At 40.8% G+C, this 288,358-nt stretch overlaps 2 protein-coding genes across 5 annotated transcripts; both read right to left on the reverse strand.

Annotated features, from left to right (window-relative positions):
- Positions 1-6,103: 6,103 nt before the first annotated feature.
- On the reverse strand, positions 6,104-12,115 carry CCDC201 (coiled-coil domain containing 201). 3 transcript variants are annotated; one of them, XM_067550334.1, is made up of 3 exons: positions 12,054-12,115; positions 9,129-9,714; positions 6,104-6,766 (listed from the first exon to the last, which is right to left on the reverse strand). In XM_067550334.1, exons 2-3 carry the CDS (start codon positions 9,693-9,695, stop codon positions 6,680-6,682), a joined length of 654 nt encoding a protein of 217 aa, XP_067406435.1. In that variant the 5' UTR covers positions 9,696-9,714; positions 12,054-12,115; the 3' UTR covers positions 6,104-6,679. The 3 variants fall into 3 exon arrangements, with proteins under 3 accessions (XP_067406435.1, XP_067406436.1, XP_067406437.1); XM_067550335.1 differs by lacking the exon at positions 12,054-12,115 and adding an exon at positions 10,945-11,086; XM_067550336.1 differs by lacking the exon at positions 12,054-12,115 and adding an exon at positions 10,904-10,921.
- Positions 12,116-31,016: 18,901 nt separating this feature from the next.
- Positions 31,017-237,082, reverse strand: ADCY1 (adenylate cyclase 1). 2 transcript variants are annotated; one of them, XM_067550338.1, is made up of 21 exons: positions 236,400-237,082; positions 176,160-176,309; positions 157,582-157,700; positions 146,950-147,061; positions 127,127-127,254; positions 103,626-103,784; positions 102,092-102,233; positions 80,680-80,835; positions 77,540-77,734; positions 75,126-75,223; positions 72,370-72,454; positions 67,317-67,406; positions 64,132-64,388; positions 63,070-63,196; positions 52,685-52,801; positions 50,744-50,890; positions 50,221-50,319; positions 42,424-42,538; positions 40,422-40,546; positions 38,992-39,023; positions 31,017-31,577 (listed from the first exon to the last, which is right to left on the reverse strand). In XM_067550338.1, exons 1-21 carry the CDS (start codon positions 237,066-237,068, stop codon positions 31,559-31,561), a joined length of 3,141 nt encoding a protein of 1,046 aa, XP_067406439.1. In that variant the 5' UTR covers positions 237,069-237,082; the 3' UTR covers positions 31,017-31,558. The 2 variants fall into 2 exon arrangements, with proteins under 2 accessions (XP_067406439.1, XP_067406438.1); XM_067550337.1 differs by lacking the exon at positions 31,017-31,577 and having other exon boundaries at positions 38,685-39,023.
- Between the last annotated feature and the right edge of the window lie 51,276 nt (positions 237,083-288,358).

A 288,358-nucleotide genomic window follows, 5' to 3' on the forward strand; every position in this document is an offset into this window, starting at 1 on the left:
ATCAATGATATATTAGCTGGTAATTACACATCTAAGACCACTTTATCTGTGTTTTGTACTTTTTCCTGGCAAAAGATGCATCAGTTTGAATGTTTATATAAGACTGTCTCAACATTCATGTGAGGTGATCCTGAACTATTTTGTTTTCCTAGGGAATTTTGATAGCAATATTGCTCAACCCTTAGTTTATTTGTTCCCAACTTACTGTATCTGAACTCATGTGATCGCCAGCACCCTCATTCAAGGGAGTTGGGTCATCCTTTTTCAGGGGGACACACACTCACTTCTTTCTCAAGGTCATGTGCAGTTTCTTTTCTCCTTCTGCTGCTGCCATGTTTTTCTTGCTTCCCTTAGCTGTCCTGAGGCAGCAGCCAGTGGGCTAAGGGACATAAACAATTTAAAGAGCCAGGGCTGCAATAAGGTGACCAGGCATAAGCAAAGGCCTTGTAGACGAGAGCGCTAGACCAAATAGAGAGCCAGAATGGGGCAGGAGGCCAGGACGGGGGTATAGGGAAACTTGAAAAGATGGTGGCAGCTAAAGAAAGCATGAAGATATAGAAGAGACAGCTTCTGGGAGTAATCAAAGAGGTCATTTTTTGCTCAGCTACCGTCTTGGATTAAACAGTGGAAAAGGCCAGTTTGCTGTTTGCATAAATAGGCTCAACTGTATTGACTTCTCTTGATCTGCAGCTGCTTATGGGCTGAATTTGGCCTACTGTCTTGACTTTCTTTCAGGCCGTTAGCTTAGAGCTCTGTGACACTCAGTGGGTGGGATTTTGAGAAACAGCTAAGGCTCAAATCCTCAAAATTATTTAGGCACCTCGCTGCCTCTTTTAGGTGCCTAACTCCACCATTGAGGTGTCACTGGCATTTTCTAACCCACAGCTCAGCTGTTGCTGAGCCCCACGGGTGCCAAAGTCCCAAAAGCATCTAATTTTCACTGGTTGGCATTCACAAAGACACCTGAACACTGATGCTGCTCAACAGCTAATGAGCAGCTCTGAGCCCTCGCTCAGGCTGAAGCAGGATTCTCCGAGGAAACAGGGGAATGCTTTTCCTGCCAGCAGGACCCAATCCCCCCAGAGGCCCATTCAGCGTATGCCTAAGACCTGATAGCTGTCAGACCCCACAGTAGGAGGGCTGGATGCAGGCCACCAATAGGTGGGGAGGTGAGGGAGCACAGGCCTTGCACAAAAGACAAACAAGGACACAGGGAAACATAAGGTGAGCGTGAGAGAGGTATCGCGCGTGAGCAGGAGACAGAGACATGGTTTTGGCTACTGTGTCGCAGGCTGTCTAAGCAGCTGACCTGGCTTAGATGCCTAGCTCCAGGAGAAGGTTTGCAGTTGAGGATCCTGAGTGGACGAAGGCACCTATCTCTGGCCCCATCAGCCACGCACCTCAGGTCTAAGCTCCTCTCCTCAATCCTCTCCTCAGCCTTTCCTACTGACTACTTTAGGTCACTCCCTGGTCAGTGCTGCTGGTTTCTGTGAGTCCTTTTTTAGGCCCCAAACTCTTCCCATGTATTGTATGGGGGGAGGCCTGGGCCACTCCCTTCAGGGCAGTTGATTCCATTGTGCTGCAGGGTGTCTAAAAGTGAGCAGCTGAATGACTGAGCCAATGTCCCCTTTGTTGATCTGCTCCCTAGTCACTTTTGAAAATTTGACACTGTCGCTTCAGTTCTAATTAGCTTCTTTTCTTTTTATATGGGAGGCTGCAAGAGCTGGTCAAAATTTTGAGCTGTCATAATAAATAATAATGAAAACATGGGAAATAATGTCGATGAGCTTTTTTTCCCCAATTTTTCCCTCCCTTTTTCAACCGGCTCTACAAAATACAGCTACACCTGAGTTGGGAAAGCGTCTCCAATCAGAGTGAGGAACGGATAAACCGAATACAAGGGAGTTTAGACTGAGGCTTTGTCTTCACTAGGAAAAATGGTGGAATTTTAGCATGTGTTAGCTCACATGGTAAAATCCTAGCATGGACAAGGCAGGTGCAGTTTTTGAGGCAAACACTCATAAGTCACCCCAAACATGGCAGAGCCTAAGGGATCTGTAGGGCAGTCAGTGCCATCCAAATGGAAGCCCTATACACTCACAGTGGTCTGTCTGCTCGTGTCTCAGCTCTGGTGCTGACACAGCTTGACTGCAACTATGCTGCCAGGGTCCCCTTCTGGCCATGATTTGCAAGATGCAACATATGCATTTGAAGTTAATGCAGCCTGGGCCTGTATGAATACGGCTGGAAGTAGTGATGTGCAATCCTCTAATACCACCCCCCCAGTCTCTCCCTTTCTCCCCTGGACCACCCTGACTCAACCCCTTTCCTTCTACTGGACCCTGAGGGGTTCTCAAATTGGGGATCACGACCCCTCAGGAGGTTGTGAGGTTATTATGGGGGGTTGTGATCTGTCAGCCCCCTCGCATGCAGGTAAGGGTGACATGGCATGGGGGATCATCACATTTTTGGGGGAGGTCATCACAGCCTGAAATATTTTCCAAGGGAAATCTCAGAAAAAAGTTTGAGAACCCCCGGGGATCTATGGAAGGAAGCAAAGAAGGGATACCATGGAGGCACATGAGCCCCATTTATGCATGGAAGGACTCATCTATATGTGGATCTCAGGGAGCATGAGCTGGCTGTATGGTCCTATCTAATTGTACAGACTGGACCACACTTCAGTAACACTATAATTAATGGTACCACACTATAATTTGCTATAGAGTATTTTTTGTTTTGTTTTTATTGGTTATGAAATTGTACTGAGAGTTCAGAGGAAATAATCAATTACCATGTACGCTCCCCTCTCCCCCAATAACCATTAATGTATTAGGTTAAAAATATATTCTTGAAATATCCTCATGGTAAAGAAATAATTTGCCCTATTTAGTCTAGCTGCTCTTTCTAATGATTTACCTAACTGTCCCTTTAAAATGATCTCTATATAAGAGTGCTGTAGATTTGCTTCTCCACAGGAGTATTAGCAGTTCTTGCCCCCCTGATGTGAGTGGTAATTTTGCCATTACCTTCAATGCAAGCAATATAAGTACCTATACTTAAACTGAAGGCAATAAATGGCATTTGTTTTCAAGGAACCCACTTGTATATATTCTTTGTGATATTTTGTGCTTCTCCATCCAACATCATTCTTCGTCCCCATCAGCAGGCACATTGTGTAACAAATGTACTGAAAAAGAATGTGTGGGTCAAGGTCACCATTCAACATCTAAAGGAAAAATATCGTACCGAGGGGGAGCCCTTCAAGGGAAGGCTGTTCTGAACGTCGAAAAAACACGTCCTTTGTCACGTTGGAAAGGCAGCATGATAGCAGGCTGCAAGAACCTGGGGACACTCTTGTTTTCACTCGAATCCTATGAAAGGCACTTTTCATACTCCTGTGCAAAGAGATTAAGCCCAAGGTCTAATGTTCAAAGGTGCTGATGGGAAATAGCCCCTTCCCTACTCTTATTGACTTTAGGCCCTTTGGAAAACCCCAGACCAAAGTTTCAAATGTGGTTGTCTAAAGTAAGTTGCTGGCCTCCCTTTCTCAGGCACCCAATTCTCCCCATGCAATGAATAAGGAGCCTGGGCACCTAACCTGGGCTGCAAATTCTACTGTGCAGCAGGGTGCCTAGGAGATAGGTGCTGCAAGATCTAATTCCCCTTTGTGGGTCTAGCCCCTGGAGCCCAGTAGTTCCATCATTGTATTACAAACCCCCACTGCCCCTGGGAATAGAACCAGCCATCCCTTCTCATTATTAAAGAATAATTAGGAAGCTCTTGCTATTAGTTCCTGGCGTGAAACTCTCCTGGGTTGGCATTAGATCAGCTTCAGTGGAATGTCCTTACCTTTGGCATACATGCTCCTTGACAGCATGAATGAGCTTGGGCGTGGTGGCCTTCAGGTCACGATCCAAGGCATATTCATTTGGTTTAGTATTTAGTTAACTTTCTGGTGATTGTTCGTCCATGTTACTTTCACTGTTGATCTGGCCTCTCCAGATTTCCGCTTGCAAAAAGGGAATCCCTAGCAGATGTAGAATCAGGGTTACTTCTGGGAGAAATTAGTGGTAGCAGCAAAGTCCTCATGACCTGGCAATGCCCTTGGAGTCACAGGCAACTGGGCAGTTGCAGTAATTTGGGCCAGACACAGAATTAGGAGCAGGCAGCTAGAAGGATGGTATAAATTCTCCTATTCAAGGGCTCAGGACAAATTGGTCAGACCACTGCAAATTCAATTCCAGCCTCCTTGTACACATGTATTATGATACAGTCTTTAATTACATGGCCCAGTGTTATTTTTTTCCATAGGTCCCCTCTTGTCTCTTCCCCACCCCACTCTTTGTCTCAGTCACATATTCCTCATTGACACAGGCCCACTCATCAGGCTTCTCATCTCAGTCTCCTTGTCCATCACGTCTTCGTCTCTTCCCTCCAGATTCCCAGTCCCACTATCCTTGCCCAGCCATTACCAGCCCCCTCCAAACCGCTTTTCTTCTCCCTAGCATCCTTGCCCAGGCAGTCCCAATCCTCCACTTCCAACTCCTTATCCAATCTGTCTCTCCTTCACCCTAGCCTCTAATCACTCCCCCATCACATACTCCCCCACCCTCCTAGGCATCCATTCCCAATCTTCCTCCTGGGGCACCTTGTCCAGACTCCGTGTCCACACAAACCCTCCCAGCTCCTTGTCCAAGTCTCTTCATCCAGCTAATCCCAGTTCTCCCACTTTAGGACCCTGGCTCCTCATCAGCTCTATCTTGCTCCCCCACATTGTTCTCCATCCCAGTCTCCTTCCCAGAGAGGTCCCATCTCTCTACCCACTCCTCCTCTGCTCTCAGTTTCACCCCCACCTATTGGCTTCCTTCCCAGCTCCCAGCCTGTACACCATAACAGGATACTTGTCCTAGTCTATGCCCCACACGCACACAAGTGCAGCTCGTCCACGCTGCCTGGGACCAGCGGGGACCAGTTCACTGGGAGCACAGGAGAGACAGGTTTTCTGCTCTCATTTCCACTTCTGTGACCGAGACGTGGCCCAGCCTGCAATCACCCAGAGCTGCAGTCACAGGGGCAGCTCCGCTTCACCCCAGGTTGGATCATACCCAGTGCAGGCAGAAGTTAGCTGCTAAAATTTAAGAAGTTTCTACTGAGCACATGCAAACTGCTATTTTGCAAAGGCTTATAACTGGTCTGAATTTGGGTGAATTTTCTCAGGAACAGCAAGCAGCACATTCTTCCCTCACACTCTCTCTCCCCCCCCCACCCCTCCCCCAATCAAACCCCTACTCTAAAATGAGGGCATTAGAGCTTTTCAAAGAAAAGGTCATCATACTTTAACAGAGGGAAAACCCCATGGTTTGCCCTAGCCTTGTTTTTGAAAATAGATGAACCATTTTGGCTGAAATTTCCAAAGATATTTTGCCTGATGCAGACAGTGCACTTGTAAAATTTCAACACAAACAGTTAAAAGTTGGCAAAGTTATAAGCAACTGAAAACAGGGTCTTATAAGGGACAGTCAGGCAACCTTAATAATAAGTAGTGCTACCAACTTCACCGATTTTAATGCCATTATAAACTGTTGGATTGAACCAGAGGTGTATTAAGTGGTTTATAATGGGGTTATATTCTCTACATTACTTAGTGGCCCATTATTAACATAGTTGTCTGCAATGAATTAAACATGACATTTCAGTGATATCTTTCCAAACAGGTTGATTGTTTCCTGGGTACAGTAGTTCCTAGAACAGCGATAAGGGTCTGGTGCAAGTAGCAACGTAGGAAGTAGGGTCCGCCCTACATGGTGCATTAGCAGAATATCAAGGGATAGAGCCAGTTCAGTTAGAATCCATCATTCAAAACAAACTGTAATTAATTAGTAAGCTCCAGAGGCTGTCCTCCCTCCTTTGTGCCTCTTGCTATTTCCTCATATCCCCAGCCAACAGCAAGAACATTCCTGATTGCATCAGCTTTGATTACTCTACAGATGAAGAAATTCTTCTCTGGCTAGCCAGATAATATTGCAAGCAGCCTGGTGGAGTAGGTACTCATGTTATTTAAACTATATCCATAGTCCTAGAAGATTTAGGCTGTCTACACTACAAATTACTTCAATATAATTTACGTCATTCAGGGGCGTGAATAATCCACACCCCAGAGTGACAAATTACACCAATCTAATCATCCGTGTGGACAACATTTTGTTGGTGGGAGAATTTCTCCTGCCAACATAGACATTGCCTCTTGTGAAGGCAGGAGTTATTAAGCTGACAGGGGAGCTCTCCCCATCACCTTAGAGTGTCTTCATCAGAAGCGCTACAGCGATGCTGCTGTAGTGAAGACATGGCCTTAGATATTACATGAAGAAACGTGGGTCCTCACAAGATGAAGTATTACCCTTATAGGGGGCAGTTTTCCACCTCTTGGGTCTGCTCTTAAACTGGTGCAAATTGGCATCGGCTCTATTGAGGATCTGGTCCCTTGGCACCAGGCCTCTATGTTCTGGAGCTACCTTATTAAAAATATTTGCTACAGGTTTGATCTAATGCCATTGTTTCCTCCCCGCCCTGTTTGCCACACAATTACAGCAGACCCAATAGCCAGATCTATAGTTTAATGGAGCCAGTGTTTCCAGTTGTACAGAGTGCAGCAGTACTCATTCAGGAATGCATTAAATCAAACTTCTTCAATTGTCAGCTCATGTCTAGTTGCTTCTTCAATATTTTTAAGTTGACGTAATTCCCATTTTCGCTGTTTTGCCTCCTATTTTAAAGAGAAAAGTGTGTCGCTTAGGAAACTGTTCTGTAGTGATGCATCATTTGTATAACCACCACAACAGGACTTTTTCAGCAATTAAAGAAAACAAACCAACAACACCACAGACATCTGCTCTATTAGTAAAGGCCTGAGTCTTCTCCCACGCTACTTCCACAGCAGTTTTACTACCCTGATGGCAATAGTTTACTATGGATTCACGCTGGCGTAACAAGAATTTGATGCAGAGAGTGACCAAAGCCCATGGAAGTTAACAATGCCTCCGCTTTGTAGAAGCCAGTAGACTAAATTGTAGGAGTTGGAGCCAGCACTTAGTGTAAAGCCTGGAGAAAGAAATGTGTCTGACCTAAGCTCTGTCTACACACATTTCCCCAAATTCAAACTAGGCCTAAGGCTTAACTAAGTCGGATATTTAAATAAATAAATGAATTACATTTCCAGTTACTGGCTCCTTGTCTACAGTAGTGCGGACACCAGTTTTAATTGCTGGGAAAAGGTCTCTTGTGAAGACAAAGTCTAGGGGCATTCTAAAAAGGAGCTGGATTTGACATGTTTTCATAAGAAGCAAATCCCAGAGATGGGGGCCTGACTTTACGCAAAGCCCTGCAGGGGCTTCATTCATACTCTCCAGCATCCTACTAAGAGTTATATCTCTTGTTGTTCCGTTATTATGTTGTCTTGTTTATATGTTGATCTGGAAGCATGATAAATGTAATTCTTTGCAAACTCAATTAATGCAGCCTCCAACCAAGAATCTGTTCCTTCTGTCTGTATATTTACTGGTTTAGCTCCAAAACGTAATCATTTTAAGCAAGTCCCCAGAAGAGGTTTATTGAAGACAAATAGTGATTGCAAAAAATTTTTGCCTCTATTAATTAATTCACCAAATGTGAGCAACCCTGGCATTAGAACTGTATGGAAGTTTTCCAATAGAAATTACTGATTTTATTGAAATAGAAACACACAGATTTTGATTAAACCTGAGATAATCCAGGCTAGTTTCCAACAGAAACCTGCCTGGTTTCCTGACAACTCATTCACCTGTATGCTTCCCCAGTAACTTGGCAGCCTCCCTGTCAAGTTGCTTGGGAGCTGTGGTTTCCAGGAAGCAGTTTGTTTTGGTGTTTCCTCAACAAAATATTATAGAATTTCACTTCTGCAAGAAATCAAAGTTTGGGAAATTTATTTTGTCCTAAATGAGGATGAAAAGCAAAAGCCTTGAAACCCGAATTTCACTGTGAAAGATGTCCAATGAGCAATAGCATTAAAACACTATTAAAAGGATACACATAAATGCAATACAAGTACAACCCTCATAAAGATTAGAGATGGTAAAAAAATGGGATGAATATTGTTTGAAAGTTTTGTACCACCCACCCATTGATATTCAAATTTAAAAGTGTCAGGATTTGGAAGTTTCTGGACCAGCTCTATAACTGAGCAAAACAAATGGACGTACAAACAAATAAATAAATAAAACAAGCAAATAAATCAAATAAAACCCATCATCATCATAAATGAAACCCTCTCAAAAAACTTGCAAAAATCAACCCTTTTCCCCCCACCCATTGAATTTCAAATATTCTCAACCAGCTTTACTAAAGATGTTTGTGTGGAAAACCCAATTATAAGGTAAGGGTATTATGTATATACACCACTGCCCTCTTCTTGATGAAATCTGAACTGCTTAAATTTGTGTCATGGGCCATTTAGTGGTAACAACCAATGGAGATTCTCCTTTAAATCAAGACGCAGTGCTTGTTACAGGAGAATATGGGTTCTATTATTTAACTATTTTTTCTCTGTGGATTATCTGCACAAAGACTGAGAGAGTCTCAGATGTATTCATTATTTGAAATTAATCACTGATTTCTGCAAGCGATTAATTCTTGGGATGCAGATTGTTCTATTAAGATGGAATATACATTTTGCAGTTCAAGCTGATTAGTTAGCCATCACAGAACAATTAACTAAGTTATATATTTCACAAGTCAACCTTGATGCCTCATTTAAATATGGCTTTTAAGAAAACACCACAAGTCATCCAACCAGGGAACTGAATCATTACCAAATTACTTATGTAACTAACCAACAGGATCTCATAAATTGAGCGTTATACATTCAAATATATTATCTGAAATTTGCTGTTGGTAGATACCTGAGCATACAGGCTACACACTTATTTTGTGACTATTCATGCTAGTAGAGTTCATGAAAAAGCTGTGTAATTTAAATTCTTTATCAGCAGAATTAAGAACTTCCTGAACTGTCATTGGAAAGATCTGGATTTACCCTCCAGATGTTGCTAGAAAGTCAAGCATGTCAGAAAATGTATGAAAAGTGCATTTACCAGAAGTTTTTTTTCAAATTTCCTTTTTCTTCTTTTTCTTACTAGAGGATCTTTTATCCCAGGAATTTCAGTAACCAGCCATGCAAATGGACTTTTAGAAGCTACTTTGGCTGTTGTCTTAGATGGCTCAGCAGTGACATCAGCTGCTGCACTTACTATAGGGGGAAGCACTGTCTTAGAACTTGGCTCTTCACTGGATGCCTCTGAAGCCAACACTGTTGAAAGTCGTCTTCTAGGAACTGCAGCCCAAAAGCTGTGGCTCTTCTCTTCACTTGATTCCTCTGGGTCCAATACTGTGGAGAGCTTTCTTGGAAAAGTGACTTGAGAAATGAGCTTGTCAAGTGTTAGTTGTTCTTGGGATGATACTTGCTTTTGGAATGATGATTTTGGCATTGGAGACCCATAGAATCTTTTACTGGTGTCTTGTTCTCTGATAGACTGATTCATCAGATCCACCAGAGATAACATACTTTGGAAGAACGTTGAATCTACTGGAGTGCTATGTTTCATCGCTGCCTTTTTCAACGATCTTTTGACATTTAAGAAAGAATCTTCTTCCTCTGACATCTTCTAATAGGTTGTGTGTCTTTAATGAGAAAAAAAAGTTAGGCTTTGAAAGACTAGGCAATCGATTACCATGTGTACCGTGATGGCACAATAGGAATGAGACAATCATCATTAGGGCAATTTCATTGTAGAATTCTATTCATCATGTTTATTCTCTGCCACAAGCTGTGTGTTTCTTTCTTTGTTTTTAAAGGGGGGGGTGAGGGCAGTTTAAGTTACCCTAGTGTTTAAAAAAAAATACTCCTAAGTACTTTTATCTTTTGTCAGACTTTACATGGCGTTACTCCTTTTGGAGAAGTAAAAATTTCATTTTAAAACAACAGGAAGGAGCATTAGAAGATTGCTTACTGCAAAACCAGTATATGCAGTTTTCTTCCTTTAAAAAAAAATAGGAGAAGGAAGAACTCTCAGGTGTGGAGCTGTACACTAGGACTTTCATTTATTTAAAGATCTTTCAGGATACCTGAAACATTCATTCAAATAATGGAAGCTAGGATAATCCGGTTCCTCTTAGTTCAATATAGAGAGATAATAATCCTCTTGGGTTGCAGAATTTAAATGGTAGGTGATAATTGCTGTATTCCAAGCAGATTAGTGTAGTGTAACCCAATTGTAGAAGTGAAACTTCACTATAAAAAGGACAGAAAACTCAACAAATTAACACTCTGAGGATATTCCACTCTAGTCTGAGAAAGAGCTTGAAGTAACAGGCAACACTTCCCCTGATTTCAGTGAAATAGGCTCAGACCACATGCAGCATTTAGCTGTGCTCAAATTGACTGTAAAGAGAGCCCATTGTATTTGAAAATAATTCCTTCTTTTACTTACCTGCCAGGACCTAACTTCAGGATCCTGCAAGATCTAAAGAGAACACATACACCTAAAGAAGAATCAAGAAAGCAGCTCTGGTCTGCTTTACCTGTTTGGGTCAGATCCTGCAGTAACAATTTGCCAAGGCACAGCCGCATAGGCACCCAGCACAGTACAATGTATGCACCCTTAATAATGCCACCAATGCTAGCAGAGGAACAAAGAACCTTTGACATTTTAAGAGAAAAATCATGAGATCTTTAAAATGCATTTATTTTCACTTTGAAGGTCATACCAGTACTGGGTTAGTGTTCTTATCAATCTTATACTTTATAAAGCAGTTCATTCATAAAATTTGTAATGTAAAAATTTTAAATGGCTGTTTAAACTAAACTTACAAGTGTCTGTACTCCAAACAAAACAGAGCAAAATAACTTACAACAAAACAACCAGTCCTTCTTGCTAAAGAAGCTGCTTCTCTGCTGCTTGCCACCCTGTGTAGTCCTTTGCACCTGTGCTAATTACTATCATGAGGGTTTAGCAGACTTTTACACCCATCTTGCACAGGGGTGAGACACGGGGTGAGACAATCTGAAGAATCAGGAACATTAACACTTTTAAAACCACTAAAACATCCTTTTAAAGATATTTCTCATCAGGACTGCTTTCATTCTGCTGTATCTTCCTTTTAAAAAAATTAGTTTGTGCTGTATTGTAATAGAACTAATATCTTAGAGAAGCTGCTTTTTCTTTCCCTCTGAAAGGTGTCTGCGGCCACAGATTTTTTTCATTAACTAAATCATGACTTTAAAAGAAAATAATCTTTGTTTCTATAGAAACCCAATTGAGGTAATTACAATGCTAGTAGTATTAAGAGGGATTCTTTTTAATTAATAAAGCTTAGGGTTACTTAGCAGCTAACTTAAAAGCCTTCTCTAATAAGCACTTTAATTAAAGAAATAAAGTAAGCACAACCATTGGTTAAAGCATAACTATTAAACTGAACATTAGTTCTGTTCTAAAGTTAGACCTCTGTCTTAGACTTCATTTCCAATAGATGTGTCTGATGAGGCTAGCCATAAAGGATAAATCCTTTGCTGTTTTTAGAGATTTCCTCCCTTCCCCATTTCCAGGTCGATCATTTGAACAGATAAACAGGACATAAAAGAAAAAAGAAACAAACAAACAAACCCAGACAAAAACAACACGTACTGGAACATTGGGGTCTCTAGTGTGAGGACCAGTCCACAGCTTTTAATTGTTTTGGCAATAATGAAACCAGCTAGCTGACTTAATCTAAAGAGATTTAGACCAGAAATAAGGTGTAACTTTTTAACAGTGAGAGTAATTAACCACTGGAACAATTTACAAAGGGTCATAGCAGATTTTCTATCACTGGCCATTTTAAAATGAAGACTGGATGTTTTTCTACAAGATCTGCAATAGGAATTATTTTGGGGAAGGTCTATGGCCCATGTCATACAGGAGGCCTGACTAAAGGATTACAGTGGTCCCTTCTGGCATTGGAATCTATGGAAAATGTCTTACCAGTCCTGCTAGACCAATGCAACACAAATACAGCTCTTTAGTACTATTCTCCTGGTTCCAAGTCAGCTGTTTTGGTTTTCTGCTACAACTGGTCTCTTATAGCCCAAATAGCTTCCCAGAATCCTTTGCTGTAGTGGGGGATGGTAATTCATCCTCCAAGTTTCCCCAGTCACATACTAGATCACTTCTAATCTGCTCTAAATTTCAAAGTGAAGAAAAAATAAAAGCAAAAAGAGCCTCATCGCAAGGAAAGCCTCTCTTCCTTGTTGCACTTCGACTCCCAAAAGTGCTCCTGGCATCACACAGCTGTTCAGAGTACTCTGAGAATCTGGCCCCAAGATTTTTCCTGTACAAGGGCAAAACATTTTTCATTTTTCTTGAATATTTTCTTCTCCTCCCAAAAGAGCAAGAACACAAGCAGACGGTTGCTATGACATGAAACTCTCTTCCAAAAATTAAAATAATGGGGAGTAGTCATCTGCAGTAAATCGTAATTTTAGTTGTGGTCAGGATTTTACCACGTTTGCAGCAAAAGGACATATTCAGTTGTGGAAATGGCAAATCTTTGTTTTGAAACAAATGCACCCAACATATCAGTTACTGGATGAGAAATGTACTGAACTGATATTATATATTTTACCTGTAGCACTCAGTTTAGCTTTCAAAGTATGTTAGAAATTATATACACACAGCAGCACCACTGAAGTACAGCCACCTCTGAGGTGCAACCTCTTAAACAAGTTATGCACACTACATTGCAAAGCAAACTATGTGGTGGTTTCCACTTACAAGGACACTGAGCCAACTCCCTCCTCAAAGTGTGCTATGTGATCTGTAATATCCATGCAACACAGACAAGACAAGACCTCATTTTAGTGTCTTATCCAAGTGACCCCACATTGTCAAGGGCATGGAATTTATTTAATCTATCACATAAAGATGAACGGCTGAGTTGACCTTGCTGGGATTTGAACTTGCAGTTCTAGAGAGCTTAGGTACAGCAAACCTAATCTTAGACCACTAAATCGCCCCTTGTTAGCTGTATTAATAATTGCACTATGAATAGAGAACTATGAGTTTAGGAATAACAGTCTGTCAGTATATGGGGCAAGCTGCTTGGTTTAAGTTATGTGCCCCATAGGAATTGAAAGAGACCTTGAGAAATGGAGGCACACAATCACATGGCTTGCACAAGTAAACATCCTGAAAATAAACAGTTTGTTCAGGATAAGCTATTTATTGCATATACTCCCAGTGGAGGTTCCTTACAAGAACATTTAGAGAACTAAACAAAAGCTATTTTGAGATATTTGTGGCTGGGCAAAAATCCCAGAGTAAAGCCCTCAGTTCTTTATAAACATAGGAGAAGGCAGACCAGCCCTTACCTCATTTTGAATATTAATAGTTAGCTTTTCAAACGAGGGGTATTGTGGCTTGGTGGAAGAACCAGCTAGATCGTGACTGTACCTTACAGAGCTGGAAAGCCAATTCTTTGTATAATGCAGAGCAGAGAGTGATGTCTTGACATAGCATTTCCCTGTTTTTACTATCCTGCCGTGTCACCCTGGAACCCAACATCGTTGCCTGTTTCAGCCAGGCTGTGATGCAAATATCACTGTGTAATGCCAGGCTGTTGAGGCAGCATTAGTTTGTGGTTCGTAGTAATTTGGCATCACCTTATTCCATGAGTGCTTTTACACAGAGCAGCAAGATGGGAGGAGGAGAACACAGAATGGGCTAGCAAGTTGAGAACACACTCAGGGTCCATGCCCCACTTGTACTACTTGCACTGAAACCTGGGCTATGCTAGTTTCACTATTAATGTTACTTCCAGCTGCTAGCTGGATTCAAGGTAGCTCAGATAGGCCAGCTTATGTACTGCTTTTGCTGTGTAGACATAGCCTATGCATCCCTTTAATGGGTTCTTATTGCATATTGGAGCAAATTGAAACTTTTCATCCTTGCCTTCCAGGCCCTGTGTAACTCAGTTCTGTACCTGCGTCTTTTTCCTTATTGCCCCCTATGCGTAGAACTCCATTTCACAAAACCATTACCCTTCTCTTCATTCCAATTCCCCCTTCAGGAGCCGTCTGTTCTTTAGTGCTCACAAGAAGGGAGCTAATAATGTAACGGTAATGGCTTTGCTGATTTGCAAGTGAGTATTGCTGTTAATCTCAGCTGCTGGTTGATCTGAAGATTCGTGTCTTTTGAGGTAGATTGAGGGGGGGGGGGGTTGTGCTCAGCGTAGGGCTACTGTGATCTTTGTCATGAGGAAGGGGCTAAAGAGGAATGGGTGGATTTTGGCAGCTGTAAGGTACAGAGAAAAGGGCGTCCATGTCTCCCTCAGCAGTCTTCCTCTTCCCCGGCTGCTCTCTTTGCTTTCAGCTAATAACATGAGTCAGAAAGACATGTTACAATACAAGACAGAGTGAGAGAAAATGGTATTTGCCCCTCTGAATCTGTTTTGTTGTTTGACAGCCCCTTTTCTCTATGCTGTCTCTGGTAGGCTTAGGGCTAGTCTACACTAAAAGCAGCTGCATCCTGTATCATGTCTGGTGAAGATGCTCTGTGCCGCCGATCAGTATAATTACTCCACCTCCATGAGAGGTGGAAGCTCTGTCAGTGTGGACAGTGCTTAGGTCACTGTAACTTACATCACTCAGGAGGGATGACTTTTTCACACCCCCTGAGTGACGTGCATTATATCAACTTAAGCTGTAGTGTAGACCTGCCCTCAGACACTTTTGCTAAACCTCCTGTCACGAGTTGTGATCCAAGAACCCTTGAGTGCCAACTGGCAAGGGGGGTTACAAAAATATCCTGAATCTGGTACATACATACTGGGTCACCAAAGAACGCTATGTGAGGTCTTAAATGAAAGCCAGGGTCCCCCTGGTCATTGTTATTTGTTGTGAAATGTATGTACAGATACTAGGTAAGGAGTTCTGGATGTATACAGAGAACGTGTTCTCAGACTGTGTAGCAAAGCAGGGATGGAGAAACAGGTTTCCTGTCATACAAAAGACATTTATTCACCTGTCTGTCTGTTGAAATGTAAATGAAGTATTGTCTCAATTCACAATGGGTCATCCATCATCCATCTAAGTTGAATGCAGATAAAGGACTGTTAGCAGTTCAGAAAGGAACTAACAGCTGTAGAAATGCAGTGGGGGAAGAGAACCTTATCTTGTGGTTTGCCAGACTATAACTGGGGACCAAAGATGATGTTCCCATCATCCTGCACCTAGGTGTAAACAGGCAGCGTGTTTACATTCATGCACAAGGCATCACATTCAGCCTTGGGTGAAGCTGCTGCAAGAGACTTTGAATGAAATAAACGTCTTTAGCCAGGAAGTTTAGTTAAGTGTAGTCTTTAGAAAGCATGTTATGATTTTGTTTTATGTGTAATTGTTTGTTTCCATGAGTCTTTCTTCCTTAAAAGCTATTTCTTGAATCAGTCATTAAAAAAAAAGCCTTTGTTTTCACTATAAATATATCTAACTGCTGTCATATCAAGCAAGGTGCTGATCCTGAGTTGAATCATACGAGCTGATGTGTACACTGTTTCCTTGGGAATAACAGACCTGGTATGACTGTGAATGATAAGGGCCTGGAGGTTGGAATGGTGACGAATCACCATATAGTATTACAATGGACAAGTTTGAGTGCTAGAACATTCTGAGAGCAGGGCTTCTTAGCACTAGACAGTGGAAAAATCACTGAAAAGGCCAAATTCGCAATTGGCACCGACATGAGCCATGGATGTTTGTCCAGGCCCTGGGTAAGCAGCTGTGCTGCTGTGGAAGACCAATGGTTATGGTCAGCCAATGGTCAGTTCGCCTAGTGTGTACACGCAGAGGTGTGTAATGGTAAATCTGGGACTAACTAACCTGGGTCAACTGACCCTCTAGAACAACGTGACATCGAGTGCCCAAGTGAATAGTTAGTGAAAAAGTGTCATCAGCCAATCCCTGCAGCCCCCTCCCAATTATGAATTAATTATGTTAGATGATACGCTAACAAAATAGATTTTGCATATCTTGGGGCCATAATGTTTTGTTCAGAGTTACGAACATTTCAGAGTTATGAACAACCTCCATTCCTGAGGTGTTTGTAACTCTGAGGTTCTACTGTATATATATACACACACACACACACACACACATATGTCCAAAGCGGCTGGTCATACTGTTGGACAGAAGAGGCACTTCGGAACCAGAGGGCCTTAGGGTAACCTAGACCCTGCTACGAGGGACTCAGAAAATAGATCAAGTACCTGAAGGAATCAAAAGACGAATGCTACAGGCTTCACCTAGACATGATAGCTATACCGGTTTTGTTTACCAATCAGCATAGGGTTTATGCTTGGGAAATTGAGGCTTGCTAAGGAGAGGCATTGTATAGTCTTTCCTGTTTGTCTGTGATACCTGCTTTCAAATAAATAGCTCTGCATTGAAGAAATTGAATCCTGGTCTTCACTGGTACGATTATTGGGTGCCCAGCTGTGGGTACATAAATTGAGCCTGGCCCAACGCTGGACCCTACGACGGAATGCTTTAAAGAGGCTTTGGGACTGTGCACACCTATAGTTAACCTGCAAGGCAAAGTAAGGGCTGGCATAGCCCAGAAGAGAGAGCTTGGGTGGCTAACAGAGTAGAGGTGCAAGGGAGGTGACACATAGTTAAACACAAGGAAGTCTCTCTCAGGCTGGAGGCAGGGGCAGAGAGATGAATCACAGTCCTGGGTATCCTAAGAACCATCACACAACACGTATCTTATTTATTGCTCTTCTTCTTGAGGGCTGGATCCAAAGCCCATTGAAGTTTTCCCAATGATTTAACTTGACTTTTAGTCTTTAACTCATTCTTTTTATTCCTCCTGGGTATTCTGGTCTCATATTTGCTATTTATTTCATCTTCTCCTTTTCCTTTCCCTCACGCTACCCTCTTCATTTCTCCCCTTTTTTTCCTCTTCCCTTTTCGTTATTGCTCTTTTATCACTGTGCTGCACTCCTTGATGATCAGTCCTCTCTTTTTGCCTGCACACCTTTGACTCCTAATTCCCGGCCACCATTTGGTTTCCACTTCTGTACTGTGACAGTGATAAAGAACCACACAGCTGCTTTCTTCTAACACTGAACCATGAACTTTACCAGACTAAGGAAACACTATTAACCCTAAAACTGTTTCTGTCTCACTCAGCACTACTGTTGTGCTTAGAACTTTCCTCAGCTAACTTATGAACTGGTTTGTGGTTGTTTGAATGATTCTAGTACACGTATTCTCACATTTTCTCTCACTCCCCCCTTTTCTGTCTAAACAATATTTCACAAAAAATTAGGATTTAATATCAAATTATAGCTCTAGAGCATAGTTTCTCAACCTGTAATATGCGTACCCCTGGGGATACGCGAGACACAGGCAGGGGGTATGCAGCAAAAAACCCAGTTAAGGGAGGTGGGCGGCAGCCACCGACTTCTAGGGAAGCCAGGAGGCAGTCGCCCGCTCCCTGCCCGGTCCCAGCTCCCAGCAGGGTGATAAATGGCAGCCACCCCAGTCCTGGGAAGCCGGGCAGCAGTCACTGGCTTCTTGGGACACAGGGCGGCAGCTGCCCGCATCCCATCTGGTCCCAGATCCCAGGCCTGGCAGCAACCTCCTCACAGCTGGGTGGCTGCCACCCGTACCCTGGCTCCAAGCTGAGAGAGCCTCCCGCACCTTGGCTTGAAGATGGGCAGCAGCTGTCTGCTGCCTGCCCACATCCCTGGGTCCCAGCCTATGTGGAAGCCTCCTCCGCCCCAGCTCGGATTGGGTGGCAAACGCCCACCTCCCGGACTGGCAGCCAGGTGGCAGCTCCCCACCCCGGCTCAAAGCCCAGTGCCCAGAAAGCCAGGCGGAGAGTCCAGCGGCTTGCCCAGTCCTGAAGCTGGTCTCTACCCACAGATTTACTTGTCAATTTCACTGCTCTAGCTGAGTAGTGAAATTGACAACTATGACAGCCCCAGATTTTACCAGTATAAAAATCTTAAGAGGGGCCCACATGGTGTGATTTGCTCCAGGCCCGCACCCCCCCTAGGGATGGCCATGGGGAGTGCTGCTGTCCACTCTGGTGGGCCGCTAGTGCCTGCTCATACCTCACAAGTTTCCACCTGTGTGAGGAGAACAGCAGGTGACCCTGCCATCAGGCCTTAGTGATTGGCTGACGTTGACCTTTGCTCCTATGTGGAGGAAGGGAAGGATGGGCGAAACAGCAGGGGGTTTTGTGATCACAACCACACAGTGTTGCAGAACTCAGAACTCTCCTGCTTTACGAGAAATACAGTCGTCCAGTGGTAAAGGGGAAAAAGATTGTATTTCTCCGAGTGGAAAATTGAGTGTTGGGATACTTATTAAAATTTTCAGTCGTTAAGGGATACTTGCTACTTAAAAGGTTGAGAAACACTGCTCTAGAGCATAGTTTCTCAACCTGTGGTACGCGTACCCATAGGGGTACATGAGACACAGGCAGGGAGTACCTGGCGAAAAACAGAGTGAAGGGGAGGCAGGTGGCAGCTGCCAACTTCTAGGGAAGCCGGGCGGCAGCAGCCTGCCTCCCACTCGGTCCCAGCTCCCAGGTGGGAACCCAGTGGCACCTCCTGTGTCTCATGAGCTGGGCTCACAGCTGGGTGGCAGCCACCCATGCCCGGGCTCCGAGCCGAGCGACAACCTTCAGGGCCCCGGCTTGAAGATGGGCAGCAGCCGCCTGCCCACATCCCTTGGTCCCAGCCGGAGCGGAAGCCTCCTCTTCCCCAGCTTGGATTGGGTGGCAAATGCCCATCTCCTGGGCTGGCAGCCAGGGGTCAGCCACCTGCAACCTGCCCAGCTGTCAGCCCCCCTCCGTGGCTTAAAGCCCAGTGCCCAGAAAACTTGTCAATTTCACTGCTCTTTGACAGCTCCAGATTTTACCAGTTACCCTCTTTTCCTGTCTCTCTCTCTCTCTCTCGCCCTCCTTCCGGTCTCTCTCTCACCCCCTTCCTCCTCTCAAATCTATGGCAAAAAAATTGGCATGGCGCTTTATAGTCCCCAGCATTGGCATGCCACTCAAAGTCTCCTAGCTTTGGCCAACATCACCTCTAGCCCAGGTACATACTTGAGTTGTGCACCTCTGGTGTAAAGGTGGTAACCCTACCCACACTAGATCTGACAGCTGTCATATCACGGCCTTCTATACTCATCCCCTCTTCCAACATATGGCTCCCATTAGTCTGTAAATATAAAAGCCCATGGAAAATTGAGTGTTGGGGTACTTATTACAATTTTCAGAAGTTAGGGGGTTCTTGCTTCTTAAAAGGTGGAGAAACACTGCTCTAGAGGAGCCACTGTTTGCCCTCACATGGCAAGATGTGCTCATCTTCAGCTCCTGAGGCGGGTTTTGTTCAATTGATTCACTCAGATTAGCAAATCCCAAAAGTGTTTCATCCTGTTCTGTATTGTAGGATTCCTCTCCACCACATTATCTTCCTGCATTAAGGCTGCAGCGTGAGTACCATAGCCACTAGGGTCACATGGCAATTCAGCTCAGTTCAGAACCAGCTGAAGACACCAGCTGTTTTGTCTGTGCTACATACCTTAATCTTCTTTACTGAGCCATAGCAAGTAATAAAACTCTAATTAAGCGATTTTGCGCAGTCACCATATATTTAACCTCTCTCTAGGCTATCCTTGTGGCTTTAAAGGATTTTTTACTACCTTACCAAATTTCATTCGCCTATTCTAAATTAGTCCCAACAAAACAGTAACCCCACATAGGAAATGATTTAACTCTCTCCACTGTGTTCCCTTGTGGGAACCATTAATTCTTAATACTATTACTTCTAAAAGCAACACAAGTATTTTGTTTTGTTTAGTTTTAGAGCCCATCCATTCCAATTCATGTGTTAACTTCTGAGATTTCTGGGAGCTTGTGATAACTAGCTTGCTTTACTTGGAAAGTGCTGAATTGGGATTCTTTATCAACCTACCAAGGAACAGCACATGTCATTATTGTGCTAACTTTCCCACACTCTGTGCCTATGTCTTGACTTGTGTGACCACCTCTTCAGTATCTACTTCTAGTCAGTGCTTGACTGCTCCACTGCAGCTGCTGAAAATGTTGCCAATGTGGGCCTTTGGCTGGGCACTCATTAGAGATAGACCCAAAACAAATCCTGGGTCTAAGATTCCCCTAATGAGTGCTGGAGTACAACTCCAGCCTGTGAAGTCAGATGTTTACCTTGCCTCTAAATTTGGTCCTGATGCAGCTATAAGAAAAATACCTATTTCTTATATAATGGTTTTTATCAGTAGATCTCAAAGTGTCTCACAAACTTTAACGTATTTATCCTCACAACACCCCTGTGGGGTAGGGAAGTTTTGCCCCAGTTTATATACACAGAGAGGCTCAGGCTCAGATTTTCAAAGCTACTTAAGTGTTGCTGCACTCAGCCTTGCACTGCCTAACCGATTGAGAAACCTAAATGTTTTCCAAAGGGATTTAGGCACTCAGGAGTCTGAATTCCATTGCCAGTCAATGAGCTTTTGACTCCTAAAACACTTTGGAAAATGAGGTTTAGGTTTCTAAATCTGTTAGGCATTGTAATACTGAGGCAGCAATGCCTAAAGAGCTTAAACATTCTTAAGTTGAAGTGATTTACACAAGGTCACACAGGAAGCTTTTGGTAGAGCAGGGAATTGAAGCCATAGCTTCTAAGCTCTAGGGGACTGGCTGAACCCCTGGACCATCCTTCATCTACTAGTGAGCACAAGGTCAGGTTTTTTGGCCTATGTTATTCAGGAGGGCAGACCCCTGAATAATCAGATTGGTTCTTTCTCTGCTGCTCATGCTACCATTCTGCTGGCCTCTGGTGAGAAGTTTCAAGATCCCCTGGGGAGAAAAATCAGCCAGGCAGTGAAAAAGAATCTGGCTAGCCTGTCTCCCTCCTGCCCCATTCCCCCCTGCTGCCATCACTGTCTGTTTGCTGTAATGTCACTGGACAGTCTTCATTTTGGAGAGATGAAAATGAGAAAGGGAGGAGGGTGAGCTTAAAGGAGAACATAGCAGGAACACACACAATGCAATGACAGATAGAAGGCGAATGGATGGGCAGGGCAATAAGCAGGAAAACAAAGGGAAAAATGAATTAGATGAAAGGGGACAAGAAGATGGAGGAAATAAACTAAAGGAAGAAAGAAGTAAACCTACATTTTAAAATTACAGAGTAACATTTTCCAAAAACACCTAAGTGATTTAGGATCCTAAGTCCCATTTTTCAAAAGTGATATAGATTGACAAGGCCAGATTTTAAAGGTACTTGGGTGCCTAAAGACGCAGCTTGGTGGCTAGTAGGATTTTTCATAAGTGCATAGGTGCTTGTCTGTATCTTCAGATGCCCAAATAAAAATCTAACTCTAAATGTTTTTTTGTTTTTGTTTTTGTTTTAAATGGGACTGACTTAGAGTCACTGATTCCAAGGCCAGAAGAGACCGTTGTGATCATATAATATGACTTCCAGTTTTATACAGGCCATAGAGCTTCCCTTAGACTCCTAAGTCACCTAGACACAGATTTTTAAAGGTATTTAGGCATTGCTGTGTTCAGTGTCACAATGTCTAACAGATTTAAGAACCTAAGACTTATTTTTTAAAAGGAATTTAGGCACTTAGGAGCCAACAGTCAATGGGATTTAGGCTCCTAAGTGTCTAAATCCCTTTTGAAAGGGAGACAGACTCCTAAATCAGCTAGGCATTAAAGAGCTGGGCTATCCTTGCTCACACCAAGGCTGACTTGCAATCCAACATAGATCTCTTCTCAGGCACCTATCACAGCCTAGGACTCTCCCGCAACATTGGGAAGACTAAGGTGCTCCATGAGCTTGCCCCAGCACAAGTTGCTCCCCTTCTCCCACAAATTGTCATCAGTGGTGAACTCCTGGAAAACAGTGAGCATTTGCCTGCTCTTGGTAGCCACTTCTCCCAGACAGCCAGCCTTGATGTGACAAATGAACAGAGGATCCATTGTGCCAGCGTAGCCTTTGGAAAGTTTCTCCGTCTTTATTGACAGAGATCAGAGGATGGAAATTCAGATCCTGGGCTACAATGCAGTATCCATCCCCACTCTTTTTTATGGGTGTGAGACATGGGTGACATACTAAAGCCATCTTAAGCATCTGGAGTAGTAGGAGTAACCGCGCTGCCTTAGGAAGATGCTCCATATCAGATGGGAAGATTGTCACACCAATGCCAGCATTCTCTCTGCAGCTAACATCATCAGTGTCAAGGAGAAGATTATTAAACATCAGCTTCGTTGGGCTGGTCATTGTGTGTGGATGGCTGATATCTTCCGAAACAAGTGCTCTTTTCTTAACAGTCATGGTAAGAGGACCTGCGGGGGGACAAAGGAAACACTACAAGGACACTTTGAAAATACATCTTAAGAAAGGAGGCATTGACCCCACTAACTGGGAAGAGCTGTCTGGCAATAGACTGCAATGGTGTCACATCATACATCAGCCCATTTTGAAGAGAATAGCTCTGATCAAGAAACTGAGAAGCGGTCAAAGAAGAAGGACAGTGTATAGCATCCGGCCAGCAGTTGTGCTCTCTCAACGCAACCACCTACCACATATGTGGAAAAAAACCTGTGGAGCACAAATTGGATGCCTCAGCCATCTTAAGTCTCATCAGTGACAGACATCATCCTTGTATCGAGGGATAGCCAATGACGAAAGATCTGGGGGCCTTAGGCTTTTTTGACATTTTTACTCAGTCAGCCAAAAGTTGCATGGCATTGTTTCCATTAACTAGACACACACTTCCTTTTTTATAACAGAAAGCTGGTGGTCCTGCTTCTGATGGAATATCTCCTTTTGGGGATAACATTGAACCTTTCCTGCCAGAGGTGAAGTGTTATGTTTAGTAGATGCTCAGAAAGCTTGGGGGGAAAAAACCCTTATTTAGGTGCCAAAATATGGCTTCAGTATTAAATTTCAAAAGCCTAAATTAGAGTTTGAAAATCATTGGGAGTTGGCTGTCTATCTGCCCTTTGTACCCGTGAATATCTCCTCTTTAAGCACCTTTAACTTTAGGCATCCAAGTTTTAATATTTTGGCCTATGTCCCCACATCCCTCAATGACCAAGTAGTACAGGTTAGCACCCTACTAACAGAACCTTCTCTAGATTCACATGCTGTAAGTACTAGTGTAAACAAGCATTGAAGAGCATATATTCCTTTCTGGGCAATATATCTCACCTATGTGGGTCAGGTGTCAAAATTCATATGCAAGATCAGAAATGAGTATATTACTACCCCCTACCTATCAATGACCCAATTTTCCCCTCAAAAATATAACTGCAGTGGGAACCGCACGTCTGCAAGAGAAGAGTTGGGCCTTAAGTATTTAAATATGTTTTTTAATACCTTCAAAATTTTTCAGTGGATCATGGGATATAATGGCTCTTTTTATCTATTGAAAGGGGTTTGTAATACATAGGTCATTGTTTTTAAAATGTTCCAGGCAATGCTAATCAAGGAAAAGTATCTATTTTGTCCAAAGAACTGACTAAATAGTGTTTAACAGTGGGTTGGTTTTTTTTTGTCTAATTACCTTGATGATAATGAACTAGGAGTAGGTGGGTGAGGTTGTGTGGCCTGCATTGTGCAGGAGGATCAGACTAGATGATCATAATAGTCCCTTCTGACCTTAAAGTCTATGAGTCTATGAGGTACGGTTGGATAGTTGTAGATGTCATTAACCTTCAGAAAAACAATACATCAGCTGCTTTTATAGTGACCTCACTGATTCCTTTGCATAAAATTCATCTCACTCTTACATTGGGCACATCCATTTCTGTCATAGCTGAACGCCACATAGTGTTCTGTCTTCACGTTGTTTATATGTTACTTGGCCTCCTATACAGTTTCTACGTGATTCTACAGCGTCGAAGTCAATCCAAGTTAATTCAACAGGAATCTTTCCTCTGTAACTTGCTGTGTACTTCTGATGTGACTGCTCCCTTCTAATTCTGTTGGTAGTGTTGCTGAGGAGCACAAGATAGGATTGCCAAAGTTCAATGAACATACATAGTAATTACAGAGTTTGAGAGGAAAACAGTCAGCGATGCTTCCAAGACCTTTGGCAACAAAACGAGTGCAGTTTGACCAATGCCAGATAAGTGTCTGAACTCCAGATCTCTCAATGATCAGTAAGTGATCACTGACTTAGCAGCAGCTGAAGAGCTGGATATGTTGTAGTTTAACACTTACTAAGACACATCAATTGCTATAATGCCACTGACTGTTTCTAATGGTGCATCTATTGGCATCTTCACACCATGCCTAGCTAAGTACAAATGTAAAGTAGACACCTACACTATTCAGTCAATATTCATTTCTAAATATATAGCGAAATATAATAGCATTGGGCCAAATTCTGGCTTCGGGCATGAAAACAGCATAAACCTGTGTCAAGCAGTGGGCTCAGACTGTGACCTTGTTAACGGAAGCATGTATTCTGACTATCCTTGGCCTCATACGTAGGAAACCTATGCACATTACTACTGCTGCCAGCAACAGGAATAATCTGCACAGGACTGGATGCGCAGGATCAGGTCAGAACTCATATGCACCAAATAGCATGAGCCAAAGCCTCAAATATGCCCTCCACAATTGCATGGGCCTGATAGGGAGCCAGCACCACAGTGACAGGTTTTGACACATGGCTCCCTTTCTGGCTATGGCATTTTAAGTATGTGCATCATGGGCAGTCCCAGCCAGAATGGCCTAGGGTCAGTACAGATATAACTGTTCCATTCCATTATGCGACAGCATAACACGTTCCACCACCAACAATGGGAACCCGAGTAACCTACTGATTCAAGAAATGGCTGCAGAGCTCTGGATGAAACTGGCGTGCTTTGACATAGGTATAACCCAATGACAGCCAACCAATAATGCCCAGCCAATGCACAGAGCGTTTTTCTCTCTCTTTTTTCAAAGGCATAAACTATTTCATAACAACAAGACGACATTCCAGAGACTGCATTTCTATAGTGTTATTCCACTGCTTGCGTGGTTTGGCCTTCTTGTCCTAGACTAGCACCTGAGGCTATGAATCAATTGCAGAGCAGCATACTGCCTGTAGTACCTCATTACTTAATTGCTTAAGCAATACAAAATCTCAGAGCATGTGATTATGTTACTGCCCTAGTTCAGCGGTGTAGGGAGGCACAAGAGGAAACAAACTGTTTTCCAACTTGCAAGGTACTTGAGCAAGGTCATTGACAAGCACAGGGCTAAAGGGTTTCATTGAGACTGTTTAAAAAAAAACACTTTAAAAGGTCGAAATTCTAATATTTAAAAAAGTGGTATTAAGTACTTATGTGAAAAAAGAATTCCAGCCACAAAAAAACCACATTATCAGCTAGTGTAACTCAGCATATTGCCATTGTCGTAAGTGGGGCACCACTGATTTACACCAGCTGATGATCTGCTCCATAAGAAACAATGAATGAAAATAAATGCTTATTTAAGGCCTAATACTAAACCTCTCATTTATACCAGGGTAAATCAGGAGTAACTGCATTATATGCAGTGAGAGTGTGATAACAGTGCAGCATAGACTGCATTCTTTAATCTGCAAGCTACAACGTTTGGAAGCTATAGTCCAGTGTTCTGAGTAAAGAACCCTTCAGGTGAGTCCTCTCTGTTTTCCAGTGCACGGGACTCCACACTTCCAATTGCTCCAAGGTACCTAAGAGAGCTCCTTTTCTGCAGTCCTAACCTCCTATTAAAGCACTCCTTTTCAAAAGTGAGTCGACTGACCATGACATTCACATCTTTCAGATCAAAATGGAAAACCTGCTGCTTTGCGAGATCTTTCTCGCCATCATAACAATAGGAAAAGAGAAGGGAATGGTGTACATCTCTTGATGCCCCTGCCTTGGGCTGAGTCCCATCTGCCTGCATTGAACACATGTGGGAATTGTTTGTATATATCAGAGGGCAGAATCTAGGCCTTATTTTGACTGAATGCAGCATGAATTTCCTCAAAGCAGTGTAAATCCTTTACATTCATTTTCTCAATAGCTTCAAACTTTCCCTTTAGGGGGTGATCAGAACTCCATCAACGTCAATGGAACGGCCACAGCTGCCTTCAATGGGCTTTGGAACAGGCCATTAATGAATAAAGCTTTTTGATAGTACCCATCACTTTTTCACATATCCTAGCATCAAGGCCTTGTCTACCCTCAGTTTAAGCATTGATTTAACTAAGTGACTGCCACCACCTCGTGTAGACACGCTTATTTCAGATTAAAAGAGTGCCTGTCTTTTGGGCCCCAAGTCTCTAAGGAACTGATTTAATGTCAGCTGGAATTTAAGAATGGCCACACAGAGTTTTTATGCTAGTGTAACTACATCTGTTTTTAAACCAGTTCTGGTTAACGCAGTACAGCTTTGTGTGTAGACCAGCCTTCTGTCTTCATGCAGCATTCACTCAGCACAAACCTCCCATGGGATCTGCCATACACAGCAGCTGTTCTACCCCTTCTAAACATTGTGAGTATCCCTAAATACAGGTTACTTGCATGGAAGGGCTGCTGTTAGCTTGAGGGAAGAGTGACAGCATATAATCTAGCTGCCTTTCTTTTTCTCTCTGGACACACTTTGCCAGTATTTGAATTTGTTTGCTCCCCTCTGCATAGCTCAATAAATGGGATCATATGGCCTGAGTTAGCTCCCATTGTAGTCAATGCAAAGACTCCCATTGACTAAAATGGGAGTTGAATTGGGCCCATAGGACTTTTTAGCTCAAGGCAATTCTAAATGTACAATTGCAATCCTAGATATGAGTTCTTAGAATGAAAATTTAAAAGCAGCTTGGTGACCCCTCTGAATCACAGCTTAGTGTGGTTAATGTGTATAATTTAGTAAAAGAAATAGCAGCTGTTTACTCAAGCAGATTTTTCCTTTATTTTTTAATTAGATTTCAGAAATTATAATAGTGCAAACACTCAGTATAAAAGTTGCAATAAGAAATTTACATTCACATTTAACATTTCAGCCCATTCACTTTTTAACATAAAAATAGGACAAATATTCAATTGCTCTTCTCAATTTAACAATCCTGAAAAAGAGTGGAAGATACTCTACAGTATTATATTTACATAAAAATAGACCCGTATTTATGCAAATCTAACATTAGATGTTACCCAGTGTTAAGTTAGTGTATTAATATTATATGTGTGTGTCTGTGTGTATGTGCGTGTGTGTGTATATAATATTTCTTTGAAGCATCAGGGGGCTACGATAGTTGGAAAACAATGACATCTTTGCCCACCAGTTCATATCCTCAAAACTATGAATATCAATGTTGTTTTACCTATAGAGATGTTCTATTACAACACAACAAGCCTCATTCTAGTCCCACTGAAGTCAATGGCAAAAAACCCCTTTAACATCAACAGAAGGCGAGCAGACCCTTAATTAAAACCTGATCCAAATTCCATTGAAGTTGATGCTTCCATTGCTGCGTTGGGTTTTGGATCAGGCCAATAGGATCTTCTCTTGCCTCTTATACCAATGCAACTGAGGAAAATGTCCAATTGGTTTCCCATAACTAAGAATGGAATTACATTCTATATGGTGGTAATGAACATAAATACTTTCATTAAAATATTCAAGTTACTTTGGAAACCACATAGAATTTGCTGCAATCATCTGTGGTACAGGTAAAATAACAGATAAGATTACTGTAACATGGTCTTTTTACTGAATGGCTGGATTCAATTTAGCTCACAATAAAGTATAATAAATGAAGTTTTAATCCAAAATTGAACAGGTCAGAATTAATCATTGCTCTAATTTTTGAAAAAAATAACACTCAGAATAAATGATCATTTTTTAAATTGCTTTACATATGTTATGTATTTTCAGCAGAAAAAAAAAATCAAGTAGCATACACTATATAGTTTGGGCCACATTACTGCTTGCCTAATTCTCTTTAATAACATACACACAGTGTGTGAGCCACATCAAAGCATGTATCATCATATATATCTTAATACACAAAGCAGAATTATGTTGCCCTCTGAAAAGTGTGTGTATACCCTGGTTCTTTTTTTTCTTGGTATCACTCTATTTATTGATAGGAGTTTAAATGTTTTGGGGACACATTTAAACATTTTATGAAGCTACAATGGACAGTATGGCCAGCTGTCATCTGATGACAGACAAGTTTTGATTGTGGAACATACACTCCATTTTTGCTATCTACTTGCTTGGTGCTGGGCAGTTGTGGTAGAAAGCAGAGACCCAGGAGGCAGAAAGCAGGGGTAATGCATTTCTACCCTTTTCTATTAAAACATCAGGTAAACCATTTATAATTTCTTGTTTGCTATCTTGTTAGGTGAAATCAACCCCATGGAGCAGGCTAGTACAAAGATTAATCAACCCTTGAAAGTGTAGTAAGCCAAGCCACGCTCCAGAACTTCAGCGAGCTGTAGCAGTGTCCACGTGGCAAGCTGGTGCTTTGTAGATTCACATCCTCGCTTGCCAGGCAATAACTTGCCATGTAGACATGCCCTTAGTCCTGCTTGAGAAGCCATGTAGGTGGTGGACAGTCCTTGGGTGAAATCCTGGCCCCATTGAAGTCAATGGGACTTTTGCCATTGACTTCAATGGGACCAAACTTTCACCCCTTTGACTGGCTCCCTGCACAGAGCAAATCTCACTCTTTAAACACGTACTTAGGATACTTTAAAGGGCCTAGGGAACATTTAGAGGATTTCTCAGAGGGGAAACATGAGTTTAAACAAGGCATATTAAACTGTGTGGGCCAGATCCTGCAGAATTTGGCTGTGTTTTGTGCGAAATGCCCAATTTTCCCAACAGCTCAGTTAGCAGGAGATGGGGACAAACCATAACACCAAACTACACTTAACTCAGATTTCATTTTTACTTTACAATTCACCTTTAAAATCAGAGGGTGAAATCCTGTCCCCATTGAGGTCAATCCCATAGACTTCAACAGAGCCAAGATTTAATACAGGAGCTTAAATCAAGCTGTTGCGATTAATCAAAAACAATATGGAATGGATTATTTTTTAATAAAAGGAAAATTGAAAATTAAATCACATGCAGCCTGACATATATTAAAATATCTTTAGAGTAATTGAAATGCGGCAAAGGTGCGTACCAATCAGTGCTTAATTTGTGCCAGGGCTGAGCCTCAATACCTCTAAGCCTGGCAGTTCATAGCCCCGGCACCACTGGGCTTGCTGCATCCATTATAAATGTAAAAAAATTGCTTGAGCCCCGGAACCTCTTTCTTTTACAAATTAAGCACTACTAGCGATACATGTTAGCAACAATGCCATATGAGAGAGTCAGGCAACTACTGCGCTTCTGAAAAGGAGAATCTTTCTATAAATGAGAACAGACACAGAGACAAAGCTTACTCATGTAAATATCCTCATTAACCTTACAGGGACTATTTGTATGAGTAGTGTGTATGCAATAAATATTCAACCTGTTCATTTGTATGGCCAATAGTGTGTAATGCAATAAGTAGACATGTTCATACTTAAGAAAACAATTCTTTCAAGATGATGGAGTAAAAATATGTACATCATTGTGCTGGGCTTACACTCCCCATGCTAAGGCTAAGGGAGTGAAGGAGCAGCATTGGGCCAAGAAGGGCCAAGACCCTGCCCTTCAGTAGCTGCACCGCATGCTTCAAATGGAGGCTCTGACAGTCAAGCAGGGGGAAGAGTGAAGGAGCGACAGGGACACAGGGATCCCCAGGGAAAGGATCTAGCCCAGTGGTTCTCAACCTATTTACCATTGTGGGAGGCATATGCAGCTCTCTATGTGTGTGGCCCCAAGGACGTAACATGGGCCACAGCTGTGTGCTGATTGGGCTGCAAGTGGCGCACGGGCCGCGGGTTGAGAACCACTGATCTGGACCGTGAGTAGGACCTGACGACGAGAGCAGGGGCCTGACCCCCTTCACCCTGACCAGGGAACAATGGGGTGCTGAAAGCGAGGTGGGAAACTCCAGCTGATTATCGAGATCATGTGACCAACCCCCTTCTGAGAGGGAAGCAGAGTGCTGGGACCATGCCCCAAACTGAAGAGGGGAGGTATGAAGTGGCTCAGCAGAGACTGGTCTGGTGTATCAGCTAAGAGGGGGCTGAGACTCTCTCACCTCTTTCCCCAGGGGCCCTAGCTGGGACTTGGTGGATTGGGAAGGCCTGGGCCTTGGTCCCCCTAGCCTTCCCTTCTTCTCTGGCTGATTGCAAAAACCCCAGGAGCACTTGGCTGCTGGGCCCGCAGACTGTCTGGCAAGGCCATGCCAAGGCTCTGGAAGACTGTTGAGCCACAATCTGCCCACTAGACCTGCTGGCCCCCAAATGGAGCCTGCTACAAGCATTAAAAAAATCACTTGTAATATAAAATATATCCTACAAACTCACAGTATTACAAGGATTTCAAGTTTTCATGAGAGAATGAATAGGAGATGGGAAAGTTATTCCAAAACTAATCTTCCCTGCAACAAATGGGATTAAATTGCTCTGAAGCATAAACTACAATCAGTTAAGGGGATGTGATTTGTCATACATGTGAACCTGACATCAGAATCTGGCTCAGGGTCCGATAGTACGCCATTGTAGCCAATGGGACATTTGCCCTTGACTTCAGTGGGAGTACGATTGGGGCCTTATACAAGAGGTCCCAGAAAAACCAAAACAAAAAGCCAAGTTTGCTTATTTATTTTTTTTTATCACAATTATATTCACTACGTTTATATTTTGAACTCTGGTTCATTTTGCAACAACATGAGTCAAAAAAATAATGCCATAGAATGAGATGTTTATTATATACACACATATATATTTATATGAAAATGATGTATTTGTATATATAGTGTATTTCTCAGATACAATAACTGTAGTATTTATTACTACATAAAAAAACATTCTGGGTAACATCGATGGGCCAAATTTACTTTCTCAGCAAATGAATTGTGCCTGCTTACCTCACTTACGAATTTGACAACTGCTCTTTCTCCCTTGATGCCAGTACCTGTTGAATGCCAGACTTGTTACACTGTTAGAAACTAATATTTCCATTCATTTTTATTGTACAGTAAATGATGTTTAATTTATTGCTTCTAATGACCAAAAGGTACTTTTTTAAAAGATAGCATAGATGTTGATAGCACATTTCATATACCATAACATGGACTTAGCAACACTGAGGTTGGCATGATTATTAAGTTATAGTTTGTCTTTGTTTTGCTGTTTGTATTTTGCTTTTGCTTTGCGGAACACCCATGCAATTAGTGAATTAAATGCTGTCAAAAGTGATATGTCAAAAATATTTAGGAAAAACTTACTGTTTTGTTTTGTTTTACTGAAGTCAGGCATGTGTGGCATGCAGTAGATTGCAAGGAAAAACAAAAGGATGTCCATTTCCAAAGTATTTATAATCTTCATGCGCATGTAAAACCTCTGTTACAAAAATCATTAACATTTGTTAAAAGTGTGCCTTTTTGTGTTTTTTTTATACAAGTGTACATGCAATAACCTGTCATAGCTAAAACTATTTACAAAATTTCATACAATACCTCTTAAGTGAATAATACATGAAAGGCCAATGTTTACCACTGTACAAGATTAAAAAGAAATAAGGCATTATAATACAGTTTTATCACAAATTAAAAAATGTTGGTTGTCACTGCAATACAAAACTGTAACTTGAAAGAACATTATGGCTAAATAGTCCTCCTGACTGGACAGAACATGTACAGAATTTGGACTTGCTGATGGTAGAGTAAATGTTTAACTTGTGCTACAAGCAGATAATTAAATGAATGAAAATTATTCATATTGACATATTCAATTCCTCAGTTTTGAAATGGCACATGACAAATACTGTTTTCTAACACAGATGTTTCCCAAGTACTTTCTTTGCCTAGTTACTATACAGGCAAAAATGGGAAAGACATTGAAGACTGTAATCTACTCTGTTACACTGTTGTAAATAGAGAGCAACCTCAGTGGAGTTACTGGAGGTTTACACTAATGTAACCAAAAGTAGAATCTGGCACACACTGGGCCCAAGTACTACATTCCTTATACACACTACACATTCACTGATTTCCATAGGACTTTCAGGTGCATAAGGAATGCAGATTCAAGCCTAATGAGCTGAAAATTCAGGGTCTCCCAAAATCTCACCTAAAGAAAGCAGAGCTAACTATTACAAGAGTGTGCTTGTGTTTCAGGTGATGGCAATGGGATGTCAATACTCATAGGTGAGAACATCTACAGAGAAAAAATGCACTTTACCTGTTGGGTAACTTTGCTTTCTAATCAATGTGTGTGTAAAATGTTTGGAAATATCTAGCCAGTAATTCAGATGAATGCCAGTTCGTAATCAAGATAGAATAAAACAAACTAATTTAAACCTAAAAGTAATATAGGAACATTTTGAAATTAGTTCCCGAGAGAGAAGAAAGTTTGAAGACCTCTGATGTTTATCTGCTTATATAAAGAATGAAAGACTTTAATTATTACTATTATCTTAAGAGAAAACGTGCAAACTGATGTGAAATATTGTGCTTGCAATTGACAGATATTAACAACTTTTTGCCAAAACTGGCACCAGTTTGTCGTAGGGCTCCTCCCAGTTAAGTGTTCAAACCGACAGCTACACAAGAATAAATGTAAACTTAGGACTATATTCTGCCCATGATGTGCCCACGAAACTTCCCTTAGTTAAAATAGGAAGTTCATATGTGTATCAAAGGGCAGAACTGACCTCTTAGTGGAGCTACAGCACGATCACCCAGTTCAAAACCTCAGAGCATGAATTTAATAATAATAAATCTAATATATGTGAAATGCATATTACTGCATGAGTAACAATACCCTGATCCAAAGCCCACTGAAATCAATGGGAAGCTTTCTATTGACTTCCATGGCCTTTGGATGCAGCCAAATATCTTCAGATGGCTGCCACAATGAAATGTAAGGGCAGTTTCTCAAATTTGTCAAGAAACGTGTGCATTTGTGGGCTGAACATAATTATTACTGCTATTATCTTCCTGGCATAAAGTGTGCTAAAGATATACATGGGCATGTAAAAGGGTGGAGAGACTACAGAAATCTGTAATTTTAAAAAAGGATCCAAAAACGTACACAGAGAAATGAAATTGGGAAAAATCAGACAAACAGGAAACGAGAGGAGAAAGGAAAAAATAATACACCTTTAATATACCATTATTATAGGGGGTATCTAGCAGTGCCTTTTGTAACAGCTGCAGAAGTTTCTATCGTAACTTTGTTTTAATTTTGAAATAAACAATCTGTTTTTTCCATTGAGAAGATGCAGCCATCACAATGTTAACAGATGTGCTGCTGCCTTGTTAAGCCAGCTTTTAGAATTGCCCCCAACAACAGTAGCACTCTTCCTCACTCTGTCACCCCTGTGACAGAGGACAAGCCAATGTCCCCTTAATTTTCCCCTTTTAAAAAATCTTACATGGTTATTTAATTGTAAGCTCTTGGGACCAGGGACTGGCTTATTGTTCTGGGTTTGTACAGCACCTAGTGCAATGAGGTCCTAACCAGAGCTCCTGCTGCTACAGTAATTTACTATTAATAGTAGTAATAAATGCAAAAACATTGTGTTAATTTGACATCAGTGGAATTGCACTAGCAATGAATGACCCTAAACTATACAGTTTAACTCCCAAAGTCAGTAAGTGCATAAATTAACTGATGGTATTGCACCTATATAGAACTTTCCATTTTGGTTAAATGTCTAGCTTAACAAATGTTGATTTACTTCATAAAATGCGTATTATAAAACATACAGGATATGCAATGTGATCAGGTTCTCATGACTCTTGGAACCTCACCCTTTGTATTTCCTGACAACTTTTTATTTGAACAATACAATCTGAATGTTGCATTAATACAGTTCACTTCGATTTAAATTATGCTATTTTTCATTCTTGCTAATGTGTGTGATCTGTTTACTTAGAGAGCTCTCATGATGATAGTATCTAAGCACCTCACAAACATTATTCCTAATAACACCCTTGTGAGGCAGGGAACTATTATTATCCCCAATTTGAAGATGCAGAGAGATGCAGTGACTTGCCCAAGGTCACACAGGAAGTCTGTGGCAGAGCCTGAAATTGAATCAGATCAGTCAAGTTCAGTGCCTTAACTACTAATCTTTCACTCTCTATACTGAAGCACCTTGCTGACATACTGAAAACCACTACAGAAATAAGTAAAATAACTTCTACAAATCTATGATACACAATACATTGTTGATCTGGCTACAGGGAGAGCTGAAAACAAACTTCATCATGTTTACTCCCACCCTCTGCAACTGTTAGGACATTTGTGCATAAACAGATCCCTGTAAAATAAGACCGTAAGAGCTCCCATAGTGGGCAAATCACGGTCAATCTTGCCAGTATACTGTCTCCTAGAATGGTCCATAGCAGAGGTTCAGGGGCAGTGTACAGAAAGGGAAATTAGGGATTGATCCACCCATCTTCTACTTCCAGCTTCTGGTAGTCAGAGATTTAGGGCTGGGCTGCATGGGGCTGCGTCTCTGACCATCTTGGCTAATAGACATTGATAGACCTATTCCCCTTGAAATTCTCCAGTTACCTTTTTAACCCAGTTATACTTTTGGACATCACAACATCCCACGGCAAGAAGTTCCATAGGTTAGTTGTGCACTGTGTGAAAAAGTACTTCCTTTTCTTTGTATTAAATCTGTTGCCTACTAATTTGATCAACTGATCCCATGTTTTGTATTATGTGTAGGGGCAAATAACAATTCTCTATTCATTTTTTTCACACCATTCATGATTTTATAAATCTTTATCATATCCCCCCCCTTAGTCTCTCTTCAAAGACGAAAAGCCCTAATCTTTTTAGTTTTTCCTCATATGGAAATTGTTTATCTTTGTTGCCCTTCTCTAAACCTTTCCCATTTCCATTATATCCTTTTTGAGATGGGGTCACCGGAACTGGACACAGTAATTCAAGGTGGGGGCACATAGTGGCATTATGATATTTTCTGTCTTATTTTTTTTATCCCCTTAATAGTTGCTTTTTTGACTGCTGCTGCACACTGAGCAGGAGTTTTCAGAGAATTATCCATGGTGACTCCAAGATCTTTCTTGCGTGGTGACAGTGGCATACGGAGGGGTGAAAGGGGCTGGGCGGGGGCAGGCCCTCAGGCACCAGCCTGCGGTGAAGGGCTGGCCTGGAGCGCACTTACCCACTGCTCCAGTCCTGCAGCCTGGTGCTGGCTCAGCTGGGGCAGCTTCACCCCCGGCCTGGGGGAGGGCCGGGCAGGCCCTTCATGACATTTGGGGGGTGGGGGGAGGAGGGGCCCAGGAGCGGAAGCGGGAGCAGCTGCCCTCAGCCTCCTGTGCCTCTCGCCCTCCGCCTGTTGTGAAGGGCCAGCCCAGCCCTCCTCCTTAGGCCGGGGGGGAAAGGGGGTGAGGCCACCCCATCCAAGCTAACGCTGGGCGGCAGGCCTGCAGCGGGAGAGGCAGGCACTGTGTGCCGAGTAAATGCGGGGAGGGGAGGGGGCGGCATAGCCAAACCTGCATTTGCACCCCCCCCCACATCTCATGCCCCCCCCTGAAGGTACAGACCCCCCTCCTTCCCGGGACCGCTGGGGGGCGGCGCCGGGACCCCTCCTGCCCTGCGTGGGGATGCGTGAGGCCTGGGGGGGAGTGCAAATGTAGGCTTGGCCCCCTGGCGCTGGAAACCCTCCAAACGACACTGTTTAGTAACAGCTAATTTAGAACCCATCATTGTATACGTGTAACTGGGATTATTTTTCCAAGGTGCATTGCTTTGCACTTATCAACATTGAACTTAATTTGCCATTTTGTTTCCCGGTCACCCAGTTGTGTGAGATCCCTTTGTAACTCTTCGCCATTTGCTTTGGACTTCACTATCTTGAGGAGTTTTGTATCATCTGCACGTTTTGCCACCTCACTGTTTACCCCTTTTTCCAGATCATTTATGAATATGTTGTACAGTACTGGTCCCAGACCTCTGGGGGACACCACTATTTATCTCTCTCCATTCTGAAAACTCATTATTTATTCCCACCCTTTGTTTTCTATCTTTCAACCAGTCACTGATCCATGAGAGGATCTTCCCTTTTATCCCATGCCTACTTTAGTTTCCTTAAGAGCCTATGGGGAGGGACCTTGTCAAAGGCTTTCTGAAAATTCAAGTACACTAGATTGACTGGATCACTCTTATCCACATGCTTGTTGACTCCCTCAATACATTCTAAGATTGGTGAGGCATGATTTCCCTATACAAAAGCCATGTTGACTCTCCCCCCCACAAATTGTTTTTTCTATGCGTCTGATAATTCTATTCTTTACTACAGTTTCTACCAGTTTCCCTGGTACTGAAGTTAGGCTCACTGGCCTGTAATTGCTGGAATCTTCTCTGGAGCCGTTTTTAAAAATTGGCATTACATTAGCTGCCTTCTAGTCATCTGGTACAGAGTGATTTCAGTGATAGGTTACCTACGACAGTTAGTAGTTCTGCAATTTCATATTTGAATTCCTTCAGAACTCTTGGGTGAATGCAATGATCATTGCAAGCTCAGTGGCATATGGTTGGGCCTTTAGAAAAGAAGTGGCCTATAAAACTTGATGGGGGTGTATGCCCTAAAGCTTAATATAGACATTCAGATCCCAGAGTAATGACTGTGGTATAAGACGATACACAGACAGACAGACTTATCCATGACAAAGCCTACTCCAAATAAAAGCCTCTGGTATCAGAATCAAAGTCAGAATATAAAACCCTAGCTTGTTCCCACTGAAGTCAACAACAGACTTCCAGTGGCCCTCACACTAAGATGAGAACTGCAACTAATATGTGCATTAGATAGTAGTAGTTGCTGTGCAGTTTTGTTGTTGTACATTCTGCACATTTAAAAACACATTTAAAACAAAACCAGCTTTTTTGCCTCTGCAATGTGTGTTTCACTTGTGTGTGCTGCCTGTACCTTGGAGTGTTGTGTGGCAGCAACCCAAGGACTACCTGGGCTATGACTCTCTGCAATATGGACCCACTGTCCTCATCTTTAATACATGAGTGCATTCCACATCATCTTGACTCAAGATGAAACACTGCATGCTGGGACAGGTAGTCTTTGTGGATTGCATCTGTTGTTAGAGATGAGAGCAGTTGAAATTGTTCCCTTTCATGAAAATTAAGAGCAGCCCTCAAATTCTGGGCAATTTTCCCCAATGTGATCCTCATTTGGACAAAGTTTGATGTGCTTGCTTTTCAGAGTAATATCTTCAAAGATAGGTATGCTGCTATACTAATACTTTCTGTAACCATGTAGCTAAGAAGAGCAAGCCTGGTGTAGAATCAAGATAGATAATAAAACAGTGGCATCAAATTTTTAAAAAATACGTTGGCAAATGTACAAATATAATACTAATAGCACATCTGTAACTGATACTGGTCAGCCCTTTGAACAGTTCAAACAGGCCTAAATCCTCACTGAGCAAGAAAATCGGTGCTTTCAGTGAAAGTCTGCTACTGCAAAAGGAGTGTCCCACTGTTCCCCACCTTCAATACAGTTGGCAATGTGCATAAAACAGGAAATATTGTTTCTATATTGCATAAGCATATTGCTGTGCTTACAGGTTGGCACCTTTGTCTCATACAAGGCCAAATTGTCCTACAGAAAAGCAGTATTTTAGCAACCTTCTCTGTCAATGGAAAGAACATTTATTAGTAGCTGGTCAAATCCCGAAGCCCTGTCTCTTGGGTAGCTCATATCATTGTGTTGTAATTGTAACTGGAAAGCATTCAAAGCTATTGAGCCGCAAATAAAATTTAAAAGATACCTCAATTTAGCAGTTGGCTTAATTCAGCCTTCATTTACCAATCGCTGATGAGTTCTTGTTTACTTATTTCATTCAGTGGACCAAGGTCTCCGTAATTCTTGCTCTAGCCCCAGATTAATTTTCAGTCACCCCACGCTCCTTTCCTAAAAGCAGTTTTACTAACCTCAGACCCAACAATACTGGATATGGTGGTAAGGGAAATCTCTCACTTATGCCATTGCAGGTGGATGTGTCAATAAATACATATTTATATATATATATATATATATATATATATCTGTATATATATATATACACACACACATATATAAATCTCTATTATCTATCTATCTATATATAGAAGTGTTTGTATATGTGCATATATAGATGTAAAATATATATATACACACAAATACATTGTCATTTGTACACTTTTCTCAATTATAGCATTTATCCTTTAAAAATGCCAAGAAAATATTCCCTATTTCCAAAAAATCGGTATTAGACTTTTCCTAACAGAATTGCTAGCCCTTATGTGTTCCATTCCAAAAGTTCATTTATGCAGTTCCCAAGTTCTCTTTGGTTGTGTTGTAGTGATCCTTGGTTGATGCCATGGCCTATGATCCTTGACTTCCTGGTGAAAATTCAGGCAACCTCTGCTCTCTGTGTTCACTGCGAATGGCACAACCAAATTTTCTCTGCTCTATGCTTCTTTCACAGCTGGCACAGAAGGAAGATAATGTAATGTTTGATTTGTGTGGGTTGTTGATGCTTGAAGTGCTCCAAGCCCAGCTTTTACAGTAAAGCTGGCGACTGAGGACACTGATGGACAACTGGTGCCCAGTTTGGTTTGAATGTTTGCTCTCCCGTAGGAGTACATTTTCCGTTCTAAGTTTAAAGACCGTGTTTGTGAATTATTTCCATTGGCCTTTCCTTCAAGAAAATAGGTCAACATTTCGCCTTTTCCCTTTACACTGACTTTACCCCGGCACACAAACTCGTAACTGCACCTCTTTAATATCCGCTGAACTTCTTCTGTCACCTGTGGGTAAGAAGAGCCAGTATTATATTTTACCATTCCTATCAATTAGATAGGGTTAATCCAAAAGTACGAAAACAGAATTCTACTTCTCTAGGTCACTTGCTTTAACTATGATGAAAGATGCGCCATGGAATGAATAAATAACTATTGGATTTGGTTTCCCCTGGTACTTACTTTGGTGGCAACATGGGCGGAATTTGCCCCCCCAAATATATGTTAATTTTTTTAGGACTTATCTTTTGGCAGTGCCTGCGGCTGACTCAGGTGGGCCTGGAGGGAAAACAAGCACTTCCTGCTTCTAGCCACATGACCGGAAGCTGGAAGTTCGGGAAAGCGACCGACCGATAAATTAAGCTGCCTACTCCAGTTGCCCAAGGTAGCTTAAGTGGAGTGTCGGTAGCAGAAGCTGACTAGTTAGACATATACCCGTATTTCCCCATGTATAAGACGCTCCCATGTATAAGACGCACCTTAATTTTGGGGCCCGAAATTTGAAAAAAAATGTATTACATAAAGTTATTGAACTCAAGTTTTATTCATCATAAATGCAAGTAAAAAAATCTACAACCACTGTATAAGACGCACCCAGTTTTTAGACCCCAAATTTTTCGAAAAAGGGTGCGTCTTATACATGGGGAAATACGGTATATTTAACCTCCTTGCCCCCCCAAATTAAGCAGTCAAACTCCACCTATGGGTGGCAATATGAGATAGGCCCTAAGGAGCAAATTTCAGATCTAGAGCTGAAGGACTCCAGAGTCCTGGGGTGTTCAGATCTGGGGTTTTGGTTCTGCCCATTAGAAGCACAGGGCTTAATTCTCTGGTGGTGAAAACTAGCATAGCTCCATTGAAGCTAGTTTACAGCAGCAGAGATTTTGGCCAAATATGAAGTTCAGATACAGGCTTCCACAAAGTTCACTGGGGTTTTGGGAGCTGCAACTTTGTTTCAGGCCAATATTTATAATATTTTACCACTGTACAATGCCTTTAATCCAGAAAGATGCCAAAAGCTATATAATATATGACTGAATGCAATCTGACATAGGTCCTTATCCTGTCATCCTTACTTAGGCAAAATTCCCATAGTGACGTGGGAATTTGGGGGTGATTGGCTTGTGTAAAGACTGCAGATTCAGGCCTATAATCCCACTGCGTGCAGTAGAGCAGGAATTTGAAGGTGAAACCTCTCTTTGTGGTTTGTTGATCATTTGATTTCATCATTTCAAAGCAATAGAGCAGATAACAGAAGAATAACTACACAGAATTACCGAGGGAATGTGGCCACCTTTATGAGAAACTCAAGAGAGTGAGTCTGAGCTTTCTAAGCAGCCTTGAAAATGTAGGATTGTTAATAAACAGGAACTTCAAACTTACAAACAGTTATTGGAATGTACTCACCTGAATTTTACCCTGCACGCCAGTGCTATCCATTCTGCTGGCAACATTCACAGTGTTGCCCCAGATATCGTATTGTGGTCTTCTGGCCCCAATAACTCCTGCTACTACAGGCCCAACATTAATACCTGAAATTAGAACAATGGCTTTTATTGTGGTGTTGTTGCTTCAAGTGCTGTGACAGAGATTTAAGAGAAACAATAAGTCCTTAAAACCGTTACACTGTAAACTATTTCAGTATTTTTGCCTGCCCCAGTACACAATATCATCTTCTATTAGAGCTTTTCAACACCAAGGGTCCCAAAGAGTGTTAGAAAGAGAACAATGCAGACACACAGAACACATCTGAAATGTAATATTATTTTAACGAAAATTAAACTGTTCTAATCTCAGGAGGGAAATTCCCAGATTTCAGTTTTCCTGGGTGATGGGGATGAGCCAGGAAGAATCATCTCTGGCACAAAATGTATCAGCTGTTCAGTAGCACAGAGCAAGGCTCTACAGGTCAGGGCAAGAGGTTATTGATCCTTCATTTCTTCTTATGGGCTCTATTGTGCTTTTTATGAGACAGCCTCCTGAGAGGAGTGCACAGGACAGGCACAACCATTGGGCTAGGAAACATCAGGATCTGGAGCAAAGGGAAGCAGATCAAATGAGAAAGTCTGTTACTAGCACCAGACGAGGGATATATTTTGCATGCAGAGGCACACAGGCTCCTCTGGAAGTGCTAGCAGGGGAGGAGCATTCAGAACTGGCACACAGATTTCCTTGTTAGCTCCCAGGCCCTATGCTGATTCCATCAGCTAGTGTGGAAGTACGGAGGGGCATGATCCTACCCTCTCTTGGTGTGTCTTGCACAGCTACTGGTGCTAACTGTCTCAGGCCTCGTTAAGGATGAGGACTGTGGCTTCCCCCACGTGAAGTTGCACAAGTTAGGTGAGGGAAAGGGATCCCGGTGCTCTGTCAGCCCCTCACACGCTTGTGCATGACCAACCACACTGTGGTCTTCTAAGGACACTTTGGAGGAAGACAGTGTACCCGTTATAGAGGAAAGCTTCCAGCTGCTGGGTGGTGGGGGAGTTCAGGACTGTAGCATGACTCGCCTCTTATCACTATTGATGCTAGGGCCTATGACCACTTTCACCACTTGGCTGCTAGTACCTCCCTTATCCGCTCCCGTTTGAGCACACAACTCAACCAATGGGCTAGGAAACAAAAGGGCTAAGAGTGGAGGAAGCATGTCATGTTAGAAGATTTCACTGAGCTGAGAACAACCATGGAGTTACCGTTGGGGAAGGGCTGGAAGGAGGGATGGCACTGAAGCAAATGAGGTTGCAGGGGTGAGGATCACAGTGCTATCCTTCATGTGGAGGAGTGTGTGTGTGTGGCACAAGAGAGCTGAAGGAGGGAGCAGGGGGGTTGATTTGTTGGAGGAAGCAGAAGCTGCAACAACTAGGCGAGGAACTGAGCTAAACGCAAGAAAACTTTTGATGACTTAAGAAAGGTCTCAAAGATTCCAAAGTGTTTTACAAACTCTGTATGCACACAAACATGTCCACACACCAGTGATGTACAGCCCGCTGTTGAGTGGAATGGTGCAGGAGTTTAACAATGCACAGCAATATTAGAGAAGAATATGACAGGGAATGAAAACTAACCGTATGCAACTGAAACCGTACAAAGAATTTAAGTTAAGCAGCATGTAATTAATCAAACTGGAATTGGTCCCGAACATAAGGACTAGCACCCTTAATCCTGATGCCTTCCTTCCCACCTTTTGCATGTGTAACTCCCATTAAATGAATGGCAGTTGGTCAAACATGCTGATGATAAAATGGCCATTGAGCTGCACTCTTCAGGCTACCAGTTTCACTCAAGAGCATGAATATGAGCAATTTTCACTCAAAAATATGGGCAATTCTTTACTTAGGAGCCTGTTCAGATAAAATGGGGGAGCCAGCAAGCAGCAGCGTTTTATAGGCTAGCTCTAGAAAAAATGACTTACCAACGCGAAGGACAAAGTCGTTGTAAGACTGATAGTTGATTTCATCAAGAACGTCAAACATCTCTATTGCAAAATCTGCCAGTGTACTCAGGTGGGAATAAATTGATTTTTTAGCCTAGATACAAAATAACATTTGACATTAGCCTTACACAGAACTATGTGCCATAACCAGTCATCCTGAAAGACTTGTGAATTGCAGCTAGACCCGAAATGGTTCAGTTGTGCTTCGAATGGTTGCGTTACTTTCTCCAGTGCTGAATTATTTTTGTTTCTCTTTTTGACTTCTGGGAGTCATGGGGCCAAATCAAAGAGATTCAGACACAGACTCTCACCAGAAAAAAGGTATCATGATAACAAGGCAGATGTGGCTGAAGCTGAAGGTTATATGGAGCTCCTCCTTCTATATTCCATTAATTGTAATTATTTGCCTGTTTATTATTGATTAGCATTGCAGCTCTGGCACATGACTTACCAAGGACTGACTTATGACTGATGTAAAATTCAAGACAAGGCTTTCCTTACTTTTGACCATCATCTTTTCTGCCTGAAACTCAAATGCTCTGGATTCCTGCCTTCCTCAGGTGTTTTTGAGGAGAAACAAATGAGTAGATATCAGGAAAGCAAAATTAATGTGGAAAAAAGGGTTTCTGCTGCTAGAGGGCAACAGCTTTTTGTTCACAGCCATAAGCACTGCCTCCTGTGGTAACTGATAACTGGGGCTTCTGCTAGTTACGTGGGTTCTGGAGGCTTCATCCTGCTCCCGTTGACAACATTCCTGCTGACCTGAGTGGAGCAGGATTGTACTCAATGGATTCAATCCTATGTGGAATGGAGAAGCCTTATCTCCCCTTGCTTGCAATGGAAGCTGAAGGCCGGTCATACCCTTCAAGGTCTTGGTCCTCTGTAGAGATTTAATCTGAATTATGTCGAGATTAAATATGAGTAGGTAGAACAGATTTTCAAAGTGAAAAACTGGAACAATTGTAGAGGGTGGGAGAAAAGGCGGAGGGGCCTGTGCCAGGGGTGGTTTTGGTGGGGTGGCGGGAAGGGTTGCACAAGAAGGCTTTGGTAGCTGGGATGGGGATGAATTGTGATAGGTGAGCAGGCAGCTCACTGGGTGTACTCATGATGGTGGGGATGTGACATGTCTAGGGGGGGCAATCCAGAATGGTCCCCAGTGAGATGCGTTGTGGTTAGCCAACCTGCTATTATTTTAATTGGCTCAGCTAGACAGTAGTTCCTTTTAGTGATCAGAGTCTGCAGGCGATTTACAAAAATCAGGACAAAGAGGTGTGTGTGTGTGTGTGTGTTTTAAATAAAATCAACAGGAACACAAGAGCAAGCCCTGGACGATTCCCAGTTTAGAGGAAGAGTGGGAGCAAGACAGGTGCTTAATCTGGGCCTATTTCATAGCGAGGTCCCTCCTATTTTTGTCCCTCTTCTTTCTGTACCCCTTCTTAAAGCAAGTTTGCTTTTTTCTCATCCCAGCAAAGAAAAGAAGGAGCGGGATTTAAAGAGTTGAGGGAGCTGGGTGCTCTGCTTTCCGGAGAGAAGGTAAACAATACTGAAGACTAGGGGGTGGAATCTACCCTTAATCCTCTGATTTCACTGTTTTTTTGCCTCCTTGCTTTCTGGTATATGGTGCCATAATGATTTGCTGGAGTCATCCACAGGATGGGAAGAGAGGGAACAAATTACAAGCACAAAGTATGTCTAGATTGGTGAGTATGGATTACCTGTTAAAGGAAAAGCACCAAATTCTCTTCAAACCACACTAGAGATCTAGTCTCTGCATGGATGTTTGTTGAACATTCTACGCTGTTACATAAACAAAACTCCCAGTGGTGTCATGGGAGCTGCATGCACAGAATGAGTCTATAATATCCAAAAAAAAGATACACGTGGAGGTCTGTGGGTATCAGACACAAAAATGTTGCCCCAATTTTGTAACTGCTGAGCAATTATTTTGAGGTGATTAATTATGTAGAGGAAGCAATGATCACAGGAATGACTGTCACAGAACATTTCTGAGAAATGCACAATTACTAAAAAAAATCAACTGCTGAAGTAAAACTGCAGGTGCAATTAATAGCAGGCTTTGTAAAGGAGAGGTTCCTTACCATGTGCAGTAACTTGAGTTCTTTGAAATGTGTGTGCTCCATGTCAATATATGCAAATACCTGTGTGCTCTTCAATAAGAGATTGAGCATCTGCAGTCTGTACCTGGGCCTTAAGGCACCCTCATACTCCAATACGAGTGTGTATAGAACCACCACCACTCCAGTTCCTTTTCAACCACAAAAGTCTGACTCAGAGGCAGAAGGGAAGGAGGGCGGATAGTGGAGCACCCATAGGGCCACACATTGCAATGAAGTTACTGGTAACAAGCTAAGAAACTTCTCTTTCAAAAAGTGTCCCTATGGGAGCGCCACATCTGGAGACTCCCATGCAGTACCTCCAACACAGAGGAGGGTGCCGAGAAAGTGGATTCAGTATGGATCATAGGACATCATCACTGAAAGCGGCCTCAGATCTGGAAGCAGGCATTAGAGCTGGTAAAATGTGCGGTAAAGACCAGGTGGCTGCTCTGCAGATCTATGAGACAGGTACATTTTTAAGAAGGGCTACAGAGTTAGACTGAGCCCTAGTGGAACTAGCGATAACCCTCAGAGGGGGATGAAAAACATGACAAGGATTTATAGCATGATTTATAGCATGAGAAGACACATACTGTAACCCATTTGGACAGTGATTGGATATCCATTCATTCTTCAATGGAAATGAAAAGGCTAGGGAATCCCAACAGGGCCTAGTCCTGTTGAGGTAAAGGCAAGAGTTGTTTTATCATCCAGTGTATGGAGGCTCGCTGCTTCTCTAACAGTGAGGCTTTGGGTAAAAGACCAGTAGATGAATTTCCTGATTAATGTGGACTTAGAGTCACCTTATTGTGGTAGAACGCTGTGTATTGTGTGTCAGCAATTAAGGCTCCAAGCTCTTCCACTTTCTTGGCTGAAGTAATAGTTATGAGGAATGAGGCCTTGAGGGACAAATGAAGCTGGGAACAACCGGGGAATATCAAATGGGAGTTTCCTCAGAGCACTGACAACTAAGTTGAGGTTCTATGGTGGAATTGGCTCTTAGACAGGAGATAGGAAGTTGCCAAGCCTCTGATAAATTTTGCAGTGGTGGGATGGGTGAAGACTGAGAATACTGCTTAGGGAGAGTGAAATGGTTTGATGGCAGCTAGGTGAACCTTAATGAAGCTGTGATGCTGTCTGAAATATAAATGACCATTTTTAATATTATTAATACCAATATGACAAAATTGCAATGAATCTTAGGGAAGGTATTATTGGAAAAGTTATGATTTGCTAAATATGACAAGCTTATTTATATGTATATATCATCTTGGTACTGTAAGTTATTAATATGTGTGATATATCTGTATGTAAAACTTGTGTTGTGCTACTACGTGACAACCCCAACAGATTAGCATCAGCCCTGTCCAGCCTGCTTGAGGGCCCATCAAGGGCAAACAGTTATACAATGCCCAGGGAGAGAAGCCAGGGGTATACCTATGAGTCATCAGAACACGTAGGGACATGCCTAGCACAGGGGACTTCAAGTGTTTTTTCCCATGCCCATGTGCTGTGAGCTTGTGTTTGGGACAAGCCACATGGAAAAAGGACATAAAAGGCAGCTGCACCATGTCCATTTTGTCTTCATTCCTGCTTTTTACCTCTGGATCAACTACATCTGGAGCTTTGAAAAAAGGACTGAGACCCATCCAGGTATTGGATGTACTCCAGAGAAACAGTACAAACCAGCAAACACACCAATACTGCTAGTAACCTGATATATGGACTTTAAAATCATATGTATGTGTTTGTTTGCTTTGAATATTTTACATCTCTCTTCTTGCTTATTTCTTTTCTTTTCTAATAAACTTATAGTTTTAGATACTAAACGATTGGCTAGCAGTGTGGTATTTCAGGTAAGATCTAAACCTATATTGATCTGGTAATGTGGCTGACCCTTTGGGGATCAGAAGAACATTTTATACAGTGAGCAGAGTTTAAATAACTACTCACTTTCCTGGACCTACTAGCTTATTGGGAGCCAGAGACTGAAATGCAATAAAGGGGGCTGTGTAACTTCTTGTTTTAGCTTCTTGATAACCAGTGTGGGAAATCAGGAGTATTATTTGTGACTGGTTGGTGAATCTAACTTCAATCTAACTTCCCACCAGTTCTGGGAGAATTTGCAGTACTTTTTGCAGCCTGCCCTAACTCTGTATGGGCTACCCTAGGCATATATGAGTCACAGAAACTCAGTGATAAATCAGTGGTCTTTAAATTCAGCAGGTAGTTGAGCATGTAAGCAAAATAGGACTGAAGAGCAGCTACCGACTGATGGCTTCACCAAGCCTGGAAGTGTTCCTACTTCTTCACATGGGCTTTCCTAGTTGCAGGCTTTCTAGTTCCACCTTCCTAGTTGTGGGCTTTCTGCTGTTGAGTACCATTTGTACTTTTGGGGAACAGACTTGCTCTGGATCAGAGAGCCATTGAATAGCCATGCCTTGAAGTGAACCACCATGAGACTGGGGTGCATAATTGTTCCTTACTCCTGGGTGAGGCGAGCTGGCAGCAGGGGAAGGAGAAGAAGAGGCTGCATGGACATGAGAACCAGCTCTGGAAACTACACCTGTCTCAGCCATGATTGTGCTACGGATACTAGTTTCTCTTCAATTTGTTTAGGAACTTGAGCAATAGAGGCACTGGGAGATAAGTGTAGAGCAGGACCTCAAGGCCATGTAATGACTAGGGCCTCTCCCATCAAGTGTCCCCTTAGGCAGATTCACCTGTATTTCACATTGGATGGAGTTGCAACTATCTCTATCTGTGGATGGCTCCAGGTAAGATATATTTCTTGGAACACCTTGTTATTCAATTCCCTCTCCTGGCTGGTGCTGAAATGATTGCTGAGGGAATGCACCTGCGTGTTTTGCAGTCCTGGTAGATAAATCACTGATATCTGTATGTGGTACAATATGCACCAGTTTAATAGTTTTATGGATTTGGCGTATGAGGGCTAGGATCTTGCTCTTCCTTGCTGACTGTTGTAATATATTGCTGCTCTGTTGTCCAGCATTATTCTGATTGGGTGGCCCTTGATGTGTGGTGGGAACTGTTGGCAAGTATGACAAACTGCTCTGAGCTTCAATATGTGGATATGGAGGCTCACCTTCTGAGGGGTCCATTTGCCCTGAGCTGTGAGGTTCTGGAAATGTGTGCCTCAGCCTATCAGGGAACATCTGTCCACCAATGTAGAGAAGCGAGGGACCTTCTGAGCTATGGACACTTGCTTGGATAGACTGTGACTGTTGAGGATGTAAGATGGTTTTCAACCATGCTTGAAAAGTCTTGCTAAGGGAGATTGAAGTCTTGCTCAGGGAGTCACGAATGAAGAGGCTGCCATATGGCTCAGGAGTTATGGACATGCCTTTGCAGGGGTTGGTGAACTCTGTTGAATTGTTGAAACAAGGTTGTATATTGTGCGAATCTGTCCTTGGGTATGTACACTCTGGCAGAAAGAGTCCAGTGTGGCCCTGATGAAGTATATACATTGTGTTGGTGTTAGAGTAGACTTTTCCACATTGAAGCAGAAGCCCAGAGAGTGAAACAGAGACAGGGCTTTGCTGGTTACTTCAATAAATAAGTTACCTTTCAGGAGCCAATTCTTCAGATGGGGAAGATGGGGAAGATAGATTGCTTTGGCTGACAGAACTTTGGTAAAAACCCTTTGGGCACTACCAACAGATAAGATACAAAACTGGCAATGGTCCTTGCCTACCACAACATGTAGGAATTGTTTATTTGGGGGATGAATGATGACATGAAAATAAGAATCCTGAAGGTCAAGGGAAACAGACCAATCTTCCAGATCTAGGTAGGGAATTATTGTTGCTAGGGTTACCATTCTGAACCATCGCGAGCAGTCAAAAGTGTTTAAAGTCCTAAGGTCCTGAATTACTACTCTACACTCCCCCCCTCCATTTTTCTTTGGGATGAAGAAGTACCAGGAATACAACCCTTTCCCAACAAAATCTGGTGGAACAGATTCGATCATCTAGCAGGGATTGTACCTCCTGCCTGAAGAGGTCTTCATGAGATGGGTTCCAGAAGAGGGAGGGAGGAGGCATGGAGAGTGGTGGGGAGCTGAACTGGATGGAATAGTCCATAGAAATCACTTCTAGGCTCTGTCTGTGACATTGGCAGACCAGCTGCCAGCTCATGCCAAGGCCCCTAGGCTTCAAAGAACACTGAAAATAGCTGGGAACCAGTTTAGCTCACCCGTGTGTTAAAAGTGTTGAAATAGATGTTAGAGTTATAAGAATGTGGTTAGTGTTTAGAACTGAAAATCTAGCTCATTGTCTAAAATTTTGGCTTTTAAAGTCTCTGTTTTCATGGCAAAATAATTAGGATATTTTTGTAAGGGAATTTCTATATGATTTTAACCAAATCTCTCCTATAACATTTGAGTGAATATTTTCAGCACTGGACTCAGCTGGCAAATATAAAATACATGAGATAAACATATTTAGCTTTTGGAACTTACACTGCTGGAGTTACCCAATAACACAGTTGTTTTTGGGATTCTAGTTCAAAGAGCATTTATATCAGACATACTGGTATGCCTCTGCTTGTTTGCCTGAGATCACACACTGATACAAAATTCAATTGATCAATTTTTGCCTGTCTCAGGACCTAAATTAGAGTCAACAATTTTACAACACACTAGTATTTAAAAAAACATCTCTGTATATTTGGATGTACGTTTTTTAACAGTAGCACAGAAATGAAGAGAGTTAAGAATGGCAAAAAAGCATCAATGATAGGCATCCTACAAAAACAGAATATTCATTATGCGGGATGTATTCCAAACTGATCCCAATAGTTGATTCAGACATAGCCTTGTTTTTTATTTATTTAACAAGGTTAATTGTCTCCTTGAAAAGTTCATGGCTCATCCATGAAAAGTTCATGGCTCATTCTGGCCCTTTTTGCTTTTGCCCTCCAATGCAGTGTTATTCTGCAATTCTAGATTAGCACTTAAGGGGCCCTCTGCAATGCATGGACGTGGACATCCAATCAGGCCTGGACAAATCAGGGGGTACATGCTAAAATGAATTGATCATGGCCTCTGATATACAAGACCAACTCCAGACCAGTCTTCTGCAGCCTGCCCTGATTGTTCTGATTTGTACTACGTTAGTTCCCAAAGGATCCCTCATTGCATTAGGTACTGTACAAACACTTAGAAAAGCATGATCCCAGCTTTAAAAAGTGAATTGTGCAATTTAAAATAAGACAACAATAGGAGGAAAAGGTGGAGGGGGAAGACAAGGATAGCAGTAATAAGTTCACATGGCTACACAGGCCTACTGTGCACACGGGCAGATGCTCAGAACTATGCTTAGAACATGATCGCTTTGAAGTCATTAAAATTTAAAAGGGGAAAAAAGTTGAACTATGGGGTTGGGCCTAGAGGAAGGATCACAGGAAGAACAGAAATGGATAGGTTTTGGAGGAACCAGGATGGCAGGTCAACTATTGTATCTGAGTCATCCACCCTGTCTTTGGGTTTTTGGCCAGAAATGTAGACTAATGTCATAATTTGGCCTCAGACTCTAACAAATAAACACTCCACAAGTTATTTGTTCAGTTGGAGACTGAATTAGCATCATTTGCACATGGAGTTCACCGAGTCTTTCATTATACTTTGAGACCAGCTTACCTTAGTTCCTGTAGTTGGTACAAGTCCTACAGCTGCCATATATGTACTGCCAATTGTCTTGATCTTTTCTATGTCCTTATAATATTCTTTGTCCATAAGCTTTGTTTAAAACATAAAACTGTTAAACATTACATAATATTTTAGACAACAAACCATAGTTATCAGATGACATGTGCATATTAAAGTTGATAAACCACTTCACTCTTTATAGGCCCAGTCCTGCTCCCATTCAAGAGAGTGGCAATATTCTCTGTGGCTTCCATGGGAGCTGCATCAGACATAAATGTTTTTAAGGACATTTGGGGCCAGATTTTATAAGATATTTAAACATGTAAAGAGGCATATAGGTGTCTAATTGGATCTACAAAAAGCACCTAGGCACCTAACTCCCACTGAAATCAGGTGTTTACAAAGTCACATTATTAGATAGTCCAAACTAAGATGAATTTTCCACAAATAATCTTGAATTGTCAGAAGTCTGGTGGACTCAATAAAATCAAATGACAGAGAGTTTAGATCTTACCTCATCAAAATCAGCAATAATTTCATTTAAGAGGCGTAAACACTCCACTCCCATGTTATTGCCATCCAGTTCAATGTAGAAATCGTTGAAATTTGGGATGGAAGCGAACATCACTCCCACTTGTGAATATGACTGGTAATAAAGGTCCTGCAATTTTTGAATGATACGGGTTTTTAAAACTAGAGATTGATATAAACAGGCAGTATCATGCCTGTGATTTCTTGAGCTCAGACTTACTTTTGTTAAGGAGAAATTCCATAATGTTTACCAAGCTCTGGCCTACAAATAAAATAGGTCATGGAACATTGTTTTATTTCCCATGACAAATCCCCTCCCCTGGGAGGTGCAGTGGGCATGAGATGCAGCACAAGCAATGCAATTTTGCTGTGCAAGATGGGGCAGGATTTAGAGAACTCATAGAAGTTTGCAATCTTGAGAGATGGGAGCTTGGAGCAGGGTGTGAGATGAAAGCAAAGAAAAACTGTGCACGTTCATTGGCCATTCTCACCTGTAAAAGAGGAGCAACTGATGCTTTCCAGGCTACTGCAGCATTGAAGATGCTGTAGCCACTACAGAGTAGCTCTCCTACCAAAGAGCAACCTGAAGAAGGAAGGGACAATCCTTCCTGAGACAACCCTAAAGATCTTCCCAGAACACAGCCTCAATACTCTGGCTGCATGTTGGGTGAAGGACTTGACCCTATATGTAATATGTTGTATGTGTTTATTTGCTCCACTGTCTTCTCACTGTGAAACAAATACAGTTCACGCATACACAGCATACATAAAAAAAATAATTATAAGGATTCAGTCCAGGCCTCTCTTGAGGCTGGGACAGGCAGGGTATAGGCAGCAGAAGTACTGTTGGAACCCTGCTGCCTGCGGGAATGCTGCTCCTTTCTCCATTCAGTCAATGCATGCAGTATGAGCCTAGCAGTGCGGCTGACCAGATGGGGAAGGGCAAGGCCTTGGCCTTACGCTCACACTGGCCAGAACTAATGGCCAAGCTGGGGCCATTAGTTCTGCCCATAGCTTTATCATCTTCCCCCACACTCACGTCTTCCTACAGATGTGCAATGGAGGTGTGGGGGGTGGGTAAGGAGCTCTCTGCATAACCCCCCTCCAGGGAAGCTGCATTGGAGCAACCATAATTTAGCCTTAAACATTTTTATGAATTTCATATTTACTATTTAACATAATGGAATGCTGAGCTCAGACTGGGCCTTCTAGATGCTATAACAACACTACCAGGAATAATTCATAGTGTCATTAGTTGGTCAACTGGTGCATCCCCTGCATTACTACACAATTTAATTACTCTCACACTCTTCCCTTAACAAATAGGTGCCTAGCTATTATCATTTGAATCTCAAGTATCCCCGATCATTGTGTTTCCACAATATCCGGTAGCAGTTTGTTCCACTGCCCAAGCTTTGAGATTCATTTTCTTGCTCTAAGTTACTAGTATCCTTCTTGGATGTGCTGAATTCCCTATTTTGACTTTTAAATGTATGTATTAGAAATGAGGCACATTTCAAGGACCTGAGTGGCTTAGCTGGAAGTGTCTGATTTTTCACAACATATTCTGTTCAGAACCAAACTGATCTCAGTGGAAGATTGTAATAAATTCCGATCTATTGATTTGATTGAAAAAAAAAATTGGTTATTTGCATGTAGGCATTCATCTGCATTGATATGGAATGACCTCATTCACCTGAACAGTGTTGGACTCAAGTCCTTCAGAAGAGGCAAATGCTTCCCAGAGAAAGGGAAAATAACTCTGACCAGATGTCTGACAATGGCTTTTACCTAAACTATTCACTTTAATGAGTATGAAATGTAAATGTTCAAGCTTTTAAGAAAATATATACTTTTCCTGACCTGGAAGTCACACACAAATCATGCATATCAGTATGTGCTTATGCTTTTTCCATGGCCTTACCATGTTCCTTGGATTAGACATAAGAAAGTGCTGTGCAACATGTGCTGGCAAGAGATTGAAGAGAATTCTTTTATTATCCAGCTTTACCCTCTCCATATCATCTCTCTCTTCTTCTGCCTAAGGGTGAAAGGGGGAAAAGGTCTTTAAAATTACTGTGTTCTATAATGAGCATGAAATTAATTCAGATTATCAAATTGCTTTTTCTGGCTCCAGGCTTTTAAAATCAGATTGCATTGCAGAATAATAAATATCACCCTATATTACAGTTGCATGATTCATCTGCTTTTAACATAGAGGACAAAACCCGGAACTCCTTATTAGGGCAAACTCCCACTAAAGTCTGTGGGCCAACTTCTGTTCGTAGGCCTTGATTCAAAGTCCACTGAAGTCTCCTATTGACTTCAATGGGCTTTTGATCAGGCCCTTGATTATAGGTGTAATTTTTTGTTGACTTATTTGCAAAGTCAGCAAATGATGGAGGGCCATATTCTCAGGTATTATAAATCATTATATGTGAACTAATGTCAATGGTGGATTTACACCATCTAAGAATCTAGTCTAAAATTTTCCAGTGTCTTTTTACACGTAGAACTTCTCACTCTATATATTGCAAATCTGTTTGCCCTTCTGACAAAGGCTATGCACATACTGACTAACATGGAGTGTGGCCTTGTACACATTTGCCTGGGAAGAAAATCAGCAATTTATCTCCCATATATATACAATCTTATGATTAGATGAAAAGTTCTCATGAAAAGTCTTCCCTTTAAGGAGAAAAGCAATTTTTGTTGTTTTTGATTAAAAGTTGAATTTTTCCGTGGACACTCCCTCCATTTTTTGATCATCTCTACCCAACAGTCATTGTTCAAATATACAGATGGCTTTGCTTAGCAGCCTTTTTATGCACAGCATACTCTGAAGTTCTTGACATTCTTTAAAGACACAGAAAAAGAATGCTGAAAAAAACTGATTTCTTCATGATGACCTCTTTGGGAATTATCATCCCCTTTGGAAATATGCATTCAGCTTCTGCACTAATTTGGACTGCAAGAATGTATTATAATTTATTCTGGATACCATACTGAAACTGAGCCCTCAAGTGACTATGAATGCAATTTGCAGTCCAACCAAAGTCTCTGTTTTCCATCTGTGAAGTATTTTCTTGACACGTTTTAATGAGTTCACACTCTGCTTTCTCAAAACAGCCTCACCTTATCCTATTTTACAGATGCAAACACTATGTTTCTTTATCATTATCTACAAGCATTTGAACAGGTGAACTATGACAATCTGCAGCAATATTGGTGGAGTCTGAGTATTTTAATAGTAAAAACAAGACGCTTTCCTTGAACTGCAGATCTAAACTGAGCTGTATAAATGCTGGTTTGTGTTACATTTCAATGCATGAAGCTATGGTTCTGAGAACAGCAACGGGAGTCCTATACTCCCAAATTCTTACTCTGACTATCTGTGGGCCTCATCAAATGCTTCTATTCTCTCATCTTTAATTTCTGGGAGCATGATGAGGATTAGTTAGAAATGGTCTGATTTTTGAGGTGTGGAGTATGTGCAGATCCCACTGAAGTCAGTGGGTGCTGCTGAGAGCTCAGCATTTTTGAAGATCAGACCACTTATTTAGGTGCCCTTGTATGGATTTAGAAGCATAATTTTAGGTGACTATTTTTTAAGGCCAACATTTTCAAAAATAGGAATCTATGAAATCCAGATAAACTCTTGTAGGTCAGTATGGTAGCATTATGCAAGAGGTTGGATTATATTATCATAATGGTGCTCTCTGGCCTTAAAATCTATAGAAGGATACTTGTTAGCTAGCCAAGTCTTTACCAGAATCAAAATGTGAATGATAAACAAGAAATACCTATCAATAAACCAGAATACAAAAATGTATAAGTAGTTAAATGTGAGGAATTTCCCATGTAACCATCAGGTAAATGTTTTGTAGTGATGTGCACACCATCGCATAAGACAGATGTAATGTTCTTTTTTGGGAGTGCCTTCAGTTTTGGTCTTCTTTCTTGTTAGCATTTATTAGGATCAAGATACCTTGAAATGTTGAATATGCACAGTTAGATATTTGCCACACACAGCAAACCGCAGGTGTTATCATAGAACTATGTATGAAGCAAAATGGCCTCCAGATTAACATTAACAGAATAATAGTATACCCAATTCTTCCAGTCATGTAGTAGATGTGTAGAGACATATGGTCAAGTCAGAGTAGTGTAATAGTAGGGCTGGGTAAGTGGAGTAGAAAATTTGAAGCACTGCATGGATATTAATGCCATTCAGTCACTGTTTGCTGGACATCTGAGGCAGGGGTGCATAATTATTCCTCTAACTCTGACTTGTCCAGTCTTAAGCCAAACCTCCCACTCCTTCACAAAATAATTAAGAAAGTACTTATCACCAAATTCCATATCAACCTGTGATATCAGCCAACAATCTGGAGGCCTCATCATCAGGATTCAGATCGGGGCACAGCAGAGACAGCTCTAGTGGCACTAAAAATGCCCTTGTCATGGCCATGGCCATGGGCAAGATCTCCATGCTCATATTGCTGGATCTCTCTGTAGTGTTTGACACATTGGACCACAAGGTACTAACACACCTACATGACGCAACAGGAGTAGATAGCCCAGCACTACGGTGCCTCCAACCACTCCTCTCCAAATGTCCTCTGTGATGCTGCCTGGATTAGTGGTGACCATTTATAATATTATTTAATAACAAAATGACCAAATTGCAATGTTTCTTACCAGATATGCCATGCCAGGTACCCTTAGAAAACTTATAATTTGCTAAGTATGATAATATTGTTTATGTGTCATATTTGTATTGTAAGTCCTGGATATGTGTGATATATCTGTATCCAAAAACTTGTGCTATGCTACTGCGTTACACGCCCCCGGGCAGATTAGTGTCAGCATTGATGACTCATCGAGAACCTTTACCTTTAAAATGAGCTCAGTGAGAGAAGCCAGGGTTGCATCTATCAGTCATCAGAACATTAAAGGGACATGCTTGTGGTCGGGGGACTCCACGTGCCTTTCATGGCCCATGTGCTGTGAGCTTGTGTTTGAAACAAGCCACATGGCAGACGGGAGACTATAAAATGAAGCTTCATCATCTCCACCTTCTCTTCATTCCTGTTTCCTACCTCTGGATCAACTCATCATCTACAACTGAAACTGTGAAACAAAGAACTGAGACCCATCCAGGTACTGGATGTACTCCAGAGGAACTGTAGAAGCTTGCAAACTCCACAATTCTGCTGGGAATCTGATATATATGGACTTTAAAGTCATTTGTGTGTATCTGATTGCTTTGATCATTTAACATCTCTCTTCTTATTTGTTTCTTTCCTTTTATAATAAGCGTTAGTTTTATATATTAAAGGATTGGCTGGCAGCGTGGTATTTTGGGTAAGATCCAAACCTATACTGACTGGCAATGTGGATGGCTCTTTGGCAGATCAGGAGAACATTTTGGTAAAGGGAATAAATATTGAATAACTTATCTCTTTACTGGACCCAGTTGCTGATAGAGAGCCAGAAACTGAAATGCAATAAAGGGGGCTGTGTAACTTCTTGTTTTAGCTTCTTGGTAACCAGTGTGGGAAATCAGGATCACTGTTTGTGACTGGTCAGAGAATCTAACTTCAGTGTTACCAACCAGTTTTGGGACAATCTGCTCTCCTTTTGCAGCCTGTGCTGACCTTGGCATTTTCAGGTCCGCTATCCTAGGCACAGACAGGTTACATCCTCAGCTGTGGGGTCTTGCAGTGACCCATACTATTCCTGCTTATCTTCAATATCTACATGAAACCACTGGGAGAGATAGTGAGATGCTGTAGGTTCATCTCCAAGAAGATGCTGATGACGCTTAACTATATTTCTCTATCAGTGCAACCACTGCTACTAAAATGTCAGAATGACTAAAATAAATTAGTTCTTGGATGAAGAGCAGCTGCTCAAGCTGACTCCGGCAAAACCAAAGTGATGCTGGTTGGAAAGGGGAAATGCTTCCAAGAACCAGCACTGGCCAAGACGATGTCTTCACCTCTCACCAGTCATGCAGACCCCATTAGTCAAAGAGGTGCAAAGCCTCTGGGTCTTGTTTGACTTTTCACTACATTTGGATGACCAAGTAGCATGAGTTTCCAAAAATGCCTTCATTCACACCCAGATTGCTACAAAATTTCATCCCTTCCTCTCCAATGAGAACCTCCAAGCTGGATTACCGTAACTCACTGAATATGATGACAATGCACAGACTCCAGCTGGTACAGAATGCAGCAACTTGCCTTCTCCATGGCTTAGCCACTGTGAATCAATCAGGCCTGTGATCAAGACTCATCAATGGCTCCATCAGCCTCCGATGCCAGCTTAAAGCTTTGGTCCTAATTTTCAAACCAATTAATGGATCAAGCCACAGCTACATCAAAGACTAATTTTCGATCTATGAACTCCCATGATATCTGGGACAATGCAGATCACAAACTCCTGGAGGGAAGTGTGTGAGACGCATTCCTTGTCATGGGGATCCAGCTATGGAACAATCTTCCAGAGGAGATAAGGTGGATCCAAAGCCTGACTATCTTTAGGAAATGCTGCAAAGCATTCCTCTTTGAGAAAGAGTTTCCAATATAAGTGATACTTGCAATATGAACCCTCCCTACTATTCTGAAACTCCTACCAACTCCAAAACTGTAAACACCACCCCACACCCACAAAAACACAGAAACCTTACCCTGTGTAATGCTTTGATCCAGAGAAGGACAGGTGCCAGAGACTCCATGCAGTCCACTCTGGACTTTGCTATTGTTATTGATTTTACACGGAAGGCACTCAGATATAGGGTGATGAGCAGCAGTATACAACCCTAAAATAGATAGCAGAGCTAGGGGACTGCTGGTCATGCACTATTAGTTCTGCCTGTGTTGGGCCCAAGCAGAAGGGAGTGTTTCAGATCATGTACTGTCTCTTACCCCAACCAGACAGTGGCTATGGGGAACAGAACTTCCCCAAGCCCCAAGAGAAAGGGAAGTGAAGAAATCCACAGGTTCTCTCCTTTCTTTATGCCTTGTTAGGGAAGAGGACTAAAAAATGCTGCTGCTGCTGGTTCCCCTCCGTGGGCTCTGGAGAGCCTTCCTCCTTAAACCTCTTAAGGCAGTGCTCATATTCATCTCCATGAAAGTCAGCAGGGAGGAGAGAGAAGTTCTCCTTGCCTCAGTGGCAACTGCAGTCTTCTTACCTGGTACTAAGGAATGAAGATATTCCATATCTCAAAGTGAGGTAAGGAACGATGTCCTTTGACTTTCCTCAGATGTGATAACTCCAGTACTCCCTTTCTCAGGTGTCTGAGGTGAGGGGAGTGAGGCAGTCACTGGTTCCCTTATGGACCCCCTTGTTCTTCAGGGAGATGGAAATGATGGCTCTGGCTCCCCTTTTTGGGCCTCCTGAAGAGGGTAGCAAAGTCTCCTGCTGCCCCCCACCCCATGTACCTGAGATGAAAAGATCTGGCTGGGCCCTTTCCCTGCCCAAAGAGGGGCTGAGAAAAAATAAAAAATGGTTAGGTCTGCAGAGGACGAAGGGATGATATTTGCATTCAGGGACTGAATATTATCCATATAGTTCAACACCTGAATATCATCTAAACAGTGGGCTGTGTGCCTCCTGTTTCTACTGGCTGGCTCAGGATAGCTGCCAGAATGCTGTTTATATGATAAGTATTGGCTCCAAGAGCAAAGTAGATTATTGAGAAAAAGCATGAGACAGGAACTCAATAAGAATAGCAATAGGAAAAGTAACTGCCATATGGACCAGAGGTAGTCATAGCATTTTGAGAATTCAAAATTGCAATATTATAAACCAGGACTTTTTTTTCCTCGATAAAGGTAAACAATTCTCTGATGACATGTTTTCTAATGTCAACATGATACCTGGATATACTTACCTGTATTACATAGTTGCATAAAAAACTAAGGCAAAGAGGGAGTAAAGTCCCTTTATCAAATAAACATTGTGTACAAGTACTGACAAATTCTAAAGTTCTATATTATAGAGATGATCTGAAATGTTGTATGAGTCCCCACGTGATTAGTTAATAGACCAGAAAGAATCCACTTTGGTAAGATAACTGACTGACTCAAACTTATCACATGAGGTTTCACCATCTGAAAATATGTCAAAAATAAATTGGGCTACCACTGTTCCTTTACCAATACATTCATATCACCTGAAGAGGGCACTAAAATCACAAGAAAGAGACAGTGTATCAATAAACAATTTTTGTGAACATGGAATACACAGGGCCAGGTTTTCAGCATTACTTATATAAAAACTTTGAAATTCTGACTTACAGACGGTAAAACTGCAATTAGAACACAGCTTCTACCTTAGAAAATTATTATTGGGTGACATTCTAGTATTCCCTAAATAGTGCAACTAAAGAAACAATCATAAAGTAATATTATCCTTATTTTCCTTCCCAGAAACATAGGTAATCGTTAGAGGTGGGCAAACCTCCCCATCTGAGAATATTAACTTCTTTTTCAGGTTTTTGATATTTTAACTAATTTGTTCATTATGTGTAACAATTTGTTGAATCTTTTGTATGAGTACATTTTGTGACTGCTCACAAACTGTTAAAGTACTCACGCGAGTATTTGCTATTCACACTTTTGATTAGTCATATAACACACATGACAGCTGTTTGAAAACTTTGTCCAAACTTTTTTTGATGACAAATCATGTTTTGAGAAAATGGAAATTTTTCTGAGAACTTTTTGTGTTTTGGTTTCCTTTAAACTTTTTTCTCCCCAGAAAATAAAATACATTTTACCAGCTCTATGCTGACTACTATGAACAGAAAATACTCATACAAATACTTTAACTGTTGGTTGCAATCACAAAGTTTGTTCATACACATGATTTGGCATATTATTATTATATGCATGTTATTTCTGTTCCTTGGTTACATCACCTGAAACTTTGTGAACTATCTTCACTTCTTTTTGACACAAATTTTGTTTCTTGATTTACTTAATTTTGGCTGCAGGTCCAAAATTTGGTTTCCTCAAACAAGACTTCTCGGTGTCACAACTGGAGCTATGCAAGCTCACACAGCTATTGTGATAATGGGTTTAGAGAAATATCATGTTACTCCTTTCTTAGCTCATATTATGAATTGTTTACCCAGTTCCAATGATTACCTATGTTTACTAGAAATTACCAAAATAGAAGCTTACCACTTTACTTAATTGCTTCTCTTAGAGAACACTAAAATGTTATTTAACAATATTCACCTTCCCGTTTCTTGGCTGTTTCAGTAACGCTGTTCTCCAAATGAAACTGGCTTAAGCCATTTACATTTGCGTTAGCAGAGGTTTTAAGAGCAGTGGTTATTCAGCAATTCTTGACACGTGGTCTAAGATGAGAAATTCTTCCATGTCTCAGAATATATTTCCTGGTTCTTTGTACACACACTGAATTTAAATTCACCTTTGCCTCCCCCTCTCAGCCCAAACTCAACTGTATGAAGGAAATGGGAGTTTTATGTGAGTTTTGCCAGCTTGTAGAGAGCAGAATTGAACCCTTAGTGGTGAAAAAAGCACAAGCTTTTCATTTGCGTCATTTGGTCATATTTGTAAATGTATGCAGGCACCTAAAGATGCAGCTAGGCTCCTAGTGTAATTTCTGAAAGTGCCTAGCCATCTGACTTCCGTCAGTGCATAGGTACCTAACTTCCATAGGAACTTAGAACAGCTAACTTCAACTTCCAATGGGAATTAAGCGCTCAACATTTTTGAAAATCCCACTAGGTGTCTATCTGTATCTTTAAGAGCGTAAATACGTCAAAAAACCTGTTCCTGGGTCCTCAGTGAGACCATGGTAACTTCCTAGGACACCATTTTCAAACCTCCATCTTTAAGACTCAGGTATTTAATTGACAGATTAGTCTTCTGTTTGTGGAATTTGCATGATCTAATAAGACTAGAATGTGATCAGTCAGAAAACAAAGAAAAACAGGGACCAAATCCCTAGCACCTGTCACTCCCATTGAAGTCAATTAGAGCTGTGGATGCTCTACATCTTTCAGGATTTGGGCCAGAACTGTATTTCTGGATTTTCCATGGATTTTCCATTTTTATACATATTAATCAGTGGTGGATAGTCATCTTATAAGGTGACATATATGTTTGCCATACTCTGTATCAGCTGTTAACTCTGTACAGTATTATGGCTAATGATGAAAATCAGGCCGAGATATTACAGCGATGAACACTATAGAAATTACTAAGACACATACACTATCCAAATGAATAAGTAATAAACACTCTGGGTTTTGACCTAATATCATTTTGAATATTTAAAATCTATCCAAAATGTTAACAGGAAATATCTACAATTTATACCAGCCTTCAGATAGTAGAAAGATTATAAGCAACTAATTGTTTCATCTTGATATGCTTATTAACAGTGGTGCTGCTCTCTGGACACCTCGGTGATGTTTAAAACATGGTTTTATTAGGATTAGATTGCCATACAGCATGGGATAGGCAGGATGCTGTTTATAACTCAGGGGCAATCAGTAGGCGCAGTGTTACTTATTGGTACAAGTGTAAATAAACAAAACATTGAACAAAAAGAAAATCCTTCACACTGCAGTCTGTCACAAATGAGACTACTCACGTGGGTAAGGTTTTACAGGATCAGCCTCATAGCGAGCCTGGATAAAGCTAAGCAAAATGAAAGACAGTGCAAATTGTATTTTGGTTGTAGTGAAACTCCACCTGTAGAGTTTTGTCATTACATCCCCACTTTGTCATTATTTGTGATTTCTTTGCCACTTTGAATGTAATAGGAGGCTGCAGAATACACCCACTTTGCAAAACACTTATAAGACGTTATCCAAATAAAAGTTTGGAGTAATACAGCCAGCAGAGTCAGCACCACCTCTGGGAGCAATGATCCCCCATAGTGGCTCTGAGGCTGCCTACCCAGGCTCAGGAGTGATTCTAGAAGAAAGGGGGCCTGGCCAGGGTGCCCCTATCCCTAGAAAACTTCAGCTTCTGAATGGTTTCTAGAGGCCATGGGCTTCTGGGGATATGTCTCCAACATCAAGGAAGCACATGAAACTCCTGTTTCAAACCACCACTATGCACCAGCCTACATGGGGCCAATTGCTACAATTCTGTTCATACACCTCAGACCAAATGCTGTGATAATTTACACCCTGTGCAATCCAATTACCATTGCATTCAGAGGGCAGAGTGGAGGGTCAGCACAGAATTTGGCCTCCAGGATATATAGGAGCATTGGAATTGTCATTCTGGATCAGACCCGATGTTCACCTACTTCAGCACCCTCTCTCTAACAGTGGCCATTACTAGATGCTTCAGAGGAAGGTGCAAAAGCCCTGTAGTAAGCAGATGTGGGATATTCTGCTCCCACGTTAGGATTCAATCTGATCTTGGACAGAAATTGGCTTAAGAACAAGGTTTAATATCACTTTCAATTTTTTTGTCATCATTATGATAATTATGGATATTCTTATTTTCCATGTAAGGGTATGTCTTCACTAACAGCAACAAATTTGGCGCTGCCAGGTCAATTCTCCGGGATTGATTGAGTGGAAGTGGAGACCCACTCAATTGATCTGGAAGTTGACCGAATAAATCCATCCCCTGAAAAAGAGTAACGCTGTGTCGAGGGTAGGGCATTTCCTATCGGTGCAGTGTAGTGGGGATGTCACACTATTTAGAATTTAGGAAGTTAATGGGAGATACGCAAGCTACTTTACTCTGCATATCTCCCATTGACTGCCACCAAATTTCACGGTAAGTGTAGACCAGACCTATATGTCCAAGCCCTTTGAATTTTGCCAAGTTCTTGGCCTCAACAACTTCTTGTGAAAATAAGTTCTGCACTCTAATTAATCCTTTGTGGAAAAGAATTTCTTTTTATCAGTTTCTAATTTGCCACTTTTTATTGTAATTGAATGCCGTTCCACCCCATTATGTCATTAGACAAGGTAAGCAGAAGCTTTTGATCTACCTTCTGTATGCCAACTCTATAACACCATTTAGTCGAGTACATTCCTTAATCTGAAATTCCCAATATAGATAAAGTTACTCTAATTTTGATGTACTACTGTAAGACATTAACGCATATCAGAGTCAGTTCTCGGAGGAAAAATATTTTGCAGTTGGAAAGAAAATAATGGATTCCTTTGCTGGTGAGCCACAATAAATATGGAGTTTTTTTCTGCCTAGCCAATGTGTAAAATATTAATGGACAGCACACAAAATAATTAGACAACATTTTGTGTGTGTGTTTTGGAAAGAAAAATAAGTGCCTTGCCTGCACAGCCCAGAGGTAGTCCAGACGTAATTTCAAGTCCACCTGCCTGGAATGAAGTGCCAAAGCACAGGAAAACAGCAAAATGGCTAATATAGGTTCATAGCCACGCATATAAAAGGAGCCACCCCTTTAAAAAAAAAGAAAGGACAAGTTAATACAGATGTTTTTAAGCAAAAACCTTACTCTAAATTCTCAAAAGTGACTAGTGGTTTGGGATGCCACACTTGAGACACTCTGAAAGGGTATGATTGTCAAAGTGCTGAGAACACAACCTCTGAAAATCAGTATCCTTTAAAGTTAGGCACGCAGAAATGGAAGTACCCAAAACCACAAGCCCTTTCTCGAAATGCAGGCCCTCATTTGCAAATAATGTCGAGCGCACACGCAGACACTTCTGTAAGTATGATCACTGTATCATGCCCCAAAACAAAGTGTGTCCAAATTCTTGAAGTTCTTACCCATTTAGAGCATAAATGTAAATCATATGCACCATGCACTATTGTGGCAATTGTGCATAGCTTTGTTTAAAGATGGTATTAAAGTGAGGCATGCTTTTTAAAAAAATCTCTGACATTCCTAAAAAACAGCTATTTCTTTTGACTTGGGGAGAAGAGAAGATGAGAGGAGCTGGTGGAATATGAAGGGTTCGTGCTTTAGCAAAAAGTTTTCTTTTTTACAATCGGTGCAGCCACTCACCGTGCTATGCTATCATAACATTATTTCAGCATTTTAATTACACATTATGGCTTCATTCACTGCTCTGTTAACACCATTTTTACACCAGTGAGTGTGACTCCAAAGAAATCAACTATGTTACACCAGGATAAAACTGGTGTAATGCAATGGGGAATCAGGCCATAGCTGTTAATTCACAAAAGCAGATATCCCACTCATTAACATTACCACAATGACCAGATCCTCTTAGGAAATGCTGAGAACCCTCAATATCTGGCCCTAATACCGTACTGGAATGTTTTAGGACAATAGTAGTAAAATGGAGTTGGGAATGTTTTGGATCATACATAATAAAACTTTTTTTTTTAAACTTTGCAGTGTACTTACCCTACTGCTTTTCTGTATCCGCTGAGTTCCAGAACAACTATATACAAAATAGTAACAAAAAGCAGGAGGATCATTTTTGGCAAGGAAGAAACACGTAAAAATATTGCCAGGGTAAGAGTCCCCACAACGCAGGAAAGGAAAGCATAATGGGCTGTATCACATGGAAGTTCATTCATTGTTTTATTCGTTCCACCAGGAGAAATGATAACTATGGAACTGCTGGAATTTGTACTCCATATCCAAGGCATGCAGCCAACCTGGGAAAAACAACAGAGTTTAAAATGAAACACTTCATCAAAAGTTCAGTAGCTCTTGGGCCTTGTTACAGCCCTCTTCCCTCAATCAGACTTCAAGCCAGAAAGAGACCTCATGTCTCCTGACTCCTAGCCTTGTCTCTTAACAAGACTAATCTTCCTCTCCTAGCACATTTCCACCTCTACTTGAGGCAGGAGTCATGATCCCAGTCCACTAAATAAAAGTGAAGGTAGAGAATTCAAGTCTGAACATAGTTAAAAAACCCTCTCCCTTTTCAGTGCTCAAAGAAGAAAAGGGCCCAAGAAAATACCTAGTTTCTAAAATTAAAAAGTATTTTAATATCCATATACATGACTGTCTTTTCTAGAATAGTTCTCAAACACATCAGAGGAAGCAGCATGTTGCTTATACATACACCCTCAAAATTCTACCAAGTCATAGTTGTAAAACAATATTAAAATCTCTGATGGAAGAGAAGAGGTATATAACTATTCTCCATCTAGGGATCTAATAATGAATTATGTCAATAACCATAACATTTAAACAAGACAGATATGAATAAGCAGGGAAATCAGGATCCCTATCCTTTAATTATCTGTGGATCTCTATTTCCCTTTTCTCTCTAATCTAACAATCATTAGTTGGCACTCATCCTCCAGCTGGGAGGAAGCATGATCAAATTTTCCAAAGCTGATGTCAGGGACACATCCCAATTTCAACAGCCTGAAAAGTGAGGAATCCCAAGTACATGATCGAGTCCCAGCATTTTTGTGATTATAATCACACATCAGCTTTTATTTTACGCCATTGGGGAGGACAGGGGTTAACATCCAATGGAAGAGTCTGGTGGTAATATGGTTTTTAGGAGGACATCAATATTACTAGGCACCTACACATAAGCTCCACCTGTACTCTTCTTCTATTTTGTAATCTATTATTAGCCTTTTAAAAAAATTAAATACAGATAATGAAATTTTATAGTGTGCCATAAAATCAGTGACAGTCTGAAGGTTATGCGGTATATTTTATAGGCAGTTACAATCATTTAAGAAGATGAGACATAAGATAAAATATGAGATAAATACTTAAAAGCTAATATCGTGGAACAAAATCAGAATGAGGGAAGGAAAAAAATTAACACAATTTTGTTCAACCACTTACTTAAAACAGTCAACATCTGAAAACGTAGGAACATACAAGAGCTTTGTAATGATATGCAACTCATCCAGGAAAACACCATCTGCTCTGTAACTAACAAGGGTGAAACTTCAACACCTACAATCTGATCATGGGTAATTCTAGAGTGGTTTTTGCAGGAACTTATAACTTCCACTGATTAAACAGCTCCCTTAAACATTTGAAAGGTTACAGGTTATTGTAAAGTGTAAAACTACATATATGAGATGCAGCATGGTGTCGTGAACACTGACTTGCTCTGTGGCCTTGGACATCACAATCTCTGTATCTCACTTTTCTCATGTGTTAAACAGGGATAACATTTATTTCACAGGGATGGAGAAGTGAGCCTTTTATTAAGTACTTTGAAGATTTAAGGTGATATGTAATAGCTGCATCAGAAAAGTTTATAGCTACATACAAGTAGATATTCTTACAACAGGATGGGACTAAATTCCTGATGACGCTTCTGAAAACAGCACTGCAGTTTCAGCGAGAAAGTCTGTGTTACTTGGAATTGTTACTCTACTTTAGGGAGTAGCCAAATAACAGGATATGAAAGTAGTGGTTTAGGTAAATCAAATACCTGATCTTCCAGCAGACATCTAAATATGTCTCGGGGGCGAGGTGCCTGTGTGGTGCTGAATCTTTTTTTCAAGTCATAAAAGGTCTCCATAATACTTGGCACTATACATCTTTAAATGCTTTATAAATATTAGGTAATTAACCCTCACAACACTTCTGTGAAATAGATAAGTAGATATTAATATGCCCATTTTAGGGGTTAGGGAACTGAAGCACAGAGAAGTCAAGTGATTTGTCCAAGATCACACAGCAGTTCAATGGAGGAGCCAGGAACAGAATTTAGAAATATGGAGCTTCTAGCTCTGTTTCACCATCCTATGTCTCTAACTTGGCTTTTAAGTTTCAGAAGGCCATATCGTGACACCACCTTTAACTGACAGCATCAGCCATCTTGTTATATACAGGTTATAATGAACTTTATTTTCAAAGCCAACAACGTTAATAGAAAAATTCCCTTTGGCTTCAGTGGGATCTGGATTGGGCCCAATGTTATTTCTTTGGCTCTTTATATATTTGTGTCCATACTGTCAAACCTGGGTTCCTAAATCCACATTTAAGCACTTAATAAAAGTGGCTTGATTTTCAGAAGTGCTGAACATCTGCAACTGTATACCAGAGCAATTACATAGGCCTAAAAGATAGATGGATATTATGACTAATACATTTATATACCTCCTTTCATTACATAATAATGTTGTTATTTCAAGATCTGATCTCTCATGATCTATCAGGTGTAGAAATAAATGTCCTATTCCATTTGAAAGTGTGGATTCCTTGATGAGTCACAAAATATCAGATGTTAAGCTGATCACTGGTCCAATACTGAGCATTTCAAATATAATTCTTCTATAACGTATGTAACATATGCAGAATATAGGATGGTGTGGTTTGACATGAAGATTTATTTCAGCACTAATTTGGAATGAATTGTACATTCCAACACTTCCACTACTCATAACCAACACAGCCATCCTACAGTCATGCCAATAAAAGCTTTAAATTACACCACGTTGCTATATATTCTTTATTAATGTGTATATATATATATATATTGTGAATGAGAGAGAAAGAAAATGGGATGAGATGGGGGGCTAAATGTGATCTATAACAGTTTATTCTTAAACTTACTGTTAAACTATATATACATTGGCTTATAGTTGTATACTCACCACGCACCCTTGAGCCACAGAGTAAATTAAGATCACAATAAAAATACACAATATGGTACGAATTTGTATTGTCAGGCACCCTGGAAAACACTGAAGGAGAAAAAAAAAGATGGTAAAATAAGGATATTTTAAATCCAAATAATGTAAAAAATGGGTGTCCTATTGTTTACAAGGATGTCAAATAAAATGGGAAGTAGATATATGAATTCTGCCTGCTGTAAAGTATAAAATGATAATAATAAAATCATAAATATGCACAAATATTTTAAGGATAGATAGATGTATTTTCTGTAACAAAAAGAAAACAGATTTGTAAGTTATTTCTCAGTATAATTAAAAATAGCTTTAATTTTGTTTTCAGTAGATTTCTGTTCACAATAAATACAACAAATGAGAATGCTCAAATTAGCATTCCATTCTGTACATGTGAAAAAATGGAAAAAAATAAACATTATAATAGTATGGTTTGGAAACGGTCGGTTGTACATGGCAACCCAAGATTCCAGACCATATATATATTGCACAGAATTTTGTAGTGATACTTCAGTCATAGTGAATGCCGGCTGAGTTTTAATTAGTAGAGTTTTAATTAGTAGTAAAAAAGTAATGTAATTTGTCAGACTAGGAAAAGCATTATGGAGCAAAGATGGTTAGTGAAGATAGAGTCTTGAGCATCCCTCTCTGATCCGTCATGTCCATCTGAGTATCTGAGCACTTGCTCTCAATACAAATGAAGCTCTGGGTTAGAAAGGGAGGACAACAGTTTGCCTGGAATGTGCACTCATGCTGGGTTGAGTTATACTGATCTACTTTGGTCCTATGGGAAGCAGCTTGCTTTCTTATCCCTTTGGCTGCAAATGAGTAGTACATTTGCTATAGCTAGGGGCTTGATCCTGCACCATTCAAATCAATGGGTTTTTTCCCAATGACTTAAATGGGAGCAGGATCAAGTCCTTGAAAAGAGGAGTTTCAGTGAGGGGGAACAGTAATGTACTTCACAGAAGAAGGAAAGTGCTTAGCCCCATCTGGGCTGGATTTGGTTTAGGGCCAGTGACAGTGAGGGAGAACCAATTTTTGGATGGCTGCAGGGAAACATATTTAAGCCACGCCTACTTGGTGTGGCACTCTGTCTCCCTCTAGTGGTGGCTAGGCCGACAAAAGATGAATGAGCCTGCTACAGTTTTGCTTGAGAGGTGCATCTTTTGGCTCAGGCAGTAGAAGGTCGTGTATTAAAGCTTCAGATGTCCCATGTTCGATCCCAGCTGCTGACAATTCACCCAGGATTTACAAGTACTGCCTTGGAACTCATGCTCTCCCTTTCACTTGTGGAGACACGGACTCACTGGGTTTATGACACCTGTCTGCATGGCAGTGAGAGAAATGTGACTGGTGATTGCAGGTGAATTGTATTCATTTTTATTGCAAAATGGAATACTAATTCTGTGACTACGGAATACTAATTCTGTGGCTAATTAATTACACCAATAGACCAAAACAAAACTCAATGAGTATTATGTGATCTTGAAACACATTCTAGTTTTAATATGGACAAAAGGATAAAGCCCACATGGCTGTAACAAGAGAAACAATTATTGTAATATCAATAATATTTTGCTATAAACAACATGTTTAAAGCAGAATGGGATAAATTCATCCCTAGTAAGTGCAATAAAGTTACACCAGGAATCAATTTGATCATTTGTCAATATCATTAAACTATGAAGGGACATAACGATAATACATTAATAAAACAAATCTTTCCTACAGCAGTAAACTTTGTCAGCACACAGTATCTTCACACATTGTCCACTATGAGACTCAAGAGTTGAAGATCTACTATGTCATGATAAGGGGAAAGGGTCAGCACTGTGACAAATACTGTGAAGTACAGCAGGGGACAGAACTCATAGCTGGGAACAAATTCCAATACACATCATACACAGGTGATGTGATTCAGTACCTAACACAACAAACAATAACTATAATCCCATCGTATCACAGGAAATATATTTTCACTGTATAGTCAATGATTCAGTTTGCAGTGCAAGTAATTCAAGGATAATTTCCTTTTTCCTCACCAACGCAATAATAGGAATAATAAAATAAAGAATATTCTGTTAGTGCAATGATAACGTTGCACAGTTAAAATGACAAAAAGGTAGCAAAAGGCAAAATGGAGATTCCAACAGCTATCTTGCCCACATTGTGTATCCTGAACATTTTATGGTATACATATGGTATAAAAAGTAATTAAATAAGCAACAAGCTTAACTAGAAAAATCAAGTATAATTAATGTATGTAAGACTTGGCCGAATTAAGGTTGCTCTTAAACTTTTGCATTTTGACCTTTTTTTTAAAAATGAATTTGGTATTACAACTGCTGTATTAATGTAGGTTTTTGCATGCCATTGCCTTTATTTATATTTATTTTCAGAAACGCTGTATAGCCATTAATTATTTAATCACCTCCAGATTCCCTACAAGGTTGGTAAATACCTGTATTATTATTTTTCCCATTTTATATGAAGAAAGCAAGGCCCAAAGAAATTGAGTGAATTGTCCAATGTCATACAGCAAGAGTGTGTCAGAGTCAAGATTAGAATACAGGAGTTCCTGGCTCCCAGTCCCACACTCAACAAACCAGACTAAGATGCTTCTCTAGACAACTGCTGATGTTATATATGGAATTTTCTATTTCTCTGTTTTCTAAGATAGGGTTCAATCGGTAAGGTGCTGAACACCTTTACTGGGGTTGTGAGTGTGCTCAACTCCCATTGACTTTAACAACATCAGGAGCATACCTTAAGTTTATATTAGCCTCAAAGGACCTTCATAAAGGGAAAGATTTCCTATCGGCTGCATGAGTATGACCCACTGTGCCTTTTTCGAAACAAACAAGAGAGACTAACAAAATTACTCCCAAATAATTATATAAGGTGGTAAATAAAGATTTGCTCTTTGCCACATACTCTGCTAATTAAACTATTTACATTTCCAGAAAACAATTCCTCTCCTCTAGCCAAAGGGCATTTTTCTTAATTTAAAACAATTGTGTACTAATCAGCAGAGCTGATTAATTGTGTGTGTATTTTCTCCTGATCTTTATCTGAGAATACCAAATGAAGACTAATTCAGGAAAGACTTCTTTCACCAGAAAAATTAGTCTCTGCAGATCCTTACCCTGATTTAGGAAACATAATTTTCTCCTTCTAAAGTGTGCAGAATGTCCTTTTGCTTTATTCCCATTTTGAAAATGTAATACAGGATAATTAATCAGCATTAAACGTTTTGAAAAAGGCCAGAGTTTGATTGGGTAAGACGTTGTCTATTGAAGTCAATGGGCGCTTTCATGGGAGGGTGAACAAAGAGTTTGAAAAAATCGGAAGACTGGCCCAGCATTCTGCAGAGGGTAACAGGAGAAACATTAGACCCAGGGTATACCTGCACTACAATCACAGGGTATGGTCATGTAGTAACCATGACCCTGGCGCTAGCACTTGCTGCAGCTTTGATGCAGAAGCACAGAACGCTGTCCTGAGGAGAGAGACAGCCAATCAGAGGGCAACCCGAGCTGAGGTGGGGGCTTGGAATCTGCTTGGAGTGGGGCAGCTGGACAAAGCTGTTAGAGAAGAAAGAGGGAAGGAGAAGATGCTAGATGCCGAGCTAGCAGATGAACCAGAGTTGAGGTGGGAGGTGAGGTGATAAAATAAAAGAACAGAGGAATAAAGTAGGGGGTTGGGACGTGAGGAGGAGGAAAGAAGGAAAACAGGAAAGGTTTCAGGCCAGGAGAAGCAGAAAAGAAATAGATCTGGTCACGTGAGCATAAACTATTAGAGAAGGGAAGTAGAGGGAAATCAAATCTACAGACATACCAGAGAGAGAGTACAGGGAGAAAATGAAAGGACATATAATTGGTGAAAAAGGGCACTGATCAAAAAGCTATGCTATATGAAAACAGATCCTGAAATAGTAAACAAGAAGCCCACCCACAAAAGACCTGCAGTATATGAATAGAGGGAATGACCTTTTGAATATCTATTCACAGAATACAGTTCAAAGGTGCCTACGGGATAATCATAGGGGGCCCACGAGTGAAGATAAACTTGTGGATAGAGGTGGTGAAAAGAGGTACCATCCCAGGGACATTTGGTATTAATTACACAGAGTACAGAAGAACAGTATGTACAAGCTCTTAAAGATTAATGTGTTGGTAACCCATAGTTTATGATTGTAAGTATTTGTAACGTGATTGTAATATGATTGGAATGTTTTATATCATTTATATTCCTGATACAATTTTGCGGTTTTTTCCCTTTTAAAGTTTTAAAAACGGAAGATTGTGCCTTTTGTCTTGGTTTGCTTCTGCCTCTCCTCACAGTTAGCTTAGCCTCACCTAGGCAGACCACTGCAGTTACAGTGCTGCTAGACAGAGCCACGCTGGCTTTGATCTAGCTAGCTTGGATCCTGGACCTTTGAAGCTGCATCAGTGCACGCTGAAGCACAAGCGAAGTGAGTGAGTAATTACTTAGGGTTACAGGAGGCTTGTGCAGATCAGATGAATGCCAGCTTGGGTATGTTTACTCCAGCTGCAATCACACCTTCTGACTGCAGCATTGACATACTCCTAGGTACTGAGGAGAAAGAAGGGGACTGCTTGAGTGTTGAGCAGCTGTCAGGGAAGGAAGTCAGGTCACAGCACTTGTTTGGAGGGACAGTGGAAGAGTTCGGCAGCTGCTGGTGGGTGGTAAAGATCCAGAGAAAGAGAATGCATAGGGTTAATGAAATAGTGGTACTATAAAGATTCACCTGCCCGCACTGCTCAAAAGTATGTCTAGCAGAGGGAAAAAGGCACCTTTAAAGTGAGCCAGCCCTAGATTTGCTGGTTCTGTTTGGAGTTTCTAAGGCAGTGCTTTGCTACAGATTAGGCAAATTAGAAAAATATACAGATGACATCATGCTATGAAGTGTGCACAGGTGGCATCAGGTTCCAAATAACTGCCACCGAATAAAACTCTTGAAGGAAGAGATATCACGAAGACTCAAATCACTTACTTGTACTCGTGTGACTTGTAGGTACATAATACAAGCCACTAGGAAGCAGATGCAGAACACCAGGAGGACAAGGACTATGGTACTCCTAGAAGAAAAAAATGCAGAAGTAAACCAATGCAACTAAAGAGTGTATCTGAGCTAGTTGTACTGATGTTTTTCTAAAGCCGTTTGGTGGATTAGGGCAATGCATGTGGGATTTTTCCCCCTTCAAAGTAAAATTGACAGACAGAGGGAGTTCTCACTTTGTTTTAGTCTTTTTCCTGTTGTGCTGCCTGAAATCCTCTGGTGAAATAAATGCCTTATTCTCAAAAATGACAATTTAATAGTTTTTCTTGTTCATAGTATCTACAAGGAAGCTTGCAGGGCGAATCTCAGATTCTCAACTGTATTGTGTCTCAGGGATTTATATTACTTTTTAATTGCAGGTTAATACAGCATATCTTGCACTATGTCCCCTTATAAATGAAGAGTTTACTTAGCCTTCAGGGCTTGGCTGATATATAATGGTTATCATTTCCTCTGTTTTACTCTTTGTGAGAGAAAGAAGGAATTATAAAGATTAGAGATTTGTCCACTTGATCACTTATTGAATCAGACCTTGGCTGCTCCATTTCAGCTGCTCCAATGGTGCAGAGCAACCAGAAATTTAACAGATCTCAGCCCTGAGGATTCCCCATGCATAGGGGAAAACTTGGGTACTACAGAGTTGCTACAGCAACTTCTATGCCACATTCCCTCCCAGCCCCCAAAGCAGGATGTGAAACTGGGAGAAAGGGGGCATGGCCAGGCATTCATACACCTGGAGGATCCTTGGCAGCTGGAGCAGCCCCTTGGGTATGTGAGCAACCAGGCATAAATTACAGCATCCATGCAGCTGTGCTAATTTATGTTTGGGCTAATTTATGCTTATTGAGGGTGCATATAAGTGGTTTAATCTTTAATCATAGCTCAGCCAGACCAGAGGTTAGGGGCCAGTATGTCTATGTCTGTGCTCTTTATCGTCGGCACCAAAAATCTCTTGCTCTTATAGGGTTTTAAAATCCAATAGTGGAAAAAGAGTGACTGCTTTGCAGTGGAATTTCTCCAAGTCACTATCTGATCCCCATAATTGTCCCTGATTTCAACTTTAGAGAAGTGCCTGCAGTAATACTGAGACTTTTTTAAAAAAAATCAGTGATACTATAGCTGGGGCTATGCTCTTAGGGCAGGAATTGCTGTTCGCTATGTGGTTGTCCAGAGCCTGGCACAATGGGGCTGTTGTAACAGATATGGCAATTTTCTGCATTGTATCTTTGGGGGGTTACGTTCTTGTTAAGAAAGAGCTGTGTGGTAACTTAACCGCGTGTAATTATGCCGGTGGTAGCCTCTGAGAAGGCAAAGCAGGCATCCTGACTTGCTGGGGAATTCACAGTGTAGGCAGGAAACTGTGCAGCCTGGAAACATCCAGTCAGGAGGAAGAGAGAGATGCATGTCTCCATCCAAAACAGATGACAGCTAAAGAGCCAGGAGCCTAAAAGTGGATACCCTTGCTGGACCACAGAAGGGGAACCCAGGTACAGTTGCCCTAATTTGTGACAGCCAGGCCTGGGTGGTCTGGAGGTGCTATCATGATATAAATATTAATAACAACGGTAGATAGCAGGTGCAACCATGCTTTTAAGGCACCGGCTGGTGTATGGTACAGACTCATCCCATGGTTGGTCAGTGTAGGTACACAGGATCATAGCCTAAATTTCCCCCACTTCCTTTGGAGAGGCAAGCACCACTTGGTCCGTGCAGTCCTTTGATCACAAGGACTGTGAAAGTGTCAGACCCTAGTGACAGTCTGTCTCCCTATGTTCACCCATTCTATAAGACTATAATAAATTTGATGCTTATAAAAAGGGCCGTAGTTATTTAGTGACCATCTGGGTCAGGACTTCAGGTTAACATCTCATCTGACCGCATGCCAGCTGAACAACGCTGTGGAACACCATGATGTTGCACTGGTCAATTACTGATTCAGACCGAAAAAGTTGCACTTCCTGAATCACCAGCACCTCTCTCTGCAGCATCCACAGGAAGTGTTCTTGGACAGCATTTCTTCGGAGTACTGACCTGGTCGGTTCTTTCAAAGGCTGCGACAAAATCGCACCCAAGCGTTTCAAATCTCGGAAAAAGCAAGGTCTTGCTAGGAAAACCCCGATCTCCCTGACTCACAAAACTTTTGACTTGGGAAAGCTAGTAACATTTTCAAAAGCAGCATGTGATGACGGAAGAAACGAATTCCGGTCAGTAGAGACAAAGGCAGTCAGGAAGGATGTAGGTCATGTTATTGCAACAGGCGCGAAAAAATAACAAAGCAACAAAAAGCTTGATGACTATAGCAGGGGAGAAATATTCCCAGAAGGACTGTGAAACAATAACAAAATCCTTCACGTTATTTCTCTGTGTTAAAAGCCAGACTCTGATCAGTCATTGCATGAGCACACAAAGACCTACAGCCTTTGCTCACTGTGCTGCCTATTAAAGGGCTGTGACATTACCAAGGTTACAATCTGGACTGTTGGAAAGCTTTGTCCCCTCCGTTATCCAGCCTGGGGTGCCTTTTGCCCTGCTTTTATACTCCTGGCCTGCTCACACATAGCCTTCAGCACTGAAACCTGATCTAGTAAACTGATGCTAATAGTATGTGCTTCAGTTCTTGCTAATGCTTGGATCTAGACAAGATCATTGAAAATGCAGCGTTTTGGATTAAAATAGCAAGAGATACTTACTGTGGGATTATTAGAAGGTAGACGAGGCCAAATAAGGCAGCTAGAATTAGTGAAAGAACTACAGCACTGGTAAAATATTCATCCTGAAGCTGGTGGTACTGTGAATGAGAGAGGAGATGCACGAAAGACAGTTAATGAAGTGTATATACCATACCTCCTGACTCTAAACCAGGAACAACCGTGGCTTAAAATAAAGTGTGCTCCTATATTTCCACATATTTACAAACTTAGTAATGAATATGGTTTAATTCACAGCCAGAAAATCTCATTATATTATTATTCAGATAGCAACAGCGTCTGATGTAGTTAAGATTGCATGACACTTTCCTTTCTCACCCTGTTTCTGTACCTCATATCTTTCCCAAACATTCAACTTTCAGCTCTGCCCAGAGGTGAATTTATTTTTGAAAGCTTGAGCAAAAAGAGTTCAGCTCCTTTGTGACAGAATGGGGAGGAAAAAATACACTTTTCCCGTTATTAAGAAAAATCCTTGCTGCTTTCAAACAGCTCTTCAACTGAAACAGCTGAAGGAAGAACACTGCTGTGTGGCATGGAAATAGCTCTTATTGAAAGATGTGGATGAATCATTGGTTTTGTGGAACCAAGTCATGAGTCTGATAAAATACTGTGCTTCACAGGCAAAGAAGAATGAAGTGCCAATTTCCGATTTCAGTTTCACAAGCATAAACCTGGACTTTTTTCACTCAATGGAGCTACAGGATTTACACCAGTGTAATTGAGATTGAAATGTGGTGCTAAGCTTAGAAAGTGTGCAGATAAACAAGACCTCATGTGCACCATTGTCAAGTGTGCAGCAGCCGAGCCAATGGTCCACATGCTCAAACCCTGTGAATTTCTAGATGTAAGTGCACTTTGGAGAGTGCACAGCTGATAGCCGTGCTATTATGCACCTTACAAACAGCTCAGAGGTTGTCTTCTGTGGAATTCTTAGGGAAAGGGCTCATCTCATGGGGTTTAGCCCTCCAAAAATTGCAGGTTATGGAATTTCCAAACTATTGCATTTTTTTCTTCTCCCAAAATTAATAGAACTTTGAAGATCTTTCTATGGATTTTTGTTGTTCTTTTCTTTTTTCTCCTCTGCCCCATCTCCTCTCTTTCCAGTGCCTACTCCAACTATATGGAAATGAGAGAGTGGGCAGCACAGAGCTGGCTAAAACAACTTTACATGACCTGAGGATTCCCTTCTCTCCAGAGGAATCCTTGCTACTAGTTTAGGGCAGATTTGCAGATGCTTTATACAAATCACCAGTTAAATAAAAATCGTTTTTGTAAAGTTCTAAATATATATTTCCACAAGCTTTCATATACCTTCACCCAAAAAAAGAGCTCTTTTCTCTTTGGGAAAGCTCACTCATTTTTATAGCTATACAGGAAGGCCTTTTTAAAAAAAAAAAAAAAAACCCAATGAAAATTAAAAGATTAGTCTTTGGCAACTGAAATGAATGATAATGGGTAAAAATTCAGTTTTATGTGTGGGGAGTTAGCCCCCTGACACTGAACAGTGGTGACAATGTATCCTTGACTATATGACTTATATTTGAGAAAAATAAGGGCTACTGCTAAATTAGTCCAAAATCACACCACTTCTGCCTTCCCTCACATAAAAAAAAATTAAAAAAAATAACCATCTAAGCTAAGGCTATTCGGCTCTTACCTCAATGTAACTACAATGAAATCAGTGGAGTTACTCGAGATTTATATCCACATACATGAGTTAGATCACAATCGAACACAATAAAACATCAGGTTATAATCCTAATATGGGATCATCGTCTACCTGATCCAGGAACAGAGGGAAGCTTCTGCATGTGACTCTCCCCTCTCCTGTGCAACTGCATGGTGGTCAGTTGTTTCCCCTAACTCTGGAGTCCAAAGAATGGATCCACAGTTGGGCATGTAGCAGAGACTGGCAGTTTGGGGAAGCAGTGGGCAGGTTTGGGTCCAGAAGAGATGAACATCAACTCCTGGCACTAGCTTTACAGAAATTCTCCAGAAAATATAATGTGGCCTTTTTACACAGGGTAGGCTACTATAAGGAGCCACAGGACCTGAAGGGGCAAGTGCCTCTGCATGGATGACTGAGCCTCCCTCCCTCGTATGGCTCTAAATGTAGACCCAGCAGCCTCTTATTCAGGGCAGGAAATACAATCTCCATCCTCCAATGGAATGACAGGGAAGGAAATCCACAAGGGAATCCTCACTGGGATTTTCTCCTCTTTAGCCCCGTCCTGTGGATTTCTGCAAGAGGGGGGAGTTCAGTCTTTTGGTTGGCTATGATAGACTTTGTAATATAATTTAAAGATAATGAGCAAAATTTGGACCTTGTTTAAGAAGGTGCAACTCCATCTGGCCCATCATCTTTGATTAGTGAAGTTATTAAAATTCTCACTTACTTTATGCTCACGTTCAATTTGTTTATACTTGAGGGTAAAGAAATTCAAGTCAGCCATCTCGGACTCAGTTTGCCGGGCCTCTATCAAACGGCTGATGTATCTGTTTACTCGAGTTCCTGGTGTGGTGTATACCACATTTGTAGAAAAAGAGGAACGATTCCTGAGTTTTTCAGAGGCTGTCCTTAATGCTCTCCTCTGTAGCAGAAAGAAAAATGAGAGTGTAACTGTTATTCACTGCAGTCACATTATCAGTGATGTCTCATTTGTATTGTGAAATCCCCAGTCAGCATCAGGAATCTGTTGAGCTAAACAAATACAATTTTTTAGATAAGTACATAGAAAGACACAGTCCTTGCCCCAATCAACTTACAGTCTAATTACAGATTAATTACAATTTTGCATGTGAAATACTGACCCCACTAAAATGAATGGCAAAACTCCCATTGACTTCATTGGGGCCAGGATTTCACTCCTCATCCTTAAAAATTCCCTCTACATAATGTCCTCTCCAGTATTCTACTCCGCCACTGCAGAGGCAGCTAGCTCAGCCCAGAACAGGGTGACTTGATCAGCAAAGTAACATGAAAATTGATCACAAATGAGAAAAACTCAATTCTGTGACTTAGTGGAGACAACTCAAATGAAACTAGACTGTGCACGCCCCTGAAGAGTTCTGCTGTTCAGCATGACTTGGATGGTATAGTATTTTCAAAACAACCTTTCTCCTTCACCACCACAGCATAAGACTTTGAATAAGACTTCTTTCACCTAGGACATAAGAAGAAGGATCTTCGTCGTCACTATTAGCAGCTTGTTATAGAAAGGTCGCAGTGCTGTCAATGTTTACTAGCTCTCTTTTTCAAAGGCTATGTACCAAGAAAATATGTTTGAGATTTTACAATTCCCTTTCAAAGCCACAGCTCAGGAGACAAAGGTGACCAGAGAGGTGGTGAGCATAGTTAAATTTATTCAGAATGAATAGAAGTTTCTTTTCTTACTATGTGTGATGCAGGAGTGGCTGATCTTCTTAAAAACAAAACACAACACACAAACAAAGACAAAGCAGCAGCTGGCCGACTAACCCACACAAGCAGGCTTCTCTGTAAAGCAGATATGTGAAGCTAGTGATCAGTCAGGAAATACTACAGACCAGTGGTTTTATTCAGAAGTAGTCCCTGATAAACACTGGAAGAGACTCCATAGCATAGATAAAATACCTTATCAGTTCTCTCACTGTTTTCCTGTTTTCATACTGACACTATAATATTGACGCTAAATGCTTATGACACAACTACAATAACTGCTTAAGTTTTGCCTTTTGAGTTTAATATATAGAATAAGCATGTAAACTGAAGAGTCACTGTGTTAACTTCAAGTACATGTAACCACACAAATAGATTACCACTCATTTCAGATACTTTTATTTTGGTGCTTCTGTGCTTAATAGTTTTGCTTTCTAAACTAAATTTTGCAGGCCTTTTTTTTTTTTTTTTTTTTCAATTAATTGACCTAGATTTTGTTTGGGTTTTCTATTGAAGAGAATTAAAATGAGTGAGCTATTAGTCCATAAAATTAGCTACTGTGCATATATAATTATTTTTTCAATTATTTTCTAATATGTATTGTACCTCTTTTTCATGTTACAGACTTTCATGATATCTCAAGTTTTTGCCAGGTATTTTGCAAGAGATAATTTATTGTAGCACAGATGCAGACAACACTTGGCCAGCTTCAAAAAATTTTGAGCTATATATGGTATTCATCATTTAAGAAATAATTATCTCTGAAGGAAGCCTGGACAGCAGCTTGATTTGTATAGATAAACATTTTATATCATGTTCCTTGAGATAAGAGTCCCATATGAGTTGCAAAGACTTGAAGCAGAACTAGGTAAGTTAAAGATAACATTATAGCAGTGACTTTGTATGTTCTGACTTTGGGGAATATAAAAAAGTTCCCTAACCTGTTATAGGTTTTGCCTGTGTACTATGCATACACACATAGCCACACAAAAAGCAGACTGTAAATTGTCACTTAAATTTTATAGAAAAAACATGGATTTTTCAAAATACTCAAAGAGCGGCAGCATTTAAAAGACTCAATTCAGAGCTGTGAGTTACATGCTATTTCTATAAATGGCAAATTAAGTCTGCAATAATTTTAAGAAATTTGAGTTTTAGTCCAAAAAGGGCTGCCTTTTTTATTTCTGAGTTCTGCCAGTACTGGGAGAAACAAAATTTTCACAAACAGGAGAGTTCTTATACTGTCAGGAAGGCAGATTTGGATTTGAAGTTTCTCAGATTCTATCTCATTTATGTCACACAGTCCAATACATAGCTCAAATGCCAATGAATGAACTTCCTGCTCTGTAGCAGTTGACATTCAAGCAGCAAACTATGTAACATCGCCACCCACTGGCAAAGTAAATGATCTAACAACTCTTTCAAACTTTTTTGGTTTCAACACCAATCAGCTTTATGATTCATAGTTACTAGTCACATTTTTATATCAAAATGTACAGACATACAAATATACCTACTTTCTGTATGCTACTGCATGTTACAGTGTTGTCAGCTGAAAATGAGACAAACTCCAGGGATTTGCAAAAACAGCTTTTTAAAATTTCTGCAGTGGCCTCAGGAACTTTTTTCTGAAGGATAAGTCCCAGCTACTTGTGATATGTGTGTGTGCACACATGTCTGGGGGATTTTGCACTGAGATCTGCTACACTTAAGCTTTGTCTATACTGGGGAAATTCTGTAAAAGTTTCTCACCATTGCTAGCACCAGTTCAGCTTCAGCACTGGGGAGAACAATAGGATCCCTAGCACAGAGCCTGCTGTTACTTACTTTTTCAAGCATCAAATCATTTTAGTATGCTAAGAGAAAGTCTAATTTACATGGTGCTTGAAATGCACAGATAAGGCACCTGTGGCTGCCAAAGAATTAAAGCTGCTATTACCTACCGAGCAAAAACAACATTAGCAACGATGGGGAATTTTTTGTAGACAAGGGTTTATAACAACAGGACTGTACATATGTAGCAATAACCTTCTTTTGGTTTAGTTTGTGAGACAACATGGAGCAATATACATTTTAAAAGCACACATTGAAGGATCTTAGAGAATTCTTATTAATTACCTTATCATCATCCTCACATGTCATGACATTGGAGAAAGGTATCTCAGCTTTGAACATCTTACGACAATGCATGAGCTGGACCAGCAGGTAGCAGACTGTTTTGAACTTCATTCTTTTGGCAGGCTTTATGTCTGAGAGAATCAGTCCTGGAAATATCTATCAGGAAATAAAAAAAACAAGAAAAAGAGACACAAGTTTACATACATATATACCATCCAATGATCAGAATAAGCATGAAAACATTATAAATGAATACTCTGATCAAACAATGTATTTTATTACCCACCATATTTTCTCCAGGTTAGAACATTTCTCCTTTTTATATCTAATATATAGAATGTGTTTAACATTCTATTTTTAAGCACAACATATCTAATATTTCAAATATGAGTTTCTTTAGAAACTCAGAGTACAAAACACACATTAGCAACTGATGTACAAGAGAGGCATTATTTGTATTTCTTCTTTTACTTTATATTCATTTGACTTAATAACCATCTTTTTCTGAAAATAAAAACAGCATGTGAGAAATATAACCATGAGTGAGCTTTTCTGTTTATTTCTTTTCTTTTTATAACATTTCTGTCATGTTCTTCTTACCTTCACTCTCCCATTTTAGCCATTAGAGTTTTCATTAAAACAGATAATAAGGACAGTTCTGGTTCCAGGATACACACATGCATCCATGGAGTCATGATCAGGAGAGGAGCTAGGAGATACAACTATTAACCCCACATCTTACTTTTTCAAAACTGGGAACATTGAGTCATGGAGAGGAATTCTGGGGTAGGTGTTCCTGGGTCCACTTCTTTTAGCACAGAGGCCCCGATTCAGAAAACGCACTTGCTTAACTTTTAAGCATAAGTAACACCCATTGACTTTATTGGAATTTAAGCATATGCTCACATGCTGTTCTGAGATTAGAACCAGGGCCAGAACCCCTTGATCTATTCTCAGGAGCTATGCAACCTCATCTGCTCGGATTATTCATGCGTCTGACATGCGTAACCTGTGAAGGAGGAGCTGCGAGAATTTTGAAAGAACACACTACCTGCCAGAACAGTAACAAAGAAATACCATCATTCTCAACAAATTATTTTGCACCTATTTTGGGGGCAAAAGTGAAGAGACCCAGAGTTTGGTTCATAGTGCTCATGCACCTGAAATATATTCTCAACCCTGAGCAAAGTGCAGATCTTTGTCCTTGTAAACTAAGGAATATATCCCCTGAAATGAGTATAAAGGATTTGGTTTATAATTGCCATTAAGAGTCGAGAAGTGTGACAGTTGTTTACTGCAGCATTATGGGTCTATTGCATGCTCATAATTGGGATGCGCCCATGCCCATCAGGATTCAGGGGAAACAATCCCTTACTTCTCCAAAATCATTTATTCTATAGCTCTCCTCTACCTACACCAACCATGAGAAATGTTAGAGAAGGAAGTTTGGACTAATTAAAGGGAATCCAAAAAAGTGATTCAGGGGAGCCTGCTGCAGATGAGTGAGTGTCCCGGCATATATGGAGGGTTTAACTGCTCTATCTTGATAGCACAGATCCAATGCACTGTGGCAATGTGCTAGCCAGAGACAGTACACTAAACGAAAATGTCATCTTGGTTGCTAAAAGTCCTAGACATAACAGAAAATGTTTGGTCCAGGTTTCCATTGTTTGGTTATATCGCTTTTCTGGGGAGTGCTCAAGTTATTAGTTGGCATTTAGAATTTGATATTCAATCTCCATGATGCAATGATGTCAACTGCTTCATTACGTCAAATCTTAATGAGCTGGGTACAAAGGAAGAAGTAAATCGGAACCGTTTGCTCAGATTCCTAGGGTGAATGTGTACATACTTGGTCACCTGAATTTAGAGAAACCTGGGACAAATTTTCCTCAGTCATGCATCTATATTGTACACAGAGCAAGTCAGTGCATATTTGGCTCTATTCCAGATTAAAATAGATATATTTAGGTATTGAGAAATGCATTACAATTTATGGCACAGTATGGAGCTTTTCCTAGAGAGTTGCATGGGTACTGTTCAGCAGATTACATTTTGCACTGCAACAACCAAAAACATAAATGAACTAGTGTGTTTAACTGTATGCATAACATTTGAATTAATGTGTGACACAACCTGTTATTAAATTAAACAAGGAAAAAATTCCTGAATGGGCCCAATTACTTTATTGTGCACTTGAAGGATGATTAAAGTAGATTAATACTATCTGCATTATACCGCACATCTGATAGTACTTGAATTTAAAGGACAATTGTTTACGGTGCATGTTATTCTGCTATATAATGAGTTGATTCTGTGTAGGTTAGAAATAGTGAAACAAAATCTCTCTTAATCGGCTTCTCATATAAAACCTCAGCTAAGGAATTTCTGGCAAGTGACTCATTGCTGGAAAGCGATATTCTGCCCAGAGGACATTGTATGGTGATATTCACGTCACTAAATATCTTGAACATATTTCTTGTTGTTCATACCAAATAAGACATTTTTAGGCACAGATAGCCCTTAGGTCAGATTATGGCAAATGGGATCTACCTTCAGACCAATGTTTTTCAAGGCCACAAGCTAGAACATTGCCTTTGGGTAGCTACTTGTGCTGTTACTTATTAATCTTATCGTGTTTTCTTAACAAAGCCATAGCTCCTCCAGAAATAGGAGTATTTTGCTGCCTGCCTTTCTCAAAACACAACAAAAATGTAGAAGCTTTATTTTTTTGTGTGCAATTAACTCCAGTATTTTTGCCCTCTGCTCTATTTTCCAACTCACAATAATAAAAAAGGAAGGCACAAGGTGAAATAACTCTCAGCATCATCATTGGATCTCAACTCCAAAACAACTAGTTGCCTTTCCTCTGTCTGACAGACAAGGTCAAACCTCTGAGTTGGACATCACATTGAGCTTGTCAGTGATTTTGCCACACATGTTCATTTTGAGAGGCATATTAGGGCTGATTCCAAGTGGGTGTTCTAGGTAAAGAACAGGGAGCTCTTTTGCAACTCAGAGTACTCACAAAAGAGAACTGTAACATAGCTGGATGTGCTAATGGAAGTTTTTGCTAGCACAGCCAAGAAGGCATGAATGGGAAAGGCAAGAACAGGGCCCTGGTCTCTTTCCCCTGAAAGCGTTGGGAGGAGTGTGCTTTGGAGATTCTGGTCTAGACTTCTTTCAATGCATCAAATCTCCTGTGAACACTATGCTTCCATGAGTGCCCAGAAACATTATGACTTAGAGAGGAATAATATCTCCTGACAACTTTGCTCAGGCACTTGTACCTCCTCCCTTTCGCCAGCATAGCTTTTCCTCAGAAGAGCCCTAATGTGTGCAGGTATTTTTTAAAATGCAGCTTCTAGATTTTTTAACAGCTTCTCCAGTGTATCTTCAAAGCAGCAGATGGAGCAAACTGTTTATTTAACAGTCATTGGGCATTGTTGAGTCCTGCTTTAGCACAGACCACCCTTAAAAAATTAGGCCATCCTTGACAGGCACTCCTCTGAACTTGCTCCTGGCCAGCTTTAGATTTATTTGCACTTCCTTTTTAAGTGCAAATGAACTGATCACTGTTCATTTGCAACATCATTTTAAGGAAGGGTTGTTATAACATAGGCAGCAAATCAGGATAAGAACAGGGATCTGCTATCAGCCCCTACAGAAAGCAGCCAGCCTATTTATAGCTTTGAGAGTGCATTGAAGCATGTGGAATACAACAATCATTTATTAAAAGTCTTGGGGAAACACCTCTCTGTTTCCATCTCTTGTAATACTCTGAGGTAAAGGATTCACTGAAGTTTATCTAAGCTCTTCAGAAACAGCATGAGTGTGCAGTTCGTTTTGCTATGGTCAGCTATAGGGCATTAAAAAAATCACAGAAAAGGAGGTACCATTGATATTCAATATGCATTCACAGAACCCTTCCATGCTGTATTGTGTGTCTCTCTTGCTTCTGCCTTCAGTTAGTCAGGACTGTGCTTTTTGGTATTAGCATCTCTCCTGTTACTACTTGCAAGGTACTGAGCTTTTCTGTGGACTTTTTTGTCCTGAGATAAGTGACCAAATTTTATTTCTTTTCACAGCTCTGGTAATTAGCCGTTTCTCACACACCTCTTTCTCATATGCCATATTATACTTTTTTTTTATAATAATTTCTCTGCTAATTCACTAAAGTCCATTTTGCTTAGTGGTGAGAGAATACAACTTGTGTAAGAAAGAATTCTCTTTAGTCCAAATCAGTTTATCTACCTATTCAACACAAATACAGCAAATATTTCTAATGGTTGCAAACGTTAAAAGATTGCTGGGAAACCAATAAAATAGATACAATCATTGTCCAAGCCCCCTCACATCTCTCATCTCCAAGTGCCACATCTTTGGGGAGGAAAAGAAAAAAGGGAGCAAAAGAACATAAAGCAAAGAACCAAATCCCACTCTGACAGTCAGTGATGGAAAAACTGGAATAATTTCAGGTCGTGGGCCATCAGACTGACATTTGTGCATTTCTGTTCCTAGCACCTTTCAAAGCAATAGCAGGAGTGATATTGAAGCTGTACGCCAACACATTTTGCAATAGAAGCATCACAAAGATCAGGGGCACAGGTCAATTTGCTTGTGTATTACTATAGATCAAAATGAGTGATGTATAAGTGTGTATTCAGATGTATAAAGTTCATGAAAACTAGTGGAATGTTACTTGTATTGTTTTCATTTAGCTGTTCCTGTTATAATGTAATAGCAAACATTTACATTGTGTAACTAAATAACCCATCAAAGAAATCTTGCTAAATGCTAGTGAAGGACTTTATGAGAAAAGGTGCTAATTCCAAAGAAAATGGCCATTGTGATGATGTCTGTAGGTCAAAAGACTAAATGCATTCCTCACTCATCATCATCAAAGTAAAAGCCCACGTGAGTAGAGACACTGTCAGCTTGCTTTCTGTGTGAAGATATTATAAACATGGATTCAAAGAAAGATCCTTTATCTCTGACTATTTGTATTCTTACAGGGAAGTGTATCAGATGCAAAGTGAAGATCTGCAGACACAATCTGGGTACCCTGAAAGACTTTTGGGAAGCTTGCAGTTTATTACATCACTGCCACCATTTGGAATTACAAACTGTGATTCACCTGCACATATATCTGACCTGTTTTAACCTCTTAATAACACTCATTAGTTTTTCTTAGCTAATAAACCTTTAGTTAGTGTACTACAAAATTGGCTGCCAGCATTATCTTTGGTTTAACATCCAGAGTACCAGTTGATCTGGGTAAGTGACTGGTCTCTTGGGATGGGGAGAAACCTGATGTGGTGTGATTTTTTATTTTAATAACTAGTTGTCTCACATAATCCAGTTTGTCTGGGTGGCTAGATAGGCTGGAGAGTCTAAGGGTATGTTGCCGCTGTCAGATTGATCTTTCTGGATCGATTGAGTGGTCAGTGTAGACCCTCTAAATAGATCAGGAAATCGACACAATAAATCCATCTCCTCAAGTGGTGTAGTGCTGCGTGAAGTGCAGTGCAGTGCAGTGCAGTGCAGTGAAGATGGCGCGCAGAACGGAAGCACAGTTTTGGGGTATCTGCCCCTGATTTCTAAGAGTGTGCCCAGAGGTAGGCACTCCTAGTTGTGAGCCATTCCAGACCACACGACACCCTTATTTTCTTCTTTGGTCAGGGTTAGCACAGACAGGCTTCTCCTAATGCTAGCTGAGTGTTTGGTAAACCTAAAGATAGTGCTCTTCATTGTAAGCACATTTCTATGTACAGTTTCTGCACCAACACATATAGTGGAAGCTTTAAACTGTATTTATGTCCCCCCCTCACTATGTCAGATCTGCATAAAAAATGGTCAGATGCCTAGAGTTAGGTATTTAAATCCACATTTAAGGGCCTAAATTAAAGTGGTCTGATTTTCAAAAGTGCTGGACACCCCTTTCTTCCACAGACAAGAAGGCAATAGGAGCTGTGAGTGCTCAGCATCTCTGAAAAAAAAAATCAGTCCACATAATTAGGTACCTAATTATGGATTTAGGTGTCTAACTTTAGGAATCCGAGTTTGAACAGTTTGACCTAACGTGTTTGTTTTGTGGTTTCCTCTTTGCTTGTACAGAACACAAGCCTTAAGAATTTCACCTGTGCTGCAGGAAGTGTGTCTTTTCTACAGTGACACAGTGGTATTCAATGGAATTCACCTTCCTGCAAGGAAGGAAATCACCTGAAAATAAAGTTGGAAATGTTAAGCTCTGTTAGTGCATAGATGGACTTCAAAAAATAAAATGACTGGAATACTAATTTTAGTCCTTTTCTTTCTCTCAATTTATTCTCTTCGCCATCCCCTCCCATCCCTTTTTTATTTCTTTACACATTGATGACTAGCAATTTTTCAGCTCATCAAGTTCAGATTTTATGTTTTTTGTTAACAGCAGTGAAAATCTTGTCCCCACCATGGTAAAGACTCTTTGGTTGGTCTGACAAAAACAACAGCCGGCTGTCAAAAATCCTATTCCAAAAAGGATCATATACATCAAACAACCTACACTCGATTAATTGAAGTCACTTTAAAGCCTTTGCAATATATAATGAAAACCATCTAAGGACCACATACTATAGAAAACCAGATGCATTTGCTAAATATGAAGAATGAAAACTGCTAACAATGATTCACTGATAAAAGCTGCATTGTAAAAACATACAGTAATTGTATATTCTGCCGATTCTGTGACATTGCAATCACTCTGATACTGATTGTTAAATTCCATTTCTGGAGGCAGCTTTATAGAGGTTAGCAAAAAAGAATTGGTGGGTTACTGAAGTGATATTTTGGGGTACAAGAATATGGGACCATTGGTATGCCCTATTAATTGTTTTTGCTGAAAGATGGAGCCAGGAATGGAAGGGAGGAGACCAGGCAGGAGGTGAGGGTTGATATGATTAAATAAGGAGAGAAAACTTGAATTCTGTACCCTGTAATACATGAATCCTCAGTCTTTTTCATACTATGATCCCTCACTCAGGTACCTTTAATGCATCCTTCCAAATACATCCCAGAATTCTTTGTACTGGTATCCATACTGCAGTGGGAATCAACACAATGCTTTAGGGCTGCTTTCTGCATCTTTCAGATGCACAAATGGCTAAGCAAATTTTTAAAATGAAAACCAGAGACAGAGAATTAATGCAGATTTCTGACTGTTATATTTGAACCCAGCAGAGAAGGAGATAGATACAGACACAGAGGGAGCTGATAGAAACACAGCTCTCTGCTGTGTTTACTTTATTATTCTTACAACAAAATTGAAACCAACATGAAAATAAAAACAACGAGAGTCCTGTAGCACTTTAAAATGGATCGTGTAATGTGTCCAGGGTGGAAGCTGGAGGCATGAAGATATGTATTGCGGTCAGTTGGTTTTCAGTATAGGCTGGTATTAATGTGACCATCATTTATTTGTATTGTAATGTCCAGGAAGTGGATTTCTTGTGTGGACTGGTCCAGGCTGAGGTTGATAGTGAGGTAGAAATTATTGAAATCCTGATGGAATTCTTCGAGGGACTCTTTCTTGTGGGTTCAGATGATGAAAATGTCATCAATGTAGCATAGGTAAAGGAGAGGTGCTTGAGGACGAGTTTTGAAGAAGCGTTGTTCTAGGTCAGCCATAAAAATGTTGGCATACTGTGGGGTCATGCGGATGCCCATAGCTGTGCCACTGACTTGAAGGTATAGATTGGCTCCAAATCTGAAGTAGTTGTGGGTCAACTACCTTCAATCAACATGAAAGTGAGGCTTTTGCACTGGGGAGGGGGGGCAGGGAATGCTTTAACCTTTAAAGGGACAGGACATCACATTCCTCCATCCTACTTTAAAAACGTACATACATTCTCATTTACATAGCTAACATAAAACACCATCTAGCCTAACTAAAAGTTGTGGATGGACTATCACAGATTCTCAAATTGCAAGGGATTATTCTGCCCTGAAAGAGCAACTCACTAACCTATAAATTCAAGCGCACAACTGCTTTTTCACACTCTTTTGGGATAACATAGTGATGGTTGTGCGATAATGTTCTGAACAACGAGAACAGTCGGGGGTAAGGAAACAACTAGCTCTGTTATGCAAACAGTTGGATCTGGTGCCAAAGTTTCTGCCAACAAGTCTTTGAAATTAGGAGTTCTAATGGAAGGAGGTTCGAAGGGAGGAACAGAAAGTTCTATTGGAACATCTCTAGCCTCTGGTACTTGTCAAGGCTGCAACTGGTTCATATGCCATTTCCATTAAAAAATCAGGCAGTTTTACCATGAATCAAACAGGTCCAGTTTATTTTACATGTTCTTAAGGTACCCATTTCACTCCAGAACCCTAGTTGCGAGTTCACAGTAAGTGTCTTACTTGTAAAGAATGATGACGGGTCTCATGTCATCAACCAATCTGCATAGCTTGGGATTTACTGCATGTGAGGCAATATAAGCACATAACAGGTCCAAACAGATATGCAAAGACTGCTTCAAGGAAAGAGTTGCAGGTGACTCCTGGGTAGCAGTATGTTCCTATAGACAAGGAAGAAATTATCCAGTTTCTGCTGATGACTCAAAATAGACTTGTTAGCTTTTAAGGCTTGCTTAAGTATTTGAATAAAAGTATTCTGCTAGTCTGTTTGTAGCAGGTTGGTATGGAGCAGAGCATATGTGCTGAATTCTATTTGAAGCTAGGAACATCTGAAATTCTTCAGAACTGAATTGAGATCCATGGTCACTCACTAACTGTAATGGTGAACTAAAATTGGAGAAATAAGGTACAAAGATGTCCAATTGTCTTTGAAACTGTAACAGAAGTCATTCTGAAAACTTCTGGACATTTCAAATGTACATCAGCTATGACCAAAAACATATAATCTTTTAAAGGTACAGCATAGTCCATGTGAATACGTGTCCAAGTAGTCTGAGGCCATGAGCAAAGGCATAGACAAGTTGAGCCAGAATCATGCTGAATTTGCTGACAGCACTTTGCCCTCCTCTCAATATTTTTGTCGATCTCCAGTCACCAGACATGATTCTGGGTTATGGCCTTCATCCAAACAATGCCAAAATGGCCTTTGTGAAGATATTCCAAAACCTGAGATTGAAGTGATTTCAGAATGATTACTTGAATTCCCCATAAGAAGCAACTGTGATTCAGAGATAATTCTTGTTGATGTGACACATATTGTGTAAACTGGGGATTCTTATGATCCAATGCCATACTTTGGAGTACTATTCCCTTCACAAGAGACATCACATCATCCTATCAATTTCCATGTTTCAGCCCAAAAACTGAAAGTAACTGGTGATGATCCATCAGCAAGGTAAAATGTCAACCCTACAAATAGGTATGGAACTTCCAAATTCCGAAGATAATACTGAGAGCTTCTCTCTCTAGTTATGCAAAGTTCTTCTCAAGAGTAGTAAGTATTCATGATGCAAAGGCAATTGGTTTCTCCATGCCTCTAGGAAAAATGTGGGAAAAAACTGCACACTCCTTAAGGTGAAGCATCACAAGCCAATTGCATTGGTAGTGAAGCATCAAAGTTTGTAAGAACTTCGGCTGATGTCAACAGTTTCTTTGCTCCCTTAAATACACGTTCACACTTTTTAGTCCTTTTCCATTTTCTCTTTGCTTGTAACAGCTCATGTAAAGAGTGCCAATACTGTTGCCAGATTAGGTAGAAATTAACCATAGTAATTAAGCAGTCCTAAGAATGAATGTAACTGTGATACAATCTCTGGCGGTGGCCCTTGAAGAATCACCTTCTTTTTCCTCTGATGATTTCCTTAAGCCTGTGGCATCAAAAACATGTCTATGGTATTCAACTGAAGGTTTGAAAAACTCACATTTATTCTGATGTACTCTCACTCCATGGTCTTCCATGTGTTGCAAGACAGCATCCAAATTTTGACAATGAGCCTCTTGACCCTTTCCTGTAAAGGATGTCATTCAAATAACATTGAACTCCATTCAGTCTCTTCAGTTTCTTATCCATCACCTTTCTGGAACTTTCTGTGATACTGACAGGCAATCAGTTGAAAAAAAATAAGGCTTTTCATGACTTGACTGTGAGATATTTGTGAGATGCCAGGCCAATCTCCATTTGTACATGTGCATTGAGCAAATCCAATTTACCAAAATACTGCCAAACCTCAGAACCGCAAACAAATCTTCAATACGAGATAATGGATACTGGTTTGCACATAAAACTGGATTCAGTGTCACTTTAAAATCTCCACTAGTTTGTACTGAGCCTCCTTCTTGATCACTGGTACGATGTGTGTAGCGTACTCCCTATGTGAAACTGGTGAGAAGATTCCTATGTTCAGTAAATGGTACAAATCAGCTTCACTAAATGGTCCAAGCGAACAAAACGAGTTATAGTTGATGTGTGTGACAATTTTATAATTTCAACGCCAATCTAAACGTGCAGATGGAACTAGAACCTGACCCTGCAAATATTATGTGCCCAGAACTCCAACTGCTCAAAGATCCATAATGCACATACAACACAAATTCCAGAAAATAAATACAATAAAGGTGTCCCAACATAAGCAACACAAGTTGTACAAAATTAGATGTATCAATTAACACAGAACTGGACCTGCATGTGTGTGATATTTCTGCTTTGCTTGGGTTAACTTGTTTTGCACAAACGGGGAGTGATACACGACTGCACTATGTTCAGTCTTAGGCTTGGGTACCTCCACTGAAATGAACAATCAATACACCAGAGTAAAACTGAAGTAACTCTGTGGTGAAAAAGTATCCATGGTGTGGAATTTGTGGGCCTGATTCTCCTTTCACTAATCTAGGTTTTCTACAAGTGTAAATTCATTGACGTCAACAGATTCAATATAAGTATGGAGGATGGAGCTAGGCTGTTCTCAGTGGTGGCAGATGACAGAACAAGGAGCAACGGTCTCAAGTTGCAGTGGGGGAGGTCTAGGTTGGATATTAGGAAAAAGTTTTTCACTAGGAATGTGGTGAAGCATTGGAATGGGTTACCTAGGGAGGTGGTGGAATCTCCATCTTTAGAGGTTTTTAAACTGTGGTTTGACAATCCCTAGCTGGGATTATTTAGCTGAGGTTAGTCCTGCTTTGAGCAGGGGGTTGGACTAGATGACCTCCTAAGGTCCCTTCCAACTCTATGATTCTAGTACTGGAAGGAATACCTTCTAGACTAGAGTGGTAAAATGACTATAGTCAAGGTTGAGATTGGTTCTTTAACAGACAATTTTTCAAAGTGCTCTAAAATCCACATGCTTAGTCAGATTGTCCTGGAGATTTCTGCGCCTTATAGTGTTCCTGGGTGGGGCTGAGTTTTCCAAATTTGAGTTTGTTTGAGCAAGACATATCAGAATTGCCATATGTTACCATCCCTTCACCTTCTGGAACATCACCTGCTTTTACCTCTGTCCTGCAGTGCACTGTCATGTATGCAATCAGACTATTAATCTCCAGGGCAAGAATAGACTATTGTGCTCCTCTGCTTCTACAACCCACATAATTTAGCACAGAAAAGAGGTTTGTGATCCTTTTTGGATGCAGACACACTTGTCCTTATATCATAGTATGAGCTTTGGCAACCTGCTGCAGGTAATCCTTTCACCAGTTAATATAACTGTCCCTAACACAGTGAAGGGCAGCTGGAGTACATGCAAATCAACAAGAGAATACAATTATGTGGGACAAAATACAGCATATAAAATGGCACATTTACTTTGTCAGTCCTCATATCTACTTATTATAGGGCAGTCCCAATTGAAATATAGTGACAGTATATACCCACTGGTTCTGGGGGCAGAGTTAGGGTTGTGTGGCATGGCTGGTGTGTACCTCACCTCTGTATATCCTGGGTTTCAGAGATTTAAGCACATGCCACTCTGCATTCTGGAAGTGGATGAGGCACTGCTGGCCAAACTGAACTCTGAATTAATGATATTTTGGGGCAGTGAATAATTAAGGTCGCCTTACATTTTTCACTGTAAGACCCTGTTTTCAGTTGCTTATAATTTTGCCAAACTTGAAATGTTTGAACTGAAATTTTCCATACTGCGTGTGTGAATATTTTTGTAAAGTTGGACAAGTTCAACAACACTGGCTCAGTCATTTTTGAAGAAAATGGAGAAAATAGATTGTTTTGCCAATGTTAATTTTTTTTTTTACAACTGTTTCATTTAGAAGCTCTAGCAACACGTGCCTTACAATAGGGACTTTAAATTAAGCTGGGGTCCGAGAGATGCTTTTTTCCCCATACCTGTAAAAATTCACCCAAATCTGGCAGTTATAAGCCTTCTAAAATTGCCATTTGCACATGCCCAGTAGAGATTTGCTAGAGGCTGGCTGCTAAAGAGTCTGTCTGCACTGAGCATGCTCCAGCTCAAAATGGCAGAGGATTTTCCCTGCAATTTGCTCCTCTTAGAAGCAGTGGTGCTGGACACTGGAACTGAGAGCAGGGAGGCTGGCTCTATAGTGCACTTAATGCTCCTGATGATCCACGCAACATGGAAGAGGAGGAAACAGTCTGCGTCAAATGCAGAGGAGGACAGGACAGGCTGAAGTCGAGATAGATGGGCTCTGTAGTTTTTCATGTATTACTGAACTTATAGAGTGTGTGTTGGCATTAATGTATCATATTTCACAACTCAAGATGTGCAGCCAATTGTAGAATGTTTATTTTGGGATTTGTGGAAAAGTGCTAATACAGAACTTGGTTTTGCTTTTGTGTGAGTTGGCGAACTTTTTGTAGTGAATAAGTTAACGGACATGGACTTTTTTTTTTTTTTTTTTTTTTTAACTTTTTGTGAGTTATCTGCAGACCAGCTTTGATGTTTTTACAAATATGCTATTTATTCAAAATTGTTTGGTAAATGCTTTATGCAAATAGATTTCAGCCTATGAGCTATTCCAGACCATTTGATTATATCTTCAAATATTTACTATTCTTCATTAGTAGTAGTGTGTGTCTGGTCATCTAAATCAGTGTTTCTCAACCTTTTAAGTAGCAAGTACCCCTTAACGACTGAAAATTTTAATAAGTATCCCAACACTCAATTTTCCACTCGGAGAAATACAATTTTCCCCCCTTTACTGCTGGACAACTGTATTTCTCATAAAGCAGGAGAGTTTTGAGTTCTGCAACACTGTGTGGTTGTGGCAGATCACAAAACCCCCTGCTGTTTCTCCCATCCTTCCTCCTCCCCTTCCTCCATATAGGAGCAAAGGTCAACGCCAGCCAATCACTAAGGCCTGATGATGGGGTCACCTGCTGTTCTCCTCACACAGCCGGGAACTTATGAGGTATGAGCAGGCACTAGCGGCCCACCAGAGTGGACAGCAGCACTCCCCATGGCCATCCCTAGGAGGGGTGCAGGCCTGGAGCAAATCACAGTGTGTGGGCCCCTCTTAAGATGTTTATACTGGTAAAATCTGGGTCTGTCATAGTTGTCAATTTCACTACTCAGCTAGAGCAGTGAAATTGACAAGTAAACCTGGGGGTAAAGACCAGCTTCAGGACTGGGCAAGCCGCTGGACTCTCCGCCTGGCTTCCTGGGCACTGGGCTTTGAATTGGGGAGGGGAGCTGCCGCCTGGCTGCCAGTCCAGGAGGTGGGCGTTTGCCACCCAATCCGAGCTGGGGCGGAGGAGCTTTCCACGCAGGCTGGGAGGCAGCTGCTGCCCATCTTCAAGCCAGGGTGTGGGAGGCTGTGTCTCGGCTTGGAGCCGGGGCATGGGTGGCAGCCACCCAGCTGCGAGCCCAGCTCGCAGGGTGAAGAAGGCTGCTGCTGGGTTCCCACCTGGGATCTGGGACTGGGTGGGATGTGGGCGGCTGCCGCCCTGTCTCCCAAGAAACCAACGGCTGCCGCCCAGCTTCCCAGGACTGGGGCGGTTGCCATCTATTGCCCAGCTGGGAGCTGAGACCTCTTCAGCCTCCTTAATTTCTTGGAACCCAATCCTGTGATCTGTGTGTGTGTGCCTTCCATTGAAGTCAATAGGAGTTTTATGTGAAGATAGATCTCAAAATGGCCTAGACAGAATATTTCAATAAAATATCAGAAAATCCTGTGTGCTTCAAATAAGAATAGGAAATATACTGAATGCTGATAGAATCAGAAGTCTACTCTGTGCAGTTTGCTCTCAGCTATACTATGTGACATTTGTTTTATGTTCATTTTTTATGTTCATACAAACTGAACAAAACCATCAAAGCAGTTGCAGATCAGATACATGAAACAAAATTCACATTTTTGGTGGTGGGAAGGTATTGGGCTCAGTATAACATACAGGGATAGCTCCTCATGTGGTGTAAGCTGGCAAAGCTCCAGTGAAGTCACCGGAGCTACACTGATTTATGCCAGGTGGGGATCTTGCATTGTGTCAAAAATACCATTCTGATATCCTTCTGAAGCACCAGGATTTTATAAAATCTGTTTATTTTCCAGCCACTCATTTAGTGACAGAAGTGCAACTGCAGGAAGTTTTAAATCACATCTGTTTATGCTAGATGAAACAACAGTGTATGACAGTGACGTGACATTCATCAACACTTCTCCTGCAGCTGCTGTCACACAGTTTTGAACAAATCCCAGTTTACTGAATTTCTGCCTATTAGATCACGAGTCAAAGAAATTAACTGATCGCCTTTTGAGCTATCAAATACAATTGTGATTTATAGTAAGATTTCCATAGGCATGTGCTGTAGATAATTGCTCTGTGTCTCTCCATCATTCAAGCCAGTTGATAAATATTAGACATTTAGTGCTACATATTCCAAAAGAAGGCTCTGAGTTATAGTCTCATGTGGAGAAGAATCTTGTGCTTAAGTATTTTGAACAGGTGTCTCCTAAAACCAAACTACTATTGATTTCCTTTCTATTTACAGATAAATCACTGGTAGCATGGTTTGGCTGGAATAGCTCCTAGATTAGAGAAAAATGAGAATTTTAGTTCTCTGCAGTAGAAAGTGTTTTGTAAATGACCGCCGTCACTAGAGTAGACCAGATTAGTAACAGAGATCCAGAAGTCCATCAAGCCCTCATTTCCTCCTGTCAGTTATCCCACCTGTTGGACAAGAGAGATCACTGAGGGACAAGGAAAGAACCTAGGCCCTTTCACCTGGGAATTTCTGATTGGTCATAGCCCTACTGTGTGACCTCAACTAATTAGATATTATGACTAGGCTTTCAGAGTTGTAGGGAGGATTTTCTGAGATTTCCTGGCATAGTTCCATGTTCACATGGTGAGGAAGACAGAAAAAAATTCTTAGACCTTTCACAGAGAAAATGGGAGATACAGTAGGATAAATTGATTATAAGTCAGCTGAGTGATGAGGGAGCCTAGTCAGAGAATGGACTGCAGATCAACCAGGAAGATAATGGATCTTCAGATTTTGAAGTGAGGCAGTTAGCCAGCCTAACATAAAGGGGGTTGACTTATTAAATGCAGATGTAGATTAAGCAGGCCTGGTGAAATGTACAAAAATTATAAGCTAAGCAATATTCACTCACAAAGCAAGCCAAAATCCATAGCTCCTTGTGATGCTGAGATCCATCTACATTGACCTGCTGCCCCAAAACAAAATCAAAAGGGACAAAAATCAGGAACCAGCCACTCCCTTGAAAGGCAGCAGCAAGAATCTCCTGCCACGCCTCACCTTCAGTTATGAGCATGTAAAACTGTCACAGTACCAGACCTGAGTACTGAAGGAACTGGGATACTCATTTGCATGAGGAGGTCAGGCCCTTACATCTGTGCATAGTCCTATAGAAATGAATGGACTTTCCACAGGCACAAGGGCCCTCCTTGCATAGATCCTTTTGCCGGATCAACATCCTCACTGTAATTCTCTTTTAGATAGGGTCTAGTAAGATATGAGTGTGTTCACAATTAAGAGAGCACTGAACTGTCTTGTCAATACACTATTCTTACTGTTTCCCTTATAGTAATTTCAGTCACACTTTATATTAATGATACATTTTATAAATAGTTTATAAATTTTTAGTAGATGTTGTAAGCATGTTACAGAAATGAGTAGCATGCATTGTGGATGTACATTAATGTCATCCTATCAGAGAAAAGAAATAAACACCACCTGATTTAGGCAACCAGTCACACACCACAAATAAAGAATAGCAAATATACAAAGACAAAATCAAATAGCTTGTTCAGCCCATTAGTAGAAAGTGTTATAGATAGCTAAAAGGAAGCCATTGACCTGTTGGACTCTTTAACAATTCATTACAATTTAATAACTATTAATTAAAACATCCATTATGCATTTATTAACCCTTTATGAAGTATTTATGAATGTGCATTTGTATTTAAGTATGACCATTATAATTTTAGTACCACTCCCTTTAGTCAACTCCCTTGTTTTTTTTACGTGTTCCATAGACTCATTTAGCCTCATCTGCTTGCTGAGGTTGTGTGCCTTTCCCAAAAGTACTGACTCAAGCAGGAAAGCTTAACTAGGTGAAGAGTAATGCTGATGGCACGTACTATTCGGGTGATCATAAAAGTTGAGACTTCCTGGGATAACTTTTCGTATGTTTCTTTCCACTCTATACATAAGTCCAATGTTGGTCACGGTTTGGCTGTCTGGTAAAATATCTGGACACATTACATAATCAAATATATTTCATTGTTTTCTTAGCATGTGAGATAATAAGGCTTCTTAAGAGGCATGAAGAGAAGTAACACAATGGATACAAAAGAAGTAAACCTAAGACCGAAATTGTCTGGCTATCACCAAGGCCAAGGATTAAACCTCACAGATGCAAATGTTCCAACCATACAGCTGGGAGCCAGCTGGAATCTGTGTTTCAGCTGTACAAATGAAGCAATGATGCCTTGACTAACTCTGGCTGTGGGGATTATGAGCACCAGAGAATCAGAGAATGCAATCCAGTGAAACAAAGGAAGTTAGTCACACACTAAAATTTAATTTTTAATGCAGAACAACATTAAAGCTGGAACAGTATAAGGCAGAAAAGTTACTAGTATAATTATTAGATCCAGAGACTTAATTGGGGCTGGGAAGGCATACTGAACTCTTGCAGGAAGCTCCCATGCTGCTAGGAACTGGCCTGGAATTTTCTATAGTGAGGTGAAGTACAGTAACATCAGCAGTACCTCAGAAGGCCAGAAAATCTTGAGAACTGTGGGTGTTCCCATGTGTCTCAAGTTGAAAGCTCAATAGCAAATACTATAAATCCGAAGAATATAAGGTATAATAGAATAAAGTTTTCCCATGACATTTCCACCCTAGTTTAAAGACCCAAGAGGGTCAGTTTGTTCAAATAATTACCCAGACTTGTAGATATTTATTCAAACCAAACCTTTTGAATATTGTCCATCAGAGTCTTGGTTTCAATATATACTATCACTAGCAAAATGCTGACCAGTTACCCAAATGAAATGGTTGGGGGGATTCAGGGCTAGGATTTTGGTGTGGGATTATATTTATTTGCACTATATTTTTAAAAAGCCATCTGTTTTAGCTTGTCATGTATACAGGGCAGCTAAACTTTTAATGGGAAAGGGCAGTGCTCAGCACCTTTGAAAAAGAAATGAATTATTGAAGAGGGTTTAGTAGCCTAATGTTAGGTCATCAGGTTTGAAAGTATTGGTTATAACGTTTGCTAATTAAAAACAACAACAATAATTAACCAAACCCTATCATTTAATCTCACGCTTCCAGGAAAAGAATAATTGTGACGAAGCAAAACATAAAATGAAAAACGACTCAGTGGCCATTTCCAGTATGCCCCTCTCCACTTGCTAATATGTATATTAAGTCAATAATCAGATCAGACCTCTAGAGTAGGATGTTAATGGGCCTCAAATAAAAGATTAAAAACTTGTGAATATTTTATATTCTGTTCTCATTTAAAGTACAATTGGTACATGAATGGGCTTTCGTGTGTTATTATTCTCATTCTTGGCTTACAAGATCATGACGATAGATGATTCCGACAGACCAGATTTTGAAGGAAATGGGGAATATATCTTCCTCTTAATTAAAACAAAATATTCCAAACGGCTCCTATTTACCTTTCAAATTGAACAGATTCTTGGCCATCTGTTGCTGATAACATTGATTTTCATTCCTCTTGGCATCGTACCTGCTAAAGTCAGTTCATATTAATGTCAGAGATGATGCATAAAGAATAAAAAATGTGACCATGTTTCAGCTATTGAGGCTCAGGAGGAAGGAATACAATATTAAACCAGTGGACATCTGAACTCAGCTAAATGTATCGGATTTTGTCCAAGCTTCAGGGACAGTCTTCCATTTATCTGTCTCTAGAGATTTAGTGGTTGATTCAAGAGGGATGGGGACACTATGTGCTTTATGTTGAATGTAAAGATAATATAAAACATTTTAGTCAATGTTTTATGGTCCAGTGATCAGTATGCATGTGTACAATGACTATGGAAATGTTTGATATGCTGAGATGAACTGCAAAGCGACACATTGATTGATCTGTGAGCCCAGTGGAGAAGTCAGTCGATACCAGTAAAATTCATGAAGTGTTTTTCTACCAGTTTCACAGACACTCCATTGATGCATACCAGAGAGCTAATGTTATTAGCCAAGTTGCACAGGAACATCTGCCACTTCTATAAATCAATCAGTGACACAATAATGGGGAAGTTGCCATTTGCTTTTTGCAGCTGATGACAAGCTAATCATTAGCTTCTTGCTATTCAACACACTCCTTGCAAATATAAAGAATTGTGTGCTCACTTATTATTAGCCCTTCATCCTTGCAAATAAAATGCATATTGACCTGGTTACCATAATATGTGAATCTATTTAAAATGGTTTCAACTCATACATTTTGCTTTGCCAACACCTCCCACCTTTTTCCATTTGTGTCTGGGCATCAAATTACCTGACTCTTCTTCTTTCAGTCCCTCCTAAAAGCTCACTTCTTTAGCTAGCCTTCCACTCCCGTTTCCAAGCCATCATCATCAATATAATAAATCAGAGTCATAATGCACTAGAAGTTATATTGAAATATAGGAGAAAAAAATCTATAACCAAGAAGCAACATTTTTAGTCTAAATACTTCCTCCTGCCCCTTCTTATGTCTATGTATTGTTTATGTTAGGGCCTAATCCCGATTCTTCGGAAGACAAAGGTAAAACTCCTTCTAGCTGTCGGAGCAAGATCCAGGCGCTTGGTTGTAAAGGAGCACAAACTTCACATCAAGTTTATACCAGATCAGTATCCCCATCTGATCCAGTATCCTCTCTTGAACAGTGTCCAATATGCTTCACAGAATGTGCACAAACCCCTAGAACAAACATCTGGGATAAATGGCCCTAAAGGAAAGTTTCTTTGAAACCCCCATTACCATGAGAGTAGGTAACGCCCTGAATCATAGGGACTTATACCTCTTCCAAATCTCTTGCTTATTTTTTCACATGTACTATTATAACTCCGGATTATACATATAAATGTCCAGTGCCTAAGAAAAACTTGTTAGGACAGACTGAGGGTCAGGTGTGTCGAGGTCTGTATCCTGAGTTGTGATAAAAAGTACTAAAGCTCCTATTGGCCTGTAAACATGTTATGGAAAGATGGTACAAACTGGACATGTTTAAGCTGTGATTAGGGAATTTCAAGGCATCTAGTAAGGTCACAAATAGTTTTAGTAACAAACCAAGATGCCAGGATGAGAGGTTGCTGTTGTAAACAGAACCACTGGATAGTTGTTTTGACTGTTAGTTCTTATGGGATGGGCTTCAGGCTATGTTTTTGGAGAGCACTTGGCAATCTGTTCTAAAAGGAAAGAGCAAGGGCTGAAAGGAGAAATGTGTTACTATGTATCAACCAGTTTCAATATCACAGTTCTCACCGCTCCCATCCTGCTGAGGCCCAGGAATTTCTCATTGTACCACTGGGCCACCACTTTCCTTATCCTGAAAGATGTGGCAAGGAGAGGGAACCAGATTATATCAGTATCTGCACCAGGATCAACTAAATTCTAAGCAACACCTGACCTGTGACGTGAAGGCTCCCGCTATCTTGCCTTCCCTAGTGTGTTAATTTCCTCCCTACCTTATCCTTACCTCCCTAAATTTCAGTGTTTGCCTTCTACAAGGGGGGAAAAAGGGGCAGGAAAGCACAAGTGCCTCTTCCTTGCTCATGAACCTGTTCTTCACTCCCTGCCACATCTCAATAGATCTGGCAGGGGGGCAGAGGAGAGAAATAGGGATGGGAGAGCAGAGCTTTGGAAAGGCCACAAATTGGAGGGGGATACTGAGGGCATGTGGGGAGTGTAGCTGAGGTGGATAAATGAACAGGGGTAATGAGGCTGAGGCCTTAGGAGCAGCTCAGCTTGTCAGGAGGGAGAGAATGAACATGCTGGGCAGAGTACTGAGCATCTTGAGTGATTAGCAAACACTGACGCCATGCTATATGAAGTCAGAACTAGGCTGGCTATCTCCAGCTTCTTCTCCTGACCTAGATAGCTAGGTCTGCGCTGTAGAGCTCACACAGCAACTTTTTCAGACTTCCAAGGTATGCTAGTTCAATTATTTCTGAGTTCATTTCACTTACTTTTCTGCTGCAGGCAAGACATGACTGTAAATATTATTTCTGCTGCTTCTATCCCCTGGGGACTCCTTCAAGCCTAATAAATGGGCCACTATTATCACAAGTTATTGTAGGAAGGATTAGGGAAGCATGCATGGGAATGCAAACATGTCCAAATGTGGACACGGGAGAGGGGAGAATGACCAAAAAAGAGTACAGAGATGATGGAAGGTTTAATGCTCAGAAAATGCTCAGATAAAAGAAAAGAGGAAGAGAAGAATGAACTTCAGTCACTGGGATGATATTTTACCACATGCTATTCTAGATGGCACAATTGCAGGGTTTGAATGAACCGTCTGCTTTTCTGATAATTCATACTTAAAAGTAGATTGATCATTCTCTGAAAAATAATTTCCAGAACAAATCATGTATGATGTCTCCCCTCCCTCCAGAATAAAAAATCCTATTTTCACAAAAGATTTGAAGAACTGTTAATAATTGAGACATTGCTTGCAAGGCTGCTGTAGCTGTGTTGGTCCCAGGATATGAGAGAGACAAGATGGGTGAGAGGTAATACCTCTAATTGGACCAACTTCTGATGGTGGAAGAGAGAAATTTTCAAGTTTCACAGAGCTGAAGAATTGCTCTGTGAGGCTCAAAAGCTTTGCTCTTCCAGCAACTGAAGTTGGTCCAATGAAAGGTATTACCTCACCCACCTTGTCTCTCTCAATAGTTAATATATACAGATATTGCCTCTGTTTTTAGGGTGGTTTCACAATATAGTTGTTGAACTATGAAATTACACCAAGGATGAAGCTGTAATTAGTGAAGCCTACCTTCCTCCGATGGGATGGCACAATAAAAAATGTTTCAATATTATGCTTCTTCAAGAAACTGTTCCTTTCATGACCATACCCTGGTTCTACCTCATAGTCACCGTTTAGGCACTCTAAGGTGGTCTTTGTTATGTGAACTTTCCTAGAGAGAAAGACAGGAAAAATGTTTAATGCAATGATACATCATGAACCAGTACCTAGTCATTTAGGTGAAATCCACCCCTGTGAAGAGGGCCAACACAAAGGAGAAAACTTGCATAAATATTAGGTAATCTTTTTTTGTGGAGCAACTAAATTCTCTCAGCCAACCAGAATGTAGAGGTGTTTTTAAGCATATAAACTTCCTAAATTAAGCAGATGCCTTCAAACAAATGTAAGTAATTATAGAAGTACTATATCAAATTGCAGTCTTGTTGATTTTACAAGTATGCAGGCATGCATGTTATAATTCAAGTACATATTTCTAGCATTCTAGGTATTTATTAAAGTGCTTGCTGGAGATACCGGCCCTCTGTTTGATGAATGTGACCCCACTCTTTAAACCTTTCCAGTGGCTCCTATTTTTCTGCTACATAAAGGTCAAGCTTTTTGTTCTCACTTTCCAGTCCATTTAAAAATGTGAGGGCTTGCCTGCATGGGTGTACTTGGGAAACTGAACCTCAATTAACTTTCAAAGTGGATTAGACTCTGATGTTAAGCCTCTGACACTCTGGGACACAGAGGCCTGGTCTACACCACAGAGTTAGGTTGACTTATGGCAGCATACATCAATCTAACTCTGTAAGCCTCTATACTAAAATCCCACCAATGTAACATGCCCATTACACCGACTTAATAACTCCACCTCCGCGAGAGGCATAGCACTTAGGTCGATGTAATTAGGTCGATGCAGTATCAGGGTAGACACTGCGTTGCTTACATCAACAGTTGCTACCTTTCAGAAGCTGTCCCACAATGTCCCACACCGACAGTTAAATCGGTGCAAGTGCTCCTGGTGAGGACGTGCATGGGTACATATATTAGGCACAAACTAATGTTTGCATGGCATTGGGCATGACTAACTTTGAAAATCTGACTTCGTAATGGTAATACTAAACCACAGACATGCCACATATCTAGAGGCAGAGATGGGCAAATCCTCCCCTCTATTACATTGAGGCAACTCCACTTTACTGACAGGTATATTTGGCTCTTAATAGAGTTCTTGACTGAAATTCTATCATTGCCTCATTCTTACCCTTCATATTTGGTGGTTTCTAGTGAAAAGCTTGTTCAAAGGACATTTACATTTTAACAGAATTTTATTCACATTTATGGCTCTTAATCATTACTAACAGAGATCTCCAGGCCACTCAACCCTAGTGTTCCTTAGGAGATGTTTTAACTTCAGGTAATACAGCCTATGAGAGTTCTTAACCTGAAACACCCTTATGTACCAATTGTTATAGCAATTGGCTTTGCATAATACTTTCAGTTAAAGAAAGAAATAATTTATGCTCTCATTCAGGTCTGTAGTTCTTTTTCTGAGACTTACCCAGGCAATCCTCCAGCTTCCATTACATTTGCTAGAGTCACATCATTTGACCAGACATCATACTGCCATTTGCGGAGACCTAGGACCCCACAAAGCACCCTGCCTGTGTGTAGTCCAACTCTCATGTTGAGATCCACTTCAGTGGCTTCTGCTACAGACCTGCAATAGACGGTATCAGACTATAATTCCTTAGAGAAGAACATTCCTTTCCATCACCTTCCTGTCTCTTTCTCCCAAGACTCATTGTTTCAGCTTATATACACATTCCCAACTGTGGAGAAATGAACATTAAAAATTTCAAAGAAGTGATATAGGCCATAGTGGATCTCCACTTAGTTTTATGCTAGTTGTGAAATACAAACTAAAACAGCTTTGTGCTAGGTGGGCAGTTACACTGGCAACAGAACAGAGAAGAAAAATTATCCCAGCAGTAGAAAAGTTGCTGCCACTTTCTGCTGCTACAACATCCCCAGTGGTGGATTTTCACCATGACCTCCCTATGTGAACCCTTGTAAAGCTGATTTATGTTCTCTTATTGTGCTCCCTTTGTTTTATTTCCTTTCATTTTTGCTCCTATTAAAAACTTCTCCTTGTGGTATCTTGGCATAATGATGAGTTTACCAAAGAACAAAACCATAATAATAATGTGTTTTGTTTCTTACCACCAGTGAGTGTTTTAATTCCTAACTTTCAGCACCAAATGAAGTTCTGATTTGAGTTTCAGGTTTGAATGAAACACACTCAAAACAAAATTCGGTCAAACTTTACATTTCACCTAATTGTAATTCAGCCAAAAATACAGGGTTAAAACAGATGTTTTACATGGCTTCAATTTATATTGTCCCAGGGTCATGAGAAAGTAGGTTGAAGTTCATTTGAAAAATCTGCTCCTCTTAGCAAACCTTTTTGTGATCATTGTCTGAGCTTCAAGTTTTGCAAATTGTACTATGTAGTTCTAATGCCACCTTCTCAGTATTTGCTATTAAATTCCTTGTGAAGCTTAGATCTATCAAGATAAACAAAATACACTCTGCTTGTAACTCAACTGATCAAGTGACAGCCCAACTACAGCACTTGCTTGTTTATCTTGTCTCACACTTATTTACCAGAGTTTCTTCTGTCATAAATTTTCCCGTTTCTTAATGTATATTTACTTTAAAGCAACGATGACAGCTGACAGCAAACTGATGGTGAAATCAAAAGAAAATTGCTGAAACTATCCTATTAAGTGTAATTTTAACTTAACATGCATCCAAGCAAACATATTTAAATACAATATTACAAGGGATTGCTTTCAATTCAATATTACTATGGACAACATTACTTTTACAGTTCCTTCATTTCATAGAAAGCATGTATTCTATTTATACATCCTGGTTTTGGGTTAGAGGTTGGGGAATTTTGCCTGCTAATTCATCCCACACAAAAACCATAGAATTTATATAGGTAAAGGGATTTCACCATAAGCATTCATATAGGGCTTCCAAGGGACGGTTGGTCTTGTGGGTAGAGCACTATACCAGAATTCAAGAGATTTGGCTTCAATCTCTAGCTCCATCCCAAACTTCCTGTGTGACCTTACACAAGTCATTTAATCTCTCTATGTCTCAGTTCCCAGTCTGCAAAATGGAGATAACATTTCCTTTCTCCCAGCCTTTGTCTGCAAATGGCACAGTGGTTGGCCTCTAGCTGTGACTGTAATACAGATTCATAGCAATGATAACAATGTGATATGGAGGAGATGGTGCTAACACGCTGAACTAAGGTGAAATCCATGCACTGTTTCTCTTTGTGCATCAGAGAAAGTCCTAAACAATAAACATCAATACAAATGTTTCTCTCTTCTGATGTCATTTCTTTATCTGCAGTAATGTATTTGCTTGGCATCCTATCGTTGATTTTACTATTTAATTAACAACTCCACTTCATTTCTTTGATTAACACTTATTGAGGCAAAAAATAACAATTTTTTTTCTAAGTGTCACTGATTGTTTAGTTCCTTCCTTAGGATGATGTGTATTTAACACTTCAGTAGTCATTTTCCTGTATTAATTTGTTTACTGTTCTCAAGATTTCAGATTCAAAACCAGTAAGCGGGCAAGTTCCCCTCTCCCACTCTACTAAAGTCACACAAACGTGATATTCTAGCCCTGATCCCTGCGCTTCAGCATGTAGCTGGAATAGCTATTCATAAATACATGGAAGTAGATGTGTTTAGTCCTATGGAATGACCCAGGGAAGTAGCGTCCCCCCAACAGCCGCATATACCCTTCTCTGATTGAGACTCAAAGAGCAAGGCTGTGCACATAAGACTTTCCCCTCACTTTACCCCATCAGCAAATGTGCATGAGGCAGTGCCAGTGGGGAATAGCAGGGATGGGACAGAGTCTTGGCTCCACCCTCCATGCATCAGGCAGCACAGCTGGCCAGACATGGAAGCGATGATAAGTAACCCTAGAAAGAATGAAGTAATATTGATCCCTCAGCGTTGGAACGTAGTAGGGGAGGAATTGTGATTGAGTCATAATATCTTTCCAAGGTTCCTCCAGTAGTAGCAAAGCTACCCACCACCCCAATGCAGGGCTGACCCTAGAGTCTCAATCTAGACTGCAGAGATTTAAATTTTACACATGCCGGAACTGTAATTAGCTGTTAAAGTCAAAGTTAATGGTACTTCTCTCACCTGGTGCTGCATTAAGAGGATTCTTTATTTCTAACAATTGACAACAATTTATTTCCTGAAACTGCAAAAACTTACACAAGTGCTTAACTTTATGCACTGTTAATAGTCCCCTTAAAATCAATGGAACTACTCATAGTGTGTAAAGTTAAGTATGTGCATAAGTCTTTGAAGCATCAGAAATGTATTGCAGAAGCACCCAGTATCAACGTCCAGTGTTAGGGTTGCACTCTGAAATGGGACATACACTCCTGTTTCTCTCTAAAAGTAGGTGGCCAGTTTGTGTGAAATTTCACACATGGTTAATTTTATGCTGTTTGAATTTTCCATGTATTTTTTAATCTGGTTTCTCCTCATACATTTTTAATAAGAAGCTTTTGAATTTGGACTCTGGCTGAAATTTCCCTGTGACAACTTTTCATTGTTGACCGATATCGCTTTGAAAACATTGTCTTTTCACACACAACTTGGCAGAAGAGAGGCAGACCCTGAGGAAGACTGATACAACAGGGAGTTTGTTTGTTTTTTTAAATGTTGAATTTAGGGTCATTTTTAGCATTTATTCATGTTATAGCCAAAAAGTTTGTGTGTTGTGCACACAAACCTGATGGGGGCCAATGACACACAAGTCTGATTGGTTGATGGGAGTGGTGCCAGGTATAACAAGTTTAATTGATTCGGGGGTTAGGAAAGACCCAGCTCATAAAAACGTCTCTGGGAGTAGCTACACTCTTCTATAAGATTTTATCCTACAGCAGGGAAGGGCTAACATGCAGCTGCTGATGGATGAAATACTCTTTTGTTGCATTTTTACCCCTCCACAGGTCCTCCCCCATCCAATATACCCAGACCCAGGTAAGCACTAACACCCTAGGAAATTAATACACAAAAAAATTGTTGTAAAATAGTTAGGGATGCAATACACACAACCTACCTGCCACTAACTCAAAAAATTAAGGAAATGGAAAAATAAGCCTCCTAACAGAACATACCCTCTACATCCCCACCCACAAGCACACACTTTACCATTACCACAATATATAAAAAACCATGTACCATGACCTTAACTCTTCCCCCACAGGGATACCTTCCATCACCTCCTTTAACCACCCTTTTGTGCACAGTCTTTTACCAAACTACCTATTCACAATCCAGTCTCCTACTACCCCAAACATCCAGAACTGTTAGTGCTGGGGAAAAAATAATCTAGTAAAGAATGTATGCAAAATGGCAAAAACAGGGCAGAGCTAAGATTTCAGTGCATGTTCTATGGTAGGGATGGTAATCATAAAGTATGTGTTTGTGGGTGGAGGAATAGAGAGTACATATTATTCGGTGGATTAATTTTTCATTTCTTTGTTTGTATCACACTTGTTGTGCGTGTTGCATCCCTAACTTCTTCAGGCTGGAAATTTTTATGTATTAATATTTATTGTATTTATGTCCTATTCTGTGAACTATACTCTCCTTCCAGTTAAGTAGTCCTTCTCTATTAACTTCAGTGTTGCCCGGTGTTACTGCAGCAAGCATTAAGCCCATAATTACATTAGCTTCATTGACAAGAAAGAAACTGTGGTTTACCATTTAGCAGAGTAAACATAAATGTTTGCACACCCTGGACATGTTGAAATGCTTTGAAAAATAATTTAACATTTGTTCTTATGTTACAGTGTCACGGCAGCTTTACAATAGTTAAAATTGAAAAATCCTGTCAATTCTAACCCTCTAATTCTAAATTGCTCATTACTTTCTCTAAATTATACCATTTGGGTTATCATTTCTCAAGTGAGGTCTTAGCCCAGACATGAATTTTCATGGGAAATTTGAAGATAATCAGTTTAAGATAGTTCTGAATTAGGTAACAGTTAAAAAGAGAAACACACACTTCTTTATTAAGAAAAGAAAAGAAGCAGAATAACTACAAATGTTTATACATTCTCAATATGTCTAAATGTTTGAAGAGAGGGTTACTCACCTTGTGTAGTAACTGAGGTTCTTCGAGATGTGTCCCCCCATGGGTGCTCTACTGCAGGTGCGGCAGCGCCCCTGCATCGGGAGTCAGAGATAGCAGTGCCCAGCAGACCGCACATGCACATCTCCCCTGAATCATGCGGGTAATAGAAATAGCACTGTGCAGTCCGGCCACCCTAGGTTCCTTCTCTGCTCCGGAGTCATAAATTAAGCTCCAGAGCAGAGGGGAGGAGGACGGGTAGTGGAGCACCCATGGGGACACACATTTCAAAGAACCTCAGTTACTGCATAAGGTGAGTAACCCTCTCTTCTTCTTCGATTGATGTCCCCATGGGTGCTCCACAGGGGGTTACTACAAAGCAGTGCCCCTAGTTGGAAGGCTGGGGCTTCAGAGCAGCTGGTGCAGTGGTGGACAGTATTGTGCATCCAAAGATAGTGTCTGCCACAGAGTCTTGCATAACGGTGTAATGTTGAGCAAAGGTATCTGAGGATGCCCATGTGGCTGCCTTACATATGTCAACAATGGAAACATTGTTCAAAAAAGCAATAGATGTTGATACCGCACGCGTAGAGTGTGTTCTAATCGAGGAGGTAGCCTGTGTATTGTGGAGGTCATATGATATGCGAATGCATTGTGAAATCCATTTGGAAAGGCATTGTTTTGATATGGCCTCGCCTTTGGATCTCTCTGTAGTGGAGATAAAGAGGCACGGTGACTTTCTGAATAGTCGCAGCCTGTTGAGGTAGAAAGATATAGCGTGCCTGACTTCCAAAGTGTGGAGAGCTGCTTTCTGTGAGTTATTGTGTGGTTTGGGGAAAAAAATAGGGAGACGTATGGGCTGGTTCAAATGAAATGAAATTATAACCTTGGGTAGGAATTTAGGATGTGGCTGAAGTGTGACTTGGTCTCTGTAAAATACAGTAAACGGTGGGTGAGCCATAAGAGCTGAGATATCTCCCACCCTTTGAGCTGAAGTAATGGCAACAAAGAAGGATGTTTTCATAATCAGGTGCAGGAGTAAACATGTTGCCATTGGCTCAAAGGAGGGGTCTCATTAGTGATCGTAGGACTAGGGTGGAGTCCCAGATAGGAGTGGGGGCTTGTATGTGTGGGTAAAGGTTCTGAATGCCTTTTAAGAAACGTTTAATGAGTGGATGGGTGAATACTTGTCTATGGGGTGTTCGTCTATAGGGTGGTGAATGTTCGTCTATAGGGTGGTGAAAGGCAGTGATGGCTGCTAAGTGCACTTCAACAGAGCTGTTAGATTGCCCACTATGTTTGAGGTGGAGAAGGTAGTCTAGAATAAAGCACAGTGGGGCCTCAGTTGCCTGGATATGTTTTGGGGCACACCAGTTTTAGAATCTGTTCCATTTCTGGGTGTACGTGCATCTGGTGGTGTCTCGCCTGCTATGTAATAGAATCAATTTTACTTGGTCAGAACAATCTGTTTCTGGACTGTGGAACCAAGAAGGAGCCATGCCTTCAGGTGGAGTGTTTGTGGACTGGGGTGACAGACACGCCTATTGTCCTGTGATAGGATCCACGATCCCTGACGGAGGCTCATGGGTCGGCATATGGACAGCCGTAGAAGGTGAGTGTACCACACTTGTTGGGGCCAAGTCTGGGCTATTAATATAATGTGAGATTGATTTTCTTGTATCTTGCGTAGGACTCTGAATAGAAGGGAAAGGGATGGAATTCGTAGAGCAGCATTCCGCTCCAAGTGATGAGGAACACATCCCCCACTGATCCTCATCCCAGTCATGCTCTGGAGCAGAAATGTGGACAACGAGAGTTCAGTGGGGTGGTGAATAAGTCTACTGTGGGATGGGCCAATTGGCAAAACATGGGATGTAATGCTCTCATGTCCAGTTCCCATTCATGCTGTTGGGAAAAGGTTCGGCTTAGCATATCTGCGATGGTGTTGTTCTATCCAGGTAGGTATGCAGCTGAAATGTAGATGTTGTGGTGGATACAAAAACTCCAGAGTTTGATTGCTTCCGAACACAGAGAATGGGACCTCGCTCCCCCCGTCTGTTGATATAAAACATGCGAGGTGAGGTTGTCTGTCATTACTCTTACTGTCTGGTGTTTGAGTAGTGGCAGGAAATGTTGGCAAGCACTGTGAACAACTCTTAGCTCTAAAAGATTGATATGAAGAGTGGACTCGGTAGGTATCCATCTGCCTTGAATCCTGTGTTCTAGTAGGTGGGTTTCCCAACCGATGAGTGAGGAGGCATCAGTGGTTAGACTCATAGGTGGGCATGGTTGAAGGAAGGGGACCCCTGTGCAAACATTGCTGGTGTTCATCCACCAGAGTAAGGAGTCTTTGACCTGTTTTGGCATAGATAACAATTTCTGGATGTTGTTTCTGTGGGGAATGTATATTGTATGGAGCCAATCTTGGAGACAGCGCACATGAAGCCTGGCATGTCTTACTACGAACTTACTTACTTACTTACTATGACTGCTGCCATATGTCTGAGAAGCTGAAGACGTGTGTGCTGACACCTGAGGACATACAAGGACGTTGGAAATTAGGTCCTTTATAGCCACAAATCTGTGGGGTGGTAGAAAGGTTCTGGTTCATATGGAATCAACTTGAGCTCCAATAAATTCCAGTATTTGAACGGGTCTTAGAGTGGATTTTTCTAGGTTGACAAGGAGGCCCAATTGTTTAAAGTATTCATGGTTGTGTGAACTGCTTGAAGGGCTTCAGCTTCAGATGGAGCTTTGAGGAGGCAGTCATCTACATATGGAAAAATGATAATTCCTATCTTCCTTAGGTAGGCTGCTGCCACTAATAGAACCTTGGAGAAAAACCGCAGTGTTGTTCACAGACCAAAGGGTAGACCCTTATACTGAAAATGGTTGTTGCCAAAGTTGAACCTTAGGAAGCGTCTGTGGGCAGGATTTACGGCAATGTGAAAGTAGGAATCCTGTAGGTCGAGAGCCGAGAACCAATCTCCTTGTTCCAATGCTGGTATCAAGGTGGATATGGTGACCATCTTGAAGCATTGTAGTCTGACAAACTTGTTCAGATTGCGGAGGTCCAGAATAGGGTGCTACCCTCCAGATTTTTTCTGAACTAAAAAGTAATGGGAGTATAAACCTTGGCCCCGTGTTGTGTGGGGACTGGTTCTATGGCTCCCAATTTGTAGAAGGTGGTTCAGTTCCTCCCTGAGAATTGTCTCATCAGAGGGGTCCCTGAAGAGGGATGGGAAAAGGGGTGGCGGGATGGTTACATTAGGAAGGGGATGGAATAATCTTCCTTGACTATTTCCAAAACCCGGAAGTCCAAAGTAATAAGATTACAGGATATTTGGCAACAGGCTAGCTTCATTCCTAACTGGTAGTCTCCTTGTGGCATAAACTGGAACAGAGGGAGTGTTCTCAGACCTTTGACCACACTTTGAAAACTGTTGTTTGCTAGAAAGTGTACAGGATGTAGCCCCTTGTGCAGCAGATTGTCTACAGTTGCTGTGGTTATTCGAAGGACATTGGTGGCAGTGTTGGTTATTGTTGGTGTCATTTGTACCTCCTTTGGGAATCCCAATTGATGTAGCCAGGATACAGGTCTCATTACTACAGCAGTGGCGATTGATCTGGCTGCTGTATCGGCTGAGTCCAAGGAGGCCTGTAGAGCTGTGCAAGCTATGAGACGGCCTTCTGAAATCAGAGGCAAAAATTGATCTTTTTTTGTGTGGGTAGGGAGGTCCTGACATTATTCCTCCAGCTTGGAATAATTCTTATAGTTGTATTTGGCCATGAGAGTCTCATAGCTGGAAATCCGAAACTGGAGTGTTACAGAAGAATAGGATTTTCTGCCAAATCGGTCGAGTTGCTTCCAGTCTCTATCAGAATGAGAAGATCGGGGTTGGTATGGATGATTCTTCTCTTGCAAAGCATTCACCACATTTTTTGCTGGCATGTAATATTTTCTATCTGCCCATTTGCATGTGGGGGGAATAGAAGCTGGGGTCTACCATAGGAGACTAGCTGGTTCCAGGAGTGTCACATTAATGGGTAGAGTGATTTTTCAAGTGGAAGAGCTGTGGAGGATGTCAATAAGTTCATGTTGTTGCTCCTTGACCTCCTCCAGTTGTATATTTAAGTCGTCAGCAACCCTGTGGAATACTTTTTGGAAGTGTTTAAAGTCATCGGCTGCCATAGGGGGAGGTGGCATAATGGCCTCATCCAGTGAGGGTGATGAGAAATGTAGTGTAGGTGAGGCCTCTTGGTCTTGTTCATCCTCTTGTTCTTGTTCCTCTTGTGTTTGAGTCTGAAGAGGTCTGGAGATAGCTGAAGATGGGATGGACGGTGGGCATTGTACCTGTTGCGGTGGTGGAGGTTTGCCAAACTGAGCTCTATACATGGCCCATGGATCCCAATAGGGCTAAGTTGGTGGGAGGGGAATATGAAGCTGCATCCAAGGGGGACCCTGCCAAGACCATGTTCCTTGAGATGTTGAGGGGTAGGCAGGTGGGACCAGTGGTAATTGGCTTGAAGTTGATAGTGCAATAGATTCTGCATCTTCCACCTCCTCTTCTTCAACATCGCTAGGAAATGGAAGAGCAGTGCCTGCAGGCGAGAATGATGCATGACTGGAGTTAGGAGATGGTGAGACTCGTGGTATGGTACATGGCAGAAGTGGAGATTTCGGAGTGTCAGATACTCTTAGATCTGAAGAGTATCTGAATTATTGTGATATATAGGGGCATCTTTCGTGTGAGAGGATGTGTCATAGTGTGATCAGTAGATGGTGCTAAAGGTCTTCCTGGAGGTGGTAGCACAGCTGATGTCGATGCCGTTGTTTTTATCAGAGCTGAGGCTTTTGCCGATGCCGGGATCTTAATCAGTGCCAGGGTTTTTGTCAGTGCCGGGACTTTTGGTGGCGTGGCTGCTTTCAGTGCTGAGATTTTTGACAGCGCTGAGGCTTTCAGTGCTGAAGGTCTTGTTGGTCCCGAAGTCTTTATGGTGGAGGATTTAGATGGTGCTGAGGTGCCGATGTCGGTGCTGGTGCTTTCTTTGGAGTCAGAAATGTTGTCGGACATGGAGCTGGAACAGGAGGCCGCCTTTGAGCAGCATAAGTAGTGTTTATAGATCGGCACTAACGTGTCCCTCAGATCTTCCACTAGAGACTGAGGGGACAGGTGTTTTTTCACCATTGTGACCCTTGTCAGAAGCTGTTGACTCCACAGACATAACTGGGAACGGCATTCTGGATGCTCAAGCCTCAGAGGCTGAAGTGGAGTAGCTCTCTTCATACCCTCAGCCCAGTCAGATGATGTCTTTCTCTTGGGCGGGCAAGAGGGTCGGTGGAAGATCTTGCCAGCTGGGCAGGTCTCTCGGGGGAGGACTGAGAGTCCGGGTTCGATGCCGGACGAAGGGACTTTTCCATTAGAAAGAGCTTTAGTTTAAGGTCCCTGTCCTTTTTCACTCTTGGCTTGAGGCTGAGGCAATGGGAGCACTTGTGGGAAATATGTCCCTCTCTCAGGCAGCGTATACAATGTGCGTGGCCATCCATTAATGAAAAGGTGGCTCTGCATGATAGGTACGTCTTAAACCCGGGAAGACCTGGGCGTAGGGGTGAGGGATTAGCTTCCCTATAAGGGAAGGGAAGGTGACAGAAAATGCTACTCTAAACTAACAACTATATATAGTAGTTGACAGAAAAAAAGTTTTGGGGGTGGGTTTTCTGGGGGTTTTTTTAGCAGGAAAGGACAGAGAGAAAGAAAGAAGAGGAGAAGAGAGGAAACAAGATCTAGCTTTCTAATTTAAAGGTAAGTAACAAGGTTTCTGAGGAGAAAAATGGGCTTTGCTAAAATTCTGCTCCAGAATGTAGGTGGTAGAGAAGGAACTGAGGGTGGCTGGACTGCACAGCGCTATTTATACCACCCATGCAATGCGTAAGATGGGGGAGGTGCACATGTGCGGTCAGCCGGGCACTGCTATTGAAGACCTTTGACTCCAAATGCAGGGGCACTACCGTACCCACAGTGGAACACCCGTGGGGATATCACTCAAAGAAGAAAAATAATTCAGCTCTTGCTCTTAAGTTATAGTGTTTTTACTTTAAAAACGCTTTTCATTTTTGTGCGTCAATTAATTCAAACTGATTATTTTGAATGTCCAAATTAAGGCCATAATCCTGCACCCATTTATGCATGTGCTTATCTTTACTCATATGAGCAGTCCCACTGATACCAGTGAGACGATTCATATGAGTAAATGTAAGTACATTCAAGATTAGGATCTTAGTAGCCTTTACATAGTCTATCATGTAATGCAGTAGCTGTGTATTACCTGAAGTCAAGTATCTGCAAGTGCATGTGCATAAATTATTTTGTTTTCACAAAATACTAAAAACTCTCATCTCACAAAAAAAAATGTCAAAACTCACATTAAATGTAATGAAAAGGGGAAGGAAATATTCCCAAAGAGGGAAAAGAGGCACAATCTGTCAAGACCTTGAAAAGAAATCTGTTCTTTCCTCTGTCCTAAATGTCCTCAAAGGAAAACAAAAAAAAACAAAAACTAAGCTTTTAAGGAAATAAGCTTTTCAGAATTGTAGCAAAAAATATCTGCAAATTTCTAGTTAGAAATCTCAAAAGATAGAGTAAATACTATATTATTGATTACCACATACTAAAGAAAGTGAGCTTTGCAATATGTTCAGGGACCATGAAATAGAATCTGAAGACATATTGTGCTTTGAACAAATACCCATTTGAGATTGTTCAATTAATACAAAATTGCAAATGTATCTCTACACTCTTCTCAGAGACCCCAAAATCTGTCCATCATATTTGTATCATTATTAAAGTCAAGCAGAAAAATTAAAAAAAAACATTGGTCATGAATATTTGTTGAAATTTAAAATTCCCAGTTTGCTTTGAGTTGTGTTTGTATCTCTTTTGCAATTACTTTCCATGAATTTTCTAGCAAACTTATGAAAAATGGGGAATATTAAGCAACTATGAATGAACACATGCGGTGATTAATTTTCAGACACAAAATTTCAGCGTGTCCTCCCAATGCCATGACATTTATGCCTAATCAAAAGAAACCAAAATTGTTCTATCTGAATATTAGAAATTCACTACAATCTGCTCATTAACAATCCACAGGCCAAGAACTATTTACCAAAAGTATTCAGTGAATAATTTCAAATTATGAATACATTTGTAAAAGTCGCCAGTTGTTCAAGGACAGCCACATTACTAGATAAGAAGTTGGAGTTTTTCAAATTATTCACTCCATAGACTGAATCATTATTTATAGAAATTATTTTCTGCTTTCCAAATGTTAACACATAAAACTGGACCCATAAACAAACTGAGGCTGAAATTCATTCTACCCTCATAAACCCAATATATTGGGGCTCTATGTAAGTGACTCTGTGGGAAGATGAAATCCACTCTACCAGCACAGCCCTCTGCTGCTCCTTTAATTTTAAGAAGTTATGTATTTAGTTATAATTATTTCATGTAGCTCTTACAAACTATCAAACTTTAAAGAAACTGCTGAACAGTTATCAGAGGGAAAAAAGTTTCTGAACAGACTCATAGACTTTAAGGTCAGAAGGGACTATTATGATCATCTAATCTGATTTCCTGCACAACACAGGCCACAGAACCTCACCCCCCACACACTCCTATAATAAGCCTCTAACCTAAGATTGAGTTACTGAAGTCCTCAAATAATGGTTTAAAAACTTCAAGGCACAGAGAATCTACCAGCAAGTGACCCATGCCCCATTTTGCAGAGGCAGTTGAAAAACCCCCAGGGCCTCCCCCAATCTGCCCTGGGGGAAAATTCCTTCCCGACCCCAAATATGGCGATCAGCTAAACCCTGAGCATGTGGGCAAGACTCACCAGCCAGACATCAGAAAGAATTTTCTGTAATAACGCAGAACCCACCCCATCTAACATCCCTTCACAGGCCATTGGGCATATTTACTGCTAGCAGTAAAAGATCAGTTAATTGCCAAATTAGGCTGTCCCATCATACCATCCCCTCCATAAACTTATCAAGCTCAATCTTGAAGCCAGCTAGGTCTTTTGCCTCCACTGCTCCCCTTGGAAGGTTGTTCCAGAACTTCACTCCTCTAATGGTTAGAAAGTTTCATCTAATTTCAAGTCTAAACTTCCTGATGGCCAGTTTATATCCATTAATTATATTAAGTCAGTAGTGACTGAATTTGAACTGACAGCACTGAAATAAGAAAAAGCTTTTTATCCCATTTTCCATAAGTCATTCAGTTCCCATAAATCCCATCCCTTCATTTTCCATGTAAGTAAATATTTCCTGGTAAAGCTAAAGAACAGCTTTTCTAACTATTTAAGTGTATTAACTGTGCTTTCTAAGTTTAGAGAATTCCCAGCTTAAGGTAATGGCCCTTAAATATGAGGAAAAGAGTATGTCCCTTGAAGTTTTCCTAGATACTTTTAGGCTGGTATTTCTATTTAAGACCCATCAAGAATCAGTTAGCTCTTGATTGCAAATGACAAAGACTATTTTACTATGAATTGCTTCCAGATTATCTGGATAATTTTGAATAAAGTAACTGCTATGATAGATGCTATGTGTGAGAGGACCACACACTAACACATTCTTCTATTGTTTAATATAGGTGTTTCATTGGAGAGTAGAGTACATAACAAAAGATGGTTACTTACCTTGTAACTGTTGTTCTTCGAGATGTGTTGCTCAGGTCCATTCCATTGTAGTTGTGTGCGCGTCTTCATGCATGGTTACCAGAACTTTTTCCCTTTAGCAGTACCCATAGGGCCGGCTTCTGTGCCCCCTGGAGCCCCACACACATGCCGTGGTATATGAGGTGCTGCTGTCCCTATGCCCCCTCAGCACCTTCTTTCTGCCAACTCCGGCAGCAGGGATGGGGAGTGGGTCATGGAATGGACATAAGCAACACATCTCGAAGAACAACAGTTACAAGGAAAGTAACCGTCTTTTCTTCTTTGAATGCTTGCTCATGTCTATTCTATTGTAGGTGACTCACAAGCAATACCTTAGAGGTGGGTCAGAGTTACGGATGAACTGCCTGCAACACTGCTCTGCTGAAGGCCGCGTTGTCCCGCGCCTGCTGGACGATAGCATAATGGGATATGAAGGTATGAAAAGACAACCAAGTGTCTTGCACAGGCACTCTCGCTAGGAAAGCTGTAGATAAAGCTTGAGCTCTGGTTAAGTGGGCTGCAATTATCCCCGAAAGTGGCACCTTCACCTGCTCATGATGCAGGAAGTTCTCCATGATGAGATGCGCTGGGTGGAAACAGGTAAGCCTTTCATCCAATCAGCCACTGCAATGAGTTGTGTAGATTTCCTAAATGGTCTTGTGCGCTCGATGTAGAATGCTAACGCCCATCTAACATCTAGCGTGTGCCACCTCCTCTGAACCATGCAGTTTTGGAAAAAAATATCTTGGTTATAATGAAATTGGGAAACCACCTTAGGCAGGAAGGCCGAGTATGGCCACAACTGAACTTTGTCTTTATAGAACACAGTATAAGAAGTCTCCGAGGTCAGCGCCCTAATCTTGGAGACCCTCCTTGCCAAGGTAATGGCCACCAGGAAGGCCACCTTCCAGGACAGCAGCAGTAAAGGGCATGTAGCCATGGGCTCGAAGGGGGGCCCCATGAGCTGTGAGAGGACCAGGTTGAGATCCCAGGGAGGCACTGGGTCACGGATCTGCGGATAGAGCCTCTCCACCCCTTTCAGGAACCGAATTGCCATGGGGGGAGAAAACTGATCTCCCCTCCAAAGATTGGTGGAACGCCGATATAGCCACTAGGTGGACCTTCAGGGAGACCACAGCTAGCCCCTGGAGTTTTAGTTGCAACAAGTACTCCAGGATCTCCTGTATTGGCAACAACCCAGGTGAAATCCCCTGGGACTCTGCCCAACAGGTAAATCGCTTCCATTTACCTGATACACAACCTGCATGGAAGGTTTCCTGCTACCCAGCAGGATTTGCTGAACTTCCGCCAAACAGCTCACTTGTCTGCGCTCAGCCACGGAGCCTCCACACTGTGAGATGTAGGGAGTCCAGGTGTAGCAAGCGACTGTGACCCTGGGACAGGAGATCGTGCTGCTCCAGTGGGAGGGCGATTGACAGATCCAGCACCATGCTGAACCAGTGTTGGCGTGGCCAGGCCGGTGCAATTAAAATAACGTCCGTCTTGTCCCTCTTGATTTTCAGCCGGACTTTCTGAAGGAGAGGAATCAGCGAAAACATGTACATGAAGCTCCCCGACCACTGCAGAAGGATGGCGGCAGAGAGCGAACTGGCCTCCAGACCGCGGAGGGAGCAGAAGTGCAAGCATTTCTTGTTCCATGCTGATGCAAACAGGTCCACCTGGGGAGAGCCCCACCATTGTAAATTCATAGAGTCCACACCTGGATGCAGTAACCAGTGGTGGTGGGATAAGAACGACCTGCTGAGGTGGTCTCCCTTGTCGTTCCTCACTCCCGAGAGGTGAGAGGCTATTATGTGAAAATTGTGCCTCACCATCAGATCCCACAGACAAATGGCTTCCCTGCAGAGGGCTGAGGAACAGGGTCCCCCTGCCTTTTGATGTAATACATGGCCGCTATATTGTCTGTCAGTACCTGCACAACCTGGCTCGCAATAAAGTGGAGGAACACTCCACATGCTAGTTGAATAGCCCCTAACTCTCTCATGTTGATGTGCATGCACTTTTCCTCCCTCGTTTGGGGAAGAGGAGGAGGACCGGAGGGACGCAGTGGGTAGTGGCATCCCTTCCCTCTGATGAGAGGCCCCAGCAGAGGTCCCTTCCTGGGGGTCCAAATCATCATCAGAAACCAAACAATGACCCTTCTCCGGTGATTGTGGTGTGGACTGCACCCCAGATGACATGAGCAACTGCAGACCTGGCCCAGCCGAAAAACCTCAGGGTCCCCAATAAGGCCACTGGGGAGGCCACTGTCCTTGAGGCCATCCCAGGGCTGCCTGAGCCGAAGGGTGCTCTGGCATTTTTTGTTGGTGGCGACGACTCACCCGGTGGCCGTCCTATTGAGAGGACACCGACTTGCTGTCAGACGACCACAGTGGGGCTACCTTGGAGACTCCTGCTGTACAGTACTGAGTGGCGGGGGAGCGATGACCAGATCTCTGGGTGCTCCGGCGCTCTGGAGAAGGGCCTCTCGGCATCGTCAATTGTGATGACGACGAGACCCGTTGCCAGTGCCGCGACCAGTGCTGACATGGGGAACCATGCTCCAACTGCGAACTGGAGTGCAAGGACCGGTGCATGGGCACCAATGACTTGTGGTGCTGCTTCCCTCTCGGTGCTAAGTCAGCCTCTAGTGACCGGGTTCTGTGCTGCACTGGTGCAGGTGAACTCCTTGGTGGCGGGGAGCGGGAGCAGTGCTGACTTCCCTCTGGAGAGTGGCCTCCTGCAGGTGATCCAGACAGGCGCTGCCTCCTGTAACGAACTTCACCCAGTGCCAGGGATCATGACCGGTGCCAGGAGGGTGACCTTGCTCCGTGCCCCAATGATGCAGTGACTGTGATCTGGAGTGACTTCTGGGGGAGCGGCGCTGTGTCAACCCCTCCACCCGGGGCGACTGGGTTGTTGGAGATCTTCCTCCCCACTCCGGGGATCGCCTGAGCCCAGTGTGGGCTTCCCCTGCGACACCGGCCCTTCTCTCTTGGCAGAGGCCAAGGTGGCATGGGCAAGGCCAACAAAGTCCATGCTGCCTGAAATGCTTCCAGTGTGGGAGGCGCCGGCAGGTGCAGAGATGCCCTCCCACTCCCAGGAGTCAGGGGTGGCTCTCTGGTTGGAGACATAGGCTCCGGAGGTGGTGAGCGATTCTCCACTATCTGGCACAACCCCGCTTTCTTGGTCAGTGCAGGAGAGTGTCCCCACTCTGTGCGCTGCTTTCGCTGCCTCTTCCTCGATGGAGAGGAAGAAGTCTGGTGCTGAGGCGGGGCCAGTGCAGATGGCGCGCTCTGCATTGATGCCACGCTCGGTACTGAAGCAGAACGGGTTGGTTTGAAGGCTGGTCTCAGTGCTGCCTCCATTAGTAAGGCTTTCAAGTGGATATCTCTGTCTTTTTGGGTCTGAAGTCTGAAAGCCTTACAAAATTTTTCATTTGTCCTTAAGATAAGCTTCCTTCAGGCACTTTAGGCAACTATCATGGGAGTTGCTCAGACAAAAGGCCTTCCCACAGGAGGCACAGGGTTTGAAACCTGGTGACCGGGGCATGCCCCGCTCCAGGCAAAGTCCCAGTCAAGTGACTAACTACCACTATTAACAATACTTAGGGTCTAATCTACCTACCTACGACAAACAACAAACGATTAAGGGAGAAAAAAAGGGATTGAGCACCTGTGATGCAAGCCAAAGCAGTTCCAGCAACCATCACAGGCGGAAAGAAGGAACTGAGGGGGCGAAGGGCCGGCAATGCCTCATACACCGCGGCATGTGCGCAGGGCTCCAGTGGGCGCCGAAGCCAGCCCTACATGTACTGATAAAGGGAAAAAAGTTCCTTTAATCATGAACGAAGGCATGCACACACCTACAATGGAATGGGCTTGAGCAAGCACTCGAAGAAGAACAAATGAGTACCATTTTTATAAAGACACACTGTATAGTATGAGCCAGTCTTTGTAAGGCAAACATTTTTAATTGTGTCCATAAATCCAAATGCCAAGATTTTTAAAAACAGGAGCCTATTGGGCTCCTAAATTCATATTTAGACACCTAAATAAATTGCCCTGATTTTCAAAAGTACTTGACACTCAGCAGCTCCCAATGGGATCAATCAATCTGATACAAAGTGTTTAGACTTAAAAATATATTACACATCTTCATCAGTAGGACTGATAAAGCAGTCTGGGTGAAATATGGGCTGAAATGTTACCATGCTCATGAACTGAACGCAGAAACTGGTAGGATCCATGTCAGAGTCACACCTGATTCTGTGTTGCAAGAAACAGCCTCCTCAGAATACTCCTCAGTTGACTTAGGGCTTGTCTACACTTACCTCAGAGATTTGGCGGCACTCAACCAGAGTTACGCAAACTATGCAAAAAACGTGCGTAACTCCCGTCGACTTCTGTGCTTCTGTTTTGTGCTCCGTCTTCACTGCACTGCGCTGATGGGAACCGTGTTCCCGTCGATGCAGCACTACACCACTTGAGGAGGTGGTCTTAATATGTCAGTTTCTGGATTGACTGAGAGGGTCTTCGCTGACCGGTCAGTCAATCCAGATAAATTGATCTGACAGCAGCGAATTTTGCCGCCGTCAATGAGGACATAGCCCTAGATTTGTTGTAAGGTCTGTACATTAACCATGCTTTCAGGCCCTAGCATAGGTGTATCTCTAGTTAGGGAGAAAAAGGGCAGGCCAGGGATGAGAATGGAGTATGTCAAGAACATACTATGAAACAGCCATTTTCTGCTTATCTGTTGCCATAGGATGCCATGTGAAGCAGAATGTAAGAAAAAGCACCTTCTGGACCGCTCTAACTTAACCCAGGGAAAAAACAGGCTCCCTGATGATTCAGAATATAATGAGGGGAAAAAGAAGCTTAAAGCCACCTTTCTCCCCAGTCCTCTCTATTCTTGCCCCAAATGCAGGGAAGAACCTTACCTTACACCATGATCCTATTAGCACCCACAGTTAAATAGAATTGGGCCAGAGGAATATTTGGATGGATGCTGCTGGAAGTGCCATTAGTGATTCAGCAAATGGCATGCCTCCCTCTGTACTGCACCTGTCCCCAGCATGAGATTGGAATGTGATATGTGCCATCTAGATGAAGGGAGGTATACCCTCTAGGAGAGTGATTAAAGATCCCTTAAGACTTTTCACAAGCTTATGAATGTTAACCCCCATGTTCTGGCCAAATTCCAAGTGTAATATTTATCTGCTCCTTACCCACATTCTGTCTTCATTTTCAACTGGATGCATTACACTTCACTTGCTGCCCTGTGGCAGTACTGATGTGCGGTTAAATAATTCCCACATTCCATCCCTGAGGAAGCTGCATTTCCATACTGACTGAAGGGATTTTTTATATGTAATTTGTGGTATCAGTTTTTGAAATACTTCTGGATCCTTTGGGATGAAGGATGCAAGTTATTATTTTCTGTTCAAAGACTCATAAATCTCCCACCTCTAAACTAGGCTGAGGCTTCCACTTCCATCCATTCTACTGGGGAGCAGCCAGCAGCCTGGAAATAAGGGCAAAACTTGACAACCTGGCACTTAGATAATAAATGTATCCTTTCTGAAAGTAAAATATTATCATAACTAATACTGATGACTAAAACCTTCAAGGTGTGATAAGCAATTTAAATAAGATGAAGGGAAAGAATCCTTGGCTTAAATACTATTAAAGAGTGAGATGATGACACCTGCCACTTATTGATGAGAAGGTAAAGAATATGGGCATGTTTAACTATATCACGAATGAATCTGATAATAAAGATTTATGGGCAGAATTCACACCCAGGCTGTGGGCCAACATGGTCTACGTAACACTTAACTCCACCTCAAGTCCCACTAAAGCCATCAAAGTAAGACTTAAATGGTGTATACACCTTGTGCTGTACCCCTGCACAGGGATAAATTTTGCCCTGTTACCATAGGGCTATATAGGAATTCAGCATACAGAACAAGGATAGGATACAGCAGTCTAAGCATTTTACAACTATAAAAGTGATGCCTCACACACTGACCATGGTATGACTTGGACTGTGTATTTGAAGAGATTATGCTGAGGAAGAGAGAAGTTGGGGTGATGATAAGAAATTTTCAATAAGTCTCTTAGAGAATCTCCCAACACCTCTTGGATCACCCTACTGGTAACAAGGGGAAGCACCATCAAATGAAACCTAAATGCAGGGCCATACTTAGGGCACCTGCGTGGACATGTTAGAGAGCACATCATATTGTCCTAGGCACTATACAAAAATGTAGTGAGAGACGCTCCCTGCCCCAAAGAACTTGCAGTCTAAGACCCTGATCCTCCAAGCACTTGTGCACATACTTAACTTTAGACATGCGAGTTATCCCATTAAACAAATAGAACTACTGACATATATAAGTATTTGGATGATCAGGGCTAACTCTGTACATGCTCAGTCTCTGCACGGAAGTGAAACATTATTTTTTCCCTATGTATCAACAAAATCTGCTTAGCTGCTCTTGAGTTCTGTGTCTATTGGCTTGGCTATACACTCCAATCAACAAAATCTCTGCACACATAACCCAACAATGTCTGAGTGGATGGTGCTCCCTGTCACAGTGTTATGTACTGGGTCTAGATTTAGCTTCTGCCTCAGTTTCCCCTTTAGTTCCAAGGCCAAGTGTCTGGAATTCTCCCAACCTTCCCAGGAAGGCCTCATTGCCAGGCTCAGAGTATTTCAGGCCCTACTTCTAGGACACTGACTTCTTAATTCAATCAAGCCTCACAAAGTAACTCATGACCAGGCTGCCGCAGAGGCCTTTCATTCCACACCCCTATCTTTCTGTTTCAGGGCTAATCACAGGAGCCAACCTCTGGCCTGCAGCCCCTTTCAACTGAGCATTCTCAGCCCTTTCTAAGGCTTACCTGACCCTCTTCCCCCAGATGAGTCTGATAAACTGAATAGGGCAGGTTGGTCCCAGGTTCCTGGCTCTTAAAGGGGCAAGGCCACCCTGGCACATTTCCATTTAAGCAAGGAAAAATGTCAGGTTGGTTTGAAAGGCAACAATAGCCAGACCCTGACCCCCTTCTAATTTCTGACATGATCACAAGTTTATGTATTAGTTTAACTAACAGAAGGCATATGCAGCAGCTCAGGGTCTTGCAATCCTTACTCACATAAGTAGTTCCATTTAAATCAATGGAATTACTTACATGTGTGAAAGATGAAAGATTGGCTTCTGCCAATTTAACTCTCTATATAAATCCGACACCACCAATTACTGCTCCGTCAACCTTGACTCTTCTTCATCTCACCCTCTTCCACCATCTCCTAATCTCCAATGCACACACTGTGCTGTCTTTTCCAATTTATTAAACCCTGTCAAAAAGAAAATGCTGAAGTTTGCCTGTTAATTATCTTCTACCCTGAGTTCTCACTGACTGTGCCTAGATAATACACAGCAGCCCATCTGCTTCATTCCCTCTTTTCTAATTTGACTTTTTATTGATGTTTACTTTATCATGATAGCAGGCAATAAATGCAAACATAAAAAGAGAATATGCTTCATTTCTAATATTAGCATAAATGAGATATCCAAAAAGAGGACAGCTCAGTAAATGATATCATTAGACTAATGAAAGAGTATCCAACTAATGAAATTATAGATTAACTTGCATATTTAACAGTAGCTAAAAGGTGGAAGCAGTGCCTTTGGATTGATTTTAAATGAGAAGTTCATAGAATTTGTAAAAGGTGTCTATGTCTAACTCCACTTCTTCCCAATCCAAGGACTTTCTATAAGTGGAACACCTATTTGCTACAGAAAGAATGCTATGCATAGACGGTTTTGCAGGATAAATTTATTTAGCAAAGACAACACTGATTTTGATCCTGTTGTGTACATCTGAATTGCTGAAATATCCCTTGTTACTACATTTTAAGTCAATTCACATATCAAAAATACCTAAAATAATAATAAATAATAATAATAATTATTATTACATAGTATAAGAAATAATAATAGATCCTTAGGTATGTATATCACCTTTCATCCTAAAATGCTTTACAACTTTCACGATATATACATATACAACAAGATTTTATACTGGATGGATGGTTGAAAATGTACAAGTTGATCCAAACTTCTTAAAATGTTGGTTGTTTTGATAGATGGGACATAGAATCAAATCATGCCTGAGCTAGTTTGCCACAAGGAGGCAGAAATGGGATACAGCCACCAGCTGGCTCAGATTCTTCTCTGCACTATGGAACTATCCTTAGAGAAAGACTAATAGAGCCATGCCACCAGAAAGCTCCAGAACTAGTATGGAGACATTGAATTGTGTGTCTATTGCCACCTACCTCCAAAGGTGCCTGCAAGGTTTGGAAGACACAGTCCTTTGCCATGGCTTCAATGGGGACAAACCCATCCCTCAAAATAATTTGGAATAATAATAATCATTGAGGGGAACCCCATACATTTTTCCACAGCTCCAAGCCCCTTCATGAAGCAGCCTGATCTGGCTCCTGTACAGCTATTTATATGTATGGCACACAACTTGGGCAATTAGAATTTTGGGAGCGGGGGACCTGCAAATTCCCCATTTCGGCTGCAAAGGAAACATTTATTTGGCAAGCTGATTTAAAAATCAGACAAATATGGCAGCTATTTAAAACTACTCAATAGTGACGGGAAAGTCCTGAGAGAGATGGATCAGTGAGCAGAGAGAAGGTGAAACAATCAACTTGATAGGCTAATTTATTTATCACATGGCTCTGCAACATAACACATGGATATTGCTTCCACATATATGGGATACTGATGAAAAACTGGAAGGCAGATTGAGAGAGAAAGAAACTACATTGTAAGGAACTAAAGGTCCTTCATAATATTTCTTTAAAATCAGTACTGAAATGTTGCTAAGTACTACAAATACATACAAATGATGCCTTTAAAAAATCATTTAACTTCAAGTTGTTTTAATTTTTTTCATCACTCTACATAAAATTATAGCACAGAATGTTTTACCGCCTGCTTTACTGCTTACAAATAAAAGGCTAGATTGTACCTTGGTTTATGTACCTGTGCTGGGAATTAAGGGGCTGCAGGTGTGTAAGGACCACTTCTCTTCCTCCCCCAAGCAGGTAAGTAGGGAGTAATGAGGAGAGGTGGAGCCTTGGCTCAGGTCCCTCTCTTCAATGGGACGACCAGTGCAAGGGGCAGGGGTAGTAATTAGCTACTGGTATGAACTAATAGCCAATTACTATCCCCCCCATAGAACAGGGCTTTTGGAGTGTCACTCCCACAGGGCTTGTGGCACAACCGTAATCTAGTCCAAAAGCATTAACATTACACTCCTCAGTGTTTATTTATATATAATATGAATATCTATCTGTCTGTGTGTGCACATCTATATTGTCTGTAAAATATTAGCTACGTGGTAGTGAAGAAATCACACAACTTGTTCTCTCCCCACGTCAGTCTGTGAAAAACATTTCCAGCTCTTGCTTAGCAACCAGCAGGCCATTCACAGCTCTCTCCCATTCACACTTCTGCCTCTTGGTAAAATGACAATCAGTTCAGAGCTCTGAAGCATAACAAAAACTTTTCTGAGAGGCAAAATGAATTTCACATTACATCTCTGATGAAAGGCAAAATCAAAAAAAGGTTGCAAAATGACATCCAAAGGCAAAAATCAGAGTGAGCGATTGATTTGGGAATAGGAACACACATGACAGATATACTTCACAGTCAGTTTGGAATTTACATACAAGTGGGTGAACTGAGAGTAGTTTTAATATTGAACAAGCAGGAATTAGATTCCCTGCCGACTGGTTCAATGCACATTGCTATGGCAAATAGTAATACTGGTATTTCATGATTTCCCAATTTCTCTCTCCCCCTCACTGGCATGTGCATGCACACACACACAAACTCACTTTTTCTCATCAAACCGATTAAATGGAGTAGAAAAGCAATGCCTAGCGTACCCTGTGTAAAAACAAGACTCTCTCCTGGCACAAATGAAACAATGTGAAAGTTTAAATGAGCACAGTTCCAACAGACACCGCCACTTCCTTGATAACACACATCACAAATGCTACAGGGATGTTATGGTTTCCCATGGGGCACTCAAGCCGGAGTACAATGACTGAGATACTTACGTGATGGTGTCAATCATATCCAGTCCCATTTCGACACAGCAATGAGCATGGTCTGTTTTGGGCTGGGTCAATCCTGATACACAATAATAACAGTCGCCTAGAATTTTAATTCTTCTGCAGTGGTTTTCCTTTAATAAAAACAGACAGGAATAATAGATTTTAAAAAATATTTACAGTAGAAATGACATATTTCTGTATAACAATTTTTTTCATATAAAATTTATGTGGTCATAGCAAACAATCCACAATGCAAGGAACTTTGAGGTCCTAATGCTGAACTGTCACCTTCCGTACATCAAATAAGGTAATCAGTCCAGCATTCTTCAATTGGGCAGCATTATAACTTCAGATTGCAATGTAACACTTGATTGTATGGTTTCCAATAGCAATGCCTCAGATTAAAACACCATATCTTAACAGCCACAAACAGGGAGTATGTCTGGATCCAGACTTTGCATCTGGACTGTATGTCTATAATAGTTCAAATCAGAAGGCTCCAAATGTTGGGGAAGTTTGGATTCAGATGAATTTGTGGCTCAAACCCATCTGTAGTTTAGAAGGCAGGTGTTTCTGTTGTTGTTGTTGCTATGGTGGTGGTGTCTTGTTTTGTTTTTAAGAAGATGCTCATTGGTCTGTATTACCAATATATAAATCAGAGGGGGCAGATTCATTCTCAATTTAAATGTGTGAACATGACATATGGGCAGAACAGAAGACACAGTCATACACTGATACTGAATTTGTCTTATATTTACATGGGCTGGCAAGTTCTTCAGTACAAGTGTCTGACTAAATCTCCTGGAGTTTGAAGAAGAAATGATGGGAGGTGATGACAGCTATATTATTTTCAGCAGAACCTTCACCACTTGAAAACTAGAACACTGCTTAGTAATAATGCAGCATTCATTGGGGTTGAGTTGCTTTTCAGATCTCTGTCCAGAGGCCTGACATGAAAGTGTTTTCCAGTGATCCCATGGACTGCTGCCAGCTAGGACCTCACACACAGAGCTATGCTGAAATTGTTATCCATTAGTTTGGGACTGTTGAATGATGAAAGGTAACAACAAATTGGAGATCAGGAAATTCAGTGAATGTAATTGGTACATGATATGAAATATTAATGTATAGTCCTAATCAACAACGCAGGACCATGCAGGTTTTCCCCAAACCCCAGGCCAGAATATGGCAATAACAGTTAAACAAGAAAAAAGACAAGGATATATGAGGTTATCCATTGTAACAAGGACTGCACAAAACCCCTGGCCAGAGTTGTGACACAGTAATTAATTAAATCAGATAAAGGATCCAACTTTCATGGCTGGGACTATGAAGGCATATGCCTCCTGGGATTACTTAGTATGAATATGATAAGAGAAGGTTAAAATTATTCTGACCAATTTTTCCTGCAGTGATGTTTCAGGTAAACCTTGAATCAACTGGCCCAGAAAAAAAAAAGATTTAAAATGTCCAACAAATTTCTTAATCTGACTGGTTCAGTTCCTCCAAAATCCACATTCTTCCTGAGAAAATCTAAGACTCAGTGATTTGATCACACCTGCCCCACAGGTAGGTCTACATTTACAACAGCGTGTAGAATACAGACACTGCATGCCCAGCTACATGGGTATAAACAACAGTGTAGACAGTGAGGGAGAGCTTAGGCAAATAGAACAGAATAGAGTGCCCTCATGCCTGAATTCTAGGGTACATATCCTACACAATTCTCTACATGTCCAAGCAGTGCCTCACACATCTACATGGCTATTTTTAGCAGCGTACTGTCCCTCTGACTCCCTGCTGCCAGAGCCTTTTCCCACTGCCATAAAAGACTCCAGCAGTAGGGGAAGCAATAGCACGTTTTTACTGAACCAGCTTCTGTTAGTGGAAGGGACAAGCTTGTGAACTCCCTCCCCCTTTAGCTTCCTCCCACAAAACAAAACAAAAAACACTTCTGGAGGACCTGTGGCTAAATCACCTGCACTGCTTTGAAAAAATCCCACTATATTCTTTACCAGCTATTTTCCTCATTCATATCTATTTATAGCAGCTGACTAATACACAGTGATCTCTAGAAGCTTGTCTGATTTTCTTCTCTCTCTCCATATGAGGTTGATTTCAGGTACTAATAGTGAATCTACATGAGAACAATCCCTTTAACTTGATATGCAAATTAGCAAAAGAAGCCCTTTCTTTTTTGCTATTTTGTTTTATTGTACCACCCAGAAAACATCTAAGTCGACACAGTTCCCCAACAACGATAGTTATAAATTCAAGTCACAGTTGATACAAGCGGCTCCTATGATAGTTGATCATTTTGGTCTCATGAGCATAAAATAGAAGGCACCAGGGTCTGCTTGCATTTCCAGCCCACTGCACTAGCCAATCAGGCCATCCACCTGCAGGGTTTTATCAAAATCCTTCCAAAAGAGGCTGCAGAGAATTCCCTCCAGGCAAGAGAGAAATGTGTTGGTATCAGGTGGAGACCTAAATCTACAACTTCACAGATGGCAGACTCTTTCAAGTTGCTAAGTAACCTTTAAATTTTCAACCAAGTGGCTTATAAACCAATTTGTCTCCACTGAGCAGGACAAGGGGAGCTTTCTTGATTCAGAAAGAGTTCTGCTATTTTTACGTCCTTTCAAGGTCTCTTGCAAAAGTCTTTTTAGCCACCTCCAGACAGGGAATAGAAAACTGCATCTCAGATACATCAGATCAAGCCCCTTGGACCGCCCAAGCCAAATTATATTTCATGCTCAGAGGTTACAGATTTTTTAACAAAATAAAGGGAACAGAATACACAGATGAAGACGAAGTAGTAACAAAGTTTTGACCTTTAGGAACTCTTGATACATGCTTTAGTCTCATTGAAGCCAATGTTTTGCTGGCTCAGTACTTAGTACTATCACTGAGAGCCCTTCTCTAACAGGCAGTAGAATTGCTTTCTTGTTTGTTATATTTCTGGTGCCAGCAAAGGAGATAGACCGGCAGATGTGGATGGACATATAGCTATCTGCTGTGCTAGCTTTATTGTTCTGGCTGAAGAACTGAAACTAGCATGAAAGTGAGGCTTTGCACTGGGGCTGGGGGGAAACCACACAGCTTTCTGAACATTTAAAGGGACAGGACATCATACTGTTGATCAATGCAACTCTCTTTTTGAACAGGACAGGTGAGAAATGTGTTGTTACATGAACAGGTCCTAGGTCAACACTTTGAAAACATTGGGCATGTCTACACTCAAGGTCGAAGGGTAACTTCTGTCTTGGATAGTCATCTTGCTTGACCTAGCGCGTTGAAAATAGAAGTATAGCCGCAGCAGCCTGGGAAGGGGTAGCCTCCCAAGTGCAATCCTGCCCAGGATCCTGGGTACCTACACAGTCCAAACTAATTCCCGCACTGCCATGGCTACACTTCTATTTTTGAGGTGCTAGCTCAATCAAAGCTAGCACACGTACGTCTGCCCAAACTGGAAATTACATGTGCAGCTCAAGTATAGGAGTAGTGACCGACGCTTTTAGTTTATTTTACAGGTGTTAGAAAGTTACCAAGCAGGGAGCAGATACTTCTCTATCTAAAGCACAGAGGAGCCTCTATGGTTGCAACAATCTATCTGGGCCACAGCATAGTATCTGAGCACCAATAAACGAGCAAAAAATGAAGACCAGTTAAATTAAACTAACTTTTAAAATCTAAATGCCAAATGTATCCCTAAGATAACTCCATTAACTTCAATGAAGTTACATGAGGGATAAATTTGACCCTATGTGACTTAAATACAGTTAACCCAATGTTTGACATATGGATCCATCTTACTTTCTGTAAGCCTATTGGTAACCTGTTTTGCAATTATGCTCTTCAAACAAGTTTATTGTATAACCCTTCTGGAGTCACAATCCATGACTGGATATCTGTTAAGTAGTTACTTTTTATATTAGTAGAAAAAAGAAAGAAAATGTGTATCAGCTGAGATACAGAAAGAACTTGTATTCACCATGAGAGCTAAATTTGGGCTCAGTTCTACTGTGCAGAGTTAGAGTAAGGATTAACAAGACCCAGAAAAAGAAGAAGCAAGGCTCCCAATCTCTTCCGCCACAGACTCCAACAGCTCTACTCTCTCCCCCAGATGGCTCATGGACATGATCAATATTACTATTTTTAGCTCTTATATAGGCTAGGAAGAATGAATGTGAGTTTAGTTACTGCTAAAGAACCTATTTAAAATGATTACAAGAACCAGAGTATTTAAAAAAAGCGAACAGCAAAAATGACCCTCCATATACATATTCAGGCCTGTACTGGAGATGGTGCTGAGCTTCACCCTCTCAGGGGAAGCTCCTACTTAAGCTCAGGCTTTTGGCCAGAAACCCAGGCTTTTGTCAGATTTCTCAGTCCTGCCTCCATTGTGCTGCAGTCATGAGACTGGCCTCACACAGAACAGAGGCTGGGTCGCATCTGGGCAGGCTGCAAAAAAGACAGCTCTTGAGCTCTTCAGCCCTCTTCCTCCACACACGTTTGGAATCATTTAAAGTAGGGAGATAACGTTACTGTCCTAGTCTTTTAAAAAAATATGTTTCCTTTATGTCCATTTCCCCCCTCATATGTCAAAGAAGGGAGGGAAACTGCTAAAACAAAAATCTCTGGTTTTCCTACTGAAGCCCCAGGAGAGATTGTGCAAGAGCTCTAGGGAGTGTAACCGGAAAGTACTCAAGATGGTGCAGTGAGCTCCCATCTCTGTGGCTAGCCAGTACAGAAGAGAGGAAGGACTGCAGGGACTCATTTCCTCCCTATTATCTTTGGGGTGTCTTCAATCTATGGTGATTACAGGTGTGATCAGTAAGTCGCTGGTCCTTGATTGAGAGAGCAGTCTCTTTGTGCTCCCTCACTCCTTCCATATTTTCCTCACTTCTCTTTGTTCCCCATTTTCACTTCTCTTTGCTATCACCCTCTCCCCTCTTTTTCTGTTCCTCTACACTGGTCCTCAGTGAGCAGGATAGCCACACACTTTGCTGGCAGCTCTGGTCCTGCAGCCTTTATGTGGATAGCCCATTGTCATTAATGGGACTATTCATATGAATTAGGGACATGGGACTGTTAGCCTGGCACCACTGATTTTCAATGCAGCTACACTGATTTACACCAGCTGAGGATCTAACTCTCAGGATCCAGCCTTAGCCTATTTAACACAGACTGAAACCATCAAAGTTGTATCCTTGTTTTAGGGACTAAATATAAAATGATTGTTAGAACAGAAACAAAAAACCCCACAGGGATCATATCACTACAAGACAAAAAATTATCCGTTTCAATGTTTAATCTGTTTTTCCCTAATCGAGGGCCTAATTCTGCTCCCACCAAAAACCAATGGAATGTTTGCCTTTGACGTCAATGGGAACAAGATAAGGCCCCTAGTCTTCAGTTCATGACTGTACTTCATGTTGAAGATGTGCTATAAGAGTGATAATAAGTAATGTCACTATTGTGATCAGTCTCGCTTTTTTTCAGTTTAATAAAACACATCCAGTTGTAAAGACCTATTAAACTTAATAGAAAACTAATGGTTTTAGAGGCTTTTTGAATCACCCTATAGAATGTAATAGGGAAGTAATGTATATCTCTACTACAGAAATCTATAGGATGGCTAAAAAGACCTACTGACAGCATACCATTTTCTATTAAAAATGTATAGATCTTTGCTGGTTTCATCCCTATTAAATTTACAGATTTTTCCTTTAGGTTAGAATATTTTATGCAGAAGCAGGAGAACAATAGATTATCATGGGTATAACATTGCACAAACATACATTCACACTGTAAATTCAAATATTCTCCTTAAATTCAGTTATTGATGAAGGTTAATGATGAAAAGGTGATAATTGTGGGATGCTTTGTGAAAGCCAAATTGCACGAAATGTACACTCCCATACTGCATTAAATTCACATTAAAAAAAAAATCTCTTTATTCTTATTGCCTACTTTATTTCTGTGTCAGTCCAGGAAAGAAACATACCAGATTAGAATATAAAACAAGAATAATAAAGGATGGTTGAGTTCCCTTCCATGATATTTTCATAAATTATTAGATTAAAAAGAAATCCCAAAACTGCAACTCACTTCAGTGGGGCACTGGGCCGGTGTAGGGATTTGTCTACAGGAATGTAGTTGCAGGATCAACGTCTCAGCCTACTGGCTTATGCATTATATTTCATTGTATGCACCTCTTGGAAATTCTGAAACTATTTAAAATGGCAATGAAAAAGTATGGGTGTTCAACATAACCTGAATCTAATAAGTTTTTGTCTAGATGCTAACCTAAAGTTGTTTGTTTTCAGGGCAATATCCCCTACTTCTTCTTCCTACATCATACATGAAATGTATTCTCCTGCCAATGGATATTACTTGGGATAAACCACTAAAAGTGTGAAATCTGAACATAATGGAGACCTCAGGTGGCATCTGATGAAACTGAATAAATAGTGTTATCTGTACTGTGTTGTTCATAAGCATCACCCATTTTCCCTCTTTTTAATCTATCACCTTTTTTCCCCCAAGAAAGGTAATTTTTATTTCAATTAGTAAACCAACTGACCACTTGATCAACTTAAATGAACACCTACCAAGGAAAATTTGTAAGCTCTAAAAAATACAGTGTTTTGAAAAGACTAAAATATAGCTATTGCTGCGTTATATACATTGTTTGAAGTGTTGTTGCAGCTGTGCTGGACCCAGGATATGAGAGAGATAAGGTGGATGACGTAATATATTTTATTGGATCTACTTCTGTTGGTGAAAGAGATAAGCTTTCAAGCTACACAGAGCTCTTCTTCAGGTAGCTTGAAAGCTTCTTTTTTTCACCAACTGAGTTAATCTAATGAGAGTTATATAAGTGTTATTTATTCAGAAATAGCAAATGTATAAACAGCTCATTTTAAGTCAACAATACTGAAGAGCTCCTGAAGAATGTGGAAAAGTAATTATAAAAACACCATCCCTTTGTTACTAAACTTGTTCAATACATGAGTGCTGAAAATAGCACACATCTCAATAACCATCAAGTGCAGTTATGAGATCACTTGAACTTAATTCAAAATGAGTGTCTTGCTGACAAAAGGTACATTTTGTGCAGGTTACAGGGAGTCAGGAAGGATTTAGAAGCCTATTAGGCAGAAGAGTCTTCCGGTCCCTGGAGGATGGATGGAGCAGGCACTCTGCACCACTCTCACAATCCCATCCACCCGAAGGTTCTGTTGTCTCTGAAGTAGCATGCAGAAACTACAGTGACTAGATAGAGTGGAGCAGGCCCTCCTGTCGGACCGTCTCACATAAAGTGGTCTCTGGAAGGAGGAACAAGCCATCAGTGGCTTAATCATTATGATATTTTTGGCAACAAAATATTTGAGGCTCATGCTACATCAAGTATCTCTTATAGTATATGTCTCCCTATTTTATTTTAATTCTTTAAGCATGTCAGTAAAATAATGGATAAAGCATAACTGGCTCACATAATTTTAGATTTTCAAAAAGCCTTTGACAAAGCCCTTCATAAGAGGCTATCAGAGAAATTAAGGGTCTGTCTAAACTGTAATCATGGGGTGTGACTATAGCACATGTAGACGTACTCTAGCCAGTTTGAGTATTGGTAGCAGTGAAGCCATGGCAGTGTAGGCTTCAGCATAGGCTGTACAAAGCCGCCCAGAACCCGAGGTACTTACTCAAGTGGCTAGTTTATGCTGAAGCCTGTGCTGCTACAGCTTCGCTGCTCCTGGTACTCAAGCTAGCTGGATTAAAACTAGTTCAGGTACACCTACCCAAGATGCAATCACACCCTGTGACTGCAATTTACACATTCCCTAAATTGTTTTGGGTTGAAAACTATGGATGAGAAACCGGCTAAGAGAAAAAGAAGATTAGGAATAAAAAGTCAATTTTCACAACGGCAAAAATTTAACAACAATGTCCTCTCTAGTACTGGTGCTGTTTAATTATTTATTAATGATCTGGAAGAAAAAGTAAACAGGCAAGTGTAAAAAACTGCAGTCTGAACCCATTTATTTAGGTTATTCATGTCTAGAGATGGATCTTAGGAACTTTAGAGGGACCTATGAAAACTAGGTGAATGGGCAATCTAAAGGCAGATGAAATTTTTGGTTCAGAAATCCAAGGCTATGCACATTGGTAGGAGTAACCTGAGCTACTCATGTGTCTTATTAGACTCTTAAGTAATTATAGCCACTGAAGAAAGAGACCTGAACATCACTGCGGACAGCTCAGTGAAAACCTCTGCTCATTGTGTAATAATAAACAAAAAGGATATTGCAGAAATATCAACCAGGTGATGAAAATGACAAAAATAAGAAAGGTGACAAAAATGATTGGATGAATGGAAAGAAGAATGTTTAGAGAACAGATTAATAAAACAGGGGGTGTGCAAAATATAATGAATGGTGCAGATAACATCGGTTGGATGCTCCTATTTACCATTTCTCAAAAAACATGGAAAAGGGCACCATCAACAAAACTGAAGGGCAACAAATGTAAAACTCAAAAGAGGAGGAAAACTGTTTATATAATGCATAACTAGCCTGTTGAATTCACTGCTATAACATATTATTGAGATTAGCAGGATTCAAAAGAGGACTGGCCATTTATCTGGAGAATGAGAACATTCCCTGTTACACTAAGTAGGAGTAAAATCAAAATGAAACTGCAACAATTATATAAATGCTCATGCTTCAGTGCATAAGCCAACCTCTAACAGATGAGGGTTAAGAAGAAACCTTCTTCATGAGCAGGATATTCTGCAATTGTTCACTATGAGGTTCCTTGCACCTTCCTCTGAAGCATTTAGCACTAAACTCTGTAGGAAAGGAGACGCTGGACTAGATGAACCATGGGTCTGATATGATATGGAAATTCCTATGTCCATATGCTATTGTAAGTAAGGGAAAATGGCTTATGGAATACCAGAGGCATGCCAAACCTCTATTTTCTGTTGGTGACTGTCAGGAGAGATGTATACAGCTGCTCATGATGAACTGAGGCACTGTAGCAAAACTCCTGCTATGGAGAAGTAGCATGAGAGATATAAATTGTTTCAGTGCACTACAGTGTGCCAATAACATTTCTAGTGAGAGGGAATCTCCACTTATGAGAGAAGTTATGCTGTCTAAAGCAAATGACTTAACTATAAGAGGATTTCACTGTATACTGTACATGATAGTATTTATATTTGAAGGATATTTCTGCTGCATTTAATTTTGAACTTTAGGTTAAAGAATACTGCTAAGGAAACCTCTTGGTTTCAGTGCAATCACCTTTCTGAAATTTAATGTCTGAAACAAAAGTTTTACAAAGTTACACTAGTTTTCTTTCATTCCATGGTCCCATGCAGATAGAAAGCTTAAGGACGAGCAGCCAGCAAGTCTCTACCAAGTTCAATTTAGCTGGGTAATGGAAACATGATCGTAGCAATAATAGTGAGCATGGGCTCAAAGGGAAGTAAGACCTTTTACAAAATGTGAGGAATAATAGAAAAGAAAAACAAATCTGACTCCAATATAGAAAGTTCCACAGCAAATGGCTTGGATGGCTTTGATGGCACAAAATTGGCTGTCTCCAGTCAAGCATATATAAATTTGCAATTCAGTTATGTGTTGATGAAGATGAAGTGAAGACATAGTAAATCTCCTACCATCCTGAGAACTATATTAGAGATGAAACAAAGCAGAATTATTTAGGGTAACAGTGGAATGAAAGACACATTTTGCTTCATACAATTTTACTTAGTGTTATTGTAAATTATGTATGTTAATTAGCAAGAATCCAGTGGATACTCAATTTTTTTCATATGTGGAACACCTCTCCCACCTTGGAATTCTCCTCTAATCTTGTCAGGATCTCTCTCTAATTTAGCAATATGGGAATGTCAAAGTGGTCACAAACTCCAGGTTGAGAACCCATTTAATTGTCACATATGTTAATTTACATGCTTGACTACTATAGGGCACCTAGGTAAGAGCAATATATCATGTCAGGCATAAACAAAAACTTTCCATTGCCACTATAACTGTTATATAGTGTGGCATGTAGCATTCTTATGCCTAGCTTTCAGCCTGTGCCCCTAGAAGGATGTATTTCAATCATGGTTTATGCACATCCTATGCAACGACTAGCATTAATGCGACATCAAAGTTGAAAAGCCAAGTGCTAAAAAAATCAGGCTGTGCAAATAATTTCTTTCCCAGCCTGTCACCCCTACAAACAGATTTTGTTCAAGCTTTCCAAAAATGTCATTTTAAGATGAGAGTATACATGGGAAAATTAAGGCATACACAAAGGGGAATATTTTGGAAAATTATTAAGGTGTAAAAGCCTGGCAGCGGCAGATGAACTTGCATAATAGACATTACTGAAATATGGTGAAATGAGAAAAATCAAAGGGATGCTGTAATACCATAACAGCTCAGGTGAAAAGGGGGTTGGGAAGAGTAGTGTATCTAAAAGATTTCACAGAATCTAGGATGATAAAAATTCTGAGTGGAAAGGACCACAACTGAATTTGTGTTGATACAAATCCTATGTTACAAGAATACTGGCAGGATAAGAATTTTAACTACGTTCTACTAACTGTTTCCACACCAGGCATGAATTGCACAATTGCACAATTCTGAGAAAGCACAAAGAGACAATGTTTAAGGAAATGACAATCATGGAGGAATTCAACTATCTGTATATATTAACTGGTCACAATGGGACAATGTTTACAGAAGCAATTTCTGAAATGATTGCTCCTTGAAACAGCTAGTTGTAAAACACAAAAGAGTAGAAACTATTCTTGATGTAGTGCAAAGTAAGAAACAAGTTGGTTCAAAAAGCAACTACAGTTAAGCTGTTGTATAAGAGTGACTGCAATATAAATAAGTTCAAGATCTCTGAGGTAGGAAAGGTACCAAAAGTTGGCACTTAACTTTAGAAAGAGAGGAATTTCACAGAAACAAAAAAGATAGTCAAAAAGGTCTTAAAGCCAAGAGTAAATAAATTAAAATATTTAGATTTGGCATGGATTCTATTCTCAGACCATGCATAACACTAAAATTAAAGGGAAGTAGGAAGGCCAGAAATAAACCAGTGTGACTAACATTCAAGACACTATACAAACCAAACAGAGATCCTTCAGTATATGGAAGTCCAATCCTAGCGAAGCCAACAGAAAAGAGCATAGACTACAACAGGCAATTTGTAAGAGGGAAATTAGGTGTAGGACAAAAATGGAGTTTGAAAGAAGGCATATATACAAATAGTAAGAACTTCTCTATATATATTAGGTGTAGGAAGCCTGTGGGGAAATGTGTGTGTTCACCACTGTCACAGGGAGTATAAAGCCTTCACTGGGCAGGAGGGGGTTGAAAAGCAACTCTGGGATAAGGAGCCCCCGCCCCTCCACCCATGCCAAGCATGCTCAGGTTGGAGGAGGGGTTTAAGAGGCAGCCAGAAAGCTTAGGGAGAAGAACATGCTCTGGGAGCTCCAGGGAAGGACGTAAGCTGAGCCCACACTAAACCAGGGAATGGGGAAACCACAGCACCTGGAGACTGAGACCAGTGCTAGAAGCTGTGAAGGCAGTGCTCCCCAGGGATGGCCGGCAGGGATGCAGAATGAGTAGGAAGTGATCCAGGGAAGCCGACTTGAGGCTGACATAAGACACTAGCGGGTGAGTGAAGCCAAACCAGCCTCCCAGGGCCCTAAGTTGAAACCCAGTGGAATGGGAGGGCCTGGGTTCCCTTACCTTGCCCCAGGACTGCAGCCACTAGGTGGAACTGCCACTCAAGAGCTGCACGCTCTAGGCAGAGCTGCTGCTGGGGACAAATCACTAGGTGTGACTGTTGCCTTGGGCCCTAACCACTAGCTGGGGGAACCTGCTCCAGCTCACAACCATTAAAGGGAACAATTAAAGAAGACCAGAATATTTCTGAGAGGCTAATTTATTTCTTTGCTTCAGTCTTCACCAAACAGAATGTTGGGAAGCTACCTATTTTTTCCGGCAATAAAAATGAAGAACTACCACAAATTAAAGATCAGAAGAAGGAGTGCTGGAACAAATGGGCACACTAAGAAACAAAATTACCCAGCCCAGATGGCATACTTGCAAGAACTCTGAAGGATGAAGTGGCTGAGCTGATAAGAAAAATATGCACTCTCTCATTAAAATAAATTATCATATGTGACCCAAGGACTTCTTGATGTCAACTGGCAGAGAGCACAAAGATACACATGGATACAGGGATTCACTGGTTCACCAAGAAATGTCATATAAGGTCTCTAATGAAAGGTTCTGTCACAGTGGTCATCACAATCATTGTGAGATGGATGGATGGAAAATATGTGAAAAGTTATGTATGTAGGCTGAAAATTATGTTCTCTAGGCCTTGTAGTTAAAGACAGGTTACACAAAGATAGCATGCTTTGAGACAAACTTCTCCAGACAGGAGGTGGAATACACTTATCCCCCTGGTGGACCAATGTGTGTCTCACAACAGAATTTGATTAGCGTCCTGAGTCAAACACTAACGAAGGACTTGTGAAGACGCCAGAAGGGAACTAACAGGAAGAGGTAAACAGTGGGAAGGGAAAGCTGCTTTCAGGTGAAGCTCAAAGGTCTGATCTGGTTTATCTGGGGATGCAGAGAGATGCTCTGGCATCCTTCCATCTATGAAGATAAGCTACAATGGGTTTGATTTTATGAAATGGGAATTTCAATCATCCTGGTTGAAAATGCTAGGAAAAAAGGACTTGGGATAAGCTATCCTGGAGGAGACAGGGGAATGTGCTGAAAGTTAAGTTTATGCTCTAGAAAGAATGTCATGACTATGTTTTATACATAATCATTTGTTTCTAATATTTTTACTTGCTACCACTTGAATCTCTGTTCTTTTGAATCTCTGTTCTTTGATAATGAATATATTTTTGTTATAAAGGTATCTAAGAGCTCTGTGTTAAACAGAGCAGTGATCTTGAGTTAAACTAGTAACCTGATGTGTATCATTCCTTTGGAAGTAGAGAAACTGAGTATTCAATGAATCGGACTGGGCACTCCAGAGGGATGCTTGGAGGACTTGGGGCATGGTGAGTGCTTACTGCTAACCCACATAGAGACAGTGAGGTCTGTGGAGGACTGGACGGTATTGCTTGAATTGCCAGAGGCTGGCAAGGAGTCAGGGAGTTGATCCACACCAGGCACAGTCATGACTTCCTCATGGTAAGGGCAGATGATACCCAGGTGCCTCATAACCCTGGATACCCCTGGGAGGTGTCACACCATATAAGAGAGTGACCTGGGATTTATACTCCAGTAAGACTTTAGGTACCTGGTGAACTGACTGAAGTTATCATTAAAACTAAAACAACTAGAAGATATATCAGTATCTAAACCAGCATAGGTGCTGCCAAGAAAATTGTGCCTTCCTTATCTGTCAGAAATTCTTTGAACATGTCAATGAAATAGTGGACAAAGAAGAATTGGTTGATAATCGGTGTTTCTCAATCTTTTTGATGACAGGGACCGGCTTCCTATACTGTGTAGGGAGATCTCAGGGACCAGTGCCAGTCCGTGGACCGGTCATTGAGAAACACTGAATAATTTATTTAAACTTTCAAGATGTCTTTTTGACAAAGTCCTAAAGAAGACACTGTTAAAGGAAATAAACAGGCATAGTGTGAGAAGCATGGTCTGTAAGTCCTGTCATGGGTCAAAAACTGGCTGACAGAGAGAAACAAAGAGTAGGAATAAATGGTCAATGTTCATCATTGCAAAAGGTTAACAGCAGGGTGCCAAAAGATTCCACGCTAGAACCTGTGCAGTTTAATGGATTTATTAATGATCTGGAAAACAGGACGAACAGCGAGGAGGCAAAATTTGAAGACAAAGTAGTGCATGCTGGAGGGAATCATTTCCCCTGCTCATACACTGGGTTCTAAATTAAATTGCATCAACTCCAGAAAAAGACATGGCATCAATGTGTACAGTTCAATGAAGATCTCTGCTCAGTATAAAAGAGCACTCAAGAAGCAATCAAAATATTAGGATGCATAAGGAATGTGATGGAGAATAACAGAGAAAATATTACAATGCCATTACGTAAATCAGTTGTGTGCCCTCTCCTAAAAAAAAAAAAAAAGGTGTTCAGTTCTGGTCACATCATTGTAAAAAAGGACATAGCAGAAATGGAAAGGTTAAAGACTAAGGAAATGGAAAAAACTCTTACATGAAGTAAGACTGAGAAGACCGGGGCTATTTACCTCAGAGTGGTGATAAATAAGAGGAGACGTGACAAAAATATACAAAATAATCCATAGTATGGAGACGGTAGATCAGGAACTTCTATTCACACTGTTATAATTCAAGAACAAGTGGACATTCATTGAAATTGAAAGGTGGGAAATTGGAAACTGACAAAGATACTTAAAAAAAAAAAAAACAACAACCACAACACAATTTACTTGTGGGACTTACTGCCTTGAGCTATCACTGAGGACAAGAGCCTAGCAGGATTAGAAAAGGATTAGCTAGAGGTGAATAAAAAGAGCATCCAAATTTATATAGCAATTAGTAAATGAATATATAAGAGTTTAGGAATGGATATTCATCCTCATCTCCAGAGCATTAGCCATCTTTAACTATTGGGGGTTAAGCTGAAAGTTTCTATTTGGAACCAAATTATCCCATAGTTGTCTCCTGCCAGGTTCTTGCACCTTTCTCTGAAGCACTTGGTGCTGGTCACTTTCAGCGGTAGGAACACCACAGGACCACTGGTCGGGTCCAGTGTGGCAGTTCCTATGTTCTTATGCAATAACAGGGCAGAGGAATAAGGAGAAATATTAGGTATTGTTTGGTAACCTCTCCAGAGCTCAAGCTACATGCCTCCCAATACTCAGTGCTAGGAACAAAGACTCAATGTAGCCCTTAATGATTATTAGAATAGATTTTAACATAGTTTGGGATCATTTGGGATGAAAGATGCTATTTAAATGTAAAAAAAACCTTATTAAAATGTTAATGCTGAGAAATGTTCAAGCCCATCTGTTTCCATAAGATTTACTAACAATAAGTAAATTCTGTTTTATACTTGCCCTTTCCTGCTACTACACTTACTGCAGTAGTGTCTGGGATCATTTTCCTGTATTACCTTTGTGAGACAGAGCAATTATTTTACCAAGGGCTGGCACAAGTTGCCACTTCTAGTTAACAGTGATTCCTGAGGACCAACAACACACGCAATTTACAATCATAGATCACACTTCATGAGTCACAGGGACCATACCCATTGCCACTAAATGACTGTAGATTTTCCTTGCATTCCCCACCCCTCTGCCACACACCCTGACTTTTAATGCACACCATTGTTTTTAACCAACACAGACTAAGGTTTTGAACTAATCAGGTACAAAACACATCCAGGAGTTGTTCTAATCAGCAGATTAGAATCCCTGTGAAAAGAATCACGTATCACTGTGCACACTTCATCTGACTGAAAGAGACAATTACAAGACTCCCTTTACTGCAGGAATAAAAGACAGGTTTTGTCCTCTTTCACACTCTGCTGCAGTACAGTACAAACTACTGTCGCATGCAAATGCTGGTTCATGCCTCTGCATTGTTAAGAGGAGACAGGAGATTTCATTTCATTCTCAGAGGAAACCTGTGTGTAAGATATTAGGAAGTGGGAGGGGAATTCACTGCCCCACTCAGAGGATGAAATTCACCCATGAAGTGAAGATGCAGAGTGCAAACACTCAGCAAAGTACTTAAGCACATGCATATGTTTAAGTACATGGTAGTCCTATTGGCTTCAGATTTATGCATCTGCTTAAGTACCTTAGGCCTTAAGCCCCTCATTGGGTTTGGGCCAGAGTTCCAATGGTGGATTGATCATACAGAGATTTATATGCCATGTAAACAGTTTCACCATTGGCTCCACGTGCATTGGCTCAGGACACTATGGGGCTGGACTGGGGAGAAGCTACACATTCTTGTTTATGCAGTTTCAGCAGCACTAATATCCAGTGCAAGCAGCTCAACTAGGCTGTTCTAGTCCATAGGCTGCAGTAGCAACCATGCACCCTGGCTCTGGGTTTGGGCAGTAGATTTCATCTTTCCAGTTGCTCCACACAGCTACTCACATACATGGGATTTATGTGCAACTAGCTATCTTGCAGGTGCATAACCAGGCAGTTTTAAAACTCTACCCTAGACCTCCTGTAGTGTTTATATTTGGGTTAGTTTTATGTTCTAGATTTTTTTTTATTGTCGCCCTTTGCATGAATGCACTCGTCCTGCTTCAGTGCTGAAAAGATGGTATGGAATATCCAAGAGTAGATACACCATGAGAGAAGAATCAGGCCTATCCTGTTCTCATTAGATGTATAGGCCCCGGTGCAGAAACAGATTTACTGTAAGAAAATAAAAACATAAGAATTAGATGGTTTTCTGGTATAGCATGAATTCAGCCAAAGCAGAAAGAAGACTTTGGTATGCTTTCCTAGAAGAGGAGAAAATGGTCCTGTGGTTAGGACATAAGCTTGAGGTTTTCGAGACCTTGGTCCAATTCCCTGTTCTGCCACAGGCTTCCTGTGTGACCTTGGAAAAGTGATAGTCTCTCTGCGGCTCAGTTCCCCATATGTAGAATGAGGATACCTTGTAAGGGTGAAGATAAAGGCATTAAAGATTGTGAGCTGCTTAGATTCTACACATCAGTACCTTAGATAGATAGCCTTCTGAGCCATTCTCTCTCTTTGGGGTAGCAAACACTTGTTTTTTTGAGTTCCAAGAAAGAGGAGGAAAGGAAAGTGAGAAGTAAGAATAGATAACTGTGTAGGAATAACTGTGAACCATTGATTAGAGTTCTACTCGAATGCTAAGAAACACCTCCGTGTCTTCCTGATGCTGTTAGAAGGAATTGCAAGAAAACTTGATCACTTAAATGATGCATGATCCTCATGGTCTTCATTAAAGAATCCTCTGAGTCTGAGGCTGAACCTCTATGGCACACTGAAAACTTCAGAGGATGAATCTACTTTCTCCTCTGGTTTCTCAAAGGTTGTCCATGCTTTCGCTACATTACTCACTAGGCGAGTGTCTTACCTTTGTGAAAGGAACCCAGAAAAGAAATACAGTGCTAGAAATGAATGTTATATAACAGGGAATAGATAGGAGCTACAACTGCAGGAGACGAAGCGTCAACAAGATGGAATGGAGCAAGAGAAGATGAGAGCTCAGAACAGCTAAAAGAGAGCTGGTGGGAGGGACAATCACTTTACCATGAGTGTTATATATTCAATGCACATGCCCTCCAAAAGGGGAGTTTGGGGCCCACGCAAGCTGTCTTTGGTATGACCTGACTACTAGGCTCATCTTTGTCTCCTGACACAGGCGTTATCCTCATTCTGACCTCCCCTCCGTAGCACCCATTGTGCGGTAGAGACCTCTTATGGAAATAATAGAACAAGGGGAAATGCAAGTACCCTTATTAAAATCAGGAGAAAGACAGGCAACCTAACAGCATAGATATAACACTGCTCAATCAGAATGTATCCAATACAGAGATGGCCAAACGCCAGGGCTGCCACAGCTGTAGGCACATTTTATAAACAAACTAAGAAGAATGAGTTCCACGGAATTCCTGGAGTTTGAATATTTCTTTTTTTTTTTTTTTTAATTTTAAATGTTTGTTCTTATTAGCTCCTTAAAAAAGAAAATAGAGCAGATACCTTGAGCTGAATGTCTGGTAGACTCCAATTGACTATAGTGCACTTTGGATCAGGCTCATAGTGATCAGTGATCATTTTTTTTAATTGTGAAAAGCGCTCAAGTGGAAAGGACATAGGGAATGGCCCAAATGCTTATTTGCTGTCACACAGGGTTGATTTTCATGGAGCTGTGCTGGCATTTAGAAATGATGCAAAGCTTCCCACCTAAATCCATTGTCACTTGGGAGCCATCACTTTGGCCATCAGTCTAATCAGCTCTGTCCATGTTAGTGTTTGGTGCATCTGGCGTCCCTAATATGCAGCTCTGAGGTTGAATAATTTTTAAAGATAATTATAGAAGCTTCTCGTGCTACACAAGGCAAGTTTTTAGGCTACTTTGATTTAAAAGGAAAAGTGAATTCCTCCCTCACTTTTGTCACACTGTAGGCAGGCCCTACAGAAACAGCTAAAACATGTGGGGGAGGCCCCAGGGGACACAAGGTCCCTAGCAGCCCGTCCTCACCCTATCCCCCACCATACAGGCTAAGGAAGAAAGAACATCTTCTGAGGTGGAGCCAGACCCCTGGGAACAAACATGGCATCAGCAGAAGCTGTATCTGTTACACTTGAAGGGTGAGGAATTGAGAAGACCAGAAATGTCCATGATGCAGAGGGATGGAGGACACTTCAGTCGGAGTTGCTGCAGCAATAGGACAAGGGGGGGGGGGCAGCAGCCCATCCAGAGCACCTCTTTGGGCCTGCACACCATTGGGTGGGGAGACTTTAAGGAATGGGAGAGAAAGTTCAGTCACAGTCTTCCGTCACAGTTTCTAGACTCCTCAAAGACGGAAACTGACATTTTACAGCTTGGTCCTGGTCACCTGTGATGACCCTTATGTAGAGGCCCATTCCCTCAGATAACTGAGAGATGAGGAGGGCCCATAGGTGACTACACCCTCCCCACTCCCTGGTATCCCAAACAGCAGGAGACTTCCTTCCACCCAGGAGTCACTGCCAGCTATGTTATCAGCAGCCAGTTTGAAAAAGAAGCAGGGGATGGGAACTATTCATATGTCCCAAAGGTTTGGCATCAGAATAAAATACATGGGCAGGCGGTTTGTATTGAGGAAGTGAAGGGCTGCTAATCCCTGGGAGGTGCAGAACTATACACTCTATGTAGCTGTGTGGAGTCAGGAGAGGAGATGGTAGGATGGTGAGAGAGCACAGTGCATAGGGGGATGTTTTTGGATGTTAAGTGCTCTGTGGGGAGGAATGGAGAGTCTTGATTAAGAGGGCACTATCTCCTGAAAGGGATGCTTGTTGAGGGAAGCATTTTGTACGTAATATAGAACATAATTTGGAATAGGACATGGGCATCACACAAGAATGACCTCATGAACTCATTTGGTCATCTGCAATCCCCGCCATTCTCCAATTTCCCCACCAATTGTTCGTATCGCTCAACTGCTGTGTCTTTATACCGTTAGAACATAAGATCTTACGGGCAAGAAATGTGTCTGTCCTTTTGTTCCATAAGGCAACAGCTACTCTGTGGGTGCTGTGACTAGATAATAAATACTTGTAATCATAATACATCTATTACATCCATAATAGCCTCTCTGATGAGCCATCACAGTTTCTGTGACATGCGCAACTGTCAGTGAGGAACTGAACTGAGGCTCTGAACTCTTATCACCAAAACATAGTGGTGTTATACTATACATTCAATAGTCACACTTTCCACTATACTATTTCTTTTCTATCCAGGGCAAAAATTTACATTTTTAATACTTATCTGGATTAATTGCAAGCAGGTCCAGTACAGAGCACCGAGAAAAAGTATTTTAAAAGTAACAACTACAGCTTCTTTTCTTACCATTTAAATGGATTGCTTTATCTCAAGAATATGAATCAATGAACAGAAACGTTAGCACCTCATGATTTATGGGCCTCACAGTGGAAATGGGACTAGCGATCAATCTATTTCATGTCTCTAACATATGTAATCCACCCAAGACATCATTATTCAAAAAGCAATTCAAAATAAATAGGAAAAGAAAAAAGAAAAAGAGAATGACATGCTTACTGTAGCTAATTCATCAAACTTGCCAAAGAGTTCATTCAGAAGCTTCACCAGCTCTTGAGCAGTGCACTGTGATGCCAAACTAGTGAACCCCACAATGTCTGCAAACAAAATGCTGTAAAGAGAAGGAAGGAAACATGGAAATGTTAGTGCAGAACACACCTTCCGTTCTTATTCTAATTATCTTCTTCTATGCACTGAGTGCAACCCAAAGTGCAAACCCAGCCCAACCATGATTGCCACCAAGGAAGTGCTATGCAGAGCACAAATATCAAAACTTCAGGATCGTCCTTGCATTTAAAGCACAGAACTAGAAGTCAGGAGAATCGTGCTCTGTTCCTGGCTCTTCCACGGGCTTCCTGGGACATCAAGCAAGTTCTGTCTTAGGTACTTATATGGTCCCCATCACCGTAGCGGCCTGAGTGCATCCATACCTCTGTGAGGTAAGGCAGTACTATTATCAGCATTTTACAGAAGGGAACTGAGCCACAGAGAGCCTGAAGTGTCTTGCCCCAGGTCAGAAAGGAAATCTGTGGCAGAACCTGGGGATCCTAAATCTTCAGCTAGCACCATCTTCCTCGCTTAACTTCTATATTGTGCAATCTTTCTGTGTTTCAGTTCACCTATGTGAAAAATGGGGTTAATTTACAGAAAGTACCATGAGGCTCAACTGATTAATGCTTGCAAAACACTTTGAAGAATTAAGGCTCTGGAGCAGGACTCAGGAGATCTGGGTTCAATTCCTGCTTTGCCACAGGCTTCCTGAGACATCAACCAAGTTCTGTCTTAGGTACTTATATGGGCCCCATCACTGTAGGGATCTGTAAAACCCTGGGCAAGTCACTTGGGTTAAAAGTTTCAAAGCATCCTAAGGGAGTTAAGCACCCAAATCCCAATGACTGTCAGTGGGACTTGGATCCCCAACTGCTCTCCCTGCCTTAACTACACTTCCCTACCTCATACGGATGTTGAAAGGATAAATCTAAACATAGTTGGGACTTACTCAGATAATGGTGATAGGGGCCATATAAGTACTTAGGTAGATCCTTGAATGGAAGAGGCTACAGAAGTATTAATTATTTAGATTTACTCACATGATGGCCCAGACCCTGTGCCAGCTGTGGAAATCCTATAGATCTATTTGCATGCAGTACCCAGCCTAAATAACATCAAATCATTATTTATTTAGGTTTATAAAAATGCCAAAAATGGCACCTAACCACATGGTCTAGATGTGCTCTCATAACTTAGAATACATCTTGAGGGCAGCAATTTAAGATAACCCAGCACAAATCTCCCTCCCCCGAAACAATTTTCCACTCTTACAATTACAGCTCCTTCACTTCCAATTAATGTAACAGATGCTAGAAACACAAAACTATCCAGTTCCCCATTTTTGCTTCCAGACAAGGCCACCCAATCTGATCCCGCACCGGAAAACACGAGAAAGAGAAAATGTAACCGTCTCAATTCCCAACCCAATCCGTTATCAAAGACACACAAGCCACCCCACTGCTACAAATCCTCCCAATTCTTATTTGATTCCACTTAACTGCTAAATCACTTCTGCCCCAAAGAACCTTTTCACTTCCCCAATCAAGGTAACTTAGCCCAACACAAAACTGAACCTTCTAATTTTTAAAAGCTCCAAACCTTAATACAGATCTATAAACAAATGTGTACACTGTCATGCATATCCTAAGGGCAACTCATCTTCATTCCTAGAACATGCTTTATTAGAGCACTGTTTAAACCTATTATATGCAGGAAACTGATAATTTACATTAATATGATAATAAAACACACGAATTACGATTTTTAATGTAAAATATGTACAGATTAATCAATCTCTAGTGTCTTGTGACTCCAGTGTCATGAACGTAAGATACCATGGAGATGGCATGATAAAAGACTTATATAGAATAGAAATGATTACAGTAGTGCCAATAAATGCTCTTCACATTTACCCACAGAGCTCTGCCAGTGTACTTCATTTTGGACCCACAACATCCTTGCTTGACAGACCTGGATCTGTCTTTCAAGAAATCAGTCAGCCAATGCCAAATCATCATACTCAATTCCCTGACGTTTTTTAAATACACTCAGATGTGCACTAAAGATTTCTAGAAATTGACACAAACACACACTGGAATTCAGCTATCCAAAAGGTAAAAAGCCAGGGCGGAAAAAACACTGTTGCAGTCCAATGCATCACCTAGTTCTCAGACTTCAATTATATTCAATTAGACATCACTGATATTTTCTTTCATGAATTAATACTATTATAATAGAAACTCTATTTGTTTCTCTGTCATCTCAGAAGTTCCCATGATCTGTATAAGTATTCGATGAGTTTTTCTGTTTATGCCTGATGTTTTGTTTTCCACATTTTCCTAGTCCCATGCAGCCAAATTTTCAGTAGTGGTCAATGATTTGTCTGCTCAACATGAGACAACCAAATGTCTAATGAGATGCCTCACGCTGGACACCCAAAATTAGTGGCTGCTTTTTTTAAAAAAAAAGTTGGCTTTAACACATTATTGTTGTTTGTCATTTAAATCTGGCAACTTCTTTCTATCTTTCAAAACACACAAGATAGTAACACTCAATGTATTTGCTAATCAAGAAATGTACAAATCAACACTCTGGGCAAACATACACATACAATACAGTGTTGTAATGGAAAAAATATAAGCACTCAAAGTAATAATGTTAAATATAGTGGGTAACCTACAGTTACTGTTAAGAACAGGTATGCTGTAGGCAATTACATCTAGAGCTCTTAATTATTTAACCATGGCTCACAATAAAGGTCCTCACTTATCAGCAGTTCACTGAAAGGAGGGTTATTTTACATAGTGCCCAGAATTGACACGAGGAGTTATATAACAAATACTTTAATTTAAAAGAAACATTTATTTGGCACATATGTTGATCCTCATACGTCACCATTTGGTCCATGAGGTTTTTATTTATTAGCAATAGGCCAAATTGGGGATGTGTAAAGTGACCCACAACACATACTTCCAAACACTTTAATCACATACATCATGAGCATGCATATCTAACTATGTAAAATATATGAATAATTGTGTGTTAAGAGAGTTCTGAAGTGTATGTTGTAGGTCACGGTCACATTTGTTTGTGAAATGTGAAAGATAAATGTCTAGATGTCAATACTGTTAATTGGATAGAGACATTTTAAAGTCAACAATCTTTATATAAGTTATCTTACCTTATGGGCATTTCCATACCTTTTAAGGCTTAGCGGTTTTGTTTGTTTTTAATAACTGCAAGATTCTTGAACATCTTAATTGTAATGTTCCTATTATACACATAGAGTTTATTCATCACAAAGTCTTTATCACAAATTTCTAATATTCAGAAATGGCTGTTTTGAGTCTGAAGGCAGTGAAAATGTCAAAGTCAAAACTGGATCCAAAACTAACTCTGCCCACTTGTGCATATGCATGACTATACAATCCATATGATTGCAGATTAAAAACTGCAAGATACCTGCCTCATTCCATGTATAGCGTGGCTAATACACAGTGAACAAGACAGGGGTGCACAGTGAATAGGCAAAGGTCCTGTGGATCTGTCCCTTATGTTGTATTAAATTATGTTCTCCATTACCATGCTGGAAGTGAATGAGGCAAGGGTCTTCCAAATCCCTAGTCTCTGCCTGCTGTATTGCATCCCCGTTCGTTCCAGGGTTTGTTACTGTGCAGAGAGGGAGGTGCATTTAGGCACTATATTCTATATATGCAAAATAAAAAGTATTTAGCACACACAAAACTGCACTATTGTAAAAGTGGAACTGAGACTCATTTCCGATTCAAAAATATTTAGACTATCATATAAGTGATCCTGCTGACCAAGTGTCTCATTGATTCCATATACTCCTCCTCTGTTGTCTTAAGTATTATATTTAGATTGTAAGCTCCTTGGGGCACGGACCATGATTTTGTCCTGTGTTTGTAAAGCCTTGGCACAGTGGAGTCCTGGTACACGACTGGAGCTCATATGTGCTACAGAAATACAAATAAATAATAATAATAATTCCATTATGTGTGGTAAACACGTTGCTTTTCATCATGTCTTTCTCCATTTGTTGGAATGGAAGGGCCATTGAAAGGAGAAGGAGAAATGCATCCCTATAGTAAGAACATGAGAAGATTCTATGCTTTGTGTAGCCACAGGATTTATAAGGCTGTTAAATAGAACAATTACAAGAAAATACACTAGAACTATGTTGTGATGTTCTAATTATTTGCAATCCAACCAGTATGTGAATGGTCCAAGTCCCTCCCTGGTCCCCAACAGAGCACACAGACCCTGAATTTGCCCCCAAACTCACTCCCTACCTGTGGTTCGGCTTTATTATTCACTCAAAAATAATGCCTACACATCCCTCAAGGATCTCCTCTGCCTTTGCTCCCTCCTGCCACCCTTCTATCCTTGATGGCATTAATTAGCTGCACCTGCTACAATGAGTCAGCAGCTTTCTGCAGGGTTCCAACACCTGTTAAAAGCGTGCCTCAAAACCCTGCTGTATAACAGATCTAGGTTGCTTCCCGACAGCGAATGCCATTTGAATGGTTCACTGCTATACCACATTGTTTATACAGCATCCTCCATTTTGAAAGGGAAATACTGCAAATACCACATGGGAATGAACCACTACAGGGTGGCAAACGTTCACTTTTTAATGGTGTCCATGCACACACTTTATTCACAGGTACAGTCCTCCTGACTTCAGCAGAACTACTTCGGGTCATCTTCAGTTGACTACAACATACAATGAGAATGATATTCTAGCATAACATACCGTCACAGGAAGGAATCTATAACAGTTTGATAAATAAAACTGTTTCTAAGGGTACATCTGCATTTGAGCTGAGAGGTGTGATTCATAACTTGAGCAGATGTACCTGTGCTAGTTCTAAAAATAGCAGTGTAACCGGAGTAGCACAGGCAGCGGGTTCAACTAGCTGCCCGAGTATGTAACCAGAGGCTATGGGTGGGTACATATTCAGTAGCTAGCCTGAGCTGCCATCCGGGCTACCCAGGCTATGTTGCTATTTTTCAGAGCACTAGCTCAAGCACAGCTGGTGTAAGTACGTCTATGTGAGCTGGGAATCACGCCTACCTGCTCCAATGTAGGCAAAAGTCACTAAAATCTACATTAGGCTGTGTAAATTATGAACTGGGTGCTCACAAAAATCACTTGGGGTTGTTGGAGTGAAATCATGAAAGGAGAAAATGTATTCTACATTTTTAGAAATTCCCTTAAAACCAATTCACAACAAACCCTCTGCCCAATGAACATGCCATAACACAAGCTTTGAAACCTTGCTATAGGGCAAATTAAGGTAACTTTTAAAGCCATCTTGACATTTCATAACATCAAATTTGTAATGAGACAGGTATTTCTGGTCTGATCTTTTTTGAGCATCAAGATGCCACTTATTAATCTAGGAAATTTAATGTTTATAAAGAAAGGTAGCCTCTATTTAGGCCTTGAGTGTTCAGCCCTTACTTGCAGTGGCAAGCATTTACATGAATAATCCCAGAGATTTTCAGTGGGACTATTTTCACGAGTAAGGGTTGAAAGAACTGAGCCCATAGGGTCTGACCCCATAGCCTGCTGAAGTCAGTGATGATGTTTCTATTTGACATCAATGGGCTTTGGATCAGGTGCTTAGTTTGTAAGAGATCAGTATTTCCAATTATATTGTTGCCTGCATTTAGTTTATTATTGGTCCCTTATTAAAATTAATTAATTTGTAGTAGCTCAATGCTTACAATCTATTTATATCTTGAGGAGTCTGATTCACAAAGCAGAGTGTCTGTTTACATTCCAAACTGGCCACGTTTCTGTAAGCTGCATGTATTAAAATATCTCTATTAGCACCTGATTATGAGTGGGAAAAGCTCATTTCAAAGTAGAGGAACAGGCAGATTCTGTGCAGGCCCCATATACAGTGTGCAGCTGAGCTGTGTATATATTTATTCGTCTTCTAGCAGCACCTAGCAATTCCAGCCAAGGCTGGAGTCCCATTGTGTTAGGCACTGTACATATATAACATAGCAAGAGATGGTTTCTGCCCTGAAGAGCTTATAATCGAATTAGACAAAGCAGACAAAAAGTGGGAGAATGTATTATTATCCCCATTTTACAGATAAACTAAGTCAGAGAAAGATACAAGAACAGATCTTCTGCCCTGATCCACCCATTTTGTGCCACTCTAAACCAGCTCTAGACCAGCTCTTCAAGACCATCATCCCTCCCTAATGCCTTTTCCACATCTTCTTGATGCCATGATCATGCCAGACACACAAACGTAACCACGTCTTTCTTTTCTGCATTAATTCATTTATTCTACAAATTACTTTTTTCAGGTAACTCATGCCACTTGCACCTATTCCTATTGTTACATCAAGCAGCCCCATTAAAAATAAATCACAAACAGGCAAGCAAGCAAGCAAACATCCCTGCTGCTTTCTTGCAAAGTGACTGAGGTCAAGGTCCATTCATTAGATAACCACTAAGTATTACACACGAAATGTAGGAAGAGGAAACGGAGCCACCAGAAGAGTGCAGAATTCATCTGCACTATATTGACTCCCATCAGATTATGAAAAGTCCATTTGACCTCTTCCCTGGAAAGCTTCCAAAGATCAATGTTTTTAATCATGATGTTTTATGTACCTCTGTTCACATCCTGGAAATAATGAAACTTTGCCTTGGAAAGATTTCTTTCCCCCCACCCACACATATGCATACACACACAGAGTCTTAGCATAATATAATCTTTTCTTGTGCAATTATTTGGCTTCCAAGCCTAAGGTCAATTTTGATTGATCCTTCTCTTTTGATGGGAGACTGAGCTCAAACCCAAAGTTTCCATGCTGTTTATGGCTTTACAGTAACTTCTCATGATAGAGGTAAAAAAAATGTAAAGTGATTCCTTACATACTGTTTTTTAAACTGTAAATAATATAAAAAGATACTATCCTATAAACAGCCATAAACTTCAGCTATAAAAAAGCAAGCAAGAATAGCTGTCACTGCTGTGGCAGTGACTGTGATGGAAAAAACAATGGTGATAAATAACTATTTGGGGACCCATTTAACCATTTAAATTCAAAATGATATAGCTATTGTGATATAGACAGAAAATAAGTAGTCTTCAAAGAAAAAACCTGTAAAAAGATTAATGATGATAGGGGAAGAAATGCAGCAACTATAAGGACCAAATAACATTTTAAATTACTGTGGAAAGTTAGTAACAGTTATTATTTGTTTAGCACCAACAGTTAGCACAGAACTGTATGAACAAGAGCGTGATTCTGCTCTTTCTTAGACTGGAGTAACTCAATTTATGTGCCTAGAGTTAAAAGCAGCATGATAGGCGTGACAACCTCACAATTTCACCTCAGTACTGGTGGCACTTCACATATAATAGTTATAACAACAGCTCCTTCACAAGGAGTTTATCTTGATTTTTCCCCCCTAGGTAAGAGCTTGTAAATTTCTCCTCCTGTTTAGTCTAACCTCTTCTGTGGAGTTTTCCTGTGAGAAAATGAGAGTCAAGATTCCTGGATATTGTAATTATCCCTACACTTGGCTAGGTGAAGGCACTTAATCTGTCTGCGTCAGGCTATTCATCAGTAAAATGGCTAAAACATGACTTCACTTATCCTTTTTACCTCATAGAAGTGTTATGAGCCTTAGTTATTTAATGTTTATAGCTTAACATTTGTGACATCCTTGAATGCAATGTGCTATACACTGTAAGTGGAAATTATTGTTTAGTTGATATAATTATTTACATTGCATCCGTAAGACCAAGTGAAAATTCCCTTGAATAAGCTTTTAAAATTTCTCATCTAAAAATGTATTAATTTTTATTTTGATTTGAGAATCATCACCCAGAAAAGAAATCACTGAAAAAGTTATTGAAGTTGGCAAGAGTCCTTGCAAGTTTCTGGGAGGTCAGAATTTATTGGTATCACTACAGTCACAAGAATGTAATGATATCAGACTTCAGAGGAAGGTAGCTTGTTCTTTGACTGGGCAAATATTTAAATGTGATTCATTGAGGTCTATGGAGCCACATCAAGTTAAAAAGCAAATGTAGTTTAAAGTTTTGATGTAGCCCCCTTTCCACACACAAGGCTTCCACTGATGTTAACGGGAGTTTAATGCTTTAAACTGCCAAGCATGAACAAATCCCTATGGTATTAAGAAGGAAGCTTGAAGTGACTTACAGCTGGAGAGATTCATCTGTGAACAGATGAGAATGCAGGGAGACAAAACTCACTGAGAAACATGTTGGAAAAACATTTTGGAATAAGCTAAGAGACACATTTGTTAACATTTCCAGCTTGCCTCACAATGGTGCCCAAATCCAGACCGAGTGGGTTGAGAGGACAACCAAGAGTTCAAGATATGACATATATCAGCCTCACTTCACTTTCTCAATAACCTTCCCTGAAAACATTAGGGTAGAGACTTGTAGCTGGCACCACGCTTTAATAACTCACTGTTCAGTGAGTGTGATGCATCTACCTCTAGTGAATGGTCTGGTAGAGGCTCACATTTCTCAAGCACTGAAGAGCCCAAGTTCAAGCCCTGGTGATGACCCATTATCACAGTCATTATTCTTCCACAAAGGGAAGCATTAACAGGTCTCAATAATTAGCCACAAGCTTTCTACCTCATCTTCACAAGCCAGGAAATGTAGGTCCTACTCCCAGCTAACTGGCTGTAATCTCCTCAGCATTGAAGATTTCACTGAACAAAACTGTACAAAATCCACTCAAGATGGTAGTGCACTGGTGATCCTGGCGATACTGATCCCAGGTGTCACCAAAACCAATTCAGTTCTGGTAGACTGTTGCATCAAAATAGACTGAGACCTTGTAGATGGAGAAATTCAACTCTTCAAAAGAGTAAGATAAAAAGGGTTTACCATATAGCCCAACACGACTGGTTCTGCTGGACAAGGACTTTGATGATAGTATGTATGAGGAAGAGAATGTCTCCTTTGCCTTTGTCACAGCCACAACATAGGCACCTGATACAATCCATCTGGCTGAGAGACTGTTTTCCTCAATCAGCTCTCTGAGCTCCCATCTTTATTACTTCATCATTTGCAGACCATCCATAAACCACAGTGAGTTGCAAGGATGATGTGCAGAGTGGCATTTTAGTGACAGGCAAGATAAATAAAGATAGGGGCTAAGATTTTTTAAAAATAGGGACCTAAAGTTAGGTTCTTTAATCCATTCAGGCACCTAAAGGAATGGCCTGATTTTCAAAAGTGGGGAGTTCTTTAAGGATGGAATTTTCAACCATACATAAATGACTTTAGAGCCCAAGTCCCGCTGACTTTGAGTGGCACTTCTGCTCCTAAATCGCTTAGGAACCTTTGAAAATCTAGCCTAGCTATGCACCACTTCTTGGGTTTCGTGAAATCCAAGATCAATATAAATGCAGTATTACCAACCCTAAGCATTCAAAAATCATGACTCAGGACCCAAAAAACAATGAGACTGGCGTAATTCTTATCTGCCTTCTGATTTCTGAGCCTGCAGGAGGCACTTGGGTCACATTTTCAAGCTTTTCTCTGAAACTTTGAGGTTAGAAATGTTCTTTTTTTTTTTTAAAGAAAAAGCAAGCTAAGAGTCTCATGTATTCACAGGATTCCAGAAACTGAGGCTTTAAGAAAACCAAAATTTACCATGAGACCTGCACTAAAATCATGAGAGTTGGCACTGCTGTAAATGTTAACTCTCCCTCTCCCCAGTAAAAAGTGTTTTTATTTGGACTTTTCCCCAGAAGTGTTTGGAAGGCAAATATTTTTTCTGAGGTAAAACCCAATCCCTGCAGCATTGTTCTTGTGCAGGGGAAACAAAGAGAAACTGACTAGAAACTGAGTGTTTTTTAAATGTTTTCAGTTTTAATAATACAAGTTTCTGCTAAAAATACAATTAGTTGATAAAGAACTTGAACTATTAGATCATTTAACCAGGGCTTTGCAGTAGTAAGAAGAGAAAATGTCTCTGTGGAATGGATGGCACAGTTACTTCTGAGAGCGCTGGCAGTATCAGGACATTCAAGAGGAGCAGAGTGGGAGAAGGATTGAGAAAAATGGTAAGATTCAGATAAACAACAACTGATTTCAGAGGGAGTGCTTACAGAACAGCATGCTACTTAACATGAGAAGAGTGGCAGAAATCAGGCCCTCACTCAATCATTGTCCAGATAAATAAGCTTATTGGACAAAAAAACAATGCTTCCTGTTTGTAGGGAAATATAAATAGGCTTTTACTATTATGCAAAATAAATATTCTTATCCACCACAAATATAATAGCCTGTAACAGATGACTACTAGGTCATACAAGTTTTGATTTCTCCTAGTATCACTATTCTATTATTTATCAACTCAGAATTGTTATCCACAGTCTCCATAGACATGTTCCCACTCAGCCATCCCAACCTCGCCCACACAAATACAATGCATCTCCACTGTGCTTTAAGAACTCAAAGTCACTGCATGTCACTATATTTGTACTAAATGTTATCTGCTTTACATTATTTCGAGAGCTGGTGTCAATCCTACCTAACATTGTCGTGCCTTTGAATGTAAATCTTGTGGAAAATCCTTTCGGGTGGCTTCAGAAAATCTTCTTTCATTTCCATGGCAACATTCCTGGGCAAAAGACTCATCAGGAGACGCTCCTAAAAGAAAATGCAAAACCATTAGTTTTGGGGTGCAATTTTTCCCCCCATTCAGCAATTCTGAATAAAAGTGAACCATTCTGTCTCCATTCTAGCCTATATACTGAGAATTTCTGTTCCATGAAGAACATGAACCCTTCCCCTCTAATATTTCTGCTGCCTAAGTGAGAGTCTTTTTAAATTCCTCTGTACAACAGAATAGACCCTGAAGTATGGGAAGAGCTATTTTCAAGAGCAGATAATTGTCCATAATTATAACTATCATCATAATACTACTATTGCTAACTTACTATATCACCAGTATCATTTATCTGTGAAGGAATTCCAGGATCATTTGCTATGCTTTTGTATCTACTGCTGTGGAACTTAATCAAAGTGTTATGTTACTGGGTCTATTAAAGCAGGTTATTAAACAGTGAGATCTGCTATAATTTTTTCCACACAGCCTAAATCAGCTGAACAGTAACCAAGGTACATTTTTATAATATATGAGCCAGCATTGAAATGTCTAGTTCTAACAAGCATAGGAGACAACTCTAGGTTTAACAAAGGCCTACCATGTCATTGAGAGTGGTTTTGCCATATATTGCTCTCTTGCTTACCCAAAATCCCATATTCCAAAGGTTTTGGATCCCTCTGATATTGGTTAAAATATATCCCCAAATGGTGACCTACTCACAGGCACTTTAAAAACTTGTGGAGGCTACCCCATTTAGTTATTCCCACAAGTCCTCAAAGATAACACAATCTAAGCACCAGCACTTCTTCACATTTAAAACTCAATATGCCAATTTTTGCCCTAAGATGCACATGAATTTAAGGATCTGAGTCTGCAATCAGATCTGCTAGCATCTCATAGGGCTCCACATTGGAGAAGAATTCCATGCTACCACATCTGATTGCAAGGTTCAGAGCTAAAATAGTGGGAATAGTGAAAGACTGTCCAAGAGCAAACTTTGGCCAAACATTTCTCCTTGTTTTATTTGGACAAGACTAATTAAGGGATAAAAATTAAATAAACAGTGAAAGAAAGAAAGAAAGAAAGAAAGAAAGAAAGAAAGAAAGAAAGAAAGAAAGAGAAAGAAAGAAAGAAAGAAAGAAAGAAAGAAAGGTGCAGGTAATATGAGGTTTGATCAGACTAATGCTCTGCATTGCTCAGTAACATTTTACCACATACTCCTGATCCAAAAGTTATAAGCTCAAGATAGTGCTAAAGTACAACATGAGTTTTCCAACTTTGAGTTCTGACCTGTCGTGTTGCTTCCAAAGGCTGACACTTCAGATATTTACATCATGGAGGAGCGAGTTAAATTTTGCAAGAAAAAGATTGCTGGGCCCTGATTCTCATTTACGGTAAGGCCCCTTAACACCACTGTGGCAGTGTAAATGGACTTTAGTGTAAATGAGAATTAAGTCCCATTAATTTTAATTAGGTGTCTTAATATCCAGATGTAAACTATAGTAAATAAAGTCGTAAAGAACATGAGCAATTAAATATTTGTAAGCTGCTTTATACATCAACCAGTTCCCCTGCAGAAAAGTCCTAGAGCATGTTAGGAAATGATAATATTACTATACGTTTTTGTTTAATTATCTGTGTAATTTTATATCCCTGCTATTGATGGGACTGGACAACCGGGGATGGATCACTCGATAAATTGGCCTGTTCTGTTCACTTACTCTGAAGCATCTGGCACCAGCCACCGTTGGGAGATAGGATACTGAGCTACCTGGATCACTGCTCTGACCCACTTATGGCCATTCTTATGCTCTTAGAATTTTACAACATGGTTCAAAAAACCATAGTAAGCCAGGCTATGACAGACCTTACAAAGGTTAGTGGGGTGGAAGGGATGTCTTGCGTAGTCTCTGTGCTCACTAAGGACCATAGGGACAGCTCCCACAGTACACACTAGAAATATATAGAGCCCCAAAAAGTGCAGGGAGGGGACTGGGACAGCTGCTCTGGAAATTAGGTGGAATGCAGGCTGTACCATCATGTCGCTGATCACATGTGTTAAGAAGAAAGGTACACATCTGCGCTGGAATTCAAACCATCCTAACCAATTGGCTATAATGAAAAAGTATGTTTCAAAAGGCTTTTTTCATGTTTAAATTTTATTTTAAAAAAATTAGAGGCATTGTCAAAACAAGTCATTGGCTACCGCACAATAGCCACAAAATTTTTTCACAAACAAGTTTAGTTGCCTAGAACTGATTGAATGAGTAAAGCCCAATTACATCCTTGGAAAGAGGACAGACATTGGGGACTTTCCAGGCCAAAGAGGGAGGTAGCAGAAGGGTTGGGGTTAGAAGGGAGGCTGGCGAATATAAGAAATTATAATTTTCTAGAGTATAAAACAGTAAAAAAACCGGTCATAGATGACATAAAAAAACTTGTCTTAAAAAACATGAGAAAAGCCTATTTCCTTTTGGCTAAAATTTTAGATCCTTCAAGCAACATGGTATTGACTTCCAGATTACTGGAGTCAGGACTGGTTAAGAAATCCAGGATTTGGACCTGTATGAATGAAACAACAGTCCAAGCCATGAAGAAACACGGTCAGGTTTATGAAACTGCATTGTCTGGATCTGCATTAAGTGAGTGCTACTGTGTTGTATCTTCATTTGCCCAGAGAAGCTGACCAGAAAAAAAGACTCACTCAAGAAAAAAGGAAATAAGATTAGTATGGCTGCACAGAAGGGGAAACAGAGCCAGCATAGCAAGCAACATTTGTGCTGACTTTCATGCTGGAGCATCTGCTGCCATTGATGAGGATAGATGATGACAGACAAAAGTGAAATAGGTAGACAAACAGGGAGCACCAATCCATTAGTAATAACTTTGACAAGGAAAACCCACACACATGTTGCAGGCCTCCTTTTTAGTGACAAACAGCCTTGGCTTGGGTAAATCATCAGGATATAGTGTATCATCATATTGGATCCCAATAAAGAGACTCAGCCAGTACACAGAAAAATATAAAGACTTATCTCTGGCCCTCCTGCTGTCTGGCTGGCCTTTGGAACTCTTTAAACATACTCCAACACTACAGTATAGTGAGATCCTATAAACAGGATGAAATACTGGCCTCATTGAAGACAATGGCAAAACTTCCATTGACTTCAATGGGGCCATGATTTTAACCAGGCCATTTTTTCCCCCTGTATTCAATCCATTCACAACATGTGAATCTTCCACAAACATTAATGGAATTTAAAGTGCGGTCATACTGTACAAAAATGATTATCTTAGGATGTCATTAAAGGATTCCATGTTTATGGAACATGGAATATGAAGGAATATATATCAATATAAAGGACCCAATTTGGCATTCCTTGCACAAAATCTCACTTAGGCCAAGGAATGTCAGAATAGGCTCTAAATTTCCTCCATCAACAACGTCATTGGGTTTGTATTTTAATTAACGTTGTCATTGGGTTTGTATTTTAATTTTAAAACTCAGCCTGGGATCTGGGACTGTCAAGCTGGGCTTTCTCTGCCTAATTTCTCATCATTAATGAAGATTTCTGTGAATGGAACTTTTTTAATTCTAATGATAATGCTTGAGAGTAAGAAAAAAATCCATTGTTCATTGTCTCAGCTATATTGGTTCTGCACTGCTAAGAGAAGTAGTAAAAATATTTTTCTTACGAAAGTCAGCAGATATGACTCAGAATATACATAGTAAACAGAGTAGGAAATCACCATTTTTATGTTGTCACTATTCTGACCAATAAAACTCTAACTTTAAGCACACAGTGCAAAAGGAAAAGAAATAAAAAAGACAGTCATACAATAAGGACTATTGCATTATTATTGTCTAACTAACAAAAACATTTCTCAAAATAACTGCCCCAAAAACTCAAACTGTACCTATTTTTTCACTAATAAATTTCACTAATATAATAGGCAAATTCAGACAATATACATAGAAGATATTACTTTGGACTGCATGCCCTGTCTTCATCTCCTCCTTGCTACTCTGATAAACCTCATTGTAACCATAAGTATGATATTGTTCAGACAAACAATTCCATTTGCCATATCAGATATGAGGAGAGGAAAACACTATTTGGTTTTGTACACTGTTGAACACCCATTGAGAATACCAGCTCAAGTATGATAGTTCTCACATCTTTAGTAAGTTATTTAACAAGGTGACTTCCTACTCTGCTTGCACCAAAATGGATATTTCAAATGCGTTAAATCAATGGGAAAACTCCCATTAACTTGAAGATGGGCAGGATTTCACCAAAAGTATTTCTGGAATGATCAAAATATTTAGGGATATCTTAAATATTTTAGTACATTAGAACGATAAGTTTCATCTCCTGAGTATTTGTATTTCCAAGCTTAGTTTACCATTAACATAAGATTTTTGTACTTTATTACTTAAAAACTTAAATGGCATGTATTACATGTTGTATAGTACATATCTACCATGTTTAGTTAATACTGAATTATGCTAATTTATATGACTTCTTATTCACCTTTAGTTAATTTTTAAAAAAATTATTGTATTAACCAAACTCACTTAAAAACCTGAACTTTAACTCACCCAAAAAAGCCATGATGTGCACTTGCAACATAAATATTCAAGGAAAGATTTCAATTTACAGAGTTTAGGATTTCCTTGATTCTGTGATATTAGATGCTTAGAAATTATAAATTCCCTAAGAGCTAATTCTAGAGATGTTCAACTGTCTGAAACCAGGCATCCCTATTTAAGGCCTCTTGAACCCACCTCCAGTCAAACTTAACTGACTTGCATTCTTGACTCAATGCCACGCTTAACTCAGTGGTGGTTTTTATTTAACTTCTTTCCCCAAACATTCAATACTTTCTCAAACAAATTCCTTCTAAAGTTTCCATACTAATTTATAACACATTAGGCAGCCTCCTACACAAAAGCTTCCAACACAATATAATATGCTATTATTTTTCTTTGAAATTCTTTGTATCAATGTCCATATGGGATATGACTGTGACACTTTTTTTAATCCTTTCAGCAAGCTGTAAATCACTTATGAAAGCAAACTCTCCCATCAGAACACCAGCCTCAAATCAGCAGATTCTGTAATGCTTTTGGCCAACATTTCAGCTCTCCCTTCTGTTGCACACTGCTCTGCGGGATGGTTGGTTACAACTTTCTACCCACAAACTGGCTGCTTTTCCATTTAAGCTCTTCATTTAAACTAATTTATTTCTAGTGCACCCCTTAATCCATAAAATACCAGAAAATCTAGATGCCAGTAGAACAATTAATAGTAGCAGAAACATCTCTGTCTGAGCATGGAATAGCTTAGCTGCCCCTTCACTGCATCAGGTCATAGCCAAGGAAAGGGAAATCTCGTCTGATAGTTTTGTAGATTACTTTATCATGAAAGGAGGTGTCATGCTCTAAAAAAGGCAAGACAAACTGATCTTCAAGAGTGGTAGGGATGTGCCACAGCCAAAGGCCTTCTATCGAGACTGTCCTTTCCCCACCTATATTTAGTTTCACTTTGGGCTCCAATAGCCAAAACATCCCTGTGTTGTGGTGGGTGGTATTGTATATCTCTCCCGTAGAATCCCGTTACAGCACTCAGTTACAGTGAAACACTGCTTAGAATGAAGCAGAGTGAACATCCAGAATTGCTGCAGTGCATTGCAAAATCTTTCAGACCTCTTATATAGCCTTCATACCCCATGAGAGAAGGTGCAAAGATGAGTCCATAACAGTTTTAATGTGGCAGCTACCTGCTGGGATTAAAAAATACGGTTTTCTTCACATCTTCACAGTTGTCAGTGTCCCCTGTGTTTTCAGGTGGTAGAAACAGCTTGTCATCACTTCCATAGTGAAGGAAGGGGAATATTTCACTAGTCTTTCTCCTGCTATAGTAAAACTCTTTATGTTGACAATTTGGGGGAGAAGCCTACTAACACTTAATTGCCCACTTCATTTTATGTGGACCTGCTGCCCACTAACACTTAATTGCCCACTTCATTTTATGTGGTATCCTACAGCATATGTGAACCCCTTATGCTTAACAATCTTTCCCGACTTTTATTTAACGTAGACCCTCTGATTGCCCTCTCTAGACATGAAGAGGAGCTCTGTGTAGCTTGAAAGCTTGTCCCTTCCACCAACAAAAGACATTACCTCATCTATCTCGTCTCATAACCTGGGACCAACAAGGCTACAGCACACTGCAAACAACAGTGTTAAGTTTACTATAATTCATTCATCTTGTAGGTTGTAAAACAAAGGCAGAAGACTTCAGATGTATATTATTTTAAATTAAATGATGTTGTGAACATTGTGTTATTGTTATGTATTCCCTACATAGTGTAAGAGGAACTACTTTATTAAGATTATGTTGTTGGTTTTTAAAACGACCAGAAGATGGCAATGTTTCAGAGCGTTACTGTAATGTCTCAAAAGTTATGATGTTATTTGTCAGTGCTTTATTATTGCAATCATAATTGTTGAAGATCATTAGTGATGCTGTAGTGTTACGCACTGGTTGTGAATATCAGAGAAGCTGGTGGCTCGCTGCAGTGTTTTGCTAGAAGATGATCAGTTGTTAAAATGCAGATTTATTACAAGCTAACAGTTGATTTGTCATTTGAAGCTCCCAAATGTAAATCTGACAATCAAGCTAAATGATAGCAGCATTAGCTTCCCTTAATCCTTCCTGTCAATATCCAGAGAGACTTTCCCACATCACTAATTGACAACTGCTTATAAAATGGTCAGTGGCCTATCCCAAGCAGGCTTACTTTAGATGCAAGAGCAACCCCCTTCCTAGGCCTGGTAGGGTAGAAAACATTCTACACGCATAGCATTGTAGATATGTAAGAGGCAGCAGTGGAGGTTTTTGCAGGTGACCTCATTATAGCATCTTCTGGTTTAATTTTTAGCAATAAAACCAACCTCTTAGTGAGTCTGCTGTTTTGTAACACATCATTAGCACACATAAACCTGGGTTGCAAGTTCCGTGTGGTTGTGAATAAGAGGAGCAGAGATCTGTTGACAAGGAAAAAAGGGATCTTTCCTCAGTTCACGGAGAGCCTCCTCTTGGAAACAAACAATATAAAATGAAACTGGATTCACATAGCCAGCCAGGTGGAGTAACACTACATAGAAAGCCACACCCAGCCTCACTGACACAGTAATGGCATTAAAGAAATCTAGCAGGAGCCATACATGGAACAAGTCACTTGTACTGAAACTCTGCTCATGATGTGATGGAATGAAAGCCACTCTTGACTGCATTTCAGTGCATCATTATCCTTTGAGTCCACATTTCACTCCGCTACAAATTGGTACCATCCTGATAGTTCCCTTGAAATGACGCAATCACCACCTACCAGATTGGTGTGGAATGCTGTATTTCACCTCCCTTTCCTCCTCTGTTCCCAGACATCAGAGGAGATGGGAGGAAGAGAAAAAAAGGCACAACTAAGCAGCAAGGAGTGTAGGAGAAGAGAGGCTCCTAGAATTTCTACAGTGGCTACCAACAGAGAATGGAAAGGAAATGGAATAACATAACTGCAGCTGTTTCCCACAGTGGATAAAGATAGGGTCTTCTCTCCCCACAGATCTACCAGTGCTTCATCATCTGTTAAGAGTGAAGAGAGCTCCCATTATTACTATGGAGATGAGGAAGAAGAAGCACTTATACCCTACCCTTGTTATAAAGAAAACCCTGCTTATATTGATGGGAGAGTTTTCAGACAAGAAAAAAAATGACATTTCACTGTAGGAGGGTTTCACCGTGCTTCGTGTATGGCAACTGAGTGCTTCAGCCAAATTAGAGACAGGTGAAACTCTCCATCTAGGGAGTAGGGCCCTGGGAATAGAGGAGTCCTTCAGCACCAACACCAGAGCCTGGACGTTCAATAATTATGGAAACAGTGTTACTCGAATCCTGCATTTTCATACAGTCCTCATGTGTTCTCCTCCCAAGGACAGAATGAGTGAGGCAATATGGTAGATGTGAAGGCTTACCCAAACACATGTCACAGTCTTATTCATGTCATTGCTCAATAAACATTTTGCTTTATTTAAAAAGTGTTTAAGAGTCAGCAGAGATAAGTGGTATTGATGTCATCAGCTGTTTATAAAAATGTATGGTTTACCAGGCCCTTTTGAGTGGAGGGCTTGAACTCATTTGAGGTTGATGCTGACATACTCTATCAGTAAACATTTGCAAGAAGTTGTCAAATTGAAGGTGTGAAAATGTACACTACTTAAGAAATGTTATTGTCATACAGTCCCCAAATTAAGGGCCATGTTCCTTCCTTCTTTGGCTGTAGGTAAGTAACTCCTATTAACTCTAGTGGGAAGCACATGTATAAACCCCTGAGGGCAAATTATGGACTGTGAGGCACTCATGTACTCTGCTAATGTGTGTCAGGGTATCACAAGATACAGAAATAGCACCCACTTACATAACTCCAAACCTTCATGTCTGTGTTCTCAATGGTGAACTGAGAATATTCTGTCCTGCTCCTATTCGCGCTGAAATCAATGGTAAAACTCTCACCGAACTTAATGGAAGCAGGATCAGACCCACTGAGTTTGTGTGTTTGCATTTTGGATTAATTATCCATCCGTACCAGCAGTATTGTCCAAATCCTGGTACACATGCTAAACAGATACAGAAAAACAAGTGACATATTAAAAGCACAGCTTGAAAAGCTGCTTTACTTTATACAAGGCTGATCTTGTTCAAATAAAATGAAACTATCACAAGGAATGTGGCTAACGTGCTACCATAATTCTTAATCAGGCAAGCACCGGGAGATGTGTGTGCTAGAGCTTGTTATACACTGAAGCACTGCATGGTCATGGCCTTGTAAATCTGATCCTCACTTGATAATCACAGCATTCTATTGTCATTATGAAGTTGACAATAATACAGTCATTGTGATCCTCTCTCAGTGCTGCTGTTAAGATGATGCCATTATAAACTGCATCTTCACGAACACTGCTCATTTTCAGGAAAAATAGTAAAGCAGATGGCACTTCACACAGTACAGCACAGAACAGCAAAGTTTCCTCTCTTGCTGAAGGATCTCTTGATTTTCAACCTTGAGCCATGCCTTTGTTAGTCACACCAAGCTAACATTAAACCCCTAGGTAAACTCTCTTAGTCCTCTCTCATTGTCAGTGAGTGAGTGATAAGTCCTTCATGCATGATCTCACCACTATCTGGGACAGGTGCCCTGACTTTCTGTATCTATCTGAATGCTAAGAATTATCATATGTGGAGACGTTAAAACATTAACATGAGTTGGGGGGGGACAATCAGACTTCATCTCTACAGGGAAGAACAAACACATATTTAGAGGTGATGTGCCTCACTACAATACATCACAGGATAGAAGGAACAGTTTTGACAGTTTTGTCCAAACTTACAGAAAGAAAATAAGTGTGTCTGAAAACCTTGAATAACCATGAATAACTCAAGGCACAGAAAACCTAATTATATGTATATAATACATATGTATATATATATAAATATATGTATATGAATATATGTATACGAACAAATTATATAGATCTAGTAACCCTTGTCACTGACTATTCTCCATGTTATCTCTTCAATGGAAAACAAAGCAATCCTAACCATATAATATGCCCCCCAAAAAACAAAAAATGGATTGCAACTCAAAGAGGAAGAAAAAATGGTTTGCAACAGTCTGGAATAAACTGAGGATGCTGTGAGGGAACTCACCAATTTAAAGGAACGAGATTCACTTGATGCTAATCTACACTTACCACAGTACAATGGAGATTTTTCCAATCAATACTCAGACAGAAAGAAATTAGACCACATAGGAAAATTAGCACAAATCCAAGATGTATTAGACACCTGTTTCTTCTATGAAACCTGGCAAGAATTTAAACTGCATAAAGGAAAAAAAATTCCCCCACTCCAAAATGATAAAATCCAAACAGAATACTCCCATAACAACAGCATACAAAATGCACTATCTTGCAAGAAAAGGGGACAGGTTACTACATTGTCTGGTACCCTTTTCCCAGAAGAGGTGTGGCCTGCTCTCTCAGCACACATGCAGCTCTCTAACAGGCTAAAACATATGTTAGAACTGTATGCTGTCCTATTTTAGGACCAAAGCAAAACGCACGTGCCAGAATATGCATAGTTCACTTGAAATAAGGGCAGGATTCATCTCCTGTGAAGCACTGTGATAACAACACCTGAAACACAAGTAGGGCCAGATCTTCAGCTGATGTAAATTGGAGTTGTCCTGTTGAACGCTGTGAAGCTTTACTAATTTACAATACCTGAAGACACAACCCATGCTATTTTAAAGAAGAGATGGGAATAGGGTTGGCTTTTCAGATGAATTTATGGGTGAACACATTTGTAGGGACATCAGCCAGGGGGAAGAAAATTTCATTTAGAAATGTGCAGAAGATACAGCCCGGTAAGAATATTAAGGATATCAGTTTTCTACTGCTGAAATAAGAACAGCAGTCTAAGCCAAATACTCATAAGGAGGTACTATTTTGCATAGTGGTTTGGTTAATGGCCACCAAGAAATATCTTACTGAAATGCGCTACAAATGCTTCATCAACTTCAAATTGTCTCCTTGTATTTCCATCCTGCAAAGTACCCATATCTCATTTATGTACGTGTGTGCACACACGCACAATGTTACATTAGAAAACAGTGCTTTATACTTAAAAGCCAACCTTGACAAAATGCCTTCTCGAGTATCTGTTTTCTCACTTAACTTCACTATCGTATGTTCCGACTTTCTAGAGTTCTGATGTCTATTTATTTGCTCTAATAACTGTTTCACAAGGTGTTAGCCACTGAAAGCCGTATGGTAGCCTACCTTTAACTATGTAATGAGAAACTTTATAGCCTGGATCCACAAAGGTACGTGGCAGCCTAAGTCCTAGATTTAGGTGCTATTGAGATCCACAAAACTTCCACATGGCTACCATCTAACTCTGTAGGCACCTCACCATTGGGCTATGGGATATTCTGATGTGAGTCTCCCTCAATCTCACTTATTGAAGTTGTTCCACTTTAATCAAATAAATAAGTATTAATTGGGCCAGAAAACAAGTGAGAATGATTCTATAGCCCACTGGTTAGGGTACTCACCTGAGCGGTGATAGATGCCTGTTCAAATCCCTTCTCATCAGGCAGAGGGGGACTTGAACTGGTGGTCTCCTATATTCCAGGTGAGTGTTGTAACCACTGGACTAAATGTAATAAGGAAGATGCTCCTTCTCCCCCATTTTGTTCACTTCGGCTGCCTTTGAGCACACCCATCAGATCAGATCCCACATGCGACTTAGGCAGATTAACACCTATCTTCCCTAGTTTTGTGGATCACTAGCAGAGACAGGCACCTCTCTGCAACACGGTGCCCATCTCCATGTGGGGCTTAGCACACCCCGCTCAACAGAGTCTCTCATTGGCTAGCTTAGGGAGGGTTCCTACCTAGCGTGCTAGCTAAGGCACCTGTCTCTCACCATTCACCGTATAGGAGCCTAGATGCCTGCCGCAAGACTTGTGAATTGCAGCATTCTTCCTGTGGCTTTCAAGGTGCCTAAAAGTTAGGCGTTGCTTTAAATATTTCTACATATATATGAGAAAGATATAGTGGAATAAGGAATAGTTCAGATCCTCTCTCCTACATTATATCAATTATTAATAACTAGAGCCTACCCTATGCAACAGGGGAGAAGTTAATAGAGATATCAGCTTAACTGAGACTTGTGACTGGGAAGCAAAGTTCATGTGCTGTGTTCTATAAGCTTTAAAATCTGTTTACTTGGCATAGCTCTGAGACCTTGTGCCAGATAATGGAAATGGCTGAAAGCTGATTTTTTGTTTAAATGTCAGTGTGTTATTGGGGTGGAATTAAACTGCAAGTGCAAGTGTTAAAGTGCTTGATATGACAGCAGTTATGAGTAATGTTCTCTTATGAATGTTTCAGGTTTTCTGTATTTTTAATACGCTACAATGATGTCCTAATTATTTTGTAATTTCTACAAATTCTTATAGTGTCAGTAGAATTACAATGCAATTGAAGTACTTAGATAATATTGTTTACAGATCTATACTCCACAAGTTGCCTTGGGTGTTGTTTTTGTTCCAGATATCAATGCTACATGAAAACTCCACCTTCTGCTACTAGACACATTCAACTAATTGAGACATTTCTCTGCCTACTAACCGGTCCCTGGTGACCACATTCTACTGTGAAATAAATGAGGATGTTAATTCAGCCACATGCACCCTCCACTGCAGTTTGTAGAGGGGAACAAAAAGGGGTAGATAGCCAAACCTGCAGAGGGAGCAACAGCCTAAGGCTCCACGCATACAAACACTTATATACGTGCTTAACTTTACTACTGTGAGTAGCCCTATGATTTACTACGCATGGTATTTAAAGTAAAGCATGTGCATAAGTGTTTGCAGGAATGGGGCCTACTGGTGGATTACCCAGTGGCAATCTTCTTTGTAGTTACCGCTGTATTAACCAGCAATCACTCCCCCTCTGCACCTTCTTCTACCTTGGAAAGGGGGAGGGAGGAAAAGAGCAGGGCGCATTGCGGTAGAGGCAACCACCAGTCTGCCTGAGATGAAAATAAGGCCTGGTCTACTCTTACCTTAAAATTTGGCAGCAGTCGACAGGAGATACGCAAGCTACGCAGAGCTCTGCGTAGCTTGCGTAACTCCTGTCGACTTCTTAACTTCCATTGTGCACAGCATCTTCACTGGGCTGTGCCACTTGAGGGGGTGGTTTTAACAAGTCGACCTCCGGATTGATTGAGCAGGTCTTCACTGACCACTCAATCAATCCAGATAGATCGATCTGATGGCGGCGAATCTGCTGCCATCAGTGAAGACATACCCTAAGATAAGCATTTAAATGGTCAAATGAAGTAGAGAATGGGGGTATTCAAACCTTTTGTGCTTGCTATTGCTTGGTGAGAGACTTTTTTTCCCTGTGGCAGCCTGGCTTAGCAGGGCCTCTGCACAACAGTTTACAAAGCAAGGGCTCTTCTCAAAACGGACAATGATAAAACCCAACTTAAAATAAAAGAAACAGATTTTTCAGAAAACTACAGGCTGCAGCAAAAACTTCAGTGAGAGCTTAAAATTGTGAACATCATTACTTTCTCCTCTCCCTGATGCTAAGGAGGAGTGTTCTGTTTTCATAGATGCCAGGATTTTAAGCCCAGAAGGGACTATTAGGGTTATCTATTCTGTCATAAAACGAGCTATAGAACCTTACCCAAACATCATCAAGCCCATAATTGCTGGTTGATCTAGAGTGTATGTTTTAGACACAGACAGTCTTTTAATTTTTGGAGGGAGGATTTTACTATATAGGTTTCAGTGCTATGGTATATTTAGAATTTGAGTCTGCCCAGCCATGTATACAATGTTGCAATTATAAATGGAAGTTGCAAAGAAAGACAGGAAGCACAGGGGAATCCAATTATGCATTAATGAGAGCGCAGCTGGCAAGTTACTCTTGTCTAACTGCAAGACTGAGGTATAAGGGAAACAAAAAGCTAAGCACTTACTAGCATGATACAGAACATAGCCCTATCCTGCAAATTGTTTTATGTATGTACAGTTGTATGCACATGAATCATCCCCTTCAACTCAACAGATGTAAAGTTACACGGAGATGTGTTTGCAGGACCTCGGTTAATATGTACTTAAACACGTTTCCTTAGATGCACTGGTACTCCATCCATACCAGCCCTCACATTTTAATCCTGTTCACTTGCGAGTTGATTGGTCCATGCAGTGAGGAAAAATAAATGTTTTCCACAGCTCCTATTCCCTGCTGCCCTGAAAAACATCTGTAAGGGCTTGTCGACAGGACAAGTCTGTGGTGCAGGTCGCGGAAGATGTTGTGACGCGTTTGAGATAGTGACGCGGCGGGTCTGGTCAGGACCAGTTGAGCAGAGCACAATTATATAGCCTGTTTCTCCACCCGTTGTATAATTGTGTTCTGTGCCAAGAAAAGTGAAAGTGTTAGCCAAGTCACCTGCTGTAAATAAGCCAATCCCCGCTATGCCCTAGAGTAAATATGTTATGCCGTATAAGAGCTTGGAATGCGAGAGGCTCTGCCATGAACTCACCAGGAGTGTCTGGCATTCCCCTGCAGCCGTTTCGCAGAGCCATAGGGTCTCCCTCTGTTGTTTGGAGTGTAAGATGTGATTAAAGATAAATGTACCTAACCAGTGTGGGCGCATTTTTATTTCTTACCTGGTATCCAGAACTGACAGGCAGCAGTGCATGGTATAACAAAGTCACTGCACAGCACATTGGGGTGTGAATCTACCATGCACCAGCTTGCCACGCAGTAACATCCTCCCGTGTGGACACTCCCAAAGCGAACCGAAAGTGCCAGAGTTTGCTGCAGCAGTGTCCATATGGGATGATGCTACTGCACAGCAAACTGGTGCCCTATAGAGTCACACCTGAGCTTGCTGCATAGTAACCTGCTGTGGAGACATGCCTTAAGAATCAAACCTAGAGCTCTCCACAGCAAAGAAGAGACTTAATCTGAGACCACTAGGAAGGGCTAGAAATCTTTTTAAATACAATATTCTACATGAATTAAAGATAAAGAAAGGTGTAGTTGATACCACAGCACATGGAGGAGTTAAGAGCAATTACGCGGCATGGTGGAAGACTGTCACTAACATTTAAACTAGAGAAAAATCCTGGGCCTAACTTCCTCTCATTGACGTTAATGACAAAACCATGGATGATATTAGGATGGGTCCCTATGATTCTGCAGTTCGGCAAAAAGTCAGACATTTTTCACCTTTTTTGGGGGGATGAAAACAAAAAGGCACTTTTCCCACAGGCTGTTAATGCTGCAGAAAGCACATCATTTTGCTGGTGGAAGTGATGCATTGTCACCCTGGATCAAACTCAGGAATACATTGACAAAAAAATATCATTGGCGAGTGAATACCCGCTGATATCACACAACTCTAACACAAGGGGGTAAGTTGTATCTTTACAGTGTGCCTATAGTAAGTCACACCAGGTAGCTGCCCCACCCCAAATGCAGACCAGGAATTATTACTCACCAAGGCATAGTTCCCTCCCTGGTTCCCCCCTTGTTCCAGTAGCAGATCCTCTCTACACTGGCCAAGATTCCACTCACTCCCCACCAACCCGCACTGAAGGGGAAGTAGCAGCTCCAGATGGCTGCCCTCCCCGCTGTGCTGTGACCTCCAATGTAGGTAGCTCATGTAGAGGAGAAGGGAGCTCCTTGAACACTGGGCAGACGACAATCGTAACCTAAATTAATCTTTTCCTGCTTTCTTGACTGCAGAGCAGAAAATATGGGTAAAACAGAGAGAGAAGAAAAAAGCAGGTATCTCGGTTGCGAAAATTACACATTCAGGGCCCAAACCCTGCTCCTTTGGGAGTTTGACCATTCATTTCAATAGCAGCAGGATAGAGCTCACAATATTTACATTAAGCTTCTTGCTCTGGAAAGGATGGTATTGCTGCTGAGATTTATGACTAATGGGAGCAGCATGCTTTTCCCAAGAGGTTGATCACAGTTATTCTTTTATATGCTCAGTCTCTCTTGGCCCAGAGCCTTGGATTCAGTGGTTGCTTTTGAACCTTAGCCTCCCATCTGGCAGCATAATGAATGCATGCTGCCATGCCAATGAGATAATTTATCTGTCTTAACTACATGCAGCAAAAAAGTTGTAAATGCTAAATTCAATTTTTTTTAAATTACCCTGCTTCAAATGCCTTCTTTCATGCTCCTAATACAGGAGATGCTGACTTTCTGAATATGTTGTATACAAAAAAGAGAGATCTCAGCTTTCCCCATTATGAACAGATTTACTAAAATTACCATACGTATCTGCTACTGAAATAGCGGGAGGAAATCTCATAGACGAGAAAATCACACTTGCCAACAGATACAGCAACAGTCTCTGTCTTCCAAAAGTCACGATTTTAAGTCTAAAAGGTTGTGTTTGTTCAAAAGTCAACTGGAGTCTGGTTTTGCTGTTTCATTAATGACATGCATAGAAACATCAGGCAAAGGATTTTAACATTTTGGTTTGAAATTCTTAATGTAAAAAGGCTGCAGTATTTGGGTCAGGGCATTTACATTAGACTGAAAACAAATCTGATTAAAAATATCAGTACTCTTTTTTTTTTTTTTTTACATTTAATGTTTGTAATTCACTTAATGAAGGTACCAAAATGATTATACATGACAAAGTTGTTCACTAATGTAATCTTATCCCCACCTCTCCACTTTTCAACATCCCTAGCTCTCTTAGTGGGACTAAATCACATGATAACTAGGCCCAAGAGTGTTATTAGCTGGAAACTTGGGCTACATAAGGACATAATGGCCTGATAAGGGTATTGCTTGTAATCAGGTCTTGGTGGGGATTTAGGAGGGAGGGAGTTGGGGTTTCCTCTTCTCCTGTTTTAGAAGCATTTTTATTTTAGTTTAAGAGCAGGAGTGGAAGTCACCAAAAGTTGTTTGAAGGTACTGTATATTGGTAAATCAGTGCATTTCACCACTGCATACTGTACTGCATAAAGTTATCTGTATCACAGTAATTTCTGCAAATGTATTAAAGTGAAGAATGTAAGCTATTTGGCATAATAGTGTACTTGCATATTGGATTAGAAAAATGTTTATCATGCGTATCTTACTTTCAAAATTGTGCAAAATGCCTCTCTTTTGTCTGTTGTCTTTGGGGAGAAGTTTGCTTCTCTGCTTTTTTGCAAAGAGGTATCAAATACATATATCTGGTTATAAATAGATATGGGCAAAATAAACAGTGCTTTGGTTTGACAACCCAAAAGTAGGTTTTCAAAAGTCACAAACAAGAGGTAAGCGCCTAAATCCCACGGAATTTCACTTAGGATGGAACAATCAAATGCACAACTACAAAATGGAGACTAACTGGCTAGATGGTAGAACTGTTGAAAAGGAGGTGGGGGTTATAGTAGATCACAAGTTCAATACAAGTCAACAACATGATGCGTTTGCAAAAAGGCCAATATCATTCTGGGATGTATTAACAGGAATGTTGTATGTAAGAGATGAGAGGTAACTGTCCCACTGTACTCAGTACTGGTAACACCTCAGCTGGAGCTCTGGGCACCACATTTTAGGAAAGATGTGGACAAATTGGAGTCCAGAGGACAGCAACAAAAATGAGAAGAGGTTTAGAAAACTGGATTTATGATGAAAAGGTTAAAAAAACTGGGCATGTTTAGTCAAAGAAAGAAGACTGACATAGGACTGGATAACAAATCTTCAGATATGCTAAGGACTGCTTTAAAGAGGTTGGTGATCAATTATTCTCCATGTCCACTGAAGGAAGGACAAGAATTAATTGGCTTAATCTGCAGCAAGAGAGATTTATGATAGATATTATGAAACACTTTCTAACTAGAAGGGGAGATAAGCACTGGAATAGGCTTCAAAGGGAGGTCGTGGAATACTTATCATTGGAGGTTTTTAAGAAGAGGTTGGACAAACACCTGTCAGGGATGGTCTAGGTGTACTTGATCCTGCTTCCGCACAGGGGGCTGGACTAGATGACCTCTCAAGGTCCCTTACAGCCCTACATTTCTATGATTCTATGATCCAAGTTCAACCTGATGACCAAATCCTCTGGTGGTATCCATTGCCATAATTCCAGGGAAGTCAAGGGAGTTACATCAATTTACGCCAACTGAGAGTATGGCTTTACATATTCACCATAGATAATGAACGGTATACCCCAATGAAGACCTGATCCAAAGTCCACTGAAGTCAACAGAAAGACTTTGACTGACTTCAGCGAGATTTGGATCAGGCCTCAAGTGAGTAAAATGAGTTTTGCTATGCAGTGCTTTTCCTTATCAGCCTTATTTCTGTGTCTATATGGAAGGCTGACTGCTATAGTTTGACGTGAACTATACCAAAAACAGTATTATTTTTAAATAAGTGGAGAGATGGACTGTGGTCCAAACTGTTTGGCTGCAACACTGGAGTCTATTCTCCCTGTAAAGTGTGTTTTTACCATAACTCTCATTAATATTAAGAGGAGGCGTGGACACACCTAGGAGAGAGAGATTTGTACAGATTCACCTCACATTCCATGGGCAAATAAAAGCATGATTTCTATATTGTATAAAATGTTACCTTTCTCCCCAGCCTAGAAATTTTCCACTTTGGTGCTTGAGCTGATGCTAACTATGTGGCTGCTCCTGCATGCTTTGTTTTATGGCAGGTCAGGGGTAAAATGTCAGGGGAATTTCTCTGCTTTGCATTGAAAATGCGTATACTCTCAATGAGGGAATTAAAGTCCTTTCCTTATGAATCAGTCCCTCAGCCTGCACTGCCTTTATCCATAATAATACCAAATAAATAAGAGATAAAGCAAGAGCACTTTTAAACCAACCTGTTTTTCATTTTCATCCTCCAGCCTTAGCCGGTCCTCTATGCAGTTCCTGGCCTGAAGGAATGCCTTCCTCTGAGCTCTTTCCGTCAAAATCCTCACAAAGACTCCATACAAATTTACACTGACAAAAAGGATAGCATTGGCCACAAGCTGTAAGGAGAGGAGAAGAAGAAGAAGAAAAAAAAGAAATATTTTAATATACAGATTTTTTTCACGTCACTACTCATGAATGAAAAAGTCACTGTTTAAAATCCTGTCCCATAGACAACACTGGTGGATCATTTTCCTCTATTACAACAGTGTAGAAGCAATGATACCAGCTGTCATGCATCTAGGCTGGCATATACCACAGTCTACAACTTTTAATTTGCTAAAGGTAACTTCTCTTAAGGTGACCTGTGGCTTATTATTATTTTTATTCTTCATTAGCTTTCATTAACTCCTTAGCGAATCTGTCAATGTTCTAATTCACCAAAGTATCTAAGCTCCTCACAATCAATAATAGATTTTAGCCTCACTACATGTCTGTGAGGTAAGGAAGTCTTATCCCCATTTTACAGATGGGGAACTGAGGCACAGAGAGATTAACTGAGTTGCTCACGATCACACAGGAAATCTATGCTTGAGCCAAGAATTGAACCTAGTTACCCTAAATAACTCTTCAGTACCCCCTCCACTTGGCTGTCCTGCCTGCATCTGTGCTGTTAGTGATCATTGTGTGTGTTTTTGAAAGTCTACCTTCCAGATTATTAACAATGATCCTGCAGTGTTCTGAGTGCTTCCTACAATATGCTGACTGCCTTCAACTCCTACTGACCTTAGCGGGAGTTGAGGACACTCAGTGTGTCATTGGGGGCACTCAGCAGGTCAGGCCCTGCCAGAATATTGCAGGCAGGAGGAAATGGACTAGATAGAGAATATACACATTTCACATTGAAAACTGCACTTCTATATAGGAAAGAAGAAAAACAAAACTACGTATGTTAAACCAAAACAAGGCCCTATTGTGTAAGGTACAACCTTAGATTCATCCGATTGGGTCTTGAGTTGAATTAAGAACTGAAGCTCCATTCCAGCAAAGCACTTAAGCATGTGTGTAACTTTAAGCACATGAGTAACACCATTCCCTCTGAGTGAGAAACTTAAAGATGAACTACAAAACAACACAACAGTCTGTGCCCTTACAGCTCCATTGTGTCTACCGGAGAACTCATTTCATTGCTGATTTCCTCCTCTGCTTTAAAATATTAAGTGCTGGCTTCCTTCTTTTCTTTGGAGAAACTGTCAAAGTGACATCAGACCAAAATCAGAAGTGAAGTACAGCTCTTCCAGGCCCTTCTTGAGAGAGCAAGGAATGAAGCTGAATCTTAGATTGTCTGCTTTACACAGGCACAAGATTCTCTATGGCCCTGGATAAGAAAATATATGGCCTCTCTTCTTCCATTTTCACATCTGTAATGTGGGGATAAGCATATATATTTATATATCCACTGCTTAGAGGTGGTCATGGGGATGAGTTACTGCTTATGCAGCACTTTGAAGATGAAAAACCCAATGTGAATGTTATTATTTAAAGATATAGAAGGCATACAGAAATATCTACAATTCCTGTCTCCATTTGTCTTGTATCATAATAGAAAGCATGATATATCAAAGTTCAGTACAAATAAAAGCCACTGGAAAAGGAAATGTACAATGGAAACTTCAATAGAGCCTGATTTTTAGAAGCATGAATAGTGCCACTATCACCTAATGTCTGCATTTTATCATACACTGCATGATCTAATTGTTGGGACTGTTGCAACACCAGTGTATTGTAAAGCTGATTCTTGTTGATCCAATGGTTGAAAAACAGCATGGCTATCTAGAAGTCAAGTCTAGAGGCAGCAGTTAAAGACCTCCAAATGAACAATCAGAACAACTATGGACAATGCAAATTACATGACTTTGCTCAGAAGTGGTTCTAACAACATGGCTGTGTTAGCAAATGGTGTCAAAACCTAATATGTTTCTTTGAATATTGATATTACAGTGACACAAGAGCTGGATAATCGTTTTTAGATGGAATAAAAAAAAAGTTAATTCAATTTCCTGGCCTTCTATTGGAAGCAGTAAAAGAGCATATATTTTAAAAATCTGCCAGCTGTTCTGGGGCTGTCATTATGATTTCACTCAAACTATGGTGATCATCTGGACCCTGAGTAACCAGTAGGTGGGTCGCTGCAATCACACAGCCACTTTCAAACGCAGCAGGGTAAGTCATTTTCTGACAAAGTTTGAACAGTTCAAGATAAAACAGAGGCTTAGCTGTCAGTGTTGGCCTGCAGGGAATCAGGAAAAGTGATAAGGCAAGTAAAAGAGTCACGAAATTAAGAATGTGAGAAAAGAAAGTAGGTTAGATTGTCTCCTGATGTAAGATTCTCTCTCTTCCCTCCCCCAGCCCTCAACTAATATTTGTTTATTTATTTTTCTGACTGCAGATGCCATCTATTTCTCTTGCTGTTGTTTTTTTGGATGTAAGTCATTTTGTGGTCCCACCATACATATATATGTATATATATATATGACATATGACCAGGAAAGGTTAGTAAGGTTTCCTGAATTAAAGCCAATAATGAAATGGCTTTTGCCAATCAGGTGGACTCAAGCAAGGAGCCAAGATTAGGTCAAGATTTTTAAAAATGACTAGTGACTTTAGGTGTCTGAATTTCAGGGTACCCAACTTGAGACACATTAAAGAGGCCTAATTTTCAGAAAATGCTGAGAGCGCTCTGAAACTTCAGTCCTTTTAAAAAGCATCTCAGGTTGGGCAGAAATTGAAGCATCCAATCTGCTACACTAATTCAAATAAATACGTAACAATAATACTCAGAATATATGCCACTTATTAAACAAGTGGGTAATAACAAAAAGATGGTGTTTTCTAGGTAATTACCTTCTTGAATTTGCTTAAATAGAAACAATTATTTTTGTTTACTCAATGGACAAAAAATAACAAAGAAGCTTTTTGTTTTGTGTGTTCCCTTAATAAATAACTAAACCTGTTTATAACTAGGTTACCCATGAACTGGAGTAATAAGATCATCAGTAAATTCTTTCCTGAAAACCACTTTCTGTTTTACATTGGAAAAACTTTTGAGGTTTTGACAAACAGCCTTTCCCACTGGACTATACCCTGGTGCATGACACAAACCTGAGAAATCTGCTTTGTTTAACAAATGCTAAATGGGTTTCTTGATTACTCAGAGGGTCTCCTATTTAATGGATCTAATAGGGATAGATCCTAAAGTGCACAGCTGGAATAGACTAAAAGTAAATCACTGCGGAACAATTTTATAACTAGAACCCCAAATCAAATGAGATTTTGCTTACTGAATGAGAAAGTTAAGGTCATGAGCTCGTATAGGATTGAAGACTGATTTCAGTGGGAGTTGCAGATGCGAGGCATTCTCAAGATGAGGCCTTCACTGCAGATATCAGCTACTTGATTCCCTCCCCCAGTGGCACAGCTGTTCATGAGCTGTCACATTGCCTAGTGGGAGGTGGAGATGCAGCAGAGTGGAATAGTGAGGGGTTGTTGTCAGCAGTTTTAGTACAGAGCCAAGATCTGCAGGAAATGCTGGTCCAGTTCTTGTGGATCTTAGCCCTTAGGCATCTGTGGCCAATTGAAAGAGCACAAAACTGGTACTCAGAGAAACTGAACACTGTTTCCAGTTCTTTTCACTGACTCATTGTGTGACCTGGGACAAGTAACTTAACCTTTCTGTGCCTCAATTACCCTGTCTGTAAAACTGGAATAACATTTACTCACTTTTGTAAAATAATTTGAGATATGTAGATGAAACGTATGATCATTTTTATTATAGACAATTCATTTTCTATTGTAACTCATGCATCCATGAAAGACCAACAGGCTACACAGAACTCCAGTTATAAGAGTCTTACTTAAATGAATTTTAGATCTGGTCTACACTTAAAATTTAGGTTGACATAGCTACATTGCTATGGGGTGCGAATAATCCACAACCCGGAGAGACATAGGCATGCCAACCTAACCCCCTGTGTGTATGCAACTAGGTTGACAGAAGAATAGTTTCATCAGCTTCACTACTGTGGAGATGGTGCTCCTACACTGATGGATAAACCCCTTCCATCTGGGTAGACTGCTCTAGCTACATTGGTATACTCTAGGTACACTGGTATAGTCCCCATAATGGAGACATGACCTTAATGTTAACACTATATCACAGTATCATTAAACTTTTGCTGAAAAGTGATACAAGACTGCTTTTGTGTGTGTGTGAATGAGAGAGAGTGCAAAGGATCAAAAAGCAAATGAACAATGTTTTATCAGCATCAAATTATTTTCTTTTTTCTTCTAGGGGATATGTTAACACCAGAGCAGCTCCTTTATTTACAGCACATGACAGCATAGAAGAGACTTTTAAGATGCAGTCAATTCTAATATTTCCAGATTCACAATTGCCTCTTGAACCTGATGTGGCTTTATTAGATCTAATAATTCACCTAATCAACTCATTTTACAGCCTTTTGAGAACACTTAATTACTACATCTGCTACCTCCTTGTGCTGAAGTGTCATCACACAGGAGCAGAGTGCTGACAATATTCCTTTAGTTCATAACTGCTTCCCAAACAGCGCTCCCTGGTACCAGTAAAAGTCATCCAAACAGATCTACAGATCTACAAATTTAACATTTATTCCCAATTTGCATAAAGTTTTCCCTTATCCGAGTTTTCCCTTATTCTTGCTCTTTTCTTTGTCAATTGGATTATGCCAGTTATTAAGCAGATTTTGTACTGATCACTGTTTCTACTTCATTTTTAGATCCAAGGGGAAAGTAAATGATAGTAATGTGGCCTAATAGGGGACTTGCCATCCTGGATATTTCAATGACCCTAACAACCATGTCACAAATGAAGAGGTTCGTAACATCATCACCCAATGTGCTGGGTCATATGACGATCTCCTGATGATCGTGAAGAAGCATAAACTGAAGTGGTATAGCCATGTAACGATATCATCTGGCCTATCCAAGATCATTCTTCAAGGGACAGTACAGGAGAAGAGAAAAAGAGGCAAGCAGAAGAAGAGATGGTCTGACAACATAAAAAAGAGGACAGGAATGGATTTCGCGGAGACTCAGGCACTGACATACAATCATCAGGGATGGAGACAATTAGTTGATCGTTCATCAATGATGGTGCCCCAATGACTAATGTGGTTATGGGAGCGATAGCGATAGGTGGCCCTGGGCAAGACACAACCTTTATGTGCCATATTTTTAGACAATGCATATAAGTCAAAGATTTCCATATACACTCACTTCTGTGTGCACGCGTATTTGACCAAGGATTACACAGCTCTTGAGCATTGTTTCAAAAAATATAGGTCTCAGCACTGTATATAATCCTGGAATTTTTTAGATGAATGATATACTATAAAAGCAAAGGATTATTGTCAAGAGCCATCAAACCCTACATCACATTACTACTAAAACCAAGAGAAGATTCTTACAGGGAGAGGGAGAGCTTTGATAAATGCACTTAATATGTTTTTTTCCTCTTTCATTTAAGGCATATAATAGGGAGATTAAATATATTTTTATTTTCATCAGAACTGCCTGGGCTTTCATTGAATAAAAAAATCCAAACAAACAAACACTGAGTTTTTGTTGTTTTTTGTTGTTGTTGTTGTTGTTTTTTTTTGACAACTGAAAACCATTTAAACTAAAATATTTTGGTTTTCAGTTTTTCAAGGAAACCTCCCCAAAATGTCAATGAAAACAAAAATATCATTTTCACTGAAACTTTTGACAGGAATAAATTTAATTTCCCAACCAGCTTTAATATATAAGCATCTAAACATTTAGCCTCATTTTTAAAGATGGGGATCACCTAGTGACCACTGGGTGCTCAACAAGCTTCTTATTTAGGTGCTTAAATATGGATTTAGGAGACTAACTTGAGGTTTCTAATTTTGAATGTCTTGGCCATTGTAACAATTTACAGTTATAATTAAAGTTAGTACTGAACAATTACAACTCATTTTTTGTATTACATAAACAAGTTACACAAATGTTTTCTTTAAATATACAAATTTCATGGAAAAGCAAATTTCAGGCTGTGGCCAAGATTCACTTAATCATGAAACAAAAGTTATTTCATGGCAAAATGAAATTCATTTCACAAGGAAACAGCAGTGAATTATGAAGTTTCAGTCATCCAATCAACGCGTGGAGAAAAAAAATACCACGCATCCTAGGGGACTAGCCTACATTGTAATACTAAAACCTAAACTGCTGCTCAAATATAGAATTGTGCATATGAAATACATGAACGAATAATCACAACGAACACTTTGCAAGCAGCTCACAGGCTGAAGTTCGTTGAGTCATAAGATTCAAAAGATTGCAAATAGTGCATGAGTTCATAAAAGTTAAATTTGAAAAACTCACTGGAGACACTGTTTGTTATGAATAGTTGACCCAGTTCCACTCCAAATGCTATAAACTATTGGCAAGTACAGCAGTAGGCTGAAAAGTCCCACCCTATTAAAAAAACAAAACAAAGCCCCAATTTGTTTAGTTTCGAGTCAATTTCTTACACATACCAGTATGCTCTAGGTCTCACTCACTGGATTTTGAACTCATAATATTTTAATGGATTATTTTTCTTGTTTTTATATTGGCACTTAGTCAGCCATACTGAAGTTAATACCAGCCATATTTTCATAGATATAATCAGGACTTATCTAAGTGCAGGTTTCCTTTAAAAATAAAAATTGTGCAGGGACTACAACGGATGAGTGGCAATACATGAAGGAAAGTCAAGTGATAAGGCAAAAGCATCTCCCATGCCACGGGACAAATCTGGCAATTACAAGAACATAGTTTAACCCTTTGCTATAACTATAACTTAACTATATCTTGCAAAATGTAGATAATGCTTATTATTATTGAAAACCATAATGTTATACTAATGATTTTGAAATTTAGCACTCTCACTTAATGGCACTGTTGTGTCAGATGTCTAAAATGTTACACTCCCACTATCTTAAAGTAGGTGAGAATTCTGAATATGAGTGTTCTGAGCAGAACATATCCCTTTACTATACTATACGGCCAAATCACTCCCCTTCTGGGAAAGCTAGGGAGGAGGAAAGCTCCTGCAGTTTCCCACAGATGTTTACTTGGTAAGCAGAAGGATGGACAGGGGTTGGTCCCATCAACTTCCCCTGCCCTCCACCACCACTTCTTGCAAAAACAGTATCAGCACATAACTCCAAAGAAGGTCTCTGGTTGTGGAGCAGGACTTAACATACTCCACTCTGGTCAGCATCGCCTGTTGGTTGACGTAGGCAACTCCCCAGCATGCTGGCTTTGGTGAATTGAACTAGATAGCCTCAAGGCAGACTACAAGGGAGAGGAGGAGGGTTCAGGTGCTGGCAGAATGGACACTGCTACCTAAATTCTCTGATTAGAGGTACAGACACACCTACAGTGGAGCATCCATAGGGACACTATTTGAAGAAGAAAATTCTGTTTTGTCCATGTGAAACACACTGATTCAGTTAGATACAGCTGTCTGAGCATGTAAATCAACCTATACAGTTATTATTATAGTTAAGTCTTTTCCTCGCATTTAACAGGGACTTTAATATGGCTTAAGACAGGCATTTCCTGCCCAGAGTGCGTGACATACATTAGATTCAGTGTTTCAGATACAACTGACATGGGGTCTTCTCTTTATCAAGCTTGCAGCTGAATGATCGAAGCACATTTGAATGATCGCTCCTTTCTCCTACACTATCTCCTGGGGGAAAATACTATAAATATTCCCAAATCATTAATTCCCAAAGCAGGAAGTCACTTTGCAATATATTAAAGCAAGATTTTGGCCCATATTCTTTCCTGAGACAAAATCTGCTCAGTGGAGGGCATAAAAGCAGTGGGCCCATCAAGGAGCCAGTTACAGCTCCTTGATTCACTAGCCATATCTGCTTCTGCTCCAGCAGGAGAAATGACACAGAGTAACTTGTGTGAACACAGTGCAGGTAAGTGCTTTATTAGTGTAACTCAGGAAGTGACATAAAAGAGTCATCACTGCTTCTAGGCATAATTAAATGTATGAAGTTATGGCCTGAGTCCTGCAAACAAACAGTCACACACAAAAGTAGTCTTGACTCTAAACTAACTCAATGGAACTACTTGTGTGGTTAAAGTTTAAAGCATGTGTGTGTTTGCAGATCGGGGACTAACTCTTAGGGTGACCAGATGCCCTGATTTTATAGGGACAGTGCCAATGATCAGGGCTTTGTCTTAAATATGTGCCTATTATTCCTCTCCTGTCCTGATTTTTCACATTTCCTATCTGGTCACCCTACTAACTCTTAACTGCCTTAAGTCCATACCAAATTTCAAGTTTCAAAATTCAGCTCTTTGTTATAGAGATCTAGTAAAAAGTACAATCAGACTATATTTAAATAAGAAATGTGGGTTGGCTTTTTTTCACCCTTGTGCACAAAAACAGCTAATGGGATTTTGATCCTTCCACAGACCAAAGTTAGGAAATTTCAGTTCATATTTCTGAATTTTTCACAAGTTGTGTTTGAAAGCAAGGAGTGATACCAGACAATATTTTTCAGGCTTAGTAAAGGAAATGTAAAAGTAGAGAACTGTTGCAAGGGAGAGCAATCTGAGCTTTTTTACTTGCTGATGTGCTGATAGTATGTTATACTGAATTATACTGCTGTTTTAGTTATATCTAAGTGTAAATTTTGTTGTATTTTTAAGGTATGCTAAAGCACCTAGAACACAGGGCTAGATGCTCTTTTATAACATAAATAAATACACTTTCCAAAAAGTGTACAATCTAAATAAACAAGAGAGAAAAAGGGTGGGTGAAAGCAAGCATTATTGCTGAGGGACAGAGGTAATTAAGTGACGTGTGCAAGGTCGTGTAGGAAGTTTGTAGAACAGCCAGGAAATGAACCCACATCCTGAGTCCTTCTAATTTACCTAAAACTGATTTTAGACATTTAACAGTTTGGGAAACCAAGATACAGAAAAGTTAAATAGTGGCAGATTTGTGAATGGAATGAAGAAATCCTGCCTCAGTACCCTGTTTTAACCACCACATAACACTCCTTTCCAACTTGTGCAGCATGTATTTTATAATTAAAAAGTCATTTCTTCTTAACCAGTCTGTGTCAGGCAGAGATTTTACAAACACAACACCTGGCTTCACATTTATTTAATGCTTAAAAAAAGACCACCAAATAAATGCCAAAAAAGATACAGAGGCCTTCTAACAACTCACCTGCAAATTAAATTGAGTGATTAAATTGTGAGGCCCCAGTTCTCTCTGCAAAAACACCTGATCCTTTTCTATATGAATGAAGTTTCGGAGGGGGGCCGGGGGGAACAAAGGGAGGGAAAAGTACATGCACCATTGCTCTGACTGTCTTTATATTGCTAAGTGACAGCATGACTGTGTTAGGATTAAACTGGTCTCAGTCAGTTTCTTTCTCCCCCCAAAAGACTGCTTAGACCTGACAAATGTTCTCTCTCTCTTTCATGCAGATATCAGAAGCAGACCGTGAATGATGTTACATTTGGTCAAATGTCCTTGAAAGATGAAAGTGTTTGCCTTGAGGAAACTATCTTGAACATTGATTTTCATGTTCTATTACAATGAGCCGGTTTACTTTTCTCCTATTGTGCTTTATGACTTGCAAGAGCTGCCCCTGCAGATGATAAGATTTTCACTCTGCAGGGTCAGTTAAGGTATGACATCTTCTGTCAGCACTGGCACCGGAGAGCTTTAATACTGACAAAGTAACTGAGTAGTAATTTAAACAGGGAAAATAGAAGATAGCTTTAAGTCATTTTCTATATTTTTCTATCCAACTTTTAAAATAATTTTTCAAAAGAGAACACATTTATAGAGCATATCTGCCTTTAGGTGCTCAGATAGTATGATGATGAGTAGCCACATAGATAGATAAAACTTTTTATTTTTGTTTTTATTTGTAGCAGGGTGGGTGGCAACTTTGGAGAATTTTGAAATATTTCAATTTAGGGTTAGATTCTTCAGAAAAATCATAGGAACCCAAAAGATTAAACATTAAAAGGTGACCCATTTCTTCTGTAACTCCTCTGACTTTAAGGGACTTTTACCAGAGATTAATTTGGCTGCAACCTATACTTCACATAGTATCAGTAAAAAAGGTCTGGATGTACTAACAAATGTAGGCCATCACCCGCAAATAGGGCAACGTGGGTAGAGTCACAATCTGACCCAGGCAGATCCAAGTGCTGGATCAGGGCCTTACAGAGACTAACATGCCATTTAAATGAACAGGATTAATTTAAAGAAATATTCCTTTCATGGGAATTTGCTTAATCCTTTCTTGATTTTTGTAATCTTCCTGTACTCTGTAGATATTTTTGTTTTGCTTCTTAGATGTATCGTCATTTAGATGGAAAATTTATTCCGGAAAAACTGAATGATAATACTGTGAACCCCAAACACTGCAAAAATCATGAGTCGGGCTGCAAACATTCATGATACTGGCTTCAAAATGGTGAGGGTGTTTTGTTTGTTTGTTTGTTTGTTTTAAAGTACAGCTTTTGCTCTTTGATTATTTGCCTCTGGTTTGTGAGCTGTTGGGGTTCACGTGTTCAAGATTTTCTTTGCAACCAGAGAGGCTAAAAACTTACTTTTTTTTTTTTTTTTTTAAATGAAAGCTGAGATTCTCACAGAGTCACAAGTCTCCAAGAGCAGGATCTTGAAGATAAATTCCAAATATTGTGAATCTGAAAATCCCAAGACCTGGCAACACTGGAATCAAGTCCAGCTGTGGCTGACTACTGTGAGGCTTGTGTGCATGTGGCGGGCCACATGAAGTGGAGCCATCAATCTGCTGTGCTTAAGCTCCTCCCTGCTCACTTGCTCCCTGGTGGAGGGGAAGCATCAGGACTGCCCTCCCTAGGTCCCAGAGCTAAGATCCAGGTATCACAGTAGCTAAGCAGAACTGACTTCGTATCCTGACTGCTGTAGACCCTGACCAAATCCAACCTCCGTGTTATTCCTCACCTCCCCTGCAGCAGAGGTTGAGTGATGGATGTGGAATGGGGGAGACGTTTCTGAGTTGGGGGGGAAAGGAAGAAAGAGGACTGAGAGTGAATGAATGTGGCATCAGACGGGAGGAATGGGCAAAGAAAGAGCAAACAAAAGCATAAGAGAAGAAAGGAGGGAGGGAGAAAGGATAATGAATAAAAGCAGAGGAAGAAGAATTCAGCTAGGAATGGGAGGAGAGGAAACTTAACAAAATAAAAGCACTGAGCAAAAAAGTGTCTGAACGGAGAGAAGACAATAAAGGGTTGCAGAAAGGATAAATGCTATTGTCACTCATCCCACCTTTCACTGTGCCGTGTTATAGTTTTAATTTTTAAAGGCGATACTGCAGCCAGGATGGAGTCTGGAGGAGCTGTCACTTGACTGAACATAGAGGGAGTTACCCTCTTTTCTCTTGCCCTCTGCCCCCACCAGCTACCAAAACCTGCCATTGTATTGGTCCCTGACTCTCACCTAAATGATTATATGGCCCATTCCCTCCTACATACTGAGTGGGTGTTTCTGGTTTTCACTTTAAAAGTGTGGTCAGCTCTGCTGAGCCTGAAGCAATCAGGAAAAGGGTATGTAGGTAGTTAAGAGAGATGGTCGTATTTTCATATATGACATATTTACAAGAGATTGCAAACACTAGGATTGTGTTACCTGATAAAAAGAATGGGACTTAATTGAGATATTAGGAATTATGACGGCTATAAAACAGATTGGTCCCTCCTTTTGACCACATCCCATAACTAGAGAGCAAGGGAACACTCAATGAAATTAATCCATGTAGCATGTGGCTTCATTCCCAGAGGAGATAATTAATGGAGTCTATTGTTATGCCTAGACTGTAAAAAGGTATTGGAAAAATGTATAAATATTAACAACATTTGTAGTTATGAAACTAATATAGTTCAGGAAGCAATTCCCTGCACCCTCAGGTATATCACAACCCTGGAAGCACTGACCATGCAGGTAGGATATTGGAATTAGCAGTTGATTCTGCGGATCTTATTCAAACAAAACTCCTATTGAAGTCAGTGTTCTTGAAAGCAACAGGACTACAGGATTAGATCCCTGCACTTTCCTTTGCTCTGGCAAAACCTATGACTATCTTTTTAAAAGAATCCACTAATTTGGAGTGTGTCAAATTTCAGGCCATAATGCCATGATTTGGTACCAAATCATTAACTGCAAATCCATTTGATCTGATGATAAAAAGGTATGTAATAAATAAAGCAACACTGCACCATTCACTAATTAGGGTGAAGTTCACTGTATGTACACAAGAATTACATTATGCACAAAAACGAGTCAAGGTCATCATAACTCTATGAGAAAGCTTTGCTACCTATTGAAAGACTGAATACATTAACCATTTATCAATCCTTTCAAAAATTTCTATGCATGCTGAATGATCTAAAACGTAGCTAAACAAGTAGCTCCTCAATCAGTATAGCCTCAAGATAACCACAACACTGGAAATTATGAGTCAATACCACAGAAGATGAGTGGATTACAGCAATGATATAGGTAGCCTTGAATTAAGGCTTCATAATGACTGTGGATATTTATGGTCTAGACATATTTAATCCTAAATACAAGTAACAATATTTAATAACACAGTAAGCTGTATTTATTTCCTCTACATCTCTCCTTCCTTTTCCTTATATGTGAAGGAGAATAAAATGGACATGAAAAATATATTCTTGTAACAAATAGCAGAATCTCAGTTCTATAAATTTATATTCCACTTTATACAGTTATAAATTGCAGCTGATATAGATCAGTTTTCATTGTTAATTTTATGACAATTCTTCTCATAATGGTCTTTTTTTAAACAAAGAGTATTTGATTTTTCAAAATCTGTTATGTCACTTTGGAATTCTCACATTCCCAATGGTAGGGTGCAATACTATAAGGTGCTCTCAGCTCCACTGAAAAAGGAATGCCGTTAGCCTTTCAACATAATTTAGTCCATCCCAAAACTCTTACATGAGTTGTCCTTACAAATAGGCTCATTGGCACAATCTCGTTACTTTCAAAAGTAAATACTATGGACCTGCCTGATCCAGAAGTCCACTGAAGTCAATCTGAAAGACTGCCATTGACTTCAGAGGACTTTGGATCAGGCCCTATGTCTTGGGGTGGTTGCAGAATCAACTCCTAGTGGAAATGCAAGGAGACTCCATTAGAATAATTCAACTGGGTAAAACCCTGGTCCTACAAGTCAATGAGAGTTTTAAGGTGTCCACTAGATCAAGGTGTCCACTAGAGTTGATCCCTTCCAATAATATAAATTGCCCCATCTACACAAAGGTTTTAACACAGCTAACATGTTAACTCACACCTTTTTTTCTAGTGAAGACAAGGCCAAAGAAGCACCAATGAGAGTAGAATTTGTCCCCTTGTTTTCAACAGCTACATCCAAACAGTTTTCAAACAATACTTGTTTGCACTTGTATAGTACCTTTCATCTGATGATATCAAAGAGCTTTTCAAGTACAGTTATGCATTTTACCAAAGGTTAAAAGAAGAAGCTTGTTCAAAACAGATAAATTAGTGGAAGAATTGGGAATAGAAGAAGACTCCTGACACAGTCTCCACTCTAACTACTTCACAGATGATTCCTGAAACTGACCCTTGACATACTGCACTCAGGCTTGTAGACCGGGGAGGCGGGCAAACAGGTCAATTGACCATGGGTCCGGCGATTTAAAAGGGCCCGGGGGATGGGATAGACAGCATGGGTGGCGGGTGAAGCTTCCCCTTGGGGAGGCTAGGTACCCGTCCCGCCTCTTCCACCCGTGGCCCTGCCCCTGTTCAGGGGAAAGAAGGAGGCAAGCATCAAGCATCACGGCCAAGCAGTTGAGGGGGGGAGGCATGCGGCAGCAAGTGGGCCAAGCGGAGGAGAGGGCAGGGCCAGGTGTGGAGTGAGGGTGGATTGTGGGCAGGGATGTGAAAGGAAGAGGTGGGACAGAGAGCTAGGGAAGCTTCACTAGTCGCCCATGGTGGTAAACCTCAGCCATCCCTTTCAAGGGGGGGCCATTGTCTGTTCTGCCCTGTGGCCCGGAATTACTGTTGGTGGGCCTGACTGCACTGAGAACCAGTTTCACACTCGTAAAGTTTCCATCTATTCCATCAAAAGTTTGCATCCTTTCCTTTGTCCTTTAATACAGCTTATGTATCTCTGTTAACTGTGCACCAATTTCTTTGCCCACTTCATGAATTTATTTTATTTTTATGTATATTACTTTTATAGAGTCAAGCTCAAGCTCTTGGCACTTCATAAAATTAAAAAAAGAATAAGTGGCACAAAAATAAATAACTAGACACATTAAATCCACATTAATATGTAAACACTTGTGAATATATACGTTTCTCAGAACTAATGCCCTGTCTACTTAACATTGATGTAACATTTTAATAACTACCAATTTTACTGTCTATACATTACCTACCTCCTCCTCTTGTCCCTAAAAAGTGATCCCTTGTTTATGCAGTACAACAATCTATAGCCCATTAACGCCTCTCACCAGCTTTCTTTCTTTTTTTTAATTATTTTTTCTCCTTTCCTCCATTCCGTCTTGAATGGTCCCTTGAAATATGTATTAACTAATCTGTTCCACCTTGTATTTAGCTGTGACACTCTGAGTATGTTTCCCAGACTTGAAGAAGAGCTCTGCATAAACTCAAAAGCTTGTCTCCCTCACCAACAGAAGTTGGTCCAAAAAAGATATCACTTCATCCACTTGTCTCTCTAATATCCCTTTTGTAGGCAGAACTCTGTGTAAAATAGCAATACAGGATAACAAAGATGATAAATAACAAGGAGGAGCTCTCCAATCTCTTTTTAATATTTGTGTTACAGTTGTGCCTAATGACCCCAATGACAGGCTAGAGCACCACTGTGCTAGGTGCTGTACAAATACAGAAAAAGAAGACTGTCCCTTCGCTGGGGTATCCTTTGCATATACAAAATCCTTACTGTAAATATAGTTTGAGCTGTTTTCTGCAGCTCGCTGATTTACTGCTTTTTGCTCTTCTAATATTTAAGTTTACTTATTTTTTAATATAAACTTCCATAATCTCAGCCTTATTTTGGTTTTCAAATGACCTCTGTTTGCCTTTTATGTTGCTCTTTACTTCCCTACCTAGCCACTTTGGTTTCTGTTGCCGTTTAGTTCTGTTGCATTCACTGGAATTAATTTTGCTTGCAGCTTCTCCACTTGTACCTTAAATATTTCCCACTGTTTCAGTATTGATTTCCCATGTGGTTGAATTCCAGCCAATTTTCTTTACTTTATTCCATGTTTCTTTACATTTTGTTCATTTTGCTCTTCTGAATATTTGTTGTTACTGCCCTTTCCATATACCCTCAGAAATATTAAACGCTAAGAAGTTATGCTACTAGTAGTTTTCCAGTTTCAACATTATACCTAGCCTATTTCCAATTATTACACCCAGAAGAGCCTCTGATCTAGTTATCTATTCAATATACTCTACAGAGAAGAAGTCCTGTACATCTCTACAACAGACTTCTATATTTAGATTTTTACATGCAAAATTCAGTCTGTTTCTTTTCTCAGGACAAATCTTGCCGTCAGACACATGGGTATTGCTCCTACTGACTTTAAAGGGACTTGTATAAGCCTCCCTGTGAGACAGGTACTGTTGTATGTCCTTCAGCCATATCTGGATAGCTAAAAGCTAATATACTGGCCACAAAGGATTTCTTAACTGGGCTAACATACAATCTGCCACTTGCAGGAACATTTGTTTATCTTTTTGTCCTATCCAGGGAATCCTATAGCATCATCCAGGAGCATTTACTGTCATTCACACCTGAAATCCAACTACCAGAGAGTGATCAAACCAGCACATAAAAGGGGTGCCATCACAGATATCAATCGTGAAGATGACGTCAATGAGGCCAACTGACAACTCTCCAATATACTATAAAGAAGTCAAAGAAGATCCCCACACCACAATTCACACCGCAATTTAAGACTATCATCAAATCCTTCTCCAAATAACTCCAAGAGAAATGTTACCACTTCATCTTCCATGAACCCACCCCATGGACTTTCTACATGCTTTCAAAGGTACACAAATAAGGGAACCCAGGCAGACACATCATATCTCGCCATGACACTCTTACCAAAGGACTATCAGGAGTCATAGAAACCATTCTCAAACCACTCACCACACAAAGGGCCAGCTTCCTCTGGGATACACCCAACTTCCTCCAGAAATTCTGTAACATTAACAGCCTCCCTCAGAGCACCATCTTTGCCACCATGGATGTCACCTCCCAAACACCAAAATCTATCACAATGACAGCATTGCTGCTTGACTCAAATATCTACAATCACCTGGACAATATTTATATATTCACCCCAAACACATCGCCAAACTCATTCATTCATCCTCACCCGTAACAATTTTACGTTCAACAACACACACTTGATCCAAACCATGGGAACAGCCTTGGGTATTAGGATGGCTCCCCAATATGCCAACCTCTTCTTGGGCCACCCTGAAGAAGAATTTCTGAAAGAATGAACTGTGAAACCAATGCTATACTTGAGATACATCTATGATATTTCCATCCTTTGGACAGACAAGCTAAACTCCTTCAGAGAATTCCACCACAAATTCAATCACCACCAGCCATCTGTCAAACCCTCTCTAGAACACTTCTAAACCAGCATCAACTTCCTGGATATCAGGATCAGCTTCAGCAATGGAACCCAATGCCAGAAACTTCTGGATCACCACACCTACATTCACAGATCCAGTTACCACCCCAAAACACAACAAGAAAACTGTTAGCTACAGCTAAGCACTCAAATACCACTGAATATGCTCCGAGGAGAAAGTTCAGGATACACCCCTTAACACGCTTAAAACCACAATCACCAAACAAGGTGCTCCACCAGAGAAGTAGATCACATCATGGAACAAACCACTCAAATACCTTAAGAGAACCTGCTTCAATAAGGAAATAATATCCCTTCGGACTGCACACCCTTAATTGTCACCTGTCACCCCACACTGGAACCCATACGGGGTATTATTAAACAATTACAACCCATACTCGATGGGGACTACATCCCGAAAGAAATCTTTCCTGAATCCCCTCTTCTGGCCTTCAAACAACCCCACAACCTCACCAAGGTCATCATCAGAAGCAAGCTCCACACAGACCAGGACCCACCAACTCAAAGTGGCACCAGCCCCTGCCAGAACAACAGGTGCAAAACCTGCAGACTTATCTCCATTGCTATGATGATCAATACCCTCCACAATACACCTTTCAAGGTCCCTGGGTCCTATCCGTGCCTATCACAACATGTGATGTACCTCATCCAGTGCACTAAATGCCCCAGTAATATATATGTGTGTGAAACAAGACAATCACTATGCTCTCAAATTAACTCACACAGAAAAAATGATAAAAAGACAAAAACACCATCTCACCAGTGAGCGAATATTTTTCACAAAATGATCACTTCCTCTCTGACCTCTCAGTCCTCAGCCTCAAAGAATATCTGCACTACACCTTCAAAAGACAAGCCTGGGAGATTAAATTCATAACTTTGCTGGACACTAAGGCTATGTTTGCACTATCACTTATGCTGGTATAACTTATATCACTCAAGAGTGTTAATATTCCATCTCTCTGAGCAACATAAGATCCACTGACATAAGCGCTACCGTGCACAGTGCTATATCGGTGGGAAAGCTTCTCCTGCCGATAGCTTATGCCATTAGTGGGGGTGGTTTTTTTATGCTGATGAGAGACCTTTCTTCTGTCAACATAGAGCATCTTCACCAGACATGGTGCAATGACACAGCTGTATAGGTACAGCTGTGCTGCTGGAGCGCTGTATGTGTAGACATGCCCGAAAGATCAGGATCTTAATAGAGACCAGATTCATGGTTTATTACAACAATCTGTAATCCATCAACTCCTTTTTTTTGTCTTATGATTGGAGAGTTAATGGGTCACTTCACCTTGAATAGTCTCTTAGAATGTGTGTCTAGATAAGTAGTTAACAATTTGTTCCACCTTGTATTTAGCTGTGACACTCTGAGTACCTTTCCCAGATCTGAAGAATTGCTCTGTGTAGCTCGAAAGCTTGTCTTTTTCACCAGCAGAAGTTGGGCCACTAAAAAATATCATCTCACCCATCTTGTCTCTCTAATATTCACTCCTTAAACCTAAAGTCTCTAAATGGTCAATCAAAGCACAGCCTTCACTCAAAGTTCTCACTCACTTTAGTAAGATCAGGCCCCATATTTTTATGCAAATTTGATATCCTCTCTCACCACAGTACAATCACTCTTTTTTTTTTTTTTAAATAAATTCTATCATCATCTGTACTCAGTTACACCTGGGCAATATCATTGACCCAGAGGATTAAACAGGTATAACTGAGAGCAGAATTTTGCCCAGATAGAATACTGACTGGGAGATTTAAACTAAATTGTAGTTCTTACATTTAGATCACAATTCTCCATCTACACATAGACTTTTAATATAACAATCTTGTTTCTTTGTCTTATTTCGCCTTCCTGTCCCTCTAACCTATCTTTTTTCCTGTAGCATTTGCTAATAATGTTTATGGATAGCATTCCTTTGTCTTCTTCCCAAACTCTTAGTTTAAAGAAAAGGACCAGTCAAATGAACAATCCAACGAGGAGATAGTTTTGCAACATAGAAATTTAGACATGCAGATTTTCAAACTGTGTAATACTAAAAAGTTTATAGCAGTATAATCAATATGTGGAATTAATTCATGCAGATAGGCACTGAGGTAAATATTGTAGCTGGATTTTTATAAGAAGTCTAAACAATTTTCTGATCATTAATAAACACAAAATCATATCCTTGGAGGCATTATCAGATAGCCAGTGATGATCAACAAGACCTTTCTCCCTCCCCTCCAACCATTACTCAATTAGCTTGCTGTGTGAAATACACCAAGTAATTACATTTTGCCTATCTAAATTACCCCTGAGTTTCAACTGATTACTAAGTCTCCTAGCTGTTAAACAGCTTCTGTGTTTCATCTATCCAGTGGTTGCATTTAAATGGCACAATAGATAAAGTGATCCCACTAAGTCTATAAACCGTCTTGTTGCTTTTGAAAGAAACTATATACATTAAATGTAACCTATCTATAGATTTACAAATTTAACTAAATCCATGTACTGCCTTACACAATCAGATTCCCTTATGACTGTGTTACAACATTGAACACTTGAGCCTAACACTGTCGGCAGATACTGCAGTACTTGAGGTTATTGTTGTAGAATACCGTAGCATTTTTATAAGATTTAGTGCACGCACAATGCTGTGCATTCATTTGGTGCATCAAGTTGCAGTTAATGCCAGCAAAGGGACACAAAAATAGATGGACTAATGGTCTGGCCTTGTAAGGAAACTCCTTGGAAAAAATGCTTTACATAATTTTAGGAAATTTAGGGGATCTGAAAACCCAGCAGTCAGGTGAGGCTTATTCTCAGACTCTATAGGAAAAAGCCAGATTCTCTTGTTCAAAAAGAAGAATAAAGGCAGTCTATCACACTTTTCCAATTTTCACTATCCAAACACAACCCTCTTTATTATTATTGTATCCCCAAGATCATTTTCACATGCCTAAGTCATTTAGGAGCCTAAGTCCCATATTCAAAAGTGTTTTAGGCACTTAGGAGCCTAAGTCCCATTGAGTTTCAAACACAGACACCTCTGAAAATGTTTTCCATAGTTTACAAATAATTCCACTTTCTGAATGCGTGAACCTCGCGAAATTTAGCACTTTGGAGCAGTGTGCAACATGTTACATAACACAATGTATGTCTGCATTCCAGGTGACTGAAGATTATGAAGCAGTAAGACACATCAGATTTTGCTCTATATAAAATGGTCCCACAGCCTGTTTCATAGGGAGGTAGGAAATGATTATAAGCATGTGGACCTTAGAGACACTTATTTATTTCACAAACAAAAGGTAATAGCAAAAGGGTTACTGACAGAGAACTTTAATTATCCAGGCTATTTAACAATGGAACAGATACAACATGACAACAGAAATCTGAGCTTCCCATTAGGCCTCAGCGCTGACTAGAGGAATAGCCTCAAAAGTGAGGGAAGGTAGTTCAGTTTTCATGTTCAACCAATAATAAGCCTCTATACTGAAATCTCTAGCTACAAACTAGAGACACATTCACTTGTGACGCACTTCTGAAAGGTCCTGGAAGCTGAGTAAAATACAATATAATTGACTACAAATAATAAGCATTGTTTGTCCTGGGTGTGGGGAAAGACTGCTCTTGAGGACAGAAGATCCCAGGGCTACAAGATTTGGAGCAGGAGGTTTCACAATATCAGAACAAGAGTGTGCAAAATGGAAAGGTTTCTTCTTTAAAGAGAAGATCTGCATGGTGAACGGGATATTAGGGTACCCTGCAAGGGGCAGATGTTTCAGGAAAGGGAACATGGAGAAGATAGGTAGGGTTCTATTTTTAGCACCTGCTCCTGCCCAGCTGAGGCCAATGGAAGTTCTACCACAGACTTCAGTGGAAGTAGGATTGGGCCCATAATAGAAATAAATCAGTCTCACAAAATTCTGTGCACCAACTTGCCCAGGGAAAATAAACCATGTGTGTCTCTTGTGGACAATAACAGTGTTTTGACTGGACTCGGGATCATGACAAAGGACCAAGCTGATTTTGTGACTGGGCAGGTAAACAAACTAGCCTGAAAAACAAAATAGTCATGTACATGTAACCCTTCTGCCAGACAGAGTCGACAGCAGCAAGGGCCGGGTTCTATATCTAGGGGTCCCTGTCAATGATACCACACCAAACTGGCTCGAGCCCCCACCCAGTCACCTGGGAATTCACACACTATCCCCTGGGAGCCCCAAAGGGCAATGCTTCCCCTCTCGCAAGCACAGAGTCTGAGTGTAGAAAGTAAACCTTTCAATAACAGAAGGGAAGTTACACAGCACTGGTTTGGGAAACAGTGCAAACAGAATTTATTAACTCAATGAACCAAACCCATCCCAGAGTACTGGGGCGTGTCCTTCGCCTCTCCCTTCTTGCTTTCCCCTGTACTGAACATTGTAGTTGCAATGTCTACCTCTCGGTTGGGGCTCAGCCAGTCCCTCTCTGCAGGCTCCTGCCAGACCCAGGCTTGACCAGGCCTCCTCCACTGCTGCCTCCTGCCACCTCTGGGCCTCACTGAGTCCCTGCTGCTGGCTCCCTCCATCTGCTGGCACCAACCACTCCTGGCTCCCACCGTTTGCTGGCACCCCTTTGTCTATAGATGCTAACCAATCCTGGCATCTGCATGTGCTGACCACTCCTGGTTCCTGCTGTCTGCGGGCGCCAACCGATCCCACCATCTGCTGGCATTGACCACTGTTGCTCCTGCCATCTACTGACGCTGATCTGCAGGTGCTGCCCACTGCTGGCACCTCTCTGGTGGTTGTCAGTCAAGGTTTCCCAGTCTCTCTAGTGATTCAGCTCTTAGTGAACTTCAGCTCATGGGAAAACCTTCTGCTGACACAGAAGCCATGTCCCTGCTTTTAACAAACAAAACACTCCGATATAAATCATTAATTCTATTATTTAACAGTGGGAGGAGATCAAGCCATGCTTGAGGGTAGCCCTTTGCCCGGGCTAGTGCAATCTCAACTTCTCACCCCTTCCTCTCCCCTTGCCATGCTGAAACATCCGTCTGCCATCCTTTTTTTCGGGCTGTTAAGGTCGGAGTGAATTTTTTATGAGAACAGGCTTAAACACAGATCTGATGCCATTTGTTCATATAATTGAAGGACAACATTTCATTACCCCTGCAGTTAACACAAAAGTGACTTGTAACACAATACCAGACACATTGACCATTTCCCATCATGCTCAACACCTAGTGTGCTTATGCAATATGCTGACTACTTAATTGTACTCATGCAAATACAAAGCCCATGCAAATAACATGCCCCCGTTTCAGCTGCTGAGCAGGGAGAGTCCCACTCAGACACTCAGACCTTGTTTCCATACATAAGAGTTAAACCAAAGAGTGCAAGAGCTAAGGAGATACTTTTAGATCTAGAGACAAGAAGTCCCATGAGAAAAATAAGAGAGACAGGCAGGGCTATAAAGATTCGGAAACATTGATTTCAATCTGCTAAGCTCACAAATAGGCAGACAAACAAGAAAAGAGACAGGCTGCTTTTAGGTCCTGAGGACAGCAAGGCAGACAGAGGAGAGGAAAAATTGGCAGTTAACTATTTCTCATCTAGGAGATCCAGTCAGGCAGCCAAAATTCAGTAACAGCTAATCAACTTATGCAATGTACCGGGTGGAAATGTTAGTGGTAGCAGCCATCTAGAAAATAAGCCAGCTAGCTCTGCTGCCAAATCAGTCCCAGTTCACTTGATAGCTACCAGCTAGCCATGTGACCAGAGAATGAACCAGCCCCAGCCTACCAAGAGACAGTCAGATACTGTGGAGTAATATAGTGGAGTTACAGATTGCAACAATCAACCTAAGGTACCAAAGTTTGTGATTTTTCTCTAAATGCAGGTGGTGGCTGAAGCTCCAAATCAATACATTTTCAATAATTTCAACTGAAAGGTAGTAGTAGACATGCTGTGTTTCTGTAGCTTTTATCATTTAGATTAGATTCACATGAATGGAATGAATTTATCTGCCCTCCCTTGTTAATTTACCAAAAAAAGTCAATTTAATTTCATTTATAAAAAGATTTGGGATAAATAGATTTGGACGGATTAGATTTTTGTAAGTAAATATTGGTACATTATGATTTCCCTGTGTACACACAAAGTGACAATAAAATATTTCCATCAATAATCACCACAATTTACAGATAAGCAAACTAAAAAAGTGCTGCTTTGAAAACTTATTAGAATTTGATTATTTTTTATTTTTGCTTTATATATATTGACATGTGATGTTGACAATTTGTGTTTTAATGGTTATAAATTGTAACTTTTTGAATCTCAGTGTTGACTGTCAATTATTATTGTCTGTTCCCTCTGAATAATTCTCCATAACTGAAAATGTAGACTGATAAAAATAAAAATAAATGTTTATTTTTAAATATTGATATTATCCATTAAAATTTAAAAAAATAAAAATGGAATTCCATCAGCCTTAGGTATAAATAGACTTTTTGTTAACCCCTTTATTGATTTTAGAGTGAAATTCAGTAAGTATAAAAAAGCCAAGCCAAGGCACCTGGTTCATGATGACCCATTTAAGATCTATTTTGTACTTTTAAATGGGACCTGAATAGGCCTCTTGTAGTTTTAAGTGGGAGTGGTGAAAAGATCTTTTTGTGCTGGCCCTCTTCACGTGGGAGAAGCACACCCTCAGTGTTGTAACACTGAAGTTGCACACCAAAAAGGATGGTGAAAGAAAAAAACACTTATAAATTATTGTAATACTTCTGATTGTTCTGCTTACATATAAAGACAGTTAAAACAGTTGTAAAGGTAAGCTACTGGAAAATCCAGCGATGCACTTCCTGCCGTCCCACAATAACGATCAACTCTATAGTTTTCTGCACAGTCTGAGAGAAAATGACAGTCTGTGCAGAAATATTTCATTATTATTGTGATTATGATAAAATATGACCATAAATATCTGTCATTTTCATACATGAGTAATGTGCTTGACTTCTAAGACGGAATGAGACATTCTATACCTGACCTCCAGGGTATCAGGTCAGTGGCTACAACTCATGGAGATTGAATGCGTCTATCTGCCCAAACAATAGAGCATTCTCCTGGATAGCCCCTAATGGACGCTTCTGCTGACTGGAGAGGAATAAACAAAACAAAACAAAAACAGTTTGAACAAGGTAAGTCAAACAGAACCAGACTAGTGAGGATCCTCAGACTGGCAGCAGTAATCAGAAGGAGGAGAACAGCAGAGCATGCAGTGAGTGATAACCAGGGTGGGTCACAGAAGGATCTTGGCTGCTAGGAGAGAATGTAAACTTTAACCTATTTAACTTAAGCCTTGTCTATACTACAAAGATATGTTGACCTTTCTTAGGTCACTGCGGTGGCTGATGTCCACACTACCCTTCTTGGCCATCACTGCAGTGGCTGATGCTCCGTGGGTCGCTGGTGTGCATTCTCACCCGGCGTACTTCCACCGACCTAAGAGGGGCAGTGTGGGGAGCTGAGAGCCCCGTTTCTCAGCTCCCTTGGCAACTCCTTTCCGGGATCCCAGCTACCCCACAGGCTCCTGGTGGGCTGCCCCCTGCACACACTCCCCCGTCCCCTCCGGGAGCGGGCCTGGGACTTCTCTCCTCTGCCCTTTCCATTCCTCGCTGGGAGCCAGGGGAAGCCACATGAGGCTTCTTGCCCCCAGGAAGCAGGGCTCAGCTGCCCGGGGCTTCTTGCCCTGCTTCAGACCGGGAGCGGGTTACAGCCACCCACGGTTTCTTGCCCCTCTCAGGGTCCAGCCGCCTGGGGCTTCTTGCCCTGCTCCCAGCCAGGAGCCTGGTCCAGCTGTTCAGCTCTCCAGGGACATGGGCGGCTGCTAGGCTCTAACTGCCCGATTTTCTTGTCCATTTCACAGCTCCAGCAACATCCAGCCAACAGCTGATGTAAGGAACCCAGTGTCTACACTGACAGAGCATCGCCTTAGCTCTGCCCACATAAGCCTCACACCTCTTGTTGAGGTGGTTTTATTATGTCAGCATAGCAGGGGAATTACATTGGTGGGAGGCTCCTTTAAGTGTGTACACCTCCACTGTGTTGTTGAAAAAAAGCTGAGTTTGGTTGACAAAACTCTGTAGTGTAGACCAGCCCTAAGTTTCTAGTGAAGCATAACATTAGATGAGATTAAATAGGCCTGTAGGCTGTTTGCTCTTTCAGGCTATGTTTACACTAGAGAGCTTGCAACGGCACATCTGTACCAATGCAGCTTTGCCACGGTAAGATCTCTCTATGCCAACAGGAGACAGCTCTCCCATTGACATAATTAAACCACTCCCAATGAACGGCGGTAGGTAAGAGCTTCTCCCACCAACATAGCACTGTCCACACCAGTGCTTATGGTGGTGTAACTTATGTAGCTCGGGGTGTTTTTTCACACCCCTGAGCAAACAGCAGTTATACCAACAGCAGTGGCAGTGTAGACATAGCCCTTAGATTCCTCTGTTCTCTGATACTTTGTTCCAATTACAAAATAAAAATACATTGTTTTAAGAGGGCTCTTTTGGTCATTATCACTAGTCACAGGTTTCCAAAGGGGAGAGAGGCTGAGGCCCAAAACCCAGGTGGACCTGCAGGGGGATAAGAAGCTGGTACACAGGGAGTAGCATACCAGTGTCCTGCCCCAAGCACTTAAGAATCATGAGATCCTACCAGGGCCCAAGCCCTAAATCCAGAGAGAACAGAAAGGCGGCAGCTAGCCTCATTACTGTGTCAGAGATCCAAAATAGCACAGTAGAAAATCCCTAGCTGACCTATATCTTGGGCTGTCTCCTTTCAAGTTGCAATGATATAAACATATTTTCTCCAGAACTTAAAATTCCCCTGTGGATTATTTGATAATTGATTACTCAGAATTATTCAAATTGCAAATTGTGCTGACGGATACGTCTCAATAACAGGAAATATTCCTTTTCAACTAAAACTCTTGAGTAATAAATATATAGCACATATTTTTTAACATTGCAGCTTCATGAATGTAGGTCAGAGACAGTGACTATATTTGACCGATCATCTGACTAGAATCCTTGAGCCCCAATTAAAGCAATGTGAATTTAACTTACTGCAATATACCATTTTAGAAGTAAGAAAAACATTCCTAATTCCAATTCAGAATAACTAAAAAAAAGGTCATCATCACAAATATTATAATAAATTCAAAACATACAAAGGTGTCCATGTCCACTATGGCCCAGATCTCTCCTTACACCAATTTGCCATGTTTCTCTGGCCAATCTGTCCCTGCCACCACACAGCGCTAATCTTCCACATAGTGGTCATGCAAGTAAGAAAAGAATGCTAACACTGCGATATCACTCAATTCCAGATGGCCCCTGACAAAACTTTACCCATTTTGTGTTTATTTAGCTCACCTGAGAACACACACACACACAAAACTCGGATTAGATTATATGATATAAGAACTTGCATGTTTACTATAAGGCTTTAATATTTTCTAAAAGTTGTTTTATCACAAAGTAAATAATAAAATCTAAAGCACAATGAGCAATGTGTTTACCAACCTAATAAAAGAAGCAACATTCATTAACTGCACAGTTTTGATGCAGCAGTGCTTTAAATAGTAACTGTGTAGGTATATCTATTGAGAAATTGATTTGTCATGTAGTTATCATAAAAAAAAATCCACTGCTACATATTCATAAAGTCCAGATTACATTATCAAGTTAGTTTGAGTCAACCAAGTAAATTCTCATCTTTAATTCTGCACTCACTACCACTACTGGAAATGTATTTATTCCAAGTGCAACAAAGAGCAGAATTGCTCTACAGCTTGGTTTTTATATTTGTATTTGTTTTCTTTAGCTGTTGACCCTTTTGATTACTTATTGTGGAATTTAAACAGAATGCAAGCCACAAAGTCAACAATCAAATCTTTTAGTGCTTAGGGAGTGAACCAGTTTTGGCAGCCCTTAAGACTGGCATCTTCTATTAGCCACTGAGCATGGATGATTTTGGCCCTGCCAATGTACCTCATTTTGCCCTAGAGGGATGGCCTCCCACAGTAACTCATTCTATATGCACATTAAATTGCTTGACACTGCTGAGCTGGAAGCAGAGGTGCCCAACGGTGAGGTCCACACATGTCCACTAGTATCTGACAGAGCCCAGCAACTCATTTTATTTAATAGACTGAACAGTTGTCAAATGGTAATGATGTGATCACTATGGACCTGAGACTAAACTGAATCAGTGATCTGGGTGTGAAAACTCCCTACTACAGTCCCCCAGCTGTGAACCATCCAGTCCTCTTTTGAGATTCGTGTTATATGGACCTTTACCTTCTGGTGGAGGGGAGCAAAAGGAGCACAATGTATCTGGAACATATTTCTGCCAGGTGCAAGATTGGAACATGGACTATTTAGTGCCTCAAAGTATGTCTGAAGTCTATGTTTATTGATCTCTGGGTGTGTCATGCTAAAATATTTGTGTGGAGCATACGTGTAGTCAGGGTCCATCTTAAACAAAACTGGGCTAGAAAGAGGAAAATTGTGTGTGCACACATTTTATGCATGCTTGTTACTATCACCCACTGTAACTTCTTTACAACAGTTATTGATGATCTTGACAGGGTGGCTTCACTGACAACTTGTTTGACACTATATGTAATTATCTGTCTTTATGTTCAGATTTAGCTACTTACTTATGTTTGTGGCTAAGTGGGTAATGTGAGATGCATATTGACTTGGAATTTGATGTAATCCTTGTACTACACAACACACTGCTTCCTAGAGGAGCGTGTTCAGAGCCAGTACAAGTACCTGTGTTAACATCACTGGGAGTCTCTCCTTTTGCAGCAGACCAGGGGCCCTAGAGAAAAAGTCCAGGGATCTCCTAGGCGAATTAGCAACAGCAAAGGGTATCAAGGAAAGTGAGCACTTTATCAGTGAGAACTTCAATGGAGTGGACATGCCACAGGCAGTGGGAATGGAATGGTGAGGTCCATAAAGGAAAGCATGAAGTGATAATAGAGTGGCAGCGTGCAGAGTAAGAAAGAGGCTTTTTTGACAAGCTTGACACACCATGCTCTTGACCTAGTAATAGTTGATCAGAATCTTGAAGGTAACAGCATATCTGGGCAAACACACATCATTGGGCCTGCCACTTTAAGAGTCAATCACATACAATAGGGCTTCCCTCAGCCGTAGTCCAAAGCAAATGTCTGTAGCTCAGTAGTTCAGCTGAGCTCCAAGGTGAGGAGTAAAAAACTCCAATTTTTCTCTCACCTGCATCTCCTGGAGGCTTTTCCTTTGTAAAGCTCACTGAGAAATTCAGCTTCAGCTTCCCTCAGCACATTCCTTTTATAAGAGTATTCCAGGGACTTTGACTCAACTTGTTACTCCCTGCCTCTAGCAAGAGGGTGTCTGTGGTAACTGGGTACCAGCTCTCTGATACTGCCAGCCGTTCAGCCACTCAAGCACTCTTCTCTGGGCTAGGCCAGCCCTTCCTTCACCCTGCAGGTTAAATATCCCCAATCCCAATCCCCTTTGAATTATTTCCCTGTGATATTCAGCCATGGACACTGGCTACTCACAGAATTTTCAGCTCCTCTGCCCAGAAAGGTGCAGTGTAACCCAATTTACCTGTTTTACCTTAAAGCGCTGCTCCCGTAACCACACAGCACTTGTGAGCACTTATAACAAAAGAAAGGAAGGCTTATTTAAGAACGAATAAAGCTGTACCTAGAAAGTGATGGAAACTGTTACAACACAAAATGAAATCATAAACCACAAACCTGGGTCTACACTTATCAATAGTTACCTTTCCTATCTAATAAAGTAGGTTCCTGGTCCCTGTCCCACCCCCCAGAGCTGGCTGGTTTCACAAGAACCAGATCGAAATGTTCATGAAAGCACCCCCTACTCTGCCAGGGGTTTTCCTCAGGGACTAAATCCAGAGTGCATTTCCTTACACTCTATTATACTGAAAACAGTCTTTTGTTTCTATTTCCAGGCAGGGCAAACCCCTGCCTTGGTGTAGAGTTTCTTTTCTACCTTTAAGTGGTTTCAATTGTTTATCATTGTCTCTGGTGGTTTTCCATTGACTGTTTGGGGATGTGGCAAGGGTAGACCTAGGACCTCGCATTGCCTTGCCATCTAACTAGTGAGTGGTGACAGCTCCCTCCTGCCTGAATGGGTCATCACTGAGACCCCTAGTAACTAATATCTTCTCAAAATCTATATAGCATGCTTTCAATACAAATACATTATTCCTTAAATATTACCCATACATACCTCTCACAATGATTATGAGTCTTAAGTTCCGAGCTTTCTGTTGATATCTTACATGTTATTCTATTTGGATAAATATCCTGTAAGTGTTTGGGGTAGTGAGTTTGTTAGGTCTGAGATGAGAACTGGTTGCAAAGAACAGGGGACCCTTTGCCAAGGGGTCTCTGTGTCACAATTTGTTAATTTTAATACAAATTGTTTGTTCTCGGCTATTTATTTTCATTCATTCCGAACGTTGTGATTAAATCAAATGAGGTCTCAGATTACCCAGTCTCTGAGCTACATGGAAGTCACTGTGGCGCTCCACTTGCAGTTTACAAAAATATAATGTTCTGGAGTTAGAAGCAGCTGGGGTATATATATATAAGTGAACAGAACACATTTTGTAACACAGCAGGCAGGACCAGGACTGACTGTGGGCAGTGTTTATTACATTAGCACAGTAGCCCATGGCTGCAGTTAACAAGGTGCACACCATGCTAATAGATAACACTATGCCTGCTTACAGAGTTGCTGCACTGTGGCAGATGCGCCAAAATCTCTGTTAGGCAACACATTAGCTCTGCTGCGGGTATTACTGCTAAGGCAAATTCATTTAAGCAGCCCTAGTGGCATAGCAAGAATGGGAATACATCGAGCCTAAAACATTATTCTAGAGCTTAAAATGAGACTCTTGGGACCACTTTAGAGACAGCAGGCCGAACTTTCAGATTTAGGCATGCTCAAATCTCTGTTTATATTGGTGTATGCCTAACTTATCCCTGCAAATATCAGATGTCTGTGCACATATCATGCATGGCCAGTATGGCACATCTTAAATTGTATTTTTGTAGAGACTGTCTATACACTGAGAGCACTGGATAGGCATTTTTTATATAAATCAGAAACGGAGGAATATAAAAACAGATTAGGCAACTGTTCAAAGAAATCTAAAAGAGAAAACAAACAAAAGGTAAGCACCAAATAAATGTATTTGATTATACCTCATTGAACTCAATGGGATTCCACACTGGTAGAAAAGATATACACTAGAAGATCCCAATACAGGATGAGGGCTTAACTGAGCTAATTTACAGACAAACAGGAAGGGGGAAAGGGATAGAAGAAAAGACTGAAAATATTATTTGATCATCTGCTTAATTCCCACTTTTCATAGTCACACATCCCTGACCAAACTACAGTGATTTCTGATTGTTGTTGATAATCCACCAGTTAAGATGGGATATTTATAACGTGGAAGCAAGTATGGGGAAAACATATTTTGGAAAACAAAACAAAAACAAAACAATACATTTCAGCCCATCTTTATACAGAGCAAGAACCCAAAATGCCTCCTTTTGTTCTGCTGTTCACGTTTAAATGACCTGCCCAAGATTAAACGGAAAGTCAGTGGTAGAACTGGGATCAGAATTAATAAGATCTCAGCTTCCAGGCCCATGGTCTCTCCGGAATACCTCAAGAAATTCTCCAGCTGTAGTCTATGAACCATGTTGCTCCATAGAACACTAACTGGTGGGCTTTGGAGAATCAGATAGACATATGTTAATGGCTCCCCTCTTGGTGTCAAGCTGAGAGACGCAGAGAATATGGGAAGAAGAGATGATAGGAAGATCAAGATTAACTTTTTTTAAAGAAAGACAGACCATTTATCACACTAAAGACAATGAAAAATATATCAAATACTTTCTTATACAGCCACCCATCACCCTAATGTCTGAACACCTTCCACATATAAAAGACAGCAGAACCACAGTCCCTGTGGACCTTGAAGAAAATTGTGGTTCTTTATTTTGGAAGTTAAAAAGACTCTGTTTGGAGTAGAGAATTTTTGTTTTTGTTTTGTTTTGATTGGTTGGTTTATTTGGGCCAGGGTTTGTCTGTTTTGCCTGCTAACATTACTTTTCCTTGAAAGCAACTGCTGTACTTCGAATAGGAATGTTACCTGGGAGGGCAGGGGAAGTGCCACATGCATTTACATGTGGGTTGGGAGATGGTCCCCGAGACAATCTTTCTATTAAGATCACCTGCAGGCATGACGGCTGTCATATATCACAAGAGCTTGAAAAGTGGAAGCTTCCTCAGGCAGTGGCTTGACACCAGTGATCTGAAGAAGAGCTCTGTGCAAGCTCGAAGGTTTGTCTTTCTCACCAACAGAAGCTGGTCCAATAAAAGATATCACCTCACCCACCTTGTCTCTCTAATGTCCTGGGACCCACAGGGCTACAACAACCCTGCATATAACACTACTAAAACTCACTTTTAAAATGAGCCTAAGTATTTGCAAGGAACGTCTATTGGCTACTTTGTGAAGGAGTTGCTTTCCTGTACCTACCGAGCTAGCACTGGTCTCCAGCTGCCGCAGGCTCATTAGACTTCTTAGCATGACAACACAGCATATGCATCTCACATGCTCTGCCTTCAATAATTGCTAAGCATCTGAAAATCCCCAGCCTTGACGCTGTATCGTTGTGCTCATCGGCATGATTAGAAAACAAAAATCCGAACCTGTGCAACAAACACAGGCTACCCTGGACACAATCCCTCCTAGCGGGGCAGAAATCATTTATCTGTGTGATTCTGGAATCAGGCTGTACTCTTCATATGTAGCACAGTATACTCCCGTTTTCCAATTCTCCGAACCTCGGCTTCATCGAATCTCTTCCTCGTCCCACAGCATGAGCTACATACACCCTCTGTAACATGCATCTCATGCTGTGGGACAAGGAAGGGATTCAGATAAGGAGGAGGTTTGAATAATAGAGCAGAGGCTCTCAGCCAGGACTGCAAGGAGGACAAGGAGGATGAGCTGCCAGGGAAGCCACGCTGCTGCAGCAGCGCAGGGAGCCCTCTGCAGCCCCGGCTGTCATAGGAGTGAGCAAGCAGGGCCAGGACAGTGGAAATGAAGAGGGCTCTCTGCACTGTCGCAGGGACAGTGATGCCCAAGCCCTGCACGCGCAAGGTGCAGGGAAAACTGGCAGAGCCGAGTAGAGATCCCTAGTCACAACTGTGAGGAGGAGGAGAAGCCCCAGAAGCGGAGGAGGCCTGCTGCTGAACGACTCCTGCCCTCTCAATTATCCTCCGAATAAAATCTGTGTCTCCGTGCTACGTGGGAGTATGCTGTATATCCCTTGTTTGAGTACATGACTGTGGGAGAGAGACTATTAGTAGTATTATTTCCTTCCTCAATTCTTCAAACGACTAGTTCCATGATGGTAAATGTATTACCATGTGTGGTGCACAGTGGACTTACTCCTGGTAATTAGTACTCTGGGGCAGATCGTCAGGTGGTGTAAACTGACATCAAAAGAGCTGTGACAGTTTACACCATATGAGGATCTGCTCCTATGCCTGGCAGCAAGTATTTTCAAGACCAGCACATGAGACTCAATTTTTATTGATGGAATGTATAATGAACTCACAGCTGTGAGTTATACTGTTTGCTCAAGTTTATCTAATTAAATGAAGCACCTACGTTATTTAACACTGCATTATTTAGAGGAAGTTCATAGACTGCAAGACTAGATGGGACCATTGTGATCATCTAGTCTGACTCCACTATATCAAAGGCCAAAGAACTTCCTCAAAATAATCCCTAGACATATCTTTGAGAAAGAAAATACATCCAATCTTGATTTAAAAATCAGATGGAGAATCCACAACCTTGGTAAATAGTTCCCACAGTTTATTGCCCTCATTGTTAAAAATTTACATCTTATTTCCAGTCTGAATTTGTCTAGCTTCAACTTCCAGCCATTGGACCATGTTATACTTTTATCTGCTAGAATGAAGAGCCCATTATCAAATATTTGTTCCCCATGTAAATTCTTACAGACTAAAGTAATCAAGTTACCCCTTAGCCTTCGCTTTGTTAAGTTAAATAGACTCAAGGAGCTCAGTCACTATAAATTATGTTTTCTAATCCTTTAATCATTCTCATGGTTTTTCTCTGAACCCTCTCCAATTTATTAACATCCCTGCTGAATTGTGGAAACCAGAAGCAGTCACACCAGTGCCAAATACAGAGATAAAATAACCTCTCTACCCCTATTCAAGATTCCCCTATTTATACATCCAAGGATCACATTAGCCATTTTGGTCACAGGATCCCACTGGGAGCTCATGTTTATCTGATTATCCATCACCAACCACAAATCTTTTTTGGGTTCTTGCTTCCCAGAAGAAAATCCATCATCCTATCAATATGGCCTACATTCTTTGTTTCTAGATGTAGACATTTACATTAGGGATGTAAGCTGCTAAACGTTTAAATGGTAAGCAGCTGTCTTACCGTTTATTAATTAGCTTAACTGTTGCCCTGGGAGATGGCAGGAAGTGCCAAGCCCAATGCGGCTCCCCGTCAGGCAAGAACAGCCCAGCTGCATGTGCGGGGAGGTGGAGGGGGGTGGAAGGGGAGCTGCGTTGGGCTTGGATCCAACCCATGAGCGAGAGCTGCCAGCTTGGCTCCCCCCTTCCGTACATGTGCAGAGCTGCAGAGCACAAGAGCTGCCCAGGCAGAAGAGCTGCCCAACTGCAGCTCAGTAAGCTCGCCCCCGGTGGGAAGGAGATGAACACAGTGTGTTCCCCTCCTCCCCCATGCATTTAAATGTTTAAACGTTCTATTTTTAGAACGTTTAAATGGATTATTAATTAAAGAAATTTTTACATCCCTAATTTACATTTAGTTGTATTAAAACACATAGTTTGCTTGTGCCCAGCTTCCTAAACTATCCAGATCACTCTGTATCAGAGTGTCCTATTCAATATATATATCACTCCTCCAATTTTTGGGTCATCTGCAAATTTAATCAGTGACAATTTTATGTTTTGTTCCAGGACATTGATACAAGTGTTAAATACCGTAGGGCCAAGAAACAATCCCCATACACCCGCTTGCTGATGATTCCCCATTTAAAATGACATTTTAAGACCTATAAATCGGTATATATTATATGGATTAAAAGTTGGCTATGTTAATTTTGTATCATTCTAGTTTTTTAATCTGTCATGGCATGCCCACAGAAGTCTAAGCATATTACATCAACACTATTACCTTTACCGAGCAAAATTGTAATCTCACTGTAAGAAGATATCAAGTTATTTTGACAGCATTTATTTTTCATAAACCCATGTTTATTGGCATTGATTATGTTACCCTATTTTAATTCATGATTAATTAAGTCCTATATCAGAAGCTTTATTATCTTGACCAAGATCAGTGTCAGACTGACAAGCCTATAATTACCTGGGTCATCCAATTAACAATTATAAAATAAATTCTCTGGCCTGGGCTATACAGAAGGTCAGGCTAGATGATCACAGTGGTCCCTTCTGGCCATGGAACCCACGAAAAAGGCACCATATTAAGGGTTGGTATGTGGTTGCTCTTAGAGCCACAGCACCACCTGGCATTAAAAAACTACAGTAGAACCTCAGAGTTACAAACATTAGAGTAACAAACTGACCAGTCAAACATACACACCATTTGGAACCAGAAGCACACAATCAGGTGGCTGCAGAGAAAAAAAAAAGCAAATACAGTACAGTACTGTGTTAAATGTAAACTACTAAAAAAAATAAAGGGAAAGCAGCACTTTTCTTCTGCATAGTAGTGTTTCAAAGCTGTATTAAGTTAATTTTCAGATGTAAACTTTTGAAAGAACCACCATAACATTTTGTTCAGAGTTACGAACAACCTCCATTCCCAAGGTGTTCATAACTCTGAGGTTCTCCTGTATGTTGCAGAGACTTTGCTTTTTGTGCCCACTTCGTTGGCCTCATGATGGGTACCGCTGTCTGGTTGTTCTATAACCTGGCCTTCCAGCCATGTCACCTCTTAAATTCAGCCCCCTTCTGGGATAACAAGAGGTCCAACTGAAAGTCCAAACAAATATCTAAAAAATAGTTCTTCTGCTCCATTGAGCTATGCCGAAGTTCTACACTTCTTGACACCTACTTTTGGGCCCTGCAGAATTTCTGCTACTCTACTTCCTCCTAGCAGGTTTCCCCTCCCACACTGCCTCTCCTCTCCAGGGATGCTGGTAGCATCCCTCAGGGAACTCCCTGCTCCTTGTGGGTCCTAACTCAGGGCTCTCCCACAGGAGATGAGCCTACCCTGCTCCCTATGGGAATTCCCCTTATTCACCGTTCTTGGGTCTCCTCACCCAGGGGGAGTTCACAAGCTCAGTTTAAGTAGTCCTCCTTGCCTCTGATCCTCTCGTAAGTCTCCATCACCCCTGGCTGAGATGACTAATTATCACTATGTTGCTAGATCACCAGTGAGGCTGAGAGATAGCTGCTAAACAGGCAAGGCTGAGCCCAGCTTGCCTAAGAGGGCCAGCCAGCCTATGAGGGGAACCAACCCTGGGAATCAGCCACGGGCTAGATTCGCAACAAAAATTTAGGCTCAGCATTGCTATGCCTAACATTTAAGCACCTTGTCACCCAGGGGAATCCACAGCCCCAAATTAGGTGCCCAGGCTCCCAGCGGAGTTTAGGCATTGAGCTGCTCCACAGCATCAAGAGATAATGAGCTTTGCGCATGCGCACTGGCAGACACCATGGGTATGTCTATACTGCAACAGAAGCCTATGCCTGAGCCTTGGCTCAAGCCTAACCCCCTTGTGTCTATGCTGCAATTGTGCTAACCCTGGGCTTGGACCTAGGGTCCCAGGACCCTGCAAGGCTGGAGGGTCTGAGCTCGAGTTAAGCCAGGACCCAGGGTCCAAGCCTTATTACTTTGCAAAGTAGATACAGCCCTGCTTGACACGGGTCCTGGGAGTCAGCCGAGCATATCCCACAATTCCATGGGACAACTTCCTTACTCCTTTCTATCCCAACAATCTGCAATCCACTCTATTGAAAACAGAAGCCACCTGCCCCCTTTGCAAATGGCAGCTCAACTCAGTGTTAACCCATTCTGTTTTGATAACCAATCTGCAAGCACACTATTAGAGAACCTACTGGGTTTGCAATGGAGAGTGAACCAATCAAGCTTTTTGCAACATGAGCTGTTTCCTGGTAAACATGTAGGCCAGGTAGTCAAGTTTTCCCACAGTGCACCATGGTTCTAGCTAGAGTGGCCACATTTCAAGGGGGAGGAAGGGTGGTAGGGATCTGGGATATGATTACTTTGACTCAGGTCTGCGCATTGCAGTGTGGATGTCAGAGCCCTAGTTTTCAGCACAGGTTAGAAAAGTCTTAACATAGGGTTAAAATATAGTATAGATTCTCAAGCCCAGGGGTCCCTAATGTGGGTCAGCTGACTCAAGTCCCACTAACCCTGAGCTTACTGAGCTTACTGAGCTTGCAGTGTAGACATACCCACAGGTGCCTACAGAGTTAGTTGGCAGCTAAGGATCCAAATTTTGGATTGAGACATTTTAAGTGGCAATTAGGCACCTAAATCCCTCAGTGGATCTAGCCCTATGTACTTTCTGTAATGTACTGATACTGGAATGTTCAAAAGTACCTTCTCACATTTGATGCACAACTTCCATTGACTTCACTGGGGAGTTAGGTGCCTAATCTGCTGGGGTGCTTTTTTTGAAAAAAAAAAACAAAACCAAAAACCAAAAACAAACAAACAAACAAAAAAACACATTGTAAGTGCCATCATTTCTTACCACCTTCAATAGCAGTGAAGGGCTCTCAGTAGCATGCTGTACTATTTCATATTTGCAAAAAAACCTAGGCTAAATATTTTTCTCAAACACAATAGAGCCAAATCCTGAGGAACTAAGCACCTGTAAATCTTACTGCAGCTAGTGGGTCAAATCTTTACATCTTTACTCCTCTTTTTCTTAGGATCTAATTTTTAAAGGTAATTTAGGTGCCTACAGATGCAGATATACACACAGTAGAGATTTCAAAGAGAACTAGACACCTAACATCCATTGATTTCAGGATCAGGCCCTTAAGGAATAGAGTCATAGGACCAAATTCTGTCCTCATCTCAATGTAAATATAGAGTAACACCATGAACTCCAACTGAATTGTTTCAGACTTATACTGGTGTAAGGAGATCCTAATTTAGCTCATTGATTCATATTCTGTCCTTAGATATGCATGAAGCAGCTTTCCACTGAAATCAATAGAATCTGTGCAAGTACATCTGAGTGTAGAATTTGGCCCATTTTCCATAATTACAGCTATTGTGCTTGAAAATCTTCAATTGCCTCAGACAACTAAATAATGTTACCACAGTATTTACAGTATTCTCTGGATATTTCCCAGACTAATCATACTGTAAATACCATGGAAAAGTCATCTAAGGCACATTTGGAAAGCTTTTGAGCATGACTATTGTATCTGTGAACTGAATGTGATCTGATATATTAATAAGCCTATTGAGTCCTTGTAGGATGGGTAGCCGTCCTTCCCTGTCATTTTCGGAGGGAGGCCACACCCACTCCCGACTCTGCTCCGTCAGGGATTGGCCAAGCCCGGGGCAGGGGAACAGTCTCCGGGCTCGGGTTGGGCAGCCCAAAGGCGATAGCCCAAGTCCCAACAGGCAGCAAATAGTTCAGAGGCCCCAGGCAGGGCAGCACACGGTTCAGAGGCCCCAGGCGGGGCAGAAAACAGGCTAGCACCCCAGACGGGGCAGCAAACAGTTCAGAGTCTGCCGGGGTGGTCAGGGAAGGGGGAGGGGGATGCAGGCCCACCTGACTCTACTGCGTCCAAGCCCAGGTCCCTAGCCGTGGCAGAGGGGTATGCCACGGAGTCAGCGGGGTTCCAAACGCAACACGCTGACTCACTGTCCGGTTACCCAGTCCCTGGACTGGGTGGCCCCTCCTCTGGACTACTTCCTTCCCCCTTTCCCTTGGGTACCTGGTGTGCCACCGTCCAGTTGACCTCGTCTGGGTAGGCGCCCAGGGACAGGTTGCAGAACCCCTCGATATCGTCGGGGGACGGTAGGTCAGGCAGCTCGTCGGGGAGGTCGGCGAGGGGCAGTTCATCCGGGTCTGGCCCTGTCACGGCCTGCGCCTAGTCATCGTCCTCTGGCAACTCCTCCAAGTCTGGTCCCAGTATGGCCACCTCCTCCTCATCTGCGTCCAGCAGTTCCTCCTGGTCTTGGCCACTCTGGATCACCGGGTCTGGCAGGGTGGGCCCCAGGCCATGTGCTGCTCATTCGCTGGCGCCTGGACGCAGGTCCTGGTCCACTTACCCGGGTACCAGGTTCCGGTCTTCTCGCCCGGGTACCAGGCCGCAGGCAGCCCTGGAGAGCGGGGAGGGTCGTCCTCCGGGAGTTGGCTGCCAACTGAGCTCCTGGGCCTCTCTTTTATATTTCCTGTCCCACCCCCTCGCATCCGGGCAGGCAGATAGGCAGTCTCTGGCTCCGCCCCCACAGGCCCAGCCTGTTTCTCCCTGTCAGTTTCGGAGAGAGGCCACCCCCTCGCATCTGGGTGGCCAGACAGGCAGTCTCTGGCTCCGTCCCCACAGGCCCGGCCTGTTTCTCCGTCAGTTTCGGAGGGAGGTTACACCCACTCACTACAGTCCTATTGAAATCAATAGGCATTCGTATTATGGTGATGAGCATGGTATAAGAACCTATGTAGTGTAGAATAAAGTGCTTTTCCTGAATCAAGGCCTAATAAACTGAGACCAAAGACAAGCTTGTAACTTCACTGTGTGTAGGGTAGAATACACTGTATCTAAGATCAGGATTTGATCCAGTCTTTACCGTTCAACAGCAGTGGAACCAATGACTATTTCTTTAAAAAACAACTTCCTTCCTAGAATGATTTAATTAAAGTTATGGAGGTACATAATGCTTGTTATATATGTAATGTTTCTGCATTGCAACATTACATCTTTTTCCTCAGTTCAATAAAGTGTATGCAATCTTTTCAACCAGATTTTGTCAACAGAAAATTATGCTGCTTATTTTCACGACCCTGCTAAAACCTATATATCTTCTGCGAGACAAAGAAGTTGCCTTTTCAGTGAATTAATAGCAACAAATTTAATCTGGGATTAGAAGATCATCAGGTACAAATTACAAACAATGCAGCATTTTGAAGGGGTTGTTTGTCAGACTGCTTATTGGGCTCAGCGATGATGATACTGGCAGCACAAGGGAAAACGTGTCAGGTTTCGTCTAGTATAATGGTCATATTTATAGTTACAAATGCAGTTATACAATATATTTTAATGCTTTACTTTCAAATAATCCTGATCTGAATGAGTATGATAAAAGATATTTTTTCACTGGGGGATATGATTTTCAAGATGAATGTGCTTAAATGTAAGATAATCTTCCAGCAGACAGGCAAATGTTTCTAGTTGAGAGCACAGTGATTATGAAAAAGCAGACCCTTTAGTTGCCCTGGAAACTATATTTGAAAAGGGCCACTATTTATATTGTCCCAGAAGCTTTTAACATCTGCATCAAAGCTTCAGAAGAAGAGAACTGTCAGTGAGTATTTATTCACAAAAGAAAACTTCATTTCAGGGCAGTGGAGCGATGTGCTTTTTTTTTTTTTTTTCTGTTTATAAGAAGTGATCTCTCTTCTTGGGAGGTAAAAAATGAAAGCTGTGGATTTGTGACACGTTCATGGAAAGACAAGACCACCACATTTTCATTGTTAACACTTGCTGGCTTGGGGTACATAGAGAACCTTCCCAGAAAAGCATGAAGAAAAAGCAACACCAACAGCGCCATAGTTGAAGTAGTGTCTGCGTTTCTATTTGCTCTTGCTAAACAGTTATACTGAGGTTACACTGAGCCAGCGGCCTCAACCAGGTTAGGACCTCACTATGCTAGCCACAGTACAATTGCATAGTAAATTACATTCCTCCAATAAAGATCCTACAATCCAAAAAGGCTGACACATCCGCAGTAACATTTTGATTTAACTTGAAATTTAACAAGAAATCTCAACATTAAAAGCAGGGTGGATTTTTTTTTTATATTATTTCTTCATAACTTTTCAAACATATTGGTTTGTATTATTTCTGTTTTACAACAATAAAAAAGAAATATATTTGTCTCTAATACTTGCCTTCACACATACTAAGGAAAAGCAGCTTTTGAATGAATCCTGAAGTCCTTACTCAAGCAACGCCCCCCACGGTCTAAGAGCTGAGTAAAACTTCAGGATTTGGCCCTTCAATTTAATATGTTTAAGGGACTATCTTCTCTTTACCCAAAGATTTTGGCCCATATCCACTCTTTTGCAAGTGTGACATGAAATGCAATTTGCATTATAATTTACTAGGAATTTCCAGGTTAGAATACTGCATCTAGTGACAATTTCTCTAGTTCTTGCCTTCTTTGACAGGTATGATCTCCCATACTTGCTCATTCAGTGCTCATCTTAAATGCAGTCACCACGGAGGTTCTAGGGGCAGCTACAGGGGCAAGGTATGTTACCAAATAGCTGAGTTTCTGTCCTCCCCAGACTTCAATGCCCCTGCCCACTTTTATTTTTTGTTGTGAAGAAGCTTATATGCCAAAATAATAGTTCCACACAAGGATCAATCCGGGGGGGGAAAAAAGATCCCTCTGGAAAGAGATTATTCTGTATTTCCATGGTCCTCCTGAGCCAGAGGGGAAATGGCAGGCTTAATTAACCATATTTGCCTCACTTGCTCAATCCTATTGTATACATCTGGTGGACAATGTAAATCCTGCGAGCTCTCATAAATGGAAGATAAGTGGACCAGTTTCCTGTGCAGAGATGGTAACTGGAAAGGGATAACTGGGGAAAATGTAGGTGAAAGTAACATCAAGAGGCAGATCTAGTCCTCAAATAATTCCTCTGGTGGAGAGAAAGGCGTCACATCCATGAATTCTCCAGCTTAACTGTGAAGCAGCAAAGAAACTCCCCCTTCCCCCGCCTGCAAGGAGCCCTCTAAAGTTGCAGAAATAGAGATGAGACTCCATCACTCGGAGTCTTTAAAATCAAGACAATGTCTTTCTAAGAGGTGTGCTCTAGCTCAACCAAAATTTATGGGCTTGATGCAGGTGAAGTTTTGTGGTCTGTGGTATGCAGAAGGTCAGAGTCGGTGGCCATAATGGTTCCTTCTGCCCTTAACTATGGTATCTGTGATGATGCATGGAGAGAACGTTTGATATAGGAAAGAACTTTGGGGAAGGAAAAAGCGTAAGTAGAGCGAGAATGAGAAAGAGACTGAAGGTACAGAGAGAACTAGGAGCCTTCATCCTGTTTCCTTTGCAAATGAAGAAAAGTGGAAGAGGGAAGAGAAGAAATATAAAAGAAAAGCAGCCTGATTCTCCTCTCACTTATACTGATTAAGTGTCTGAATAACTCTCCTGACTTACACCTGCTCTATCCTGGAGTAGGTGAGAGGAGATTCAAGCCCAATGCATGCAAATGCCAAAAGAACTCGAATTAAAGACATTCAAAGAGAGAGGGACAGTGGAAGTACAGAAAAGAAAAGCAAAACCACACAATGAGGAAATGGGAATTTTTTATATACTCTTTTGTTTAACTAAATTGAATTATGACACTGTAGACGTGAAGAGCCATTTTATGAGTACTGATAAAATACACAAAGTGGACAAAAAGTCCTGAATGCGAGTCATGCGACATCTAGTTATGTTGTTGAAAATTATGCTTTCAAGCACAAGGCTACAGCTAAAAGCTACCATCCTTCCAAGCCCATGAGACTTGGCAGGATTCATTTCTGAGCCCGTCATCCCATCACAAACAGCTAAAGGAACTGCTGTCGAGCAACACAGATGGATAAAATAAGGACAGCTCCCCCTGACCTGCCTGGCTCGGGTAAGCAGTGCTCCCTTATAGCTTCCCCGACTACCTTGCCTGATGCAATGAGAGCTTCCCCTCCACCGTGTTTTCACCTACTTTAACTACTGGAGCAACATGGAGCCAAAACTCTCCCAGGAGGTAGAAGAAAGATGCTGTTTCAACGCTAACATTCCTTTAAAAATATCATTCATAAAAGAAAAAGGAATTAAATGAATTTTTTAAAAAGCCCCAGTGTTTAAGGACTTTTTTTTGGTTCTTTCTTTTTACAGAATCAAGCACAATCAGGTCTTGGTCCATTACTGGAGCTCTTAGGAGCGCTACTGTAATACAAATACCTAGGATGTGACACAGACTGGGATGAGACATCCCAGAATCCTCTAGGAACGGCTGCAGTGTTGAAACAATGATTTTTTTTGTAGAACATGTTTGTTGCATCAGCTAGACCAAGGTAGAACAAATTGTAAAGCGAAACTCTCTCAGCTATTAGTGGATAAAAATAAACCAACACAAATAAAATCATTTTTCTTGCTTTCATTCATGGTCACTCTTGCTTCGGACAAACACGAACAACCTTTCAGCCACAGTTTATGGTGTTAATCAAGCTACTGAGGCAAATCCATTTTTTTTCAAAAAGTCTAAGTGGCTCATAAACATGCTCCATTTCACTCTAACATAAAACTCCTAATTCTTTTGGGAGCATCCTGCCCCAAGTCAGAATGCTGACCCAAGAGAAGAAAGTGTTCATTTCAAAGTAACTAGAAAGAAGACAACATAACTGCATAAAATAGCCCAAGCTAAACTGAAATATTGTTAGATAATTCTAGGGAGTTTATGATGCTCAAGATAAACTCTTTTGTTTATGACATCCTGGTCCAGTAGACATGACACCTGCCAAGAAGTCAGGAAACAGTGGGCTCTGCCACTGACCTGCTGTATGAGCTTAGACAGTCATTTGACCTCTTCTGCTTCTGTTTCACTTCCCACTCTTTGTCTTTCTTATCCATCTAAAGCGTAAGATCATTGGGACAGAGATTGTTTCTTGGGTGCTGTAAAGGATCTAGCACAATGGGGGTGCTAAAATGGGTTACAGCCTGTAGTTGATACCATAATACAAATAGTAAGTTATATAAAACAATAATGAATTGCAGCCTTGCTTTTGTAGAGTTAGTTTCAGCAGCCATCCACTATCTATGTTGATAATGTCTAAATCGGAATGAGAAGCTGATAATACCAAAAAAAAAAAAAAAAAAAAGTTTTTCCTCATCTAAAACATGCCTGACTGAGACTAGTGCAAAGAGACTGGTTTCAGGATATTTAACTAGTGTATTTTAAAGCACTGAGTCACAAAATTATTCATTTTCAGTGAGGCATCTTTTGCCTTTTCTGTGAGTTTGCTGCAAAACAATGTTATTTGAGCACGCTATGACTATAGCATCATGCAAGCTCACTTTTTGCAAAATACTGTGCAAAAAATCTCATGAGGCTACTTCTGCTCTTGACTGTGACTGGCTGGGAATGCTCCAGCATTGTAGAGCACAGCTCATTATAGATCTCATTTGTGCTGCTATAATTAAGGTTTTATTTGGTGTTTCCCTTATAATATAGGCATTCCAAACCCAGGAATTAGTAATGTACTGGAATTATTGCCAGGATAACATCAAAGGTGGAAACTATCATGTATGTGGAGCAGCTATTTTTATTCATCCCAAGAAGTAACATGTCATGGAACTGTAATTTGGATAAAATGCAAAGTCCCATTGATTTCCCATCCCAAAGTACAGTGTCTAGTATTTTTAGAGTCCATTGACACCATTCTCTGCACCTGCTCCAGAGCTCCAGACTCCACATGATGCACTGATTTAATTAACTATGCCTGACATCAATACAATGGTACTTTAAGGGCACAGGGCCAGTTTTTCAAAATTATTTAGGTTCTTAAAAATGCAGATAGACATCTAGTGAGATTTTCAAAAGCACCTAAGCTGGTTAGGTTGAAATCAATGGGACTGAGGTACCTATGCTTTTGAAAATCCCACGAGGCATTTATCTGCATCTTTGGGCACCTACATACCTTTGAAGATCTGCCCACTGTGTATAAATGGCCAGCGAACACAGTGAAGAGGGATTGCAATGGGCTTAGCCTTTACACATATCTTGTGAGTTTGACTTCTTGACTTTTCCATCTGGAGATGGATTAAAAATACGTGTGTTTGGACATGAAATGAAGAGTAAGATGATGAGGGTTTGTATTTCCAAAAGCACTCAGCATTGGCTTAACTCTATTCCCATTGAAGTCAATAGGAGTTTTACTGTTGACTTCAATGGGCACAAAGTTAGGCAGATACTGAGTACTTCTGAAAGTCCCACTAGATGTCTGGCCTCTTTTACCCATTATGTCAATGTTTCACAGGGGCCTTGGAACAGTTTGCAGTTTAGCACAGGCACAGGAAAAATTAGGGTAAAATGAAAGCTGGAGGGAGGCACTTTATGGTGCAGTTGGTCAATGTGCGAGAATTATATCAGCAAGTGAGTTTACTAATGCACTAGCCTTCCACCTCCCAAGTCTCATGTTCCAATCCTGTAGGGCCAGAAATGAAAGTCCATTAGATCAAGTCAGCATCAACTTTACTGGGCATTTATACACGTTACAAAAAACAGCACAAAATGGGGCAGTCTTTGTACACAAGACCTAGAACTGGAACAGCATTTGTTTTGCTGATCATGACTGATGTGCATTAGCAGACATGATCAAGCAGAAGTTTAATTAGTGCCTCTCAGCTCTATGTCTGGCACTGTAAATGCTATTTGTCCATCAGTTTAATAAGCCCTAAATTAATCCATAAATTTGAAGGCAGGATCAAGTGGTTAGCATTTACTAATTGCAATCAGATGATAGCCTTACTTTTATTTATATGTAATACCCCACTAGAGATTTAGTTTAAAACAACTTCCAATGATATTTCCCTTTTAGGAGGGTATGCATTAGAAGAATTGCTGTATTCAATTTATGTAATACCAAAATAATCCTGTTATATTGTGGACTAACTAAATAGGTTAGGCTTCAATTAAGTTACAGCAGTAAAGACCCTTCAGGGGTAATGTCTGTCTGCTACACAAACAACATGTGTTTCAGGATCATTACTGTTAAAAATGTTAACTAACAAAAGACCAAGTTAATTTTGCCCATAAATATTTCTCTCTCTCTCTCACACACACACACTTGATGCGCGGAGGCACACAGTTGCACTCCTAATATTAACTGGGATTTTCAGCTCTGTCTTTGAGAGACTTTAGAGAGTCAGCTATTTTAACAACTGCTTCATGAAGCTTTTCCATAAAATTATTTACAGAACTTGCCTCTCTCTATATATATAGAGGCAAAGGGTACTAGTCAAATTTGAGACCTCACTCTTTTATTTCTAGTTGCCTTATCTTTGGGGCTTCTGATTTGGGGGTTTAACCAATACAATACCAATAAAACATTCAACTAAAAAAAAAGGAAAAAAGAAATTGTTTATCCACTATACACCAGAAATGGTTAGTTGTATCTGTGACCTGTCCTGTGCCCAGGGTAGTCACCTGAAAATGCCAATGTCAGGGCAGGCTGTAAAAAGGGAGCAGATTCTCCCAACACTGGTGGTGGCACTGAAGCCAGACTTTCCAACCAGCCACAAACTGCACTTCTGAATCACCGCAGAAGCCAGTACACAAATACACACAGCCTCCTTTACTGCATTTCAGCTTCTGGCTCCCAAATCAGCACTGGGTCCAGTAAAGAGACTAGTTATTTAAACTCTGTGCTCTTTACTAAAAAAGGTTCCCTCTGACCCCAAAGGGTCAGCCACAGTACCAGATCAATATAAGTTTGGATCTTACCTAAAATACCACACTGCCAGCCAATCCTTTAGTAACTAAAACTAAAGGTTTATTGTAAAAAGAAAGAAATAAACCATAAGAGAAATGTTAAAGGGTCAAAGCAAGTCAAATACATAAAAATGATTCAAAGTCCATATACATCAGGTTTCTAGGAAAATTGTGGAGTTGCAAGCTTATACAGTTCCTCTGGTACACATCCAGTACCTGGATGGGTCTAAGTCCTTCGGTTCAGTTGCAAAGTGAATAGATCCAGAGGTAGCTGTGTGTCTGCAGCTGGACAAGAACAAAGACAAAATGGTTTCTGCGGTTTGATCTTATATACCCTCTGCCTCTGGCCATGTGGCCTGTGGAAACTTACAGGAGCTAAAATGGAGTCCAGAATCACATGGGCCAATCCTGGTAACTCTTCAGGTATGCCTTTAGTTTCTTCCTGGGCCCTCTGCTTCTGTAAAGGTTTTGATGGGTCATTAAGTGGGCTATTGTCCTGCCATCTCTCTGTCTGGAGTGTATCCCAGCCAGCACAATTTGAAATACAGGTACATCAAATATGTCCATAATTTCCATTACAGATATGACACATGAACGTAAGTATTGTCATCTGACTTAGCACATCATAACCTTTCTAACAGTACCTGACATGGCATATCTCACCTGAATTATTATGATTTTGACACACTGATGTTAACCAATATGACAAATGCCTCGCCTCACCCCCCAATCTAACCAGTGTGACAGTATCTAAGGGCTTGTCTACACGGAGCAGTAATGCAGACTACAGGGGTGTGATTCCTGTTGTGCATAACTGGTCCATGAAGACCCTTTGGGCATGCACTTTAAAGCGCACTAGGGAACATTACAAAGAGATTACTTGTTACAGCAGTATATATTGTAATGAGTAATGTAAATGATATTCATTACTCATTACAGTATAAACAAAGAGAAAGCACCAAAAAAAATATGGACATCTACATAAAACTCAAAAATAATCCCCTAAAATAAAATTAATAAATCCTCCAACAAAGAGAAACTGTGTTTATATTCTACACCTAACCTAAATAATAAATTAAATAAAAACACAAGTTGACCAAATCCTGAGGTCTGCTCAGAGACAGATCACATTGTTTGGCTCTGCATGCAGAGGGGAATCATACATGTGCATATATCTGAATCCCCATGTAGAAATTGCTTCTGTCCCCGTGTCCTCCATAAACCACAGAGAATTCTTTGTGGATCCCAGGATCCACATATGGAGAGGGACCAGGAGATAAGTGGACCAAGGAAGAGAGATATCTTCCGCTGCACCCTGTGAGCAAACATGATGAAAGCTAAGATAGCTAGATGCTCTCCTGTCTTTTCTGTGGCGCTCCCTCCATAGGAGAGAAGCCCCATTAAAGGTGGTGCCCAGATGCTGCGGAGAGTCCAGAGGCACCAAGAAGACACTAATGTCTGAGTGGATAGGCCCATGCCACTGAGATCCATGCTGATCCCAAGGGGCTTCCTCAACAAAAGACTGCACAAGAAACTCTGAGAGGGGAATTTCATTGTGTTTTTTACCCTTATGTGGGTATTTCTGTAGAGGCAATGACCTGGCTCTCAGTTTTCACTTGGTCTTGATTTAAAGGCAGTGTGAATTTTCCTTGAATAAGGATCTCCATATTTGGCTCAACACATTAAAAACAAAGAAAGAAACAAAAACCCCACCACTAGTCTGTATGTTTGTTCTTTCCACTTTGATTTATTAAACAAGTTAATACTAGCAATAGGCAGTAGGGTGGAAGGTTTGGAGTAGTTACATTCTGTGCAAACTAAACCTTAATAAGCTAAGATGTGCATGTTAACTTATGGAACAATTATGGGATAACTTCAGAAAAATGACTCTCTGCTGGTCCATAAACCAAGTAACCAAGAGAAAAGCTGAGCAATTATGGTTTAAAAATTCCAACCACCAAATAACTAACTATCCCTATAGGTAAGTGGCTTTTATGTCATGGAAAAAGTTGTGTGTAAGATCATAACTTGTGAATTGTTTTCTTCTGTAGAACTCTTCATATTGAATCATGTCTGCAGGCCCTCCCTTTGATCTGCACAGGATGATTTATCTGACCAAGGGTTTATCTTAACTTAACTTTTTAGTCTTTGATTAAATGTGCCAGATCAACATGCCTAATCTGCTTCCCCCACAATAGTCATGGTACAAGCGGCCATGGATGCTTTCCCACAATATTCCTCAACCCTGACCTGAAAGGGCCAATCTCTAAGTCTGCAGGCATGGGGAATTCAAGCTTTGGCCATTCTTTGCTGAACCTGCAAAGGGTGCCAGTTAGTCCTGGTCGATTTTTGCGCCAACGATAACAATTATTGGTACAATACAGACATGTGCACAGCATGAACTGGACTAACACTATCAATCCATTTTACATGCCATAGGCCATCACTAAAGATATGAGATGGTAATGGCATTCGATCGCTGTCAACCTCAATTAACTGGAGCTGCTGACCTGGGAGAGGAAAAGCTCTTCCCTGTACTATTCCAATCTTGAGCCATGTAATTAAAAAACAAAACAAAACCCACACCCCATTACCAGGTCTCTTATGGTGGAAGAGAAGAGTCTCTTTTAAAGTTTGTACTTGGAAGGTCTGTAGTAATATAATTCAGCAGCATACTATAAATCAGCTTTGGAGTTCTTTGTTTTAATGCCAAAGGACAGTCCTCAAAAACAAGGGCCTTCAGTTGCAACAGCTTGTACTAAGTAGTTCTAACCTTGGAAGTAGAATTCCCTTATCTCAATTCTTTCATCTAAAAGACAAACCTTTTACTTGGGATCATTCCGGATAAAGATGACATTTCATTTATTTGGATTGAACTCTTAATTGCCAAGATGCATCTCCTTCCCAAATCAACAGCTGATTTTCCTTCTACTTCATAGCCCTGTACTTCCAACAATTAGCATGTCATTTTTTCCATGCAGAGCTGCAGCAAATATCAGAAACCATGCAAAGCAAGTCTACATACGACTTGACTTCTCTTTTCCCTTACACAAAGGATCTTTTAAGGTGGGTTAGGTGATGGGTTATGTATATGAGTAAACATCATCCCTGTGCAGAGGTCCAGCACAAGGCCAATTCACCATTCAAGTCCCACTTAACCCCTTAAAATAAATCTCAAGTGGGATTTTAGGGGTGTATAGGCCTCATGTGAACAGTCTGCACAGGGCTGATTTTCATTCACTTTAAATATTGTGCATTTCATTCAATAAAGGGCAAATTCCCTGAACTTCTGCTCTGCAGCTGAGCCTGACTCATCATCAGCTGAGCGCACTGGGGAGACAGTCTCAGAGATTACACTGCTTTCTCTCTCTAGACTTTTGGTAATTAAATCATAGAGTCTTTTGACTACAAGGTCCAAACAGCTCTGAAATGGAGCTATCTGCCACAGTAGATGAGCCAGGTGGTCTTCTATTCCTGGACAGCAAGGGGTTAGGGGAACATTGCAGCTCTAGCCTCAACCACTTCCAAGCCTCCCTCATCCACACAGTAATATTCTGTCTTCTCATCTCTGATCCGTTTTCTCACTTGGATCAGATCTGGGGAGGTTACTTCATCTCAGGGCTGCAGTAGTTTCTATAAGACTGAGGGCAACAGGATCTGTGGAAGACTTGACAGGAGGGTGAGTAGCCAAATGATGAATTTTTTACTTTGTGAGGTCCTTAGCTACAAGTGCCAGAAAAATGTCTATGGACAATTCACTACAACACATAGATCTGCATGAGCCTGCTGCCCCCATTCAGTATTTCTACTAATAGAAGAGTGACTGCAAAACTGCTCTGCATCCACTTCTAAGTCCTCAGGATTAGAGAGGTAGATCTTCCATGTCCCTTGCTCTGAGGTAAACCCACTCATGATATGGCTTCTATTCTTTATTCTGGGTTTCATCCTGTCCATAACTCAGATTAGAGCTAAACTGTGGGTGTGCCTGATTCAGGGGCATAGCTGCGGGTGGGCTTGGGTAGGCCATGACCCACCCACTTTGAAACTTAAGCTACCTGTGCAATTGGCGCATTCTTGGCCGGTGGCTTCCTGAACTTCCTGTTACCAGTCACGTGACTGGAAACAGGAAGTTCAGGTTTTTCGGCCAGCCTACCCCTGTCAGCCACACGCCCTGCCAGAAGATCACATCTGGCTACACGCCTGGTCTGAATAGTATCAATTACAATATCAAATAACACCTTTGGCCCCAGAAAAAAAGCTATACTAAATAGTTTTGTCAACAGTCATCCCTAACAGACTCTAATTTTAACCACTGCAAAGTAGTTCTCTTTGGCTTATTGGGAAATAAAGTGCTCTCTCTTCTCTAGAGAATGCCTGTCTAGTTCAGTGAAGGGTGTTCTAGAAACTAAAATACTAAGAGACTGTTCCCGGCATTGTAATTGGTAGGAACATTATTAACTACTTTGGAACCCCCAATTTTCTTATGGGGGTATTCCAGCTACACTGCAGTCTTCATGATATTATACCTCGCACTTCAGTGTGCATTAATGACAGAAATCATATCAGAGTGGGCTCTGTGACAGATATTGCAACTACATACAATTTATTCCCCCCAAAGATATTGCATTAAGCAGTGGTGAAGAGAATGGGGGATAAAAGGGACAGCTGCCCCCCAACAGCCTTTAGGTGCCTTTTCAAACCAAGAGGTGGCACCACTAATGACACAATCCCTCCTTGGCTCCAGCTCTCCTACTGTTATTAAGTTTATGAATGGTTTATGTATCACTCTGGGCCAGGGATTGTATACAACTCCAGTGGGGAGAAGGGTTGCCACAGCTCCTCCAGAAACTAAAAACAGATGATTAAGGTAAATCACTCAGGTTGTAGACACCTCCAGACAGGTAACACCCTCTCAGAAGTCTTGCATATTTTGGTTAAAATTGGGTTTTCCAGAGAACAGCACACAAAGATAGGGCTTTTGGTATAAAAAGGCTGCATTTAAACTGAATCAGGGCCTTCTTTCTGATCCACTGCCTTCTGCCCAAGGAAGCTCCCAATCCTTGCGGAAGGGTTGGAAAGACTTTGACCTGCTAGGGCCTCATTAAATGGTGAAACCTCTGGTGAGTTTGTAGCATGCATACAGGGTGAAGTTCCGAAAAGCAAATAGAAACTTCCAATGTGGTAGAAGAGTGACAGCTGCTCCAGTCAGTTCATCTCATCCCCTTCACTCTTTCACCATGAAGATGACATTGATTTCAAAACAACCAGAAATTACATTTCAAAGCTTAGTTGAATGGCAAGTAGGGCGGACTTATCTCCACTAATGTAGACATAGGGAACTAGGTTTCTTCTGACTCCTGCGTCCACCCCGTTATAATCCTATCTACAGCAAAAAGATAACAATCAAGATGTAAAGATAGGCAAATACTATGTTGAAAAACAGTGGAAACCTGGCCAAGTGGTGTTGATGACATTTTTTCTTATACAGACAAGTTTCTCTAGAAGCAGAGTTTCCCTCTAACTGTAGTTGCTATTTACACATTAGAGTGAATGTAAACACACTTTGACCTTCTTAGTAATTCCCATTAAATGGAATTCCACTAGATTTGGTTTCACTCTGAATGGAATTCACTCCAGTGCAGAAGGCCTAGGCATGACCCACACACCCCATAAGTCTCCACAAAGCCTTGCAATAAGGGCTTAAGTGGACCATAAGTGGGATGAGGGCCTTGCCCGGTCCCTCTGCATTGAAACAAATGCTGCTGTATAAAGGGGTGCATTTCAACAAAACCAGCTGACAGGTCAAAGCATAGCATTACTAATTTTAAAGTAGTTTTTATGAAAATGTGAACTAACTCAGTTGAACTACTGCCTCCAATATGGGATTTATTAATTGTCCCTTGTTGTGTTTTCCTTCCCAAACCTCAAACATGAGACCATCCAACACTGTGTTTAACCCCAATAACGGGCTGGTACAGGAAAAAGAAAGTCTTCACTCTGAACTAGATGATCTAGTTGGCAGTTAATTCTACAGCAAACATTAGAATCACTGGCCCATTCTCAGCTTTAAGTAGGGAATTACATAAGTACCGCTCCACACAGTATTTTTTTCTGCCTTGTCAGTACTCAGACTATGAGTATATTTTAAGCAAAGCTCTATTATAAATGTGTTTATTAATGTTACTTTATTTCCTAATTTTGTGTGGGTGGATAATTACTTATAGTCCTCTGAGAGCTTCATAAGTGGAGTTATGAAAGTCTAAAAAAAATGTCTCTGCTATTACAGCATAAGAATGAACTAAAGTACTCTGTGCAAGAAAGGCAGACTAGTAGATTTGCTATAAATATCTAATTTTCTTGTGCCAACAGTTGGAAAGCACAATTAATTGTAATCTTTATGTTCATTTCAGAGGCTGCATAACCATTGTTAGCGAATCCAATAATGCACTCCTTTGTGAGAGAAATCAAATTTTGGATTGTGATGTATTGGAATGTTGATGGCACTTTCTACTAAAGCTATATTTTAATGCATCCAGGTGGCATGCTTTTCTTCTTTCGTATGGAACATTTTGCAGCCCTGTAGTTTCTGAAACACCCAAGAAAATAGTGTCTTGGGGCAATATTGAATCTGTATTTCTATTGTACTCTAAATAAAATAAGGTCTCTCTCTTTACATCATGATTTACTATTTCACTTCGTACAAGAATTTTTGGAATATTGCTTGTCTGAAAATACTTCTCAGAATAAACTTGCACTGCATTACATTTGCATTGTATTGTTCCATTTATCCATACTAGGGTGACCAGATAGTAAGTGTGAAAAATCGGGACAGGAGGTGAGTGGGTGGTGGTAATAGGTGCCTGTATAAGAAAAAGGCCCCAATATCTGGACTGTCCCTATAAAATCGGGACATCTGGTCACCCGAATCCACACTGAGAAGAGAATTTGGCCCAGTAACATTAGTGTAAATCCAAAATAACTCTACTGAAGTCAATAGCTCCTTCAGATTTAGTACAGATGGAAGGACAGTGTAGTAAAAATGCTGTTTCCTCAAAACTCCTGAACTATGTATTCCATATCATTAAAGATTTTGAGTTAAATCATGCTCGCCAGAGCAAAAGTGGTCCTGTTGTGGTTGTGGGAAGGGGGGCAAGTCACATATTTCTGCAGCTTAAAAGTAACAGAAAACACGAGCTACCATCTCTTCTTGTGGGAGGAGGGGCTCACAGGCCCCTCCAACCATACTAGCCCAAGAATCCAGTTCCCAACCCTAGAGATCTTGGAGCATTTGCAAAAGGGGACCTGCCCTCAGTATTGCTCCCCAGTTGCTGTTAGTTCTCAGCAGCAGTGTTCCTTCAGGAGTTGTACTCTCATTGGCTTTCTCCCTGACGGCAACATTCCAAGGAGAGTAGAATTTGGCAGCATTAAGTTCTGCTGGAATTTCCTTATGAAATGTCATGAATTTGCCAGGGAACAAAGCTGCATAGAATGGTATCATCCTGTCCCCTCCCTCCTGCCCCCCAATGAACTAGAGATCCTCAACAACTTCACGCAGAGAAGCAAAGCTTAGGCGCAGTGAAGGATGATGTTATTAAGCTCTTCTCCCTCCTTCCACATGTGCCATCTGCATTTGGCTTTGATTTGTGCTACTCCCATCATCAATACATCTGAAATGAAAATGAGCATCTGGCCCTCTGAATCTAAAAATCGTAAGACAGGTATCTGCTGGTAATAGCCAAAAGCCATTATTTTATGTTTGCCAGCTGTTTACGGAGATGAAAGCAGCATAGACCAATATGAGAGAGAGTATAATTTACCCAAATTTCCTGGCAACAAAACTTAATAAGAAGGTTATAAATGAAACTTTTCATCACAGTCAGCCTAGTTAGAAAGTATCATATCACACAATGCAAAGACACACTGAAATATGTAGAGATTAATGTTAAAGTTAAAAGTAGTTAAAGCTGATCAAAATAATCTGAAACCCACAATATCTAGATGCTGTGCTATACCAGGTATATATAGTAGTGCACTGTATTACAACTGTAACTGGGAAATTCATATTGGGAAAGAATAAAATAAACAGTTGGAGCCATATTTTGCACTTACATTGGAGGAAAATGTCTGCCTCATCCTTAACTATGCTGCTGTGACCAGCTCAGACCTTAATATATAATAAAAATTATTAAAAATATAATTGCACATACACTCTATGTGATACTCCTACCCAATTGATGACTACCACCTCTGTTTGCATTCTGCCCACAACTCCACAGCACCTCCCCCCGCACCCGGCTACACCTGGGCTACTTCTAACATTACAAGGCATCAGAACTTGAGACGGGTATGTTATATTGTTAGAAAGCCAGAAGCTTCTATTCTAATGGGACAAGACATTTGTTTCTAGTCCTGGTAGAGCTCAAGATACCCAACCTTTAAATGTATCATTATTATGTGTTGGAACACTAATTTTAGGTAATTCTGTAAGTTTCTGAACTACATTAGTATAACATTTATTTTCCTCTGAGGTCTGCACAGTTGGACTCATGGTACTAAATGAGTTTAGTATTCCTAGAAAAGGGATATGAAAAATCAAACCCCAAAAAGAAATTTTGCATTCTCATCCAATCAGCAAACAAAACTGTAAGTCTTTTGGGACAGTGACCATCTTTTTGTTCTGTTTATACAGCACCTAGCCCAATGGGGTTTTGATCCATGACTGGGGCACATAAGCTCTGCAGTAATACAAATAATAATTTAAGTTATTTCACCAAAAACAACTATCCAGCACAGCCTGAATAATGAATACTTGGGTAAAAATGAAAACAAACAACTCAGAGGATTTTTTTTTAAATGCAAAAAAATTTGATTAATGTACATTTGAATAAATGAGAGAGAAGAACTGTCTGCTCACAGACATTCTGTAAGCAGAAGAAAAGTAGCTAAAGTTATCTACCAAATTATTCATTGTTAATGATCTGCTCAGCTCTATCTGATTCTTGTCAGTTTCAATGATGCCCACTGGTTCTCAAAAGGCAGCTGAGAAACTGACTAGTTTTGAAATTGCATTCTGTTGCTGCCTAAGGTCTAAGCAGCAACAAAGGTACTAAAGATGCCTGTCTGCAGACTTAGGAAGCCAACACTATTAGTTTATATTGAGTTTACATGTGGAAAACCCTCTTCACACCTATAACACTTCATGTCATTTTTTAAAATGCAACTCTGCAGAAACAAATAGCACCTGTCTTCCAACTCACCAGGAACTCACCCATTCACTTCTCAATATATGTTGTAACTGAAGACTAAAATTCTATTTTAACTATGAAGAGATCAGAGTCCTTCACCTTTCCAAAAATAAGTTTTCCAATCCTTCAAATACAGGATGAACTCCATTTGGAAGTTATGAGGCTAACAATACTGGCCACAATCCTAAAAAAACTGTAACTTTAGGCATGTGAAGAATCCCATGGATTTCAATGGGACTACTGATATGCAGAAGCATTTGCAAGACTAGGGATGTACTTGACACTTATTGTATGTATTAACTATTTCATAGACGTGGAAAGTGAAGCAGAGAAAGTAAGCAACTAGTCCAGTATTTCTTAACCTGGAGTTTTAGAGGGGTCGCAAGTGCAGAGCTGGTATTGGGGGTGGCAAGAAAGGTAATTGCCTGGAGCCACAGGGGCGCCATGAAACTAAGTTACATGCCTCAGCCCCGTGGGGGTGGGACTCAGGCTTCAGGGGTACAGTAGTTTGGAAAGGTTAAGAACCACTGAAACTAGTCCAATGCAACAACAGAAGACTGTGTCAGATACTGGATTAGAATATAGTAGCCCTTGACTCCCATTCCTTTTATTATACCACTGGACCTCACCTCTGTTTGCAGAGAGGGAACGGGGAGATTAACAGTCCTGTCAATGCTATGATTAATTAACTGCCTTTTCCAAATCAGCAGAAAAATAAGAACTATATAACGTATATAATGCAGATAACTTTGTGTGATATTGTAGATTATTTTACCAGTGACCTGGGAAGTGTTACAATATCTTGATCAAATTGTAAATATTAAAGGACATACAAATGTGTTACTTTGACATTTTCTAAATCACCAGCCTCCCTCAAACTGCTCTTTCCACAAGTTACCAGTTCCTCTGTTCTCAACCATTTCCCAAGCTGTCACTATTTGGTTACTGGCTTGACCCAATATATTGTCAGTTTGAAATATGTTTAAATATAAAACAGATTGAAGGGCACGATATAAAAATATTGCTCTGTCCCCAGTGTTGAAAACAAGATATCTGTATGGTCATTTAAAATGGCATCTGTGTTTCTGCTTTGTTCTGTTACTTGTGTTGCAGTTCTTTGGTTCGCATAAGTAATTCTGTATCCGCAGGGTGCTACTGCATGCCTTCTGCTTTTGAAATACTCACCTACTATACTTGCGGGTGTATATTAGAGAGAGATGTGATATTTGGTTGGAATATGATATACCTAGAGAGGTTTTTTTAATACTACATTAAATGCTTTTAAAGAGCTAATATTTTAAATGTTTTTAAAGATCAAAATATTGAAAATGTTATACAAAGTTAATTTGTTTAACAACAACTTAAGTCTTGAAGATGTGCACACCCCATGGCTAAGTAATTCCAGTAACCCTTGCTCTCCCCATCTGCCTTTAGTGTCTGTAATGCCCACTCACTGCATCTCAACAGAAATTAGACTAAGCTCTTGGGGCAGGGATTATATCTTTTTAACTGTGCTGTTAAGCACCTAGCATGTGTTTGGGCAGTGCATAAATAAATCAAACTAGTGCAAATGGCATTAACTCTTCCTTTGTAAGTTCTATCTTTTCCAGATACTACTTTATGGTTTTGCTCACAAAAACACTTTGGGGGAGAATAGTCAACATGTAATATTTTATTTCATGGCTCCCACTGAGCCACATGGCTAAAAAGCTATTTCTTAAATATACTCTTTAGACCTTTATGACTATGTTGTAGCTAGATATACAAAAAAGAGGTGAAATCCTGCCCCAAATGAAGTCAATATGAGTTTTGCTATCACCTTCTATGTGGTCATGATTTCCCCCTCTGTATTTTATACATAATTCTTTATACTTTATTTTACTTCAATTCTTCAGTTAACACTGAGGAGTGGGACCCCCCATCTAGGCACAAATAGGTACATAATAGACAGCTACTGTGCAATTTTCTCTGTCCATGTGCCTTAGCCCTGAACTGGAGGGAACACTTCTCTCACTTCTACTCGAGGGGTGTTGAAGGCTATGGGAAATGAGTCAGGGAGTTCCCATAAACAACTCCCTGCATTACTAACCACAATCACATTTGATCTAAATATTCCTGAAGTTCACTTAAGGTTTGAACCTCATGAAAATTTCTTTTCACAACAAGCTGGCCTATTGATTTGAATATGCTAAATTGTTCATACTTTTATAGGAATGTGAATTTTATCCCTACAGAAGAGCCCATTTAGGGACTGATCCTGCATGACTGAAGTCCATGGGAGTTTGGCACTTCAATGGGAGCAAGACCAGGGCCCTGAGAGAGGACTCGGATATAAAGAAACTCCACTTATTGTGGAATGAAAATCTTACAGCCCAAAACTTTGAATTTGGACCCCTCTGTTTTTGCTCGTCCAACCTGAGAGACCTGGGGTCTGATTTTGCTAACAACTCACTTCAGTGGAAATTATGGAGACTGAGCATTTCTGAAGATCAGAGCCAATGCATCTCAAGTTGGGTTCCCAAAAGCTTAGGCACCCAGAAGTCTTGAGGCCCTGTTTGAAAAAGCTGGCCTCAGTTGTTTTATTGCTTCGCATTGCCGACTGCAGTAAATCTCCGTTTACTGGGCCCATGCAAACCCTTTCATTCGGTTGCAGCTCTGCACAGCTCCACATGCCTGGACAGGGGTCCATACTGGCCAGCACAGAAGAGAGTACTGGGGACAGGATGAATTAAATCCTGTAACTAGAACACATCCCCTGCCTGAGACACAACTGCTCACACATAGGAGCAGCTCCTGCAAAAGGGCTGGACTACCCCCCAGGATGCCCACACAAAAGATTCAATTATTCTGCTACAATGCAGGCTTAAGAATGTCAACAGTTGTGAAAATATTGTGTGAGAAAAACAACTTCATCAGAGAGTACGAAGTGTTCCTGTTCAAAATCACAAGGCATTTTGCTTGCAAATAGGGGACAAATCAACACACATATCTGTTAAGTTCACAGACAGATTATTTTGCTCCACTTGAACCAGGTTTCTGCCTAGTGTTATCACCAAAGCATAATGCCCAGGGGACTTTGTATAAATGACTGAAATTACTTTGTATACCTGTGTTGTATCAGCCTCTAGCAGGATTTTTTTTTTAATGTTGCCTGTTGATTAGCTGAGGGGAGATCAATAAGAGGACAAAAAATATCAAAATGTTTATCATCAAGCCCTAGGTAAGATAATACCATAAACAGACTTGGTTGTGCAAGTTAGATTCTTTGTGTCATTCTGGTGGAACAGCAGGTGCCACACTTAACACTAACCTAGCATCAATGAATATCTGCCTCCATATCATGGGAATAAGGATTGCCTGGACTCCACTTGAGAGTAAAAGGTTTCCGACTTCTGGGTACAAAGAGCCGTCTGTAACCCCATTCAAAAAAGGCATTTTAGTGCTCTTTTTTGTATCCTTTTGGGTGTTTTCAGTGAAGAATCCCTGAATGTCATCAGCATGCTCTCTCTCTCTCTCTGTGACGGAAACTCTAAATCATGCACTTAAAAATAGACCCACCAGATTATCTGGGTAAATCATAAAGCTTGGCTTATCTCTCTTTTCCCCTTCAAAACATACAATTTATTTTGTCCACCAGCATCAAGCCAGTGGTAATCCTGTAGTCCCAGCAACCCGACTTCCTTGGCTATCTATTATATCCATATATGTGTGAGGGAGATTCTGGGTGAGGGTGTGTGAATGCCTGTCTTTGTGCATATGATTGTGTGTTTGTCTGGGGGTGTACGCTTAAGTGTCATGACACAGCCCGATAGGACCAAAGAGAATACAATCCAAAATCAAAAGCAGTAAAATAGCAAACAATCTAAACGAGGAATAAAGTATCACTAAATATTGATCTAAAATCCCTAAGATCCAAAAGTGTTCCCTCTGAAAGCAAACATAACTGAGCCAGCACTAGAGAGAACAGATCAATTTTCCCCAGTGGTTCAGATACACAGCATACTGGAACCTACACAGACAGTCCTGACTCCCAGCTCCTGCGCTTTAAACATGCACATCTCCCTACTCTCCTCCTCCCCCATTCCCAGCACAATCCGTCAGGCCATGGGAGCCGGAGAAAGCCCTGCAGGGCTATAAATAGCCACTCTTGGAGGAAGGGGGGGGGGGCGCCGAGGAGGCAGGAGAGTGCAGCAGCACGTTCCCTAAAATGCTGCAGAGGGAGGCATCACCGGATTAATTCTTGGGAGAAAGACTGTTAGGAAGTTCAATGACAGACTAAGTGATCTGTGTGGGGAGGAGGAAGTGGCTGGTATTGGGAAACTAAACTGGGAATGCCTGGCACACTGGGAGGAGAAGGGGGTGGGATTTCCAGTTTTGCTTCCCACCCTCTTCCAAGGAGTTTCTCCGGCTCCCCTGAGCTCTGCTATTTGGGCTGGGGAGGGTCTCCTGGGAGCGGAACAAATAAGAACATCAGTCCATGGTGTTCAATATCACCACACACAAGTCTAGCTATCTAGTCCCAGTCTCTAGCGAGTCGGATGGGTTCGTTGACTTTGCACCTACCGCATAAAATGTCCCTGTCTTTGCCCCATTGAAGAAGCGCTGCTGCAGCTGGGTTTTTTTTATTATTGCTATTGGACAAAGTCAGAAATCTTTTCCTTTCCTTTTCAGCCAGCAGCCGATGTCCCGTCCTTAACTCCGACCCCACCTCTGCCCTACCCTTCCCCTCCAAACTTTGTGATGTTGGGAACCAGTAGGCAAGACAGCCACATGCCTCCCTCTCAGCACACACGGCCCCACAGACATACACTCAGCATCTACCACTTTCCACTAACCACGCCACATACCTGCTGCCCCCTCTGTACCATTAGCACCCCAGTCATCTGCACAGTCCATACGTCCAACACACACCGCACGGGCGCCCTATAGCCAGTCCTCACTACCCCAGGACAATTTCAGACACGCTGCAACACACACCTCCCAATGCATAAACACACACACACCTCTTCCGCTGCATAAACACACACACACCTCTCCCGATGCACAAATACACACACACCCCCTGTCCCACAATACACACACCGTCCCCGCATGCCATGCACAACCAATGCACCCCAGCTCCAAGACACACTCCAAAACTCTCCTCCCCCCACGCACTCGGGATCCTCTCGCCCCCCTCCCCCCCCCCGGTGACCCCTGGCTGATCGCCTCCTCTCACCCCCAGGGCAGGGGTGGGAGCCGCTTACCGTCCTCCACAGCCGCTGCCTCTTGGCACTGACCGAGGTGGCGGTGACGATGAGGTGGGAGACGGACACCACCAGCCCGAAGACGATGGCCAGCAGGGTCCGCACGGGCAGCAGCGAGTAGGAGACGAAGGTGACCAGCATGAGCTGCCACATGCCCTGCTCGGGGGCGCTGGGGGGCTCCAGGCCGTAGGCGCCCAGCGAGAAGGGGCAGCAGAGGAAGGCGAAGGTGAAGCTGAAGAGCAGGGTGAGCTTGACGATCTGCTGCAGCTGGGTGACCTGCAGGTACTTGACATTGGTGACGATGAAGAGGGAGAGGAAGATGATGCAGTGCACCGGGTGCGAGCCCTTGGAGATGGTCAGGCTGGGGCCGGAGAGCAGCTCCACCAGGGCCAGGCTGGCGGTCAGCACGATGAGCACGGCCAGCGCCTTGAGGGTGGAGGTCTGCTCCAGCTTCAGGTTGTAGCTCTGGAAGAGCGACTCCAGCTCCTTGCAGTCGAACTCGTCCTCGCAGGCGATGGCATCCGGCAGCAGCAGCAGCAGCGTCGGCGGGGCTCCCCCCTGGCCGCCGGCGCCCGCCGCAGCCGGGGGGGAGCAGCAGCAGTGGCAGCACTTCTTCCTCTTGGTCTTGACTTTCTGAAACGGCATTTCCTCCATGTCAGTGCCATTCATAAACCCCGGGGAAGGAATGCTCCTCCTGGCGTCCCCTCCTGCTGCGGCGGCGGCGGCGGCTGCTCTGCCGCTCTGCTGCTCATAGAGAGAGAGAGAGGCAGGGGGGGCTGCGAGCTGGAGCCGCGGCAGCCAGCTAGGATCCGGCAACCCCCCCCCCAGCTGCCAAGCCTCCTAGGAGCCGGCGACCGGAGCCAAGCCACTAGCAACCAGAAAGCAGCCCTAGCATCCAGCCGAACCCGCCGATGCACCCCGGGCTCCAGAGATCGCTGGAGAGGCTGGAGGACAGGGTCCAGATCTCAGGGCTGGTGGTGGTGTGCCAGCCTCTCTCTGGACAATCTCCTAATGCCACCAACACCCCAGCCAAAGGTTTGAAATCAAGCAAGGGAAGGGGGGGGGCGATGGTGGGGAGGAGGGGGGTTGAGGAAGAGGAGGAGGAAGGTGGCGGGGAAGTATAGCAATCAACAGGCAGAACTGGTTCCCAGAGCCTCGGTAGAGGACCAGGAGCTATAGGGAGCTGGGGGCATACTGTTTCCTAGCGGATAGGCAGCCTTAGGAACAACAAGGGGGGGCCTGGATTAAGCCGAGGAAAAAGGGGGGTGGAGAGGGGGGGAGAGAGAGAGAGAGCCAGAGAGAGGGAAGGAGACACGGACAAGGCAAGGCAGGGTGATCCCCTTCCTACGTCCAAGAGCATTTCACTGGGGCTCGGGAGTGATGAGCGCCTGCGCACTGCTTGCTCGCCAAGCCAGACACGTCTCCCCAATCGGAGCAGATTGACAAGAAGAAAACACAGATTTGACAACAGGACCACGCTTGAGTCCGCTTTGCATCCCCCCCCTCCCGCGCCTGGCCCACCGCCTGCTGCCCGCCGCCAGCCATCGGAACACACACACGTCCAGTCACCGCTTGCCCAGAGAGGGAGTCGTGGTTTGCTTGGCTCTCCGCGCGTTGATCAAGCCCCGGCATTTGTTTCACGTCCCTGCATGCAAACGCATTAGTGCGGGGACCAGCCACATCCTGCCAGCAGCGGAGGGGGGAAATCCTAGCCTTTTTGGTACAAGTACAGTAAGAACACGAGCCACTAGAACGCTAAAAACTTCACATCTCCAGCCCAGTTAGTCTGGAGACATTCTTTCTGCTGTGGCAGAAATATAATCCATTAGAGAGGGATGCGAAGTAGCATGCCGTGTAATTTGATTTTGAATAGGGCATGTAAGAGAAAGGTTGCAAGTTTTGGGGTAAAATATAAAATGTAGAACCCACTTAATTCTTGTCTCTGTCCCCATTCATCGGTTACACATTAAATCTATCACTAAATTATTAAAATAAAGTTTTACTTTCTTGTTCACCGTTACATATTCTGGGCCAAATTCTGTTCCGATTTACATGTATGCAAGCCTGTTGACTTCACAAGGTGTCATTTAGTGCAGAAATTAGACTCAGGTCTTTATTTAAATTGGAAAAAAAAAGTTATATCAAAATGCATGTTTCAGAAATAATTTACATAGGGGGTGCTTAGAAGGATTAGATTTTTAATCTGTAAATGTCAATCTCACCCCCCACTCATGCACATACACACAATGAAAAAATATTTCTATAGTTAATCATAATGTATAGATAGTCAAAGTAAGAAAAATAGTTCTGATTTAGCCTTCTTACAAATAGATTAGCAAATGAATAGTAAAAACAGGTATAATTTGTTGATTTAAGGATATTTACTTTATATATTTTGACATGTGATGTTAACAATTTTTAACAGTTTATAGTCTGTGTTGAATCACACCTTCTGTCATTAAATAATTGTCTGAATCCCTGCTATTAATTTCCCACAGCTGTGAAAATTTAAAATCAATAACTGTCTAAAAGATGCTTAAAGATAAATTCATATTATAAAAAATAAAAATCAAATTCTACCAAGCCTATAGATATATATGTTTTGTGTGTGTGGTGCTGCTTTTGAAATGTGTGCAGATGTTAAAATAAGTGAAAGGCAATAAAGAACATAAAAAAATTATCTAAAAACCTCAAACAACATTTCTGTCAGCACTTCTGACTATTTCAGGGAATAAATCAAGTTAGTGGCTATGGACATATATTCTTGTGACATGAGTTATTTTCCATTCAACACAGCTTCAGCAAGACTTTAAAAAAAAAAAAACAACAACCAAAAAAACTTTCAATGCTAACACTACACTACTGCACAGTAGTGCTTCCATATTATCACCTGACACTACAGCATTAAACTTCTGTAACCCTTGTACTTAAGTTTGAGGCTATCAGCCTGATTCAAAGCTCACTGAAGTCTAGGGAAAGACTCCCATCAACTTCAACTGCCTTTGAAACAGACTTTATATTAGGAAAGCATGTTAAAGAGCCAGAACAACATTATAAACTCTAGATGTGGACGGTGTTTTATTTTTTGTCTGAAAAAGACCATAAAATTGCTTTAATTATCTGAGTACATTTAAGTTTTAATGGCTGAATCTCTCTCTCATTGATGTCACTTACATTTTGGTCATCAACTTCACCATATGACCCCTAAGTCTGATTATTTGCATTGCTTCCTTGGTTTTCACATTGCTTTTCAGGATGCTATATATCATTTCTGAATGGTAGAAAGGGCTTTTGAAAGTCTCTGATAAATGTTCTAATATAGAGTCAAACAATACAAAGAGATCAAAATATGAACAAGGCTGTGTGTTATATTCCTGTAATCAATGTTATTTTAAAAATGCCCATAGTTCAAGCAGCTTTAACAAGCTAGCTATTTTGTTCTAAAACCTGGGATTTTAACCAAAGTCCTTGATGTTCTGAGTTTTAAAGTATAAAAACAAAATAAAATGTATGAAATCATGACCACTCCTTGTGTAGTCTATACTTGAGAAAATAGCTTCAATCCTCAAACATTAAACTGATATAACACTGTTTATAAATACTTTGCAACTCTCTTTGCCTGGAAAAACAGCTGGATTTGGATAACTTCTCTTAGCTGCAAACTGCATCTTTCAAAGATGGAAATATAAAGGTGGTACTGCAAGTTACTAGATAATCAAAGATATGCCTAAATTCTGTTAACAAAAGTAGCAAATCAAATTTGCTTTAAATGAGTTTGTAGAAGAACCTGAAAAGTTGTTTTATGTCTTTTACCGTGATAGTTTTATATGGTAACATACAAAGAATTAAATCTCTCTTATACAGAAAGGATAGCTAATTGGTACTCATATTGCCCAATAATAAGGAGAGAGAGAAATTCTTTGGCCAAGAACATCTAACTATTCTCCTTCTCTTTATCACATCGTCCCTTTGTTATATACATGCAGAGCAGACAGGAACTTGATTTTTTTTTAAAATAAATGTCTCATCCTCTAAATTCAATATAGACACAGAAAATATACTCTACCACAATAGGGTTGCTTTTACTTCTGTTGCCTAAGCCTACAGAACTGAGTATCTATACACATCAGGGTGTCTGAACTCCTTCAACTCTCACTTCTCATCTAAGCTTTCCAGGAGAGCATGGCACTCCTGTGACCTGCTGAACTTCTATGTTAATACTAATGAATCAGTCCAGCAAGCAGGCAAATATTGGCTGCTTCCTTTTCAGCCAACGTGATTAATGGGCAGGTCAGCTGGATCCTACTTGCTTTTGACAAATCATTCACCTCCATCAGTACCGTATCCATGCTGATGCATCTGTTCTTCATTTAAAAATTAAGGACACCTAACCGCTGTTAAATAGAATAACACTAAGATTATTCAGTGCTATTTACATGAAGAATCCACTGCTTGATTACCTGGCTTCACTGGCCTTTTCTATCATTGTTTTTCTTCAGGTGCCTTCAGAAAAAGGGGCAGGACAACAACAACATTTAGGCTGAGATTCCCAAAGCTGCCTTTGGGATTTGTCCCATTTATGGGCATCCAGATCCCCAAGGCACCTTTAAAAAACCCACAGCCTTAGTGTTATGACTAAATTGTTTTTGTGTGTCCTAGATTTGTTGCCCAATGTATCCTGCAATTCGCATTTTAGCAAAACGATGCATCACAGAAAGGCAATAATATTTGATGGTCATATGTGAGTCTAATCCTATTTCATCAAAAGCAATGAAAGTTTTGCCATTAATTTCATCTGGATCAGGACTGAGATGTTTAAGCAACATGCTGCTCTTCTCAGGGAAGATCTTATTCTCATCCATTTGCTTTCACATTACCCTTTTTCCATGACAAGTGTATGGCACTGACTGATCTGGTTGGTTGCATTTGCCTAATCTGAAGTATTTTAATTGCAGTTTAAGGAAAAACCTAGCCATAATATTTTGAAAGTTCAGAAGCCAAGAGACTTATGGAATAACTGAAATGTATGCAAAAATAAAGGTTGTAATTATAGTTGCACTTCTGAACCTATTGCTGGAATCATATATTCATCCAGTTACATAAAATAAGTACTAAAAGAGCTACTGTACCCCCTTCTGTTGCGTATCAGGCATTTACATGGCATATATATTCCTGGATCTAATTCTGCTGAAAAGATTAGCTTCAAGTTCTCATTTGGGAGGGGAGGGAACTTTGTAAAGAACGTCTCATTTTGTAAGATTTCTAATTTTCTGTATCCATTTCATTTTGTAAGTTTTCTTTCTCATGTGTATGTTTTCCTTCTCTGAACCTTCTCTCTTGATACTATTCATTACTTTCCATCATAATGAATTCATTTATCAAGTCTTCTGAACAGTCACCTCAAGACCTCAGATTCCATACTGGACTCCTGATTCAGACAAGATTCCTCACTGACTTCAAAAACAAAAACTTATGTTTCAAGTCCTGCTGGAGAAAAAATGTCCCTCTTTTATGGCAACACCATGGTGATTCCTGTTTATAATGGTAAAAGTCAATAATAGTTCCATCTGGTTTCAAATCCATTGCAGCACATAATAAACTCTTTCTTTTTGTAACTCATTGTGGGCCTAAGCCAAAAGCCCACTGAAGTTTAAAAAAAAAAAAGATTCCCACTGATGCATCAGGCTGTCTAAAATTACTGACTTCTAATGGTCCGTTATATGTTTGTATAGCACCTAGTACAGTGGGGCCCTGGTTCGTGATTAGTGTAAACACTATGGTAATACAAAAAATGCAAATAATAAAATAACAAGGCAGTGATAATTGCAGATTTACAAATTTTCACACAGAAATTTGTTACCCCTTTGGGGCTGCAACTCAGACATATTAAACATTAATAAAAATATCACTTTAGTATGCATGGGGGGACAAAAACAGGCTCAGCTTCATTTAAACAGATCAAGACATTGGATTTCTCTACTAATTACTACTGACATTCTGTCACCCAGGAGATAAAAATATAAAAAGGTCTATTTGCACCTACAAACATAAATAAAGCATCCATGTAAGAAGGTGAGACTTAGAAAAATATCATTAAGAATTTTTTTAAAACAGAAGACAGAAATTTGAGATGGTAGATACTTTGCAGAATTTCAGCCCTTCCCTCACTGCAACTACTGGACCTCATACCCAGACAGAGGATGTATCTGATATTTACCGACACTACTCTTGATCTTTGCCAAAGGCCAAGATTCTATCTACCTTACATTTAACCTATATAAAGAGATTCTTCACATAATTCCTGGAACTAGTAACAACTAATTAGGTCAAATTAGCTGCACATATGTTACTGGTTCTATTTTGAATTTAATCCCTCAAGATGGAGCTACTCTCTTCTTTCAGGTTCAAATGCTGCTCTGCTCAGATGATAGTAAAAATCCTGTTATGTGTTGTGTTTCCTATTCCCTTAGTCATACCATTACCCAATATTAAAACGGATTTCCACTGGATTTCAACGCTAGGTTCATTCTCTTGTCTTTTACTCTCCCTCCTGTCACCCTAAACAATTTGTATAAACCCACCTAATGCTATTTAGCTTATGTCCCCATTGTTACTATAAATAAGTGAGCTAGAGCTGCAGCTTAGTGAGACAACAATTCTTTTCTTGTCTCATTCTTCCTTCCTTCCTTATGCCGTCTGTAGAAGTGTGAGAATTAAGCAATACATGTCATTATGTTCACAATAAGGAGTCAAAGCACAGAAGTCTTTTGAGGTAATACAAAAAACAGTAGCCCTAGAAACAACCTATAATATTGTAGGGTTTGTTTGTTTGTTTGTTTGGTTGGTTTTTAAACTGTTCATGTTGTAGGATTCAGGAAATCACTTTTTAAAAAAATTCAAAAAAGGGAAACATCTTTAAGGAAAAAGCGAAACTGACACCATAAAAGAAGAGACCAGCTTATTAAGGTAAGAAATATACTGCTAGAATCTCATCTAATATATTTCTTTAATATAAAGCCATGCAGAGTCTAGACATTGACAGTTCTCATAAAATAACTTGTGTTCTCATCTTTTTGTTTGACTAACTTGACCAAGATTGTCAAACATTGATGATACTGGACAGTCAGGCCATTTCTTTAAATGCCTAAATATGAGCTGACAACTCTAATTATAGAAACCCATTGTATTTTTTAAATCTCTGCCAAGTCTTTGAAGGTGACAATTTTAAATTTTCCAACCATGGAGGCTACTAACCATTTCTCACTTCTCATGCCAGCTACAGAAAACACACCAGTTTTTATATATAGTACTTCAGGTTTATGAAATGTGTTCATTTCTGGGAAAACTATTGCCACAGCACTTTCACAGTTAATTCTAAAGGACCTTTACCCTCCCCAGTCCTGGTAGTGCTTTACAACACAGAGAGATATTATTCTATGTAAAACGAGCTTCCAAATGCTTTTAATTCTAGACTGAATACTTACAGGCCCTAAAGCATCTATCGTAGAGTAGATCTTATCCCTTAGCCTGAAGTGTACCTCACTTGTCACAACAAGGTTAAGTGCTGTTTTTCCTCTTCTAATCCTTATTAGTAGGACAGCCCTAGTAGCCCAATTAAATGGGACAAAGGTCACAAGTAAGATTATTTCAAAGACATCAGGTAACACCAAAGGGAGATTGCTTTTTTCCTAAAGGATATTGGCTCATTTAGGTAGAAAATAAAAACAACACAAGATCAAGAAATAAGACAAAGGCAAGAACATAAGAATAGCTGTACTGGATCAGACCAGTGGCCAATCTAGCTAAGTATCCTGTTTCTGACAGTGGCTAGTGCCAGATGCTTCAGAGGGAATGACGAGACTAGGGCAATTTCAGAGATCCTGTCATCCAGGCCCAGCTTCTGGCATTGAAGGTTTAGGGATACCTGGAGCACAGTGTCTCTGACCCTCTTGGCTAAGGAAAGAAAGGAAAATATTAATACTGAAAAAAAAATGTAAGAGTCTTCAAACATTTCAATAGTGATTTCTGCTAGTGGTTTACGAAATGTTGTGATTAGGTTTTGGAGTTTTATACAGTGTATATTAGATCTTTGTGCTTTTTTTAAGCTCTTGAACCAACTCATTGAAACTCAAAGGAGTCTTCCATTTGACTTCTGATCTTATGTACTGCTTTAAGCTACCCAAGAAGGTGCATTAATATACGATGACTATAATTTTGGAAATCTGCTACAAGAAGAATTAGATGGTTTAGAGTACCGGGAACAGACTATTTGTGATTTCTGATTCAAATCCAACCATGGTCAGTAGCGTCCAGAAGCTGTTAGCATCAGATGGCTTTTTGATGCCCTAAGTGAAATGAGTATGGTGGATTAGCTCAACAGACAAGTTTATTACAAAACTCTTAACCTCTTTTGTTACTATGAGTAGATGTCGCCAGAGGCATAATTGTATGGCATACACAAAAGGGAGCATTATGTTCTTACCTTGATAACTGAAATTTTCACAATGGTTGACCTTTCGGACACCCTCCCTCCCCTCTGCCTCATGTTCCCCAGAGGTTGCAGTTTCTAGATACTCTCTACTCTTGCTGGCTGGGGCTGTTATGGCATAGGGTCAAACATTTTAGTTTGAGCCGTGTTTCATACAGACCCTTGTCTCTCTCTGTTCTGCATTACAGGCATGTGGTATAATTTTATGTTTTAAAGAGTTCCAAAACATTTATTGCCTGCATATAAAATAGTTCAAAGTGCTAGGAATATGTGGGTACAGAAAGTAAGTTGCAGTCTGTTGTTTTGCTTTGTTGGGTCAGTCCTTGAACACTATGTACTGTAAAGAAGCAGAAAAGCTTAAACTACATGGCTCATTGTTATTAGGCTATTAAATCAAATTGTCCAGCCACATCAAACTGAGTTTGAGACATTTTAGTTTGAGCTTTGTTCCACATAGACTCCTGAGTCTCTCTCTGCTCTGTATTAAAGGTGTTCATACTATCTAAGACACAGAATCTGGTGCCTTCAAAGAATGGAATCTGAATTTGAAGTGTATGACATAATCAGCATGGAGAATTAACCAATCTCTAGAGAGAGTCTCTTCAAGTGAGGCTTGTGGCACATTACTTGGGAAGCATGAAAAAATGTGTACGGCCCTTGCATATTTGAAAAAAATGGAAGATATTTTGTTTTCTTCCCAGTTCTTTGACCACCTCTACTGCCATGCTGTACCTGCTCTGTGGGGAGACAACTTCATTCTCCTGAGGCTGATTCTCCACACCCTGGAGGATATGAGCAACTCCCACTGACTTTAGTAGAAATTATTTGCATAGGACCTGATTCAAAACCCACTGAAGTCAATAGAAGTTCTTCCACTGACTCACAGGGCTTTAGATTGGGCCCAGAGTGTGTACATTTGTGTGTGCTCACAGGAGAGAAAGAATTAATTCTCTCTCAATCCAACATTTTTCACAAACACTGAAGTATTCTCTCTCTGGATACAAAATGTCAAAATGTATTTTTCAAAAGTTTTCATTTCCAATGCTCTAATTGTATAGCCTTTGTATTGTAGTCTCTTTCTGGCCCCTTTTAACTATTTCATGATTTCTATGGCTTTTTGATTGGCAGTATCTTTTTTTTCCCTCATGCTTGCAGGTACACCAGTTTATAAGATTAAACTATACAATAAAACCAAAGGAAAGGAAATGCTGACTGCATGACACGCTACTCAGCTACTAGATCTGCACTGAAGGCCATTTGTTTTGGTTAATTAACATCCTTTCGAGAGTCCTTTCTGGTATTCTGTGACTGTGGTAAAATTCTTCATAGATCCCTTTATATGCAACATTTCCTTTCACCTACTTGGCTAATTGAGCTTCTCACATGAAATATCATTTTTCTTTTAAATGGATCAGTCTGTTTTTTAAATAGATTTTCAAGGGTTGATAGATTTATCAAGGGGTATTTTTGTTAACATAAGCAGTATTATGCATACGTTTATGGTAATGAGTATAAGCTATTATGCTAGTCAGAATACCTAGCAATTCATCTGGTATTATTTTCATAAAGAAGATTTGAGACAACACGCCTACAAATTAGACTAGGTGAGAACACTTACCATGCCTCCTTGCCAGCTGCACTCTAGACTCAAATGGCATTCCTAGCTAGATGAAACAAAATAATGACTGTGGGATTCTATAGGTTCAGGCTGGGGATGATGTAATATTTGTAGATTCAGATGGGCGTCACTGGGATAGCATTTGAGTGCCTCACCATTGTAGAGCCCTGCGTAGGGGGCAGTGCACTACCCATGGGAGCAGCAGGGCAGATAGCACCCCGAGAAACAACGCTCCCTCGTGGAGTTCTGCAGAGTGAAGAGAGAGATAGGGGGTGCTTGACTTTGGAACTTGCTTCCCCTCCTCCCTTGGTTCACCTTCAGGTACATTGCAAAGCCCATTACCCTCTTGAGACTACTGCATAGAGAGTGAGCTGAGAGCAATTATATTTATCGGCAGTGTGTTCAGATTTGTGTGTGTATTTTATTCATAAGATAGCTCCCGCATCCCAAAGCCTAGAATGGGCATCACTACATTTATTTTTAAAATACAAATACATAAATATATATGAAGTAAGCCATTCTTCCCATGCTACTGTTTCAGTTCTTCTGAAATCATTGCCGTCTCCTGTATGGATTGAGAATAATTCGTTAGGAGCTGTTGCTCTCTTCTTGTTCTAATGAGTATTTATGTGTTTCATCTGGAGATCTTTAAGGCAGAAGGAAGCTTATGAACATTTTGATGACACACTTCAAGAGTGTGGTACTCTGTTTGGAATTTGTCTGTCTCACTGTTGATTTTAAAGAGTCTGAGGAAATAAGGAATTGTATTAAAGTAGCAAGTGGGTGGAATTCCTCTATTTTTTTTTTTTTTTTTGGCTATTCCTTGTAGCAACTCCTCTGTGTTGTAGCTGTTTGGGTATGGCATAGCAGATACACCAATAATATCTAGGGTGTTTCTGGTGTGCAAGAGAAGAATGACTGAGAATGTAATTTATTGGTCAACAGTTTGGATGCAATATCTGCAATTATGCCATATTTTAACAGGATTAGTAGTTACCTGATAGTGCCTAGAGGGTCTAATCAGAGCTCCACTGTGCTAAGTGCTGTACAGATATTAGCAAGATATAGCACCTGTGCTGAAGAGCTTACAATCTAAACAAACAAGATGGACCAAGGCAGCAAGGGGTAACAGATATGAAAAATACAAGGAGAATGTTTCCCTGAATGTCTAAGGCAAACAGATCTGGGAAGAAATGCTGTCTTAGCTGTGAGGCAATTCTTTTAGAATCTGTTGCAGCCACAAGTAAGATTTGTTCACTGAGTCAGTTTTTCTGACCAGAATCATTTCTCCAGTGCAGAGCTGCTGCTTACAGAACTCTCACACAAGGGAATAGAAGCTGATTCCCAGCTGTGCCATTAAGATTGCTTTCCTTTATGCACAAGTCCTCATCGGGCTTTATTTCTCTGTCTCCATGCAAAATGGTTCCCACTGCACATGCTATAACAAACTATCCAATCAGTTAAATGTCAAACAATAAATGATGGCCTCAGGCATTTGGACCTTTCCCCCCTCATTGGCTCTAAAAGTTTAATGCTGTGTTTTCCATCTGTTTTGTTTTATTCATATTCTTACTTGCTTACTCTTCCTGACATGAATAGGCTCATTGCTGTCAATGGCATAACTTGTGAGTAACCACTCACCAAAAGAAGTTCATAATCTGGCCTTTTAATTATCAGAAATACTGGATGGGGACATTGTCACATGATAGCTCAGAGTGGGATGGCTGAGCCTGGGACTATCTCCATTCTTACAATGCTTTTGGGATAAACTCTTATGAAAAAAACCTAAACATACAGGAAGAATCTGATCTAAAGACCACTGAAGTCAATGACGTCTTTTAGTGTACTTCAGTTGGGCTTTGGATCAGGCCCACAAAGATTGTCAGGTTCTACCTTCTCCTACGCAACCAGACTCTTTAAAAGAAACTGTAAGGTAGTAGGCACTGATGAGGAAGACAAAGCAGAGATCCAAAAGGAGTAAGACAACCATTAACAGGAAAACTTAAGAAAGTTTCTTTAATATATCGTCTCAAATTGTACATAATTAAAGCCATATTTAATAACCGGTCAGCTTGGTAACAGAATTTCTATGAGTGTGGAAATGGAAGAACAATTGTTGCCAAAGGTGTGTGTGTGTGTGTGGGCGGGGGGGGGGGGGGGGGGGGGAAGTGCTGCTGAAAACAGAAGAGATGTATTTAAAAACAAGCAAAAAGCCCTGAATTATCAAGAACAAAATAGCATAAGGTATTCCAGAGAATGCAAAGAAAGGATACCACTGACTTTTAGCCAGACAATTAATTAACTGTATCTCCCACTATGTTTTAACTTGGAAACAAAAAGAGTTCATCCCAGTTCACACACACAAAAGACACTTTTAGTATGTGTCAGAGGACCTACACACAGAAGTAAGCTGTTGAGGTATAAACATAAAGGAGATGGCTCTGGAAAACTTACAGGCTTATTATATTGTAAAAATTCAAGATATAATATACCTTATATAAGATATATTATATATAATATATATAAGACATATAAATATATAATATAATATATATATAAGATATATAAATGTCAGAAGAGTGGTGTAGTCTGAGAATGTTCGATGGGTTACAGAGTGCCTGTTCTTTTTAATCTACCTTTTAATTGCTGAAAAATCCCACCACGTCCCTGATCTGTGATGACTTATATATGTGAGTAACTTTATGCACATGGTTAGTCACACTGAGCTCAGCACATAAGTCTTGGCAGGAACTGGGCCTATTTTTCTTATACTGAATTCACATCCTGAATTAAATTCAAATGAGCTACTTACCCACTTATACCAGGGTTAAAGTCAATATACCTCACTATAGGGCTTTTCCATCTCTAAAGCCCGTTATGAACTGAAACTTCCAACTGATATTCTGGCTCAGGAAAAAAATAGATATATTGCAGTATACTCAGACTCCAAATTCACTTGTATGGACTGAAACCGAGACAAAACCTCTCCATTTGAAACAACCAATTATTGTCTGCTCACAGGGGTCAAACATAGTATATTCAGTTTTTCCCCTTTTAACTCCCCCACAAGGTATACATAGCCAATCAGCCTGAACCTTCTAATGAAACAGGTGTTTCCCACCAACATTTCACAAAAATGAATAAGTGTATTACTCCTCGAAAAACTGCCAAATCCCCAAATCCCAAGTGATAACAGGAAACACTGTAACTGCAAAGGTATTAAATATAGAAAACCACCAATAAATGTGTCAAGAATATCCAAAAATGTTTTGCTATATTTGTTAAAACAAGTAAACAAAGCAAACGTGATATGATTAGAGTCTTCAAACTAGTACAGAAAAAACTTTGCTACGTACAATGTAAGACAACTATTTTAAAAAGGTGTATTTCTAGAGAAAGAGATAACAGACATAATAGCGAAGTTAGCAATATAAACTTGATCCAGATCTCTGTTTTTATTTAATTCAATGGGAGCTGGATCAGGTCCCATTTGTATAATTTTACTTCCCTTTATAGAATTTTGTGCAAGCAAATAAACTGTAGAGGAAGAAGGTAAAAATCAACAACATGCTGTTTGTGTTATAGGCGGTAAAACAATGTTCCAGAGCCTAATGGAAGTAGACAATGCCTGTAAATCTTGTCACATATAATGAAGAGCAAGAGTATAGAAAGAGATGAGAACAATCAGTTGTAATACGCTTAGGTCACACATGCTTTAAAATACCTTAAATAACATGATTTAGATGCCAAAATAGCATTTTTATATCCGTCTGCAATAGCCAATATTAGAGATTGTTTAAAGAGACACAACTGGTATCCTAGACATTTAAAAAAATTAAGTAATTTAAGTAACTAAGACAAAATGGGGTACCCTTAACTTAGCTGACCAGCTGAAGTCCAGACATGCCTGAAGTAGTTTACACCATGATCAATAAAACTACTTGCAGAGGAAGTTACTCTTTAGTGTGACTAAGAGAAGAAGGGAGTGAAGGGAGAGAATCTGGCAGTTAGTGGTTAATTGGAGGAAAGGGGAAACTGAGTAGACATAAAATCCTATGGAATGCACAAAACAAAATCTTTCACTTATTTTCATTTTTCAGTTGTACTTACTAGAGCTGATCAAAGACATTTTGATGTAAAGTGACTTTTTGACAAAAGAATATTTTTGCAGAAAATGTCAAAATTCCTCTTGTTTTCACTGAAAAATTCAAAACAAAAATGATTGTTTCACTTTGAGGTTTTTTGGGGGGGTTATGGAAGAATGGATTTACTGCTGGCATACCCCCTCATAGCTGGGTGTGGCATAGCAGACTCTACTGTTTAGCACTGTCTGCCCACAGTCACTCCAGCCCTCTCAGTGGTCTGCCCTTCATGTGACTCAGTCCTCCAGCCAGGTCACTTATTATACCCCTCTTCCAGAAGGACAGAGTTCAACATCCCTATATCAGGTCTTTGACCCCCAACTCCGGGTCCCAAGGACCTAACACCCTCTTGTCTCAGGGCTCTCAAAGGTCCTTATTCCCTTATATCAGAAGGCTTCATACCACCTTCCCAATGGCTGGTGTGGGAATCCATGCCCTCTCTTGCCTCTGGGTTCCAGTGGAGCCCAGCAGAGCTGAAGTGAGCAGGCAAGGCCTGTCTATCCAGACCCACCCCTGCCACCTCTCTGGGCTTCTCTCTACTTCAGCCTGTCTGCACACCTTTCCCACAGCTCCTTTGCTGGCCCCTGGGTGCCTGCATTCTTCCCAGGTTCTGTGTCCTCTCTAGGGCCTACCTTCTTTCAGACAAGCGCTTGCATGGCTCCACACTGGAGTCCTCTGACAAATTCCAACTGAAAATACAAGCTTTAACCAACTGCTGCCTTCTTTGTATTTGACCTTTCATCCTTCTTAAGTTTCCCCACCTCCATTTCTCAACTGAATGCCTCTGAGGGCTCTCTCCATCGACATTCAGACCCTGTCCTTTTCTCAAGGCTCACTACTGGAGCTTGCTCCACACAGGTGGCTGCTCAGCCTCTCCCCTGATCTTTCACAAGAGCTTCCTCTCAGGGGAGACTCTCAAGGTCTCCTCCCCTCTTCTTCCCTGCAGCCCTTTCTTTACAGAAGCCACCCATCTCCTCCCCACTAAGGTCTCATCCTAAATTGTTGGTACCAAATTCAGACACAAGTGTGATTTAAGTTGATTGTATCCCTTTAGCTACAGTAAATTTTGACATAGTATAAGACTGTTCACATTGCATAGAGTCTCATCCTCCAATTAGAGCAGATCCAAAAACAGGAGATGGTTCCATGAAAAATTCAAAGTTGCAAACCCTGTGAAATGGAAACAAGACCCATTTTCCACAAATCAGGTTTTCAAAAAATGAAAAATTTCTAAAACCAGTTTGATAAATATTCCCTTAAAATTTTAATGAAAAGTGTTGTGGAAAATTTCATAAATGAAAAATTTCAATAATATTGACAATTTGGTTGTGAAGATTTTATTTGGGGGAAAAAGGCCATATTTTCAACCAAAATGTTTAATATGAAAAATTTTAGCCAGCTCTACTACTGGGAGTATAATGAAACAGGGCCCAATCCAGGAAGAAATTTGTTGTGGGTAAATCTCTGCATGGACACACTGAACTCAGTGGGGTGGTGAAGGCCCTACCTTTGGGCAACGACCTGTAGGAATAATACTACCTCTACCATCAAGCTCTTATTCATCAGTAGATCTCAAAGCACTTTACAAAAAGAAGTTTGCCCCCACTTTACAGATGGGTGAACTGAGGCACAAATAGGTGGAGTGACTTGCCCAAGCTCACCCAATAGGCCACTGGCAAAACTGGGAACAGAACCCAGGTCTCCCCAGACCTAGTCCAGTACTCTGTTCAGAGGTCACACTATACAAGTCTTTTGTTGAAAGTGATAAAAAGCATGACTGGAATGATTGCAAGCTCTTGGGTGCAGGGATTGTCTTTTTGTTCTGTGTCTGCACAGCACCTAGTATAATGGGGTCCTGGTCCATGACTGTGGCTTCTAGGCACTGCTGCAACACAAATAATAAACAATGTTAATTACACTCAATGCTTGCAAAAAGATTTGTCATGTGTCCATTATCAGTTCTACTATGCCATCAAAGAGCTTTCCGTTTTAAGACTTCAATCCTTGATGGGGGGAGGGTGTGGGTAGAAAAGAAAATATAAAAGAATTTGGGTTAATATACCACTCTTCATATTCAGACTGTCCCAATCGGATTTACTAGCAAGAAATTGCCTTTCAGGTTGTGTACCCAATTCAGTGTCACTTTTCTGGTTTTTAAAAATTCTCCATGGATTCACGGCTTCCTGTTTTTGTTTTCTTGTTTCCTTCTTCCCTATGTAATAGTTATAAATATCTTTTGCCAAAACAGAGATCTGGAAATGATGCTTACAGGCCCATCAACGCACTCAGGAATAGGTCACAAAAAAGTAATATGTTTTGCAAGTTGTGCTGCACATAGATACAGCTATTTTGAGTCGTTAGGAGGAAAAATGAGCACATATAATGTTGTTAAAACTGCATTCTTCAAAATATGAACGGTTTTACTAACAATAAATAGATGTTTTACCTCCTTTTTCCTAAGACACTGACAGTTATATGAAGAATATCAATACGAATATGTCCATGCCTATCATTTTGGTGCATCTCTGGAAGTTCATACAGAAAAACAGCATCTCTCTGGAATAACAACTTTTTCCTTTGGCACAAATCTGATTATGTTATTATTACAACTCTGACTGGAAGTATCATACAATTAAGAGCTGCTATATTGGATGGATTCTTCTGTGTGAATTTCCCAAGGTCTAAAAAACTAACAGCTTTTATAATCACATTGTGTTGAAAGAGACAGCAAAGAAAATGGTGTTCCCCCATCAAAAAAAAAAAAAAGGGATTTCTTCTATTCTTTTTACAGCACTTCTTAAAATTACCATCCTTTAATAAAAATCCATGATCCACAAAGCCCCAACACTGTAACAATCTTCTCTCTCGTGACAGTGCTGGGCACTGTGACATGGATAATGAAATGCTCCCTTCCTTCAGGAGCCATTCTGCCTCACTGATATGCTGAAACCTTCTCTGTCAAGGTCTCAAAAACCTGGTGAAATCCTGGCCTTACTAAAGTCAGTGGGTATTTGGTCATTGACCTCAATAGGGCCAGGATTTCACCCTGGACTTTGGATTCCCTCCTTAGGGCAGTGCATTCATTGTTTGTAGTGCCACTAAGGTTATCAGGCCAACCCAATAGAAAGGATCTTAACTGACCAACAAATGGATTAAAGCCAAACACTGTATTTGCCATTTTAAAGTCTGAATCAGCTCACCTGTGGCTTCTTCTTGCACCTAGAACTATTTAAGGAAGAAGTAAAAATTAATTCAGGCTGACTGGCAGCACTTGCCAGCATAACCAGATGCAGCTTCCTGAGCTTCAGATCGTGCATCTAGTCTTATAGCAAAATTATATAGCTAAGGCCTGTTTGCCTCACTAAAATAAAATAATAATATATTTGCATCAGCTGACACACATCCAGTTTAAAAATCAGACACTTCCAGTTTCTATCTTTCAAATTTCTACAGCTTAATTTCTACAAACAAAAAACCTTTAACTAAAATTAAAGTTGAAATAAATTCCAAATGATATAATCTGCATAATTTTAATAATTGATCTGGCAGGAAATTAAGCAAGTGCATGTCCAAGAGACAGTGGAGTCTGTTGTCTGGAAAGGGCAGGCATACTTTTGGTTTTCACAATTGCAGTCCTAAATTTTCTTTGGTTTATTATAGCAAATATTAACTTTTTAATTTAATTTGAGCAGCCAACTTCACTAAAGAACAAAAATGAGAGAAAGCAGAGCTTGGTTTTTGTTGGGGTTAGTTTAAACAGTCTGAAGCAATAAAAGGCAACAAATCTCAGCTAGGGTTCAATTAACCCCATACAGACATAGCACAGGTATTCAGCACAGCCCTAGTGAGATGGAGCTGAACCACTCTTTCTGACTGGCTACTGGGAAGACACCCAAACAGTGTAATTCAACTCAACTTTTAAAAGAATCATCTGAAAGTCTTTGACACTGCACATGCGACATACAATAGTACGGTAACACAAACAATTGTATGCTAACAGCTGTGACATTCTTCCACCAGGAGAGACCCACCATGGCCCTGTTTCCTTTTCACTTTGATATTTCTTGAAGAGCATTTTATTTACTGTCCCTACAGAGGGTAGATTGCATGGAGTTTTTTATTTTCCATCGCTTTGGGAGGCACTGTGACTGGCAATTAAGGCAAAGAATGGGAGTCAGAACTACTAGGTTCTGTTGCCAATTTTAATTACCGCCTTGCTATGTGAGTTACTCAAGTCACTTATTTTCTATAACCTCCCTCTCTCTGTGATTTGGATATTTAACTACCTAAGAGAGGCACTGTGAGGCTTAGGATCTGATTGTGTTTAATAGAGACCTGCATACGGATGGTGCACGATCTCTTCTTGTGTCCTAGAAATTTCAAGAGGAGTTTATATGCCTTACCAGGGGACAGCTTGCTTCAGAACTAGCAAGCTCTGCTAAGAAGACTTTTCAATGGTGTTCATAAACTCCTCAGAGATAGGAAATCTGGAGTTTATCAGAATGACCTGTTGAAGCATGAGAGTCTGTGGAATTTATAAATGTAACAGTCCAGAAAGTTATTTGGGCCAGGACTCCTACAGTGCTTAAAAGCTTTGTAGATCAGAAGCTCCAGAAATTGCAAACGGATCTGGGAAGTCTGTGTTAATTCCAAGCATCTCACAGCCAGAAAGTTTTTGCTGTCTAAGCTCTCTCTGGCTCCATGGAACTTATAAATTCTGCAAGTGCTCTGAACCAGGTGGTCTTGCAGAGCTCATGCAACAGCCTTCCTGACTTAATTCTTGCTGATTCTCAGCGTTGATAAATGCCACAAACAACCCAAGGCTCAGCAGCACTCTTTGAAAAGCCTGACAATAGTCAAAGGCTGACGGCTGTCTACGAGTAGCCTCTGGAGTTTATAAATGCCACTGAGGAGCCTGCAAAAATTATAAACTCTGCAGGTTCCTTGATACTGAATTCTCAGAATGTAAAAGGGATCACCAGAGAACGACTCAAAAAATGCATACTTTAAAATTTCTGATACTCTAAGTTATGAGGAATAAATGAACACGCTGAAAATGGACTTTGCAGACAAGCCTGTTTTATAGATAGCTATATGATGTTTCATATAATTTTAGGAGACTCAAACAGGAAATCTCTACATTTTCAAACTCAACACTCATTAGTGTCTTGTCTGATTAGCTTATTTCCCCCTACATACTTCAGTGGTATAAGACTACACGTGAGAAACGTCAGGCAGAATGGCACTCTTCTCATGAGGTAATAAAAAGGGGCATGTGTTTAGACTGTGAGAGAAAACAGAAAAGCAGAAATCTTGTTACAGCCCTAATTGTGGACTTAGTATTGTGGCTTCATAGCTTTTATAAACATCAAACTTACAGTCAAATAAGCACCTCACAGAGCAAACAAAGTATGTTATCTCTGTAAATCATGCACATCTAAAAGCAGATAATTTGTCTGATCTTGCGGATATCTGAAACAGTTAAGAAGCTTCCAGTAAATATCTAACTTGCCTTAATCCTCCTGTGGCCTTCCCAGTTCTCCACATATCCTTGTCTGCAGAAGATTCTTTACCTCCTCATCTTCTTTGATTTCTTCCCCCCCCAATACCTCCAGCCCCCTAGCTTTCTTCCGCCACATACCAGTGCAATCTTTGACCGGTAAGAACCAGCATTTTGTTAGGATTATTAATCGGTATTTGTAGTTATTTTGTAAAAGGAAAGAGATTCATCATTTGCCTGAGATTTAATTTTACCATAGGCACACTCTTGCATGTGTGCTTGATTTCCAGGGAAAGAAATATCCTACATCTTATTGACGAACAACAGAACAGATGCCATTTGCACGCCCACTAACTACCATCAGGCATCTCATTCTTCAAGATCTCTCCTTTGGGTTTTATCCTACACAGCACAGGTACATTTTTGTTGTACTATAGTGCAACAACTTTGTGTTTCCCGCTGAGCGCCACATGAGTATTAGTAGTATCAAGCCCTTTATGTTTTACCTTCTTTTAGTGGCACATGTGAGAGCTGAACATTTACTAAAATAGTTTTTCCAGCAAATAGCATAGCACCATTTTTAGTACATACTGACACAATTCTGTACTAATCCATTCTAAGCATAGTAGAAGTCAATGCAGTTATATCAGGAATGAATATGGCCCATTGTTTACAAGCAGCTTACACATACACCACTGAGCACTGGGTACATTTTGCTCAAATACAGTTGAAAGGGCTTGAGAAGTGAGGGCATAGTGTGAACAAGCTTTTGGGGTGAAGGGCATGAGGGGACAAGGAAGGACCCAGGAGCCAAATATTTCAGGAGAGAAGGCACAGAATATTTTCCTCAACAGCATGAGCATTCAGCTCTGTCAACATCTGTTCAAGCTTTTGGAAATATTCTGTTCACACTGGGCATGCCCAGGGGCATTTGCATAGTCACTCCCCATACTATTGATTGGATATCTATCTTTGCGTATGGGTGTAGGGGAGTGGACTCACTGGTAGTGTGCTCCTTTGTGGATAGGCTTGGTGCAGCAGCTCTTTCCTATCTACCATTCCTTGCCAATGGTCACTTGTGTCTTGTGGTGGTCTCAGTCTTCTTGTGACTCAGCCCTGCAGCCCGGTCAACTCACAATCTCACCATTCTGGTGTATCAGTGTCCCAGACAGTGTCACGTAGAACATCGTCCATCAGTCTTCTGCCTCTCCAGTGCTCCTCTTCCATCCCACTCTTCTGTCAAGAGTCATAGCCCCAGTACTTTTCCCTGGCATCCTTCAAACAAACTCAAAAGCAAAACAAAAACTGCAATGAAAGCAACTTTTGCCATCTCCTTTGGACTGGAACTATTAATCCATCATGGGTCCTCTCCCAGTTCTCTGTTATTCTGCAAAATGCTGACTCCCAAGAGTTACCTCACTGCAGTCGATCCCAAGGCCGTTTGCCTGATGGTTGACCTTCTCTTAGGCCCACTTTCTCTGCTGCCCTCTCTCATGCAGGCCCATACCCAGGTTTATACCCCCTTCTGAAACGCCTCTTCAGTTTAGCACCTTCATGAGTTTCTTCCCTAAAGTCCAGGTCCTGCCCTTTTGTCAGGACCCACCTCCAGAGCATGCTCCATCATGGTGGCTTTTCTGTATCTCTCCAGGTTCCATGCTCCACTACTCACTCAGAGAGGGACAGCAGAGTTCCTCTTCCTCTCTGCCTGCATACCCATTCTACTTCCTCTCTTTACAGAAATGATCACAGTTCATGGCAACTGCAACTGTATTCCCCCTCTATGATCCAGTATTGGGCACCCACTCTCAGGCTTCCGGTTCCCCAGCCGTCATACAGACCTGCCTGACTGTGTTTTTTCTACTCTGCTTATTTCCCTGCCTACAGTGAAGTCCCCAGCAAGTCCAACTGCCTAAGCAGGCCTGCTTTGCTGTCTCCTCAGAGGCTAACACAGGACAATTGCTCACAGGTATAAGTCACCACACAGTCCTTTTTTAAGAAAGCACATTCATTCTTAAGGTGAAAGCATTATAGAGAAAACATATTTAAACAATAAAAGAACCTATATAGATGCTTATAACCTTACCAGAGATCACCTCATCTCCAACCAGGACTCTGGCAAGTCCTTCGAACCCCATCAAGGGTTTTTTCTGTGGTCACCAGTTCATAACCACCTTGGCTCAGAACAAAACCACCGTGAATCTGTGAATCACTCCTTTATACAATTTGGGCCTCTAATCTCGTCCTCATATAAAAGGTGATTAACAGACAAAGGTACCTTCATCAGGTTGAAGCTTCAAAAGGCTTGTATAACTAGAGAAGGTGCATTTGCATACACCTCCCCCTAAAGACTTAACTTTAAAAATTCATTCTTTTCTGGGCCATTGTTTCAAACAGTCCTTTGAAGCTCATAACATTTCCCATGGTTTACATTAGTCATGTCTCCCCGCAATCCCACAATAGCACATAAAACATTTCTGTTTTTAATACAATGGGCTCCTGGATACTGATACCTAATTTAGTCAGATTTGTCCAGGATATTCCAAGATATTATTTTATCTGTCACAGAAATTACCCAACTCTCCCTCAGGGGAGACTCCCCTGTAGATCTAATTGGGAGCCCTATACAAGCTCTTCACCTTCAGTTAACCGTTAGAGCTAGGATGAGCTGTACATCCCATCACACTGGGGTTGCGCTTTCATGAAAAGTTCTTGCTCACTCCACCCCTTAGTATCTGATCACAGTGTTCAAGAATAATGCTACAACATTTTAACATCTTTTATTATAAAGCAAAACATACAGAGTATTATTAATCTAATTTTATTTGAATGTAAAGGATGTATCACCTCATCATTTCAGATATGTGCTCCTCAAGATCATTACAGATGAAACTGTTTTGGCCGCAGTAGGTGGGTAGAGAAGTAAACCATAGGCCTCAGAATAAAGGGACAGCATTTTCTCTTCAAAAGAAAAACTGAGAAGACCAATACTGAAGTGCAATGTTAGTGGCTCTTAAAGTTTCAGCCTGCATCATATACTTTAGGCAAAACAAGATAGACTCAATAACAAAACATCTGGACATGTAATTTCATGAATTTAGCTGTGACACTCTGATTACATTTTCCAGACTTCAGGAAGAGCTTTGTGTAAGCTTGTCTAACTCACCAAGTTGGTCCAATAAAAAAAATATATTACCTCACCCCCCTCATCTTTCTAATATCCTGGGACCAATACAGCTGCAACTACTCTTCTCTATATTGGAAGATCTTGGACATGGGGCCAAGCTACATAGTTTGGACAAAACTTCCCTAAAGCCTGGAGCGGTTTGGATCCAGGGCTCCAATTCAGACCCTTTTTAACTGACAGAGGTTGTACATCTAAATATCCTTAGTTCCCTTATTTAAAATACGTTCTCTTCTTATTTTTTCCTTTATGAAAACTGTCATCCAAATAAAAGCAAACACTTTGTTCCTGAAGGGAACAAGGAAACAAAGACTAGCAAATAAAAGTGACAAGGGAAAATATTGCTACAGCTCTTGCTGTCCAGTGGTGCATTTTTATTGAATAATAAAGCTGTAGCAATCCATGCCAAATCATGAACTGTTTCGTCTTCATGGGAACAAGTATTGTTGGGAGGCAGAGTAATAAATTTAAAATTACAGTACAGTACTTTCTTCTATACTAGTTCAACTCGTTATGAAGGAACAGGCCCATAATACAAGTAGAGATAATCTTCTATAATATAAGAGGCCCTTTGCCTGCTAGCTTCCTGAACCGCCCAACTGTAACTCTGAAAAGTGTGGAACAGAATAATTTGGCATATATACTAACACAGTCCATTCACTGCTGACAACACATTGGCCAAAACATGCTGCATAAAAAGTCACAGACAAAAAGAAAAATAAAAGAAGACAAAAAGAAAGAACTTGAGGGAACACAGGTGGAATCTGCAGATTTCCACAGAGTATTTCTGATGCTATATATACATTTGGATGGTCACCTAACAGAGGCCCATCAGGTTCCTGCCACTCTGTATCTCACAGTGTCAGTTAATCTAAGAGTATTCATAACCACTAGGGAATCTGAGATGATCAAGGGTCCTGTTTTCTCCTGTTTCAGCAGGGTGGTTTCAAAGGCTTTGTCAATAAGATCAGCACTTCATTTTATAAAAAGAGCTGGCAACCGCAAGTTAGCAGACTGTCTGCTCTACCTACGCTTTGCTCAGCACAAGAAAGAGGCGTGTGTAAGAAGCGGGAGGAGGCAGGTGCCTTTTAGTCACTTTTGTGCCTTCCTGAGTCCTGGAGTTGTCCAGGGCCAGTTCAGCCCTAGTGCAATTCAGGATTAGTTTACACCACAAAGTTTTGCCAGCATAGCTGTGTCAACTAGGAATGATTAAAAAAAAAAAATAATCACAGCCCTTATCGGTTATAGCTATGCCAGCAAAAGCTCTAATGCAGATGCAGTTACACAGGCATAGCTATACAGGAATAAAGAGTCCTTTTTCTAGCATAGTTTAGGTCCTTCAGGGAGATGGGTTTAAACTATGCAAGCAAAAGAATTTATTTTGTTGGTATAAACTATGTCTCCACTAGGGGATTTGCTGGCATAGCTATACAGCGATAGAGTTTGCAGCATAGATAAGCCCTTCAGGCAACCTCGGGGCTTCTCTAAATTGCACTGTAAAGGGCCACAAAGTCAGTCAAGAAGAGCCATAGTACAGCATGTCTGGCCACACCTTCTCTCCAACTACACCACCTACCCTATCTGAAGAGCCACTTAAAATGTGCAAAACAATGTATTTTCCCCAAATCTCATTCTCGGAAACCACTGAACCATTTAGCTGAAACTTTGCAAAATAAATAAATAAAATAAATACTCACCCTGAGGCAGATTCCCACCATGGGAAATTTCAGCCTGAACTGTTTAAGTTTGCTGAAGTTATAACCAACTGAAAGCAGGGTCTTTATAATAGAAAACATCAGACACTCAACTACAGGCAGTGATGCCGGCTCCACCTATAATGCAGAGATTATTTTAGTAACACTAGTCCCCTCTCTAATTGCACAAATTAGATTCCAGTTGCCACACAATACCTTGAAGGCTGGATTATCATTTCAGATCCAGCTGCTGTGTATACAGCACAAATGAGCTGATTTTTGCCAGTAACTAGCCTGTTGAAAATTTCCCCAGCAGCTGGCTATGCTCAACTCAGGGAGCTTACCCTTAGGGGTAGGAAGGGGATACGCTCTGCTGATGTAGGATTCCTTGCAGACCATGTATCACTGGCATAACTCATTGCAACCTCTAGGGCTAGGCTGCTACAACTCATGCTGGAACTAGGGCAGGCGCAGACCAGCTCATAGAATGAAGGAGCCATATTCCCCCTGCCTCCCCACTCCCTGATTTAACTGATCTTGGATGCAGGAATCCTACAGCTTTTGTTGAAAGAAATTGTCAAGTTCATTGCGGTTGCTAATCTTTAACATCAGCAATTTACAATGGCACAACTCAAGGAGGCATTATTATCACTACACTGGCATATTTGCCAGGGAAAGAGACAAGTGCAAGAAGGGAAACCATATATACTATAGTATTAAGTAACTGGTTTTTTTTTTTTTTTTTTTTGGCATAATGCAGTCAATAAAAAGCTTCCCCATGTTATTAAGAATTCTGTTTTATTCTGAGCACCAGATACTCCACCTCATTTTGTTGTAGGCAAAGCCTCTGTCCAGTGACAGTGTATGCTACATTCAAATATTTCTGTCTGATGCAGTGGTGACAGGCATTAAGGGATCCCATGGGATCCCTGCCAACTTTTCTGTATTAAACTGTGTTATCCCAGTCAAGATGACAACTACATTTTACCATGATGGTTCCATGAGAACTCATTAACGTTGAGCAATCTTGCCCACTGCTAACTATTATCAAGGAACAATGTGTATGTAAAGCACAGCTTCAGGATCAAATTTGGAGTTCCAGAAGATGTCAGGTCATGTTCTGGGTACAAGTCCCCAGTATCCCATACCTTCTGCTTTGCAATGACCTCAGTAATACAACATAGCCGTGAAGCAGACTTCCTCAACTTCCTGGGTCATTAAGAATTGCCTGGGTGACATATGGCAATAACAGCTCTGTGCTGTGCTGGCCTCAGTATATAAAGTTTGGCTGGGGATAAGGGAATGATGACCGTTATGCTTTGGCTATTCCTGGCTGCTGGAATGAGCTCTTGAGGTGACAAAGAGTCAAGTGTAAGTTAGAAGAGACAGAGGGTTATAACTTATGCTGAGCACTGGGCCAGCCAGCCTCAGGATACAGGAATTGCAAGGGGATTTGTAGTCTCCTCCTTCAAAGTGCCCCAGAGTTTTGCAGCAATTGTGTCTCAAGTAGGCACACATGAAAGTGCACTGAGCCCAAAAAGGTGCTGCTCCCCTTCATGAATGGTTGGCTCCTGTAAGATAGCACAGCAAAGAGGGTGCTAAGGAGTTGGCCAGAAAATTAACTATGAGGAGAAACATTTCAAAGTTGTTTGTCTCATAGGAGTTGAGAGACGCATTTTCATGAAATTCTCTTTTTAAATATCTTTGATACATTTTAATTTTAATTTTTTCCCTTTCCACCCTCCAGTCATTTTTCAGAAAGAGATATGGAGTTTCAAAATTGACTGGAGGAAAGAAAAACTGAAAAATAGGAACATGGAAAAAGCAAATAAAATAAAAATGATAAATGAAAAAACTGAAAAAAAGGAAGAAAAATTAGTGAAACAAATATTAAAATTTTGGTGAATTATTTTTAATATATAAAGGAGTGTCTTTTTTCAGTTCAAACCCTTTTCTGTTGAAAAAAACATCAACCAGCTCTAATAACTACCACAATAGACTGATGGCAACAGATAAGACCATATCCCCCATCTCTTTGGAGAATCTAGCAACACTAGCCCAAGACAACACTGTGATCAGATGATGAGCTGCACCTTATAGTGGTGTAGTGGCAAAGGTATTATACGACCACCCATGATGCAACCAGCCACCGCCTGGCTCTAAAATCAAAGGGGAGTTGAATCTGGGCAATGAAAACAGAAGCCCACCCACACTTTATGATCACTGTGCATGTGAAACTCTGTCTTATTAGGACATCAGCATGTTAAAGAAAGAAAAAACTTCAGGTATATATCTGCCTTAACATAGTCCTGTTGTATGGATAAGGGCCCAATTCTGAAAGTTTTTTACACTCAAGAGCCCGTCTTCACACAAGGGGATTACTCACATGCATAAGTGCTTGCAAGATCAAGCTCTGAGGGTCCAACACACTGATATTACAAAGTCCTATCATCATCATAATTTAATATTTATATGGTTGTAGCAACCTAGCATCCAATTAGCATTGGAACTTCATTACACTCGGCACTATACAAACAGAAACAAAGACACTAGGTCTTCAGGGTTAGCTGGTTGTATACATAGAGACAAAGACAAAATCATCACTGGTGTAACTGCTTTGATTTCAGCTGCCACCTTCTACCGCCAACAAGCCCTGTGAACTCACCCTTCCCTGGGCGTTGGCAGCCACATTTTCCAAAGGGTATGTTGGTTGTATTGTTCATCCAACCAGTTGCACATGCCATTTTTGTATGCTACCACAGACTAATGACAGACTGCACACTACTTTATCCACGTAAACCCCAAAACAGTTTGTACACACACCTTGAGCACAAATTGAATGTACAGAGTATCTGTAGGCCTGTTCTCTCATTTGCATGCTTGAGCCTTAGTGTGCAGTAGCAATTGAATTGAGGCCCCTTTGATAACGAGAGTCTGGCTGTCTTTAGAAGCATCATAAGGCTTGTTTCATGGAGAGAGAGGGTAAAAGAAACAAGTTGGCTAGGTGGGGGAGATTCACAGGCTTTTCTACTGCATAAACAAGTTTGTGAGCTACTGTCTTTTCCCACATGCGCTAAAAAAGAGTCCACACTCTGTGCAATTAGAAACTCATCCTCTTCTTGGTGGTTGGCTTGAAAGGTATTAGAATAACAAACTATGAATCTATGAATTTTAAGGTCAGATGGGACCAGCAGATCATCCAAGCTGACCTTCTGTATATCAAAGGCCATTCAATTTCACCCTGTTATCCCTTTGTTAAGCCTCATAACTTGTGTTCAGCTAAAGCACATCTTATAGAAATGCTCCAGTCAAAATTTGAATGATTTAAGACATGAAAAGTCCACCACTTCCATTTGTAGATTAACCATTAAAACAACCACCCTCAATTAAAGCTGGTGTCTTATTTCTAATTTGAATGTGTCTGAAAGCTTCCATCCATTGAAAGCTTCCATCCACTGCTTCTTGTTATGCCTTTCTACGCTAGATTAAAGAACGCTTTAGAACTCAGTATTTTCTCCCCCTTGAGGTATTTAAACACTGCAATCAAGTCACCTCTCAATATTCTTATTGATAAGCTAAACAAATTGAGCTCTAAGTAAGGCATTTTCTCCAGTCCTCAAATCATTTTGTGGGTCTTCTCTATGCCCTCTCCAATTTTTCACTATATTTTTAAAACTATGGACACTAGCTTTATATGCAATATTCCAGTATCACTCTCACCAATGCTGTATTCAGAGGTTAGATCACCTCCCTACTCTTTACTTCTCTGTTTATATGTTCAAGTATTGCATTAGTCCTTTTTGTCACAGCATCATACTGGGAGATCATATCTAGTTGCCCGTCCATTGTGATCCCTAAATCCTTTCCAGAGTCACTTCTTTTCAGGATACAGTTCCCTGTATTCCTTGTTCCTACATGAATAACTTTTGCACTTGGATGCACTGAAACACATTTTGTTTGAATGGGACCAGTATCACATGACAGATAGCTGTGTGTGACTGCCCTGCCATTATGTACCACTCTGCCACTCTTTGTGTTGTCCACAAATATCATCAGCAGTGATTTTATGTTTACTTCCAGATCACTGGTGAAAACGTTGAATGTCAGACCTACTTCCCATTCCCGAGGAACCCCACTAGAAACACCCCCATTTGATGAGGATTTTTCAACTCCTTTGAAATCTGTCAATTAGCCAATTCCATTTAATATGTTATTGATATTGTATATTGCTCTTTTTTAATCAGAAAGTCATGTGGCATTAAGTCAAATACCTGAAAAAAGTATTTCATATGTACTTGGTTCCCTTTATCAACCAAACTCAAAGAATGAAATCAGGTTTGTTTGACAAGACTTATTTTCCATAAAATCATGTTGGCTAGCATTAATTATACACCTCTCCTTTAATTCTTTATTAATTGGATCCAAATATAAACTTTCCCCTTATGTTTCCTGGGACTGACTAATGTCAGTCTAATTAGCTTATAGTTATCCAGGTCATACTGCTTGCTCTTTTTGAATATTGGAACAACATTAGCTCTCTTCCAGTCTTCTTGGATTTCTCCAATATTCCAAGTTTATTAAAAATGTTCATCAGCAGGGCAGAAATCTCCTCAGCCATCTCTTTTAGGCCTCTTGAGTGCAAGTTATCCAGGCCTGCCAATTTAAACATGTTTATGCCTAGTAGATGTTGTCTAACATCTACTTTACACGCTAATGGACTGAAAAGTACTTTATCATCCTCGTCATCCTGCTTTTTTCCAAATAGAGAACAGAAATATTTATTAGACACTTTTGTCTTTTTGGCATTAGTAACAATCTTACCCTCTCTATCTAATAATAGGCCTATATCACTGCAAGGATTTGGTTTGTTCCTGACATACTTACATTTCTTCTTGTTCTTATACCTTCCAACTATGGATTTTTCCCCCTCATCTCTTTAGCTTCCCTTATCAAATCTTTGGATCAAACCTCCTCCCTAGGCATGGCTGTTCCTAGATAGGCTTGCCACTTCAGCCTTGTAGATAGCCACTCTAATTCCCTGATGTTCATGTTGGGTCATGAACCACCTGCCTCAGTGTGTCAGCAGAACAAGATGTGTTGATGGAGTCTGGAGTTTCAGGCAAACACTGTCAGCTTGTTCCAAACTCTCCATCCATATTAGACACTCTCTCTGAAGCAGGGGCTGAGCTCAGGGAACACATCAGACCACCATGAACAAAAAGCTAAACTGCAGTGGGTTTGAGGTTCAATGAAAATCTTTTGCACAACTCTATTGTCATTGGCTTCCATTTCAAAACAGACACCCTCTCCCCGTGTTTTCTTTTGCTTAAAGTCCATGCTGCCACCATATGTGTAAGAGCACAGACTGTTCCTGGAAGCAGCTGTTCCGTTTTTCTTTCTGGTTCAGATTATTTACCAAAGTACGACTAGCATAGAATTAAAAAACACAGTTTAGTTGCACAATAGGTATTCTCTTTTCCTTCTTTCCCTGTCCCCACCCCCCCCATCTCTTTATTTTTGGTTCAGTTGCAGAGGCATATGATGATAGTTTGGGGGGGGAAATACTTGGTGAGTTTGGTCAGAATTTTCTGTTGCCCCGAGCAACACCCCAGTTGAAGAATTCTTTTATATAAAAAAGTTTTATTGATACAGGTTGCATAAGCAGGCTGAACACAAGGAAAACAAACCCTAGAGATCTATTCACACCATGCAAACTCATTTACCAGGTAATCTTAAAAAAGGCCCCAGGGCAAAAACTTCAATTGCATTTTCTTCTTTCTGTAAGTTTTTTCATTAGTTTGTAGCTATGACCAGTTAAGTAAGCTTCAGATTTAGAGGCAAGTGAACACACATAGCTCTAATTTTTATTGTATTACAGGCCATGTACTATGGTGTATAAGAGCTGCCCCTTTCCCCTCCCCCACAAACCCCATCCCAACCTGCAATTGGTCAGAAATCAGAGTTACCCTATTTGTGCTAATATAACTCACTGCCAAAGCGGATTTAATAGAGATTTGGGTTCCATATGCATTGCAGTTTCCCTTGCGCATTAGGAAGCTAGTTTTAAACACGTTTTGTGACACTAGTTCCATGAACATGGCTAAGCCAGCCAGCTTTGCAAAGGCATAATTTCATAAGACTGTCACCCAAGTCTGGTGGAGAATTATTTTAAAATAGCTTTTAAAAAAGCTGTGCTGCATCCAGAGTCTGCCCTACAGTAAAGGCTGCCTGTTGGGATTCTCTCCAAGACTCTTTCCACTAGGCTTATCTAGAACACCTCATCCAGTTCTGGAAGAACACTTCATCCAGTTCTCTGGGATCCAAAAAACTCAGTTTGACTTCATCTTGTTACCCAGGTTACTTTATTAGGCATGTAACTACTCTTTTGCCAAGTTGGCCAGGCCCAAACACAGTGGGTTTAGGTACAAGATGATACCACAATTCCACATCAAGTCACACACTACACAGTTTATATACATCATTCTTAGCTACTAACATTTATATTTTTTGCATGTAAAAACCAAATCACTTTGTTCTTACAGCCCAGACTTTAGCCTTCCTGCCTTTTTTCCCCCCAGGAATTTAAGGGGTGCATCTGTGTGTCAGCATCAATTGCCTCAATACAGAGGGTTAAGCTGAGTTTTTTTAAGGCTGTTCAGATAATAAACTGATTTTCAATCTGTGGTCCATGGACCCCTGGGGGTCTGCAGACTATGTCTAAGATTTCCCAAGGGGCCACACCTCCATTCAAAATATTTTAGGGATCTGCAAATGAAAAAAGGTTGAAAACCACTGAGATAGTGTATGAAGGTAGCATCTCTGAACCTGAGCATGGGAGGTTGGAGGAGAAAGGGGAATTATTATTATTATTATTAATAATTATTATTATTGTGTCTAGTTAGTATTTTGCACCCGATATTTATTTTTAGTGTTGTAAAGGACAATTTTGATATCCCTGCATTATTATCAAAATAAATACCTTAAGTGATCTCAAACAGCAGCTTGATCTAAAATCTTAGAACTGTGGAGCACCACTAGCCCTTCTATAGTAGTGTAGAGTTTAGTGCCAGAAAGATCCATTACATCATCTAATCTGACCTCCTGTATATTACTGGACATTAAATTTCACCAGTTACCCCAGTATTGAGCTCAACAACCTGTTGACTAAAGCCTATTCAGTTGCAAGCAGCTTTTGACTATAAAGTTGATTTGGTTGCCCCCTTTCCAATATTCTTAATACTTGAAAATTCTCATATTTCTGCTTTAAATCTGTATGCATGATCTTTGGGCAGAAGAAAATTGTTTAATCACATTTAAGGTAAATCGGACAAGCCGTTTCTGAAATATGAGAGTTGGAAACAGTAGAAAAATTATATTTTTGAAAATTCTTATACTTTCTTTTCATATCATTTCTCAAGAACAGTTTGACTTGAAAACATCAAATTTGGTTTATTCAAAATTATCTGGGCAAAAATGTACCTTTTATCCATAAAAAGTGAACATGGTAAATTTCTCATTACTTAGGAGTGTCAGAATGATCTTCAGAGCTCAGTTAGAATTTTATAAAGTTGACACTGATTAACTGGTTTTATCAACTCTCCAAAGATATGAAGAGCATGTATAATCTAAATGGCAGGATACTATAATCAGTATTCATTCACTGAGGATCAAGGAGACCCAAGAAGGGGACAAGTCCTGTGCACCATTTAAGACCTATTTTGTGTGCTCCTTCAGTGGTGCCTTGCACTGGCCCTCTGCACAGGGGGTGAATATCACCCTCTGGAAGCGGTAGATCTACAGGGCCAGTGTGTAGTCAGCATCTTGAATCCCTGTTGTGTTTACTGTACCTGAGTCTTATAGTGGCCATCAGAATGGCCACCATATTTGGAACAGGGATACAGCTGCAACTAACCGAGAAAACATTAGTTGTGTCCTAATTTTCTGTTTTCTTGGGGGTGGTGGAATGTCAGAATTGAAAATCCAGCCCCAAGAAGCTGCATGTAAATGGATACCGAAATAGGGCGGAGAGGGAGGAAACTTAAAACCACCCATTGCAGTAGGTTTAGTTTAAAGCAGAAAATACCATAGAGCAAACTAATCCTTTCAAACTGTGTCATCCATGGACAGCTTTGCTCCCCCTGCACATAATTCCCTTAGCTTCATAAAGGCAAAACTGTCCTATACTGCAAGTCCCTTTGCAATTAAACCCCTAATACTGTAGATGTTTTGCAAAGATGCAATTACTGGTACATGAAGAGAAGAGACACCACAGATTTTTTTAAATGATGAGGGACAGTAGCAATGGACTTGAGTTCTGGTGACCTTTGTTTCAGCCACTACAATGCAATTGTACTACACTTGCACTACAATTGTTATAGCCCAAGTACAACATGTTTCCGGGATTCCTTTTCTTGTTCTCCTCCTCTACGTTTTATATTACACAGATACCTCCAAAGAGCAAATATTTTAGTGTGATCATTGAGGAAAGGATACAAGTTAAACATTATGATGCTGTGCACACTCTTTAAATGTTGGCAGGCAAGCCATGACATTTGGGAGCCCAGCAGTAAGCACTGTTTTGTCCTGAGACATCTAGCAAGCGAGCTGTCCAAGATCCCTTCCATAAGGCACTGAAGCCTCCTCTTTCTTTATTTCCTCTTGTCGAGTTCTTTTATTTCTGCTACTTATGTAATCATGAGATTCAGGTCCTAGTTCGCTACACAGCAATATTTGACCTGCATGATATCTATTTATGTGGCGTCAGACAGGATTTTTGGATGTACTGCATTCATCAGCACCCTGTATCTTTGCTACACGGTCTCTATCCCCCCTTTTCTGTCCTTTGCCATCTTGTGTGACCTGACATATCCCAGAAGGTTTTCTAGTAACGGAAAGTTACACTCTGCTTACAGTTCTCATAGGCAAACATTTCTTAAAGGTACATGACTAATATCTTAATAGAACTGGCCAAAAAAGGGAGGAAAAACCCATGATTATTTTATAAAAACCAACCCCCGTCCAATTAATTAAAAAAAAAAAAATGAAATGAAATGTCATAGAACAGTTTTGACCAGCTCTACATCTTTATCATTAGCTAATACTCTGTAGCCCAGGCTGAAAGATAGCATGTCCAGTAGCACAATGCCCCTTAAAACATGGGTTATTAAAGGCTGAGTAATTTTCTGTCTATCTACTGGATCTCGAAACAGAGATCCTGCTGCTTGCAGAGGTGTTGGAGGGTCTTTTTTGACCTTCAGATACCCCCTTGTGGTGCAATTGGGTGATACAGCAACTCCTCATTTAATGGACTGATCACAATCTGGTCCATTTTGGTTTTTTAACATGACATTGGCCCTCTGGCCTACTCATTGGTAGTCCATTCCCCTTGGGGTGGTAAACACTCCAGAACATCAGCAGGGCAATCACCCTAGAGGAAAGGTGTGTAGTCCCTGCTTTCTTTAAGTATGGCTTTTTTTTTCAAGGCTTTACTAAACCCCCTTGCTGGGTTTGGTTGGGGAAACCCAGGCCTGCCCACTCTTCTGGGTTGGCACCAGTCTCTCCCAACTCCTTACTGTTTCCCTGGCCTACTTTGTACCATGCCTCTCTTGCAGGCTGTGCTCCTCAGGATCATGCACTGTGGTCCTCTCTTCCTGGAGGTCCAGCTTGCTGGGTGGCCTCTCACCAGTTTGTGATTGAAAGGTCCTGCTCACAGTGGCTCCTCAGTCTCTCAGGCAGTCAGCTGGAACCCTTTTATGCTTGCTGCTTTCTCCCTTCAGGACCGTTCCCAGGGGATAAGCTCTGTGCTGCCTCTCTCAGTTCTTCCCTGTTGGCCCTGCAGTCCTTTCTTTATAGGAACCACCCAGTGTGGTTCACCCCAGCTGGGTCTAATCCTTAATGACCTGTCTTCTCTCCAAGTGTCACGGAATAGGCTAATTGGGCATGCTAGCTCTCCTTAACCCCATCACTGCCAATGGGGTCTATATACCCCATCACAAGGGATTCCTTAAAGTCTCATAGCCAACAGGTCTCAGGACATCTACAGTGTAGATGTTTATCAACATTTCATGAATTCTAAAGGCACAGGTTTTTTTGTCATAATATTTTTGTTGAGTCTCTGTATTACTAAACACGTTTATTACATTAGTGTGCAAGGGCCTACCAAGAACTGGGCCCCATTGTGTTAGGCACTATAAAAATAGAGTACTAGACAATCTCTGTCCCATAGAACTTGCAGTTTAGATATACAAGACAGACGCAAGGTAGGGGACAGGGTATATATGTGCACACCTAATTATATCATGATCAGATGATTGCGGTGCTTTCAAAATGTTTAGTCAATATTTTTGCAACATAGCGAAATGCACATAATATTAAAAGAAACATATATAAAGCACTTATCTCCAAAGTGCTTTATGAGCAAGTTATACTACACTGAGTGCAATATAAGAATCTATATCTAACAGAATAGAATCATCAGTGTCTTTAGTGTCATTCAGACTTGGAAAGCCAGTTTTGACTCAAACTGCTCTATAGGCAAAGGCTTGGGGTGGGGGTGGAGAGGGACAGTGAATCATTGAAAGCTGAATCAGAAGTCTCCATGGCGGGAAGGGTGGAGAATCTATTAATTATCTCTGATTTGGAAATCTCAAAATCTCATTTTAGTGTTCTGATAGAAGACAGTGCCTTTTATACCCAGGCATTGGACAGACGGAAATTAAAGCTGTAGCCAACAGACACCAAGTCTTCCAGACAGAACAGATTACTCTTACTAAAATTGGGACCATATCTCAATCTATGTTTACCCAATCTTCGTACAGGGGGTTATGGAAATATTATCTACTGTATAATTTCTCTCTTTCCTGCTCTATCCCCCTTTCTGCTGACATCAGGATGTACCTAGTAACTGATAATGGGCAGGAACATTTTTTAATAAATGTTTGTAGATTGTGCTCAGTCCTGTATTTGAAACTGGCTTGGAGCACCCCTGTGGAGCTCTGTTCACTTCCATCAGGCAACCTCCTGAACACTGTAGGTTGTAGGACGGGCTACAGTGCTGGCATATTTGACATGCTCTGTCACCAAAACCAGATGTTAGTGGGTGGGTCTTATTCACATGCAAGTTAGGAAGTGAGGGAAAACACTTGTTCAGCAACAATCTAAGATGGGTTTTATTTTGTGTTTTCTCTAATAAGAATTACTTGCATGCCAGATTTATGCACGTAACTTTGGCTGTAACTAATTAATATTATAAAGAAACAAAGAGAACAAAATGCACATCTTACATAATGGCCTTGCATTTCTGTAAGCACCAGTTACCCTATGGTGATATTTTCTATTTGGTATTTCCACTCTAATTATCAATCTCTCATGCATAAAACAACCTGTTTGTTATTTATGAAAATGTATAGTGAAATGTTATAGTTGCAGAGCAACTTTTCTCTCAGGAGATTTCACTGCACTTCACACGTCACTCAAGGATCACTGGGATTTGCCATATTTGAACTGAGCTTCTAGTCCAGTATCCTGTCTTCAATGGCAGCCAATGCCAGATGCTTGCTCAAACTGTAGCTAATAGCTCATTTTATCATTTAAGTGTGTCCTCTATTCTCCTGGTTAACTCATATGTTATTGCATATGTGATCAATGTGTGATGAATAGATTTAAGTTGTAGGTACAGATATAAGTAGGATAGGATCATAGGAGTACAAGATTAACAAATATTTAGGAGTGAAGAATGTGTATTAGATATGTAAATAAGGTAAGGGAGTAGTGCAGGCTAAGGCTTGTACTATGTCATCTTCGCCACACTAGGCCTCAGATTTAAGGAGGCTTGACATGAGTGAGTGACCAAAGAATGACCCTATGCCAGTAAAGTTACAAGATCACTGTAAAGAATGTGTCCATAGGTGATGTGCTGGAAAAATATACTGCAGTGTACCCATCTGGACTGCAAGGCACTTGATTGTAACATCACAGAAAGTTCTGTTCCGATCACAGGTTACCATGGGAACATATTTACATAAAATAAGATGCTAATGAGAACAAGGAGACTAAGAACAACCTATGAAAAATGAGGCACCCCAAAATTTGTGAGGTGTGAAAGTACAGATAAGGAAAAGGGGTGTTGGAATCCTAAAGGTCATGCTGATTGGATAAAAGGGGTTCTCTGGTATGGCTAGGGAAAATCTTGAGAGAAGACCTCATTGGGAAGATCCCAGCAGGAATCACTGCTCTATTGATGACCACCCGTTGAGAGATCCACCAGACTCTATAACATGTGAGTATGAATACAGCAGTGGCTATTGTATGGGCACTCGGGTTTTGTATACTTGTGTTTTTTGTAACCTTAATCATCTGCTTAGTAAAGCTTGTAATACAGACAAACTTCTTACTTGTGACTGTGTGTGTAGTTACTGTCTTTGTTCTGTGTGTGTTCCTACGGCCTCCAAAACTCAGGGTAATTTTCACCCTGTTGATCTTAAAACTGCAGCAACACAGGAGCCGGACTCACTGTGATTTAACACAGAACCATCAATTCAATTCAAATAAAGTCTACAAAACAAACTGTTTTAAGGTATTGCATAAATCTGTACTATGTGCAGAGGATTCTACTTGTGCTTGTGTGAGATATGTGGTAGTGCATTCTTACAATGATTTGCCTTAGCAGCATTTGTTTCCTATCACTCAGACCCTACTAAATTTCAGTGGCAGATTTCACTTTGCTTTCTCCATAATATCTGCATTCATCCCTAGATTGTAAGAGAAAAGGCTGAAGAGCCTGTTGTAAGTCATGCAGTTCATCCCTGACAGGTCTCTAAAGGAAGCAATCTATTCCCTCTGGAAAGATGTGCAGGAATTATGCGTAGCTCAGACAGACTCACTACAGATTAACAGAACAGGTCTATGTTGAGTTGCAGTTGATTACTAGTGAAGTGCAGAATCAATAGAAGGCTCAACCTCAAACCTTGCCAAAGTTCAGGTACAACGGGTGGCTAGATCCCCACCCATCACTTGTCAAACTTCAGATTCTGAGAACTACAGGAGGAGTGTCCATTACTGCCTCTAGCCAGATTTCTGTACCCCATGTCCTGAGTTCTGTTTCATAGGTAGAATTATGGTCAGCCTCTATTCTCTATGCACCTTTTAGTGCACACTTTTCAACTACCTGTCTGAAATTTCCACTGATTTCATACCCGGAACAAGGGCAAACTATGCAATAGAGCTAGACAATGTGGCTTTGAATGGAGAATTTTTCCCTTTGAAATATAAAATCAATACAAGTAAATACAAAGGATCCAAACAAACATTAGAATTTTGCTGGTTCTAAGTGGCTGTGGTGTCATAAAAGGATACATTATTTTTTAATTTGATTCTGGTCTTTCTACTGTACATTTTTGCTAGTAAATCTGAATATTTTAATATTCTTTTCAGCATTTGGGCTAGACTGTGCCTTTAAGCACCTCTCTGAACAAGGGATGGTGGACATGATAAGCTCTCCCAGGAAACACTTTATATCACAGGCCACCCTTCTGAAGCACAGTTCCACCAGTGCTTCCCTCCTGCACTGGGAAAGCACTTCACAGAGTACAATGTACCAATCTCTGCTGGCTGGTATGCAGGAGGTGACCATGCGGAACCACGGCTGTCACTCCCTCCTCGACCATCAGCTTGCAACATTGGACACTCAGCTCCTACTTTTCTAGCCATGCCCAAAACCATGCACAGGACAGCTCTGAGGTGGCCAGTCAGTGGTGTGGGACTTTACTCTCTGCATTAGAGCCAGGCCAGCCATGCAAGGAAAAAGTGCATCCTCTGATGGGTTCTTGTCACAGTAGCCAGTTAAATCATTAATTATGGCCAGATTTCATACTAAACAGCACCTTATTTTGTCAGTAGTCCCATTAGAATCAACGGGGTTACTTGCACAGGAAAGGTCCTTCATCATTGCTCTGCACCCTGTACAGCCATTTACAACAGTGTGAAGTGGACATAAAGTGCTACCAAATCAAAGCAGTAGTGTAGCTAGGTGCAAGGCACAAAGTGCAGGACAGTCATAAATCTGGACCAATAGGATGCAATAGAAGCTTCAGGAGTTATTTGTTGCATTAATACATGGTACTGAAGACAGCTCCCAGGCTTTTTTTAGGTCTCCAGTCACAATACTGGGTATTGGTGCCTCAGGAGGAAAAAATTAATATGAATTTCAAATAAGATGGAAAGTCGTTAATATGATTGCAAGTTGGCGACGGTGCCCTTCTCCTCTTCCTTCCTCCCCCGGATCATGTGCTATAAAATACCAGCAGGTGTCTGGAAACCTTCCCCTGGATATCATACAAGCCTTGTTGACAGAAATCTTTGGCAGATGGTATGCAAGTGGAAGGGAGGATGAGCTAAAGTTTTTGGGCTAACAACCAGTTAAAAGTAATCAAGGTATGAAAAATTCAAGAGGCCAACTATTTTCCCATTGATGCACACACAACTCCTACACACACTAATGGGCATGCTGTCAGGAGAGAAATAAGAACCCTATATTAGTATACTTAGCATAGCAACGAGTATGTGCTAGTGTAGATGGAATGCTAAGAGGGGTGGAGTGTCTTCACTAGCAAGCTTTGAAAGAAGCTGTTCACGTGCCCTCCTGTTTAATTTTAGTCTGGAGGCCAGTCATGCAAGTCATTGGTATGCAGAACTCCATTGACTTTGTGATGCTGTCTGATAAAAGATGACCATGTTATAACTGTTACCCAGTTTCTGTAAAATTGTACAAAGTATGTCACGTAAGGTATCAATGGAAACGTTATGATTTGCTAAATATAATTATCCTGATGAAATTCATGCATCATCTTCGTATCTAAAGTTATGAATATTGGCTATATACTTGAATCTAAAACGTGTTTTATTCCTGGGTGACACCCTCTCACATAGATTTGCATCAGGGCTAGACAGCTATGTGTTGCTGGCCCATTAAGGACACTCAGCTCACAATGGACCATTGAAGAAATTCATCCCACTCAGTAAGTAGAGCCATGCGCAGATACAAAAATGTGGATCCGCATCTGATCCACATCCACTGGAATCAACTAACAACTGACTCGCCATCCGCAGTTGCTGTCTTCTAGGTCATCCACACCCGCAGGAACCCACAGCTCTGGGCCCCCCAGTCAGCTGTTTGGAGGCCAGACCCCCTGCAGCCACCACCAATCAGATGTTCAGGGGCCAGTCCCCCTGCAGCCACCGCCAATCAGCTGTTCAGGGGCCAGTCTCTCTAGGCAGCTGCTGAGCAGCTGATCGGTGGCGGCCAGGGGGAGCCCTGCTGAATGGCTGATTGGTGGCCAGCCTCCATCCCCAGATCTCAAAGGTAGGGAAGCAGCCTCAAAGGCTATGAGCTGCAGACAGCTGCTTCCCCACCTTTGAGATCTGCATCTGATCCACTATCCACAAAAAATGGTTCATGGATATAAAGCAGATGTCTGTGGATTTGCAGGGCTCTATCAGTAAGCCTTTCCTGGGGATGCTTCAGAAAGAATATGGGCAATAGCTGCCCTGTGAGTCAGCAAAGCATGTAAGGACATGTGACCCTGACCTCCATCTTGAGCTAGTAACTTTCTGTGCACCTGGGCTGTGGGCTTTGTTTGGGACAGTAAATTTCCAGGCACATGGCAGAGGATATAAAAGACCCCTGAGACACCTCCATTTTGCCTCTTTCCTGCTCTAAGTCACTGGACCCAGAAAGGAGCATCTTGAACTATGGACTGAGGGATTTCTAATCTTTTGAAAGTTACTAGAATGACTTTAGCAAGCCAATAATCTATTCCATGACTGCTACAAACCTGATATAAGGACGTTGCAATCATTTGAATGTACATGATCTATTAACCATTTATAACACTCGTCTTTTCTTTTCTTTTATTGATGAATCTTTAGTTCGTTTACTAAGGATGGGCTGACAGTGGGTAAATTCTGAAGTACATATTGTCCTGGAGTAAGTGTCTGATACTTTAGGATTAGTAAAAACCTCACATATGGTGAAGAGCCCCTCACTATAACCCCTCACTATATTAGACTTGGTTGCCTGGCTGGGAGCCAAGGGCTGGAATGCCTAAAGGGGACTGTGTTTGGCTTCTGGTTAACCAGTGTTGTACTGCAGAAGCTCTTTTGTTACTGGCTTGGTGAATCTAATTATAGAAATAACCACCCGTTTGGGGGATTATTTGCCCTCTTTCCTGCAGTCTGCCCTGACATTTTCATTCTGACCTATCCCAGGCACACCGTCACTGACTTCACAAAGCAGCCAAAGCCAAACCCACTGTTTTAATAAAAGCAACTTTTTGAGCTCTTAAAGGAGCAATTTTACTCTCAGATAGTTGTGTCCTGTGATCACTAACAAAAGGTCTCAGGACAACTTGAGTTTTGATTCATTGAATACATTTAGGGCCTTCTCCCACCATGGCCAACTCTCACAGAACATCAGAAATGGAATTCTAAATGAAGGTGGCTTGCAGACTGAGCCTGTGTCATCTCGGAGTTGCCTTAGGAGTATCCAATGACGCGAGCAATGATGTTCAAGAAACAGGCCAGTTTCATGAAAACATCAAAAGTAAACTTCTTTCAGTTGAGGAGTAACACCCATGTGCTCTTCTCCAAATTACAGCTTCCCTTTATTAACTATTGGCTTTTCTACCCTCAAACTACTTCTGTTCTCCAATTATCTGGAGTTTGCAATCCTCAGGAGGCAAAGATCCTATTCCTCTACTATTCCCCACTGAGGTTTTCAACTGTGACTCATTTAGGTAGCTGGAAACACTATCCCACACTATGGATCCTGGGTGTGCCTGACTAACTCAAACCAGAGTGCCAGCCTGGTCCTCTCCTGTGGTGGTGGTGATGGGGCTATAAATCTAGTCACATTCAGAAAGAGACAATAAACTTGGGGTCTAAAAAAGACCACACCTCCATGCCCCAGGGACAGATTCTCCCTCCCAGTTTCCTTTTCAGACTCATTCTTGCACAGTTATAGCCAGTCCTAGATGGAGCCTCCTACCATCCTAGTTTCCCCTTCCTAAACTCTCCCTAACCATCATTTTTCACTATTACCTCTCACAAGTAGGGGAAATTTGAAGAATCAACAAGACATATAAGGGAACAACAAAAATAGATTAAGAAATAGGGGTAGGTGGGAGGAAAATACATAGAAGGGTGGGGAGGGAAAAGGAGGAGTGGGATGAAATGGAAAGAGACATGAGGCTGATAACAGCAGATTTGTTAGGACCTGAAGCCCCTCCCCATATCACCTTGCACCACCATTTGCCAATCTATCAAAATGGAGACTCCAACAAATAAAGTAGAGGAACTGCAGCATTGGGGCCTGACCCAAAGCCCTTGATGTTGACCTCAATGAGCTTTGGATCAGGATCTTTAAAACAAAATAGCCAAAAAAACACTTTAAGTAAGATTCTTCTATTTACCTGGTTGATGTTCTATTTACCTTGTGCAGTTTTCATTGAAGAAAATGGATCCAAGAACGTCTTGCTAACAGGAAAACAAACTGTAACAGAAAACAATGGAGTTTTTACAAAAGTCTGAATGATATCTTTGTGTTGCCATTACACTAGTTTCCAGTGAACTAACTTCACTGAGTTGGCTACCCTATCATTGCCTAATGGAAATTCAAATTGCTAATATCTCAGTAAGTTACTTAAGCCAGGGTAGGGGTTCAGCTTCAGACAGTAGATCAGTGGATCAGATTCCACCACCTTTATTCTGGTTAAGCAGTAGCTTACTCCATGGGTAGATCTACTGAAACCAATGGATCTACTTGTGGGGAGCATGGTACTATTCAACCTGAGTACGTTTGGCAGAATCGGACCCAATATTTTTTAAAAGTGACATGTAATTTTATTGGAATACCAAATACAGTGAATAAGTCTGGCAAGAGAAAAAAAGAAAGCTTGTAGGCTTAGTTATCAAAGGAAGAAGTTGCTACTAAGCTTCTTCTTAAATGCAGTGGTCACATTGTATATCATTAAATGTACATTTACCATGTGGTTTGTTTTTTTAAACCTAAGCAGGAAAATGGACAGTATCATTTAAAGCAGTTTACAGTTTGCATGATAATTCACTAGTGCTAATGAGAAACAGATGTGTCACACTTCTCCCTTCCCCCGCCTCCACCCCCCAGCAAATTTAATTCACTTGGCTACAATTCTTGGATTTGGAAAAAAGGAAGGAGACATGCACCGCAGTCTTGTCAAAACCATTTTAGGACCTATCAGAGCTGTTATAATTGACATGTAAAATACATTATGCCTTTTCTATTCTACAGTTTATTAACAATTAGTCAGCTCACATTAAGCATAGTGAGCAGCTTCTGTGGGAATTGCTCACAACTGTCATTTTGTTCAGTTAAGCTTCCCACCACCATTTGTTTATATTTTGCCAATAAGAGAATTGTCTTTTTATTAAAAAAAAAAAAAAAAAAAGTTCCAGTTTTCATAATAGGCTTTAAAAATAATAAAACCATTCTCTTTCCATTGACAAGCACAAAGTATTTTACAAATGCTCATGAATTAAATTTCACAAAATTCACTGGAAGGTAGTGAAGCATTATTTCCAGTTTTCAGGAAGGGAAACTGGGGCACAGAAAGGCCAAGTGATTTGGTCAAAGCTACATAGCAGATCTGTGGCGGAGCCAGGAACAAAATGCAGATCTCCTTGCTCCCGCTGCTGCACCAGACAATGCCTCTTTTGTAGAGGCCTATTCATGACCCCTGAGATCCTGTGTGTTAATGTCTTTCATGTGAAAATCTCCCCTCTTCCACAGGAGGTTGGGAGCCCCACATGGCACCTCTCGCCTTCCCCTAAACCTGCAGAGAGTGTTCACACAGTCCAGGGACTCCATGGTTTGGGGGTAATAGTGGGCAAGTCATCTCCACTCCAGCCCCACAGATGATACTTAGAATAAGTTAAAAAAATCTTGAGTGTGTATTAAAAGCCACGGATCCCCTGCCCCACATCCAGGACCTCAAGAGGCCAAGGTGAATCTTTGGCAGTATGGAACTGCCAGGTATAGAAGTGGCTTTTCTTTGGGTGGACTAATCCCATTCCCTCTGACAGGACATTACGGAAGAACATATAAAGAAATCTTTCAGGGGATTTTCATTCAAAACTCCCCTCTTGTTTAACACATGTGGGACAATCTGAGACAACAAGAGCACGCTAGGCGCCAGAATAAGTCTCTCCCTTTACATTTTATCAAGTTCAGTGTTTTACAGTTTATTTTTAACTCACTGCAGTAGCACATAGGTAGTTCATCTGCTTTGTTTCAGCCTCACTGGGTGATCCAAAGACCATTGAAGTAATGGCAATTGACAGGCAATTTAGACCGGGAAAATATACTTCAAGTTCTACCCCACCTCCTTGGTACCTTTTTGGTGAAGTGTCAATGTTCCAAGTGACTATAGCCCTTCAAATGTAGGAAGCAGTATAGTCTAGAAGATAGAGCATACTGAGAGAATACAAGTGAACAGATGGAGAATAAAACAAGAGAAGCTGGGCAGGCGTACAAGAGAGGGATTCTAAAAAGCTTTTTCTAGGTATCTAAATAATGGACATCATAACGCGTGAACCATTGTACATTGTGAAGACTCGAGATGGTACAACAGATATCAGGTTGGAAATCAATAAAACAATTTCCACCATATGATACTGTATCATAGCTGAAGGGCTACGAGTTTATGTTGGGTTGTATCATCCTGTATTAAATCACTAATGGTATCCAAGCCACCAAGAATTCAATGTATTATATTAGAAGTTGGAGAGAGGGGGAGAATAAGACCCTGATTCTCCTCCTACACCAGTTTTTCACATATGGAATTCGGTTGAATTCTTGCTTACACAGATGTAAGTTAGATGAGACATGACTTTCCCTTAAGTGTAGGAGTATCTTAAAGGCATCATGCCCAAAACAGTTAGGTACCCAAAATACTGTATTTGAATAGTTCAGGAAGTTCATCTTTAAACACTCTTATGCATAATAGTAGATATGTATGAGACGGACCTAAAAGTGCTTTAAAACAACTGGCTAATGAGCACTTTTAACCACTAATTGCTAAACCAAGTAGTAGCAGAAAACATGAATCCTGAACTTTCAAAGGAAGTGGGTATTTGAAAAAAATTGAAGCTATTTATACAGTGATAGTATATACTATATTTATATCACAGGGATATGGATTTTAATTATTTCATTTAGATTTATAAAAGAAAGTGCACCTATCATTTCACCCCAGGTGCAGGGTTATATAACTATACTGCTGGTGATGTGCTGGGAGAAAATTAATACTAACAGATCAAGTGTTTTTATCAGTTTGGCCTGAGCTGCCAGAGTTCAGCTCTAGATCAGAATTTTTCCTTAATTCAGAGGTATCTGTATTCTTGGTGGTTGTTCAGCTCCATTTCTAGTTTCTATCTAGGATGGCATGGCCTCATGGAAAGAGCAATGGACTAGGACTCAGAAAACCAGAGTTCCAATTCTTGGCCGTACCAGTGACCTGGTACGTGACTTTGGGAAAGTCACTTCCCCTCTCTGTGTGCTGAAGATCAGCTAGGGGATAGCTGCTACATCATAGGAAAGTCAGAACTCAATTCCCTTTAAAGCAGCCAGCCAGCCTGTGACAGTATGCTAGTTCTGTTTACCATCAATAGTTAAGTTTTGGGATTTGGGGTGCAAAGTAGAATTGGAAGTAAAGACCAAGATTTTCAGAAGCGACCAGTGATTTTTAGATGCCTCCATTTTGGGGTGTCCAACTTAAGACATCTTGAAGAAGTGGGTCCGTAGTACTTTCTGAGAATCAGGCTCCTTTTAAGATTTCACAGGTTGGAAACTTGCAATTGCTAGTCATGTTTGAAAATCCAAGAACACTGGATGTTCAATGGGTTCCTCCACACCCTATGTTTGTTTTAAAAGAAGAAAGAGGCTTGGTTTTATCTGCTACATCTAGTGTCCACAAAAGCCTGACAATCTGTATCACAATTTGCATTTTGATTGCAAAGTACTTTGGAAAAATAAGGGATGGAAAGAAATGGGGATGGGGAAGTAAATAATAAGCCCTATATGAATGTATCTTCTGTGATTTTTTTAGTCCTTCACTGGCAGTTCTCAGTAAACGAAGTGTCCCTTTTTTATCCCTTCTTCTCACAAAGCCTGAGAAAACCCTGAACTCTCCCTGACAAGAGAGCTGTTTGAAAAATCTTTCATTTATCCTAAAAACCCAAACAAACAGTCAACACAACCTACCATTTTCCCTGAAAAACTGTTTCTGCCTGCACTGCAGGAAAAGATTCTACACAGTCATCATCACAATCGATCTGCCACAACCACAGCAGGACAGATCACAGATGGCCTCACTCTGGAAACAGGACAACTACCAGTGTTAGCTGCAATGCTACAGAGGCAGAATGGGTCCCTAACCTACGAGGATATCAAATGCCCTGCCTGAAGAACCAGCATTGGTTAGTCAGTCATTTATCACCTAAGCCTCTCAGCACAGAAGTTCAGAGAATTGTTCCATCAGCCTCTCACTTCCCAATTTCCAACATAATTTCCAGATCAATAGTTAATCCTAATGTTATTAAAATATCCAAATTGAAAGCCCTGATACCACAGGCTGATCCATACTAGCATGGATCCTTCTGCCTGTGCAGAATCCCAAATCAAAAGGGCTCTGTCTGGGAACAGAGGTCTGCCTCGATGGGTCAGATAGCAGGTTTATGCCCAGGTTAAGGGGAAAAAAAAGTCTGTCATATCACATGGAATAAGCAATTATTCAGTAATTAGGAGTAATGTGGGTTTTTTTGCATCCTGAGACGTTTATGATTAGCATGGCAAAGTTGTGTCAGCATGCATTTAGCAACTCATCACTATGCTCACATGTGTTTTTAGAACTATCATGAATTTGCAGTTTTTTACCCACTCCCATTGCATTGAAGGGTATTACTACGTACTAAGCACATTAAAATAAAGTCTTGTATTGAAGAGTTTCCCCCTTAAAAATTGATGGTGTTTTTAAAGTGGTATTGTACCAAAATGTTAAAGATAATATTTTTCAACAGAATTTGTGCTGGAAACACATTTGTGGTTCTGAGACTGCCTCTTCACACATTTTTAGAGTGTTACATCTTCTCAGCTTAACTGCATGGTTCTCTCGCCATAAGAAGGTGTGAAGTATGCACTCAAATAACCATGAATGCTTTCAAGCACTCTCTCACACAGAAACATTCTCTGGAAATATAACTGGCATCATTTGGAAGTCAAAAGTCACAGGCCATTCCCTGTGAAACAAAACCAAGCAAATAGACTTCATTTCACATCTTTACTAGTGGCATGAATAAGACATTTTAGGGTTTCTGGTCCTTGATCCTGATCCCTTGAAATAATGACAAAACTGTCTGTGACTTCAATGGTACAGGATTGGGCCATTTGGATAGAAAGATGACAGACACCTTAAAGAAGTTATTTGTATTTCTGGTAACCCCACAGAGTTCCAAGATCAGAGTTCCATGATGCTGTACAGACAGTTCCTGTCTTGAAGAGCTTACATCAAACAAGAGGTGGGACAAAGGTGTTGTTATCATCATCCTCATTTTACAGAGGGGGAACTGTGGCACAGAGACATTAAATGACTTGTCCAAGTTCATACAAGAAGTCTGTGGCAGAGGCACAAATTGAATCTTGAGCTTCCATCCTAGTCGAGTGCCTTACATACAAGACCATTTTTCCTCTCCATGATGCACATGACATACTATAATGGAAATAGTTAACTACATGTTCCATTTCTGTTTTACTGGCAAAAATAATGCCAGTGTCCATTCCTGAGTATAAGTGAACCCACATAGAAGAGACTGTAAATTAAATTTTAGTGGCAAGAAATTACTATAATTACCATTCAATTCAAATCCATATGCACCATTATCTTTATGTAGGGGTCTGACTCAGATATCTTTTCAAGTGTATTGCTGCTGCTCTTGCCATGGCATGGGCAAAAGAGAAGTAACGACTCATTTTGTGATGTTACCACTCCCCTTAATCTTCTTGATTGACTAATGAATGAGCTTAAATGGATTCCCATTAATAAGGCAAAAAACACAGTTTCATGATAGGCAGAGGAAGAAGTCTGAGGCAGTCTGGAAGTGAGGAATGACTGTGCTCATCTGAATACAACTTTTAAAAAGACCTCTTGATCTTATCTTGGCAGGCCTCTCACTTTTACCTACATCTGTCCATCCTTTTCTACCCAGCCTTTAACTTCTTTCCCATCTTTGTGGCAAGTGACTAGATTTCTGCTTCATAAGTGAAAGAACAGTAATAAAATCAAATAGAAAGACTTATTCAAAGCAAAGTGGGGTCTTGCTCTCCATAAGGTTCTTCATCTCTACCTCTAATTGCCAATGAAAGGCTACATCTACACTATGACTAGCCAGAACAGTGAAGAGCCCATCTAATATCACTCACAGTATAAATAACTTGCAATAAAACAGATATATTTTGACACGACTTGAGTATTTGCAGTGCCCACTAATTTCAAAGTTGTAGATGCTAAGGACCGCTGAGAAATTAGGCTCCTGAGAACTCTGTCTTCACACCTGCAATCATAAAAGAACAAAGCTGTCCATTTGCCAAATGGACCATCAGCCAACAACATTTTTGTAGTAAACCTGATGTTTCATTTTTAATCATCCTTCTTACATATTTAATAAATATACTTTGCAGTTCTGTAGAGTGTTCTCTCTGAGGAGTTCTTGGCATGTTACACACATTAAATTAATTAAGCCTTAAAATAGTCCAGCAGAGTAGGTCAGTATAATCCCTATTTTACAGATGAGATATTGAGGCAACAAAAAGAAAAAAAGGTTCATATTTGGAAGCATAAAGCTAAGCATTCCAATCTATATTTCTATTTATAAAAAGTATATAGAGAAAAAGGGTGTTTATTCCAGGCATGAGATGCCTTTGACAAGAGTTAAAAATACAGTCAATTAAAAACTAAAGCCATCAGGCTGCTTCTCAAGCCCAAAACCAAAGATAAATGACCAATTATAATAAATCAATTTCAAATAGCATCCCCTTCTCCAACTGACATCGGCCATTAGTGGTTTTCTTCCTTCCAAAAATCTTGGGTAATGGGCTTCACATTTGAAAGCCCCTTATGGAAATTATCCAGCCAAGAGCTCCCTCTCTTACATGCCAAGTGAGCTCCAATTGGAGTACCCTGCAGATCACAACTGTGCCTTGGAGTCTCAAGTAGGCATGTCCAAAGCCACTGAGTGCTTTACAAGTAAAAAAAGAAGAAACACTTTAAACTCCACCCAGAAATCAATAGGCAGCCAGAGCACACCCAGAATTCTAATGACATGTGCTCTCTCTCAGATACCCCACTTAATAAGAAGGCTTCTGTATTCCATGCCAACTTCAATTTCTGGGTGGACTAAAAGGGTAGGCCCATGAAAAGCATAGTGCAGTGGCCTAATCTCAGATTGACAAATGAATGAATGACAACAGCAAGGTCTGAATCTGAAAGAAGCAAAGATTCTCCTATGAAGGCTGAGATGAAAAAAGAAGAAAAAAAAAAGATTCCTGGACACACACACACACACACACACACACACACACACACACACACACACACACACACACACACACACACACACACACACACACACACACACACACACACACACACACACACACCGCCCCATAGAGAGAGGCAAATATAATCTTTGCCACTATATCTTCTTTTTGCTTCCCATAATCTACCACCAGCAGCTCATTTTTAATCCAGACAGCTCCAGCGAGCTAGTTCTCATCAATGCCACAATTGGGGTGCAAGAGCAATTTGTATAGTGGCGGTGCTGAGAGCCATTGAACCAAATTGTGATCCCTTTATGTGATGGAAACCACTTCAAGTCAGGGGATGGGACAACGCCCCCTACACCCATAATTCCAGCACCTATGGCCACAATCTCACCTAAAATAACGTGGCCTCACTTTCAGAGTTGCTAAGGAGCCACAGTTGACTTCCGTGAGTGGAAAATCAGACTCACTTTTAGGAAGGTCCCTAACTATAGGTTCTCAAATTTGAATATTTTATCTTAAAAAATGACTTGCCCAAAGTTGCACAATGAGTTTGTGGACAAATCAGGAGGAGAACCCACATCCCTTGATTGAAGTCTGTGCATTGGTCACAAAAGCAGCCTTTCCAGCTATTATTTTTAAAGGATTAATACCCCCTCCCCTTCAATATTGTTTCATGTGTTACACTAATAAAATACAATCAGACAGACATGATATAAGTGCAATTTCACCACATGTCATGAGACTGGTTTAATAGGATGACCCCCTAGTCTGTTCTGCAACAGAAGCTTGGTGGAAGGATGAACTCATTCTTCTCCAGAGTGAAAGGCTTCTAGCTTCTGCCTGACCATAACTCATGGAGTTCTATGTCCAAGGGGGATTACTTGTACAGGGCAGGAATTGGCTTTTATTACTAGTATGTGTCTATTGATAAACTGCTGTTGCAATTTAACTGAAAGTGTATTGATTTAGGCTAACTTTCCTAGTGCTTTATTATCGAGTAGGCACTCCCAAGGCAATTGGAAATAAAGAGTAATATAATTAAACTGTGTCACAATGCCTCAAAGGAAAAATCCCTTCAATCAACTCCACTACTAACGTACAGAGGAGCTGCAACTTAACGAACTATGCCAGAGAACCTGTATGGTCATAAATAACATGAGCTAACACAGCACAGGTAAGGAGCGTGAGGCTAGAGAGTGCTGCAGCAAAAAAACAATTGCAAAGGACTGAATGCGCATTCTTGCCAACAGATGTGGGGAGGTTTTACTGAGATGGTGGAAGGAGAATAGTATGTTTGTGGAGAGGGGAAGGGATGAAGACATATGGTCAGTTCCCTAACTGGTGTGAAACATTGTAGCTCTAAGGATTTTAATGGAGCTGTGCAGATTTACACCAGCTGAAGATAAACATAACTAAGAACTGTCATGTGCAAACAAACACTTTCCTATAGTTCACCAAAAAGTGAAGTTGGTCAGTAAAACAGTGTGATTTTTGTTTTCCTTCATTCTAGTTTAAGTTCATGTAAAAAATCAGTTTAAAATAGTTTGCTTAAAAAAATCACACATTTAAAATCTCATCATTTGAAAATGGAAGCCTAAAAAATGTGATGCTCCATTTAATGGGCCAAACTTCAACTCTGGTTGGATCTATTACACTATTACTAAAGGTGTTGGCCTAGTTGTGCTGTTTTTTTTCCTAGTCCCCGTAAGTTCAGCTGTCAAAGTGCCAGTAGTTTTGACTTTAAACAGAATGGCTACCGTGGGTATCTAAGCTAGCCTTACAAATTCCACTCCACCTTTTTCCAGAGATTAGTAATGTTTCTTGACACGCAAGTAAAATATCATTACCTTTTTCTTTCAGTCATGCAAAGGGCAGGCAAACAGATTTTGTGCCAGGGAGGATAGAATTTCATATCTTAGATCAGCCTTTAAAAAGTGCTAATATATACCATCTACCCACTGCTAAATCACATCCTGCTTTGATCCCTGCTGGGCTCACACTATAACTGCAAACCATTCTGGGTGTCTTTTCCAACTGCACATGCCTTCGGGGGTAAGGAGTACTTTCTGAGGGACAAGTCAAATCTCGCAAGAGCTCTGTTTTAAATCGCAAATGTCCAATTGTCTGTTTGAATAAAATACCATTTGCTGGTTTACCCTGAAACTGCCTCTTGCCTCAAGCCACAGGATTCCAGTGAACTACATATCCAGCTTTGAGGAGTTCTTCACAACCTCAAGCTGAAAGTTTCACCCTGTGAAGCTCTGAGGACCACAGGGCTCACTTAGGGCATGATTCTGGTTACATTGTTGTCAATGATGAAACTCCCATTGACTTCAGTGGAAGCAGAATCAGATCAATGAGGCAGGGGGAAAGGGAGACAGTTAAGCTGATAAGAAACTTTGCATTTATTTGTAAAGCAAACTAAAGTATCTCCGTTTTTCCAAAACTGCAGGCTAAACCAGATTCCCTGACTTCATTTACACATTTTTAACCAGAATTGTTTTGTAAAGTTTGGATCCACAGAACGAATACATTGGTTACTTAATAGTTACAGACAGTGGGCTAAATTAAACGTTAGAGGAATTATTGCCTTCACTAGAGTTGTGCCAGGAATAAATGTGGACAATATGTTCAATATGCAAGCAAATTACAAGGCCTGACTATTAGTTCTAAACACATTTTATGGGTCAGATGTTCAAAGTCACTAG

The sequence above is a fragment of the Emydura macquarii genome, unplaced genomic scaffold (assembly GCF_026122565.2).
Source record: "Emydura macquarii macquarii isolate MOO-44397 ecotype Brisbane River unplaced genomic scaffold, CSIRO-AGI_Emac_v2 contig_1263, whole genome shotgun sequence".
NCBI classification, from domain to species: Eukaryota; Metazoa; Chordata; order Testudines; family Chelidae; genus Emydura; species Emydura macquarii.

Bases quoted from the DNA above. Each gene is read 5' to 3' on its own strand.
- ADCY1 (XM_067550337.1), bottom strand. From the start codon at position 237,068: ATGAATGGCACTGACATGGAGGAAATGCCGTTTCAGAAAGTCAAGACC. The intron at 67,407-72,369 runs GTAAGTGATTTG...TTTCTCCTTCAG, and splicing joins TACAAGTCACACGAGTACAA to TGTTTTCCAGGGTGCCTGAC. The intron at 39,024-40,421 runs GTGAGTACATTC...TCTTACCCACAG, and splicing joins GCGTGCAGGGTAAAATTCAG to GTGACAGAAGAAGTTCAGCG.
- CCDC201 (XM_067550334.1), bottom strand. From the start codon at position 9,695: ATGTCAGAGGAAGAAGATTCTTTCTTAAATGTCAAAAGATCGTTGAAA. The intron at 6,767-9,128 runs GTAAATGCACTT...TCTTTAAAATAG, and splicing joins AATTTGAAAAAAAACTTCTG to GAGGCAAAACAGCGAAAATG.